Source organism: Pinus tabuliformis, chromosome 5_1 (assembly GCF_031772625.1).
Source record: "Pinus tabuliformis cultivar Carrire ecotype Pingquan chromosome 5_1, CPIR1, whole genome shotgun sequence".
Lineage (NCBI taxonomy): Eukaryota > Viridiplantae > Streptophyta > Pinopsida > Pinales > Pinaceae > Pinus > Pinus tabuliformis.
This window is the reverse complement of record NC_142305.1, coordinates 836,255,653-836,544,010: the sequence shown is the minus strand read 5'-3', so window position 1 is coordinate 836,544,010 and position 288,358 is coordinate 836,255,653. Positions and strand designations below refer to the sequence as shown.

Genomic DNA, 288,358 nt, shown 5'->3' with positions numbered 1-288,358 from the left:
AAAGTCACGTACAGAAATCATGAAATGAAATTGAAAAGTTTAATTATTTTAAAATACTGATTCACCCCCCCACCCAGTACTTTTCCCAAAAACTATATATTATGATACAATTATACATTTATATAATGACTTATTAAATCTAAATAAATGGCATTGCCTATGTTCATATGATTGAGAGACGAAAATATCACAATAAATTATCTATAAAATTTGAAAATACAATCATGTTGAATCACACACAAGTTCATTGATTGAAGACGAAATGTGTAACATGAACTCCAAGTGGTCATATATTTTGGATAAATATTTGATAAATAACGTTCTTGGCCATGGTAACAAGAGCAATATGGCACTAGCTAGGAGTTGCAATTCATATAAATTTATATTGTGCAAACATGTATAGTGCATGTCATAGTACCAATGCTAAATATACTAGATGTGGTGTCACAAGCATGGGCACATCCATGCATGCAAAAATTAATTCAACATGAATTGTCCTAATTAACATGGTGATGCATGATGATGAAGAATTCTGGAAAACTATGTGTTCTCATTTGTTAGAAAATCAAGATCTTTGTAGATTAATGTTGATTATCCTTGCTTGATAACTACTTGTGATATTTTTTGGCTTTTTATTATTTAGTTTTTACTTCTTCATAAATAAATTACCGAAACATGAAGATCACCAAGACACAAAGAACACAAGATATAGGCTCAAAGCTAAGGAAAAATCCCACAATTGGGGAAAACCCAAACAATCCTCTTGTTATAGAATCAAATCAAAATGAAACCTCCAAAACCCAAAGACCAAAGCCATGATTCCTTCCAAGCACCAAGTCATCCCTCCAATGAGATCACTTCTAAACAAGTCAAAGTCTACCAAATTCAATGAAGTTCAAACTCTCCAAAAAAAAATTTGTCAAAGCTTCAGTCCTACAACTTTAGATCTATAATTCAGCCTACAATCTTCTATGAAAACTCGACTAACCCCGAATCCTATTACGAAAACTGATATTATTTCTTTTTCTTGTTAATTTAGTTTTTTTAAAAATGTGTGCTACGAAAAACATCGAAACAAATACACTGCAACCTTCACGAAACAAATATTGCGGAAGGAATAAAAATTCTAGAAGAAATAGATGCACACACACAATATCAAAAAGTTATTTATGGACTAAGTCCCCGAAAAAACCCAACTCGGGAAAACTGGTGTAGTAGCTAAGGGTTTTGATATTATGTAGTAGTGAAAAATCTAAGTACAATCTATGGATGCTTAAACTAGCAATCCAAACAAAGAAATAATTGGCAATAATAAATAGTGAGAACATTTTCTCACTCCGCGGGCGATCCAAAACTGACCTCAGCTCAAAACTGAGTCGTCCCTTACTACCTCTGCACAGTCTCTGCATCAACCTAATTAGTCACTACATCCCTCTAGCACGTAACTACGTCACCTCTCACTGTCTCGTCAGCTACTATCTGGGAAATTGATACTCTTTGTCTTCGGACCCTCTGCCCAGCTTCTAGCTTAGAATTTCTCCTTCTCCCCATCAAAATAAAAATATCCCCAAGAGGGCTCTGTGCTGCCTCTTTGTGACAATCACTTCCTCTCTGCAATGTACTCACTAGAACTAGAAAAGCTTCCTCCGACCTCACTATCTCTGCCCCTCTCTCACTGCTTCTATCACATTGAATCACCTCCGGTAACTGAATGTTGATACTCTAGAGATCGATTTCCCAACAAAAGCGAATACTCAACTAATTTGGTGTATCTTCTCTAAGCCCCATCAACTTCTTCTTATAATCCTTCATTGAGACTTCAACGACCAAGATTAAATCTTAATCGATGGCTAGGATTAACTAGAAATTGATCCACGTGTTGTCCTCTGTGCTAATTCCAGGTTAATTAATTATGCGAGAGCATCTAAAATGTTTTGTTGTTTTAAAAGTTTTTGGATGAACAATATTATGAGTAGATAAGGTAGGTGCTTAAACCTTAATAATACTGAAAAATAAGAAAGGGTTGATTCTTTACCTCTGAACAATAATTTGATTTTAAAATGTGTGGAAAGGCAGAAATATAAGAGAGTATGATTTACTAAATATTTAGCCTGAATTATTAGTTAATCATAAGAAACCATGCAAGTAAAAAATGTTTACAGCCCAACAAAATATATTTAACCTTATGAAGTTGGTTGACAATTTATAAATGTAAAGGAGCTTATAGAGACAAACAGTCCAATAAACTAATCTCGAAAATAGATTATAACCTCAAAGGGGGTTTAAGATAGACTGATATTCAGTTTTCTCTTACCTAGTTATCTTCATAAAACTTAAATACATGAAAAATAACAAATTGAAGTGAAAACATAAGACAAACTCACAAAGTGACAAGTTGTTTGATGCAAATCCATAATCCCTTCATTAATGTGAAGCAATTCCAGTATGTTACAATTCTGCTTTGAAAGATCATCCAAGGGTTCAACCCTTAATACATCAAATCACTTCTTATTTATACAAAAATATAAGGTTCTAGAAAAATCTAACTAATTACAAAAATAGTACTCAAACGTAGGGGTGCTTAAACTATTGAGTTTGTTGGCACTATCTTCAAGGAAATCATTGATGACACAGCCCCAAAACATTGTCTTGTTGTTTTTCTGTTGGAGGTAAAACTTTTTTACTCAATGGTATCACATAACTCATCCCACCTTTCATCATTTGGTATAGAAAGATTTATAAGCTTTCTATATACTTCGTCTACTTCAGTGTACTTCTCGAAAGTTGGCTTGTTGATGAAGATATGCTTGATTTCATGTTTTATAGTAAAATCAAACTCTAATTCTTCAATAAATTCTTTCCCTGTCATATGTCCCTTAATACCTACAAAATTTGATGTATCTATTGCCATGGTGTAAATCTTTTCACAATAATATTCCAAGCTAATTAACATGTTATTGGGTGCTACTAACTCTGGCAATCCTCTTTGCTTCAGTAAATTGAACTTAGTATGAAATCTCTCGACAACATTTTCTAGAGCTTGACTCTTAGTCTCCAACTAAGTCATTAAGTTCCTCTTCTGTAATACCTTTTTGATCTCTAGGATTTTCTTTGTCCTATCAGCAATCTGAATCTGTTCTAACTCTACTCTAGTCTTTGATTTCAGCACTTTGATCATAGATGTAGCCTCAGCTGGCATTTGTCCCAGTGTTGTTCTTACTTGTTCAATTACTGTCTGGAACATTTTAATTAACTCTTCTTGTTAATAACCTATGATGGGAGGTGGAAGTCTGCTTCCAAATTTAAGCATAGTTATTGGCTTTGAGTGTTTCATTCTTCTGCTTAATTTGCAAAAACTTATTGAAGATATTGGGATCATCATGTTCACCCAATTCTGTTGACTGTGATTTTTCTAAAGGATTTTGTGAGGCTAAGGAGGATGGGGTGTCAGGGGGATGTTCCTATGACCCTGTGGAAAACTGTAAACCACTCATAACAATAGTCTGGTGTTCTTCTTCATTCTGAATAATGACATCTTTAAGATGTGTTTTCTGCTTTTTCTGCTGAATGATGAATTCTTGAGCACTCATTTATGTACAGGCTAGAGATGAATTTTCTTCTCTTTGCCTTTTCTCCTGTTTATATTGAGGTACTGGAGTGTGGAGGGTAGTTCTAGACAGAATCTGTTCTTCTACTTCTTAAAGTGTATTCTCCTCGCACTAGTCTTGATTCATAAATTTCTCAATTTCTGGCCTGGGGTATGATTATAAGGTGTAGTTTTGAGTTCCACCCTTAGATTAGAAATCATCTTGAATGGATCATATGACTTGGTGAAACTAGGCTAAAATTTGAATTGCTTGATAATCGAATCTGCCTCATCATGTGTTGTTCTAGTATTGCATATAAATGGTCCTACTTGAGTCTTGATCTTGAATTGTGATTTCTTTTTACCGAATACAAAATGGATCTCATCAATATTGATCATCTACCCTATATATTCTAGAAAGAGCATTCTCAATGGAACATACTTAGGCATCTTGTAGGGAGCCAAATCACATCCATATGCTCTTACTTTTGTGTAATTATGGTACAAAATACCAATCTCAATTCTTTGTCTGCTCACTCAAGTGCAAAACCCTTTTGATTTCTGAACTGATCCTTGGCTCACTCTAACTGCTAAGAATCCCTGCAACTGTATGAAAAAATTTGTCAATGAAGTCTGCAAACTTAAACTCTATTGAGTTTCTCCTGACTAATGAAGTCCATTGTATCACAGATTGATTAATGCCCTGATCATCTTGCTTATGTAAATTTATTGGAAATTTGTCTCCCTGTTGAAAAAGACACAAGTAGACTAGTACATATGCATAATTAAATGCCTTTTGTAGTAATCTTAATCATTTTTTCATGCATATTATCAGCCAAAAATTGGCTAAAATTGTACATGAATGTTGGCTTGTGCTCATTGGAGAAAATTGATAGAAAGCCTAGAATAGGCTCATTTACCCACTGGTTTGATGGATACCATAAAAGGAAAGAAACTAAGGTAATTATCTGCTTGGATTTCTCTGGGAACATAGAAGTTGGGTAAGGGGGATCTTCCTTAGGAAGTTGAGAGTCTCCTGGAAGAAAAATATCAAAAATTTGGGCTCTTTGAGTAAAGGTTAACTTATGATATTGGTACAATAGAACAGCTGCTGAAAAATGGCTAAGGGAGTCATTTTGAAGAATCAACAACATATGGTTTATGGTTTCATGTGTAATTGAAATCAGAATGTCTCCATTTTGGGCCATAATGGTTTTGTGCAGTCGATTGTATCTGGCTTGACACCACATAACCAGATTAGGGAAATAATGTGTTTGTGGAAAGATAAACATAGGTAATAGGGATTCCCAAAGATTAATGTCGTTTTGGTTGTCTAGGTAATTTTTCTTTAACGAGTGATGTAATTCGAATAGGTCGAATTCACACTTGATGTCAGCAATCTTGAAGTATTAATTAGCTAATGGCATATGATCTAAGTCTAGGGTAACATAGGTCTTAGGGTTATCATCATCTTTTGTTTTGCAACTAGAAGATTGGGTTTTTCCCTTTGGTGACATGACTGAGGATTTTGAGAAAGAATGATATTAGAGGACAAAATTTGGCTTGAACAGGTACCTAGATAAATAAAAACAATCTCTGTCAAGGGTATCTGGGCTCTAAATTTCTGAAATTGATAGGTGTTGATCAGTAGGAGTGCGAAAACTTAAATAAGTACCTGCAATTTGAAAAAAATAACCAAAGTGGGTAGGGGAATCGTGCAAAATGAGTCAAGTTCTTTTTATAGGTCTTTATCAATTACCGTTGTGATGGAACCGTTACCAAACAACATTTAGGTGTATTAATGGGTAACAGGAATATAATAACGGATAAGAGTGTAACGGGCAAGTGATAACGGGAATAGATGTGAGTGAATGATAGATAGAAATGTGGTAAGATGTGATTAGCGGAGGGAAATGTGTGGGAGGTGACATAGTGACCATTGGTGGGAGCGGAGGAGCTACAAGAGAATTTCGGGGGGGGGGAGATGGTAAGCAGTTTAGGATGAGGGGGGTACGAATTCATGAGAGAGTGCCACATTGTGTGGGGCCCGGGAAAGGAAATATCACATTTCGGGTGCCCTCCCCTAGCGTTAATGTGAAATGGGAAGAGGGGGTGCGAATTGGTTTCCCCATCGTTGATTTGGGTAGGGAAAATCATGGTCCTTGAAAAGTGCCCTTTGGATATTACAAAACAAAAAAACATCAAATCATCTCTAGACGTAAAAATAAAAATCAAGTTTAATGCTTATTATATGGCTCTAATCATGTTTAAATGACATGATTAGTTTATTTTTCAGCTAAAATAAATCAATCAAAGCATGATTAATAATTCTAAAGGTGCATTTGATAAAGCATTCCCTTTTTATTTCCTAAAGTAACTTTTAACCCCATTCTAGTGCATAAAATGTGATTGACCAAGATTAAATCTTTTTGTCACTTTTTCCTCTAATTTATCTTATCTTCTAATTCCAACCAATATTAAATGGTTTGGTTGATTTATTTTCTTATCCTAAAACATAAATTTAAACATGTTTGTGTTAGAAAATTATATATTACAAAGCAATGGAACACATAAAATATTGCAGAAATATAAACACAAAAAATGCATAAAACAAGAGAGACACAAATATATGTGGTTCACCCAGTTTGGGCTATGTCCACGGAGAAATATCCTGTCCTTATTTTATTATATTATCTAGCAAACTGAATAGATACAACCTATAGCAGATCCGTTGTAACTCCCTCTTCGCTCTCAATCTCCTCTCTTTTCCTCTTTCCGAATATAGATATACCTAGACGCAATACAATTCCCTCATATATAGTGAGGGGTTGCCTTCTAGGGAAAAAAACCCTAAATTAAACTTAACTTCTACCGTTAGATCATCTGCCTAATGAAGGGCCTAGATTGACTAGAAATTACTATACTGTTACAAGGCAACTTTACATCTATTTTTAGCTTCGGGGGCGCTGCCCTCGGACCCCCCAGCCGGGGAGGGATTAGCCCCCCTCGCGTGGAGGGGTGTATAGTCTTCCTGGGGTATACATCCGACTAAAACCTTTGAATACAAAAAATAATTAGGCTCCACACCCAACAATCTCCCACTTGGAGACTGATTATAGCAACTCCACCGCTGCTTCATTTGCTAGACAATGAATCCACTTTGGACCTGGTTGTTTCCCATCTTCCTCATCATACTTGAAGACCAATTGAAACTGAGCAAATTCTAAGTTTCTCCCTGGTTACAACTTTTGTTAACATATCTGCAGGATTCTGGCTAGTGTGCATCTTTTCCAGCTTCAACTGTCCATCTTCCAATGCTGACCGTATGAAATGGTACTTGAGATGTATATGTTTAGTCTTAGAATGAAATGCAGATTTCTTTGCAAGATGTATGGCACTTTGGATGTCACTGTATAACCTGCCCAACTCCAGCTTTTTACCCAATTCATCCAGAAACCTTTGTAACCAAATCATTTCTTTACTAGCCTCTGTAGCAGAAACATACTCTGCTTCTGTTGTTGAAAGTGCAACAACACTTTGGATTTTTGAAACCCAACTGACAGTTGTTCCACCTACATTAAATACATATCCTGTAGTGCTCCTCCTGTTATCGTTGTCACCTGCCATATCTGCATCAACATATCCCTGTAGAGCAATGTTTGAACCACCAAAGCATAATGCTTGAGTTGTGGTACCTCTCAAATACCTGAGAATCCACTTCACCGCCATTCAATGTTCTTTTCCTGGATTGCTCATGTACCTGCTTACAACTCCCATTGCATCTGCAATATCAGGCCTTGTGCAGACCATTGCATACATTAAGCTTCCAACTGCTGATTCCTATGGAACTTTAGACATATGAGCCATTTCTTCCTGAGTCTTGGGACACGTCTCCTTACTTAATTTGAAATGGCTAGCCAAAGGTATACCAACTGGTTTTGCATTCTACATATTAAACCTTTTCAACACCTTTTCTATGTACTCACTTTGAGACAATGTTAATTTGCGATTCTTCCTGTCTCTAGTTATTCTCATACCAAGGATTTGTTTTGTAGCACCCAAATCCTTCATTGCAAATGAGTTTGCCAATTTCCTTTTGAGCACATTTATTTCCTGCGTGTTAGAACCTGCAACAAGCATGTCATCTACATACAATAACAATATAATATAGTTGCCATCATTTTGCCTTTTGAGATAAACACAATGGTCAAAGCGACATCTAGTATAACCTTGTTCAGACATAAACCTATCAAATTTTAGGTACCACTGCCTTGGAGCCTTTTTTAAGCCATACAAGCTCTTCTTCAACCTGCACACTAGTTTCTCCTTCCCTTTTACCTCATATCCTTGTGGCTACTGCATATATATCTCTTCCTCCAAATCCCCATGGAGAAAGGCTATCTTTACATATAACTGCTCAAGATGTAAATCGTCAGCAACTACTAGACTTAGAATAGTTCTAATTGAAGTCATTTTCATAACAAGAGAAAATATCTCATCAAAGTCTATACCCTTTTTCTGTGCAAACCCTTTCACCACAAGTCTAGCTTTATACCTTTTTCTACCTCCATCTTCTTCCTTCAACTTGTAAACCCATTTATTCTGCAATGATGTTTTACCTGCAGGCAACCTGACTAAGTCCCAAGTCTGGTTATGTGCTAAGGATTCCATCTCTTCTTTCATGGCTTGCTCCCACTTCTTCCTGGTTTCTACCTGCACTGCTTCTTCATAACATTCTAGTTCACCAGAATCAGTCAACAATACATAATATAATGAAGGAGAGTATCGTTCAGGGGGTCTACTTATCCTGGTAGATCTTCTAACACCACTTTCAAGTGTTTGAGGTGCTTGTTGTTGTTGTGGTTGTTGTTCTAGCTGTTGATCATTATGATTTTCAGGCACCATCACTTTTCCTGTGATATCGTCAAGCACTGTGTATTCTCTGTTTTCTTTTTCCTGTTTCTTTTCCTGCAACTAATTCTTATACAAGACTTTTTCATTGAATATTACATCTCTGCTCCTAATGATTTTGTGATTTTCATAATCATATAAGCGATAACCAAAATCATTAACACCATATCCAATAAAGGTACATTTCTTTGATTTTGCCTCAAGCTTTGTTCTATTTTCTTTATTAATGTGGACAAAGGCTTCACAACCAAAAATCTTTAAAAATAAGTAGTTTACCTTTTTACCTGTCCATTCCTCCTCTGGAATACCACCATCCAAGGAACTTGAAGGCCCTCTGTTTATTAGATAAACAGCAGTGTCTACAACATCTGCCCAAAATTGTAAAGACAATCCTACACGCAATCTCATGCACCTTGCACGCTCCATGATTGTCCTGTTCATCCTTTCTAACACACCATTTTCTTGTGGTGTTCCTGGAACTGTCTTCTCTCTACAAATTCCATTCTCTGAACAGTACCTATCAAACTCTTTGCTGCAATATTCACCTCCATTATCTGATCTGAGACACTTCAACCTTTTCCCTGTCTCATTTTCAACCAAAGCTTTCCATTTCTTGAAAGTATCAAATACATCAGATTTATTTTGAATACAATAAATCCAGGTTTTTCTGGTTGCATCATCAATAAAAGTAACATAATAATGAGAGCCACCAAGAGATGATACATGAGCAGGTCCCCATACATCTGTATGCACAAGCTCTAATTTTTCACTCTTCTTTTCTTTCCCAACTCTAAGGAATCTGACTCTCTTCTGTTTTCCATAAAGACAATTTTCACAGAATTTTAAATCGACATGCTTCAAACCTGGAAACAAATTTCTTGAGTGAAGAATTTGCATCCCCTTCTCACTCATGTGCCCGAGCCTATGATGCCAGAATGTCGTATATTCTCCTGTAGAGGTTAAAGCATTAACAGAATTATAAATACCATTGCATAAATACAATGTACCAACCTTTTCTCCTTTCGCTATTACCAAAGATCCTTTAGTGACCTTCCAGGTTTTATATGTGAAAGTACTTACGCAACCTTCACCTCCCAACTGCCTTGTTGAAATCATATTTTTCTTCAGATCTGGAACATGCCTTACCTCCTTCAATAGCCATTGATTTCAATTTTGTTGTTTAATGAAAACTGTACCCATTCCAATGATTTTACAGGGTTTATCATCACCCAATCGAACCTGTCCAAAATCTCCTTGAACATAATCATGAAAATGTTTCTTATCATGTGTGGCATGGAATGAGGCCCCTGAATCTACCACCCAGGCATCAATAATATTTTCTTATGAAAGAATCAAAGCATCTTGCAACACATCACCTGTTACATTTGCTTCATGATTAGTTTCTTGCTGCACGTCTCCTTCTTTTCCCTTCCAAGACTTGCAATCTTTCTTCAGGTTTCCTTTCTTCCCGCATTTCTAGCACACTATCCCTGATCTGGACTTGGATCTTCCTTTTCTTAACTTACTACGATATCCTGGGCACTTTCCTCTTTCCATTTTTCTTCCCCTAGTCTCTGCAGTCAAAGCATTGCCTAATGTCTCACCAGAGATTTTCCGTCGCATTTCCTCGCTAAGGATTGCATCGAAAACATCATCAAACTTTAAAGTACTAGATCCAGAGACAGTGTTACTAAAGGCCATAACTAAGCCATTCCAACTTTCTGGCAATGAGCACAGAAATAACAGAGCCCTAACTTCATCATCAAAATTTACCCCTACAGAAATTAACTGACTTGGTACTGTATTAAAATCATTTAAATGGTCTGCAACAGATCCACCTTCTGACATCTTCATATTAAATAAATGCTTCATAAGAAATAACTTATTTGAGGCCGAGGGTTTTTTATATAGTTTGGCTAATGCTGACATTAAACCCTCTGTTGCCGTTTCCTTTGAAATAGTAAACGCTACCGACGTCGCTAGGCATAGCCGTATTGTTCCAAGTGCCTTTCTATCGAGAATATCCCATTCTGTGTCTGTCATACTTGTCGGCTTCTTTGTCTTTCCGCTCAATGGTAAGTACAGATCTCTCTGATATGGATAATCTTCCATCTGCATCTTCCACAGCTGGTAGTTTTGGCCGTTGAATTTTTCGACCCTAAACCTACCATCTTTCACCATTTCTCCCACTCGAACCAGGAACCCTTCTCTCTTGCGAGTTTATCAGCCAAATAGACCTTCGGCTCTGATACCAATTGTTAGGAAATTATATATTACAGAGCAATGGAACACATAAAATATTGCAGAAATATAAACATCGAAAACGCATAAAACAAGAGAGACACAGATATACATGGTTCACCCAGTTTGGGATACGTCCACAGAGAAACAAAAAGTCCTTCTTTTATTATATTATCCAGCAAACTAAAGAGATACAACCTACAATAGATCCGCTGTAACTCCCTCTTCACTCTCAATCTCCTCTCTTTTCCTCTTTCTGAATACAGATATACCTAGATGCAATACAATTCCCTCATATATAGCGAGGGGTTTCCTTCTAGGGAAAAAAAACCCTAAATTAAACATAACTTCTACTGTCAGATCATCCGCCTAATGAACAGCCCAGATTGACTAGAAATTACTATACTTTTACAAGGCAATTTTACATCTATTTTTAGCTCCGGGGGCACTGCCCCCAAACCCCCGCTGGGGGACCGTTGGCCCCCGGACCCCCCAACTGGGGGAGATTAGCCCCCCCGCGTGGAGGGGTGTACAATCTTCGTGGGGTATACATATGGCTGAAACCTTTGAATACAGAAGATAATCAGGCTCCACACCCAACAGTTTAATCATGATTATATTATATGATTCAAACAAGATTTATTTCAAGTGGAATTTGAGCTTGCTCACTTGTGCACTTATTTTTCTTTTGATGGGATTTCCTTTCATATTTTTTCAAAAATTTTCATATTTTCATTCTTTTATTCTATTTTTTATACCCTCTTTTATAAATATCTAACTTATCAAAACTATTTATGTTACAACACCATGTACTTTTCTAGAACATTCTCAACATGACTTAATTAATTCTGCTTAATTAATCATATTTTCTAAGTTTAGACTTAGGAAATATTAAAAACTAACTAATAAATCTAATTAAGTTTTCTCTAGGTGGAATTTCCATAAGTTGTTTCTAGGTATTGGATAATACATGTATTCTAGCCTCTCCACCAAATATTGTGGCTAGATAAAATCTGATGCTATAAAAACTAACACTCACTCTTAGCAAGAAATGTCTTCTAGTACTGCAACCTATTGAAACAACACCCTGTCTCTGCATCATCTCCTGTCAAGTTGTTGATGTCTGGATGCTGCTACCCATCAAATATTGCGCAAATCTGATATGTGTTGCATTTGTGCTACTGTTGAATCTGTTGAACTGCTACCAACACTGCATCTACACTACAACTCCCTCTCCATCTGTTGTTGTTGCAACTGTAACATCTACAATTGAAAAGCATCTTAAATACTGAATCAAATTTGATCAATGTAATACATATGTCACCTAAGTCTCTGGATGTTGCTAGTCTTTGCATTGCCACTGAGGCATTTGCACTGCTACTGAATCTGCATTGTTCCAACCACACTGTTTCCAACTATGCATTGCGCTCCCCAACATCTGACATGCAACAAGACTGTATCTGACTTCATATACTGCCCTTGATCCATATTTCTACTGAAATATTGTGGGCTCCCATATCAAGGTTATGTTTCAAGAGGTGGGACTCCTCAATAATCTTGCCCATCTGTAGCACTTTGAGGCTAAAATACCAAGTCACCCCATTTGACTCCTAGGGGTATGTCAGTAAACATAGCGAAGTCTTCCTCTAGCCTGGAGGAAAGCCTATCGATCTTTGTTGATGTTGCCTCCTAGTCCTGCTTCTCCTCCTTATCCTACTTCCTGAGAGTAAACTTGGTGTTGTAGTGGCCAAGCTCACCACATATAAATCACTTGAACTTCGATAGGTCTTTCCTCTTTCTCCTCTACTCCCCTTGCCCCTGACTGTGACCCTTCGATGTGAGGGTCACATTCTCCTTGTCCTTCACCTTCTTCGATCCATTGTTGTTACCACTGATGGAGCTCTTCACTAAGTATCGCCTCAACTCCTCATGTTATAGATCGGCCCACATCTTGTCTCACCTTGGTAAGATTTCTCTACCCAAAATTCTTTGGACGAATACATGCCACTCCTCGAAGACACTGTTGGATGATAGTCGTACTAGTGCTATGGATTAAGGTGTTGCTCCAACAGCTGAAAACTGATCCCGGATCTCTTGAATCCTGGTGAGGTAGGGGCCTATGTTTTCCCCCTTTTGCATTCTAGTGCATCTCAACTTTTCCTCCAAGTAAGTCTTCCACTGCTCGGAAGTGCCTTGGTATAGCGTGGAAAGTGTATCCCACATCTCCTTGGTTGTTCCCTGGCTCTCTATGTGTGATACAATGTAATCACGAACACTGTCAAGAATCGAACTCTTTTCCCTCGCCATCTCCTTTCGGTATTCCTTCAGCTGACCTGAATCCATGGGGATAGCTACCACTGCATCTATGAATGGATTTATGTTGGGTGTGGAGCCTGATTATCTTCTGTATTCAAAGGTCTCAGCCGGATGTATACCCCAGGAAGATTGTACACCCCTCCATGCGGGGGGCTATGGGGGGGCCGATCCCCCCTGGCTGGGGGGTCCGGGGGCCAGAGGTCTCCCGGCGGGGGTTCGAGGGCAGTGCCCCAGAAGCTAAAAATAGATGTAAAATTGCCTTGTAAAAGTCTAGTAATTTCTAGTCAACCTAGGCCGTTCATTAGGCGGATGATCTGACAGTAGAAGTTATGTTTAGTTTAGGGTTTTTTTCCCTAGAAGGCAACCCCTCACTATATATGAGGGAATTGTATTGTGTCTATGTAGATCTATATTATGAGTGAAGAAGAGAGAGGAGATTTAGAGCAAATAGGGAGTTATAGTGGATCTATTGTAGGTTGTATCTCTTCAGTTTGTTGAAAAATATAAAAAGAAGGACTGGTTGTTTCTCCATAAACGTAGCTCAAACTGGGTGAACCACGTATATTTGTGTCTCTCTTGTTTTATGTGTTTTCTGTGTTTATATTTATGCAATATTTTATGTGTTCCATTTCTCTGTAATATATAATTTTCTAACAACTGGTATCAGAGTCGAAGGTCCATTTGGTTGATAAACTCGTAGGAGAGAAGGGTTCCTGGTTCGAGTGGGAGCAATGGCGGAAGATGGTAGGTTTAGGGTCGAAAAATTCAACGGCCAAAACTACTAGCTGTGGAAGATGCAGATGGAATATTATCTATATCAGAGAGATCTGTACCTACCATTGAGCGAAAAGACAAAGAAGCCGATGATTATGACATACAAAAAATGGGATATTCTCAACAGAAAGGCACTTGGAACAATACGGTTGTGCCTAGCGGCATCGGTAGCGTTTAATATTTCAAAGGAAACGACAACAGAGGGTTTAATGTCAGCATTGGCCAAACTATATGAAAAACCCTCGGCCTCAAATAAGGTATTTCTTATGAAGCGTTTATTTAATATGAAGATGTCAGAAGGTGGATCTATTGCAGACCATTTAAATGATTTTAATACAGTTACAAGTTAGTTAAGTTCTGTAGGGATAAATTTTGATGATGAAGTTAAGGCTCTGTTATTTCTGTGCTCATTGCTAGAAAGTTGGAATGGCTTAGTTATGGCCATTAGTAACTCCGTCTCTAGATATAGTACTTTAAAGTTCGATGATGTTGTCACTGCAATCATTAGCGATGAAATGCGATGGAAAAGCTCCGGTGAGACATCAAGCAATGCTTTGACTTCAGAGACTAGGGGAAGAAAAATGGAAAGAGGAAAGAGCCCAGGATATCGCATAAGTCAAGAAAAGGCAGATCCAAGTCCATATCGGGGATAGTGTGCTGGAAATGCAGGAAGAAATGACACCTTAAGAAAGATTGCAAGTCTCGGAAGGGAAAAGAAGGAGATGCGCATCAAGAAACTAATCTTGAAGTGAATGTAACAGGTGATGTGTTGCAAGATGCTTTGATTCTTTCATTAGAAAATATTATTGATGCCTGGGTGGTAGATTCAGGGGCCTCATTCCATGCCACACCTGATAAGAAACATTTTCATGATTATGTTCAAGGAGAATTTGGACAGGTTCGATTGGGTGATGATAAACCCAGTATAATCGTTGGAATGGGTATAGTTTTCATAAAACAGCAGAATGGAAATCAATGGCTATTGAAGGAGGTAAGGCATGTTCCATATCTGAAGAAAAATATAATTTCAACAGGGCAGTTGGGAGGTGAAGGTTGTGTAACTACTTTCACAGATAAAACCTGTAAGGTCACTAAAGGATCCCTGGTAATAGCGAAAGGAGGAAAGGTTGGTACATTGTATTTATGCAATGGTATTTCTAATTCTGTTAATGCTTTAACCTCTACAGGAGAAGATAAGGCATTGTGGCATCATAGGCTCGGGCACATGAGTGAGAAGGGGATGCAGATTCTTCACTCAAGAAATTTGTTGCCAGGTTTGAAGCATGTCGATTTAAAATTCTATGAGAATTGTGTTTATGGAAAACAAAGAGAGTTAGATTCCTTAGAGTTGGGAAGGAAAAGAAGAGTGAAAAATTAGAGCTTGTGCATACAGATGTGTGGGGACCTGCTCAGGTATCATCTCTTGGTGGCTCTCGTTATTATGTTACATTTATTGATGATGCAACCAGAAAAACCTGGATTTATTGTTTTCGAAATAAATCTGATGTATTTGATACTTTCAAGAAATGGAAAGCTTTGGTTGAAAATGAGATACGAAAATGGTTGAAGTGTCTCAGATCAAATAATGGAGATGAATATTGCAGCAAAGAGTTTGATAGGTACTGTTCAAAAAATGGAATTCATAGAGAGAAGACAGTTCCAAGAACACCACAAGAAAATGGTGTGTCAGAAAGGATGAACAGGACAATCATGGAGCGTGCAAGGTGCATGAGATTGCATGCAGGATTGTCTTTACAATTTTGGGTAGATGTTGTAGATACTGTTGTTTATCTAATAAACAGAGGGCCTTCAAGTTCCTTGGATGGTGGTATTCCAGAGGAGGCATGGTGTTATAGATATAACCCAAGAATATAAGATAATAGCAATAACCGAAGAATAACAAGATCAAATAGATATAAATGACTCTCTTTATTATCAAAACCCTTATGGTAGGGCAACACAATACATTCACTCCTTAAGGAAGGAGAACACTCCACAAGCCATATGCCTGTTCATACAAGAATACTTCTCTTCATCTTCATATCCATGTGGAGTCTCTAGCCTCTATATAGGCCTCATACATACAATACCTGGCTCTGATACCACTTGTTGTAGCTCTGATACCAATTGTTATAGATATAACCCAAGAATATAAGATAATAGCAATAACCCAAGAATAACAAGATCAAATAGATAGAAATGACTCTCTTTATTATCAAAACCCTTATGGTAGGGCAACACCATACATTCACTCCTTAAGGAAGGAGAACACTCCACAAGCCATATGCCTGTTCATACAATAATACTTCTCTTCATCTTCATATCCATGTGGAGTCTCTAGCCTCTATATAGGCCTCATACATACAATACCATGCATCATTACCATGGTTCCCTCATACCATCAACTAATACCATGGGCCCATTACATTATTATTAACTACTTGTGGTCCCTTACATGACATGGGTTAACCACCTTATTTATTACTATGGCCCATCCCATTATTATATTATTACCTTGGGTACCTCCCTTGGTACCCCATATTATCCCCCCTAGGTATATAACACATGGACAGGTAAAAAGGTAAACTACTCTTTTTTAAAGACTTTTGGTTGTGAGGCCTTTGTCCACATTAACAAAGAAAATAGAACAAAGCTTGAGGCAAAATCAAAGAAATGTACCTTTATTGGATATGGTGTTAATGATTTTGGTTATCGCTTTTATGATTATGAAAAACATAAAATCATTAGGAGTAGAGATGTTATATTCAATGAAAAGGTTTTGTATAAGGATCAGCTGCAGGAAAAGAAACAAGAAAAAGAAAATAGAGAATACATAATGCTTGACGATATCATAGGAAAAGTGATGGTGCCTAAAAATCATAATGATCAACAGCCAAAACAACAACCACAATAGCAACAAGCACTTCAAACAGCTGAAAGTGGTGTTAGAAGATCTACTAGGATAAGTAGACCCCCTGAACAATACTCTCCTTCATTATATTATGTATTGTTGACTGATTCTGGTGAACCAGAATGTTATGAAGCACCAGTGCAGGTAGAAACCAAGAAGAAGTGGCAGCAAGCCATGAAGAAGAGATGGACTCCTTAGCACATAACCAGACTTGGGACTTAATCAGGTTGCCTGCAGGTAAAACAACATTGCAGAATAAATGGGTTTACAAGTTTAAGGAAGAAGATGGAGGTAGAAAAAGGTATAAAGCTAGACTTGTGGTGAAAGGGTTTGCACAGAAAAAGGGTATAGACTTTGATGAGATATTTTCTCCTATTGTGAAAATGACTTCAATCAGAACTATTCTAAATCTAGTAGTTGCTGAAGTTTTACATCTTGAGCAGTTAGATGTAAAGACAGCCTTTCTCCATGGGGATTTGGAGGAAGAGATATATATGTAGCAGCCACAAGGATATGAGGTAAAAGGGAAGGAGAAACTAGTGTGCAGGTTGAAGAAGAGCTTGTATGGCTTAAAATAGGCTCCAAGGTAGTGGTATCTAAAATTTGACAGGTTTATGTCTGAACAAGGTTATACTAGATGTCACTCTGACCATTGTGTTTATCTCAAAAGGAAAAATGATGGCAGCTATATTATATTGTTATTGTATGTAGATGACATTCTTGTTGCAAGTTCTAACATGCAGGAAATAAATGTGCTCAAAAGGAAATTGCCAAACTCATTTGCAATGAAGGATTTGGGTGCTGCAAAACAAATCCTTGGTATGAGAATAACTAGAGACAAGAAGAATTGCAAATTAACATTGTATCAAAGTGAGTACATAGAAAAGGTGTTGAAAAGGTTTAATATGCAGAATGCAAAACCAATTAGTATACCTTTGGCTAGCCATTTCAAATTAAGTAAGGAGGCGTGTCCCAAGACTCAGGAAGAAATGGCTCATATGTCTAAAGTTCCATATGCATCAACAGTTGGAAGCTTAATGTATGCAATGGTCTGCACAAGGCCTGATATTGCACATGCAATGGGAGTTGTAAGCAGGTACATGAACAATCCAGGAAAAGAACATTGGATTGTGGTGAAGTGGATTCTCAGGTATTTGAGAGGTACCACAAATCAAGCATTATGCTTTGGTGGTTCAAACATTGCTCTACAGGGATATGTTGATGCAGATATGGCAGGTGACAGAGATAACAGGAGGAGCACTACAGGATATGTATTTACTGTAGGTGGAACAACTGTGAGTTGGGTTTCAAAAATCCAAAGTGCTGTTGAACTTTCAACAACAAAAGCAAAGTATGTTGCTGCTATAGAGGCTAGTAAAGAAATGATTTGGTTACAAAGGTTTTTGGATGAATTGGGTAAGAAGCAAGAGTTGGGCAGGTTATATAGTGACAGCTAGAGTGCCATACATCTTGCAAAGAACTCTGCATTTCATTCCAAGACTAAGCAAATACAACTCAAGTACCATTTCATACAGTCAGCATTAGAAGATGGATAGTTGAAGCTGGAAAAGATACACACTAGCCAGAATCCTGCAGATATGTTAACAAAAATTGTAACCATGGAGAAATTAAGAATCTGCTTAGTTTCAATTGGTCTTCAAGTATGATGAAGAAGATGAGAAACAACCAGATCCAAAGTGGAGTCATTATCTAGCAAACGAAGTAGCAGTGGAGTTGCTATAATCAGTCTCCAAGTGGGAGATTGTTGGGTGTGGATCCTGATTATCTTATGTATTCAAAGGTCTCAGCCGGATGTATACCCCAGGAAAATTGTACACCCCTCCATGCGGTGGGGTACAGGGGGGACTTGTTCCCCCCGTGAGGGTTCAGGTGGGCCAATCCCCCCCAGCTGGGGGGTCCGGGGGTCAGTGGTCCCTAGGCGGGGGTTCAGGGGCAGCGCCCTCGAAGCTAAAAATAGATGTGAAATTTCCTTGTAAAAGTCTAGTAATTTCTAGTCAATCTGGGCCGTTCATTAGGTGGATGATCTAACGGTAGAAGTTATGTTTAGTTTAGGGTTTTTTTTCCCTAGAAGGCAACCCCTCACTATATATGAGGGAATTGCATTGTGTCTATGTAGACCTGTATTCTAAGTGAAGAAGAGAGAGGAGATTGAGAGAGAAGAGGGAGTTATAGCGGATCTACTGTAGATTGTATCTCTTCGGTTTGTTGGATAATATAAAAAGAAGGACTGGTTGTTTCTCCATGGACGTAGCCTAAACTGGTGAACCACGTATATATGTGTCTCTCTTGTTTTATGTTTTTTCTATGTTTATATTTCTGCAATATTTTATGTGTTCCATTGTTCCGTAATATATAATTTTCTACCAATTTAGGCCATATTCATCAAGAAGGAATGACATCCTTCCCTTCCAGATGACATATTTTGAAGCATCGTCTAACATGTGTTGATCTCAAAGTCCGATAGTGGCCATATCAGCACAATAACTCAAAATCCTTGTTGGATTAAGGGGGCCTAACCCAGGTTCAGAGTTGTTTGCACCAACCAATAAAACCATAACTTCTAGCCCTTGCAGCAACAACCTGCATAGCGCAGGCTGCAGTCTCACCCGAAGCAGTATTGGGGGATCCTAGAACCAAGTTTCTGCCTCCAGAGACCATGTGATAAGTGATCTTAAGCCCTTGTAGCTTAGATCTGCCTTCACGCAGATATGTATCCTTCTATGGCCCACTACTGTATCTCTAAGAAAATGACTTCTAGACATTCACAAAGTTCTGTGATTAGACTTTATGGACCTAAAGGAAGCAGATTATCCACTTTCACACAGATCTACCTGATTTAATAGAAATCATAATAGATTTAACCTTTATCTTCACGAAAACAGATAATTACTTAGTTCATGCATAAATATTAAAGATTCAATAGGTTCATGCAGTAATTACACATTATTCCGCAAAAAACAAATTATTATACCATAATGCTTAACTTGAACATAAATAAGAATAATACTCTAAGGCAAGATATTTGTCCCAAAATCAGCCTTTATTAAGTTCAACGTTCAGTTTACAAACTATTCCACCCTGCATACTTAGCTGCAAGGGCCCATGCACTCAATTGTAAACTTGCCAAGGTCTCCATGCATTTAGCTGTAGGAGCCTTCCCCTTCGCCTAAATACAAGAAATAGAGCTTACCTCCCTTAGCACTTGCCCAAAAACAATAATCTGTTACCTTATTTTCTACTTCTAGACTTGTTATGACTCAAATATATATAGCATTCTTGTTTACAATACCATGGCCCGCGGCCTATGGGTGAATCTCAAAACTGACCTATCACTTACCCAAACAAGGGGATAAAGCCCCTTTGACTCCTACTTAGTTGCATGCTCTACTTCCACATTTCGGAGAGACTTTACATCCTTTACAAAATCTTTTACAAAAATTGGTTAAACTGACCCAAAATTGACCCTAGTGACCTTATCCCAATAGGCCCACAACACAAATATGGTGACTCACCCTCAAGTCACTTGGATGGCACCTCGATCTTGTTACGAAGGTCACTAAACTTGACCTGCAATGCTGCTACATCAGAAAAAATTTGTATCACAGCTTGTTGCACTTCCTCTACTAGCTTTTCTGTCGTCATACCTTCTACTGCTAGGTGCATTGTTCTCTGTGTCTATTGCAGTGTCTTTAACTTGTCATGAAGTGACAGAGAAAGATGACAGGATTCCTTTTTCCATGGATGTATTATGGCCTTGAGAAGGGCCTCTTTCCTCTCTAACCCTTCAATCTGTGATTGCATCTCCTTACCTTCCTGTAATCGCACAAGGCGTTGGACTAGCTCTAAAGTGCGCGCAGTCACTCTAACTTCATCAAAATTGCGTTGTGTCTCCCGAATATCCGGGTTAAGATTATGCAAGTTTGGTTCCTCTTGCATATGCGTCCATAACTCCATGACATGTTTGAATATCAATTGGAAACCTGTGACTGTTGCATCCAGAGTGCCCATGTTTTCCCTGATGGCTACTTTGGGTTGCTCCCGGACCTTTGGAAGAGTGGTTGGTTGTAACTTCAACTGAAGCTCTGAGATCTTCATCTAGAAATCGAACGTGAATTTTTTGATCTCATCCTTTGATGCACGAACCGCAGCAGCCAATTTCCTTATTTTTACTGTCGTTGTGGCATCCTCCAGAATGTTTAATTATGGAACTATCTTGTACGCCTACATTATCTTTGTCTCCAGGCTCTGACTTCGTGCTTGCAGCTTCTCTTTCTCTTTCAGAGCCTGAGCCTTCTCTGTGAACATCTGCTTGTTGTTTACTTTTAATTCACTGATCACTTCAAGTGCACGTTGCTCTCTGATCTGCAACTTATCTGAAACCCCCTAATGCAGCACATGGAGGGTCTGAAGTGGCAGCGCGGCTAAGTTCACCCCCATGTCCTTGACTATGCTCAATACAAAACAGTGTTCCTCCAATTCCATGTGAATTGATCCTTTTGTTAAAGGTATGACTCTGATGTCCAGAGTCTGTTCCAGATCTACTACTGTCTCGCTCCCTTGCGCCACCCTCGCTTGCACCCCGGTCGCTTTCCCAATGCTCACTTTAATTCTACTGGTCTAGATCTACAATTCGTGCATTTCCTTCTGAACACTCCCTAACATCTACATGTATTTTTGTTCAAACGGATGCCACAACTCTATGGTGGTGTTTCTTACCTTGTCTCCAATCTCATCGAGATCCCTCTCTGTGAGGATCATTAGGTCAATGTGCGCTTGTTTATCTGATTTATACTTCTTTCTTGACCTGACAGTTGTCTCCTTACCACGCTTCCTCAATGTGAAGGGAGTGCTCTTCTCCTCTTCCGCTACCTCCTTCATGCTCCGAGTGTTCCTACTCATTGGTATACTGGGAAATTGGTTCTTCAACTTCTTTTGTGTCAGTGCGCTCTTTCTCATCACGCTCTCTTACAGCACACTCTTTTTCTGTATTTGTCTTAGAGCAGCTTCTTTCCTCTTTTGTTCATCCAATGCTCCTGCTTCCTTCTATGATGCTTCTTTACACTTCTGCACAGTTGTTGTCTACGCAGTAGAGCTCTCGACACCCTTACTGGTACCTACACCAATGTCCATGGGTTCGCGCCACTCTGGTGGCCAACTTCCCACAATCTCCTACACATCTATTTCAGAGACTAAATGTGGCATCTTGTGCCAGATATGCTTAGGGTCCTTCCTCTCCTTGATTGAGACATTGTGGAAATCTAACTTGAACTCGGCGAAGGCCCTTAACTACTCAAACAAGGTTGAGGACAACCTCGGCCACTAACTGATTATTGTCTGAAGATATATTTCCATTAAGATCCAGAAAATATTTGACTCTTTGATCTACTCTGGATCCTTTGTCAACCACAGTGAAGCAAACTTCATTGCCTCCAGTAAATCCTCTTCTCACGGAGGAAATTGACTATCCTCCAGCAATATCCATGCTACTAAGACAATTGAAAATAGGAGCCATACATAATGAAATGGTTTACTGTCCTCCTGTGCTTCGTGAAAGTTCGTTATGAACTCATTACATAAGTATTGCACCCATTTATATTGTACTCCCTTCACGCACTGGGTAGCCAATGACACTACTAGCGCCAGAACTTTGTCTGTGTAGCATTTCCTCATAATTTTTCCTACAAGAATTTGGGCGGCGAACTACACCACCTGGTCCTGAATGGAGCGGATAGAATATCCATGTGACCTCTTTACTAAGCCAAACTCTGCCTTCATCTTATCTGCCAGATCCTTTTCTCCACTCTTCCCTCCAAACTCCTTGGCAAGGTCTGCCCCTTTATAGCGCAACATTGTAATCTGATGGATGAGCATATCTGTGATCAGGATGGGTTCATTGAGCCATAAGCACCCATCATGCACTAGTGCAATCAGTTGGTGCACCTTTTATTTATACTTTGGATTTAACCGATAAGGTCTCTACTTAACAAGCTTCGCATTCGGTTTAACATAATCTTCATAACACCTAAATCTCAGAATATTCCCTTCAAATCTGAAAACTTAGTGGGGAAGAGATCCTGGTACTCACGCAGCAGTTTGGCCTCCTTACCAACCGTATCTTCATCCCAATATTATCTTATATTCATGAACTTAGGTTATGCTTCAGTTCTAATACTGACTTGTCTAGTTTTCAAAGGTTCTGATATATCCGAGTGCATAGCTTTCGGTCCTTCGACCTCGTATTGTCCCTCTGTCTCTGGAATGTTGATATTCCATGGGTATTCTTCTTCTTCTTTAGCAGTCACATTGTAACACTCGAGCACATGGCGCAATTGTGTACTCCAATTTGGCTAGGCCCATTCTATTGGTTCGTTAGGTGTTCGGAATATAGATGCTTTTATATCTTGGAGCACTTCATCAATGCTCTCAAACCCATCCTCAAAGTTGAAACTTAATAGAAAACTCTCCCTTAAGATGTCCCATTCAGTTGTTCCATGGCGAAACTCCGTCTCCAAATACCAATTCATTGGAATTATGCCTAAGGTATTACAGAAAATGTGCATGCATTCTGGTTGTGCTCCATTCCCTAGGCCTTAGTCCAGTGTGCCAAATGATCCCGTGGATCATCCTTCCCACTGTATTTTTCTGTCATTCGAGTATTAGCATACCCAAACCTCAATTTCATAATTCTTTTGTATTCCTTCCATCCATCCAAGTTCTCCTTGTGCGTACCCCACCAACGAGCAGGCATAGCGCGCAGCGCCAACTCCAGTGCCTAGAAGCGATGTTCTTCCGGTACTTCCTTTTCAAATTCATCTAGAAACATATCCACATTAGTCAAACCATCATAATTCCTAAGATTCCTTACCCCAATCAAGACAAACCACAGTGATTTGGTCATCATATTGCAACAGAGCGTAGATACTTCATGCAGCCGATTATGCCAATGTTCAAGCTCTTCATCCGAATCTGAGGTGTAGGAGTTATCCCTGTCCCACGCAATTCATCCATCGGTCATAGGATTGATTCAATATTCATCTTGTGCTATGATCTTATATATCTGATCCAGATCATCCTCACTTTCCACAAAGTCACAAACAGGTTCAGTATAATATGCTCCTTCTATAGGGTCTAGTGGCACTACAACCCTGAGAAAATTCTTTTCAAATGTCATCTTTCGCTTTTTCAAGTTGATTACTATGTTCATATCAATAGCCCAGTCAATTCCTAGTGGCACGGGGTATGGGTTAGTATCACCCACTATTTCGATGACCTCAAAGTCATCTAGCACACTCGCACCCTCAATGTCCAGCGTTACGCCATATAAGCGCCCCATCAGAATAATATTATGTTTATTTTGCATGCGCAGCTGAATAGGAGACCACTACAGTGCAGTTCTCCCCATTCTCTCCGATGTCTTCTTAGGCAAGGCATTGGCATCTTATCCTAGATCCATGATTACCTAGTCCATTTCATATTCTCCTATTTCTACGGTCAGCCTCATCTCGTGTCTCGTTTGCTTCTTATGCTTACCAATCTTTCTCACTATGCGTTGTTCATCAGCAGTGTTTTTCGTTAATTGCACACTTTTCAATTAACTCTTGCAAACCTTCTACTGCTTTCTTATTGTGAAATAAATTCATACAGGTCTTCAAAAAAGTAGCTAATATCGAAGGATCTACTTCTTGCGTCGTACTAGTTTCTGGAAATTTCTCATGGCTTCCTGAGGTGGAGGCCTCAACAAAGTTCTTCTTTGCTTCCATGAATGTTTCTTTAGAGTGATTAATATCAAAGTCTACTTTCTTCTCAGCAACCTTGTGCACCCACCCGTCATCCTCAAGTTTCTTACCTTTATCTGCACCAGTCGCCCAACCACTTCTTGTCACTATATTTATGCTATGATCTTCTTCGTAGGGCTCTGCCCTCATCGTTTGGATGATCTGTGTAGGTTGTTGGGGTTGCGCCTTCTTTTCTTGCATCTTTGCAATAAGCACTAGACTTTCCTCTATCACATGGTCAAACTGTCGACAATGCTGACACGACTGATGCATGGGGTTTGTAAAATCTAGCACGAAGTGCCCTGCTTCAACATAGTTATAGCAGATCACCTGCCTTCGACTAGGTCCTTCCCCTCTTCCTCATCCTAGGGCTTGGAATCCTCCACACACTACTCCTACTCCCTGATCCTGAGGCCAGTTCTCTACCTGCATTCGGTAGGTAGGGGTTCTATCCATCATCAACTCATAACTTCTACAATGACATTCATCATGACCCACAGATTTGAAAAAATTGCAGAGCAACTACTGAGGGGTTTGTACAAACTTCTGCAGTAAATGGCAATTATTAGTTGTGTGATGTCCCGTAACCTGACAAATAGCGCACCACAGTGCAACTCCCATGCTCACCCAGTCGTTATTCTCTGGAATCAGGGGAACAAACCCTCCCCCGATAATACAGTTCTTATAGATCGAGCAATTGTCCTTATCGTGTCCATGGATTTTGCATTTCAAACACCAGACCTTAGTGCACTGCTCTGACTAAGCTTCTTTCCCTTTATTCAGGCTCTACAACTCCAAGTGCAGGCTTTCAAGTTGTGAGTCAATATGTTGTACTCCTAGGTTTGTATATTATATGTGTGAAGCATCCAACCTCATCGCAATTTCTAAGGCTTTAGCTTGCATAGCTATATTTTTTTGTGAGAGAGGCACTCTAAAGTGCGGCAAGAATGACGCTATATACTAGTCGGATGCTAGGAATCTGTAATTATCATATTAGCTTGCCTAATTAATCATTTCAACCTTTGATCGAAATCCCAAGGTGTCTCATCTACCTTCTGTTAGATTTCCTTGAACTCAGTTATTGACTGCGCCTCAGACTTAGGCTTTCTAAACTCCTTATTCAGAGCTTGTTGGGTTTCTACCAGTGACGCGGTGGGGTTATCAGTGCAATACTTGACATACCATGTTAATGCGCGATCCTGAAAGGTTGTGACTAGTTGTGATTTCTTGATGTTATCATCTGTAATTTGTTGTTTCGTCCATACATCTCCCATGACAAACCAGAACTGTTTGGGATCTTTTCTCCCTACTCCTTTTGAAATCAATATATTCATCGTGTTTTTGAGGTTGAATGGTGGAACTGGAGGTGGAGGGGATGAAGGTGTAGGTGTATGAGGCAGAGGTGGAGGTGGAGGTGGAGTGGATGGATGAGGTATACTCAAAATACCTTGCATAATTAACTGAACTACACTTTGCGGTGTAGTCAGCACCATCCCTTCATCATCACTTGAAGGGGTTTTAGTGAGCGTATTGTACTCTTAGCTTGATCCTTCGTTTCTTCTAAAAAATCTCCCACTTTGCGTAGTCCCAAACATCAAGGCAACTACATAACCCTCTTTTCACATAACATCATTTTAATCTAGGTCTTTAATGACTTCAAATACCTAACTCATGGTCCTTTAAAGAGCCTTCATTCCACTTCGCTATAGCTAATATTTCTATCAATCACAAAATAAGTCACAAAACTTCCCAATGTGTGATCAATCCAATGATCCACATCTCGCGTGATATTTCTTCCTAATGTCTCCAAGCGTCGTACCAGCTCAGGAGCCCACACTATAGGGTCGTCAAGCCTCTACATCCCTTAACTATCGACCAATTTAGATAAACACTTGTATAGTTTTCCAGGGAAGAAATAAAAGAACACATCGGTCTCGTCTGTGTACAAAAATATCTACAACCACTTCTCCTTGTATTATTTAGGGCTCTTGTTCTCTTGAGCCACGAACATGTGTATGTTTCAGTCAATCCACTTGTCAATCTCTTTCTTCCTAGGAAACCATTTATCACACATCTCTTAGATAGATCTCGGTTACAGAAACAAAACCATTTGTTGGCTTAAGGGGGGTTGAACCAAGTTCAGAGTTGTTTGCGCCAACCAAAAAAACCATAATTGTTGGCCCTTTCGGCAACAACCCTCATAGCACAGGCTGTAGTCTCACCCAAAGTAGTATTGGGGGATGCTAGAACTAGGTTTCTACCTCTAGATACCATGTGATAAGTGATCTTAAGCCCTTGTAGCTCATATTTCCTTCACACAGATCTGTATCCTTCTATGGCCCGCTATTGTATTTCTAAGAAAACGGCTTCTAGACCTTCACAAAGGTATACGATCAGACTTTATGGACCTAAAGGAATAAGATTATCCACTTTCGCGCACTAAATAGTAACCCTAGATCTGCCTTTGCACAGATCTACCCGATTCAACAAAAATCATAACAGATTTAACCTTTATCATCGCTAAAATAGATAATTACTTAGTTCATGCATAAATATTAAAGATTCAATAGGTTCACACAGTAATTACACATTATTCCACAGAAAATAGATCATTAATCCATAATGCATAACTTGAATAGAAATAATAATAATACTCTAAGGCAAGATATTTGTCCCAAAATCAGTCTTTATTAAGTTTGGTGTTCAGTTTACAAACTCTTCCACCCTACGCACTCAGTTGCAAGGGCCCGAGCACTCATTTGCGGACTTGCCAAGGTCTCTGCACACTCAGCTGCAAGATCCTTCCACTTTCGCCTAAGTACAAGAAACAGATTCCTGCCTTAGAACTTGCCCAAAAATAATAATATGTTATCTTAGTTTCTACTTCTAGACTTGCTATGACTCAAATATATATAGCATTCTTGCTTACATTACCATGGCCCGCGGCCTATGGGTGAGTCTCAAAACCGACCTATCACTTACCCAAAAATGGGCTAAAGCCCCTTTGACTCCTACTTAGTTGCATGTTTCGCTTCCACATTTCGCAGAGACTTTACATCCTTTACAAAATATTTTACAAAAAATGGTTAAACTAGCCCAAAATTGACCCTAGGGACCTTATCCCAACAATCCTCCTCTTCTCTTCTACTCAGATTTTGTTAGGATTTACGCACTCCCTACTGGACTGAGTAAATATTCAAACAACGACTACTGATCTGCAAGGGAAAATTGAAATTATGAAGTTAGAAGTCCCTTGAGGAAAATTTCCCTCAATGTGTGCTCTTTCTTCTTCCTAACATTATTTTTCACTAGAAACTACTGTAAAATGTTGCGGCCAGCTAGAGCTCTTCTTTGCAAGCAAAACACTGCTTGCTCCATCTACCTCTGGTAATACTTGAACTGGAGAAATCTGATTTCTCTATCACCCTCTCATATAAATCAACTTTTTCCTCAAGAAATTGACCCTCCTGGCCAAGAAATTGTGCTACCTCTGAAGGTTTCGAAATGTTTCCTACGCAGAGCTATGAAATTACTCTTCCCTTCTACTACTAAGCTCTCCAACTTACACTTTGCGCTCTGATACCATGTGAAAATTTGGCTAACCCCAAATCCTATTGCAACAATTGATGTTATTTCGTATATTTGTTAATTCAGTTAAATAAATTATTTTTTGTGTGCTACGGCAAATATAGAAGAAAATACACTGCTACCTTCAAAAAACAAATACTCTAGAAGGAATAAAAATGCTAGAAGAAAAATATTCACACACACAATATGACACCATTATTTTTGGACTATCCTCGGAAAAACCCAACTCAACAAAACCAATGTAGCAGCTGATGGTTTTGATATTATGTAGTAGTGAAAAATCTGAGTACAATATATGGATGCTTAAATTACCTATCTAAACAGAGAAATAACTAGAAACAATAACTAGTGAGAAAAAATTCTCACTTCACAGGCAAGCCAACATTGACCTCATCTCGAAACTGAGTCATTCCTTGCTACCTCTGCGTAGTCTCTACATTAGCATACACAGTCACTGCGCCCCTCTAGCTCGGACCTGCATCACCTCTCACTATCTTGTCATCTGATGTCTGGGAAACTGATACTCTTTGCCTCCGAACTCTCTGCCTAGCATCTGGATTAGAATTTCCCCTTCTCCCCAGCAAAATAGAAATCTCCCCAAGAGGTCTCTTCATTTCCTCTCTGTGACAATCACTGCCTCTCTACAAATATACTCATCGAAACTAGAAAAGCTTCCTCTGACCTCACTATCTCGGCCACTCACTCACTACTTCGATCTCGCATCACCTATGGCAACTGAATGTTGCTACTCTAGAGATCAATTTCCTGGCAAAACCAAATACCCAATTGATTTGGTGTATCTTCTCCAACCCCATCGACTTCTTCTTATAATCCTCCGTTGAGATTTCAACGATCAATATTAATTCTTAATCGATGGCTAGGATTAACTAGAAATTGGTCCATGTACTTTTCTAGAACATTATCCCCATGACTTAATTAATTTTGATTAATTAATCATATTTCCTATGTTTAGAATTAGGAAATATTAAAAACTAACTAAAATTTAATTAAGTCGTCTCTAGGTGGAATTTCCAGAAATGATTTTTAGGTATTAAAGAATACATGTATTCTAGACTCTCCACCAAATCTCATGGCTAGAACACATCTAATTCTAAAAAAACTAACATCTTCAACCCTCCAACAACTACATAAACCCTAGGATCTTCACATGTGTGAGAGAGAATGATCAAAAATTCATATTTTGTTTCTTCTCATTGACTTGATCCTCCTCCCTTGTCATTTGCTCTTCTTTCTTCCTTTCTGGGAGCAGAGATTGAATACTTGAGTCTGTATCCAAATAGGTCTAAGTCTCTTCCAATATATACCCTTCTTAAGGGGTCGCATAGGTCTCTCCTAGCCTGAATTTCTTTGGCAGGATCGGCTTAAGCTTGGGATAAAAAAATGACTTTCTAGACTCAAAAATATTGTTTCTTTCTTATTACAAATTTCCCAAATGGGTCTTATACATCTGAAAAAGACTTGTTTGACTCATTAAACCCTAGGAACATGAAGAACATGCTTGACCTAGACTTGAGCATGAAACCCATGCTTAATAAATTCATTTTTCTTCTTTTACATAAAATACAAATTGATACAAGTACAAAGATAAATATGAAGACCGAACCTAGTTACTTTTCCAACACCCACCTTAACTAGGGAGGTATTCATAATGGCTCAACAAGTCTATCTCAAGTTGAAATATTCTCATAAGAATGGATCCATATTGATAAGCATTAATGTTGACAGTTTCTTGATAGCCAGCATTATCACATTACCAAGGCCTTGACAGGAACACTCTGTTTCTCGACAAGATCATAGCACAATGCTAGGAGGCATTCCATGGGACACCACACTACCTCGTCGAGGTACATACTCGACCTAGGATACCTGGAGTATGTCCTCCACTGGACTATTTCCCTCAAGGAAATGTTCGTCCATTGGACCATTCTTTATCCAAGTCCATGGACTTGACTTACGATCTCCATCCTAATCCATCATAGTACATGACTCAAGGATTTTTTTCGAAGATTCTTATCCAATCCACCATTATCGTTATCCATGTCCATGTACTTGACTAAGGATATCAGTCCTACTATGTCACAGTAGCTGACACAAGGAGAATCATGCTTATTCAATCCATCATTCTCCCTATTTGTGATGCATGCACTATATTTGTGACGGTTAGTCCTAGCCTAGTACATGACATAGGGTGAACCAATGTCCAACCTTACTCCCTCTCAACCAAAGAGGAGAAATCTATGCTCGCTCCCTCTCAAAATAGGTATAGTTCATCAAAAAACCTTACCTTCATATTTCCCTTACATCAGCTACTTGCAATTGTTGTAGCTTCCTCAATCAACCCTATTATCGCTAAGTTTTCTCATCTTGCAACTTCTTGAACTAGGGCTCCAAATCTAGCTCCTAACATATCATTATCATGTACTTGAGGTATTCGTACAACATCCAATACTATGTCCAATAGTACTTCCTGCACTACTTCTTCCCTGTAATATTGTCCATCACACAATTCCTTCAACTGACTGATTGTCATAGTACAAGGTTAGAAAATCTATTGTTTAGTCAACCTTGAACATAACTCGGATGACCTTTCCAATAATTATCTATCAATAAACACAGTTCAATAGACTCAAATAATTCTCCCCTCTAGTTTTTGTTCTCATCTTTCCAAAATAGCTAACTCTCTTCAAATAAGACTTATTTTCAGTCCTCTAGCTACCTCTTAGATTATTGTCCTTAGCTCTATAGTTTTCCTATTTTTGCTTCAAATTGAAAGTCCTTAGGGCACCAAACAAACTACCTTTTAATAGTGGATTAGATGCTCTAATATTACTATCATAAGTTCTTCCAAGAAATAACCCACTTGATAGGGAATGTCCATTGCTTCATTGTCCTTAGGGTTTTCACAAATTTCTCCTCATAATGTTGAACTAGCTTTTATTCTCATTGTACAAAGAGCTTCTTCAATTCAATGCTCTAAACAATCACAAATATGAGCTTGCACCATTTGGCCCTATCTAGGGCTTTCTTGTACCTGCAAAACACAATAGACTATCCTCACCAAAGGACCCTCTTCCTGCGTAGTTGCAATAAAGAGATGTGACATTGTTTTGGAAGGCCTATTAGGCATTCGGCCTCCAAAACATACCCTTCTTTCAACTTACAATTTCATGGAAGTCACGTTTCTTCTTGATTGTGAGAATCCTCCTTCTTTTTCTCAAATCCAGCTCTGTAGACTTCATCCAAATGTCCTATTCAAATTTGTAATTTAATGCATACAAGTAACACCTACTTGCTTCCCTCTAACAACCACTATGTTCTCCCATCTATCTACTATAAAAACATCACCAAAAGTAGAATATACATTGTTCTTTATTCCTCATGCAACTTGGTTCTATGTCCTTGTCTCGGATTTCATACCTCTAGTTAGGGAATGTTATAATCGTTGCTACAACCCTTCCAACTCGGTCTTTGTTGCTCCAAAGGAATAAGGCTACCCTTCTTCTAACATTTCCCTTCCTTCGTTGACCCTTAAGACACTTTCCAGCCCACTGTTGCACCTTTTTGGCCCTAAAAAATACACCTACAGGAACTCGGACTCGTACTAAATTTTTTGACCTAGTCACAAGGGTAATCTAACACAAAAATTAACACAGAACTTCTCCTCCTCTTTGTTGGTTGCTTCTACTTTTAATGTTGTATTACAAAATATGTATCTCATATTGCAATAAACAACTTGGATTATACTTAGATCATAGTTTTTACTTACACAGAACTTTGTATTAAGACAAGAGAGCTTCCATAATAACTCGAATTAATAGGTTACTTGCATCCACTCAAAATATTTCATCATTTATAATGTAAAATAATTGTAATGACTTCGTATACCTTATATATATTATAACAGTCCTTCATGCTTCAGGACTTTGACCTTACTCAAAATTCTTGTATCACCGAAATTTGGATCTTGTTTTGTGCCCAACATCATAGGTACCATTCCACATAAAAACTTGCCTCCTTACCCATAAAATTTTGCATTAAAATCAAACTCAAAGTGAAGAGCCTTTGATGAAGGAACTTGTTGAAGAGGTGTCAAATATTTCAACAAGAGTGATCTTATATCTGCCTTCTTCTACCAACCTTAGCTCTAATACCATGTTGGAAAAGCAGGATCTTTGTAGATTAATGTTGATTTTCCTTACTTGATATTATTACTTGTGAAGATTTTTGGCTTTTTATTATTTAATTTTTAATTCTTTATGAATCAATTACCAAAACATGAATATCACCAAGACACAAAAAACACAAGATATAGGCACCAAGCCATGATAAAACTCCACAATTGGGGAAAACCCAAAAAACCCTCTTCTTATAGAATTAGATCAAAATGAGACCTCCAAGACCCAAATACCAAAGTCAAAATTTCTTCCAACCACCAAGTCATCCCTCCAATGAAATATCTTCCAAACAAGTCAAAGTCTACCAAAATCAATGTAGGTCAAACTCTCCAAAGTCTGCTTCTGCCAAAACTTTAGTCATGTAACTTCAGGTCTGCAATTCAGCTTGTAATCTTCGGACTCGCAACAGCTGCAAAAACCCTAAGATCTTCACACCTGAGAGAGAATGATAAAAAATTCAAATTTTCCTTCTTCTCTTTGACTTTCTCCTCCACTCTTCTTTCTTGATTTCTTGGTACAGAGATCGAATACTTAAGTGTGTCTCCAAATAGGTCAAATTCTCTTCTAATATTTACCCTTCTCAAGGGGTCGAATAGACCTCTCCTAGACTGACTTTCTCTGGCAAGACTGACTTGGTCTTGGGAGACAAAAATGAATTTCTAGACTCAAAAATATTTTTTCTTTCTTGTTACAAATTGCCCGAATGGGTCTTATACATATGACAAAGAATATTTTGTGTTGGACACCTAATCCTCAATGGGTTAGTGTGGAAGTCGAATGGACAAAAGCAGTCCAAGAGACCTTGGGATCTGAAACCCAAGAGTCACATAATGTACTATAAATGTAAATCTCTTGTTAATAAAAAAATGTATTGCATGTTTTATCTTTCACATTGTCTCGCTGTCCATGTGTGTTTAACATGGTATCAGAGCAGGCGTATTCCTGCCCTGCATAATTAATGTGAGCCATTTGTCTTATGGCCTTTCTGTGCAATCATTTCTGCCATCAATTCTGCATCTCAGGAATATTTTCTTACAAATATTTCTTCAGCTAGATGTTAGCTGCTCCTGACATTGCTAGCGCTGTCCAGCGCTGTCCAAGCGGTTCTGAGATGCCTGTCTATCAATTTTATTGACTGCGCCCTTTGTCATATGCGTTTTTAAGTAAACAACGTTGTGGTAGGAGCGCTGGTATAACAACACTGTGATTATTCTCTGACACGTCTTGAAATAGAAAAATACCCTGCCTAGTTAACACTACACATAACACTCCTCGTCCTGTGCATCGAATGCCATTTCCTCTACCATTATTCTCTATCCGATGCTGCTGCCGTGAGCGTGGAGACCAAGGTGAGCGTGGACTAGGTTGAAAGTTGTGGAGTATTGAATGTTGGTGTGCTCAGGATTGATTGTCGAATTCTCAAAATAAGGTAATATCGCTCCTCCTATGAGTGTGGGTTACACATTGTTGGCTTCACTGTGTTTGGCAAATCTCATGTTTTAGCATCAAACCACCATTTTTTTGGCATTGTGGCTTCAAACCACCATACCACTCATCATGGTTCCGACGAACAGTTACTCCCATTATACAGTGCTAGACCTCCATTTACTATGTTACCACTGCCATACGTAGTCCTCGCATTCGGCCTCCATACCCGGTTCTCAAATACCACCATACCTTCTCCACTGCAAGTGACTCTTGGCATTCCTCGACTCCATTTTTGAAGTTAGCGCAATTCTTCTCAGCGTAGTTCCTCTCTGCGTAGCTTCTCGACATGAATGCGTAGAATTTGAGGGCGAGCATTAAACTGTGGTACAAGTCGGAAGAGCTTCGTAATCTTTTTCACTTGTTGAGGGTTTCAAACCTGTTCCGCCATGCTGCGTTGTGCCATTGGTGAACGAAGAGCCGAGCTTGCGTGATTCACTAATACAGTGAAGGTTTAATTGAATTGGCAGGAGGAGACTATGTTTTGTAAATGTGAAACCCCTGCACTAAGTGGAATTGGAGTTTAAAGGATAGTTTCTTATAGTTTCATGGCCCGAGAGGTGTTATTATGGCTACTTTCCTTCATAATCATCATCGCGCTGCTCGTATACCAACTGATATGCTTATCAGACTTGGCGTTTTGACTACATCAATCCTTATAATTCGACAGCCAAAATAAATAGGCTCCCGTATGCAACTTTTCCCCACAGGCGATCCAATAAGTTCATGGGCCAGTTTTCCATAGACTCTATGTTCCATATTCAAATTTGTCCATGCTAAATCTTTACTTGAGCTTGGTCCTCCAGAACTGCTCATTTTGTCTTCTTCCATCACAGAATTAAACCTGGATACTTCTGGACAGATCCTGATGCAGAGGTCTTTAAAGCATCTACTTTCAACCACAATTCGGTGACAGGAACGGGAAACTGCAGCCAGGCGAGCAAGATCCATGGGATCATCCAGGTAATTGAATATTTGGCCTGCCGCGCCCAAGTCCAGGCGGTCTATCAAGCTTGGGCTATCTTCTTCCATGGCTGAGGAAGAGCCCCCTGCAATCTGCATGTTCAGATTTAGTTTCAACTGACTACAGTTTCAATATTTTGTTTTTGTAACTTGGAGGAACGATCGCGGAGTCCTACAATCAGATATATAAGGCTGTTACGCTTTATAGCTTGGCTGAATAAACATTAGATTTGTGTGAAAGATTGATATCGGCGGAGTTTCTGTTATATCTTATAAGAAATTTCTGCATTTGCTCTAGGTTTTCAGGCATCTGAAAGTCTTGAATATTTGTCTGGTTCCCTGTTGTATTCTATTTTGGTTTGTTGCAATTTCAATTTCGAGTCGAAGTCCTCATGTGGATGATTGTAGCAGAACTCCTGTATCACCTGGAGGGAATGTGTTTGAAAATGGCGGTGTAAATGGTGTTGATAATGGGCTTGTATCAAATGGTGTTGGAAATGGCATTGTGAATGGTCCTGTTAATGGTGTTACGAAAAGGAATCCACCTCCTAACTGCTCAAATGCGAATGGAAATGGTAACCATGCCTAAATAAGACTGAACCGATTGAGTTTGGATTGTAAATTTTTGGTGCTTTAAGTTTGAGTGATTATTAGCATCAATTTTTCTTTGATATTGAAATTAAGTGTTGCTTGCTCTCAAGCATTACAAAAGAGGTCCAAATCTACAATTTGCGGAACGTTCTGTACAGAAGATAGAGTGGGGTTGTGTGTTACATCAAAGATAAACTCTGGGCAGATTGCTAGTGTAAAGAAGCCGAATAGGGGCTACAAATTAAGCTAAGCAACCAGGTTCCAATATGTTATTCACCTTGTTTATTTGGCCACTATTAGGAATCAAACGACCTTTGTTGACTGTGTATTCAGATTAAAAAGAAAAAAAAGTTTATTTATGGGTGCCACTGCTATATATATCAGTATTCTTATATAACCTCTGCACCGAATTGATTATCTGGCTTCTTCCTCTACATAATTTACACACAAGAAACCAAATGACAATGCAATGGTAACTGAATCTCCATCTCTAAAGGCTTCTCTGAACTCCCGTTTCCGATTCAAAACTACAGCTCGCCTCGCTGAGTTCATCTTCCTGATCTGAGCCGAATTATAAAGTGTTTGTACTTGGAGGAGCTCAAAACACAGTTATCTAGTTACTTAATATATTGCTGTTGGCTGTTGGTATTCTGGGTCAATTTCTACCATACCAGAATGAGTTTGTCACAATTTTGATGCCATTTAGAGACTATTTGTGTGACTGTATATTCTTCTCATTTGCTGATACTGAAGTGTTGATATACGTTGAAGAGTGAAGGAGTATTTGAAGGATCCAAGCAAGTTTGCAGTTGTTGCTGCCCCAGTTGTGGAATTGTATTTAAAATTCATTATAGTGCATTAATTCCTTGATTCCACTACTGCATAAATATTTTGGTGAACTGATTGTAATCCTTTATATTACACACTGATCATTTGCTGACATTTATAAAGGATATTGCTGTGTACTGTGAGTAGATATTACTTTTCTGCATTGAGTAGTAGTTGTGATCAGTTTTTTAAGGTGTAAATCAGACATTGAAGGAAAATGGCCAGAACCAGTGAAGTATTACAGTTCCTTAAAACTCTGATATTATCTACTGTTGATGACACATTACAAATCAGCAAAAGATCTCTCTCAGAAATTCAGACATGTTTACAAAATGCACAGGAAAAGATCGATTTTTTGCAGCTTGAATCACAGCTACAGCAAGAAGAGCTACATCAAAATAGACACCATTCTGAACCTGTTTTTGTTCAGAACATTGAGACAACCACTCATCAACAGCATGTTAATAATGGTACAGTTCATTCAAATAAAGCAGAAGTCGTATATGCAGATGCAGAAACTCAGTCTGCACTTCCAAAGCCCATCATCAGACCTTGGGAACAACTTGTCCACAACAAGCACAGAACTGGTCTTGGATATGACAAGGATTTGTCCTTTCATATTCCAGACTACTCAAAGCCCATTCAGTTTCAGAGTGCTGGATTCATTCATGACAGTTCACTTGCTCCTCATGACAGTTCACCTGCTCCTTATGACAGTTCAGTTTCAGCTGTTCCAGATTCTACTCCTCTTCCACCGCAACAACAACAACAACAGATCGTGAAATGCCAACACTGTGACCGAGTTGGCCATCTGAAAGATCACTGTTTTGATCTTCATCCATGTAAGCACTGCCATAAAACCAGTCATTCTTCACACAGATGCTTCAGAAACAAACGTCCTGCAAGAACAAAGATTCATCTTGGATGGATCGCTTCTTGGCAATGGGCATCAACAACCAAGAAGATATTCCAAACACATGTTAGAACTTGTTCCAGAGTATTGAACAGTCTTGCAGTTGAGTTTTCTCCATCTTCTCACCTTGTATCTGACATAGGGGGAAATGATGGTCATCTACAAGCTTCAAAGTCACATCAAGCGAGCCTGAGCCACAACCTGCCACACCAGTTTCAGAGTTGTAGCCAACAACAAAGATGCCCCTGAAAATGCCTTCAGTTGGCAATCTGGGACACTTCCTCTAGCAGAAGACTTCAGCTTCTTGCTAGTTTTGGAAGAGTTCCAGGAACACAATTGAGAACACTTCCTCTAGCAGAAGACTCCAGCTTCTTGCCAGTTTTGGAAGAGTTCCAGGAATTGCATTAAGCATTCCAGAGTTGTTGGTTATCCTTAAACCATCACAGGTTGAGACTTCCCTTTTCAGGTTGAAGTTTTACCTTTTATGCGGGGTGAGACCTCCCTTTTATGGTTGAAGGTTTCCCTCTTTAAAACAATAGGATCACTTCCTCTAGCAGAAAACTTCAATTTCTTGCCAGTTTTGGAAGAGTTCCGGGAACTGCACTAAGTGTTCCAGTGTTGGTGGTCATCCTTAAACCACCGCCCTTTATACCAACATTTCATAGAGCACATTCAGCCTAGTGCTGCCATGCATTTTTTTGCACATTTTGTATTACAGCTCTCTTCTTGGACTCATACATAACCCTTCGGATTAAGGGGGGGAATGTTGGACACCTAATCCTCAATGGGTTAGTGTGGAAGTCGAATGGACAAAAGCAGTCCAAGAGACCTTGGGATCTGAAACCCAAGAGTCACATAATGTACTATAAATGTAAATCTCTTGTTAATAAAAAAATGTATTGCATGTTTTATCTTTCACATTGTCTTTCTGTCCATGTGTGTTTAACATTTTGACTCATTAAACCCTACAAGCATGAAGAACATGTTTGACCTATACTTGAGCATGAAACCTATGCTTAATAGAATTATTTTTCTTCTTTTACATAAAATACAAATTGATACAAGTACAAAGATAAATATGAATATCGAACTTAGTTCTTTTTCCAACATCATTGAAATGTCGGACATTTCAGGTGAACACTTCACCCATCTTCAAGGAAATAAAGCTAATTTTATAAAGCATGTGAAAATATACATGCTAAAATTACTATTATGCTCGAATTAAATTAAATAGCAACAAATACTTATTTTTATTAATATATGCATAGACTAATCATATACATTTATCCGCACCTAAGTAGTTTATGATAGCAATATATAATAAAAATCACTTAATACACATAAAAATTGCTCAAATTTGTTAGTATATAATTTATAATGTAGGTCACCCCTAATTTTTTGGGTAAGATAGTCACACATTTTTCAAATTATACTAGTTAGTGGGCATCTCAGGTGTTCATAATTTTGTTGATGATTTTATCTCTATGAATATAAGAAAATTATGTTCAAGTTGGAAACAAATTAGTGCAAAACAATAATGAACCATTTGGAGGTCATTCAACTTGTGGATTCCTTTAAGGATTATGAAAAGGGATAATTTTTGAATTGGGTATTCCTCCAAATACCCAAGGAGTATTATTGAAATAAGTTTCAAAAGGTCCTTCAAAACAAAGGCATGTTCACACTTATGATTTCCTTAGTGTTTGGCACCTACCACATAGTAGCACATGAGACATGGTAGAATAAGTGGCCCAATTGAATTCACTTCTTGAAAGAAATAACAAGGGATGTACTAAAGATTGCATTAATGCTCCTAAACCTATTAATTGTTGATGTCAATGTTCATTTCATATGCAAATTAAATTGTCATTGCCTTGTGTACTTTTGTACTTGTAAATGGAATATAATAAGGTATTAACCTTTGTCATCATTTATAATCAATTTCTTTTGTTGTTTACAACTATAAGAATATTAGCATCTAATGAATGTCTATATTATATTCATTATATTGTTTGATAAATAAGTATTTATTAATTATTTAATAATGACATTAAACTTAAAGAGATTGCATAAATATTGAATGAGATATTATATTCATTATATTGTTTAATAAATAAGTATTTAAACTAGCAATCCAAACAAAGAAATAATTGGCAATAATAACTAGTGAGAAAATCTTCTCACTCCACAGGCGATCCAAAATTGACCTAAGCTCAAAACTGAGTCATCCCTTGTGTGATGTAGGAAATGTTCCCTCTTCAAACAAAGGCAACCCCTCTAGCCCTAGAGTGGGTCTAGTCACAGCAATACAAAACAACAGCTAATTTCCTTAAACAGTCATTGTTGAAAGAGCCTACCTCAAACTAGTGTTTGATGGAGCTTTCGTTGCACCACTTCAGCTATTGTTTCCTTCTCCTCGATGAGCGATTCACCTAAAACAACACAAGAGAACAACAGAACTTGTAACAGAGAACGAAAATGATCTATTTACTTATAGAGTCAAGGAACCATAAGCTATCAAGTATATTTCACACATGACATAGGAAAACACCATTGATTGTATTAAAATGAATAAAAGCAAAGCTTACAACCAAGCCTTGGTGTCACAAAATTTCTCGAAGGGTCCAACCGGTATGTTTCTTCAAGCATTCACTCTCAAAAGGGTCTCCCAAGTAGATGATAACTCACTTTCTCACTCAAAAGCACTAGTACAAGGCTAAAGAAATCCACAACCAATTTCTAAACTATCAGCAATTCATGTTGCAAACTATCAAACTCACACCAAAGCTAGCTAATTTGCTCAATACCAAAAACTAGCTGATCATAGCAATAGGGAGTGCTTTTATAAGAGGAGGAGCCTCCATAAATGAAGAAGAGGAAGCTTATACTCAAGGGAGGTTTCTCAAAAGGTGGAACCACCATCCCGGAGGAGGAAAGGTGAACTCCCTTGACCCAACAACCAATTCTAGAACCACCGAAAAGCATTTTGTTTGAACTAATTCGCCATATCTGGATCATTGCAAGTCATACACTAGGACTCAATGACGACGTCACAAGGAAATAGTGTATTCAGAGCCATCATCATAAGAAAGATCTTGATGACTTGCGTTGAGCCCTAAAATTCGATCGTTGCAGGGAACATATGTACCCCTACGACGTCCTCTCAACGTTCTAGTTCATTACAGAGAATCGTCGCAGGCAGAATGATGTTTACTTGCGATGATCTTGAAACATGGGTAAAAAGGGTCAATATTTAGGATTAAAGAGCACTTGTTAATATTCTTGAATGATTGGGAAGATATGGACACATTTATTTGATGTATGACACAGAGAAGATGTCGCTCATAGACTAGCTTTACTCGAGATCAGGGGATATGAGGCCAATGACAAATTACTGTGTAAAAAATGCCCCCTAAAGCATGAAGGTCGAGAGAGTGGGAGGGGTGAAATGCTTTACGAAATCATAACCAAACAATAACACCATCGCTGAGAGCCTGCAGGCACAAGCACAACTGATATCTTTGATAGTGAAAGAAATACATGTAATCTAGGCATGGGCACAGCCATCCAAAAGACATATAGACTTGGTCTGTGGTATGGAAGCAGCCATCCAGTCGATAAGACCATATAAAAATAAAAGTATGGTCGCAGCCATCTAGAAAGACTCAGGTATGGTCGCAACCATCCAATCAAAGAGTCATGTATGCAATCACAAACCTATCCACGCAACTTGAACTTATGTAATATTAGTCCGAGGTCTTCAGTTCCAACCGATCATAGTACACTTTCTAATATGCGAATAGATGTGTTGAAGTCGAGCATACTATAAAATCGCTTTATTACCAACCAATGATGTAAACCGTTAACAAGCGCAAGAGAGAACACTAGTAATGTCAATGGTTCTCAAGGTATTGCCAGTACAATCCACGAAGTGTGAAGAATGATATGGAGTTGAACACCTATGGAATCACCTGATTGAATACCAATAATGCAAGCCTGTCGTGGAGTACGAAGAACTTGCCATTGAGGCATGCAAGCTCCAAGGTATAGAAAGGAATCTCTAGATCAACTTCCTAGATAATGAGTTGGTGTCGACAGGAAGCGACCCATCACAGGAGGGCCATAATGTTTCCCACATCAACAACACGAGACAAGGAACAAGATGAAGATGGATGAAACAGAGAATCAAAGCAGGAGGTAAGGGTGCAAACTACAAAAGGATTAAACTCTTGAACATATTAGCGACACGACTCTAGAATGCGGCAGCATTTTGGTACCAAGGGATCAGAGGTCTGACGGAGACAACAAGGATCAAATGGAGTGAGGAAAAATGACAAACCCAAACCTTGGAAGGCCAATGACGATGCGAGGATATCCCAAACCCAGCGAGAAGCAAAAGTGTTGATGTACAAGAGTGACTAGTTGTCGTAGGTAACCAATGGAAGATTTCCAAATTTTCCCCCACCATTGCTGGCGAGTACCGTGATTATTTTTGGAAAACAAGCTTGAAGGGGATAGCATATGCTTGCGATATAAGTTCGTCCTTTGGACAAATCCAACCCAATAAAATTTTAACGAGCCCTAGGGAGGAGAAGCTCGGGTCTCATCATGGTGATGAGTCCAATGCCTTCAAGGTTTAACGAGTCTGACATAGGGAAAACTCAGAGTCTTTTTCATGTTTAGATAGTTTGAAAAAGACATGGAAAAGAAAACTCTAGGGGGGGCCTTTTTCATAAGTTTGTGTCTCTCAAGCCCGAAAAGGTAGAAAATGATACTCGAGAGAACTGCTTGACCATTTCAGTCAAGGAGTACTTTTCGTAAATAGTGTTTCCAGTCTGAAAAAAGTCTTACTCGAGACACGATGTTTCGTAACCAAGAACGAGCTCGAAAAGACAAGGGCTTGGCCATATTTTCATGTTTAAATGGTTGGAAAAGAGCTGAAAGCAGACCTCCATTTTTATTCTCTTTAAAGAGTCAAAAAAGGAAAAATACTCGGCGACCTTTTCATCTTTTTCGAGTCAAAAAAGAGCTTAAAGAAGACACGTGAGAAATTTTCACGGTATTTACCAAGCATGTATCGACCAGGACCCACATCTGACACACCTGTTCTTGCATAGAGAAACCCAATCATAAGACCCATTCTACAAGGATACACGATTAATATTTGAAAGCCTAAGTCAAAAACCCTAAAGCCATAACCAAAACCCTAAAAACTATAGTAAAAACCCAAAACACTATATTTAAAGCATTAAATTTCAAGAAAAATCTATATAAGGCATATGGTCAAAACATAAATAACTTTGTTTTAGTTTTTTAACCATGGTAAAACTTAAACAACACGTACCTTTGTGAATTTGGGTGTCGATTTCCATAGCTGTGGTGATACATTTCATGCCAAACTCTCTCCAAGTAAGTATCCTACCCTTGCCTTTGTGTTTTGAGTGCTTTTAGCTGTAATTTCATGCTTTTTGGCTAAGTTTCGGAAGGATTTTTGTTCCAAAAATTCACTTCAGTCATCGCAGAAGTTCCCCGCAGGGTTGCAATGATCATGAATTTCAAACGAGCCAAAATCAGCATTGTCACAGGAGAGTGATGTACTCCTGCGATGATCTAAGAAATTGTAAACTGCTAAAATCAGACCATCGTAGTTGTTTTAGAAACAGTTGCAACGAGCACGGAAAACACAAAAATTTAATTTTTACACCATTGTGGCATATAAAAACGGATCAAACAATTTCTAATTGGAGAATACTTGTATGTGCAAGGTGCAGAATGGCATTTTCATGGCAAGAACGCACACATGATGTCGATGACGAGAGAGGGGAAACAGATCCTCAATGCATGCAGGTCCTCCAGAACTGTGGACTACTCAAATTCTTCCTCACGCCGCTATTAAGAGCGCAATTGGACCTCCTTGAATTCTTGATTCGATCATGGAACCTGACAGAGGGTAAATTCATCATCCGAGGGCAAGAGGTTGAGTTTGACTCCACAGACATATATTTCCTTACTGGTTTATCATGACGAGGAGAGAGACCCCGCATGGGTGGCGTGCAGGTCATTGGAGAGTCTTTAGATATGTTGATTGCACGAGTGTGCCCAGGGGCACAAAAATCACCCACCAGCGGGAAGTTACAGATCCCAACAGTGAACGATTTATCACTGTGTGTATTGTTGTTTACGATTATGAGAGTAGCTGGTTCACTGGCTCAACATGAGGCAACTAAAACACAACTATGGTTGGCTTTAGATTGCCTCAATCCTACCATGTTCAACTGAGCAGAGGCAGTGTCTCTGAATATGAAGAGGCAGCTGACCAAATGCCAGTGAGGCAAGACAAAGCAGTTCGGGTATGGGTCGATTCTGGTACCGCTCATGCTGGAGTGGCTGCCCATACTTTAGTTGCAGGATATGCACATAGGATGGCCCGAACCACGGGAGACTCATATCACTAGGTGGTCCCATGTGATGCCATGAGGAGGTGGAAGCCAGCCAGTATCATGGGGTCCTGACTTCATGGAGTGGCTACATCATCAGTAGTTAGTGGTTGAGGATTGGCCCTATGCAGGGACAGTTTCAGGGGAGATCTGAACATGTTGCTTCCACCTGGAGAGCAGTGGGAGAGAGGTAACATAGTTGGGTTGACTGTAAAACTTGTATATTTTAGTTTTTTATTGTTTTGGATTTTAAACGTATATACCCTAATAATTATGTTCAATTTTGCAGATGTCGGACCTAAGAGACCGGTGGGTCTCGCTCCTACGGCTCAGAGGGAGAATAGAGAGCTTGCCCTGCCACCTCCAGGTGGTGACGTAGAGGAGGAGATAGCCCGAAACTTGGAGGGCTTGACTGAGGGGATCCCGAACTATAGAGGGTTTGAGGAGATCCCGCGACAATACCAGTGACACACTGCGGGTGTGTCGAACAAGATTCATAGACTGCTCAGACAAGTAGTTCAGGCAGTGGTCTGCTACAGAGAGCAGAACCCACCACAGTAGTCGCCTAGGTTTCCTTTTCTAATGTTTTGAGAGACATGTGTCTCGGATTGTAACCTGAACATATACATTATTTTTTGGACATATACATTATTTTTTGAGCGCCTCGGTGTGCCACACGATATACAGCTATCTATGTTTTATTATTGCATCTGAATACTTGCATATAATGTTTTTTATTATAAATTATGTAAATTTCATTCTAATACATGATTTTCCAATGCATTAGTTAACATGTTTAGCCTTCTATGAATGTGTTGATATGTGATAAAATCAAAATTTCTTTCTAGTAAGAGAACACGCAAATATAATCTTAAAATTTGAGAGTTTCTGACGGAATAACACCCATTAAGTTGAAGAAAAACAAGTTGAGAGTCCAGATTCACAATCAATGCATGAATATTGAGGTTAACATCCTCAGCTAATAATTCAATGACAGCGCTATTATTTAGCGACATTGTTCGGGGTACACCCTAGACAAACACCTTGAAGGTCTACTAACTCACCGTGAGGATCGTAGATCACCCATGCTACGGAGGAGAGATTCTGTGTACTATGATAGGCACCATTAGCGAAACCGATATAAGGTGCAACAGACATCTGCACAAGAAGTAAAAAGACACAATAAGCGGCAATAATGCCTACACACCAAGCCAAACATGCACACACTTATGTACACAGCAGATGCACAAAAAACTCATGCATAATATTTTTTAAGATAAAGCCCATTCCGGGGCTTATCTAAAGGGTTTCCTTCATAGTCAATTAGCTCATAGGCCCCTTTCTACAAAACACGTTTCACAATATAAGGCCCATGCCACATAGGTTCGAATTTGCCTACCCCAACTTATCATTCGCTTGATCGTACAGCAAGACTAAATCTCCCTCACTGAAAGAACGAGGAGTAACAATCTGATCAAAGTGAGTTTTCACTCTCTTCTTCTATGCTTCGATGACTAAAGAAGCAAGTCGATGGGTCTCATCTAGCCGCTCTAGGTAAAGAAGACATTCTTCTACAAGAGTAGTATTCAAGAGAAATTCAATAGCTAACTTGAGAGAAGGTATCTAGCATTCAATTAGAAGGGTAGCCTCCAGGCCATAAACGAGTTGAAATGGTGTGAATCCAGTGGCATCCTTCAATGAGGTACGGTAAGCCCATAAGGTGGAAAATAGCATCAAATTCCAATTAGACTTATGCATTCCAATGGTACGCTGAAGCATCGTAACCAACACCTTGTTGACGGCTTCGACTTGGCCATTGGCCTGAGGGTAATAAGACGTCAAACTATCGTGACGCAAGCCTAACTGGGTCATTAACTCAGTCATCATATGACCACAGAAATGAGAACCATGATCAGTGACAATAGCCTAAGGGACTTTGAATCAAGTAATCACATGATTGAATAAGAATTGGGTAGCTGTCTTACCGTCATTGGACAATGTAGGCATCGCTTCAGCCCATTTTTAAAAATAATCTACGACAATGATAATATACCCATGTCCCCCGGCCGAGCAAGGTTACAGATCATGAAATATATGCCCCATTTCGCAAAAGGGCCAATGGTAATGATAGGATGCAAAGGAGATGGTAGCGCGCGCATCTTCTGTTGGTAAATTTGGCACATGTGGCAAGAACGGACAATGAGAATGAAATCCTTAAAAATATAGGTCCAAAAGTAACTTGCACGGAGGATTTTTTTGGCAGTAGCATAACCAGACATATGACCACCACAGGCACCAAAGTGGCAGTAATTCAAGACTCATTCAGCTTCCTCAAACGTCAAACAATGACGGAGAACTGAATCAACATCGAGATGGTACAAGGTGTCTCCAATAATACGATAAGGCTGAGAATGGTGGTGAATACGTCGCCGATCATCCTTAGACAAATCAGGACAGAGAGAAGACATCTAGAGATAGACAATAATGTCACCATACCAGGGGTCAAGGGTACTGATCAAGAATAGAGTGTCATTCGGGATGCGATCCTCTATCCGTGAGGGAGAGGTAGCAGACGGTAATGAGCAAATCAACTCAGCGAAGATGAGTGACTTCTTAGACTTGGCAATAGTAAACTCCAAATCAAACTCTTGAAGGATAACAATCCATTTCAAGTACTTGCGCCCCAGAAATTGACGTGACAAGATGTACGTCATCGGATTGCAACCAGAAATCACAGTCATCATATGCAAAAAAATATAGTGACAGAAACATTGGACAACGTGAACGGCTGCCAAGGCAAGCTTCTCGACATAAGCATATCGAGTCTAAGTGTCAAGGAGGTTGCAGCTGAGATAATAGATAACGTGCTCAGAACCATCGTCATCATCTTGAACTAAAACCATGCCAATAGTGTTGTCGACAGCAGCGAGATAAAGAGTATAGTCATGATGGTAATCAGGTGGACGCAATAAGGGAGCGGAAACAAGGAGTGCCTTGAGTTGCTTGAATGACTTTTGGGCAGTGTCATCCCAAACAAAGGGAGTGTCAAGCTTTAGGAGTCATGTATAACCTTTAGCAATCTCGGTGTAATTAGGGATAAAACGACGTAGGAAACTGGCTTTTCCCTACAAACTCTACAATTGATGCAAAGAACTAGGAGGGAGATTAGTATAGCTTCAAATTTGCGGGGATCTAGACGAATTCCCTCTTTAGAGATGACAAACCCAAGAAGTCTGTCAGATTCGACGCAGAAGACACACTTATGCAGATTAAGACGAATACGGTAATGTCGACAGCGAAGAAAGATCTCGCGGAGGTGGTTCGGATGGTTAGAGCATTTAGCTGAATGAGCTGGGAGGTCATCCAGATAGGGCTGAACAATGTGACGAATGTCATGAAATGCATAGGACATTGCTCACTAGAAGGTGGTACTGACATTTTTAAGGCCAAAAGGAAGCTTCTTGTAAGCAAAGGTACCCCATGGGTAGATGAAGGCAATTTTGTGTTGATCTGTAGGCGAAATATTAATCTGGTTGTAACTAGAAAATCCGTCCACAAACGAGAAAATATCACTCCCAGCAAAATCATCGATGAGCTGGTCGATAAAGGGCATAGGATAATTATCCTTTGGACACACATGGTTGATGTCACGGTAATCAACACAAACCCTAATAGTGCCCCACTTTTTGGTCACATGGACAATACTAGAGACCCAGTCAGTCAGCGGGATAGGGTAAATAAACCCTGCCTTGAGAAGTTTTTCAAATTCTCCCTTAATAGTCGTGGCTTTTCTCAGGTGTGCGGGGCATAAACGTTGTCAGACAGGCTTGACACTAGGATACGTAGGGATCTCGTGTACCACAATACTAGGGTCAATACCGAGCATTTCTTCATATGACCAAGAGAACACGTCATGAAATTCTCTGAAAAGATTGGTATAAAGTTGAATCTCCTCTGGAGTACAGGTAACTCCAATGTGGATATTCTCAACAATCCTTGGTTTGACAGAGATGTTGATGGGCATAGTTTGCGTAATATTCCCCATATTGCCTTCAGAGAAAACTTCATGAATCTGAATAGGCATCTGAAGTGGCTGAGAGGGGATATAGGAAGAAAACTTCTCTAGATAGGTAGTCATGGCCCCATGGCTTGGGAGAAACGAGGAATGATGGTGATGATCGAACCAAGGAGGATCTTCAAAAGCCATAGTTTCTAAAATTGCTTCATCTGAAGGAAATATCTCCTGTAACGGATCCAAAGAAACAATATCTCTGAGCCAAGGGGATTGAACATACGCGTCAAGAGACCTGCTCGATGGAGCAAGATCGAAGGATGAAGCCGATGCGGAAACAATTTCTACATAGTTAATCTCGGCAGGACTCAACGGCATGACATCACCCCAGGAGTCTACCTGATCGACAGGAGGGACTACCCAAGGATCAGAACGGATAGAAATCATGTTAATGGGGGTGACATTGGGAGGTGGGAGTGAAAAGACACCCATAAGGGAAAAATCTTTGAAGAGTCCAGCGCCCACACTTTCATAGGGAACGGAGGTATGCTCCACAAACAGAACATTGCCATCCGAAGAAGAAGAGGTAAAGAAGGATATCTGATCAACCGTGACAATTTTCCCTTGGTGGGGAAAATGAAGGACACGAAATAGAGATGAGGCCACAGCACACATGGCGTATGTCCAGCTTCGACCTAACAAAAGGTTGTAAGTCAAATTTGCGTCAACAACTTCGACTTCAACCTCAACTGTCTTCCCCTCTAGAGTGATGGGAAAACATGGGAGGATACCGAATGGACGGGAATCTCTTCCATCGAAGGCTTCCAAAGTATTAGGAGATTGACTCAATGTCGGGGAACCGATGGCCTTCCAACAAGCAACAGACATGATGCAAGTGGAGGCACCCTCATCAATAATAGTACGGTGAATATTCTTCGAGTTAATGATGACTTGGATGAGGAAAGCAATCTGATGAGGCAATCACGGTACATGATTGTCAAGATCGAAAGTAATTAAATCCAAATCGGCTGGGTCAATGCCACTAATGGTTGATAATAGAGACTTCCTTTGGGAGGGAAAACTCTGGAGGACTTCCAAAGCGGATATAGCTAAAGGGGCTTGGGCTATGTCCTCAACAATGCTATAGTGTTGTGCGGCACGAGAACTAGGGTTATAAGAAGATTTCCGGATCACTCCCTTGGTAGGAGGTCAAATGGCTGACTCAGTGCTAGGTCGTTCAATATGGAGAGGGCTAGTACTGGACAAAGGAACATTTGAAGAGACTTAAGGTTCCTTTCTGGCGGGTGGAGGATATTCTTTCGATCGAGTACTTATATGAATGGGAATAGTCCTAGCCATAAAAACTTGAGAGCCAAAAGTGGAAGAGGACTAAGGTTGATCGACCACCATTTGGGTTTGTTGAGAAGGAAAAGGCTCATTAAGCACAGCAGGAGTTCTAGGAGTCCCCTTAATAAAATGGCTAACTTCAGAACGTCGAGGACAATATTTAGTGTAGTGATCCTCGTCACAAATGAGACAAGGGTATTTGGGTTTGCGTTTAGTGCCATCATCAACCGGAGGCTTAGGAGGGTCCTGCTTTGGTGGATCGGATTTATTTTTGCCTTTCCCCTTTTTCTTACTTTTGAAGCTTTATCTATCGCAGTGGACTAGACGGCATTGACTTCGGAAGTTTTACCAGTATTAGACGGGGCCTGAGAAGCATTTTCACTAGGAGCAGCAGTTTTTTGCTTTCTAGGGGTCACAAAAGACTTTCGAGAGGATGAAGTAACAGAAATAATAACACCATCGATGGATGGCGTGGACAGAGCCTTAGTAGTTTCGGGTCACGAAGCATCAGGCAAGTAATCATATAGCGTACTCGATTGGGAATAAACCAAATCGAGATACTGAGCATGCACGATAGCTTACTCTTCAGTAACACATGCCCCCATGGAAATTTCTCGAGCTATCGGACCAACAAACGAGGTAGTAAGCTAGTCAGTCAGAAGTTGATCAAGGATCTAGAACTTAATCAAATGACACTACCTTCTCCATTCATGAATATGATCGGAGATGTGTGTCACCGTGTCCTATTTTAGAGAAGTAAGGAGGTGTGTTCCCATTTCATAATGAATCGGTAACTAAAAGTGGGTAAGAAATGCCATTGCAAGAGAATTGAAATCCTAGAAAGTTCCACGAGCAAGCTCAATATACCATTTCGTGGCGGAACCAATGAGAGTCCGTTGGAAAAGACGGAGATGGATAGAGTCGTCAAGCCATGAGTTAGATGAACACCAGAGATGATAAGTCATGACATGTGCTTGAGGGTCCTCTCCAGATTTACCATCGAATTTAGGACAATCACCGGGAATTTTGGTCGGAACTAGTGGCCAATATGTATTATGAAGGATCAGATCATTCATCAGTTTGGACACTTCAGGCAGTTCCAAGGTTTCCAGGAAAGGTAGTTGAGGATTAAAGGACATCATAGGCTTCTGATAAGAGCTAGCAATAGGGTTCCATCTAGCTCCTTGTTGCCCCCATGGGTTTTTTCTAGAAGGATTTTTCCCATAAGGGTGTTTTCTGTAAGGGTTTTGCCCGTAAGGGTTCTGTCCATATGGATTATAAGTATAACTGGATGGTTGACCCGAGTTTTGACCACCAACAACCCACTGGTTACCAACTTGACCGATAGGACAAGCATAAGGTTGTTGGAAATTCTGATAAGGATTGACATGTGGTTGCTGATAATTTTGATACGGAGCACCCTGAGGTTGCCCTTAGGGTTGCTGAAGTACTTGAAGACCATATTGCGGTTGAGCTCCAAACTCCGCCTAAGGCCCTATCTGCAATTGATAAACAGGTCAAGCTTGAAATTCAACTTGAGTATGGAGACCAGGTTAGGTCTAGAGTCTAGCCTGAGTTCAGAAACTGGGTGGGGCTTGAGAAACAACGAGTTCTTGCATGCCCAATTGACTGGGAGATGGATTGATTTGACCAGACGAATGTCCTTGTTGCAATTGGGGTTGACCCGACTAGTTAGAATGTTGGCCTTGTTGGTACTTAGGTTGACCTATTTGCCGAGAAGGTTGAACTTGCTGGGTAATAGATTGACCTTACTGAAGCTAAGGCTGGCCCATTTGACCAGAGGGTTGAGCTGGCTAGATAGTAGGTTGGCCTTGCTGGATCTACGGCTAGCCTACTTGACTAGAGGGTGGACCTTGCTGAGCAATGAGCTGGCCTGACTGGAATTGAGGCTGACCTGGTTGACCAGAAGGTTGACCTTTCTGGGCAACGGGTTGGCCTGGCTAGAATTGAGGCTAACCTGGTTCACCATAAGTTTTCCCTAAATAAACAAAAGAGGAACCTGTAAGGGCCGAAGGTTGTCCCTGTAAGGGTTATCCTTGTAGGATATAAAGTTGCCCTTGATACGATTTCCCTTGATATGATTGCCCTTGATACGGTTTCCCTTGATATGGCTGCCCTTGATACGAAAGCCCTTGGAAACCGAAAGGCTACCCTTGGCCACCATGGTAGGTAGTATGAGCCCAGGCAACGGATAACAGAATAGAAACTTCAATCGTAGGTTCATGGAGGTGGGACCTAGTATGATAAATATGAGCCCCTCGAGGATCATAATAATGCAACGAATTATGCGGATAGGATGGTGGTTGGGAGCTCAGAAGGTTCTGATCTGGGTTTTCAAGAGCAAACATGTATTGCTCATATGACCACCCTCCCAGAATGGAACCGGAAGAGAGTGGGATACTACCCGTAGGATTAACAACTCCGGACGTCGAGGCTATAGGACCACCACTAGCGGGTTCAACTAAAGGCCCAATAACAGTGGTAACCAATGAAGATGCTATAATGGCACTAACAACAGGAGCTATAGAGGCTGCACAAACAGTAGGCACTGACGGAACAGAGGTGACCAATACATTGTGAATCTAAGGTATGAAAGGTTCTGAGGTCGGGGTTATAGCACGAGACCACAAAGAACTCCAGTTTAGAGACATGGAACTCATGATGTCGGACAAGGCGCAATAGCGTAGGGGTAATGTCACACCAAGACCTAAGTGATAGGGGAAACCCTTGGTGGAAAGTGGAATTTCTCCACTTGACACAAAGTTCTCTTCACTGGTAACGAGGCTCGTCTCATCCATGTTGGAAGAGGACATTGCAACCGAAACACCGAGGGGAGTAAATGGGAAGTCCTCTTCTGAAGTTTCCCAAAGAGTATTCCAATTGGTATCGTAAGGTTCCCCTCCTAGAGATCGAGAGTCAATAGGTTGAATACTCGGGATAATAGGAAGGGTATCACTGACAGTCGATACCTCAAACGAGACAGGGGATGCAGAGTCTTGGTCGCTTGGTAAAGGGGATGGGATTGGTGAGTCTGCCAGGATGACTTAACTTAAAATCCTGGAAAAAGAGATAATCGAGTAGGGTCACAACTCTACACGAACCAAAAACACAGTCAATATTAACAGGGAAAATGTGAGCGTGATTAAATAAATCTTATGACATAGGAACGAAACTTGACCTTTTCATATTTAAAGAGTTGAGAAAAAGGATAAAGGATGACTCGATTTGCCTTCAAATGTTTAATAAGCATGAAAGTAAAAGTGCTCAGATGATCCTTTTCTTTTAAGGAGTCGAAAAGGAACGAAAGTGACTACTTTGGAGTCCTAGACAAGAGGTTTACCAGACAAACCGCAAAACTGCATATACACCATGGTGATCAAATGAAAGAGAAATGATTGAAGGACCTGTCGTACGACAGTCAATCTTCCCGAACGCTGTGTTCGGTCCGTTACGGTTCGTAAGGCGATAGACTCAGCTTCCTATGGATGATAGGATGATAACCTAGTGGGGTCTCCCGATATATACTCAACGGTACGGGGAGCACAAGTTCGTACTAGTGGCTATTGGATCACAAAAGGAGGAATCACCCAACCTTAGTGAACACAATAGTTACTAGGTTTAATGACGCCAGAGCACGTCTCTAGCCTAGACCTCTAGATAAATGTGTGTTAAGTTCCAATGCATTGTTAGGTTCATTCAATAGATTTTAAGAGTTAATCTTGGATTAAGTTTCGGTTTTCAGGCCCTACCAAATGTATTTCAACAATTCCTAGGATGCAACTATAATGAGTAAAACACCATTTGTTTTGATGAACAACTACCTAAATGAGGGTAAGGAGTTCATTTCCAAGCGAACGCAAACCAAGACAAACAAATACAAGCACTAAGAAACACAATGCATCAATACACTTATCTCACAACTACTAATGAAAGATTTGAACTTTGCTTTCTAATTTCTCAATCATGAAAATTCAGTAATGCAAATGCGCTTTCACTTTCGTATGTTGTATGAATGCAATATTTTTGATTTTTGGAATTTTAATGACAAACAAGCAAGTGTAAGCCTGACTGATCCAAACAAATGTGATCTATGTTTGATAGTGTGGAAATCAAATCAATATGAGGAATTGGTTCAATAACCAAACACTAAAGACCAATCAGAAAGAAGACAAGCAGTAAAACAACCTCAAACAAATCAATCAGCTGGTTGTGGACGAATCTTGGACAGACGAGTAACCCAAACAAACGACTTCTTGACGAAACCTTGAAAAGAGCTAGGTCACACGGTCTGAAAATACAAGACTCACTAAATGAAACCAAGGAGAAAGTGCCTTAACCAAATACAGCCAAAACAAGTTGATGAGAGACAAGAGATAGCAGGGGACAAGTAGCACTGGTTGATTCAGGAGGTAAAGCTATGAAAAACAACTTTTACAGGAATCGTCGCAGGGCTCTAACTAGCAACCTAAGACGAAAGGCAAATCGTCGCAAGCACAAAGCTAGAAACTAGGCGACATTGTCGCAGGTGTACACATGTCTTCGACAACGGTCCAATTTCAGGAATCGTCACAGATGTATGACGGGATATCCGCAATGTATAGGTTAACCAAAGAGGACAGGCGCGATGTCGTTGCAACCGTTAAGCTATAAATAGCGACGATCTCAATTAAGAGAAAAACAAAGCAAAAACACCTGAAGGACACTAGACTAATCTTTCAGGCAGTGAGAGGGACTACCAGATTGACTCAAGTAACCCAGAACACTGATGACTCAGCCCCAAAATCAAGAGACACTATGTAATTCAATAGAAAAAAAATTAAGACCAAAACAAGAGACAACACACAAAAGACTCCCCAGTAGAGTCGGCAAATTGTGATGTAGGAAATGTTCCCTCTGCGGATAGAGGCAACCCCTCTAGCCCTATAGTGGGTATATTCACAGCAATACAAAACAACAGCTAATTTCCTTAAATAGTCATTGTTGAAAGAACCTACCTCAAACCAGTGTTCAATGGAGCTTTCGTTCACCGCTTCAGCTATCGTTTCCTTCTCCTCAATGAGCGATTCACCGGAAACAACACAAGAGAACAACAGAACACGTAACAGAGCACAAAAATGATCTATTTACTTACAGAGTTAAGGAACCATAAGCTATCAAGTATATTTCACACATGACATAGGAAATCACCATTGATTGTATTAAAATGAATAAAAGAAAAGCTTACAACCAAGCCTTGACGTTGCAAACTTTCTCGAAGGGTCCAGCCGGTATGTTTCTTCAAGCATTCACTCTCAAAAGGGTCTCCCAAGTAGATGATAACTCTCTTTCTCACTCAAAATCACTAGTACAAGGCTAAAGAAATCCACAACCAATTGCTAAACTATCAGCAATTCACACTGCAAACTATCAAACTCACACCAAAGCTAGCTAATTTGCTCAATACCAAAAACTAGCTGATCATAACAATAGGGAGTGCTTTTATAAGAGGAGGAGCCTCCATAAATGAGGGAGAGGGAGCTTATCCTTAAGGGAGGTTTCTCAAAAGGTGGAACTACCATCCCAGAGGAAGAAAGGCGAACTCCATTGACCCAACAACCAGTTCTAGAACCACCTGGAGCATTTTGTTTGAACTAATTCGCCATATTTGTATCGTCGCAAGTCATACACTAGGACTCAGTGGCGACATCGCAAGGAAATAGTGTATTTAGAGCCATCGTTGTAAGAAAGATCTTGATGACTTGAATCGAGCCCTAAAATTTGACCGTCGCAGGGAAAAAATGTACCCTTGCGATGTCGTCGCGACGTTATAGTTCATTACAGAGAATCGTCGCAAGCAGAATGAGGTTTACTTTCGACGATCTTGAAACATGGGTAAAAAGGTTCAATATTCAGGATTAAAGAACACTTGCTAATATTCTTGAATGATTGGGAAGATATGGACACATTTATTTGATGTATGACACAGAGAAGATGTCACTCAGAAACTGACTCTATCCGAGATCAGGGGATATGAGGCCAGTGACAAATTACTTTGTAATACCTTGGTACCTCTGCACAATCTCTGTGTCAGCCTAATTAGTCACTACGTCCCTCTAGCACGGAACTACATCACCTCTCACTCTCTCATCAACTACTATCTGGGAAATTGATATTCTTTGCCTCCAGACCCTCTGCCCAGCTTCCAGCTCAGAATTTCTCCTTCTCCCAAACAAAACATAAATCTCACCAAGAGGGATCTGTGTAGCCTCTTTGTGACAATCACTACCTCTCTGCAATGTACTCGCTAGAACTAGAAAATCTTCCTCCGGCCTCAATATCTCTACCCCTCTCTCACTGCTTCGATCACATTGAATCACCTTCAGCAACTGAATGTTGATACTCTAGAGATCGATTTTCCAGGAAAATCAAATACTCAACTAATTTGGTGTATCTTCTCCAAGCCCCATCAACTTCTTCTTATAACCCTTCGTTGAGACTTCAACCGCCAAGATTAAATCTTAATCGATGGCTAGGATTATTTAGAAATTGATCCATGTGTTGTCCTCTGAGGTAATTCCAGGTTAATTGATTATGCCAGAGCATCTAAAATGTTTTTTTGTTTTAAAATTTTTTGGATGAACAATGTTATGAGCAAATAAGGTAGGTGCTTAAACCTTAATAATACTGAAAATTAAGAAAGGGTTGATTCTTTACCTCTGAACAATAATTTGATTTTAAAATGTGTGGAAAGGAAGAAATATAAGAGAGTATGATTTACTAAATATTCAAATTGAATTATTAGTTAATCATAAGAAACCATGCAAGTAAACAATGTTTACAACACAACAAAATACATTTAACCTTATGAATATGTTTGACAATTTAGAAATGTAAAGGAGATTATAAAGACAAACAGTCCAATAAACTAATCTCTAAAATAGATTATAACTTCATATGGGGTTTAAGATAGACTCATATTCAGTTTTCTCTTACCTAATTATCTTCATAAAACCTAAATGCATGTAGAATAACAAATTGAAGTGAAAACATAAGACAAACTCACAAAGTGACAAGTTGTTTGAAGCAAATCCATAATCCTTTCATTAATATGAAGTAATTTCAATATGTTACAATTCTGCTTTGAACGATCATCCAAGGGTTCAACCCTTAATACATAGAATCACTTCTTATTTATACAAAAATATAAGGTTCTAGAAATATCTAACTAATTACAAAAATAGTACTCAAATGTAGGGGTGATTAAACTGTTGAGTTTGTTGGCACTAGCTTCAAGGAAATCGTTGATGACTGGGCCCCAAAATGTTATCTTGCTATTATCTGTTGGAGGTAAAACTTTTTTACTCAATGGTATCACATAACTCATCCCACCTTTCATCATTTGGTATAGAAAGATTTATAAGCTTTCTATAGACTTCATCTACTTCAGTGTACTTCTCGAAATTTGGCTTATTGATGAAGATATGCTTGATTTCATGTTTGATAGTTAAATCATACTCTAATGCTTCAATAAATTCTTTCCTTGTCACATGTCCCTTAATACCTACAAACTTTGATGTATTTGTTGCAATGGTGTAAAGCTTTTCACTGTAATATTCCAAGCTAATTAACATGTTATTGGGTGCTACTAACCATGGCAATCCTCTTTGATTCAGCAAATTGAACTTAGTATGAAATATTTGGACAGCATTTTCTAGAGCTTGACTCTGAATCTCCAACTGAGTCATTTAGTTCCTTTTATATAATACATTCTTGATCTCTAGGATTGTCCTTGTCCTATCAGTAATCTGAATTTGTTCTAACTCTGCTCTAGTCTTTGATTTCAGCACTTTGATCATAGATGTAGCCTCTGTTGGTTTTTGTCCCAGTGTTGTTCTAACTTGTTCAATTATTGTCTGGAACCTATTAATTAACTCTTCCTACTCAAATATAATAAGAAGGGATGGCCAAACTTCAGTTATGGCATGATTTATATCTACCCAAATTCTTTCCTTGGCTTGGGCCAATGTTTGAGCCATCAATGACTTATTCTCCAATTGATCTATCTTCTTGGCAAGTTGATGAGATTTTGCATCTCTTCATCCAAGAGGGTATCATTTTTTTTTTTGCTTCTAAGTTATTTATCTTATGTTGGAGCTTATCTTTTTCCTGTCTTTGAAGAGACAGGACATGCACAACCTTGTTCAATTCCTCTGGTGATGATGTAGATTCCCCTATTGTCCCTGCAACTGTGATAGGTATGGTTGTTACTAGAGCTACAGTTATTTGTGCAACCTCTTCTTTTTCCTTGAGTAGCCTCTCTATTTGTTCCTCCATCTCTTTTATCTGAATATTTTGCTCAATGATCAATTTGAGCATATCTTCTTTATGTTTTTCACTTTCTTCTATCTCCTTTGTTTGTGGATCCTCTATAGAAGGCAATTTTAGTTGTTTCCTGAGTGGTGTTATGTCTGCATTCTTTTTATTGATTATCTCCTCCATTGCTTTTACATCACTCGGATCATATCCCATCTTGGTCACCAAATATTCTAATGTTTTGATTCTGGTGTCTTTTGCTAATGAAGAATTTTTCTCTAATTTTAATTGTGTCTGGACATTTGTGAGAGATGTCCTTAACTTTGATATTTCAATAGTCTTATTTGTCATGGTGGAAAAAATCATTTCCCCATACTATCTATGCATATCCATTTGATCAATGGGATGTATAAGATTTGCATCAAATGAGAATATAGTCTTCTTGTAATCTGCATGAGTTTTTGGAGATGGTACTTGGGCTTGTAAGAATGCCATTTGCATCCTTCCTTTCTCATTATAAAATAATGCTAATAACCTGTGTTGGGAGGTGGAAGTCTGCTTCCAAATTTGAGCATAGTTACTAGTTTTGAGTATTCCATTCTTCTGCTTAATCTGCAAAAACTTACTAAAGATATTGGGATCATCATGTTCACCCAATTCTGTTGACTGTGATTTTTCTAAAGGATTCTGTAATGCCAAGAAGGATGGGGTGTCAGGGATATGTTCCTCTGACTCTGTGGAAAACTGTAAACCACTCATAACAATAGTCTGGTGTTCTTCTTCATTCTGAATAATGACATCATTAAGATGTGTTTTCTACTTTTTCTGCTGAATGATGAATTCTTGAGCACTTATTTATGTACAGGTTGGAGATGAAGTTTCTTCTCTTTTCCTTCTCTCCTATTTATATTGAGGTACTAGAGTGTGGAGGGTAGTTGTAGATAGAATCTATTCTTCTACTTCTTGAAGTGTATTCTCCTCCCACTGGTCTTGATTCATAAATTTCTCGATTTTTGGCCTAGGGGTATGATTATAAGGTGTGGTTTTGAGTTCCACCTTGTTGGCTTATGGGGGCCTCACCCAAGTCAAAGTTATTTAGCCAAACAAATCCCTACACTACTGGCCCTTTCAGCATCAGCCCGCGGAGCGCGGACTGAAGTCTCACCTGAAGCAGTATGGGGGGATGTTGGAACCCAGTTTGTGCACACTTAAGATGCATGTGATGTCGGTTTTTTCCAACTAAACCTACCTTCATGCAGGTCACTTCGTGCACTGTTTTACCCTTTAGTACCTTTGTGATTTGTTATAATCGACTTTTGCGCATCTCTAACTAGGGGTTGAATTCCTTTCGCACTGCTAAGGCAACAAACTTCGATATCTCCTAAATTACGCCAAGTATCTTACTTATCTTATTAACATGTCTTGATTATCTTCGCGTAAACAGATATTATATCTTGTGTTCACTTATCCAATACAATTATACACATTCGCACATCATATAAGTATTAAAAGTGAAATTCATACCCAATATAATAGATGCATAAAACAAGAAATAAAGACACAGAATTGATAGAAACTTCTCTTTATTAATAATTCCACTATTTACAGACTCGACTCTCCCTGCACACTCAGCTACAGAGCCTCTTCCTACGCTGCGACCAAAACCAGACTTTACACTTCAAAACTATCACGCATACATCATTCTTCCTTAGACATTTTATTATTAGCTAGTTGCCTTAACTACTTAGAGATTCTCTCTATTTATACAATCCCATGGTCCGCGGACCATGGGTATATCTTCTATAGCCGACATTATATTATAAAAATAAGGGCAGACAACCCTATGACTCTTTAACAAACTATGCGCTCCGCACCCACAAAATGTGGAGTCTTTACATTGGAATTACAAAATTGACCAAAATCTGGGCTCTAAGCCCCAAAACTTCCCTTGGGGGATCCCACACCCAATAGGCCCCCAACACAAACATCATGACTCGCCCTTGATTCACTCTGTAGGTGCAGAGATCTTTGCACGAAGACCTCCCAACTCTGATTGGATCGTTGCAAGTTCAGCAGCGCACTGAGCGGTTGCCTGTTGAACTTCCTCTATGCGTTGTTTGATGATTGCTATCGTCGAACTGTTGCCCTAAATCCTTTCCTGAGATGCTTGTAGTTGCACGAGCTTTTCTTCATTGGAGGGTGTAATGGTATAAACCTCATCAATCCATGGCTGTAGGCGCACTTTCAAAACTGCCTCTTTATGCCTAGCAACATCCACCTGCTCCTTGAGCGTATTTGCCTCCTTCATCCTTGTGAGCCTCTGTGTAAGGGAAACTATCTGTGCAGTCCCTTTTACCTCATTGTATATCTCCTACAGCTCACACGCCTCTTTATCCAGGTGCTCTATGTTCGGGTCCTCTTGCAGGGTGGTGAGGACCTCAAACGACTGCTCGAACAGCTTCGTGTAGTCTATCACTACATTGTTAACCATTGCCATTGATTTATGATCGCAGTGGTGCATTGTTCCTTAACCTCCAATGGATTTGAAAGCTGCACCTCTAACTACAGTTCTACTATCTAAAGGTTCAGCTCCAACTAAACCCTGGCCATTTTTTCTCTAGCGTCGCGTACCCCTGCTGCTAACTTTCGGACATGTGCCTCCACCGATTCCTCTGCCTGGATGGCCAACTCCAAGACCATCTGGCATGCTTCCTCCATCACCTACATTATCTTTCTGTTATATGCTACTACCTCGTTGCACTGTATGCTTAACTGCTCAATGTTGATGCGTTGATCACTCATTACCTGTAGCGCGCGACTCTCCCTGGTGCGTAGTTCTGCAGTGACTCCATCCTACAAAATATAGAGCATCTCCTGAGGAGTGCAGCTTTGTTTAACTTGATTCCTTTAAACTTGTTGACCATAGGTCTGTCGGCCTCATTTTCTATAGCAAGTGCTCCATTTAGTAGCACTATTGTGTTGGTCATCCAAGCGCGCAACATTTCCTTGGTCACGGATGTGCTGACTGCGAGGCTGGTTAACACTATGCCAGCCTGCGGAGTGTGAACCTGCAACTCCTCTATTTGCGTTCGAAGATCCCAAATATCATCTAGTGTTTCTCCTCAAACTGCTGGAGGGCCTCCGTGGTGACATCCCGCACTGTTTCACCGATATCATGTAGATTCCCCTTAGTGAAGGTGATTGGGTTGAACGAAGTTTTTGAGGCCTGTGTCTTCTTTCACAACCCTACCTACTCTCTTGGGCACAGATGTTTTAGCTGGGTGGACGTTGTCTGTAGGTCCCTGCCACCTTGTTCTGTGTTTGTTTCTAGCTTGGGCGAAGGCAACTTTTGTCCTTCACACTCTTCTTCTGTTGTCTTATGTTATTCCTCAGCCAACTTCGCAGCGTCATGCACCACTTGGGCCTTAGCCGTTGGTTCTTCCTTCCTGCATTTTTCTGCCAGCTGCGCCATCCGCAGTTTTGTTTCTTCCTTCTTCCACTGCACGACGGACTTCTCTGCTTGCACCACGCAGCCAACTGGATTGTGCCATTTCGGCGGCCAAGACTCAAGGACCGCGAAAATTACATTGTCGGTCGCTAAGTAAGATAGCTCATGCCACGTCTTCATAGGGTCCTTCCATGCCCTGATGAAGACATGGTGGAAGTCTGCTTTGAACTCTACGAAGCTCTGCAAACTATTGTAGACCATGGACGATAACTGCAACTTGCGATTAATCCCCATTATGATGTTCATCTCCATGAGCACCCAAAAGATCTTGGTCTCCCTTATCCTCTGTGCGTCCCTAGTTGCCCACAGCGAAGCGTACATCGCTGCCTCTGGAAGGTCTTGCGCGATCGACTGGAACTGGCTATCTTCGGGAAACTCCCATGCCACCAGTATTATTGACAATAGGATCCATGCATAATGAAGTGTTTTACCCTGCTCATGTGCCTCGCGGCAATTCTCAAGGAACTCACCGCATAGATAGTTTTCCCAATTGAACTGGACCCCTTCTGCGCATTGCGCTGCTAGTGCAACCACTGGCGCATGCATCTCATCCGCGCGGAACTTTCGCATCACCTTTCCTACCAATATCTGTGTCATGACCTTGACTACAGGGTTGTTGATGTTGGAGATGGCGTACCCTTGCTTCTTCTTCTCCAACTTAAATTTCTTCTTCATTGACTCCGCGATGGCCAAATCGTCACTTTTTCCCTCCGAAATATTTGTTTGGTCCTCCCCTGCATAAGGTAGCCGCGTAATTCTGCGAATCAGATAGTCTGTGATGGGGATGGGCTCCTCCAACCACAAGCACCCATCATGCACCAAGCAGAGCAGATGCCTGATGATGAAAATGGTCACTGGGGCACAGTGGTAATGCAGCACCCAGAGTAGGTTTAGGAACCCTGCTTTATCAACACCTCTGAGCCATTTGCACGGCTCCAACTGTATTATTCCAGCCGACACATCTTTCTTCTGGTGCATTAGTTGCGCGGTTGCTAAATGTGGGAACTTCTCGTGGTCTGCGAGGTCCCAATCTTCAAATTTTAATACGGGAACCCATCCCAAGTGCGCTCCTTCAAAAATAATGTCATCAGGGAGCAGCAGAGTTTGTAGAGAGATCTTGCTCTCATCTATATCCTTGGGCACCTTGGCTTTACCCTTCCATAGAGGAACATATGCAGGAAACCTGGTGAGAGGGTTCGCACCCTGGTTTTCAACTTCCATCTCTACATCCTCCTCCTCCACCAAGATCTCTTCAAACTCTTCCTCCTCGTCGGCCTCCAAATTAATGGCCTTCCCCTTTTCCTCCATTGTGAGCTTGGCCCTCAATGGATTTCTAGGCGAGATGTGCACCAATATCATGGCCTGCTTATCCTTATTAGGTCTCGGTGCATACGTTGATTTAGGGATCTCACTGACTATCTCGACACTCTCTGGGGCATCCACTTCCGTAATTTCCTACGCGACTTCCTCGGCAATCATTGCTCCGGTATCCATGACTTCTTTGGGTGCTGCCATAGTACGATTCCACAGTTCTCTCAGCATCTCTGGTAAGTGATCAAGTAATGAATTCGCCTTCAGAATATCAAACAAGTCTTGGTTCATGAATATCTGAGTGCACAACAACTAAGTTCTCAAATTTCCAAGTGTTGTTTGCTGGATAGCCCTTTGTAATTTATAGCGCCTTTTGAATTTGAATTCGACCGTTCCCCCCACATTTGGTCCATTAATGCTATATTGGTGGAAGATTTTCAAGAATCTAGCCCATAAAGTTCGCCTTAAATGACTGCCGCCCACTCCATTTGGCCTCAAGCCAAGCATCACATCATGAATAGCTACTGTAACGGTCACTTTCCGGCAGACCTACGCGCCAGCACAGCTGTCTTCGCATTGTCGCGGACCCTGTGGCACTTTGCTACTGTGCGTAGTCCTGACATTGCGCAGTTCCCGGGCATAGCAGTTTATAGTCTCGCGCCTCCTTTCAGTTGCCTAGAACGCTAAGACTATGCTTCGGTCGGCTAGTCAGGTGGCCGGGCCACCTGTGTATGGCTTCAAATGACTACCATTCACTTTTCCTGGGAAGGGCTCTCCATTTAACTTGACCAATTATACTGCGCCACCATCTGTAATCTCCTTAATAACATACGGCCCTAACCAATGCATTCTGAATTTCCCTGGGAATTTATCAAACTTACTATCATACAACAACACCAAATCATTCACCTTAAAGGTGCACAGCTTAATATGTCGATCGTGCCAAGACTTTTCGAACTGCTTTTGGAGCTGCTGGTGGAATCCAGCCAAAAATCGTTCTTCTTTGAGCTCTTCCAGCTGCGCTAGACTCTCCTCCAAGGCTTCACGATCAAAATCATACATGTGAGTGTTGCTATGTGCAAACTAGGCACGATGTATTCCATAGGCATTGCGGCTTCCACTCCATAGATAAGCCTAAAAGGTGTCTGTCCCGTTAGTTTCTTGCATGTCGTCTGATAAGTCCATAAAATTGCAGGTATGCATAGATCCCAATCACTTCACTGCGCATTGCATACCTTGGTCAGCGCGGTTTCCAGTACCTTGTTGAACGCTTCTACTATCCCATTAGCCTGTGGGTGACAAAGTGTGCTCTTTTGGTGATGCATTGATCATCTCGTTCAGGAAGTGTGCACCACGATCGCTCATCAAGATCTTCAGAAATCCAAATCACGTCAATACATGTTCAAATAAAAACTTCACAGCAGTCGCGCCCATGCAATCCTTCACCAGTTGCACTTCTACCCAACGAGTCAAATACTCCGTCACAGTGATAATGTATGATGCGCATGTCTTTCCTTGAGGTTTAATAGGACCTAAAAATATATATTTCCCACTTTTGGAAAGGTTGCAACGTCATTTGTGGATTGAAAGGCATCTCATCCCTCCATGATGACCTACCTGTCCGCTGACATACATCACATGCCTTGCAATATGTCTTTGAATCCTGATGAAGGGTTGGCCACCACAACCCAGCACATAGAATCTTCTTCGCAGTTTCTCTTCCTGCATAATGTCCTCCCGCAACGCCCCCATGAGTGTCCGCGAGGATGCTTCTTCGTTAAAATTCAAGTACATACCTTTGCAGTATTTCATCATTCCCCATCTTATATAGATTCCCAGCAATGACAAATAAATATGCTGCGTGTACCACTAATTCCTTCTTCTGCTAGACAGAGTATACTTTCGACGCAGTTTCGGTTGTTAGAAAGTGTATTATATCTTCAAAATTTCCATCCGCTACACGCACAAAAAAGAGTTGCGTTTCGAGTAATCCTTCCTCCAAATTAGTAGGTTCTTCCCCAGTCTCAATGCGCGATAGGTGATCTGGTCCCGGGTTCAATCGTCCAGGCTTCACAACAACTTCGAAATCATATTCTTGGAATAACAAAATCCATCTACAAATGTGCCCCCCAACACAGGCTTATTGACCATGTACTTTAGTGTGGAGTGATCTGTATACATCTTAAAGTGGCCTCCTAGCAAGTAGTGTTGATACGTTTGGAGCACATATACCATAGCTAGTCCCTCACGCTCAGTGGTGGAATAGTTCTTCTCTGCTTTGGATAATTTGTGACTTGCAAATGTGATAAGGTGATCCAAGCCTTCTCCACCATCCTACATCAGTACTTCCCCCAGCGCTATACACAATGCATCGACATGTACATGGAACTCTTTCTTCCAGTTCAGGAAGACTAGAATCGACGCAGTAACCATATTTTCTTTCAATATATCCAGGATTTTCTTACAGCCATTGTTCCAGCAGAACGTGACATCCTTCTTCAACAATTTCTCCATTGGCGCGGTGATCTAGGCATAGCCTTTGATAAACTTTCTGTAATATCCCATATGTCCCAGAGTGTCGCGCAGCTGTTTCAAATTTCTCAATGCTTCCAAGTTCAGAATTACCGCGATCTTCGCGGGGTCTACCATCAGCCGTTGTCTACAAACCACATGCCCCAACAGGTTCCCAAAAGGAACGAGGAATAGACACTTCTTGAGGTTGAGCGCGATTTGGTATCTTCGGCAGGTATCCAACATCAAGTGCAAGCTTGCTACATGGAACCTAACCAGCCCAAATACAGTCCAGTCATCAAAATAGACCTCCAAGAACTTATGAATATATTCCTTGAATGTTGCAACAACCACACGCGAAAAGATAGTAAGGGCATTCTTCAATCCAAATGGCATGACAGTATATTGAAAGCAACCCCACTCAGTCGCAAAGGTTGTCTTGCTCCTATCCTCCGGTGCGATTTTGATCTGGTGGTACCCTGAGAACCCATTAGTGAAAGAATATGCTTCCTGACCTCCTACATTGTCCAACACTTCATCCGTGAATGGAGTTGGGAATGGATCATGCACACAAGCATCATTCAATTTTCTGAGATCCATGCATATCCTATATATATATAGATATATATATATATATATATATATATATATATATATATATATATATATATATATATATATATATATATTTTTTTTTTTTTTTTTTTTTTTTTTTTTCTGAGATCCATGCATATCCTATATATATATATCTATATCTATATATATATATATATATATATATATATTTCTCCTCAATCGTGAGTTGTTAGAAGGAATGTCATATAGCATTGGAAAGGTATTGAAATATACTATTTGACTAAGTAATCTTCTCCTTCATTTGGACAACCTTGACATCATAACAACCATTTTCAACGAAATAAAATGTAAAAAATGAATTTTACATAAGTAAACACTTTCAGTTATTCTAATGGTAATTGGTTTACATAATGAGTGTAAATATTCTTACTTCATTAATGATGGTCGAGAGATTGAAGAGGTCTTAAGCTTGATTGAAATTTTTCTCCTAATAATAAAATCATTGTTTTTCCTGTGGATGTTTCCTTGATAGATCATCAATGTTTTATCACATAAAATATTTTGTGTACTATTTGTTTATGTCATTATTATTTCATTTTAAATGATTTTACATACTTTAAATACCAACACAACCTTATTGATTTTCTAATAACTTTTGATCATATCTTAACTTACCCAATTCTTGTCTTGGTCCTTGGAGAACAACTGAGTATTCAATGTTTCTTATTGTCTCTCAAACCAACCATACCACCCAAAAGAACTCCACCTATCCTAGAACCACCTCTAATGCTTTCAATAATTATAGAACCTCCATTGTCCCCTCTTACTAAAGTTTTTATCCCGACAACAGCCTCTTCACAACCCAATGTGCTAGCAGTAGCTCCACAAAATGAACCCGATAATGGAAATCATTCTAGGTAGTTGTTAGAAAATTAAATAACAGGGCAATGGAACACGTACAATATTGTAGAAACAAAAACACATAAACGCATAAAATAAGAGAGACACAAATATATGTGGTTCACCAAATTTGGGCTACATCCACGGAGAAGTAGCGAGTTCTTCCTTTTATATTATCCAGCAAAATGAAGAGATACAACCTACAACAAATCCACTATAATTTCCTCTTCACTCTCACACCGTCTCATCTCTCTTTCTTGCTCAGAACAATAATTCATAGCCACAATACATTTCCCTTATATAAATCGAGAGTTGCCTTCTAGGTAAAAAAACCCTAAATTAACACAACTTCTACCATCGGATCATCTGCCCAATGAATGACCCATATTGACTATGAAATTACAATATTTTACAAGGAAATTTTTCATCTATTTTTAGGTTCAAGGGCACTACCCCCAAGCCCCCACCAGGGGTACGCTAGCCCTCGGACCCACCAGCCAAGGAGGATAGGACCCCCCACACACCTCTGCATTGAGGGGTGTAAAGTCTTCCTAGGGTATACACCTGGCTGAAACAATACCTTTGAATCAGGAAGATAATTAGACTCCACACCCAATAGTAGTCTCTATTTGAACCTTTTCTAATAGGACTCTTTATATTATAATTTTATTGTAGACTTATCGTATGCCATTCTTTTGTACCAACATTTTTTCGATGATTTATAATGGAGTCTCTGTGTAACTTTGGGTGATCACTAATCCTGGAAGAATTATAGGGATTTTGTTTTTTAAATTTGGTCTAACACATTATTTGTATAAAAATTTAACCTAACACTATATAAATTTACCTGGTACTTTACAAGCACTTCGTCAGTTCTTACTTTTCAATCTTATCCCCAAGTGCTTACAATTTTTTTTATTTTCAAATCTAGGGTTTTGATAAGATATGTAATGTTGAATAATAAAATATCTAATGTTTATAAGTATGTATAATTCATGAAAGTTTGACTTATAATTTGGTGATGAAATTATCTAGTCAACCAATTGTAGGACATGACTCTCTTCTCAACCAACCTCTTTTTCAATACCACTAAGAGCTCAACCAATATCTTATGCCAACTCTTATTCCTCTCTTCCCTTTCAAGCTCAATCTCCAAAGAAAACCAATCCCAAGGGTTAAAATACTCCTGACCAAAAAAATATAGTTATTCTTAACATCCATTCATGTAAAGATATCCATGTATATTATTAAGCAATTAATTCTTGTAGTTTTTTTTTGAGTTAAATATCACTTGTACCCTAATTTTTGGTAACTCTTTTTTTTTTAAATTGTATATCATCAATATTTTATTATTATTTTTATTTTTAAGCTTGCTCTCTTATTTTCACCATCAAGTATAGGATTAATTCAAAATATTAACATAGCCATAATTGTATTGTTGGTCCAACGATGAAGGTGAATGAGGAAAAGGGAGTTTGTGATATGATAATTTGAAATCAATGGAGCCCTCCTCCACAAGATGACAAAAAAAAGAGGGAATCAAACTCATGACTAATGATTACTAAGCGTCGTATTCGACCTAAAGTAAAGGAAAATGGTGACTATCCATACTTAGAGAGTCTTCAATAGGAGTAGATTAAGTAGCGGAGAGATTGGATTACATGCCATCAATGTGTCTATAGTGTTCGTAAACTCCTAGGGATACCCATCAACCATCAAAACTACTCACGAATATACATTACCAAGCACAAAATCTATTTCCCAAAATAAGATATACACGCAAATTCTATGTCCCAAAATAAGATGTACACAAAAAAAAGACTCCACATAAGAAGATATACACCTAAAATCTATGTTGTAGGAATCATGGCCTCCCCTACGTATGAGTCATGTTTCTGTGTCGTAACACTAAAATGTGACTTAAATGTAATTGAAACATATTTAAGTTCATATCAAAGGTGTTTCAACATGTGAACAAGAAGTTTCCAAATGAAATTTGTCCAATTTTGCTTTGATCTAATGGTTGGGGAACCACATTTTTTGTTTTAATGATTAATTAGAGGTTAATGATGGATTAGTAAGACTTCTAGAAAACTCTAAGACTGTATATTTTTTTTAAATAGTTTCACTCTTAGTTTGCACCAAAATGTTGGCAGTTAATGGTAATGTTAAATTCTTAAAGTAAAAGGGATTTCGCTTAAATTTTTGGCCTTACCATTAATTATTTTAGGATGTTTGAGAGCCGCTCCAACCTCATATGACTTCATGTGGAGAAAGTAGAATTTCATATCCCATCCAAAATTCAACAAACTTAACAATTGTCAAGAATTTAGGATTGGTAGGATTGTATCATTTTCATTAGATTCTATCATGTATGAGGGTATGGAATTGGAAGTTAAACAAGATCAATAAGCCCTTTATGTACCTCAATGTTAGTGATATTGCTTGTTGGACTCCTTAATGGTGGCCTTAGCAAAAATGCACCTTTCACTCAAACTAAAATCATTGATTAGGGATGCTAACATTTTTGTACCATATTTTAAAGCTTGCATTAGGTAGCTTCATCAAAATTGGGTGGTGTTGATTAATGTCCCTAGAGGATTGAGGTAAAGGAAAAGGGTGATACTAACGATGATGATCCAAATATAAGTGATGGTGAAACATTGTTATATCATTTATGTTTGTGATTTATTCATAATTATTTGTTTCCAAGTTTCAATGTGTATGTATGTATGTATGTATTACATTTCCCAATTTCCAAATTTTTGGGGGGTCACATTCCCAATCTATTTTTATCTCCAAAACACATACCAGTTTCCCCATATCATGCAACTTATTCCAAAATATACTTGAACAACTTCCAACAAAAGTCAATTAACATTTGTGCATTAACCATTGCTAGAGTAGTTTGCCCCATAACAATAAAAACACAAAAATACTTTAGTGAAAGAAACCCAAATGATACCCATTGTGTAATCAAAATAAGAATTCCATTCAATTTGGATTTTGAATGTAAATACACCTTATTATGGTGACTCATGGCTTCAATACACAAGTTCATGTCTAATTGTAATTATAGGGCATGGAACACCACCATATCTAATCAATATATTTGTATATATCAAAATCCATGAAGTAACATTATTAAAAATATATAAATACATAAAAAGAAATATACAACAATATGGTAATTAGCAACAACAAAATTGAATGGAAATATATTTTCATAGACTATATCTAAGATTAAATGTGACTTTCACTCAAGTGAAACCTCCATCCTTTGTGAATGCCTTGTTTATACTGCACAAAAGAAGGCATGCTCGTTGGTGACATTGCAACTCATATTCTCACTCATTTCCACTACATGTCCCTCTATAATTACCCTGATCCACCGAGCCCCTTCTTAACACCTCTCATACATTTGAATCATAGAAATCAAATTTGGGACTCTTAAACAATTTAATCAAGCTACCAATAAGTCAATGAATCCCATCTTTACTGCAACAACTATAAACAAATTTAATGAAGGAACAAATGCCTGGATACAATAGGTTTAATATGTCATGTAGATTTCTAATCCCTTGATACTTGATTTCATGTTTATCGATTCATTTTGAAATATCAAGGGTCCCCCAACTATTAGGGATATCCACGAAATTAGAATCTAGACATGTATCAATGCATATATTGCAAAAAATGAACATGTGAATTTGTGAAATGTAGAGTTCAAAGTTTGCACAATTCCAAATTGTCAAATTTACCCAATTTTTTACCCCCAAAAAAAAAAAGAAATTACAAGGGAAAACCCTCCCTTTGTTTCCCCTTAACAATAAACCCAAGTTCTACTATTTTATGGTAGAAGAATAAAATCCAATCCTTGGTGCCAATTACATTAACAATTAGTTTACTAGTAGAAGAGTTAAAAAAAAAAAAATTGGTGTCCATCAATATTTATTTTTATTTTTTATTTATTTATCTATTTATTTCAGGTGGGGGGTGTGGTGTTGTTTTTTTTTTGGAAAACCCTCCCTTTGTTTCCCCTTAACAATAAACCCAAATTCTATTGTTTTATAGTAGAAGAATAAAATCCAGTTCTTGGTGCCAATTACATTAACAATTAGTTTACTCGTAAAAGAGTAAAAAAATTAAGTTTGGTGTCCATTAATATTTATTTTTATTTTTTATTTATTTATCTATTTATTTCAGGTGGGGGGTGTTTTTTGTTTTTTGTTTTTTGTTTTTTGTTTTTTGCTTTTTGCTTTTTGTTTTTTGCTTTTTGCTTTTTGCTTTTTGCTGTTCTCCTGTAGGTGTTTTATCCATTATGATGTTCCACATCAGTAATTTTGTGCATGGAGGGGCTTTTAACTTCCAAACATGGCTCCACCAACTCATCAGTCTATCCGGCTTGCACTCAACATCTATAATATCATACCCTCTCTTGGAGGAGTAGTGCCATTTTTAGTAAAACCCTATATCAATTCATCCTCCTCATCATTTAGGCGCACATGGGATTCTAATAAAGTCTGCAGAAAAATTTTCCACTGTCTTTCCCATTGATCCAGGATGTTCCATGCCTCACCTGTGTGCCATGCTTGCTACAAAATGGTTGAGTTACAAGGGTCTCCAAGATGTGATATGAACATGACACCATTTTGGTTGAGAAGTGTAACCAATTCATGTGGCAGTTGGTAGGCATTCCCACTACAAATCCAAGGATCAATCCTGATTCGGATTGACTCCCCATTCCTAATCCTCCAAATAAGGCCCCTTTTAATGATGGCTAGGGTGTTGATTACGGCCCTCCAGATGACTAAAATACCTTTCCTGTTCCATGTAGGTCGCCTTAACCAGTCTAGTACAGTGCTAGGACAAATGTATTTGTGGGTGACAACCTCCGACCAAAGACTCTTGTGCTTTAGGAGTAGTAAGCCTTGTTTAGCATCCAGTGCATGTGCAAAATCCGGGAGGTGCTTTAAACCCCAACCTCCCCATTTTTTGGGGGTCGTAATCCGGCTCCATTTAACCCACGCAAAATTCTTTCCATCTTTCTGTCCCTTCCACAGGAAATGGCTGCAAACTCATTGGATCCTATGCAGAATCCCCAAGGGGATTCAGGCCAAAGACATCCAAAAGACTAGCGTTGCTTCTAGTACTGCTTTTATGACTACCAGTCTTCCAGCTCTGGATAGAAGGCGATGTGTTATGAAACCAGCTCAAGAAAAGATAGAAAAGATAGATCAACGCCTTAGAATTCAACCTCTTCGAGGGGACAACCTCCTTTACATTACATAAATGAACAATTCTTAGATGATTCAAATGACAAAACCTCCTTTCTATATATAGGAGTCTAAGGAGTCACAATGTAATCTAGTCGACCTAACAATAATAATATAAAACCACAAAAATAACAATAGAGGGATTCTATGGGGCACATTAATAACAATATGGGGGCAATAGGGGCACAACAATATTAATAAGGGGTATAACTACAATAGTAATGGGGTAATCACTAGTATTATAGGGACCCAACATGCCCCACTCCTTCAAAAAAGTGTTGTCCTCAACGCTTGAGTAGTTCTAGATACTTCTGCATAAAATTCTCATCCTCCCATGTGGAATCTTCAGCGGATAAGTTCTTCCACTTGATAAGATACTCTGAAATTGAACGATTTCGTAGCTGTCGAGTTCATATTTCTGTGACTGCTTCCGGTTCCAATATAATTTTTCCTTCCTCATCAAGTTCTGGCAATATTGTTTGAACTGGGAGCTTGTAGCCTATAACCTTCTTTAAACATGAAACATGGAAAACTGTGTGCAATCGAGAAGCTGCAAGAAGCTCCAATTTGTATGCCATAGTACCAATCTTTTGCAACACCTTGTACGGACCATAATACTTTGGTGATAATTTATTATCCTTCTTAGCTTGCTTGAGGGACATTTGCTTATATGGTTGTAGCCGTAGGAATACCCAATCACCTAAATCAAAACTTCTTTCACTGCGATGTTGATCTACCTGTTGTTTCATTCTATTATGTGCCAACACGAGGTTATCCTTTAAGAGTTGGAGGACTTGTTGTTGATGTTCGATGTGATGTTCCACTGCCTAAACCTTAGAATTTTCTCTTAAATATGATGTAATGGATGGTGGTTGATACCCATAAAGTGCCATAAATGGGGTCATTTTTGTTGTTGTATGGAAGGAAGTGTTATACCACCATTCAGCCAGAGGCAACCATTTGACCCATTGTGTCTGTTTATCAGATACAAAGCAACGAAGATAGCCTTCCAAACATTTGTTTACTATCTCAGTTTTCCCATCAGATTGAGGATGATAAGATGAGCTATGAGCTAACTGAGTACCAAGACAAGAAAATAATTATGTCCAAAAATTTCCAGTGAAAATGGGACCTCTGTCACTTACAATAATCTTTGGGTTTCCTTGTAGCTTTTGAATTGTTTCCAGAAATGCAGTAGAAATTGTACTAGCTTTAAATGGATGTGATAATGCACAAAAGTGTGCATACTTGGTAAGTCTGTCAACTACCACCATGATGACACTCTTTCCCTCATACTTGGGTAAACCTGTGATAAAATCCATTGAAACCTCCTCCCAACGTTGGCTTGGAATGGATAAAGGTTGTAATAGACCCGGTGTCTTAATTGTTTCAACTTTATTTTGTTGGAAAACCAAATATTCAGCCACAAACTTTTGAATATCTGATTTAAGGCCATCCCAAAAATATTCCTTCTATACCCTGTGGTAAGTTTTTAAAAATCCTGAGTGCCCTCCTAAGGGAGAAGTGTGCAATTCCATATGAATCTTTTGTTTTAGCTGGGAATTCTTACAGAGGTATAAGCGATCTTTGTACCATAACGAATCATTTTGCCAGCTAAATGTACCAGACATACTGGAATCTTGTTGTAACTTTCGAATAAGTGCCCACACTTCTTCGACATTCTTCCATTCCTCCCTTGCTTCGTTTATCCAATCTGGTTGGATAATAGAAATGGCGCACAACAATGCTTCCACATCCTCATCCTTTCTTGAGAGTGCATCTGCCACCACATTTTGCTTCCCTTTTTTGTAGATGATTTCAAAGTCACAACCCAACATCTTTGTGACCCACTTTTGCTTCTCTTCAGAGGATAATATTTGTTGTCAAAAGTATTTAAGGTTATCATGATCCGTTTTTACCTTAAAGTGTCTACCCATTAGGTAGGGTCGCAATTTCTTAAGTGCATGGAGTATTGCCAACATTTCCTTCTCATAAATAGCTTTGCTTAAAAACTTTCCCTTGATTGGACGACTTTCAAAAGCAATGGGTCTTTCATCTTGCATTAGGACAGCACCAATTCCATTTCCTGAAGCATCACATTCCACAATAAAGGTTTTTGTGAAGTCCGGTGTAGCTAAGACCGATGCTTGGCACATTGCCTCTTTAAGATGTTCAAAGGCCTTTGTTTCTTCCAGAGTCCATGAAAATGCATCCTTCTTCAATAATGTTGTTAGAGGTGCTGCTATTCTCCCATAATTCTTGACAAACTTGCGATAACACAATGTCGACCCGAGAAATCCTCGCAGATGCTTTATGGATGTGGGGATTTTCCATTCCTTAATGGCTTTAATTTTGTTAGGGTCTACCTTAACTCCTTCATGAGATACAATATGACCCAAATATTCCACCTCCTGGACTCCAAAGAAACATTTGGATCTTTTTGCATATAATTGTTTCTCCTTCAATAGTTGTAGCACCTTGTCAACATGTTCAACATGATCCTTCCAAGACTTGCTGTAGATTAGTATATCATCAAAAAATACTAACACAAATTTTCTAAGGAATGGTTTGAAAATTGAATTCATCAAACCTTGAAATGTTGAAGGTGCATTGGTAAGGCCAAAAGGCATGACCAAAAATTCATAATGACCCTCATGAGTTCTAAATGATGTTTTCGAAATGTCTTCAGTCTTCATTCTGATTTGATGATATCCTGAACGAAGATCCAACTTGGTGAAGTAAATTGATCCATGCAATTCATCTAGTAATTCATCAATGACAGGAATGGGGAACTTATCTTTAATAGTGAGCTTGTTGAGCTCCCTATAATTCGGACACATGCGCCATGATCCATCCTTCTTGTGCACCAATACTACTGGAGCAGAGAAAGAACTTTGACTCGGTTGAATTATACCAACCTCTAGCATTTCTGCAACCATACATTCAATTTCACTCTTTTGGACATAGGGATATCTGTACGGCCTGATGTTTGGAGGAACACTTCCTAGAATCAGATGAATAGCAGAATCAGATGAATAGCATGATCATGATCACGCATAGGTGGGAGACCTTTGGGAGTCTCAAATACCTTGGAATGATTGTCCAGGACTTTTTGGAGATCTGGAGAAATAGATGATTCCGATGTGGACACATCTAGCGAGCATAATTGTGCAATTACACCTCTTTGCTCCTTTTTTAGAAGCTTTGTCATACTATTAGAGCTGATTATCTTTCCTGGTTTCCCTGCAATACCCCTTAATTCAACTTCCTTTCCTTCCATAGAAAATTTGATGAAAAGTTCTTGAAAATTAAAAGCTATTGTACCCAGGGATTGTAGCCATTGGACTCCTAGTACAACATCAGCACCTCCCATTGGAATGGAAAGCATTGGGCTAGTCAATACATATTCTCCAATGGATAGCTTGATATTATGGCACTTTCTAGAGAAATTTATTGTTCCTCCATTTGCAATCATCACTTGACACTCTGGTGCTGGATATAGGAAGCAATTCAATTCTTTTGCTATCTTACAATGAATAAAATTGTGGGTGCTTCCTGAATCAATCAACACTATTACCTTTTTCTTCTTGATTTGTCCTTCTATCTTGATGGTTTGAGGAGTGGTAATTCCCGCCAATGCATTACAAGATATGGTCGGATTTATTTTTTCTTCATCTAGGCTTTGTTCCTGGAGTAGATCCTCTTCTTTTGACCTTTCTTGCTCCTTTTCTTCTTCCTCTTCACAATCTATGTAGAATAATTTCTTCTCAGCACACTTATGACCTTTAATGTATTTGCTATCACAACTGTAACAAAGCCCTTTTGCTCTTTTTTCTTCCAATTGTTGTGGTGTCAACCTTATAGGTTGTGGAAGACTAGGGGCAACAACACTTCCGTGTTTACAGTTGTGAGTGGTATGCTTCCTGGTTGCCATAATTTTGCTTTCCATTTTTCTTGCTAACCTGAATGCCTTCTCTAATGAATCAGGTTCCCAAAGGCGAACATCATGTTGGATATTATCCTTTAAAGACCCTATGAACACATCAATCCTATGCTCCTCTGGAATATATTTTACCCTTATGTTCAATTTTTGGAACTCCTCAATGTGCTCCATTATTGAACCCTTTTGTTTGAGACTTATCAATTGGCTAAAAAAAGTGTTGCTTTTTGCATCCTCATAATGTGCTATCAATTCTTCCGTAAAAATTGCCCAAGTGATAAATGGTTTACGAGAGCAAAGCCATTGATACCATACAAAATGATTTGGTTCCAAATATAAAGTTTCCATACGTACCTTTTGTGTGTTTTGCACATTATTGAGATCGAAGAATTGCTCCATCTGTAATATCCATGTGGCAGAATCCTTGCCATCAAACTTCCTCATATCGATTTTTGGAATATGGTGAGTCTTCGATCCAACATTAGCGTCTATGGAATCATGATTAACATTTCTTTTGTTCTCATCATGAGTTTCCTTTAGTACCCTTTCACCCTTGGGCACCATTTCTTGGAGCTACTTATTCATATTTATCTTCAATTCGTCCATGTCTGTCTTCAAATCTATCTTCAAATCATCCATCTTAACTTCCACGTCAATCATCTTAGCTTCTATGCCTTTCTTTAAACAGTCCATCTTAGCTTCTACACCTTTCTTTAAACCATCCATCTTAGCTTCTACATCTTTCTTTAAACCATCCATCTTAGATTCTGTTCCTTTTTGTGCAAGGGACAGTTGTTGCACTTGGTCTTGTAATTTTGATATATCATGTTGCATTTCTTCCTTTTCTTCATGAGTCATGCTAGAGCTTTCAGGTTCCTTACTAGGTGTTTGCATTTTCTTTCCTCGGGGCATCAGTTACCGATAATAATGCTCTACTATGTCCTTTGAATTCCTTCAAAATAAATTTTCAAACCAAGCTTAAGCAAAAATTTGAGAAAATATACACACCTTTTTTCACTTTGTAGGAGCTTGATATTGCCTCTGATGTATCTTTGTACTTTCCAATCATCTATTTCTGAATTTGTGAGCTATAGTAGCCCTCTGTGTCCTCTTTCCAATTCCACAAGTCTGACCCAAATTGGATTCTCCAAGGAAGAGTTATGTGAAATCTCCCACAGTGACTTTCTTATAGACTAGTTCAGTAGAGCGAACTTGTACGACGTGCCACAAGTCACTTTTTCGACCTTTGGATCTGAAACATGCATACAAGAAACTACAGTCCGTCCTCTTTCTATACCTTCTTATGAAATTTAAATCCGATCCCCAGAGAGAAAGTTATGACGATTTTCCCCAGGTCACCTATTTTTAATGTAATTCAGGAGTCTGCAAAAAGACCAATTTCCTCAGATCATATCTCCCCAAATATCATGTGAAAAGCTCTGCAATTCGGACCCAAGGTTCAGCGCGATTTCTTCTCAAATGGGTTTTTTTTGTGACTTCTGAAACGTCACAGAAAAAAAAGTTATAGCGAAAATTCCACGATGACCTGTTTGGAGCAGCGAAACCCTAGAATCCCAAAGCTTTGATACCAAATGTTATGAAACCAGCTCAAGAAAAGATAGATCAACGCTTTAGAATTAAGCCTCTTCGAGGGGGCAACCTCCTTTACATTACATAAATGAACAATTCTTGGATGATTCAAATGACAAAACCTCCTTTCTATATATAGGAGTCTAAGGAGTCACAATATAATCCAGTCGACCTAACAATAATAATATAAAGCCACAAAAATAACAATAGAGGGATTCTATGGGGCACAGTAATAAAAATATGGGGGCAATAGGGGCACAACAATATTAATAAGGGGTATAACTACAATAGTAATGGGGTAATCACTAGTATTATAGGGACCCAACACGATGACACCAGATATTTATTCTTTTTTCCACCTTTGAGATCAACCAGATCAAATATGTTATCTTGTAGTCATCTGCTTTAATCCTGAATCCCAAATACTTCAGACCATCATGTAGAGCCAAAATTTGGTATGGGAAATTTTGAAGGCCTAGCTGAGTTTCTTGTTGAGTACAATCAGAGAAGGAAATAGTGGACTTTTCTCTATTTATTTCCATTTCTGTAGAAGCACTGAAAAATTTTAATATCCCTGTGAGGGTGATGATATCCTGAATACCCCCATTAAGGAAAATGAGTATATCATCCACAAAAAGTAGATGAGTTAAAAGGCAGTGATCAGTAATCATGAGGCCCCAGAGTCTCCCAGCTCGCTTCTCAGTTGCTATTAGTCTGCTCAGGCCTTCCATAACCAGAAGGAAAAGTAGGGGGGATAAGGGACATCCCTGCCTGATTCCCCTCTCCGCTTGAAAGGAATGGGAGGCAGACCCGTTGATAAGGATTGTAAAGGAAACTGATGTTATACATCCCATAATCCATCTAGTGAACTCCAAAGGGAAGCCTAGGTGAGTGAGTATCATCCTTAGAAATAACCAGCTTACTTTGTCAAAGGCTTTGGAGAGGTCAATTTTGAGCACCATCCCTTTTAGTTTTCTTAGTTTTATGGAGTGGAGGGCCTCTTGGGCAAAGCCTATGGCTTCATGGATATGTCTATTATGGAGGAAGGTGAATTGTTCTTGAGAAATATGTTCAGATAGGATCGGCTTGATGTGATTTGCTATAATCTTGGCAATAATTTTGTAGAGACAATTACAGAAGGATATAGGGAGAAATTCATGAAAGGAGGTGGGGGAGTCAGTCTTGGGTATGAGGGAAATAAACGTGGAATTTAAGGGGGAAAATATGTGACCTAGATTCCGACTCTCTTCCACCACTCCTAGCAGATCTGGTCCAATGATATCAAGGAAAGAAATATAGAATTCCACGGGCCAACCATCCGGCCCCAAACTTTTGTCCTTCTTGAACCACTTGAGAGTGCTTTCTAATTCCCCCATGGAAACCATTTAATTAGATCCTCCATTCCATCTGGTTCCAAAAACCCAGGGAAATGGCCTGCAAGGTTTATTATTTTGGCAAGAGAAGGGGCGGGGGAGGCTTTGAAGAGCATATTGAAGTGAGAGATACCAAGGTGGGCGAGCTCAGAGTGAGTGTTGGTTGAGTGATCTTGTTCCAAGGGCATCTGCAAGATAGTATTGATGGTTTTTCTTCCATTGGAAAATTGTGGAAGAATTTTGTGTTGTCATCCCTCATTTGAAGCCAGATTGCTCTGCTTCTGAGTCTCCACAATTCTTCCTGGTCAAGGAGGATCTTGGATCTCTGAGTTTCCAAATCAACAAGATGTAACTTTGCTTCTATGGATAACTAGCCAAGCCCACTAACATCAATTAAGGAGGCCAGCTGTGCTTCAATGTCTGCAAGGGATTGGTCATCCCTAGCTCTTTTCCTTTTTGTCCAATCAATAGTTAATCTCTTGAGTTGTTGCAGATTGCTGCAAAAATTTGCAGCCCTCCTTTGATCCTTAAGGGGTGTTTGGGCTTGCCAGAAATCCGTCACCATCTTAATATAATCAGGGTCCTTTAACCAAGAAGAGTTGAATTTCAAAGGTGCCCTTGGTTTTCTGGATGGGCCAGCCACTTCCAGGTAAATGGGAGAGTGATCCGAGATACCCCCCCGAGCCAACCCATTGCCTGTAGATGGCAAGGGTATGGAGGAGGTCTTCTTGAATGAGATATCTATCCAGTCTTCTACCAAGGGCAGCTTCACCTGTACGCCTATTATGCCATGTTGGCATATTCTTATTCATGGGTACATCTATGAGCCCATATTGATCCAGGAAAGAGCTTAGTTGATCAAAGAGTGGGTCTAGTTGCGAGTGATGCCCCCAGGATTCCTCATGTCCATGGAGAAATTCAAGTCTCCCCCTAGAATAGTGGCACTGTTGATCAAGGGAATATCCAGAAAGGATTGCCAAAAATCAAGCCTGTTTTGGTTTGGGGCATAGATGTTAATGATGCGAAGTGGTTTGCCTAAATCTTTAGAGTAGATGTCCATGCCCAGGAATTCCTAGCCTCCCCAAGAAGATATCATCCTAATAGTTTTTGGATTGATCCAATTGGCTAAAACCCCAGATCTGCCCACATCGTCCAGGCCTTGGAAGTGCCAGCCAGGTAATATGGCTTGCAGGATCTTAGTAATCTGATCAGATGGCCCAAGGGTTTCCTGAAGAAGAATCGTGTCACAGGGAGTACAATGCAAGAGGCGCTTGAGGGCCAATTTTTTTTATGGCTGGCCAAGCCCCTACAATTAAAAGAGATCCAAATCATAAGGGAACAATATCTAGGGTTTCAGATGCACTAAGTGCCCTTTCAATGGTATTCGGTCAACCCTGTGCCACATCTGCCCCCGCAGATTTGATGGCTTTGGATATCTTTGAAGGCCTGCCTCTAGTGGGTTTAAGCTCGGAGGGGGGGTGATGCCGAGACCTAGTTGGGTGGGGCTGGTCAATTGTCGAGATCGGAGATTGTAGGAGTGTGAGCCCAAGGCTAAGGGGGAGTGTTAGGGAGAAGAAGAGGGCTCAGATCTTGTATTTTTGGTGAGGTGGTAGAGAAAATGGGGGAGGGGGGTTCGAGCTCACAGTTAATGGTAGAATTTATGCACGAGAGGAATGTAGATTGGGATGCAGATTGATATAGAGATGCATTTATTTGATTAAAAAGTAGTGCAGAGGAAAAGGAAAGAGGAGCATTACCTATTGTAGGAGCAGCTTCCGCAGTAGACCGAGATCGAGTTAATGGAGGGGATATAGGTGGTATCATTGGAGCACTGGTTTGTTGGGTAGTGACTCCATCTGCATCCTTTGAGTGATCCTGACCTGAGGGATGCTCATCCACAACCGGTTCTTCAGGCTGATGGTGCTTCGTTCCCCTTGCGGTCGTCTGTGAAGAAGGATTGAGCAGCGGACAGTCCTTGTATAGATGGCCGACCTTGTGGCATCTTTTGCACCGAAAAGGCACACCTTCATAGTCCAGATTTTGATGGTGCGAGAAGTGCCTCCAATGGAGGGTTATCTTTTCCTGCAGCCCCTCCCTGGTATCTAGGTGAACCAGGATACACTCCATTGTCATGATTCCTGACTTTTCAAATGATTGATCATGTTCTAAGTAGATGCCCAATGCATCTATAATGCGCTTGAATACTACAGGGGTCTAGAACTGCATCGGGAGGCCCGAAAAATGGACCTAAATCAACCTAGCACCCAATTGTTCCCTCTTTGGATCAAATAAAGGATCCCATCTTTTTAACAGTACCGGAGCAAGTTCGATGTGCCAAAATTGAGATAATATCCAGTCATTGTATTCTTCCCTATGGAAACGTAAGGAAAACCACCCACGAGCTAGTACCCTGATTATGGGAAATTCTTTGAGAAAGGATCCCCAAATCTCTAAGGCCCAGAGTCGAAGACGATCTACAGAGTAGTTCTTGCCCCGCACTCGACCCACTAGAACCTTCTTTGCAATCTCTGCGACTTCGCCCATCGGAATGTCCTCGCCAAGACTTAGGTTGATGTCCCTATCCATTGTTTTAAGGCACCTACCTTTCTTGGGTTTATCTGAGTGGCGAGAAATTAGGTAATCCTTCAGAAGACCCCGGAAGCCCTGGCTAACTGTTTGGGGGCTGGACAGGGTAGATTTATGGTAAGGGATCGGGGAGCTGAAACATACTGAGCGAATGGGGGTATTAGGGTTTGAACCTCTAGGGTTAAGGGTTGTGCTTGAGAGGGCAGGATTTATGTGAGGAGGGGGTACAGAAGGAGGGATGCGGGAGGTGGAGGGTGCACAATGGGGCGCAGAGATATGAGGGAGGTGTGGTAAGGGGGTGTTGAAAGAGGGTGAGGGCTGAAGATAGGTTCCTAGCAGGTTTAGGGTTGTTGGAGAAAGAAGGGGGCAGTCCAAACTAGGAGCATCGTCAATGTGGACTCAGGGTGGAGGATGGTTTACAGAAGGACCCGAACGAGCTTGAACGGACTAAGCAACTGGCAGTGGTCGCAAAGTGGCAACAAAAGGGCCAGGGCCCGACACGGTTCGATGGTGCGACCAGATAACCTGTTGGGGATGAGGGTCTGCCTCGTAGTCAACGTCGTCTAGCTCCATTGTAACCAACAATAAACGGTCGGAGGAGCTACAGTTGTTGAGGAGACAAAAACAGGACGGAGGTTAAACCAGGTAGACCGCCCAGTGAGGCCTCTTTTAGCTAGATAATCGCGGGCTGGGTGAATGAACGCCATAGGGAGATAGGGGGAAGAGGGAAAAGGTCAGGCCAGCCAGGTGCTAGAGCCATGGCCATCAAACCCTATGATTTTGGCCCTCGAGGCCTCCATGGATGTCGGCTTCAGCATTGCAGAGCCCTTAGTTTTGATCAGTGTGTCTCTATTCTCTTTGATTTGATCCTCCTCCCTTGTTATTTGCTCTTCTTTCTTCCTTTCTTGGTACAGAGATCGAATACTTGAGTTTGCCTCCAAATAGGTCGAAGTCTCTTCCAATATATACCCTTCTTAAGGGGTCACATAGGCCACTCCTAGGCCTAATTTCTTTGGCAGGATCGACTTAAGCTTGGAATAAAATAATGACTTTCTAGACTCAAAAATATTTTTTCTTTCTTGTTACAAATTGCCCAAATGGGTCTTATACATATGAAAAAGACTCTTTTGACTCATTAAACCCTAGGAACATGAAGAACATGCTTGACCTAGACTTGAGCATGAAATCCATGCTTAATAAAATTATTTTTCTTCTTTTACATAAAATACAAATTGATACAAGTACAAAGATAAATATGAAGATCGAACCTAGTTACTTTTCCAACACCCACCTTAACTAGGGGGGTATTCATAATGACTCAACAGGTCTATCTGAAGTTTAAATATTTTCATAAGAAGGGATCCATATTGATAAGTATTAATGATGATAGTTTCTTGATAGCCAGCATTATCACATTACCAAGGCCTTGACAGGAACACTCTATCTCTCGACAAGATCATAGCACAATGCTAGGAGGCATTCCATGGGACACCACACTACCTCACCAAGGTACATACTCAACCTAGCATACCCTGAGTATGTCCTCCACTAGACTATTTCCCTCAAGGAAATGTTCGTCGATTAGACCATTCTTTATCCAAGTCCATGTACTTCACTTAGGATCTCCATCATAGTACATGACTCAAGGATGTTTGTCCAAGATGCTTATCCAATCCACCATTATCCTTATCCATGTCCATGTAATTAACTTAGGATATCAGTCCTACTATGTCACAGTACCTGACACAAGGAGAATCATGCTTATTCAATCCATCATTCTCCCTATTTGTGTTGCATGCCTAGATTTGTGATGGTTAGTCCTGGCCTAGTACATGACATAGGGTGAACCAGTGTCCAAACTTACTCCCTCTCAACCAAAGAGGATAAATATATGCTCACTCCCTCCCAAAATAGTTAGAGTTCATCAACAATCCTAAGCTTCATATTTCCCTTACATCAGCTACTTGCAATTGTTGTAGCTTCCTCAATCAACCCGCTTATCACTAATTTTTCTCATCTTGCAACTTCTTGAACTAGGGCTCCAAATCTAGCTCCTAACATATCATTATCATGTACTTGAGGTACTTGTACAACATCCAATGCTATGTCCAACACTACTTCCTGCACTACTTCTTTCTTGGAATATTTTCCATCACACAATTCCTTCGACTGATTGATTATCATAGTACAAGGTTAGAAAATCTATTGTTTATTCAACCTTGAACACAACTTGGTTGGCCTTTCCAATCAATCTCTATCAATAAACGCAGTTCAATAGACTCAAACAATTCTTCCCTCTAGTTGTTGTTCTCATCTTCCCAAAATAGCTAACTCTCTTCAAATAAACCTTGTTGTCAATCCTCTAGCTACCCCTTAGATTATTGTCCTTAGCCCTATAATTTTCCTATTGTTGCTTCAAATTGAAAGTCCTTATGGCAGCAAACAAACTACCTTTTAATAGTGGATTAGATGCTCTAATATTACTATCATAAGTTCTTCTAAGAAATAACCCACTTGATAGTGAATGTTCATTGCTTCATTGTCCTTAGGGTTTTCACAAATTTGTCCTCACAATGTTGAACCAACTTTTATTCTCATTGTACAAAGAGCTTCTTCAAGTCAACGCTCTAAACAATGATAGATATGAGATTGCACCATTTGGCCCTATCTAGGGCTTTCTTGTACCTACAAAACACAATAGAATAACCTCACCAAAGGACCCTCTTCCTACGTAGTTGCAATAAAGAGATGTGGCATTGTTTTGGAAGGCCTATTAGGCAATTTGGCCTCCAAAACATACCCTTCTTTCAACTTAAAATTTCATAGAAGTCATGTTTCTTCTTGATTGTGAGAATCCTCCTTCTTTTGCTCAAATCCAGCTTTGTAGACTTCATCCAAATGTCCTATTCAAATTTGTAATTTAATGCATACAAGTAACACCTACTGGATTCCCTCTAACAACCACTATGTGTTCCAACAATTTCTCCAATATTGTACCATCTATCTACTAACAAAACATCACCAAAAGTAGAATATACATTGTTCTTTATTCCTCATGCAACTTGGTTCTATGTCATTATCTCATATTTCATACCTCTGGTTAGGGAATGTTATAATCATTGCTACAACCCTTCCAACTCGGTCTTTGTGGCTCCAAAGGACTGAGGCTACCCTTCTTCTAGCATGTCCCTTCCTTAGTTGGCCCTTAAGACACTTTCTAGCCCATTGTTGTACCTTTTTGGCCCTCAAAAAGACACCTACAGGAACTTAGACTCGTACTAAATTTTTCGACCTGGTCACAAGGATAATCTACCACAAAAATTAACACAGAACTGCTCCTCCTCTTCGTTGGTTACTTCTACTTCTAATGTTGTATTACAAAAGATATATCTCATCTTTTAACAAACAACTTGGATTATAATTAGATCATAGTTTTTACTTACACAGAACTTTGTATTAAGACAGGAGAGCTTCCACAATAACTCGAATTAATAGGTTACTTGCATCATTTATATTGTAACATAATTGTAATGACTTCGTATACCTTACATATATTATAATAGTCCTTCATTCTTCAGGACTTTGACCTTAGTCAAAATGCTTGTATCATCGAAATATGGATCTTGTTATGTGTTGAGCATCATAGGTCCATTCCACATAAAAACTTGCCTCCTCACCCATAGAATTTTGCATTAAAATCGAACTCAAAGTGAAGAACCTTTGATCAAGGAACTTTTTTAAGAGGTATCAACTATGCCAACAAGAGTGATCTTATATATGCCTTCTTCTACCAACCTTAGCTCTGATGCCATGTTGGAAAAGCAAGATCTTTGTAGATTAATGTTGATTTTCCTTACTTGATATTATTACTTGTGATATTTTTTGGCTTTTTATTATTTAATTTTTAATTCTTTATCAAGCAATTACCAAAACATGAATATCACCAAGACACAAAAAACACAAGATATAGGCACCAAGCCATGATAAAACTCCACAATTGGGGAAAACCCAAAAAAACCTCTTCTTATATAATCAGATCAAAATGAGACCTCCAAGACCCAAATACCAAATTCGAAATTCCTACCAACCACCAAGTCATCCCTCCAATGAAATATCTTCCAAACAAGTCAAAGTCTACCAAAATCAATGTAGGTCAAACTCTCCAAAGTCTGCTTCTGCCAAAACTTTAGTCATGCAACTTCAGGTCTGCAATTCAGCTTGTAATCTTCGGACTCGCAACAGCTGCAAAAACCCTAATATCTTCACACCTGAGAGAGAATGATAAAAAATTCAAATTTTCCTTCTTCTCTTTGACTTTCTCCTCCACTCTTCTTTCTTCCTTTCTTGGTACAAAGATCGAATACTTAAGTGTGTCTCCAAATAGGTCGAATTCCCTTCCAATATATATGTTGTGAAACCAGCTCAAGAAAAGATAGAAAAGATAGATCAACGCCTTAGAATTCAGCCTCTTCGAGGGGGCAACCTCCTTTACATTACATAAATGAACAATTCTTGGATGATACAAATGACAAAACCTCCTTTCTATATATAGGAGTCTAAGGAGTCACAATATAATCCAGCCGACCTAACAATAATAATATAAAGCCACAAAAATAACAATAGAGGGATTCTATGGGGCACAAAAATAACAATATGGGGGTAATAGGGGCACAACAATATAAATAAGGGGTATAACTACAATAGTAATGGGGTAATCACTAGTATTATAGGGACCCAACATGCCCCTCTCCTTCAAAAAAGTGTTGTCCTCAACGCTTGAGTAGTTCTGGATACTTCTGCATAAAATTCTCATCCTCCCATGTGGAATCTTCAGCGGATAAGTTCTTCCACTTGATAAGATACTCTGAAATTGATCGATTTCGTAGCTGTCGAGTTCTTGTTTCTGTGACTGCTTCCGGTTCCAATATAATTTTTCCTTCCTCGTCAAGTTCTGGCAATATTGTTTGAATTGGGAGCTTGTCACCTATAACCTTCTTTAAACATGAAACATGGAAAACTGGGTGCAATCGAGAAGCTGCAGGAAGCTCCAATTTGTATGCCATAGTACCAATCTTTTGCAACACCTTGTACGGACCATAATACTTTGGTGATAATTTATTATCCTTCTTAGCTTGCTTTAGGGACATTTGCTTATATGGTTGTAGCCGTAGGAATACCCAATCACCTACATCAAAACTTCTTTCACTGCGATGTTGATCTGCCTGTTGTTTCATTCTATTTTGTGCCAACACGAGGTTATCCTTTAAGAGTTGGAGGACTTGTTGTTGATGTTCGATGTGATGTTCCACTGCCTGAACCTTAGAATTTTCTCTTAAATATGATGTGATGGATGGTGGTTGATACCCATAAAGTGCCATAAATGGGGTCATTTTTGTTGCTGTATGGAAGGAAGTGTTATACCACCATTCAGCCAGAGGCAACCATTTGACCCATTGTGTCTGTTTATCAGATACAAAGCAACGAAGATATCCTTCCAAACATTTGTTTACTATCTCAGTTTGCCCATCAGATTGAGGATGATAAGATGAGCTATGAGCTAACTGAGTACCAAGACAAGAAAATAATTCTGTCCAAAAATTTCCAGTGAAAATGGGATCTCTGTCACTTACAATAATCTTTGGGTTTCCATGTAGCTTTTGAATTGTTTCCATAAATGCAGTAGAAACTGTACTGGCTTTAAATGGATGTGATAATGCACAAAAGTGTGCATACTTGGTAAGTCTGTCAACTACCACCATGATGACACTCTTTCCCTCAGACTTGGGTAAACCTGTGATAAAATCCATTGAAACCTCCTCCCAACGTTGGCTTGGAATGGATAAAGGTTGTAATAGACCCGGTGTCTTAATTGTTTCAACTTTATTTTGTTGGCAAACCAAACATTCCGCCACAAACTTTTGAATATCTGATTTAAGGCCATCCCAAAAAAATTCCTTCTTAACCCTGTGGTAAGTTTTTAAAAATCCTGAGTGCCCTCCTAAGGGAGAAGTGTGCAATTCCATAAGAATCTTTTGTTTTAGCTGGGAATTCTTACAGAGGTATAAGCGATCTTTGTACCATAACGAATCATTTTGCCAGCTAAATGTATCAGAAGTACTGGAATCTTGTTGTAGCTTTCGAATAAGTGCCCACACTTCTTCGTCATTCTTCCATTCCTCCCTTGCTTCGTTTATCCAATCTGGTTGGATAATAGAAATGGCACACAACAATGCTTCCACATCCTCATCCTTTCTTGAGAGTGCATCTGCCACCACATTTTGCTTCCCTTTTTTGTAGATGATTTCAAAGTCATAACCCAACATCTTTGTGACCCACTTTTGTTGCTCTTCAGAGGATAATCTTTGTTCTAAAAAGTATTTAAGGCTATCATGATCCGTTTTTACCTTGAAGTGTCTTCCCATTAGGTAGGGTCGCCATTTCTTAAGTGCATGGAGTATTGCCAACATTTCCTTCTCATAAATAGCTTTGCTTAAAAACTTTCCCTTGATTGGACGACTTTCAAAAGCAATGGGTCTTTCATCTTGCATTAGAACAGCACCAATTCCATTTCCTGAAGCATCACATTCCACAATAAAGGTTTTTGTGAAGTCCGGTGTAGCTAAGACCGGTGCTTGGCACATTGCCTCTTTAAGATGTTCAAAGGCCTTTGTTGCTTCCGGAGTCCATGAAAATGAATCTTTCTTCAATAATGTTGTTAGAGGTGCTGCTATTCTCCCATAATTCTTAACAAACTTGCGATAATACCCTGTCAACCCAAGAAATCCTCGCAGATGCTTTATGGATGTGGGGATTTTCCATTCCTTAATGGCTTTAATTTTGCTAGGGTCTACCTTAACTCCTTCATGAGATACAATATGACCCAAATATTCCACCTCCTGGACTCCAAAGAAACATTTGGATCTTTTTGCATATAATTGTTTCTCCTCCAATAGTTGTAGCACCCTGTCAACATGTTCAACATGATCCTTCCAAGACTTGCTGTAGATTAGTATATCATCAAAAAATACTAACACAAATTTTCTAAGGAATGGTTTGAAAATTGAATTCATCAAACCTTGAAATGTTGAAGGTGCATTGGTAAGGCCAAAAGGCATGACCAAAAATTCATAATGACCCTCATGAGTTCTAAATGTCGTTTTCGGAATGTCTTCAATCTTCATTCTGATTTGATGATATCCCGAACGAAGATCCAACTTGGTGAAGTAAATTGATCCATGCAATTCATCCAGTAATTCATCAATAACAGGAATGGGGAACTTATCTTTAATAGTGAGCTTGTTGAGCTCCCTATAATCCGGACACATGCGCCATGATCCATCCTTCTTGTGCACCAATACTACTGGAGCTGAGAAAGAACTTTGACTCGGTTGAATTATACCAGCCTCTAGCATTTCTGCAACCATACGTTCAATTTCACTTTTTTGGACATAGGGATATCTGTACGGCCTGATGTTTGGAGGAACACTTCCTGGAATCAGATGAATAGCATGATCATGATCACGCATAGGTGGGAGACCTTTTGGAGTCTCAAATACCTTGGAATGATTGTCCAGGACTTTTTGGAGATCTGGAGAAATAGATGATTCCAATGTGGAAACATCTAGCGAACATAATTGTGCAATTACACCTCTTTGCTCCTTTTTTAGAAGCTTTGTCATGCCATTAGAGCTGATTATCTTTCCTGGTTTCCCTGCAATACCCCTTAATTCAACTTCCTTTCCTTCCGTAGAAAATTTGATGAAAAGTTCTTGAAAATTAAAAGCTATTGTACCCAAGGATTGTAGCCATTGGACTCCTAGTACAACATCAGCACCTCCCATTGGAATGGAAAGCATTGGGCTAGTCAATACATATTCTCCCATGGATAGCTTGATATTATGGCACTTTCCAGAGCAATTTATTGTTCCTCCATTTGCAATCATCACTTGACACTCTGGTGCTGGATATAGGAAGCAATTCAATTCTTTTGCTACCCTACAATGAATAAAATTGTGGGTGCTTCCTGAATCAATCAACACTATTACCTTTTTCTTCTTGATTTGTCCTTCTATCTTGATGGTTTGAGGAGTGGTAATTCCCGCCAATGCATTACAAGATATGGTCGGATTTATTTGTTCTTCATCTAGGCTTTGTTCCTGGAGTATATCTTCTTCTTTTGACCTTTCTTGCTCCTTTTCTTCTTCCTCTTCACAATCTATGTAGAATAATTTCTTCTCAGCACACTTATGACCTTTAGTGTATTTGCTATCACAACTGTAACAAAGCCCTTTTGCTCTTTTTTCTTCCAATTGTTGTGGTGTCAACCTTATAGGTTGTGGAAGACTAGGGGCAACAACACTTCCGTCTTTATAGTTGTGAGTGGTATGCTTCCTGGTTGCCATAATTTTGCTTTCCATTTTTCTTGCTAACCTGAATGCCTTCTCTAATGAATCAGGTTCCCAAAGGCGAACATCATGTTGGATATTATCCTTTAAAGACCCTATGAACACATCAATCCTATGCTCCTCTGGAATATCTTTTACCCTTATGTTCAATTTTTGGAACTCCTCAATGTGCTCCATTACTGAACCCTTTTGTTTGAGACTTATCAATTGGCTAAAAAAAGTGTTGCTTTTTGTATCTTCATAATGTGCTATCAATTCTTCCGTAAAAATTGCCCAAGTGATAAATTGTTTACGAGAGCAAAGCCATTGATACCATACAAACTGATTTGGTTCCAAATATACAGTTGCCATACGTACCTTTTGTGCGTTTTGCACATTATTGAGATCGAAGAATTGCTCCATCTGTAATATCCATGTGGCGGGATCCTTGCCATCAAACTTCCTCATATCGATTTTTGGAATATGGTGATTCTTCGATCCAACATTAGCGTCTATGGAATCATGATTAACATTTCTTTTGTTCTCATCATGAGTTTCCTTTACTACCTTTTCACCATTAGTGACCCTTTCTTGTAGCAACTTCTTCAATTCTTCCATGTCTGTCTTCAAATCTATCTTCAAATCTGCCATGTCTCTCTTCAAATCTGTCTTCGAATCATCCATCTTAGCTTCCATGCCCTTTATCTTAGATTCCACGCCATTTATCTTAGATTCCACGCCACTTATCTTAGCTTCTGTTAGCTTTTGTGAGCGTGACATTTGTTGCACTTGTTCTTGTAATTTTGATATATCATGTAGCATTTCTTCCTCTTCTTCATGAGTCATGCTAGAGCTTTCAGGTTCCTTACTAGGTGTTTGCATTTTCTTTCCTCGGGGCATCAGTTACCGATAATAATGCTTTACTATGCCCTTTGAATTCCGTTAAACCAAGCTTACACAAAAATTAAAAAAAAACTACACACCTTTTTTCACTTTATAGAAGCCTGATATTGAATCTGATGTATCTCTGTAATTTCGGATCATCCAATTTTGAAATTGCTACCTGTAGTAGCCTTCTGCGTCCTCTTTCCAATGCCACAAGTCTGAGCCAAATTGGATTCTCCAAGGAAGAGTTATGTGAAATCTCCCACAGTGACTTGCTTTTAGACTAGTTCAGTAGAGCGAACTTGTACGACGTGCCACGAGTCACTGTTTCCACCTTTGAATCTGAAACACACACACAAGAAACTACAGTCCGTCCTCTTTCTGTACCTTCTTACGAAATTTCAATCCGATCCCCAGAGAGAAATTATGACGATTTTCCCCAGGTCACCTGTTTTGAATGTAATTCAGGAGTCTGCAAAAAGACCAACTTCCTCAGATCATATCTCCGCAAATATCCGCGAAAAGCTCTGAAATTCGGACCCAAGGTTCAGCGCGATTTCTTCTCAAATGGGTTTTTTTTGTGACTTCTGAAACGTCACAGAAAAAAGTTATAGCGAAAATGCCACGATGACCTGTTTGGAGCAGCGAAACCCTAGAATCCAAAGCTCTGATACCAAATGTTATGAAACCAGCTCAAGAAAAGATAGAAAAGATAGATCAACGCCTTAGAATTCAGCCTCTTCGAGGGGGAAACCTCCTTTACATTACATAAATGAACAATTCTTGGATGATACAAATGAAAAAACCTCCTTTCTATATATAGGAGTCTAAGGAGTCACAATATAATCCAGCCGACCTAACAATAATAATATAAAGCCACAAAAATAACAATAGAGGGATTCTATGGGGCACAGAAATAACAATATGGGGGTAATAGGGGCACAACAATATAAATAAGGGGTATAACTACAATAGTAATGGGGTAATCACTAGTATTATAGGGACCCAACAATATACCCTTCCCAAGGGGTCAAATAGGTCTCTCCTAGACCGACTTTCTCCGGCAAGGCCGACTTGGTCTTGGGAGACAAAAATGAATTTCTAGACTCAAAAATATTTTTTCTTTCTTGTTACAAATTGCCCGAATGGGTCTTATACATATGACAAAGAATATTTGGACTCATTAAACCCTACAAGCATGAAGAACATGTTTGACCTAGACTTGAGCATGAAACCTATGCTTAATAGAATTACTTTTCTTCTTTTACATAAAATACAAATTGATACAAGTACAAAGATAAATATGAATATCGAACTTAGTTATTTTTCCAACATCATTGAAATGTCGGACATTTCGGGTGAACACTTACCCATCTTCAGGGACATAAATCTAATTTTATAAAGCATGTGAAAATATACATGCGAAAATTACTATTATGCTCGAATTAAATTAAATAGAAACAAATACTTATTTGTATTAATATATACATAGACTAATCATATACATTTATCCCCACCTAAGTAGTTTATGATAGCAATATATAATAAAAATCACTTAATACACATAAAAATTGCTCAAATTTGTTAGTATATAATTTATAATGTAAGTCACCCCTAAGTTTGATAGTCACACATTTTTCAAATTATACTAGTCAGTGCATCTGAGGTGTTCATAATTTTGTTGATGGTTTTATCGCTCTGAATATAAGAAAATTATGTTCAAGTTGGAAACAAATCAGTGCAAAACAATAATGAACCATTTGGAGGTCATTCAACTTGTGCATGCCTTTAAGGATTATGAAAGGGGATAATGTTTGAATTGGGTGTTCCTCTAAATTCCCAACGAGGTATTATCGAAATAAGTTTCAAAAGGTCCTTCGAAAGAAAGGCATGTTCACACTTATGATTTCCTTAGTGTTTGGCACCTACCAAACAGTAGCACATGAGACATGGTAGAATAAGTGGCCCAATTGAATCCACTTCTTGAAAGAAATAACAAGGGATGTCCTAAAGATTGCATTAATGCTCCTAAACCTGTTAATTGTTAATGTCAGTGTTCATTGCTTATGCAAATTAAATTGTCATTGCCTCGTGTACTTTTGTACTTGTAAATGGAATATAATAAGGTCTTAACCTTTGTCATCATTTATAATCAATTTCCTTTGTTGTTTACAACTATAAGAATATTAGCATCTAATGAATGTCTATATTATATTCATTATATTGTTTAATAAATAAGTATTTATTAATTATTTAATAATTACATTAAACCTAAAGAGATTGCATAAATATTGAATGAGATATTATATTCATTATATTGTTTAATAAATAAGTATTTAATAATGGCATTAAACTTAAGGAAATTGCATGTATATTGAATGAGATAAATAATTAAAATAGCTTATGTAATGATAAGAATTATAAAAATAACTATATCATTTAAAGTTTTTAGAGTTTTCAACAAACCAATCAGTTTATTCTCACTTTGTTGCATTCATGTCATCACCATTTGTATCTAGTTCTCTAGCTCCATTCCTCAAGGACCATTATCACTTGTAACCCTCTTCATTTTTTTCTTGTTCAACACAGAGGGTATTGGATAAACGTACTCACATCATCATATAAAACAAGAAAACTAGCCACTTAATATGAATTGGGATAATAAAATTTAATGTTAATAAAGGGAATGACCTCACTATTTCTATGTTTATCCTCTAGTAATCAATGACAACCATGACATCATTCCTTGGAAGAAAATTTGAGAAATCTATAGGAAACATTCTTAGGATGAATAACATAAAAATTATAATATTAACATGACAAAGATAGGGTGGATTGGAAACCAAGGCAGAATAATGTCAATGTGACATGAAAATTTCATAATGTTTTACATGAAATGAACATCAATACCACACATTTCAAAGAGGAAAACTTAGCACTTTATCTACTCTTTTTTATTCCTCTTTACCATACACTTCAAGTGGTGGCTCTTTGTATCCTACTCGAGATGAATTAACACAATATATAATGTCGCAATGCCAAGATAAGGTAGACTTAAATTTAGGTTGAATCAATGTAAATAGAGCATCAAAATCACACCCAAACTTATAGTTGACAAATCTAATGATCATCAAGGATTTTTTTATCTTCATCGTTGTAATCAACAATATGAAGGAGATGCTAGAAAAACATTTTTTGTGGGATGATCCTCTTTGAGAGTGTGTCCAACAATTTTAAAGAAAGAATGAATCCTTCTTCAAATCCTACCCAAAGTAACAAGGCTAACATACACAATTCAATGATGCCATTGCAAGCCTAAGTTGATTGGGATGCATAGTACTTAACATAAATCAAAACAAACATGGACCTATAACACCACCACAAAAGGACTACTTGTAATTTACATTAACATGCATTTTCTTCCACTTATCATCTCAATTATAGCATCATCAATATAATCAGTGATTTAATGAGAGAAATTGTTGTTATATGAGGTGACACCTTTAAACATGTTTTCAAAAAGTTCGGTTAAAGTGATAATATAACATCAACCACAAGGTAGGTAGAAAATTGATTGTAAGATATGGTTAATGCTACTATAGCTCCACCACAACAAAACTAAAGTGAAAATATGGGAAACTTATAATAATAACTTGGAGTTTCTTTTGTGTCCATGGAGGTAAAACTTTTCTTTTGTTTTTTCAAAAGTTTCAAGACAAAATAACATTGGTGTTCAATCAAGGCTAATATGCAAAACAGAGGGAAGATCAAAGTCAGCCAATACTGGAAAACAAGTGACGAAAAGGACAGATGGAGAATTTAGATGGAACAAGAGGATTGGACTCCCCATATGAACCCCCAATCCTAGTCTGACTTCTCATCAAAACTAAAAAAAATGCAAATCCTCCTTGACTCTGCCAAGGATCAACCCAGATGGGGGGGAAATCAACAAGACACTTCAATTTAAAAGAATCCTACATATACATAGCCAAGCAATATCAACTTCAACTAGAACCGAAGTGGAATGCAATCTCGGACAGGAAGCCCTAGCCGAAAATATCTATCTTTCTATGGTTATTATTGCATAGAAATATTTTAACATGGGACAACCTAAGAAGAAAAGGCTTTATTGGCCCATCGAGATTCCCTCTCTACCAACAAGAAGAAGAAACCCCCAATCATCTACTAAATGTATGCCCATTCGCGTCCAATTTATGGGATTGGATTTTTCTAGTCTTCAACAGCTTTGATCGAGACCCCTCATCTATTCAAAGTACCATTGCGAACTAGAGATTTTTCTTCTCCTCACATCCTCTAGTTATCCACGCATGGAATTTAATTCCCGGTCTGATTTGTTGGGCTATGTGGAAGGAGCACAACGCAAGAATAATTTGTGGCATATCCACCTAGGAGGAAATCATAATCTCGAAGATCAAAAGTGTGATCCGGGAAACAGTGACCTCTCTACCCGCTCAGACTGTCAAAGCCCCTCCCACCTTCTTGGAAGAGAGAATTCTCTCAATGTTGGATCTCCTTCAAATCAAGGTCCATGAAGGCACCCCCCTCTCCAGGCTTGAAAATAAAACAAAAAACACCTGGAGACCACCAGAGAAGGGGACTTTCAAGCTCAACTACGACGACGCAGCTAAGGGGAATCTGAGCCCAGTCGGTTTTGGAGGAGTCTTCAAAAACTCTAAAGGAGAGATAATCTAGATATATGAGGGAAATATAGGCTCGGCTACAAATAATGTCGTAGAAATTCACACCCTTGAAAATGGCATCACCACATCGCACAACCTAACGCTCAATCCTCTGATTGTAGAATGATATTCCACATTGGCCACTCAAAATGGAAAAAAACCTCAACAGGGCATCGAGGTGGACAAAATTTCGGAAAACTAGCGCCTAAAAAAAATAATACAACGGATCAAGCAGGGAATTGACAACATGGCATACCTTCACTTTTAAGCAATCAAACGGAATGGAAATAAACTCACAGACACACTGGCCAATGAGGGTATGGCTGGTACCCTTCGCCTAAAGTCTCGAGCATGGCAGGAATTGGAGGAACGTGAACTCTGTCAGCAATGTGCATCAATCAATGACTAAGATAACCACTCTATCGAACAGTAATTGTTCGCATACCCTTCATCATTTCATGGTCGATTCTCTATTCCGTTGGAAGCACAGGTGGATGGCGCACGCGCACAGACTCATCCTCAGCCTGCCTAATTCTAGTGCCCGCGATGCTACCTCCCCTCTCCCTTGTGTAACCATTGCCTCCCAGTCACATCCTCTCTGCTCAGACATTCCTCCACCGCCATGCAATAAAAACTTTGCATGCTTCCCCTTCCTGCCCCTTCTCCCTGCTCCCGGCCTCCCACCATCACCCGACTTCTATATATTTTCCCCTCCCCCTTCTCCCCCTCATTCTTCTCTCTGCCTTTATCCCTCTCCATTGGTCCTTCGTACTTTGGTTTTCCTCGCTCCCTATCCTTTCTTCTTCTCTCATGGCCCCGAAGAACTGCTCCACAACTAGTTCCAGTCGAGGAGGTGCACGTAGTCACGCATCCTCCCGTTGGCAGTCCTTGGATTCACCCCCCAACACTCGCGCAGAGAGCTCTGCTAGCCACGCAACTCTGTGCTACGTGGCGGTGGTAAATCCTGAAACTCAACGGCGCATTGCTGAACTAGAAGCCCAAGTAAATTTTCTCCATAAAGAGGTCACTACTAAGGAAGTCGACGTCGACTTTGCCTGGAATTCGGACCCTACCTTCACCCGAGCTCGTGAAAACCTCTACGCACAAACTATCGAAACATGGTGCCAATTGAAAACCATCATGGGGTTAGCAATGTAGGAGCAGGAGGGGTGCACCAAGGTACTGGAAACAAAGATTGACCGGCTAACTGAGAAGTTTTTGATGTATGTCGAAGCCATCCACCACTGTAGATTCATTACTCGGAACGCACCGCAACACACAATTATCAAGAAGAAGTCGATGATGAAGGTCCATTTGACTGTTGAAGGATCCCCAAGCATCAAGAAAGAGGTCGTTGGGGCCTCCACGAGTCTACAGAACACCACCACGCGGCAAGAGGGAAGCTATCAAGAGACTCCCATTCGTTTGGACGACGATCTGGTAACCATCAACCAGAAGTGACTTCGTCAACTTCCTTTTTTTTTTCTTCCTCCACGAAGGGCTTTCTCTTGCGGAGAAAACTGACTTTTGCTTGGTCAACCTCACTACGGTTGCCTTCTCTTCTCTCGATTTCTATACTCTCAGTTTGAGAATGTTGTAAAGAGGGTTCCTCTCGGTTTCCACATCTCTACTCAGAACCCACTTTTTTCATGGTTGCACTATAAAAAAAAAGCAATTCTATGGCCATGTCAGGGATTTCGGTTGGGTCTAGTGTTGGGCTCTCTCTCCCACACAACCCAAATTATGTAAAATGTCAATTTCCACAGTAATAAATTTTATCTTATTCACAACAAAAAAAAAACATTAGTGTTAAATCCAAATAATGATTGAAAAACACGAATATTGCACATGCACATATAACACTAGAATTAAAACATGTAGCTGATTTTTAGTTTATTTTTCTTCCCAATATACCCAAGTATTCCAAGAAACAAAAAATAGATACTCAAGAAAACAATGGGTATTAACAAGATATTTTAACGTTAGATGGAGACTCTTAAGCATAATTTTCCACATGCACTATCCATGAGTGCTCTTTACTCCATTTTTCATTCTCTTTTCAACTATGTACATTTCTTCCACATAACATTTCCCAAAAACCCCAAAGTACACTTCCCCTCATTTCAAGGTTGGTACCCAAGGTAAGTTGGATTATGTAGAAGCCCAAAGCTTCTTCATATCACTTACAGGTATAGAACCTAGGTGAGGAGAATGACACTTCATCACACAAATTAGACCCAATTGACAACTATGTAGTTAAATTTATTGGTTAAACTTTTCAATTGAAAGAGAGGCCCAACACCCAAGAGAACAAAATATTTCCAAAAAATAAGATAATATATTATCAACATTATATATATATATATATATATATATATATATATATATCAACATGCATGATCATATTTATCCTTATCTTCATAACCAATGTGATAGGGTTTCCCATATTTCTTATGAACATGATTGACTTGTTGGGCCCTCTTTTCTCCAAACCTATGGGCTAAGAGTTTAATCATTCAATAAACTCCATAGTCATGGGTTGTGAAGGTTGTTTGGTTCTTAGTGTGATAAAAATTCTATTGCACATTTAAAGTAGGCACCAATGTATGTCTTTGAACAAAAACATGTGCAACATAAAATAAATTATATCAACCACAAATTTCATTCAAAACATCTACTTTGCCATAATGTGTTATGTTCCCACCAAAACAAAATTACTATAAGAACCAATATGACAAAAGAATAAAAACAAGGGGGAACTATAAGAAATTATAACATCAGTTAGACGAAATAACTAACATGACAAAAAATAATGTTGACATATCTCTTTTCGCAATGATATTTTATTATAACACCTTCAATATCTTATCGTGACGATATCTTGCTATAGTATGAACTTGATTTAATGAGAAAATAGATGCTAACATGAATAAAGAAAAAAAATATGCTAGAATATAAAACAGTTCTTTACCAACCCATGCTCCTTGAAAAAAAAATTGAAATTTTATTATTAGTATAATTTTATTTTTTTTAACATCTATATTCTACATCAAATCCACATTTCAAATTCAACATTTAAATAAAATAAATAAATAAATAAATGCTTCCCATTCTTTTGAAAATTTGAGATTAATTAAAAAATATATTATATATTTCAAAGTAGTATTTATAAAATTTGAATTGAAATAAAAAATAAACTGTACACATTTCTTTACCCACATTTGTAAAAAAATAAATTACTATAACATCAGCCCATTTCGTCAACATTATAGTGATGTGTATTTTTTTCGCACTTATTTAAGATAATATTTTATTATCCTTTTCACCATTTTAGCATATGAAATGTTTTGGACTTAATTTGCCTTGTATTTTTCATATTTTATTATTTGTTAGAATAAATTTTTGAAATATGGATCATAATATAGGTCATAAGTATCTAAAAAACAAAAGCATGGTTGATAAAAATTATTGAAAACCTTTGTATAAATGTATAAGGGTTTCAAACTGAAAATATTCTAAAAAAAATACTTTGGAATAAAATAGTGAATAACCTTAAGAGAGATAGAAGGGATTCCTCTCCCACCAATTCAAAAAATGAGAAGAGCAAGAGATTTTGAGAAGAGATTAGGAGAAAATACCAGCATTTCTATAATGTAACAATTTCAAAAAATTAATATTTCAGGTTCATTTCAGCTGTTAAGGCACACACATTATAGTTAAATCTACCCTTTAATATACCAAACCTATTTAAATTCATATAAGAGATTGAGAATATTTTATATATTTAATAACTTTAATAATATATTTGGGTTATTAAAGAATAGTTCAAACATGCCTCAAGATTAAGGTGATGTCTAAAGAATAGTTGAGAGTTTGTATCTAGGAGGTTCTCACACAACCAATATTGTAAAAGCAAGAATTAACTTTGGTTAGTTGTTCACATGTTCAAGATGTTGAAATTATAGTGCTTATATATAAAGATAGATCATTAATAGGACCCTAGGGGAATTTGCAATTGTTGTTATCTTGTGTGACCATAGAGATTGAAAGATTCAAAGAACAACAAGGCTCTTGAACAAGAATGCCACCACAAACAATGAGACACGTTATCATGCATGCATAAAACATCTATATGCAACAAAGATACATAGGGCCAATCAAATTGTAGTCTTTACAAACTCAAATAATTTGTAAATAGATGTTGAGTGATAGAGTGAAACACAAACATTTTATATTATTTATTTCAATGACGAGATATTGACAAGCCTTTCCGTATTTTTCTTATACAACATAATAGCAGAGAATAATATTATGGTGATGCCAAACAATTATTTTTTCCTGGTGTTTAATTATGTCCATGCAAAAATTGATTATTGAATCTTATGACTGTGAGTTTATTTCTAGATGCATTCTAGTCCCACTGCTCATTCTAATTGGCATATTTGATGTGTTTATTTCTACTTATTTTAGGAACTTTGCATTTTTATGATGTTATATTTTTGGATGCCTTCCACTACAATTTTTCATAGGTTGAGTATTTTTTCTTGCATTATTAGCTCATAGTGGTTGTTGTCAATGTTTTTTTTAAATGTAAAATTTATGTACTACAATAAATTTCATTTTATTAGAGTTAAGAAATATCTCATCAAAAATAAAAGCTCTACTTGTGATAAATTTGATGAATAGCTTCTCTTTCATGTACAACAACTCACTACATGAAAAAACAAACAAAAAGATTATTTTAAGTCACAAATATTAATTCATATGCAAATCCAAAAGTTACATCCTCATGTTAAATTATTATTTACAATCTTTATTATGCACCATAAATGCCTAAAATTGTGAAAATACCAACGTTTATGAAAATTCATATATCTCTAAGTATATGAAATAACAAACTATCTTTTCTCTTCAAACACATCTAAACAAAGAACATTTAGACTACAGTGACTTGGCCACATATATAGTTCATTTCTACTTTATGAAACTTTAGTTGAGTCAATTAATTATATATATATATATATATATATAATCTATTTTACATTTCAAAAGACTTGCATTTCATTAATATTGGCTTAAATGGTTCAGTGTCTCTCCATAATTTCATTTATTGTTCCCACATATTCCAATGCATTATAAATAACATTCTTATATCAAACACATGCATGTATGATTCATTGGAATGCCATTGTAAGTCTACAATGCATGTATGATTCATTGGAATGCCACTGTAAGTCTACAATCTTGTGTGTTTGGCTTCTCATTCATTTTCCTCCGTGCATATTGAAGAGTACACACATATCTATTATTCAATTTAAATGGATTTCAAGCATGTAATGTAAGTAATAACATGATTATGAATTGAAAATAATATATTTGTATGCAACTCATATATATTATGATGGATAATTGTTCTAATAATTCAAACATGCATATGAACATCATTCATTGTACTTACACATAGTTATACATTATTAAAATTATTTATGTTTTGGGTCAAGAAGAAAAATCATATATGCCTTCCTCCCATTTCCTTACTTTCAATGAATCTACAGTGTGTACATGCATGGATAATTTGTTGGAATGCCACCATAATAATTATATTACCTTAGCAAACATATGAATTTGAGATGTATCCAACACATTTAAATCTCTAAGATTGAAAGAAACTATTGGTTGTCAAGACCTTCTTTACGAGCATTTAGGGGAACTCCCACCATTCATAAAATTCTTAGGGTGATTTTCCCCATCCAAATCAACCTAGAGGATGAAATAATTTGAAAAACCCAAGAGGTAAGGCATATTACACTTTTGACGAAGGATATCAAAAACTACATCACAATAGGACCCCATTGAAAAACCAAAGGGGGAGAATATGAATGGAGTCAATCTAAAGAATAACTCCTCTTCCTAGCTCCTTGGACATGAGAAGCTCCTATTTATCTAAGTACTAAGAATCTTCAAGGTGGGATATATGCAGACAAAAATCAAATCTATTCACCACTTATTTTTCTATTGTAAATTTACGAAGGAAACTTTGAAAACATTTACATTGATTATATCCTCCCTCCAAGGCCTTCTAATTTCAAAAATATTCTTAACCCTAGACGTTGTAATCTCTCCAATTCATATAGAAAAACACCTCTCCTAATTAAGATATGAATTCTTGTACTTCGTATGTTCTTTCTTAAATTTTTGAATGGAAAAAATCAATGCCATTTTTATGGGAAATTAAAAAAACTAGTTGCTCAACTATGCTCCAAGGCTCCTCAACAATCATTCAACGACACATTGACCGAGATTTGAAAAGAAGCAAGAAGCCACTTCAATTCAATGCAATTTTTTCATGCAAGGAAATGGAACTCTAGAGTATAGTAGAAGGAAAATGGAGTAACTCTCAAGGAAGGTGACCTTAACTTTTGGAGGCAAGAGGAGCATGCAAGCAAGAAAAAGCCATTTGGCTTCAATAACAACATATAGCCAAGTCAAAAAAAACAACCCTTGAAGCAACAAGAGATTGCCAAAACCCAATGGAATAATATCATGCAAGAACCAATTGTGTGATGCCACCACCACAAACTATATGCAAACTATTGTCATCTTCATCAAGAAACCTAACAATGGTACTTTCCTTTTTTCGATGAATTTGCATCTAAATGTGTCACCATAAAGGATTATTCGTCACCGCCACGCGCGATTACTTCTCATTCCAACTCACATAATTTCCTCTCTAGTATTCCCGAAAGACTGCCATCATTTCTCGATGCAGAGTCTTGGTCTCACCCCGTCTACAATGGAGGCACCCATGCCTTATCGTCGTGTTTGAGTTGTCCAACGCATTGTATAGATAGTGTTGGTAATTGCAATTGATCATGGGCATGGTTCGTGCGAAATTTTTACTACTTGTAAATATAATACAAACTCATTTTTTGTTTTAAAAAAAAGGGGGGAAACTAGACTTGACAAGTTACCATAACAGGTTGTCTTATTTATCCCAACGATTGTCCACACTATGATCTATTTAATTTTTTTCCTTCACATATTGACCTCATTCCTTAATGAATATTATTGATTTAAAAAACTAATTTATTTGATATAGTAGGTTTGTAATGGGAAGACTTTAGCGAATATATAAAATTATTATCTATATTTTAAGTCAAAGATTGTAGGTTTTAACCTTGTACAAAAATTACTTGCAAATGAATTCTTAAAACCAAAAAATAAGCAATGGCGAGAACATAAAACAAATATACACAGATTTTCCCCTAAATCCCAAAACCAAGACTACCAAATTGATCTTTCATTATATTCTTTTAAATGTTACAGTACATATATATACATGTCGAAGCATTCATAAATCCAAATCCATAACCCTGGATGAGAACATAATCGTTGTTCCCTTGACCGGAGCTACAAAATACCATGGGCAGAAAAACATCATGCCCAAAACCATTTGCAAAACTCATGCACAAAACCATGGCTAGGTCCATCGACCATTTGTGGGTCCACCCAACTATTATTGTGTCTACATAAAAAAAAAAATTTAAAAAAAATGTCGGGGCACTACACCCAACACAACGTATAGCACCTAAAGCTATTCGTGGAAAGAATATAAAACACACCTAACAAAGATTAGTGCTTTCAGTTGTAAACACAACTAAAATATTAACACTTATTAGCTATATTTTAAGCTAAATATAGTGCTTCCAGTTATAAACACAACTAAAACTTGTATGGGAATTCTTACAAAAGTATAAGTTGGCTCAACATGGGTTTAAATAATTTAGTCTCTACTCAATACAATCTTCGAATCTGGAACCAGCAATTAGATGGAAACAATGATAATTAGGCCCTTGATTAAAATGAGGCTGATGCAAAATTAAGTGTGATTGTGAGAGGTCAAAATATTCTAATCAGGATCTTATTTGATTAAGATTAAATAGAAAGGGTAGAATTTGAGGTCCTAAATACAAATAGGATATCAACTTAGTTTATGTTGATAGTACCATATGTAGCATTCGTTTTTAAACAAACTGCGAACTCCCTCGTAACAAAGCTCTTGTTTATAAACTATCATGCATGCTTATACCAGACTTTCATTTTTTCCATAAACGAGAACACCTTTTTGGCATTTAAATGATGGATTTGTTATAGAATGGAGTTCTCTCCATTTTCTAATATTTTGGATAATTTTTAACTCGTGGAGTTTTTGCATAGTGCTGAGTTGACTCTACCAACTTGGGTTGTCAAGTTCAAGCCTCCTGACTTTGCTCAAAGCAGATCCTAATTTGTTGAGTCATCACCTAAAATTACAAAAAGTCCTACAATTCAAAAATGCATGCCACTAACAATTCATTATATTCTTGAACAAGATGACTAGGAAGATAAAAGGAATGATCCCATACTTTCTTATGGCAAATTGCCATCATTAGAACATATAATTTGTTTAACTACTATCAAACATATAGCTTACCATTGAGATAACTCAAAGGCTCAAAACATTGCTCCATCCTTGAAAATAAAATAAAAGAGTTCAATAACAGCCTTTAACAATATAAAAGCTATAATAAATTGTGAAGGGAAGGCAGTTTGCAATAAAACGAAGCAACCAATACGAGATTTCTTTCCCCATTGGACCTTGCATGTATATAGCCAAATGCATAAAACTTTTACTGTATGTCCCTTGTTATGCCGTCATCAAAAAAGAAACTCAATGGCCCATGCTATTAGTACACTTTGTGAAACGTAATAAGCAGCTGTCTTTAACCTTGTAGCAATTGTTGCTGACTGACCAACTACACATCCTTTTCCCATACTGCATGCATGTTGGACCTTTGGTTTCTCTTATCATGCGTGTCAGAGAGATATCGGTCTTGTACTACAATGGCTGACAATATTCAAATAGCTTCTATTTAACGAACAACTGCAAGCAATCTCTATTATAAGACCCAACTAAAAAAATTTATTTATCAAGTGCAATGACAAGTATGTTGTGTATAATTGTAAACTCACATCTTAATTGTAAAATGAAAGAAGAAAATGGTAATGGTATAAAAGGCTCGACCCCTGAATACGAGGATGATAACTTTACATTCATTCAAGTGGCCACTAAAATGAGAAATAGGCAACTTCAAGAAAAGAATCTGTATTTTTGGCCTTCCATTTTAGAAAGGAATAACATTCAAAAATCCAGGCAATGATGTGTGGACCACACCCGTGACTTTGGACATGGAAATGTCAGTTTGTTGTGAATGTCACATACAAGGCAACATGTCATTTGCCTTCAAGAATAATATATACTGCTAGATGTGATACTCCACCTCTTGATCAGAATACACAGTAGCTGCCAGACATAACTGCAAGCTACTCTAATGTACAGAAATCTCAATAACCTTTCACATATGAAACCTGACTTCTTATTAGTGGTTAAACCTAAAATCTAAATACCAACTCCAGAGGCCATCCAACTATAATACACTAGCTTTGCTTGTAGCATAGCATATATGCCCACTCTGTTCTACCAGAGTTCTTGGAATAGGGAACCATTACCTATTTTGCCACATCTCTGTCTGTAAGATCAGGGTGAGAGAAAATGGACCAGTAGACTATAATCGTAGATTTCAGCAACAATTGCTCAAATACCTGAAGCCCGTAGTTAATCAATTTCAATCAAATTCAATCTGTAATCCTGCCATATTTACCACAACTCAGACTCGCCAATTAATGTCCAAAGAAGGCAAGCAAATATCACCATTAACTGAACAGCAATATTAGCAATCCCACCGCCAAATGTTCGTTATTTTAAATTCCCAATTGGACGAAGCCAACTAGCTTCCAAGTGTAAGTAATCAAAACCTGGCTACAGAGAGGATTCAAAACTTTGCCAATACTCTCTAGCCTTCCAATGGTGGACCTATGCTTGCTTTATCAACTATCCGAACATGATACTGCTCATATACCCTAGCTCGATTCTCTGCCCACCAGTGTTCAGCTTGCCTCTCACTGAACCTTTTTCGGCTGCAAATAAATTAACAGCATCAATGTGATTGTTAAAATTATAGGTAAATCATAAATGCAATGCAAACTACCTTTAGGAGAATATACAATCTATACCATTGCACATACCTGAATCTTACACGTTTCAAATCTTTTCCACCTCCTGGCAAGGAAGTAAGTGTTATATAGACACCTGGCTCATCTTGCTCAACCCATTCTATCTCTTGCTCATGATCATTTTCAGCCACAGCTCTGTTCCCAGGTCTTGGTGCCTCATTAACACTCTGAGCTTGACATGACCTATTTGAATCATCCATCAACCTGACTTGGTTTGATGTCACTGAACGCTTATTGCTTACACCAGAAAACCCATTTCCAAAATTAGAACCCTCAGTTTTAATTGCAGAGCTGATTGTCCCATTGGAATCTTCATCTGGAAAAGTTGGGATGCCTGTGAATTGGTGAGCATGTGGTTGAGAACCTTTTGAATCTGGTGTAACTGTAATATCACTTGTGCAAGGTTGATTCAGACCATTAGAGGTATATGAAGTCGTAGAACCTGGTTTATTGTACCGATATGCTCCTCCAGGTAATCTTTCTGCCATGTCCTTTAGCTGTCCAAACAATCAATTACAACTACATTAAAAAATTGAATATAACATTGAATAACATGATGTATATCTAAGAAAACCATAGGCAAAAAAAGAGACTTTGACATACTTTTGGACCCCATCAAAGATGCCTAAAGAAATCATTTCACAATGTACATTCTCTGAGAATTAGTTTGTTTAGTCTAAATATATGAAAAGTCTCTCACCTTTTCTCAGGTTGCTGCCTACACACTGCAAATATAAGCATGCAAAGCTAAAGTAATTGAGAATATACATAACAGCTTTAAGAAGATAAAGCAATGGAGCATCTCTCTAATTTGCAAACAATGACAATTCAACACAAACTTCCAAAGCATTTCCTATGTTCCATGTGATAAGGAAAAGACATCCATGAACTGAATAATCTAAGGGGGCTGTGTAATTCCAGTAACCCAGTTAAGGTTTGGACCCTAATTGATGGGCATTTCATAACCATTCTTTGATTATAAGATGTCATTCTATACAGTAAATTCAAAGCACACCAATTCTTCTTTCATGGTTAAGATGCTTCACCCTGCTCCAAAATACACTGTAATGCAACAATGTGATTAATGTATCTCAAAGAATCAAACTTCAGAAAAAACATTTCTTTGATTGAGGTGTTGGGTTAATCTTGACTTGGTCATAGAGTGGTTAAGATAACCATGATTCGGTCATTGATCGGTTTACTATTGGTGGTTTATGGGTCCATGGTATTAGGTACCCTGTGACATTTGCCAATGGTATTTGAAGTGATGAAGCTTATTTAATGGTTTCGAATACTTCATCCTAAAATGTCTGAAGTGACCAGTGTTTCCTTGACATGGTTGGCTTCACCAGTTTGGCCAAGGTTAATAGATATCTATTGGGTTGTTGGCTTCCCCAGTTAAAAGTTTCCAAGGTTAACATTGACTCAATGTGTGTTTCAACTTTCATGTTTATTGTATTTCTCCAATTGAGCAATTTCTCTCTCTCCATTTTTTTAACATGTGGTATCAGGGCACGGAAGACCTCAACTCTCTAGCGAGAGCATCTTATATTTGGAATCATGGAAGGAAATGCATGGATATTTTATTGGATTGGTAGATCTGATGCTTGCAAATATAGATTTGCTGAAACCATGTGTAGATCCAATGAAGTTGTCAAATCTGATGATGGAATCACTATTTGGTAGTTGAAGATGTAGCAATACTCGATTAAGGAGTGTTTGATAAGCAGGTAGATGCTTCTTGCATCATTAGTTTGAGTAGACATTGGTAAGATAAATACTTGGACAACACGCATGTGCTCTATGTAATTGTATTCAGAAAGAGGGATGCTGGCAATGAAACATGTTGATGTTTACAACATCACATGCTCAGGTGTATATTTGTAAGTATATTTATGGAATTGGGTTTTATCACGTGTAAATGGGCATATGGTTGTAAGACCTATTTAGGCATGCATATACTTGGTTTGATGGTTCACCGGTATAAAGTCTAGATGTAGACTTAGCTGATAGGGAGCATGTTCCATACCTAAAACCCAGTTAATGAACTAAGGGGGGTAGGTGTTTATCCTAAGTCAAGTTTAAAGGGAGGAATGTTGGGTACTAGGTCATAGAGTAGTTAAGATAATCATGATCCAGACATTGATGGATATACCATTGGTAGTTTACAAACGCATGGTATTGGGTAACCCATGGTATTTTCCGAGGTATTTGATGTGATGAAACCTATTTAATGGCTTGGAATAATCCATTGTAAAATGCCTCAAGTGGACGGTGTTGCCATGACTTCACCAGATTGACAAGAGTGGACATGTTTAATAATATATATCTATTAGGGTGCTAGTTTTCCTGATTAAGGGGTTTCCACAGTAAATATTGGCTCTGTGTATTTTGTGTTTATTGTATTTCTCCAGTTGTGCAATTTCTCTTATATTTAACATGAGGTAAGTACAATTCGCAGTTTATTTTGGGGTTTTTACCATACCTATTTTCAAGCAATTCAAAGGAATTTAACCTTAATTTTATACTGTTGTATGGTATGTTGGTATCCATGACCAATATGAATATATATATTGTTGTAAAACAGGTACACACTTATAAAACAGGTTGTGCCATTCCACCTGTCTTGTGTGCATCCTTGGATTTGGTGCAACTTTCAATGAAGCAACCTCCTACTGAGGAACAATCCAACAATTTGGTCTGTTTTGTATTGCAGGTTTCAGAATTCCCAGTATCATTTTCTGGCAGCACAGACTTTGGCCTGCATTATTGCAATATTAAAAGACAGCCTTCAGGAAATTGCAGGACTAGTAAACCCTAACGTTGACATGCAAATTTCCAACAAACAGAAGATTCTTGGCATTGTCCCTAGCCATACAATGGCATTCTACAGTTTGATTCCTGATGCTGAGATATCTCATGTTGACACAGACATTATAAGGTGACCACTTGGATTGTTTCAATAGCCTTAAGTTTATTTTCAAATACAGTTCTGTTTTCCTACTGCATGCATGTGTGATGTATGCTCCAGCTTGCTTGTGATTATCATAAATGTAGGACACCATAATTTGGCTAATTATCTTGAGATTCCTCTTACGAACTATGACTTCTTGTACATAATATGTATGGCCTGACTTCCTCGCAGAGGAACGGAATTGCCAATAATTGAAGCACTGTCACATCAAAGCAATAATCACAGGGAGTAGAGGATATAAACCAAAAAGATTCAGGAAAATACACAACATACAAAAAGATAAGCAACCATATAAAACATAGAAAACATTGTGTACAGAACATTATAAATTTAAAAAAAAAAATAACACTGATAACCATCATATGTCTTAATATTTTCTATGAATTTAAACTTCAATGTGTAGGAACTACAGTAAAAAATCATATTATAGAACAAGCATATCCAAGTAAAAAACATGGACTATAATCAGCAAGAAATCAAAATTCAACTTATTGGAAGGAAACATGAGAACTCATTTTGTCTAAATTTTTACCTGTGCAGTGAGAGATGTAATGACTTCCTTTGCAGCCTTACATTTGGCAGTTTCTTCTCCAGCTATTGCAACGGCCTCCTTCAGTTGCTTTGCAGTTCGTTCCAACTCAACTTCTTGTAGTTGGGATCTACGAGAGAGGTTTTCCACCTACAAAATTAGAAGTTATTAGTGCATTGATTCCTTTTTACATAAGTCAAACAGCCTGTAACACACATATTGAAAATCCAAAATCACCAAAAACATAAAAGGTTAATAACAGAATCTATCTTATAGTTGCCAATTCTGGATTGACACTGAAAGACAGTCAAAAGCATCTGAACCAGGATATGCATCTGTAAATCATTATTTGTTTCCCATAAATTTAAATCAAATTTTCATGTATTAGTAAAGATATGCACTTGCCCTTAGTCTTGGTGCTTTATAGTAATCGATTAAGATATACAAATTTGAACTATCATATGGTGCAAAAATAACGCATGAACTCTAGAGTCTAAACATCCATTAGCAACAAACTGACTAAGGGGTATACTAATGATTGAAATTTCAGAAATAGTTCAATACTGCAATTTACAAAATGAAAACAGAAACTTAGAACCTTCTTAATATGAATAAATATTTTTGTTGTAAATTAATCAGATAAAAAAATTCAAACAGATGGATGATATAATGTGCAACCTTCTTGTCAAATCCCTGCTACTGCAGTTGGATTTTGACGGTTTCATTCTGTAAGGCGGCCAAGGTTCGAAACTTGTGGTAGTTGGGAGGAGCCACCAAAAAAAATCCAGCCAAGGGTTGGTGTAACCCAGGCCGGGTGTCATCCCCAGGTGATTTTAATTTTTGACAGCTTGGATGCCCATGGGTCGTGGTTTCCTAGACCATGGGCTAGTCCCCCAAGTCATAGATACACTAGCAAACAAAAAAAAATGTGCAACCTTCTTAACAGAGCCAAAAGAGTTTATAAATAATAATCTCCTACCCATAACCATACATCTTTAGTGGCTGTAATAAGTGATGAAAAGGTGAAGACGGCTAAATCATGGTTCATCTTGCACAATATATATGAAGTATCTACTTCCATGATACAATTAAAAACAGATGGAGATTGTAGTCTTCTGGAAGAAATGTATATATATATATATATATATATCGATGTTCAAAATGGTCACATGTCAGAAAAGAGACCCAGAAGTGTGCCACGATTAGCGATGACTTATCTCCAACCAAGGTCCATCACTGCAACATCAGAATGGCAAGTTCAAGATAGGGTAAGCACATTAGCTCAAGCACAATGAACCAGATGGAATGCAGGGCCTGCAGATTAGAGCAGACCAGTATGGCAAGTCAATGAATAGTGAATCTAAGCATGTAAACGTGATGCCCTATTTTTTTCTTCTCCTGTGACAATTTCTTCACCGCAAATCCCATGCCCCTATCTATGTAAGAGTGACCAGATGCTTGCATAAATTAGATTAATACAAATCCAACTCCTTCCAATAAAAAATATTACTTTGACTGTATGTTTTAGCAAAACACTGTACATACAGACTCAAAATTTCTCACGAGGACATATTTCTCTTCTAAGATCATAAAGGCTACATATCATTCTGTGCTTCCTCATAATTATAATGTATCACTTTAAAAATTTCAAACTGAAGTAAATCGTCTATAAAAAAGTTTTCACCTATGTAATGCTTGCCACAGACAAAAGAGTGGCATCCCCAATTCAACCTTTTTTTCATAAGCAGCAACCTGCAAGAACAGAAGTACATGAAGACAACTAACATGCACTCGATCACTCACAGTAATCCAGAACCAGATCATAGGTTACAGAAGCAATGATCTACTCATTCTCATTAATACCAAAATACATAAAAACAGGTTACAATCTCTGTTTGGGCTCTCAGTACCCTTCCACTTGGCTCTATGCCAACTCTCTGACAACTGCCTACTGACCCTAATACTTGAGTCTCAATCCCACCAGTTAACTCTACGATTCCAGTGGCTAATCAACTCTAATGACTGCCATCCTATTTAATCCTTATTAACTGTCCAGGTTCCTCTACAACTCTTCACCTTCCTTTCCAATTATTCTACATCATCATCAACTCTTTAGCTTCCCTCAACACTTCAGATACATACCTAATTGTTTAACTTCCTCTTCTCAGCTATTTGTGTATGTTCATCTTCCTTCAGAGAACTGTCAAGTTGCTCCCTATCATGTTTGTCCTCGTGTCGCACTCTCCATCATGCTTCTCATTGTCATGTCCCCATTTTTACTTTCCTCTATAGTACAACCAGGATGGCTTTCCAGGGTACGTGATGGCCAGGTTGCCAGAGCAGGATTACATCATCAGGGATGTTAGAGGAGTATTGACGAGATTTTATGGGATCCGATGGCATTCGCTTGGAATATTCCATTATCTGCACAGCTTTTCATTCCTTTGCATTCTAACACTTTCAAAAAATTCGTGACTTAATTAACTATGTTTGGGGTGGCATTCTGGGAGGATCATTTGATGGAACACATCAGTGTAATAGCTCATTGTAACTAGCACGAGAAGATCTACAGGGTGGGATGCTGAGAAGTGACTTCCAATGGCTGGAGAAATTATGGTGGGTGATTTACCATTTTTCCAAATTAAAAATGACTTTAATTAGTCATTTAATTGAAAGGGGCAATTAATTAATTGGAGGAAAAACGCCAAAATGACTTCAAATAAAATTACAAAGTCACTTAAGATTAAGTCAAGGGAGATGCTTCTAGAATAATAATAAAATAAGATGTTTCTAGAGGCTTGGAGATCTATGTATGGAGTCTTTAAAAGGAGAAGGAGATCATTTTGGACATCTTGGATTGTAGCATTTGTCTTTGGTGTGGATTGGAGAATTCAGTTCTATATCATAGTAGCCCCAGGACGGAAACCCTCAGGTGATTCAATGAGAGTGAGCAAGTACCCAACTCTCCCCTTGATGAATTCATCCAGAATTCATAGGAGAGCCTAGCAATTGCATTTCAGTTCAGTTTTGGAGGGCCATTGGAGCAGATTCTTGTGGCCATTTTTTATTATCTAAAGCTATATTGGTTGTATCTGCATGTAACGCCAGTTTATCTAATATAATAAAGCTGAGATTATTTCCGCTCATTGTCTGGTTGAATTGTTGAGCTCTATTTGTTTATTTTACATGAAGATGTTTTGTTAAATGAATGGAATTTTATCTGAAGCATTCTGTTGAGAATTAAATTTTGAGAAATTGTCAAAATTATCAATTTGGGACATTACAGTGGTATCAGAGCTGGTTTTCCTGCTAGCCTGAGGGTCTTTTATTGCAAATCGATCTTGAGGGAGATTGAAACCCTCTTTATTTTGCCTGCCAAGTTCATTTTTGACAAGGGTTTTTATTATTCCATGTGGTACTAAGCCAGTTACAAAGACCAAATTTTCAAGGATCACATTGTTGGGTCGAGTCATTATGAAGAGGCCAAATTTGTGAGTGCCGGGGGTGAACGGCCAATTATTATTAAGCAACCAAGCCACTAAACAGAGGAACCTGTGCATGGAATTTCTTGGTTGATTATTATATTCCCATAATACAGTCCAAGTGATAGATTCCAAACTAATCACTGATAGCTAGCGTGTGATCAGCAGTGGTAGTGGATTGATCATGAAATTTTTGGTGAGATCAAGTTGCATATGCAGTGCAATGGGCAGCATGGTACGTAGCCAATTTTACATCTAAGTGAGAGATTGACCCAGCAAGATTTTGTTGACCGTGTCCCTGGGGACCACGATTTGCATGCCAATCTGAGTCGCATGGTCAGTGAGACGCGTGAAGTTGTGGGGGTCTGCACACGTCACAGGTGGATCGAGACTACTCCTTTTGGTGGAAAATCGGTCGTAGTCAGCTGCATTTGTTTGCTGAGACAAAAGGATGTTTAGCTGTGATGGGTCGAGGGTTGTAGCAAAGAATTATTTTACCTGCGTGCTCGGCAGAAATTGAAATGTGAATGCAGTTGGGTAGAGGAATGATTTGGTTGATGGACACATTTAGCATTCAAGTCATCATTCGAGAAGCTGAGACTGTGCACGTGTTCCTTGCCGAGACCATTGCTCTGGGTAGAGCAGTCAAACTCCTTGTCACTGTAGCATTGGAGGCCAGATCGAAGGTTCCATTGGTTGTCAATTTGCATGTTGCTGGGAAATTAATTGTCCAGGGGCCAAGTTTTTCCACGTCGACCAATTCAACATTAGTTGACTGGAGTCGCACCATGGTAAAATCTGTACAAGAGTTGGACAGGAGGTTGTGTGTCTCGTGTCAAATTCAACCTGTTAGGCTCGCGTTGTTGAGGAGAAGAGTTTACTATCACAAATCGCAAGTGAACTGGCGAGCCTACAGGCAATCTATACACGAAGAATGCGGGTGAGTAATGCAACAGCTGGGTAATGGATGAAGTCGTTGTCTCTTTCTTGAAACAGAGACCTTCCGAACAAATGTGCATATCGGGAGTGTGGTAATCTGTAGCGGAGTGCTCAACTGGTGTAGTCACAGTAAGATAGCAATGCAGATGAACTGACGTTACATTGCCAGCACAAAGATAGATAGGTGATGCACACCCAGTTCGAAGCGAGAAGGAAAATTGATTTAACATCAAGACTGTGAGAGCGATTAATTAAGTTGAAAAACAGACCACAGATTGTCATATTGGGTACATGCAAAAGGTGTCAATACCAAGATCAGAACCAGAGTGATTCCAAAGTTTGTAAATGCCACATGAGGATGAGACTATTCATGAGTTCATCGAATTGTATTGTTTCCTCCAGGATCTGAAGAAGACTGAATTATTTATTGCAGATCGTGTCATTTCCTACCGCAGCTCAGACTTATCATTATTGGCAGAGGATCGAAGGGCTTTATTTTTTGGAGCAGATGAATATATTAAAGCCAAATTCTGCTCTTAATACCGGGGCCGAGTTCTTTGATTTGGAGGGGGCCGCATTGTTATCTTTATAGCAGACTTGTCAAATCTTCTCTCATTTCTGTCAACAAGGAAGACCGAGCCATTGAAGGCTACCACAGTATTCTTGGAAAGGCCAAGTAGTATTTGATCCAGAGGAGATTGCATTCAAGGAAGTCACTGGTAAATATTTTTCAAATCTGAAGTATTCTGCATACCTGTAGCAGCAAATTTTGGGAAGGTTGTGTTGGCCTCAAAAATCATTTTCAGAGCAGCTTGTCAAAGTAGTGACCAGGTTCCAATATTTGTAACTCTTTGTTTTTCCTAAAAGATTGTACTAGTAGTAAAATGTATTTTTCTGAGTTCCCTTTATTGTTGCAATGAACTCTGTAAATGTCATTTGAGGCAAAACTATAAAATCACGACCTACAGCAATTTGTCATGAAATTGTTTGTCAAAACACCTCACTGAAGAATTCAACAAACTCAGAAAACAGTGGCCTCATTATCACCTTTGTACTTGTCATCATTAAGCTAAAACATGGATCAGACCTTCATAAACTCCCTGTTGAGAAATCTATAGTGCAATAGTTAGGATGATTTCTCTTTCTATGATAACTGCTTGTGATGTCTTTTTACTTTTTATTACTTATTAGCTTCTTCAATTATTATTATGTTCGTATATCATCAAACAACTACCAAAACAAGAACAATAGTACACAAGAACACAAAATGTAGATTGCAAGCCATGGCCAAAATCTCTCTACTTGAGAGGAAAACCCGCAAATCTCCTCTTCTTATAGATTCTTCAATTGACGAATTCCAAGACCTCTAGACCAAGACCAACACCCTCCAAGACCAAGTCCAACCTTTTCGGATGATGTGCTTCCTTTGTCCAAGTCAAACCCAGACAAATCTCTTCGTGCAACACAACTTCGACCCCCAGCTTCAAAATTTTGGCCTCTACTGCAGGTCAGAAATTTTCGGCCCCCTGCAATTGCTACTGCATCCACACGTGTGAGCGCAATTAGCCTTCCAAGGGCTCCCAACAACTTCGCTTGACTTGCTTCCTTGTCTAGGGCTAGAAGGTGACCTAGTAGATCCTTCTTCCAACAGATTTGATCCTCTTCCAACAGATAGAGATTATTGACCTTGAAGCAGCAAACCCTAGCTTCACTTCTTCGCACATGTGAGAGAGAATTGTCCCAGAAACAATCTTTCTTCATCCTCTTCCTTCTTCGCTAGCCTTCTTGCTCTTCTCCTTCGCTTGAATGAGTGAGTGATGAATGTATCTCAAGGAGGTCAAGTTCCTATCTTTATATAGGCTTCTCAAGGTGGACATGGCTCCTCAAAATAGGCTTTCCAGCTCCCAGGCCAACTTGGTATTGAAGGGTATTTTGACACTTTTAATGACAAAAATAATTTTCTTTACAAGTTACAATGTGCTCGATGGATCTTCAACTTATGACTATGCCTATTTTGACTTCTTGACCTAGGACAAACCCTAGAAGCACTCAATGGGTGCTTGACCTCTAAAATAAAAGACCTTGAGCATGAAACCCATGCTCCAAAAATAACAATAATAATTTTTCTTCCATTTTACAAAATAAGAGAATCAAAAGTACATTTCATATTTATGAAGACCAAACCTAGTACATTTTTCAACACACCCTCTTAACTTGGGAGGTATTCATAAATGGTATATGGACATTCTCAATCTAAATAGATCTCATAAGAAGAGCCGGATTGGTAACCCATCTGTTTAGCATCATTACAATCAACATTGTCATATAGTAAGGTCTTGACTAACAGCTCTATCTCTCCACAAGATCAGAGCACAATGCTAGCGAGACCAATGATTTATAGACACCATCATCATTGTCTCTCAAGGCACATACCCCACCCGGGTGTTCACAAAGTATGTCCTTCCTTGGACTATTCTTATCTTGGATAGCTAGTCCTCAAAGAATATCGATCCTCGACTACTCTTATCTTGGATGCCCTACCTCATCCTCAAAGAGTATCAGATGCCAGATGTTTACCCAATCCTCCATTCTGTCTTCCCAAGTGAAGACAAGAATGATGTGCCTATCTCTCCCTCTCAACTAGGGAGGATATATCAACCAAACCAAGCTTGTCTCTCAAATACACAAGCTTCTTATTAGGAAGAGATTTTGTCAATATGTCAGCGACCTGCTCATCGATGGAGATATACTATAGCTGCAACACACCATCTTGTACCAGCTTCTGAATGTAGTGATATTTGTTATTTATATAATTTGTCTTTCCATGAAACACTGGGTCTTCAAACAATCTTATACAACTGGTGCTATCACAATGTATCACTGTACGGTCCATTGGTCCTTCAAACAAATCGAACAACAGCTTCCTCAACCAGATAGCTTCTTTGTTCACTTCACAGGCTACAATATATTCCGCCTCAACATTACTCAAAGCATATGATTCTTTCTTTCTGCTCATCCATGAGGCCATTGAGGACCCCAAACTAAAACATCCTCCTGTAGTGCTCCTTCCATCTTGTTCACTGCCTCCCTAGTCAAAATTTGTATATCCAATCAAGTGGACATCATTCCTCCTTCCATATTTCAAGCATGAGTGGATTGTTGCTTGCAGATATCTCAAAATGTGCGTAGCCACTATCCAATGATCGTGCTTTGGCTACACCTGCAATTGACTAAGAACATTCACTGCAAAACATATGTTTGGTCGAGTATTCACCAAGTACATCAGTGAACCAATCAATTGTCTATACCTTGTTGGATCCATTGGGCTTGATTCAGAACTCCTTAGTCTTTTCAAGTTTGTGATCATCGGGGTTGTCATTGGTTTGCAACCCATCATGTCAAACCTCTTCAACATCTCGGTCACATACTTCCCTTGATCTAGATAGATCTCATCAAGTCCTTTCCAGACTTCTAGTCCCAAATAGTAGTGCATGAACCCAAGATCCTTCATATCGAATTATGTTGCTAGCTGCTTCTTGCATTCTTGGATTCGACCTTCTACACCTGTCAAGAGAAGATCATCCACATACAAAAGAATAATCACAGGCTCACCTTTTACAACCTTGATGTAGATATTCGGATCAACAAAACTCTTTGTGAAGCCCAATCTTTGTAGGTATGCATCCATCCTTGCATACCATGCCCTTGGTGCCTGCTTAAGGCCATATAATGCCTTCTTCAACCTGCAAACATATGCCTCTCTATCTTTGACTTCAAATCCCAAGGGTTGCTCTATATAGACTTCCTCATCAATTGTGCCATTCAGGAATGCAGTCTTAACATCCATTTGATGTATATTCCATCCCATCGATGTTGCCAAAGAGACCAATGATCGTATAGTTGTATACCTTGTTGTTGGAGCAAATGTCTCTTCATAATCGATGCCTTCTTGTTGAGAGAAGCCCCTAGCCACAAATCTTGCCTTATACTTGTCAGAACTTCCATTTGTCGCATGTTTAATCGTGCAAAGCCACTTGGAAGTCATCACACACTTGCCTTCAGGCCTAGGTCCAAACTCCCATACCCTATTCTTCATTATCAACTAATATTCTTCATTCATGGCATCTTTCCATTCTTGATGATTGACGGCTTCTTCAAAGGTGGATGGCTTGTTGAAGAAAGTGTAACTAGTTTTGATCTTCATAAATATGAAATGTACTTTTGATTCTTGTGTTTTGTAAAAGAAAGAAAAATTATTATTATTATTATTATTATTATTGAGCTTGGGTTTCTTGCCAAAGAAATTTGTTTTATAGGTCAAGCACTAATTGAAAGTGCTTCTAGGATTGTCCTAGGTCAAGAAGTCAAATAGGGACATTGTCATAATATGAAGACCCCATCGGGCATCTTGTAAATTGTAAAAAGAATTATTTTTGTATTTTACTAGATATCATAAGCAACTAAAAACCCTATCCAAAGGGAAGTCCTCATACTCTGTGGAGCTTGGTGACAACAAGAGTTATCTGGTAAAAGGCATTGGATCTACATCAATTGAGCTGGAAGGAGGAGGTAACATTCTGTTAGAGAATCTATGGCAAAGTAGTGTTGTGATGATTCCCCGAGACTTGATAACAATTTGTGAAGTCTTTTTACTTTTCTTGTTAGCTTATTCTTCTTATTATTATTAGCGCATATGTGTGTGCTTCATCAAACTGCTATCAAAACAAAATCACAAGAACACAGAATTTGGCTCTCTGCCAGGGACAAACCCTCTCCACTTTTGAGAGGAAAACCCTTCGTAAGATTTCTCTTATTGAAGCTTCTTATTTGAACAACTGCCAAACCCTAGACCCTTGACTAGGATATCCTCCAATCATAGGTCAAATCCTTCCTCTTTCTGCACTGTCACTTCCGACACATGGACCTTTGTCTTCCAAGCTTCCAGCACTTTGACCTTCTTCCGGTACTTTGTTCTTCCCTTTATAGCAAATAGAACTTCTAGGAGAGATACCCCTTACTTAATGTATCCTTCACCTAAGGATATTCATTATTTCTCTAGATCATCCAAGTTCCTTTTGAAGTGTGGTAGTAGGTTGTGTGTGACAGCACTACAACCCTAATATTTGCATGTATGAGGGTGCTTGTTGTAGATATAGGGCTTCTTCTAACTTCGCTTGAGGTCCTTCTCTCTACGTTTGGATAGGAGGCTTAGTAAGCCTAGTTTGAAACCTAAACAATGATATATGTGAGATTGTTATATTATTTTGTTGATGTGACCACAGAGATGGCTTTGTTCCTCGCATGTGTGACTGGTTTTCACCTTAGAAATTGTCCCTTTGACTGCGGCTTTAACTTCTTCTCCTTCGCTGCACTAGAGGCTCCTCAAACCTGTCTTTTCTTCACCCTTACTCGGCTACCCTTCTTCGCCAATTTAAGAGCTTGATGATGCGTTGTATGGGGAGTGGACAGCCTCTATAAATAGAGGTTTGTCCCTCCTCTTCCAACCGACATTACTGTCCTTAAAGCCGACTTGATAGTTTGCTTCATAATTCATTTTTATTCACTATTTTGCTGCTTGTAGACTTCATTGGTGCTAGGAGAGGATTTGACCATGCTTGGAGGTGTTCCCTTGACCTTGTATGATGTCATACATGATGTGACATGCCCTCAAAAGGTCTTATCATAATTACATTTTGACTTTGATTCTCTAGAAGCACTTCAAAATGTGCTTGTCCTATTTTCAATGAGCAAGAAACTCATTGACAAATAATATCAAAATAAATTTTCTTTTCTTGAATAAGTACAAATATCAAAATTACATTTATGAAGACCAAACCTAGTTACATTTCCTTCAACGCTCCCCCTTAACTGGGGAGGTATTCGTACAACATTACAAGGTGTTTGGCAATTTTCAATCTTGAAAAATTCACATAAGAGAAACTGGATTAGCAATCCATCTGTTATAGCATCATATTCATCAACATTGTTATAGTGCAAGGCCTTGACTAACAGCTCCATCTCTTTACAAGACCATGAGCTACAATGCTGACGAGACCAATGAGATTTATAGACACCTTCATCATTGTCTCTCAAGGTACATACCCACCCAGGTGTTCACCAAGTATGACCTTCTAGGACTATTCTTATCTTGGGTTCCCAACCCTCAAAGAATATCGGTCCTCTTGCCTACTCCTGTCCTGGATGCCCTACACATCCTCAAAGAGTATCATCCTCAAAGAGTATCGAATGCCAGATGATTACCTAATCCTCCCATTCTTTCTTCCCAAGTGAAGACAAGAATGTTGTGTCTACATTTCCATTCATGGCCTTCATCTAGACTTACAGCTGTTAGTCCTGGTCTAGTGCATGACCCATGAAATGGAACAAAAACTCCCTCTTGATCAGGGACTTGTCAGAGCTCCCTCTTAATTGGGGACTATTTCCTTCATCAGCAGCTTCTTCTTCGTGGGTCCTTCAGTTGCTTGATCTCCTTCCTTTCCTGATGTCATGAAGTCTTTGATCAAACTTCTTCCAAGCAGGGCACCATCCATCGATCACTTTCCTTCCTGGTTTATCATGTCATTGCTTCGTGGAAAGTGACTATCAAATTTTTCTTGTCATCTTGGCTACTCCTTTGTCATGTTGTCCATGCTTCAGAATACCCTCCTCATGGATGCTTCATAGTACTTGCTAGGTTACATGCTTTGACCTAGTAGCCCATCATGACTTCATCCTGATTTTGCTTCAACATTGCCTCTTTTGTTGGATGGCTTCTTCATCACGACATCTTTGTAGAGTAGAATCAGTTATCTACACGTCTTGTATCTCCAAGGCCTTCATAGGTGTCAAGGGTCCTTTCTTCCTTTATCAGAGTTGTCCTTTCAGGAGATATCTTCAAGGCATTTTGTCAGATAGTGATTCTCGGTGATCATGGTGTTCTTCACATGCTTGATCTCTTTCTTCATTTTCTCCTTCTCAGATAGATAGGTCAACCATCTAATGCTTCTAGTGAGAGCATTCCTTCATTGCTTGCTTTTTGGACTTGTCAGCATTTCTTCTTGCTTCTTAGTCAGCAATCTTATGTTCCTTATGTGAGCATATTCTTTTGTTGACCTTCATTGCATCGTGGTACATGCCTTTGAGCATGTTTTGGTGAAAGAGATTCTTTCATGCTTGATCATGTTATAGAACTATACCCATGACTCAATAATATACAAATGATAACATGACTTAAACTTTGATGCATACATACCTCATCTTGATTCTCCTTTGATCATCCTTTGGTGTGGCCCTTCTTGCTTCATCTTAGCCTGCCTGCATATCATCCTTTTCTTGAATCCCATGAATGGGATTCCCAATGAGACATCTGCCTTGGTTCATGAACCTTCTTTCTAAGATTCCATCATAGGATCTTAAGGATCCTAGCCTCGCAAATGTTTCCTTCCTTTGATGACGTAGGTCTTCTAAGATTCTTATCATGATCAAGTTTTCTTTCATCATGTATGAGGTCCTATACTAGGTATGCTTCTTCTACATGAATATCTTGAGATATTTTTGCCATGCTCCTATATTCTAGAAGATATTTCTACTTATGCATTTTTGTTCTTATCGTAAATGCTACATCTACATGAGTATCTAGAACTCTATGTACCTCATGTTGCTAGATTCTAGAGGATGCTTCTAGCCATGCAATTTTATTCCTACATGCTCCTATCCTACTCAAAATTTTGAATCAAGTCTAGAAGTAAAGAGTTTGACCTAGTCATAGTAGAGATCCGAAGGATCTTCCTTCTTTTGCTTCTTTCCTTCTTCTTTCATCTCTCAAGTTATGTAAGCTTCTTCCCTCTTCCTTTTATGATTGTTGTCCTTCTTAAGCTTAGGACAATCCCTTTTGTAGTGTCCATATTCTTGGCATCCAAAACATTGGATCTTGGACATGTCTTAGTTGTTTGTTCTTCGTGGACCAAACTTGCCAAATTTACCCTTTCTTTTGGCCATGGTAGCAAATGCTTGCTCCTTTGATCCCACATCTTTTGCCTTAAGTCTGGTTTCCTTTGTCCTGCATAGAGACCACATTTCATTGAGAGTGGTTTCTTCCTTCTAGGCATATATGCTTGATGTGAAGTTTCCCCACTCCTCAGGAAGAGCATTGAGTACTACAGTTGTCATCTCTCTGTCAGACATGACTTCCCCAAGATCTTGAGGTTGATCTCTCATTTCAAATATTTTCATGAAGTAGGGAGCTATTCCTTCCTCTGTTATCTTCATCTTGTATAATTCATTCCTCAAAGATATTACTTCTCTGGTGGTGGATACCGAGAATAGCTCTACTAGCATATCATAAATTTCTTTCGATGTCTCAAACTTGGAGACATAAGGAATGAGAGTGTCTTTGATTGATTCTATCAGAATCCTTTGAGCTCTTGTCTCATCCTTATTGTACTTGGCTAAGGCTCGAGTCTGCGCAGGGATAGTAATATTCCCTTTGAAATGCTTTAGGAGTTCATTCTCCTTGAGTAGTAGATCAGTCATCTTCTTCCATGCAAGAAAGTTATTGGTACCTACCAATTTGTTACTTTCCTTGCAAAAATACATTGATGTATTTTAGAAGGGGACATGTACTTACTAGATAGATTTTGAGATGTAATGGAATTGCTTCCTCCTTGAAGGCTTGGTGGCTTGTCTTCCCTGGATCTTGATACCCTTCAAGTTGCCTTCTTCAAGTGGACATGCTTGATGATGAGATTTGCTTGATGACTTGTAGCTTGATGTAGGTCCTGCTCCAATCTACTCTTCTTTGTAGGTGCCTTTATGTAAGGTTCTTCTTCTAGCTTAGTAGACCTTCTTGATGGATGATGTATTGTAAACCCTTCTTGTCCTTGAAGTGATTGAGACTTCTAGGCTTGATAATTCAACTTTGTAGATGCTTCCCCTTGATGAGTGTTCTTTTGTTTCCCTTTCCTTGATGTATCACCTACCCTCTGATATCATGTTAGAGAATCTAGGGCAAAGTAGTGTTGTGATGATTCCCCGAGACTTGATAACAATTTGTGAAGTCTTTTTACTTTTTTTGTTAGCTTATTCTTCTTCTTCTTCTTATTATTAGTGCATATGTGTGTGCTTCATCAAACTGCTATCAAAACAAAATAACAAGAACACAGAATTTGGCTCTCTGCCAGGGACAAACCCTCTCCACTCTTGAGAGGAAAACCCTTTGTAAGATTTCACTTATTGACGCTTCTTATTTGAACAACTGCCAAACCCTAGACCCTTGACTAGGATATCCTCTAAGCATAGGTCAAATCCTTCCTCTTTATGCACTGTCACTTTTGGCACATGGACCTCTGTCTTCCAGCACTTTGACCTTCTTCCGGCACTTCGTTCTTCCTTCTATAGCAAGTAGATCTTCTAGGAGAGATACCCCTTACTTAATGATATCCTTCACCTAAGGATATTCATTCTTTCCCTAGATCATCCAAGTTCCTTTTGAAGTATGGAAGTAGGCTGAGAGTGACAGCACTGCAACCCTAATCTTCACAAGTGCGAGGGTGCTTGTTGTAGATATAGGGCTTCTTCTAACTTCGCTTGAGGTCCTTCTCCCTACGCTTGGATAGGAGGCTTAGTAAGCCTAGTTTGAAACCCAAACAATGATATATGTGAGACTGTTATATTAATTTTGTTGTGACCGCAGAGATGTCTCTATTCGTCGCATGTGTGACTGGTTTTCACCTTAGAAATTGTCCCTTTGACTGCGGTTTTAACTTCTTCTCCTTTGCTACACTAGAGGCTCGTCAAACCTGTCTTTTCTTCACCCTTACTCGGCTACCCTTCTTCGTTGATTTCAGAGCTTGATGATGAGTTGTATGGGGAGTGGACAGCCTCTAAAAATAGAGGTTTGTCCCTCCTCTTCCAACTGACATGACTTTCCTTAAAGCCAACTTGACAGTTTGCTTCAAAATTCATTTTTATTCACTGTTTTGCTGCTTGTAGACTTTGTTGGTGCCAGGAGAGGATTTGACCATTCTTGGAGGTGTTCCCTTGACCTTGTATGATTTCATACATACATTTTCTCGAGAAGAAGTCCTGCCAAGTGTTATATCATTGTAGCCGGGCAAGAATAGAATAAAGTAAGAAAACGCAATAAAAGCCCCATAAATACAATCCCATCCGATACTATACCAGAAGAAGTCTTCACTGGGAAGAAACCAAATATTGATCATCTCCGGATATTTGAGTGTCCTGTATATATTCACATTCCCAAGGACAAAAGAAAGAAGCTAGATCCCGCAAGCAAGAAAGGAATATTTGTTGGATATAGCAACTCTTCCAAGGCTTACAGGATCTACATAAAGGAAGGACATCAAATAGAAGTAAGCAGAGATGTAATTTTTTATGAGAGCATTGCCTTCAAGAAATCTAAAGATCTCCCATCTGATTCTGATGAGGAGGATCTTCCTATGTTTGAGGAAGAAGCTAACAAGGAAGAAGAAGTCTCTCATCATGAAGAAGAAGGTCCTAGTGAACCAATCTCTCTCCCCGAAAGAAGAAAGAGACCTAACTGGTTAACTTCTACACTTCGAGGAGCAGAAGGTCACACCACAAGAGGAAGATTCAAGGAGAGCAAGATACCGAAAATATAATTAGGATATCCATCATGCATGTCGAAGCTCATTAAAGATGAACCTTCCACTTTCGAAGAAGCAGCCAAACACCAAGAATGGAAGAATGCAATGAATGAGGAATACCAATCTATTATGAAGAATGGAGTCTGGGAAATTGTCCCAAGACCGGAAAACAAATCAGTGGTAACCTCTAAGTGGTTGTATAAGATCAAGCATGTTGTAGATGGAAGCATAGATAAATTCAAGACTAGATTCGTGGCTCAAGGCTTCTCTCAAGAAGAAGGCATTGACTATGAAGAGACCTTTTCTCCCATAGTAAGGTATACCACGATCCAATCTCTGATATCTCTGGCAGCATCAATGGGACGAAATGTACATCAAATGGATGTCAAAATAGCATTCTTGAGTGGTACCATAGATGAGGAAGTCGACAAGAACAACCATAGGGGTTTGAAGTAAAGGATAAAGAAACTCATGTTTGCAGATTGAAAAATGCACTTTATGGCCTCAAGCAAGCTCCCAGAACATGGTATGCTAGAATGGATGCATACTTGCAAAGGTTGGGTTTCAGGAAAAGCACAACAAATCCCAATCTCTACATCAAAGTAGAGAATGATGAACCTGTCATCATTCTTCTATATGTAGATGATCTTCTAATAACTGGTAATGAAGAAAGAATTCAAGAGTGTAAGAAAATGATGGCAATCGAATTCAATATGAAGGATCTAGGACTTATGCATTATTATCTGGGACTGGAAGTCTGGCAGGAATCGAATGAAATCTTCCTCGGACAAGGGAAGTATGTGATCAAGCTATTGAAAAGGTTTGATATGATGGAATGCAAACCCATGACAACTCCGATGATCACAAACATGAAAATGTTAAGGAATTCTGAATCCAGTCCAGTGGATCCTACTAAGTACAAATAACTAATTGGCCCCCTGATGTAGCTAGTGAATACTCAGCCAAACATATGTTTTGCAATAAATGTTCTCAGTCAATTTCAAATGGAGCCTAGGCCCTAGACATGATCATTGGATAGTTGCCAAGCATATACTGAGATATCTACAAGGAACGTCCATTATTGCCTGAAGTATGAAAAAGGAAAAGATGTTCATCTAAAAGGATTTATTGATTCCAATTGGAGAGGTAGTGAGAAGGATGGAAGAAGCACTACAGGAAGATGATTTAGCTTGGGATCCTCCATGGTCTCTTGGATGAGCAATAAGCAAGAGATAGTGGCTTTAAGCAGTGTTGAGCCCGAGTACGTTGCAGCATCTGAAGTGAGCAGGGAAGCGGTCTAGTTAAGGAAGATATTATCTTATATGTTTGCAGGATCGTTGGACCCTACCATAATACATTGTGATAACACCACTTGTATAAGACTGTCTGAAGACCCGGTATTTCATGGAAAGACGAAGCACATAAACAACAAGTACCACTACATTCGAAAGTTGGTACAAGATGGTGTACTGAAGCTAGAGTATATCCCCACCGATGATCAAACTGCTGATATTTTGACAAAATCTCTTCCCAATAAGAAGCTTGTGTATTTTAGAAACAAGCTTGGATTGGTTGACATATCATCCCTAGTTGAGAGGGAGAGATAGACACATCATTCTAGTCTTCATTTTGGAAGAAATAATGGAGGATTGAGTAATCATCTGGCATCTGATACGTAGGGCATCCAAGATAAGAGTAGGCAAGAGGACCGATATTCTTTGAGGATTGGGGACCCAAGATAAGAATAGTCCTAGAAGGCCATACTCGGTGAACGCCCGGGTGGGTATGTACCTTGAGAGACAATGAACCTTCATCCAACACCCACTAGCACATCTGAGGGTTTTCTTACTAGGGCTACCAATGAAGTAGAGAATCGGGTTCTCAACCTCTCATACAACCAGAAATATCAAATCCAAGATGTCCTCTAATGACATCCTCCTCCTCTTTTATAGATCTCATGGACCCCTCTAGAACCTCCTATTTTCTTATTATTTTAATCACGGAGCACTTTTCCATCTTTTATTTTAATTAAAATACTATTTTTAATGCAGGAATAGGTAAATTGGCCACCATGTCTCCTCAGGTCACTGAAACTCACATCTAACCATCCCATCATGTAGATCTTCTCGTTCTGGTTCCAATAAGCTATTACACTAAGGTGTTCTTTCAAGTATTCCTCCCGGAATGCCACCTTAAGCATAATTAATTAACTCAGGTCCAATAATAACTCTGTTTTCTGAAAGTTGTTGGAATGCATCGAACAAAAGGCAGATTGTGCGAATGATGGAATATACCAAACAAATGCCACCAGACCTCATTGAAACTCCTCAAAACCCCTCCAAAATCCCATGGGCCCACTGATGACACCAACCTACGCTTGTGACTTGTTTGCCCCCAACTCTTAAAGTCCATCCTAACCATGTCATAAGGAACACCAGAAAAAGGAACATTACAAATCCTCCCACCCCAAGATTGTTTGCCCTCAAGCAATCCAAACCTGTGGACCATTCTAGTGGTCCAACGCAAATGAGTCCCAATGCCTGGATCCCATACAAACCACTAAGTGATGCTCTGCCTCTGTGTCAACCCATCATGAATGGACCTCTCAATGCCCTGATCCCAAACTGATCTCTGAATGTATCGGTCATCAACCAATCCTCCTGGATCCCAATGCCACCAAGACCAATCATCACCCAAGTCCCATGGCTCAGGTTGTGCTCTGTCTCCGACTATAGCTACTGCTCCATAAAGCGAATACCAACTCATCAACTCTCTCCAATCCTGCCTCTGGCATAGGCCGAGGTCAACCCCACTCTGCTAATGTTGGGCTAGTGCTACTGAAATATTGATGAATTGTCGGTCCACATCCCACTACCCATTAAAACATGTAGTAACCCCCTCATCTAAGTGCCCCTGTTGTACTGTGCCCTAGACTAAGGTTGATACTCCATCAAAAGGATACCAACTCATGATCTCCCGCCAATCTAAGGCATGGACTCTGGTGTAAGGAACAAGTCTACTATGTTGATGATGGTCCATCGACAATATCCACTGAGAGAACCCTACCTCTCTCCCTACAATGGGTAGGAGTGGCCAAACTATGTTGCATGCTCTATCTATGTACTCCTAGAGAGGGTTGCTGCCTGGAAACGTAGTGGCTATGTTGGTTGCCACTACAACTATTGGCACCTCATCAGTGGGTAGGCCCAAAGATGGGTGCACCACCATCTCTAGAAGATCCTCTCTCATCGGTTTAAAAGCTCTATGGTCTACTCGTCACCTGCAAAACTACCCTGTCAAGTCCCAACGCCTCCTGATGACCAATATCTGCAAACACTACCTCCCTGGTGGTTGCCTACTCCCCTCCAATGGTTGGCCCCAAGGGTATCGGCTCATCCTCCTCCATTATGGGCTAAATATGAACCTCCAACTGGCTCTCCCCAAAAGGCTCATCATGCATACTATGCACATCGTCCTCCTCAGCCGACTCATGCTCCACCATATGCTACTCATGTTGAACCATCACTAGTGACTCATCATCCTGAATGTCTCCCATAAGGTCCATTGACTGCTCACCATCCACACCCAAATATAAATCTGGCTTATTGTCAACAACTACACGACTCATGCTCCTCAAAGGCATCCTCGAATGAACCCGTGGACTCATCCAAAGAAGAATCCTCACCCTGAGAGTCAGAAGGAATCTCCTCCTGCTCTACCTCTATCATCTCCTCAGTGTCACTCAAGCATGAGTGATCAGGTCCCCAAGGTCCCTTGCAAATGAAGCAGAGACCCTTCCTCCTCAGCTCATTCTTGTTGCATGATCCACCAAACCTCAGAAAGGAGTGCATCTAGCTCATCTACTTTGAAAAGGGCTCTCACTGTGACCTTCACATGTTTTAAATCTGTCCCAAGTGCAAATATTTTGTGTCCTATTTTCGGCTACATTTGCAAATCTCTTGGCTGCTCATGGGTAAGAATGGCATGGATCTCTTTTGAGAAAGGTTTGTTGGCCAATTTTGTTTTATGATCTATATTGCAGTCCATGGAGGGATTTTGTGTTGGTGCATGAGATGTTTTAAATACTCCATTATTACAAGGCTTATGGCAATAGTGGCATAAAAGGAAGTAATTCAAGACTAGACATTAACAAGCTAAGGACCTTTTGCCCATGATGTTTATACCCAATCCTATTTCTACATGTACAATACAATAGGCAGCAATTTTCCAAATAACCCCAGAACAAGAGATGTTCAAACTATTATGTTTAATGCTTCAACAAATGCCCATTGTTTTCAGAACAAATCTTTAACCTTTATACCAAGCCCAAAAACCACACACAAGACAACATTTTACAACCAGGGCACGTTGTGGACACTATACAATTTGATTCTCAAAATGACAAAGTTACACAACAGAGAATATGAAGGGGAACCTGGTAGAAATTCAATCTTCCAGGCTTGGTTCCGCTTTCAAGGTGTCCTTTGGCAGCGCAACTTCCAGGTGATTGTCCTACTGTTATGAATTAACTCACAGCTATAGTCTCCAATCTACACAGACTTGCACGTACAACTAGCAGCGACACAACTTGAGCTCCAAGTTGAGATACTTGTTTCTTTTGCAATCTCATCTCGCAGGGTTCACAGTTCTCCACCCATTCCTTCCCATAGTAATTACATCCAGCCTACAATTCTCTTATGCGTTATAAATCCCTTGTTGTAACAACTACAAATTTGCCAGCAAACAAAATTATGGAGGTTTCCAGGCACCCCCTCAACCTAAGAGGAGAGAGACCCTCTCACAGTTCCAAGTTGATCAGTGAATGAAGCATGTCCCAAGCGACAAGGTAAATCGACCATGAATTCCTCCTAGCTACTTGTTGATTCCCTATATGACCAATACGACCAGTCTGGTCACCAAAACGGCCCAAACCACCTCCCTGTCTCTTTTCACATTAATTGTCGCTAGTGTGTGTTCAGGGACAGTTCCTAACAAGCCCGATCACCCAATTGCAAGCCCCACATATGACGACTACAAGTGATAATTCGAGCCTATACATTGCCCCACCTTATCTCAATTCATCTATGCAGGCACAACTAGGAATTGACAACGTTCTCGATCAAGTGTGGCCTACCTATGGCCCAGTGACGCCCTCAACAACTTGTTCCTCATGAAAATGGCTCATCCAACGCATTGTTCGACTTCGGCACTGTGGCTCGTTTTTAGTATTGAGGATGCGGTTTTGTGCAACGATCGGTGAAAATTTATATAAACTCAGTCGTTTCAGTGGCCTCGTTCTGACAGCAATTTCAATCATACGGAAAACACCAGTCATTCAACGTGCCTCTCTTCCCCCACAAGTTTATTGGCACAGTTAGTGCAATAGTTAACCAAATTCCTTTAACGACCACGATCTATTGACTTTTTATGTCGAACAATTGATTTGCCCACCTATTATGGTGCATCTAATTGTGGCCCCTTTTTAATTTGCTCACTATAATTTGGATCTTCCTTTAATTTGCTCAATGTAATTCAGATCCTCCGTCACCAACAATCCCGGCATCCTTGACTTGAAATGTGTGCTATATGTTCTCAGTTGGGGCGTACTATCTTCTCGTTCGTGTGTTATCTTCTCAATGGCGTATTTCAGCTCAAATATGTAGAATGCGGACTAATAATTTCACTTTGGTACCATAAGAAAATGATTTGGCCAACTTAATAAATATTTGGCCCCCTTCTTAAAATATTAGATAGGCTATTGGCTCAGAGAGTTGATTACTCAGGTCGTCGATCTGTGAAGATCTCAAGGCACACAGTCTTCAATCTTCTTTAATTAGCTCCCAGCCCCTACAATTTCATTAGGTTCAAAATTAAACCGGTCGTAAGATAATCCCCTATACAATTTGTTTGACTATTGCCCTACTGAAAATCACCCATGCAGCTCATGGAATTGCAGTCAACGTATTCCGACTTGGAATATCTACTTTGGCCCCTTAGAGATAATTATCGGCTTCATGATTCTTTACTTTGGCCAAAATAAATTAACTTCATAACTTCGGCCCCATTAACACTTTGACTAATAACGTCCACCCAAAATTTGAAAAAAATGTCCAATACTTAATAAATGATAGACAATTTCACGTGGCTTGGAGAAGATATTTTCAGCAAATCTTGCTTAAACCCTTAAGTACGATCTTTCCTCAAATCTAATCCGCAACAAACCCTCAAGCTGGCAAGAACACCAACTCTAATACCAATATAATGTCCCTAATGGGAACTTTAACTGTATATACCAAAAATGAATTTGAACAACAAAATAATCATCAATAGACACACAACCATGTAATTGATACATAGATAGATACCCATAAAATCACTAAGCCATTTTATTAATCCACTGAAAAGAGTACATCAACATGAAGGAATAGTGGAACTTGAGGTTGCTGAGCAAGCGGAGGAAAAACCAGAAAAAGATCTCTGACCCAACTGATGAATGGCTCCTCTGGCAATGATGTCGATGGCCTGGTGAGAAGATTGTTGCAAGCCACTACTACAAAACTGCTCTCTCCAAACTCCAATGAAGCGCTGTGAGATTTTTGAGTGAAATCTCCTCAAGAGTGTTGGGTTTTCGTCCAACACCCACTAGCACACCCAAGGGTTTCCGTCTTGGGGCTACCAATGAAATAGAGAACCAACTGCGCTCCTCGCCAGCACCATTAGAACAAGAGGTGGGATCAATATCAAGAGACATCAGGGGGGAAGTGGCTCTATGAGATTCATGTGCAGCTATGGTGGTTGAATCCTCCCTCGCCCCCACGACAACCAGCTGCGTTACGTGGGTGGAGATCCTTGAATCGTGGTTATGGCTCGCAATATTTCCTACTCGCTTCTCATTTCCAAGCTTTCCAAGCTCTGCGAGAGCAGTGCAACCCTAAAATACTAGTTGCCCAATGAAGATCTTGACACTTTAATTTTCAATCACCACAGACGAAGATCTTGAAAACATGATGGAGGAATACAATCAGTTGCAACAGTTCCTGGGGGGAAATTAACAGTAGCAAGTCTTCTTCTTCTTCATCCTCTTCGTCGAGGCTAGGGGTCTTCTTGTTTCTTGCAGAGCCTAAAAGCGCTACCAGCAGTTTGGGCTCTCTGCTAGAGAGATCCAAGCGGGCGCACTGGTTCGTCGATGCATTGAAAGGGGTTCCGATGCTCACCCGTGGCAAATCGGAGGTGTCATTCGTGGCTTTAGAAAACCCTGATTACTCATTTGGATTGGATACCATCGAGGATTTGGATCACGCGAGGAAGCAAAACTAGAACCAGAAACAAAATCAAAATCAGCCTCAAGCTCAGTCTTAGCCGCAGCCTACATGGAAGAGCCAGAGGTTCATGCAACACGGGAGGGATTGAACCCACGATATGAAGAATTCCACTCTGCTCCCGCTTCTCCCATATCGGATTCCTCTCCTTATTGGTCCACTTCCTTGGTCCCGCCACGCATGGACTCGCATGCTTCCCTAGTCGAACCCCAACAGGCTGGAGGAATAAAGATGGTCGAAGAGGGATTGGAACCCCTGACATCTGAGGGCATCGTTGATCATGAAACACGATCAACTTCAGCATCTCCCTCACTTCGAACACAGGAACCAAGGGTTGCTTTCGACAACCATATGACAAAGATTAGGCCTGATCAACAAGTTCAAATTTCCAAACAAGAATAGGATGTGAGCGAACAAAGCCAAAACCAGCCAAACTTTGGGGGTCCAATGAAGCAGGATGGGAGTGGTTTGAGCCTAGCCAGTACAAAGCGAGAGGGCAGCGTATCAAATATCTCCAACGACGCTAGAAACCCTCCCGAGACCACTCGAGGGCAGCTCAAACAATAAGAAAGCAAGTACTCAGATGAAACAACGACATCTGCAATGATGCAACAAATTCCAGCAGAGCATTACATGGAACAGTCGTATGCATATCCATACTCATACCCTCAAACCTACTAGCAAGTCCATGAGCCTCACTCATACCAAGAAATTCCATACTACATGCTCCCCACACGCCATGTGCCTTCAGTTGTTTGTCCGACTAGGCATCTAGCAGGCATGCTACTTCAGCAAATGGGTTCCATTGTGCCCTTCACCACACTTGCTATCTATAGTACCGAGATTCTCACTACCAGGTTAGCAGTGCCACCTAGACCAACAATTACACAGAAGGTAGCTACCACACAAGGCCCTGGTTACCCTACCAAACTAGTAGCGGCACCCAAGGTGCCAATGTACAGAGCAAGACAGGTGGTGATAGAAGAGGACCATGGGGTGCACAGTTGTTTGACCAAGTTGTTTTGTATAAATCTATTTCTATACATAAATCACGTTATAGTCTAAATGATCTTTGTACTAAGGTCTAAAATTGCTCAAGTCATTAAAAATATGTGTGTCAAAAGGGGTCCATTAGTCTTGATTTGAATTGAAAGGTCCCTAAGGGGTTATCAGTGAGTTGTCGTGGGTGCCTTGTCATGAGTGAATGTTGGCACTGATGTCAACTAGACTAGCAAGAATGTGTGTTGCAGTGCATGGTCCAGAAGGATTCCTATGGTCATTATAGGTTTCATGTATAAGAGCATCATGGTGGGTGTGATTTCAGCTATTCAAAGAGAAAATGAGCAGTGAGGTTTGTAGCCATTTTCCAAGCAGCAGAAGGACTCAAAGTCCACATCAGACCCTCTCCATTGGAGAGTGCTCTAAACAAGCTTTCCAGTGGTATGTGAAATCCAAAAATGGACATCTAGATCAAAAGATATGGCATGTTGAAGTTTAAGAGTTTGAAGCCTTTCAAAGGAAGGCATATCGGAGGTCTAGAGCGATATCAGCAATCAGTGATCGGAGGTTCGTGGCATGTCGGCGATTGCATATCAGAGGAAAGGCATATCATATATCGACAATCGACAATTGGCGAGGTCTAGGGCATATCATATATCGACGACCGGCAAATCGATGATCGCATATCGGAGAATGTTACGACATTGCAAATGTTGTGATATGAAAAGTGCGATGTGAATAGACCAATAGTGTTAAAATTACAGGGAAATATGTCGACAATGTTAAACCATCGAGATAGTGCTGAAACAAATTTACAAAGAAATTCATTAAAAAACCAAAACAAGACGGGCCTTTTCTCTCTCCTCCAGTGGGAGGCATGACGCGATATGATTGGTTCCGATAAAGCCAGGTGGCATCTGACGTCAACATGGCATGGTGGTACGGCAGGCATTTTTGGCATTTTGAGGGGTCCTAAGGGGGCAAATTTGGGTGACACGCGTCACCACTCACGATGTGCCACGTGGCAGTGATGATGTCATAATCGGCGATCGCAAGTCGGAGGTTGAAGGATATCAGTGTTTTGTAACATGTGCCACTTCAAAAAGTTCCACCCAGAGGGAGCTCCGATATTGGGACTTGCACACGATCATTATGAGTTTAAAAGAACCTTGGGCGCTAATCAATTATAAAGGAAAAACAACCCCCGACAGCGAATAAAAACCTTAAGCTCCTTAAGGCTAAGTCGATGGTCAGAGCCCTTGGTCCTATGCGAAGAAATGCGAGAAGGTGCTAAAGCCAAAAGGAGCCACGACAGAAGCATAAGTTTGCGATAAATCACGTTATAGAGGAGCGTCGACAGCATTGACCCAAGAATCATTGGTTCGATTATACAACAGAACCAAGGCCAAAGGAGCAGGCTCAAGGGGCTGGGACTATCACTACAACAATAAAGCGAAATTTCTTCGATGGACCATTCAGAAGTGTCAACAGATGTATGGGTCTGCAGCTATGGAATTGCAGAAAAGAGGGAAATGATAGTTTCAAATGGACAGTTGACAAGCCTCTGCGAAAATAACTATAGCCACTCAAGTTTTAAAGGCAGAGGACCGGCATTATTGAACCAATTTCCAGATTTAGAGGCTAAGGATTTTTTAACACAATTGAAGAAGAATGAAGGAGCAGTTGCAAAGGGACCTGTTATGATAGCAATGATGCTAAAACTTCAGTTAGGGACCTGTTCTACTTTCAAGGGTCTTCTTATTTATGGCAGCTGATATTTTTCTTGGATTCCTCTCGTCGAGAGGTGTAGGATTGATCTAAAGATCATCCGATTCCAACATGTATTCATGGAATTATGAATTTATTTGTGTTATGCGACAATTCGTCAAGGTCGGCCAGCAACCAAATTGGCCCCATCTAATTTCCTTGTTTTAGTATAAAAAGAGGTGGCTTACAAGTCATTTGAGATACACACTCACACCTCTTGTGATCTCTTCCTCTCCACTTGTTTGGGTTTTAGTGGAAGGCAGAGTCCCTAAGAGTATACGCTGCCCTAGAAGAAGATGCCCTAGCTCCTAATGCTGGCATGGAGATGAAGGCCTAACACAGTTATGAAGATAGGCTCTACGCTGCCCTAATATGAAAGTCCTAACGCAGTCAATGGAGTAACCTTAACGCTGTCATGGAGGACAGCCCTTAACACGGTCATGGAGGAGTCTAAGGAAGGTCTCTACGCTGTCCTAAAGGAGAACCTTCTATGCAGCAAGGAGGAGCTTTAAGGAAGCCTTTATACACTGCCATAGAATGCTCCAAAAGAGCCCTAGCTGTAGTCCTCTTCTCACACAGTTAGACGCAGTCCTATACCCTAGCCGCAGATAAGAAAGAGGGCTCTTCGCTGTCAAGGAAGGAGCTCCATATTCGCTGTCCTAAGGTGGCCCTAATACGTAGCTAAGAGGAGTTTTATACTCAGCCAATATAGGCCCTAATCCGCAGCTACAGAGCTGCCCTAGCTGCTGTTTATCTAGCCCTTAATCCGCAGTCAAGAGACCTTAGACACAACAGCAAGAAGGGGTCTTATATTGTATGCTTTGGTCAAGTAATGAAGCCGTTGTTATATGTTGAAAAGCTGAATAGCATATGTAAATCAATAAGTACTGACAGCTAGTGATAATGTTGTTCGTTGTCCATATGCTTATCTTGCTGCTGAGCTAGGCCACAGGCCATAGCTAGCAGCAAAGGTTTTCAAGGGTTGTCTAAGGGCTGCATTATCAAGTCAGACAGCTAGTGTAGTAAGCAGTCCTATAATGCTGTGTTCATTGAAGGACTGTATGAAGGCCAGATGGACTGTGGGATGTATTGCAGATGCGTATAGTGATGATGGATGCAGCATGATGTAAGTACAGCATGATGGGTGCAGCATAGTGCAGCATAAGTATGTTAGGTGCAGCATAATGATAAGTGCAGCATGATGATAATGAATGCAGCACACTGTTGAGTGCAGCATGGTGATAATGAATGCAGCACACTGTTGGGTGCAGCATGGTGATGATGGGTGCAGCATAATGATGATGGACATGGTATGTGGGTGCAGCACAGTGGTGGGTATAGAATGGTTCAAATCTGCTACCTCATGTGTCATCTTCTCAGAGAAGATCTCTGCTCTTATTTTGACAAGTCAAAATGTTGACTTCTGATGTATATGTACTATCTCTCTCTCTTTGTTGAACTATTGAAGAACATAAGAAGAATTGATCAAGGGCTTCCCCACATTGGGGTTTGTCCCTGGCTGGCGCCACATCTTGTGTCCTCTTGTCTTGGCTTGTTTTCTGCGATTTATGTTTATGTTCTACTTGCATTTTACTATCATGCTAAATGTGATTGCTAGTCTGGAATTGATATTGACCTAATATGGAAAATTGAAGTAAATTTTCTCTAAGCATAGAACATACCCAAAATTAACAAAGACCCTATCCAAGACTACATAGATAAGGCGTGCAGTACAGTTTGTCCACTTGTACCCATTGTAGGAAGAGTCAGGGTTTTCTTGATGGATATTGCTGATTGACTAGACAAAGCAGCATGAATTGAGTGGACCAACACCAGCCTAGTAGACTTGTTCCCTACATCAGTGTCCATGCCTTTTATTGACGGGAGATCATGAGTTGGTATCCTATTGATGGAGTGTTATTCTTAGTCAGGAGTGTGGTACAGCAGGGCCCTCAGAGATAGGGGGCACAACATACCCCAATTGGCAGCAGGGCATAGGTTAGCAGTCCATCTGCATTCCATCACCACATTAGCATAGTGGGGTTGACCTTGATCTATGACAAGAGTTGGACTGGAGAGAGGTGATGAGTTGGTATTCTTCTGATAGAGTAGAATATATGGTCAGAGACGGAGCACAATGAGAGCCATGGGACTTGGGTGATGGTGGGCCATGGTGACATTGGGATCTAAGTGGATCTACTAGTAGTAAGTTGAGTCAGAGATGGCCTTGGGATCCAGGTATTGAGGGATCCGATCATGTTTGGATTGCTTGGAGGCATGATGTGGACCAATGGTTCGTATGGAATCCTAGTATCAGTTTGCAGATGCCTCTACAGTGGGCAGGTGCAGATTGCTTGAGGGCAAACAATCTTGGGGCTGGTGGATTTGTCATGTTGCCATTTTTATTTTCCTCTATAGTACAACCAGGATGGGTTTCTCAGGTATGTGATGGTCAGGCCATAGGAGCAAGATTACATCATCAGGGGTTCATGGGATCCGATGGCATTCGCTTGGCATATTCCATTACCTGCACAACTTGGTTTTTGTTTCGTTGCATTCCGAAAACTTTCAAAAATTATTACTGGGCATGACTTAATTAATTAAGCTTGGGTGGCATTCTGGGAGGATCATTTGATGGAATACCTCAGTGTCATAGCTCATTGGAACCGGAACAAGAAGATCTACAAGATGGGATGTTGAGAAGTAACTTTCAGTGGCCGAAGAAAGTATGGTGGGCGACCATTTTCCTAGATTAAAAATGACTTTAATTAGTCATTTAATTAAAAGGGGCAAGTAATTAATTGGAGGAAAAAGGCCAAAGTGACTTAAAATAAAATAAAAAAGTCACTTAAGATTAAGTAACGTACATGCTACTTCAATCCAAGTTTTCCAAGTAGTGCCCCTCCTATAACCCTAAGGCCTTAGAGGAGGTCCCACTGGACTAGGGCTAAAGACTAACCCCTTTGGTAAGGTGGGAGAACAAGCTTACAGTCAAGATCAGTCAATCATCCAGATCACAATCCTTATCCATGTTAGAATGCCCAAGACATTAAGTAAAAGTACTTGATTGCAAAATGGTTAACTTACCTGCCAAGTGGTAGCCCACCTTCATTCAAGCAGAATGTTGGATGGTGAGAGGCATATGACCAGTGCAAACAGTGGAGGAATGTGGCATATCATCATAACTGAGCAATGTACAGGGCTGCTGGCTGGCTGGCCATCCAAGATAGGAGAAAAAAAATTATCCTATGGAGTTACTCAATTTTGGTGGGTAACAAGCACCTTGGAAACGAGATCTCTAATAGTATTTTGTAATCTCATTTACAAAAGGTGAAAATTTAGTGTTTTGAAGTTAAGTAGCCTTAGGAATCTAAATGAAATGTGCTAGAACATTAGTGACTTAGACTAGGATTTAATCTTAATGATACATCTCGTGATTCAGATAGGTGTTAGCTGGGATTGAGGAGATTAATTATCCTCTCTCAAAGCATAAATAGGACAAGATAGAAGAGAACTCACACAAATGAGAACAGAGCAAGAGAGCTGAGGGATGGACGAACGCATCCCGAAGAAAGAAGAGCAGATCTGCAAAGGAGACCAACAAGTACAGCAGGCCATATAGTCTGTACTGTCATTGTAGCTGTCTTTTTTTCATACAGCCCACAAATCTTCAGATCTGACCATACAATGTATTACTGGAGTGTACTTCAGTGATTGAAACAGAGAAAAAGTGATTTGTTGTCCAGGAAAGGCAGCAATAAAGCACGCTGCACCATGGTAGATGTACCCTCCTTTCACAGGTCATGCACTGTCTAAGTTGCAGGAAACGCAGGGGTAGAGGGCGTTTCAGGCTGGGAAACGAAACGAAACTCGTTTCCGGCCGTACGGTCACGTTTCCCGAAATGGAAACGTGGCCGTACGGCCAAAAACGCGTTTCCAGGCCGTACAGGCCCCGTTTCCCCAAAAAATCACTTGTTTTTTTAATTTTTTTTTTCTAATTAGTTTTTAATTTTTTTTAGGGTTTCTAAGTTGTTCTAGAAACCATTTCTAAAGTTATAAAAGAGCAGTGTCTCTCATTCTCTCATCACACTATTCAGCAAGGAGTTTCTCTTGGAGATTGGCAGTTGTTTCAGCTAGGGTGTTTTGAGCAGTGAGCAAAGTAGATTTCAGCAGCGGGAGAAAGAGATTTCAGCAGCAAGAGAAGGAGATTTCTGTAGCAGCAGATTTGGCTCAGCTACAGCCATATTTCTCTTCTCTTTTCTGGCATTTCCGGGTAGTTTCAACCACAGAAAATTAATTTGGGTAAGCCACATTCATTTTGTTAGTTTTTTCTTACTATTTCTTCAATTTTTCTAGGGTTTATGCAGCTAAAAATATGAAAAACGTTTTTTATTTATAGATTTGTTTTTTAAATTTATTTTTGCAGCAGATTTGGCTCAGCTACAGCCATATTTCTCCTATTTTCTGGCATTTTAGGGTAGATTCAGCCACAGAAAATTAATTTGGGTAAGCCACATTCATTTCTTAGTTTTTTTCTTACTATTTCTTTAATTTTTCTAGGGTTTATACAGCCAAAAATATGAAAAACGTTTTTATTATTTACAGATTTGTTTTTTTAATTTATTTTTGCAGCAATGGCTTCCAGCCAAAGTGCAGCTGCAACTTCAAACCCTAGGGCCAACCCAAGGGCTGAATATTATCCTCTTTGGAGGCATGTGACGAAGCTTCAAAAATGTGGAGGTGGTGGCTCATGGGAATGGCGATGCACTCTTTGCAATAATACGTACAAGGGCTCCTACCCAAGAGTGAAGGCGCATCTATTGCATGGAGGAGGACAGGGGATTGTGGGTTGCACAAAAACATCAGATCCGTTGGTAAGGAGGGCATATCAAAGAGAGCAAGATGAGGCGGATGGTACTAAGAGAAGGCATGATGACCTTACTCAAGCTCCATCTAACATGGAGCCAAGGATTGTAGCTGAAGCAAGAAAGAGGAGAGCTGGTCACACTCAAGAACATGAACAACCAGCACCCAAACATACCAGAGGTTCAGGGGCATCCCAATCAGTTCAGGATAGCAGAATTGCTAGATTGGTGAATGTGCAAGCAAGAGAAGAAGCTGATTCCAGAGTGGCCAGGTGCATTTATGCATGTGGTATCCCATTCAATGTTGTTCGCTCTCCTTATTGGCAAGATATGATAAGGGCAGTTAACAAAGCTCCTCAAGGGTACAAGGGGCCCAACTATGAGAAAGTCAAAACCCAGCTTCTCAAAAATGAGAAGGAACTTGTGGAGGACATTTTAGCTCCAATTCGTTCTTCCTGGAGTAGCTCTGGGGTTACCATAGTCTCAGATGGTTGGACAGATATGAGGCGCAGACCATTGATAAATATCATTGCCACTTCCCCCAAAGGAGCAATGTTTATCAAGGCAGAAGACTGCTCAGGAGAGGTGAAAGATGCACAGTTCATTGCTGATGTTATTATAAAAGCTATTGAACAAATAGGGCCTAACAGGGTGGTGCAAGTTATCACGGATAATGCACCAGTTTGCAAAGCTGCAGGTTTAATTATTGAGGAGAGGTATGACCACATCTTTTGGACACCATGCATTGTCCATAATCTGAATCTGATCTTAGAGGAGATCGACAACAAAGTTTCCTGGATAAAGGAAGTCACAGGGGAAGCAAGGGAGATTATCAAATTCATCACCAACCACGACCAGTCTCAGGCCATATTTCGAGAGTACTCCAAATTGGAGTTGTTAAAAGTTGCTGAGACAAGATATGCCTCAAACTTCGTGATGTTGCGCCGCCTTGTTGAGGTTAAGCATGCATTAGTTTCTATGGTGGTGAGTCAACTTTGGATTGAGTGGAGACAAGCAGATTCAGAGCGGGGATCTATGGTGCGTAGATTGTGCCTTGATGAGGATTGGTGGAGCAAGGTAGATTTCTTGCTAAAGTTCACAACCCCTGCATTTGAGCTTCTCCGGAGTGCTGACACTGACCAACCTTTCTTGGGAGAGGTATATGATGGCATGGATTCCATGGTTGAGAAAACTATGGAAATCATTTCGCAGGAGTCTCCACAACTTCTGTTTGTTGATGATCATTTTGCTGGTTTGATCAAGAAAATCATTGTTGACAGGTGGAACAATTTCAATACACCATTGCACACTTTAGCACATGCTTTGAACCCCAAATTTTATGATGAGGAGCTTATTGCTAAAAGCAATGGGAAGAGGAAGGCACCCCATAAGGATAGAGAGGTGGCTACTGGGGTGAAAAAGGCACTTATGAGAATGTTTCCTTCTCATCTACATAGGGAGGTAAAGGAGGAATTTGCCAGTTTTGCTGCAGGAATAGATGATTATGCAGATATATCAGCTTTGGAGGAGAGAAGCACCATGAATCCAGTTAGGTGGTGGATTTGTCATGGAGCAAATGATGTACATTTGCAAAGCCTTGCCATTCGTATTCTTTCACAAGTGGCAAGCTCTTCATCAGCAGAAAGGAATTGGAGCACTTATGGTTTTATTCATTCTGTGAAGCGCAATAGGTTGGGCTCACAGAAAGCAGAGGATCTTGTTTATGTGCACTCCAACCTTCGCCTTGCATCTCGTAGGGGTCCAGAATACAACAGTGGTCCTTCTAAAGAATGGGATGTGGATGCAGAAAATCCTGATTTGGATCTCTCTCTTGCTGCCCTGAATATTGAGGACGATTCTGGAAGTGGAATTGGTGCATCATCTTCTTCAGCACCACCATCCACTGTTGAGCATTCTGCTGCTTCTATTTTTGATGAGGATTAGTCTTTTGTGACTTGTCTCTATAGTTCTTGCAGCCTTATAGTCTTTATTGTACTTGCAGCCTCATATACTAATATAAATAAAGGCTGATTTTGGATTTTCCAGTTCCTATATTTTTATTTTCATTATGTGATGACTCATGAGTAAATGTGATGTAAATTTAATCTTAACGTTAAAATGTTTAAGTAAATGTATCATTAATGCTTTATGATTGCACATATATATATTAATAATTTTTAAATATTTTTAATATATATATATATATATTATTATATTATTATATATATTCGCGTTTCCCCGTTTCCAAAATTTGGGGAGGTCGCGTTTCTTTTCGCTTCCCGTTTCCGAAACTCGTTTCCATTTCCCCGTTTCGTGCAACTTAGTGTACTGTTGTTTGAGGCGATATTAATGAACATAAAGCATTTAATTTAAGCAGACTACAGAGGTCACTTTGTAAGCTTTGATAAAAAGAATGAAAGCTGATTTGAAGGTGAAATCTCTATGTATGTGTTTTATTTTTTCCTTTTTCCAATTTTCAACTATTTGTATAATTGATGCAATGTTCAAAAATTTACTTTTCTGCGGTTAAATAAATTTTGATTTAGTTATTTAGCACGAGAACATTAGGATGGCAATCGCCTGGACTTGAAAAATTTATAGAATAGACTCCAAATATGAACAACCATATATGTTCCAATAACAAAAACCAAGTTGGCTTCGAATGACTTCCTCCTCACAATAAACCTCAACAAAAGATTATTCACCCATAGAGTATGGATCAGTTAAACTTCAATAAAGGGTTGAATTAAATCATTTTGTAGCAATCGTTGATGGAACTGTCTAAAAGGAGCCTGGAATAGCATTTAAACTGCAGTCCACGTGTTCAGTACATGTCTCTGAACACTGAAGGGAAAAGACGTGAGATATTTATGGCCTCAAGAAGTTGGGTCAGTTGTCAGGCAGATTTGACTCCACAGTTTTGACATTCTTAAGCAATGTCTCAATAAACTACAAGGTGGTTGTATCAAAGGAATTTGATAAGTAATCAATGAGCATGTTAATTGGGTATAGCCCCAGTGGTTAAGGAGGAAAAATGTTATTCTCCCCACCCATGTTCAAATTCTACTTCTAACATGTTTCACTCTTTGTGAGCCAATTGTTGCTGAGGCTGTCAGCCATGACGAATATCTTACCCTTGCTTATGGGCTGGAGGGTGCAGTGCATGGTTACATGTTAAAAAAAAAATTATAGTATTTAAATTTTAATCTACTCTGTGAGTCGTAATGATATGCACAGAGGCACTATAGTCTCAGCAATGTTCCAAGGAAATTCCACCTATCTTCTCTTGCTCCACTCATTGTTTCTAACAGTGATTATATTTAAAAATGTTTCCAACCAAACTCATTAACAATAAATAAATGTTTCTACAATAAATACATCAAACTTTCCACACAAGTAACAAACAAAAACCAACAATGAAATATCCAAAACTAAAGTACCTTCCAACGACAGACATTCAAAGGCACAGGTTACAGAACCAAATCACATTCCAATGATAGAGCAAGAGAAAACTGCACGTGGACCAACTGAATCACACTCAAAAATTGAAATGATAATAGAATTACAGTTCACTGATTCATAACAAGCAACAAAATGTTTCTTTAACCAGAGGGGGAATTCAAAGCCAATCCTTCAGAAACATGCTAAATATAATATTAAACAAAGTTTGGGTTATCCCTATTTTTTACATCTAAGATTTTCACATCTTCAAAGATAACAGAGTAGTACTGACAAAACACATGGCCCTTTTAAAACATTGATTTTATAGGAATGTGGATTAACCTTAAATATTTTTATGGTCTTGAAAAAAGGTGGAGCTGTAAGGAAAGATAATTCCCTTCAAGTGCACACATCTAGCAGAAGAAGAGACATTAAACATATATACCTGCACCTTCAGATTAACAACTTCTTGGCTTAATGTGTCATTTTCCTTCTTTGCATCATCAAATAAAAGCTTTGGAGAAGTTAGGCCTGAAAGTGTTGGAGTTGGGGTTGCAGAGCGAGGTGGACTGGGACGTCTTGAAATTGGTGATGATGCCCGAGAAACAATTCTTGACCCAGGAACAGATGCAGAAATAATTTTCTTCGAAGAACCAAAAACAGGATTGATAGGTCGTGTCATATTTGTGTTCCCCCACTGCGAATTGCCATTTGGAACTGGCGATACTCTGCTGCTATGAAATTCCAGCTTCCTATTTCTTCTAGAGGAAGATCTACTCTCAGTTTGTTTAGATGATTCCATAGTAGAGAACCTGGAAAACTGTAAATGTGTTTTGGCATCAAGCTTCTCCTGTTTATCCCCAAGATCATAGGAACGCTGATTGGCACTTCCTCTTCTGGCCCCCACAGTATGGTATGTTAAACCAGCTTCAATAGCCTTCTTCAACTTGATATAGCAATTATCACAAACACGATACGGCTTATTAGGATTTGGAGCCAAAGAAGCCTTCAGGGACTTCTTGGCACTGCATGCATGGCAGAAAACAAGCCCACAATTATAGCAATTATGACGTTTTCTTGTAAAACCAAATGGAAGCCGACAACCTGAACACATAGATTGGTCAACACCTGAAACCCACTTATGAAGACAGATAGCTGCTGTGAAACTAGAACCGCACACTACACTTTTGACTTGTTTGTCTTTTAATGCTTCAACCAAAGTTGGGGAATTTCTATCTTCAATATCACCATGACCTAACCGTCCATTTGCCCCCTTTCCCCATGTGTACACTTCTGTTTTTGATGTCAAAACTGCAACATGATAAGCACCGCAGGCTATATCCTCTACAAATACATTACGAAGCTTCCCTTCCACACGTACTGGAAGCTTTCCGTCAGTTTGAGGATTTCCCAACTGACCATTAACAGGGCTGCCCATTGTATATACATGCCCTGAGGTTGTGAGAGCCACTGTAAGGCTATGCCCACATGCAACTTGTCGGAAATTAGGTTCAACAAGTGCAGCCACGCAGGTTGGAACGAGTCTGGGATCCTTGTCTCCATGCCCAAGCCTACCTTTATCCCCATCACCCCAAGTAAATAGCTTCCCAGATGAGCAATTGCTAGAGCTTGAAGAACCCACCATAACTTCCACTACAGCAGCAGTATGCCACACCCCACAAGCTGCTCTTACAGTCCTCAACCCCTTCAAAGATTCGACTTCTCTAGGAGAAGCTGCACTTTTTCGATCCCCATGCCCCAACACACCAAATGTTCCATCACCAAATGTAAACAATTGACCTGCTGAGGTTACAACAGCGGTGTGCCAAGGACCACAAGAAATTGAAGAGACATGTATTCCCTCCAAAGGACCATTTACCTTTTTGGGGACCCAATGACTCACTTCATTCCCATGTCCTAGAAGCCCAAAATTGTGGGTTCCATCACCCCATGTGAAGAGATCTCCAGATAGAGTGACAGCACATGTATGATACTCCCCACAAGCTACAAGTTCAATGTTCGTATTGGCAAGAGCATCTACAAGTTTAGGCTGAGACACATCTGCATCCACTCCATGACCAAGGCGACCTCCTGATTCCTCTCCCCAGCAAAAGACCTCCCCTTGCTTTGTTACCAGAGAAGCATGCCGCCCACCACAAGCAATATTATGAACATCCAACACCACAGCTGATTCCAATGCTTTTGGTAAAAATGCGTCTATTTTGGGATCAGTAGAATTCCCAACTCTATAAACACCACCACCCAAAACCCCATCCCCGGTGCCTTCTCCCCAAATAAAGACATCACCCAAGGCATCCCCATCGTCTTGACCTGAACCTTGGCTTGATGAACTTACTGCACTCGACAGGCTAATTCTAAAAGCATCCATTGTTGCTACTCTTGTATGTCCATTTACACCATCTGAACCTGCTTCTGACGACACTGAATGAACAGAACCTCCAACAGATTCGGACTGAAAGAAACGAAATTGTGGTAATGGGACATGATATACTACCCCATCAGAAAAAGCCTTCTCTAATCCATGCCGAGGAGGACTCCCATAAGGACTCTGACTCCGCTGCATGTCTCCAGAATCCTGAACTAACAAGGGGAACAAATGTGACGCCAACAGACAATTGTTGACTAAAAATGTCAACAGCATAGACCACTCTAAAACATTTTATCTACTGATCCAAAAACTGCTTGAGAAAGAAAAATCCTGTTGATTCCTACTTGGGAATTAACAATCAGAGTTTGACAACAGACTGTTTTAAAGTACAAATCTAAGCATGGCATACCTTATGTATACTGTCTGCACTACCAAATGGGGAGCTGAGAGGGGAATTTCTTCTAGTGTAAGTAATAGGGCTGTTTGTTTCAGATGATGCTGCTCCATCACTTTTCGAGTCTGTTTTCCATTTGATATGATGACCGCGTGAGATCAGTGCTTTAAGCCCAACAAACCAAACTTCTGCTTCATCTTTATCCTTACAAATCTGTAATCAAGAAAATAACCCGCCCTTAGGTGCTGCAAAGTAAAAATTACCACTTAAATGCAGATGTAGAAAATCCAAATTGTGTACATGAATACAAAATTAGAAAAAAGTTTCCTATTGGTTGACGAATAAATACATAGAACATTCTAGAAATTATGCAATGTTCAAATTGGATTCCATGCTAATATTTTTTATTCCAAAAGTGACAGGAATGATTTCTGCCAAAAGATGGCATACCAAATCGAGTGATCTATCATTGTATATCAGTGAAAATGACTGATACTCCTTCTCAGGCCGTGGATACCTCTGGAAAATTGCCTGAAAACAACAGGAAAAAACATTTTTTTAAGCACGCCAACGATACCTTTCAGAAAATAAGCATCAGATTTATATTATTTTTCCTAGCAGATTTAAATATATTGTTACCATAATTATTCATATAATTGTTCTTTCGTATTACATTGTTGAGATGTTTGCTCTGAGTGACCACTTTAAACTCAGTGTAAATTGGAAGCAATAAAGAAAAAAATGCCTAAGAGAAAATTTGCACCTAGAAGACTTTGTAGCAAATTAGCAACAACATAATAAAGTGTACAGTGATGATGGGAGGGGAATGTTACAATGGTAATTGACAGTAAAAATGTGCATTCTGCCCAACCCGTAGCCTACATGGCTAAACACAAATGAAACATAGGTTTTCCTCTGGACACTGATATATAGAAGATGAACAAGATATGAGAACAAGAAACAAATTCCAAAACGACAGCATCCATAAAAGAGAAAACAGTGACAAGAGTGCAGAAACAGTGTCAAGTCATCACGAGCCCAACCAGTGGAGTGGATATGGAGTTGGACATTATGATTGGACAATGATCAGACCAATAGCACCCATATCTATGACAATTGGTTTCCAAACTCCAAGACAGGTAAGACCCTCCTTAAAGCCATTAAATCTTTCCAACATAGCTCGAATCTGCTCATTGCCCTGCCCCATGTTGCACCAAGTGAATATAATCCAAGGCCATATTTTTCCAATCTCGAACATAAAACTGAAGAGCCATCTTACACCATTCCAAGCTATTTTTGCTAGGCCCACCAATAAGAGACCACGCCCCTCCACAGTCACCTGCCCACTTTATCATATTAAGATCGCCTCACAAGACCAATTCAGCCTTGCAAGGAAGAGGTCATACAATCCAAAAGAGATATCCTATTCTGCATGACGTTAGGAGCATAAACTATGCAGAGGTTTCAAGGCCCTAGCTCACAGAGTACGGAATCTCATTCCTCACCTTCAAAGTGATGGGGGTGGATCATATGGTGGGACTCTGCAGTACATATAACAATCAAACTTATTCATGGTTGGGGCAGACTGGTTCTTTGTAACTGGAAGTACAAGCTTAATAAAGTTTGGTAGGAAGTTGAGAAGATCAAGATGCTTCTTCTAGAGGATCTTTTCAAAACTTCTCTTTAATAATAGATAGTAGTTGGAGCATTTTATCAAGGAAGGAGTACATGATATCTAGGATGATGACAAACCGTCTAAATTTCATTGTAAACAATGCATTGGACAAAAAAAAAATTAGGCCTCAAAAGACCTCATGGCAAGCTTGAGGAGGATCTGTGTGCCCTTTGATAGAAAATATTTTCAGCTTACATTTTTCAGAACATATTCGTCCATTTCTGTCTCTATCAAAAATGCTAGAAAACAATGTTTAAAAATGGTCCCCACCAAGGTTTTAGTTATGGAAAGGGATATGCTGAGTAAAGAAATATCCAAGGATGAGTTGTCCATAACTCTAAACAAAATGAAAGATGGTGAATCTCTAGGTCTTAATGGTCTTCTTTATGAGCTTTTCAAGACTGTGTGAGACATGGTGTGTGATGATTTTGTTCATGGCACAGGAAGCCTTTGCGCAAGACAGATTCTCTGAACTTACTTATCAGGGGTTGACCAATTGATTCCTAAAAATCCAGAAGGTGCATTATTGGTAGTTGGCAGCCCATCATATTATTAAATACAACCTATAAAAAAATTACGAAGACACTCGCATTGTACATCCAAAGAGTGGCTTCTCAAATTGTCAGGCTGAAACATAAAGATTTGTACAAGGAAGATTCATCTTAGATATACTATTTACTGTTTGGGAATCTATTGAATGGATGAAACAAACATACCAGGATTCACTTTTCCTTGAGATCGATTTTGATAAACCTGACAATCGGATCAAATGGAGATTCATTTTGCATATGCTACAGTAATTAGGCTTTGGGGTCTGAGCCTCTTTCACAAGAATGGTTAGATCCTTAATCTCAAAATTCTCAGCTCTAGCCTTAATCAGTGGTTCTTTCTCTGATCAAATTGTGCTTCATCATTCTATTAGACAGGGTTGTCCACTGCTCCATTATATGTATGTTTTGGGAGTTGATGTGCTTGAGTACCTTATTGAGGAGGCTAATGCCCAAAGACACATTCTGTAATGTCCCTTTTTAGATATGTGCCAAAAATTCACAAAATTCTCGCTCACACATTCAAACACTTTAAATGCAATCAAGAGAAACCTTTTTCCAAAGGGACATTTCATCAAACATGTGTGCAAATTATGTAGTAAACCCTCATACAATCAGTACCAAATGAGCAGCAAATAATAACTCAGCCAACTCTTTATTTCTATTGGTTACAGAATTACATGCCAATGCTTCAGATTTAGAACCTGTAAATGCTCCTGCAAAATGGCACGTTTGGTTGTATTAATCTCCAGCGTTGAGCACTAATGAGAAACCTGGATGGCTCCTCCTTTTCATTTGTTATGAAGCACAATCAAGACTTCTGAAGTGATCCATCCCCGTTGACTAACTAGGTTGTATCATCGCAACATGTTAAAATTGGCAACTAGAGAAAAAATTCCACTTTGGACAGCTCATTTGATAGGGATAATTATTGCATTGAATTCCTCTTTTCGAGAGGAACAAAATCGACCTAAAGATCACTAAATTTGGACAAGGAGAAATATGCTTTTGAGGTCAACCCCACACGTGTTAATTGTCAATGTCGGCCACACCATCATGTAGGCTCATGAAGCCCAAGCGACATGTCTTTTGACCGTCAACGACTTGTATAAATAAGGATGACATCAACCCTCATTTGGCATCTCATCATCACACAACATGTCTTCTCTCTCCTCCTATTGGTTCGTACAGCTCAGAATTGCAGTATCTCTCTCACATGTGCGAAGGGCAGAAGTGACTTTCTGATTGGGCCGAAATGCAGGACTGTTTCTGGGCGTTGACAAAGGACTATTTGACCTCCTTTGACTGCAATTTTTGTGGGAAATTTTCTGTTTGGACAGACCACAGTGACTGGCACAGAAACCGATAATTTCTGGGCACTTTGACCTGCATTGACTGCAGGCCTCTTTGACCGCAGCGTGGACATCAGGTTGACCAACTTAAATTGAATATTTGTTGACTGTTTTGGGTTGACTTTGACCAGCAAGAGAGGCTGAGTTCCTCTCTCCTTTGACCGAGCTGATAAGGACTGTTTTGACCTTGACCATTGACTGGTTAGGGCACATTGATGCTGTTTGACTGATGTTGACTGAGGACAAAATCACAGATTTGACTGGGCTGTTTAGGAGAGTGGTTTTGATCATCTATTGGCAAGTCAATTTTGACTTTATTGTACTCTCTTTCTTTGTTGAACATTTGATATAATAATAAGAAGAATTGATCAAAGGGTTGTCCCCATCTTGGGGTTTTTCCCTGGCATTCATTAAATACTAGCATTCTCTTGTCTTGACTTGTCTTTTACATTTATTGTTTATCTTCTATCTACAGTTATTGTCAATGTGATTAATGGTTTATGTGATTGCTATTGGAAACTAACTGGAAACTATCATTGGGCAAATAAAAGGACATTGAAGTAATTGTTGCAACCATAGAACATACCATTGTTATATAAAATTAACATGGTATCAGAGTCTGGGTGAGGACAAAACCCAAGCAAGAGAGAAAAGCAATCACTAAAAGATCTGTTGGTCAAAGATTATTGGTCTCAATGGCTTCTACATCTTACTTCAAGACTAAGGACAAGCTCAATGATAAATCTTACTATCAAGCAAGGAAGATGACTTTGGACCTGACTTTGGAGGAGCATGAAGTATTGGACTATGTGCAGGGAAAAGTGGTGGAGCCTCCTTCCAATGCACCAGTTGTTGCTAAGACAAATTATAGAAAAGGTGAGGTTAAAGCAAAGAAAATTTTGATTGACTCCATTCAACAGCATTTGGTTGCCTATATTTCTGATTTGGGAACTTCTAAGAAAATATATGATAAGTTGGTTGGAATGTTCAAAGTTAACAATGCAAATCAAATCCTCTTTCTCAAAAACAAGTTAAATGATATCAAGATGAATAAAGGGGAGTCTATCCAATCCTACATGAGAATAAGTCAAATAAAAAATGACCTACTATCCATTGGAGAAGTTGTTGATGATAGGGAGCTCACTCTCATTGCACTTGGAGGTCTTTCAACACCTTGGGATGTATTTGTCACCACCATTTTCAACAATGACAGAATACATGATTTCAATGAGTTATTGGCTAGATGAACTCAATAGGAAACAAGGAAGATGGAGAAAGATAAGTCCTCCAATGGAAATGAGCCCACTGCCTTCTCCGCTCATGCAAAAAGAATAATGTTGGTCTAAGGAGACAGGGTCAAGGGCCACTATGCTAGAGAGTGTCCTTACAAGAAGAATCCTCCAAGGATGACTACAACAACAACAACAATTTCAAAGGCAATGAAAATCAAAGGAACAACAAAGGAAAGAGGAATGCTCCAGCTACTCGAAATGGAAATGGTTGACCTCCCAAAAGAACATGAAATGCCAAGTATGATAAAAGTAACGTTGTAGAAAAACAAGATGATTTTTATCTTATTTCCGCTCTATCTATTGCCTCCCCTCCAGATACTTTGGATCATTGCTTGATTGATAGTGGAGCCTCAAAGAACTTCAATAAGGAGACCCTCTCAAATTTGGTTGAAAAAGAAACTAATTTAAAGACCATACTTGGAGATAATGCCACCTACCCCGTGAAAAGGATAGGTATTGTCACTCTTCACTTAAATCAAGGTCAAAGCATACATCTACAAGAAGTATTGTATGTGCCTGATGGAAGAAGAACTTGATGTTTATTTTTGTGATGGAAGATAAAGGCTTCAAGGTAGCATTCATTGAAGGAAATGTATTTATTTGGCATAGAAACCCTAAAGATACATTTACTCTTTGATTTAGGGTTGATGGTCTCTATCAAGTTGGTGGAAATCCTTTGGAAGCTTTAGCAAGTGATACTTCTCTTCAATGTGAATAATGGCACCGAATATTTTCCCACTTACATTACAAAGCCTTACCTAGGGTAAGGAAGATGGTCATAAGTATGCCTGAGTTTAACATGAATCATGGAGTTTGTCAGGGTTGTGGAGCTGGGAAACATACAAAGGGACCATTCCCTTCTAATGAAAGCAAGACTACCGATATTCTTCAACTAGTCCATTCTGACCTGTCTGGTATCTTGCCCGTAACTTCATTAGGAGGCTACTCATATTATGCAATATTTGTGGATAACTTCTCACACAAAGCATGGATCTATTTCTTGAAGAGGAAGTATGAAATGTTCAAATGGTTTCGTTCTTTCAAAGTATTGGTGGAGAATCAAACAGGGAAGAAGATCAAGACGTTGAGGACCGACAATGGAACCAAATATGAATCAAATGAATTCAATGACTTTTGCAAAGAGGTTGGCATTAAGAGGGAGACAATTATTCCATACACTCTTGTGTAGAATGGCATTGTTGAAAGGAATAATTGAACAAATATGGAAGCCACCTGTGCCATGATCTATGATTAAGGTCTACCAAAGTTCTTATGGGGAGAAGCTACCAACATTGTCGTATATGTTCCAAATTGGAGCCCGTATCAAGCTTTGGATTTTAAAACACCCGAGGAAGTCTTCACTAGTAAGAAATATGATGTTTCTCATTTTAGAATATTTGGTTGTCTGATATATTTTCATGTGCCTAGAGATAAAAGGAATAAATTGGAAGCTTTCGAAAAGAAAGGTATATTCGTCGATTACAGTGAAAATTCAAAGGCATATAGAATCTATGTACCTAGTCAAAGAGATGTGGAAGTAAGTCGAGATGTTACCTTTGATGAACACACTGCCCTTGGGAAAGCCAGAGATCTCCCCATCTCAAGGAAGGACAATGATGATGCTACTGAAAAACAAGATGAACCTCCAACGGATGAGCCTATGCCCGATATTAATGGTCCAACGGATCCTAGTGATCCACCTCCTAGTGATCCCTCTACCTCAAGGAAAAGACCTCTATGGCTCAAGGACACTCTCGAAGAGGCTAAAAGACATACTGCTCCAAGAGGGACATTTCGCAAAAATAAGAAGTCGAACAAGTATCAAGGGTACTTGGCTGCCACAAGTACTATTATTCAAGCTGACCCATGCATGTTCAAGGAAGTCGTCAAACACCAAGTATGGAATGATGTGATGAATGAGGAATATAAATAGATCATGAAGCATGATGTCTAAGACGTGGTGTCTAGACCTAAGGACAAGTCCATGGTCACCTCAAAATGGCTTTACAAAATTAAACATGGAGTTGATGGAAGTGCTGAAAAATACAAGGCCAAGTTCGTTGTTCGTGGCTTCTCTCAAAAGGAAGGAGTATACAACGATGAAATATTTGCATCAGTTGCTTGATACACCACTATCCGATCTGTCATTGCTCTCATTGCCAACCAAGGTTGGAGCCTACATGAGATGGAGGTCAAAACTGCTTTCTTACATGGCTCGCTTAAGGAGGAAGCCTACTTGAAACAACCACATGGGTTTGAAGTACAATATAGAAGGACACATATTTGTCAGCTAAAGAAAGCCCTATATGGGTTGAAGCAAGCCCCTAGGGCTTGGTACAAAAGGATTGACAGTTATCTTATGAAGTTGGAATTTACGAGGAGCAAACCTATACTTCAAGGTTGAAAAGGACATACCTCTTATTTTGGTCCTTTATGTTGATGATCTCTTGTTAATCGGTGCAGACCCTCTCATTTATCAATGCAAAAGAGAGTTAACTTCCGAGTTCAAGATGAAGGACCTAGGAATGATGCATTACTTCCCAGGCCTGCAAATCTGGCAAAATCCAGGGGAGATTTTTCTTTCTCAAGGAAAATACATTGTGAAGCTGCTAGAGAGATGTGGGGTGGTGGAATGCAAGTCTGAGTCTAGTTTGATGGAACTCAACTTCAAGAAGCTATGTGGAAGTATTGTTGGGCCCGAATTGACAAACACTACTAAATAAAGACAACTTGTGGTGGCCATGATGTTCTTGGTAAACTCCCGACTAGACATATGCTTCATTGTAAATACTTTGAGTCAATTTTCTATTTTATGGGTGTCTATTTAAAATTATTTGTCTTGAATTTATTGCATTTTTTTGTTATCACTACTAGTTTTCCATTAGGAATATTACATTGGTATCAGAACATGATCTTGGCCAACTGTGGGGAGGGGCTAGCAAGATCATGGAGGAGTTGATGAGGCAGAGCCAACAACTAGTGAGGCATAAGCAACAGATTCTAGAGGGGATGCAATGAATGATACATAACCAACACAAAAGCGAAGCACATACACGCACATTCCAGCAATACAACACCCACACATATGGCCATTCTGACCGTCCTACCATGCCTCATTCCTTGGATGAACAAGAGAATGAGAAGTATATTTCAGGGGTCGGATCATCATGTAGAGGTGGGCAGTTAGAGGATGAGACCAGGAGGCATTTATGTTGGTGGAGACCGGGATTTAGATGTTAGAAGCTCAAGGAGGAGGTTGAGATGGAGGACACGCAAGATGGTGAAGGGCACACTGATATGCCCAATGTGGCACAAGAGTCACCATTGTTGGAGACCTCTTCGATAGCACCAGTTGACACCTTGACGGAGAGAGTGGAGCATACAACCATAGAGCCATCTGATGATGTGTTGTCTGTCGTTAATGAAGTGCCATCTGTTGTTGAGGTATCCATTGATGAGGTGTCCAAGACCATGTCCGAATTTTCGAGTGATTTCAGCCCACGACAGATTAGGGAGGTGTCGAGAGACACGTCCATTAGTGAGGTGTTGGGGCACAAAGGCACCCAGGGTCGTGACAAAGTTCTTGGATGACAGCTACCAACATCAGCGTGGAAAGCACCTTGAGGATCATGATGAGGATGTTATGCTTGAGGAAATACCTGTGGTGAGGCAGCTTAGGACTCATGTTAAGCCCATGGTGGAGGAGTATGGGCAGTCATATTATGAGCCTACCATCGACGGGGAGCAGATAGATACACAGGCAGCTAGCAGAGTTGCAGTACTTCTAGTCAATGACTCTCTTCAAGCTTACATAGAGGGGGCCTGTAGTATTCTTAGGTTACCTCTGCACGTTGGAGGGAGAGTGGCTGAGTTACCTAGACAGATCGTATATGTTGACCAAAACAGTGAGACAAGGCAACTGGAGTTGCACAGGGCACGACGCTCACAGGGTGGAGTTGTTACATATATTTGTGCTCTTGCATTTGATCCCTCTCATGGGGTTGGATGGCGAGAGGTATGGAGCTGGAACCCAATGGGGCAATTTAGGTGTCGGGTTGTATCCATGGCCATAGTTCGACAAGGATCGTGTGTTACTAAAGGGGCTCGAGGGCCAAACTATTTTTGGGATCCAGGTGGATTCCTCATCACATCATGGAGTTAGTCAGCAATGGTAGTAGTTGTGCACTGGATCTGGGGATTGAGGGAACACACACCCACAGTTTTCTATCAGAGTTTCAAGAAGCACTAGTGGCTAATTGGATCGACTGAGAGTAAGTGGACTCCGTGAGTTATTCTAGCATGTGGATCAAGCAGTCGTAGGATGATCAACATACTCTTGCAGGGGTTGATCGAAGGAGGTGGCATTGGCAGGCCACTAGACAGAACATTGTACAGGGATGAGGCTTTCCTATGGATATGTGGGGTCCAGGGGACACCAGGCAACAACACCTTAGTGACACCGCCACCGGCACATAGAGAGGTTTGCTTGTTAGATATCTCTAAGAGGATCAAGAGGGGAGGTCCACCCATTTAAGGTCATGGAGTTGTGGTAGTAGAGATGGCAACCCTGACAAGAAGCAGGTTGTTGCACACTGACTCAGCCTCTAGTTGTGGCATTTTGTGGTGTATAGAGATATGCAGCGATGAGCGCCTCCTGAGTATATCCATAGGGACTTGCATACAGTCACAGAGGAGTTGTTTGTTGTCCCTTGATGCCCTCATCACGAGCAGTAAGGAGCACGAGCCTCCCCTGAGGCGGATGGATGTGACCTAAAGTACCATGGACATGAGAGAAGGTTTCCCGTTGGGGAAAACAGTGTTGATTTTGGGTAGCATCGGATGTGCTCTAGCTCCGAAATTTTGTGGAGGGGTAGAACACATGAGATCTCCAAGACCCAGAAATCGTTTGGTGAAATTCCACTCGGATTGTATTTTATTAAAATAATTAATATTTTTAATGGGGTTCCTAAGTCTAAACTTAGGAAAATAAAAAGATTAATGGGTATTAATGAAAATATGGGTGAGAAACTTCTAAGAGACAAGGATCAAGTCTAATTTAATCTTAGTCGTTGATTAGAGACTTAATCTCGATCGTTGATTCATTAATAGCAAAAGTATAAATGGAGGTTCGGGGTCAGTTGGAGAGAACGCACAGAGAGATTGAGGAAATCGATTTTCTGAGGTGAGGAGTTCTCAGGAGGAAAATCAATTGGGGAGATCTTGTAGCTGAGGAGCAGGGATAGTTCGAGAATACTGACAAAGAGACGGAGAAAAGCTTGTGGAGGCATCACAATAGCCAAGAGGACTGACGTTGGGCCAATCTGGGCCCACGTAGCCTTGACACAGAGCTAGAAGGTCCATCGAAGAGGAGAAAGTCGCCTTCCACGCAAAGAGTTGGAATTGTTAGGGAACTGTCAGAACAGTCGGGAAAGCTGGCGCAGTGGGCAGAATAGCTGATGTAGAGCCTGTGGGGCTGACACAGGGCCTATGCAGGGCCAGCGCAGAAGTAGCCGGGTCTAGCTAGTTTTGCTGTCAAATCAGCCAGAATCTGTCGAGTGAAGTGACATAAAACTCACTCAGGTTTTTCGCCATTGTATTTCTCTGTCACTGGTTTGTCGAGAGAGCAACCAACATTTGTATTCAGAACTACTGCTTAATAATAGAAAATCGTCAGAGCTGTTGCATCGGTTTTCCTGCATTGGGTTTTTCCGGGGACGTTTAGTCCAAAAATAAGTGTCCTTTGTGTGATTGTCTCATTTATTTTTCAGTACTTGATCTATATATTGGTGTAGGCTGCAATGTATTTGCATTAATATTTTCTAAATGATTCTAAAAATAACTTGTTAAATGAAGAACACAAGTAGGCAATGCAAATCAATTTGCTGCAGTAGGATTTATGACTTGTTAGATTCAGAAATTTTCACAAACAGACTATGCGCGTGTTGACACGTGGAGGCGTAGGGATGACATGGTATGTTGCAGAGGTAGCATATGCCTTGCCTCCAAGTCCCCTCTTGAGGGTATGATTATGGGTGATCTGCATGACACACCTTCGGCAAGGCATTTTGAAGCATTGCAGGTCATGCAGCACAAGGGATGATAGACTTGTTCTACAAGAGGGCACATAGGCTTCTACCAATTTTTGGGAACACCATCCGGAGACGGGATGGTAGAGTTCGTCATGTGATCAGGCAGGAGCAGGACCATGGGGTATACACTAGATTGTCCCTTGATATATGGAACCTATACCAGTAGGGATCAGAGGTGAGGCATGGATGGATCACAGCAGTTGTCAAAATTATGTCACCGCAAACTTGGGAGCCAAGGTTTCAGTTGACGAGTGGATCATTCCACCTCGAGATGAACAGGTCTCTGACAAAGAGAGGTCTAGCTCATTCTTGGGTCAACACATGGGAGATCACTGAGGTTTTCTCCACATGGTGAGGCAGGTATTCCTTATTGTTGCTTAGGATCGAGGCTAGCCATGGGGTGGGACACACTGACATTATTGAGTTGTCCCCACATGTTGGGCATAGTTTTGGTCATTACATATATGGTGGTCGAGAGATACAAGAGCAGAGGACTCAGTATGAGCATGTTGGACCGTCATTTATCACTAGAGATTCGCAGCGTCAGCATGGCAGTTTCCTTTTGTGATCAGCACGGGATCTCGGCCTCTCAAGGCTTGGCAGTTCAGCCACATTCAGGGATGTGCTAGTTTCTATAGGGGAAGATCGTACAGATTTTCCATTGGGTTTCAGTTGCACAGAGAGTAGTTCGCACCTTAGAGATTTGTTGATGACTTGGGCACTACGCTAGTATGGTAGGATGATTGGCACGAGTGGTCCTTGGCGGTCATTGGCACTACTCAGTGGCAAGCAACAGGAATTGGGAGCGATGGGCCTCCAATCTGGCTATGGGATCCAAGGATCCATTGGGTTAGAGGACTACCTTGTTTTGGGAGGATCATGGGGATGACAAAGACAGGATTGCATCCTCCTTCGGATGACAGGTCGGAGACCATCAAGATGATCACTACAGGTCGAGGAAGGCCCTTCTCACTATTGTTTCGACAGGAGACTGGGCGTGGATCGGTAGATGGTAACCTTGGCAGGATAGACCTGCGTGCAGTGATGTTGCCCTTTATTTGATTTGTAGCGGAGGTTTACCGGAGTGGATGACTCTACAAGAGCACGAGAGGGTCGTAGTTATGACTAGACCGGGGCAACATCCACTCTATGGACTCACTTTGAGATTAGTTTAGGACCCGAGAGCTACAAGTTTGAGTAGTGGGGTTACAGATTGGGGAGAGAGCGTTCTCACAGAGGGAAGTCACCCAGATTTGCCATTGGGACTCCATTCGATAGCAGGGACTTCACTTCCCGGAGAACAGTTGAGACAGGATAGTGCCTCACTTAGGTGGCTATATGACTAGCAGGAGGTGATTGTGGTTGGCACGCCAAGACGAAGGATCTATTTTATGGGACTTGGGTTGTATCTTCAGGAGTTCCCTCTTGAGGTACCCAGGATCGATTTTCCAGTGGGACAACTTTTCGTGGAGTTGACAGGGGTTTGGCAGCATCGAGGTGCTCTACTTACCGATAGGAGGTGGGAGGACTCTCACACCCCTACACCTTGGGTCTGCGCATGGAGCGAGGGGTGCTTCACATTGAGTAGGATGACTTGGGTCCCTAGTGTTTGGTGACTGCTTTATGACAGGTTAGCGCGTGGATCGAGAGTGGCTCAGTGGCACAATTGGGACCCCAGTATTGCTTGCAGTGGTAGTTGGGTCAACAGGGAGGAGAGCTTGATGAGAAATTACTTGAGGACAAGCAATTTTTGGCGGCGAGGACTGTAATATCCCTTCCAATAAAAATCTGCTAAGTGCCTTTCTCAATTTTTACAAATTTTGGGTACAAACTTAAGATAAGTGGGTGAAAATTAATTAATTTAATTTTGTGTGGTAAGGGAGGCCCCAAACATTAGACAAGGGGAGATTAATCACATAGTGGCATGTGGGGACCACCCCATGAAGAAATATGCACTCCTTGAGGAAATCGAATTGGAGGGAAGAGGGGATGGCTTAGGAGGGAGTTTGATTTACTTGTTGAAGGGGCCCACATGAAGTGAGAAAGCAACAACTATAAATATGAGGAAGATAGCAGCATTTGGGGCTTTTGATCATTTGACTATCTGATTGTTGCTCAAGCTGCTTAGCTGAGTTACAAAGTGTTATTGAGCACCAGAGTTTCCCAAGGAGGAAACTCACCCTTTCTTCGGTGGACTTCGAGTGCCACCCTAGGAAGTCATTTTCATTATCTTGTGGAGGCTGGGAGAGGAGTAGCAACAGGTGCCACGAATTCCCTTGATCAGCTTGGACGCAGAACCAGGAGCCACGTAGTCCCTTGGAGAGTGGGTGTCGGGAATTAGAGGCCTTACACATTGTTGGGCATTCCTTGTCTAATTTACAGGTGGATAGAAGGGAAATTTCAGGAGGAAAGGAAGTCTACATCAGTAGATCGAATTTCTCTTGCAGGGCCTGCATTGTATGGTCACAGGACTACACAGTCTTGGGTGGAGTTGTAAGTGGGTTGTCTTGAGCGGAGGATTTTGGAGTTGGGGTTGATTGGGGTATAATATGAGACTTAAGGAGAATTTCAGCATTTTGGGGGAGTTGCACACACTATATTTCCTCACAGGTTATCATTTCTATCAGTGGAGGAGTGTGGGGGAAAATAGGGGTCATTTTGGAGCATCAAAACTAGGGCAAACCCTTTCTCGGGTTTTCTAGGTTTTTGATAAGGATTCCAAAATTAATGTCTGAATTTTTTGAGGAGTCTGGAGGTGTCAAATCAGGGTCTCAACACAAACAGTAGTGCAAAATCCCAGAAACCACAAGGCCAGAGAATAATTCTAGTGGGCAAACTCCAACAACAGGTGGGCATTGATAAAGCATCCACCTAAGGCTTGTAGCTTGCCTTGTGCAAGCCCAGGTGCACATTTCCTATTTTATATTATAATCCAGCAAGATCTTATAATAAAATTTGCCCATTTTGGCGTGTTTGGTGCAATTTTATGTTTTATGGGTGTCTGCTTAAAAATATTTGTCTTGAATTTATTGCATGTTTTTTGTTATCACTGCTAATTTTCCATTAGGAATATTACATGATATATCCTAGGAAGAGAGGTATCGCCATGGTGTGATGGCACACTTACATTCTTCAAAAATTAAAAGGCAGACATTGCTTTGTTTATGTTTTTACTTGGGAAGATTCTTGCAGAAAAATAGATTGTTCGATGCACTGATGGTTTGGCACTCTCCTAGTTTATGCATTGTCCCAGGAAACACACAATTGTAAGCTTTATGGGCATTTGGATATATGTGGCATTATTTCAACACCCCATCTCTTCAAAACTTGTGGTTCTTTCATCTTTAGAAGTATATGGGGAACATGGAAATATGTAGCTAAATGGTTGTCTTGGGAATTTTCAAGTAGCTTAAGAGGATGGGACCTTCTGCCCCATTTGGGGTTTGAAGATACACCAGCAATGCATTGTTGAGTCCCTTGCTTTCCGTTTTATCATAAGAGGTTAAGCAAGAAGGAAATATATCTGCAAAAGACTTGTGAGATCCAAAAAATAGAATGTGGCTTCAATGGATAACATTGGCCCACATCAAATCCTTGCAGCCTTTTAAAAGGTCTACCATTAGAGTGCTACAAAGCCTCCTTCCAACTACAGACATATTCAGAATGAGTAGTAATTTTCAAGGATCAATTTGGAGAGATTCGCGGTGGGCTTATGATAAGCTTATCCATGAATACAATAAGAGGAAGTTAGATCAACTTATATATAGGAAGTCACCCTTGACTCCAATTTAGAATGCAAGGTGGTCTTCCCCAAATGTATTTTTGTCGGATCACTAGGTTGTGCAAGGTATGATATTATATGATATCTTACAAACTCAAGAGTATTTGCATGGTCAGTTAATTATCAAGGGTTTCCAACTTAGGCCTGATTAGAAATGAGCAGTCTCACCAATGACAAGTGCCTTTCTTGATCCAAAGCTAAAACTCTAAAACACATTCTTTGGGATTGCCCACTTGCTCATGAATGATGGAGGCAGGCTCAGAAGAGACTTTACACATCACAAGGTATCATTAATTAGAGAGCATCTCTTTTGAAATAATGAAATTCACTCATTCTGATGCATTTATGAATCATGATAGCTTGTGGCATCCCAATTGCTACAATGTTTTCTCTGTGGAAACTACATTGTAGGTTTATATTTGAGAATTTTAGCAATACTATGTTTGCATTCCAAAAGTTATGGATGGGCAAGGCATGTTGATTTGTAAACTACCATGGATATTCCACTAGAATAGTTCATTACAATGGATCTTTTAATGTTCTACAATATGTTTACTATGCAAAATTCTACTAAAGTTTGCAAACTTAATATTACCAACTTTAACATAGAAATTATTAAAATAACTTGAAAAACTAAAATGAAAGAGATGAGCAATGACACACCATCCACATAATGAAAACAAGATGTATCCTAGGAAAACTCAATACAAGAAAAACCTTGCTAAAAGGAGAGGCCCATGCTTTGCTCTTTGCCTTTCAATTATGAAGTGCAAGTAGAAAGAACGGGGCACTCACTATGGAGACATCATGGACATTGTGACCAATATCATTGCTACAAGATCTCTTCCTCATCTGATCTCCCTCAATATCCCACTTGTAATGCTTTGTTCTCCTATGGAACAATACTCAATACAATAAGAATAGAATCCCTACCTTTCCTAGTGGCCCAATATGTTAAAATTGGCAACTAGGGCCAAACTCCATGTGGGTCATCTCATTTATGGCAACTGATATTTTTATTGGATCCCTCTCATTGAGAGGTGTAGGATCGATCTAAAGATCATCCGATTCCGATAAGTATTCATGGAGTTATGAATTTATTTGTGTTATAAGAAAAATTGTCAAGTCGGCCAACAACTAATTAGGCTCAGAAGCCTAATAGTCATGTCTATTCATCATCTACGTTTTTAGTATAAAAAGGAGAGGACTTGAAGTCATTTGGACACACACTCTTCATGTGATCTCCTCCTCTCCATGACTTTGGGTTTTTGGTGAAGGAGAGAGACACTAAGAGAACACTGGCCTAAAGATGATGCCCTAGCTGCAGCTGTAGTGTTGCCCTAGCCGCAGCCAAAGATGATGCCCTAACCGCCGCCGTAATGATGCCCTAGCTGTAGCCACAGATGATGCCCTAGCTGCAGTGATGCCCTAGCCGTAGTGATTTTACAAAAAATAATGGAGTCGCAGTCAAGGTCAAAAATCCGCATTAGGGTATTGACTGCACCGTGGTTTTAGGTGCAGTCATGGCCTCATGTAAGGACGCAGCAATCGTTTGGGTTTTTGGACACTCTTGGCATCCTGTGTTGTTCTCTGATCTGGCAGCGTGGGATCTGGCAACGTAGATCAGGCAAGCCGTGTGTGATCTGGCAGAGTGGATCTGGCAGTGTAGATCAGGCAAGCTGTGTGTGATCTGGCAGCGTGCAATCTGGGCACTCAATTGAAGTGATTATTCTTGGCATGAGGACGCAGTCACCATGAATAGAATACCCTCGGCCTTCACACATCTATGATATACCTGTAGCAGCCTCAACAGAATTTGATGACGCATTGATCTCACACGAATACATCTCGGATGGACAAAGAGGACTGTGTATCTATTGCAGCCTCGGCATGTTATAAACAGTGATCAGGATTGCAAGAAGTAACAAGGGTTACATCTCGGCTCTGTATTCAGATCTGTCTAGACATATCACCACGATGAAATATGTGATACTCGGCATCCTTGTGATTGAAGGAAATATCTTCGGATGAATAAATCAAGGAATGCTAATGATGATCTCGGAATATCTATAAGCAGCATCTCGTCATACCTGTAAGTGTTCTCATCAACCGATGGAGCTGAAGGGTCTTAAGTCCTGTAACAAGGATCTCGGCATACACTTATATTTGTTTCTATTAACTCGTATACCTCAAGGGCAATTAAAGTATTGATGTATGACATAAACCTAATTACTATCATTGCAATAAAGCATCAGCATATTAATATGTTGTCACAATGACAAGGATCACAAGTAGTAATGTTTATGATGGTTACAGTCTCAACATAATGAGAATGATAAGGATGAAAAGTCTCAGATCATGATGATGAATGAGACAGCATGATGATAAATTAAGGAGATGGGAGCAGCTCAGTGACTAGGTGCAGCACAGTGATGGGTGCAACATGAGTACAAGCTGCAACACTATGTTAAGTGAAGACGTCACCTTGGAGAATCAGTTGAAGCAGAATGTCTTCAACTGATTTCATGTATCATCATGATAGGAGATGATCTATGCTCATATCTGGATAAGTCAAAGTGTTGACTTTTGTTGTAAATGTACTATCTCTCTCTCTCTCTACTGAACTTTGAAGAACATAAAAGAAGATTTGATCAAGGGTTCCCCAAGTTGAGGTTTGTCCCTGGTTGGCGCCACATCTTGTGTCCTCTTGTCTTGGCTTGTCTTCTACGATTTATATTTATGTTCTATCTGCAGTGGAAAAGATATTGGAAAATTGAAATAAATTGCTCTAGCATAGAACATACCTAAAATTAACACGGTATTTAACATAGCCTAGTAGCCATGTAGGGCTAGGATTAGCCCTTTTTGCATGCCTCAACCTCCAATTATTATTACAATTAGGCCTACTAGAGTATTCTTAAAAATCTGCACATGACTTCTTCAAATACACAAGTAATGGAAGGCATCACTTTTGGATAGAAAGTCTAATTGAGGTGATTTTCATGATGTTAGAAAGCTCTTGGAAGTGTAGAACAACATCGAGGTTGGGAGATATGCTCACAAAGTTTTGACCCCAAAAATGGCCATTCAAGGCCTCAAATTGATTCTCAAAGTTTTTGGACCCCAAATCTTCAAAGGGCGACACATCTTTGAAATGGACCCAACAATTAAACAACTCCCATTTTTCCACCTAAAAAGTACCAAAATAGATGATGACAAATTATATAATAATCCATTTTGAATCATACCTCCCCATTTAGGGAGAATTTTGGTCACCAAAACCTTTTACTAAAGGAGGTGAGGAGCTTTGTCCTCTACTTTCTTGTTGGAGTACCATTTACCCTTTCCTAGAAATTGTCCTTTCAGACCAACCTACTAAACTTTAGACTACCCCCAATGGGTTGTTTTCTATAAAATCGTATCTTCTACTAACTCTACCTGAGCTAAGTCCTTTATAGTAGGTAAAACTTGTTCATCATTTTCTATAGTAGGTAAAACTTGTTCATCATTTTCTTGATCCAACATGGAAGGTTCATAGAGTTTCAGATTATGCAGGCATTATTACCCACCTTCTCCAACACTTCAAAAGTACCATACCATAGAACCTTGATTTTTTACCAAGGCCCTATAGCGTTTCTTTTTTCAGATACAACCAAAATCTATCTCCAACACTAAATGTTTTCTCAATCTTGTAGTGTGTTAATTTTCTAGTGCAATCAAGACTAGTACAATTTTTCAAATTGATAACTACTTCCAATGATACAATTAGTCTTCTTATAGCATTCAAATCATTAAGCAGTTATACATGAAAAATTTCAACCGTTCACTTTCTTCAATAGAGCACTAGAGATCATAGTAAACAGTAAAACAAGAGACGAGAAAAGAGACACAAATAATTAGGCTAGCAACCAAGGCAAAACCCATGAGGGGAAAACCCAACAATCTTTCCTTATGAGAGAGAATTCAGTTCATCAAAATGTTCCAAACAAGATTCCAACTTTATGACCTCAATATTCCAAGTCAAACCAATCAAAGGAGAGACAATACAATCAACGTTGGTCAAAGTCAACTTTGTAATAGAATGGTCGAATCTCAACCTGAGGCACTGAACAAAAGGGTTAAAATTCAGTCAAAGTATCAGTCGACAAACCATTGTAATTCTCAGTGAAATCTCAGGGTTAACCTACATTCAACGAGTGCAGAACAGAGATACACATGTGGTCAAACCAATCAACCAATCACAGATGAACTCGGTCTCCAAGAGTAGTCAATGATTCTATCAAACAGAAGCAAATGATCCCAAGTCAACACTAGTCAAACATAAGATGAGAAGGTTTGTCAATGTAGAACTGTACTTCCTCTTTTCTCCTTTGCACATGTAGACGAATCACCTTATTTCAATTTGAATTGATGCGTGTGATGTAATGTCAAATGTGAGGTCAACGAACTTGTATTTATACATGATATAGCAGGAGAGTTTTTTTACCTTAGGGTCAAACCCATCCATTTGTGTGGGGCTGACTTGTGCACTTTAGGCTGACTTGATCAACATTTAAAAATTCACAATTTCCTCTTTTATTTGCCAATGAAAATACCAACCATCGCTACTCATTTTCAACGCTCCCTCTTAGCTAGGGAGGTACTTTTCATTTTCTCTCTCAAGGTCCACCTCCTTGACCAATCCATAGGTCTCTCAGCAACAGCCCAAGGGAGAGATTAGACGTACAAGTCTCTCTCTCTTACAAGATCAATCTACTAGACCAATCCATAGGGCTCTCAGCAATAGCCCAAGGGAGAAATCAGATGTGCAAGTCTCATCATAAGGAAAGATATATAGCATCCAACACATCCCATCAGACAGCCCAATGGCATCAAGGTCAATGCCCAACTAACCATGGGATCAATCAATGAGGCCAAATTCTCCAACCATATGCAATGGTTTCTCAACCAAGCACGATGACCCAAGACAGTACATAGGGTCCTCCCCGACCATAAACAAGGTCTCTCAATCCATGACCCAAGGGAGGAATCCCTATCTCAATCCCCGACAATAAAGTCTCTCAGTCATCATGACCCAAGGGATCACTCTATGCCTCAAAACCAAGCTCCCCGACCAAACTTACTGGCCTCTCGGTCAACTATCCTAAGGGAGAGACAATCTTCCCCACCATAATCTATGTTCTCTTAGCTACAACCCAAGGAAGATTGTCAATCATATGACGCCATACAATCAATGCTCCCTCTCTCCCAGAGAGGGATTCTCTGACAACTCCAAGTTGTTCTCTGAAATAAGCAAACTTCAACCGAGGCAATGGCTTCTTCAAGACATCAGCAATCTACTCATCAGTATGGGGGGCCATATTCAAGCCTTACAACTCCCCTCTGGACAATATTCTCGATGCAACGATACTTGATCCCAATGTGCCTTGACCTGTCATGAAGAACTGGGTTCTCAAAAAGATTTACACAACTTTGATTATCACAATATACTATGGTCGATTCTAGCACCTAATTAAACAAACCAACAAACAGCTTTCGGAGCCACACAGCTTCACAATAGGCTAAACAAGCAACAATATACTCAACCTCAGTTGTACTAGGAGCAACGGAAGTTTGCTTCTTACTACACCATGAAACCATAACAAAGCCCAAGCTAAGATAGAACCTAGAAGTGCTCCTTCTATCATTAGAGCTTCTAGCCCAATCAAGCTGCCATTTCCCACTAGAAACATATCTCAAAACATAGTCAATGGTACCACGCAGATATCTCAATATATGTTTCGCTGCAACCCAATACAAATGTCGAGGCTCAACCAAGAATTGGCTCAACATGGTCACAATATAGCAAATATCAGGTCTAGTGTTCACAAGATAATTCAACGAGCCAATCAATTTGCGATACATATAGGGATCAATCATATCAGAAGCACAGTCACATATCTTCTTCAAATTTCTTATCATCAGAGTGTGCAGGATTTGCAGTCCATCATACCAAATTTCTGAAGGATCTCAATAGTGTACTTGCCTTGTCCAACAAAGATTCAATCATGGTTTTGCCAAATTTCCAATTCCAAATAGTAATGCATAAGACCAAGATCCTTCATCTCAAATTCAGAGATCAACTCCCTCCTACACTAGACAATGAGAACTTCAGCCCCTGTCGAAAACAAATCATCTAAATACAGCAACAAGATCAAGGGCTCGCCTTTAACAAATTTGAATCAGCATCACTCTTCTTGAAACCAAGGCTCAAAAAATAGTTATGAATGCAAGAGTACCATGCACAAGTTGCCTGCTTAAGCCCATACAAGGCTTTCTTCAATTTGCAAACATGTGTTTCTCTATCATGAATCTCAAAGCCTTGTGGCTGCTCAATGTAAATTTCTTCAATGACTCCATTCAGAAAGGCAGTCTTGACATCCATTTGATGCAATTTCCAACCTGCAATAGAAGCAAGAGCAATGATAGATCTAATAGAACCATACCTGGCAACGAGAGCAAACATGTTTTCATAATCCTCTCCCTCTTTTTGGGAGAATCCTCGAGCCACAAATCTTTCCTTGTACTTCTCAATACTTCCATCTATTGCATTGTTAAAATTGGCAACTAGGGCGAACTTCCACCTTAGGACAGCTCATATGATGGACATGATTATTGCATTGGATTCCTCTTTCGGAGAGGTACAATTTTGATATAAAGATCATCTCATTCTGACAAGCAGAAATGGAATTATGAATTTATTTCTCTTATGGACAAATTGTCAAGGTCGGCCACAGTCAAATGTAGGCTCATGAAGCCCAATAGATGGGTCTCCTCACCCTCAATGAATTGTATAAATAGAGGTGACCTTTTCCTCATTTGGACATCATCATCAACACATCATCTTCTCTCTCTTGATTGGTTCATACAGCTTGGAGCTCTCTCTCTTCTTCGCAAGTGTGGTAGGCAACGCACTCTCTCTTCTTCGCACATGTGGCAGGTGACCGAGTTTTTCTGGGTAAAATAGGTCAAAGTTTTCATGGCATTGACCAGTGTTGACTTAGGGTGATTTGACTAGTGTTGACCTCGGTTTTTAGGCCAAGTTTGATTTCTCTAGGATGGGACAGGTTGACTTCAGATTTGACTGCTGAAAATTACAACATTGTTTCTCTCCTTTGACTGGGTTTGACCGACTTGTTTTGGGTTGATTTTGACTCTCCCAGAAGACCGAATTGGATTGCTATTGACCAAGTTGATTGGATGTCATGTCCCCATTTTATTCTTCTTCATAGTGCAACAAGGGTGGATTTCCATGGCAGGGGATGGCCAAGTCCATGGAGCAGGTTATGTCATCAGGGGGTCCCAATGGAGTTTTGAGGAGTTTCTATGAGGTCCAACGACATTCGCTTGGCATATTCCATCATCCGCATAGTTTGTCTTTCGTTCCAACACATTCTGACAACTTTCAGAAAACTTAGTTATTAGTGGGCTTGACTCAATTAATTGTGCTTAAAGTGGCATTCCGGGAGGAATACGTGGCAGAACACCTTAGTGTAATAGCTCGTTGGAACCAAAACCAGAAGATCTACATGATGGGATGGTTATATGGGAGTTTCAGTGACATGGGGAGACATGATGGCCAATTTACCATCTTCCCACATTAAGAATAATATTTTAATTGAAATAAAAGAGGGAAAAGTGCTCCATGATTAAAATAATAATAAAATAGAAGGTTCTAAAGGAGTCCATCAAATCTATAAAAGAGGAGGAGGAGACCATTGGAGGACATCATGGATTTGGTATTATTTCTTGTATGAGAGGTTGAGAACTCGGTTCTCTACTCCAACAGTAGCCCCAGGACGGAAATTCTCGGGTGATTCAGTGAGAGTGGGCAAGCACCCATCTCTTCCCTTCGTGAATCCATTCAGGGTTCACAAGTTGTAGCTATTTGGTTTTTAGTTTGTTTTGGGAGGTCCATTGTGGTATTATTGTAGATCTGTTGAGGCCAACTATCTCAGTTATTTTGCTATTCTAGCATGTAAAACCCCAGTGCTTATGCTGTTGACACCTAATCCTCACGATTGGGTGAACTTATGTAAATAGTTAAATTAGGAATGTGAACAGTCATCAGGAGATGAACTGAGCAGTCACACCCTTTTGTATATAACAATAGCATACCTAATGAAATAAATCGAATCAGTTTTACTGCCTATTGGAGTTACTGCCTAGCCTGACATGGTATCAGAGCCAGTTCTCAAAATAAGTTGTAACTCCCTTCATTTTTGCTACTGTGGGCTGTACGCTGGTCTGAGCACTGTCCACTGAGCGCTGTCCTCTGTCGTTCTGACCTGAGCACTGTTCTGACTGAGCTCTGTCCTCTGCGTTGTGTTCCATTGCCTCAACGCCTCTGTCCTCTGCGTTTTTTCAGTGAATTGATAGTGAATGGTGTGTGAGCGCAGCGGAAGCGTGATGAGCCCAGGTGGTGCCGGAGCGGAGATCTCATAAGTTTTGAACGCGGTATCACAACTGTTTTGAACGCGGTATCTCATACGATCCAATGGTATGGTGAATGGTTTCAAATACGTTTTGAATAGTTCGAATGCTATGCAACATTACAAGCCACGGTATCTGGTGATTTTGTTTGAAATACGTTTTGAATGCTGCCTGAATACGTTTTGAAGCTGCCTGAAATACGTTTTTGAAGCTGTTGTTTCACATAAGTTTTCAACGCTGGTTATATAAGTCCGAATGCTGCCTGAAATACGTTTTTGAAGCTGTTGTTTCACATAAGTTTTCAACGCTGGTTATATAAGTCCGAATGCTGCCTGAAATACGTTTTTGAAGCTGCTGTTTCACATAAGTTTTGAACGTTGGCTATTTCAAATACGTTTTCAATGCTGTTGTTTTTAATACATGCGCTGGCCTCCATATAACTTGGTTCACCCATACCTCCATACGTGAAGCACCATTTTTTTTTTTCACTTTCGGCCGAGATTCTGTGCTTCTGTCCCTACAGTTGGATCCGATTTGATTGCTGGTGCCATTCATATGTTTGATGCTTTGCCGAGGTTGACCGCTGTAAATTACAGTTCAAAGAATGCGCATGACCATGGTATTTATAGGTGAAGTTATATAAGATTTATAAGGTGGAGTTTTATGAGATTTATATAAGATTTATAAGGTGAAGTTTTATGAGATTTATATGATGGACTTATATGAAACTTATATGAGGTTTATGTGAGGTGAATTTATACAATGATGGATTTATATGGGTCACATTGTAGATTTGAAATCTTTTGAGAATGCCTTTTTGAGTACATTGGCAGAAGTATTCTTTTCTATCAGCAAAAGTTTTTTTTTACAGAATGCATTCGATCATCTCCATGGTAGGAATAGTTCTCACTGGCAAGGAGAACTATCCTGAATGGTCCCGGATGATAAAACACACCCTCATCTTCAATGAGTTGTGGAAAGGAGTGTGTGTCGGAGAAGGAGACAATGACCCAGTACAGCCTACCTCAAACAAAGAGCTCATCATTTGGGAAAACAAGAACAGCAAAGCTTATGCATTAATAGCAGCATCTGTAAATGAAGAGGTGAGTCGCCATATTTCGTCATATTCAACTGCCTTTGAAGCCCTACAAAAACTGAAAGAACTCTATGACTCACATTCTGCACTTGAAGTTGTCCAGATCATGATTAAACTCTTCACTCTTGAACTGCAAAATAATGATCCTCTTGCTCTTGCATCTGAAGTAAAGTCTATAATGCATGATATCAAATCTACTAAGGTTGAGCTGGATATCCCTCTTATTGCTTTTCTCAAGGCAATTTATCCTACTTACTCCAATTATCTTGAGTCTTTGCAAGCAAATGGAAATCTCAAAGATATAACCTTTGACTCTCTTGTGAAAAAGTTTGTTGAAAGAGAGAAAGATTTTGGAAAGAAGACAACCCCTGAGTCTTCTGAAGAGACTGTGTGTCTTGCTCATAAAGAAAAGCATCCTGCTCAAGATTCTACAAGAGGAAGAGGTGGACGAAGAGGAAGAGGAAAATATTTCAGAGGCAGGGGGGGCAAACATTCTCAAGGAGAAAAGGCAGATCTCAATTGCATTCGCTGCAAAAGAAATGGATCACATGATGCCTCTACATGCAAGCTACCATGGGACAAAATTGAGCAGAAAAGAAACCAACAGAAAGGTAAAACTGATGATACAGACAAAGGTAAAGCACCTGAATCCGCTCACTATGTTGAGGCACAATGTAACATTGGAGTAAATGAAGATTTCTTTAATGCTTCACTTACTTCCTGGAAAAATGATTGGTTGCTTGATTCAGGAGCAACCTGTCACATGACTCATAGAAAAAAAAATTTGAAGATTTCACTGACAATGTTGATGGAGCAGTATACTTTGCAGATCAATCAAAAATCAAGCCATCAAGGCTTGGCACAATCAGGCTTAAGCCTTAAATTGCCTGGTCTTTCAGACTTCCTTCTGGATCATGTTCTATACCTCCCACATCTCAAGAGAAACTTGTTGTCCTTGGTCCACATCCGCCAGCAAGGTCACTCCATTCATATGTTTGATGGCAAGCTTGAAGTAAGAAAAGCATTTGACCACTCACTTGTCATGAGGGGAATAGAAGAAGAAAGGCTTCTTAAGCTGCAAGGAACATCTGCTCATGCACAACATTTCTCATACAATTCTCATCATGAAGAAGGTACACTTCCATCAAGTTTATTATGGCATGCTAGATTTGGACATTTAAACTATGACAGTCTTCGCTTCTTGAAGAAAAATGGTGTTGTTGATTTGCCTACAATTCCTAGAAAACTTAAGCAATGTGATGCTTGCATTCTAGGAAAGCATAGCAAACAGTCTTTTCATGATTCACATTCAAGAGCACATAGGAAGCTTGAACTTATTCATTCAGATTTATGTGGTCCAATGCTTGTTCCTTCTGCAAATGGAAATAAATATATCATGACATTTATTGATGACTACACCAGAATGTGTTGGGTTTATTTATTGAAGAACAAATCTGATGCTTTTCAAACAGTCAAGAATTTTCATAAATGGATTGAAAATGATGCACAATCTCATATTGGGTCTATTCACACTGATACTGGAAAAGAATATACATCAAATGAATTTGAAAACTATCTTCGCCAACATGGGATCAAACATCAAACAACTGTGCCTTATAATCCCCAACAGAATGGTGTAGCGGAAAGAATGAATAGAACAATCTTGAATATGGTACGATCCATGCTTTTCTTCAAAAATGTAAAGATAATGTTTTGGGCTGATGTTGTTCTATGCGCTGCTATAAACAATAGATGCCCATCTAATGCTATAAGAAACAAGACTCCTTATGAATTGTGGTATGGACATGTTCCTTCGGTAAAACATCTCAGGGTCTTTGGTTCCACCTATTATGCTTTGATACCAAAGGTACATAGAAACAAACTTGGTGCTAGAAGTCGTAAGTGTATCTTCCTGGGGTATTCAAACACCTCCAAAGCATACCGCCTCTATGATGAAGTAAATAAAAGTTTGTTATATCTAGAGATGTAATTTTTCTTAAAACATCCAAATCTGACAATGTTGTTGAGCGGCAATTTGATCGCTTGGATAGATTCGCAAAAACAAAATCATTTCAAGAATTTGATAATCAGATTCCACATGTTGAAGGGGGGATTCCTATTCTAGATCAACATGTGGAATCTTCTTCTGAAGAACACTCTCCCCCGAATGAAACTCCAACAACGGATGATGCTTTAAGTGATGTAATTGATAGAATTGGGAGACTCAATCTTGATTCAGTCCCAACTCAATCAACAGAGCAGCCTGGACCATCTCAGAAAGGTCCCCCAAAGTGGCTGACAAAGACACTTGAAAGTGTTCATCCTGATGAAATTGGAAAAACAGGAACCAGAAATTCAAACCGGCAAAGTGGAAGTGATGTAGATGACTCTAATTCACCTGTTGATATGGATGTTTCTTATGATTGTGAATTGAACTTGTCTACAGATTTTGAACCAACTTCCTTTAAAGAAGCTACTTCTCATGATGAATGGAAAGAAGCGATGCAAAAGGAGTATGATGCCCTCATAAATAACGGCACTTGGAAGCTGGTTGATCCTCCATTTGGAACCAAACCAATTGGCTGCAAGTGGTCTACAAGAACAAGTACAAAGCTGATGGCTCACTTGACAAGCACAAAGCTAGGCTTGTGGCAAAAGGTTTTGCACAGAAGGAAGGGGTCGACTATGAGGAAACTTTTTCCCCCACAGCAAAATGGGCCACCATTCGGACACTCTTTGCACTAGCAGCTCAGAACGGTTGGAAAGTCCATCGAATGGATGTAAAAACTGCCTTCTTGAATGGAGATCTAAAAGAGAATGTTTTTATGTCCCAACTTGAAGGATTTGCTGTGAAAGGACATGAACATAAAGTATGCAAACTTGTGAAGTCCTTGTATGGCCTCAAACAAGCACCGCGAGCCTGGTATGAAAAACTAACTGAGCATCTCCTGAAACTCAACTTCAATCATTTTGATCTTGATGATGCAACTTTATTTGTATATCTTGTGGTATATGTAGATGATCTTTTAATGACAGGGAACAATGAAAGCTACATTGCATCCATAAAGAAGGAATTGGGGAAAGGTTTTGAAATGACTGATTTGGGCTATGTTCATTACTATCTTGGCATTGAAGTAACCCAACATCCAAAGTCCATATTTCTTTCTCAAAAGAAATACATTGGAGATTTGTTAAACAGATTTGGCATGACAGAGTGCAATCCTCTTACTACTCCAATGGAACAAAACTTAAAGCTCACATCTATTGAAGGAAAGGAATTTGAGGATGCAACAAAGTATAGACAGCTTGTAGGAAGTCTCAACTACCTTACTACTACCAGACCAGACATTTCATTTGTTGTTGGAATCCTCTCCAGGTTTATGCAAAAGCCTTGTGAGGGACATTGGTCTGCTGCAAAAAGAGTTCTAAAGTACTTGAAGGGAACTCAAGACCAATGTTGCACGAAGCGGGAGCGAAGCGGAAGCGTTTTTTGGAAGCGGGGACGCCGAAGCGTCATTTTCCAAAAATCTAGGAAGCGAAGCGTCCGCAGAAGCGTCTACTATATATATATATATATATATATATATATATATATATATATATTTTTATATTTTTTTGCATTTATACTCAAAACAAACATCCCAAATACCAAATTAATTGTAGAAGACATGAAAACATGCATATTTTTGCATAAATCAAGATAGATATAACATCCATTGTACATTAATGATCTAGAATCTAGATTCTTCTCCTCTTGTCTAGCCTTTGCCTCTACCTCGATTGTCTAGGGATATTAGTCAACATTGCCCAATTTTGATCAAACTACCTAATTCAAGACTTAAAATATGGTAGAAAAAGCTTAACATGTTTGATCGATGATTTTGACTTGATTGAAAGGTAATTTTTTGCTAAGGGCGTGCCGCGTGACAAAGGAGTTCAACAATTAACACCACCAACACCAGGGTACATATAGGGCTTGGTGCTCTTGATTAAATGCTAATCGCATACCTTCATACTTGATATAATCTAATGAAATGCCACAATCCCATTGATCCTGAATACCTGAAAACTGTTAAGTCTGCTGAATTTTGAATAGGATATGAAATTCTATTTTCTCCATATGAAGTCCAATGAGGCTGGAACCACTCTCAAACATTCTGAGTCATTTCATGGTAATGTTAAAAATTTAAGTAAAAGGATGTCCTTTTACTTTAAGAATTTAACATTACCATGAGGGAGCATCTGCTATATTTATATTTTTTTTTGCTTTCATTTGTCACCCTAACCCAAGGTGGACCCACCCCCAACAAGCAAACTCACCTAAAATTTAAAAAAAAATTGAAAAAAAAAACGATTTTCTAAATGCTTTTCCGGAAGCTTTTCTGGAAGCGTCTGGGAAGCGTTTGGGAAGCGCCGTACGAAGCGCGCTTCGGCGCTTCGGAAGCGCCAGCGCTTCCAAATTTCCAGGAAGCGTCAAAAAATTTCGGAAGGCGCGCTTCCGGCCAAGCTTCCTAGGCGCTTCCGTACGGGACGCGCTTCGGGGCTTGGAACCGGGGGGGGCGCTTCGTGCAACACTGCTCAAGACTATGGAATCAAGTACACACAGGTGGATGACTTCAGTTTGATCGGATACTCTGATTCAGACTTCGATGGAGACAAAGAAACTGGGGTATCTACCTCAGGATATGCTATGAGTCTTGGATCAGGAGCTATCTCCTGGAGATCACGCAAACAATCAGTTCCAGTAGATTCCACAACAGAAGCAGAATACGTGGCAACAGCTGAAGCAACAAAAGAAATTGTGTGGCTCAGGAAAATTCTTGAAGATTTGCAGGTAAAACAAGTACAATCAACTCCACTCATGATTGACAACACCTCTGCAATAAAGTTGGCCAAGAACCCAAAGTTCCATGATCGAACAAAGCACATCAATACTAAATATCATCTGATCCGACATCATGTTGAGGCCAAAACAATCCATCTTCGTCATTGTTCCACAAATGAGCAAATTGCAGACATCTTCACCAAAGCGCTTGGAAGAGAAAAAATTGAAAGATTCAGAACGATGCTTGGACTCACCAACATCCCTTCAAAGTTCAGATTAAGGGGGGGAATGTTGACACCTAATCCTCACAATTGGGTGAATTTATGTAAATAATTAAATTAGGAATGTGAACAATCATCAGGAGATGAACTGAGCCGTCACACCCTTTTGTATATAACAATAGCATACCTAATGAAATAAATCGAATCAGTTTTACTACCTATTGGAGTTACTGCCTGGCCTGACATATATTATAATAAAGTTGAGCTTGTTTCTGCTTATCGTGTTATAGAATTGCATACATTTTATATGTTATATTTTACATGGTAATCTTTTGTTAAATGAATAGTAATTTTATTTGAAGTGCATGTTCCAAATTTTCTTAATTTGGGAAATTACAGTGGTATCAGAGCCAAGTTCTTGGCTCAGCCTGAGAGTTTATATTGGAGGTGCCAAAGATAGATCAAATTCGTTGAAAATCTCCTCTTATAGGTTGTATAGAATTGTTTCTCATTTAATTATTCAACAATTTTGCTTCAAATTGTAGAACCAATATTTGAATTTTGGGCCAACATAAGCGACCAAATTCATTTAAAATTTATGAGTCGTCACAACTTTAAATAGTGCCATCACATTATTGAAGGGGGTGTAAGCTACATTGGCCGAAATTCTTATTGTGGCCATGGCGTATCATTCAAAAAGGGCGTAAATTTGTGGGTGGTCTAACAGCCAGACGTCATCTTTAGTGGCTATTTTATGAAGTGGATTGATTTGGATGGAATAAGGGACGTTTGGAGTCGTCAATCAAGTTGTCGTTGTGGAAATTGTCAATCAAATTATTAAGATGGGGAGGCATCATATTCAAGGACCCATTATAAGAGTCAATCCAAATCAAATTTCCTGAAGCATTCACATTGACTGTCAAATTCATGGTAACTGAGGACCAAATTTTATATTGATCGATTTGAGAAGGCGTCGAGTGTTAAATAACATTTAAATGCCAAGTTTAAAGCTTTGGTGTGATTCTTTGTAATCGTCGTCAAATATTTGAAAGGGGCCTATGAAGAAATGGGATAAGGAACTGCATCATGTTGGGGTCACCGGAAGGGAAGGTCAACGGAGGCACAACCGGGTTAGCACGTAGGGTCCAACCCATAGATGCAAACCTATGGAAAACAATGCACAACGAAGCGAAATTTTATATTAGGGATCGCGTGAGCCTATGCGTTTGGTCATCGACGGACTGAATCTCGTTACAATCGCAAGGACGAGATTCCTTATGCACCTAGTCGTTCGAATGGCGGACCGCATCATCGGGCGAGGCATGACGGATTCGGGTCAAAAAAAAAGAGAGTTGTGACGAGAAGTTGACATGCATGCAATCATGAGACCACGTTATATCTAAAGCCCGGGACTGAGACCGGGACCGAGACCGAGACTGAGACTGTGGACAGTGAATGACGAAGTCATTTGAGGTATTCGTAACAAATTTGGCAAAAGGCTGTGAAGCAAAGTGAACAACGTAAAATAGTGAAGCTCTGTGTCATGTTTGTCAAATATAGCAGCAAATAAGCACATGTTCATGATCACTGTGCGTTGAGTGTGGAGACAGAGTACATAAAAAAAATGTAGAATATTGAGGCTGAGTACGTGTAGATTGAGTGTCGAAACACAGTAGGAGCAAAGTTGTCATACCGAGCAGCGATTGGACGCCAAGTTCAACGTTGGATTGAGCAAATCCATTGAGGGTCAAGATTGCAGAACCCGCGCTCAAGGAGTTTTATGGTAACTTGTGTTTGAGAATTGATGACAATGGCTATTCCCTGAATGTGTTGAGGTTGTGCACACATAAACAAAGACTGCAATCTTCTGAAATTTATCTCTTCTTAAATATCTGAAGTGGAATTTCTTCTGTAAGGGGGTCGCAGATTTCTTGAGCAAGGCGTTTTAACATTTCAACAGATTCAAAGTTATTCCAGTTCAATTCCAGGGCAGGATTGCAACGTACAGCGGGCTCCCAACACGCAAAAAATTGTGGCATTACACCGAACCAGAATTAATTTGAGGGCACAAATTTCTGATTGTAACAAATGTGTTCCAGGTTTCAACTTACTTTTTTGTGCTCTTCATAGTTTGATTCTCAAGGCATTTTCCAGGTATTTCTGAACATTGTATTTTGGCCTATTGTAGAAGAAATGATAATGCTGTGAATATATACATACTAGTCACAACAGTGAGTTGGGGTATTTTCATTGTTGTACTTCTGTAGGATATTGTCACCTTGTTGCATTCGTTCCAGGTTCCATCTTCTTATTTCTGAACTTGAAAAGGCTTGAATTTACGCCTTATAGATTGTGGTCATTAAATTTCCGGTCCTGCTCAGTCAAAGTTGAGTCTTGTAACACTGGCCATGAGTTGATATGTTGTTGTGAAAAAGGTCATTAGCTTGTAGTGCTGATTCTTGAATGATGCATATCCTTTGCTGAGTTGTATAGAGTTAGGGGGTCGAGTATTGTGGAAAGATCGATGCATCATATTGGTCATCCTTGTTGGGCCACATTGTTGTAAGTTGTGGTGAGTGAATTGAAGTATTGTTATTGTTGTATTATCATGTACTGGTCCTCAATGAGTTGAAACCATGGAGAAACTCACAAAATTCCTAAATAAATTGGAAAAATTAAACAATGACCCTTGGAACCATAATGCAGCATTAGACCAAAAACCCACACAAAACAGCAAACCATTCTCAAAGGGGATCCACGATCTTCTCCAACAAGAACCACCAAAGGATTTGCAGAAGGGGCAGGAAATAGGACTCAAGATTTTTGCTCTTGGGACAAATTTGAAGCGCATGAGGGTCACATGGAAAATTCTTTTCAAACTTGATGAACTAAATGCACTCATTTCCAATGTGAGCTAGTTAGAAGGGAAGAAACTAATTTGGGCTCTAAAACCAGCCATGCTTGCTCTCATACAACACAAGTTCTTGGAAGAAACTTGTGAAAGGGTTAGACTTCCAGTTGCATCTTGTCTCAGTAACATCATGAGACTAACTAGCCCCATAGCTCCTTACAATGATGATGTTATGAGGAAAGTTTTCAGACCACTGATAGAAACTTACCGCGACTTGGACAACAATGCAAGCTCTACCTTTGGGAAGAAACTTGAGATTTTAGGAGGCATGGCCATCACTAGGACTTATGAGATCATGTTTCATCTGGAGTGTGACAGTTTGATCCTACCGATGTTGCAATGCTTCTTCAGCATTAGGAAACATCATTCTAACACAGTCATAGCACACATGCAGTCCATCTTGTCATCATGTATGAGAGGTCGTAATGTCATTTGTCGGGAGTTGCACTCTCGATTGTTTTCTATTTGGAGGAGAAAGCAGTTGGTCTCACCTGCTGCTTATGAGCTAGCTGAGAAGTTGGTTGAGCAAAACCTTGGGTTGTTCAGGAGGCAGTTAACCAGAGAGGAGCAGCTCAAGATTGGGGGATCATGCAGCAAGAATGAGATGAGGAGGAAGCGACTTTGCTTTGTCTGCAAGGGACCTTGGGGAGCTAACCACTCATGCTTGAGTGACACGGTGGAGATGACAACGGTAGAGCAGGGAGATATTCCTTATGTCTGTCAGGATGAGGACTCTTCCTTGGGCGAGTCCATGGATTCATATGATGGTACCTCCGAGGAGCAGGAGCAGTCATATGGAGTTGATGACAGTAGCCCAAATATGCATCCATGTGTGGTAAAGGAGTATGATGAGCAGTCGATTGTTCCCATGAGGGAAGGAGATCCAGGAGTAGATGAGCGATGGATGATTCAGCATAGAGAGCACATAGAGGAGCATGAGACAGTTGATACACAGTGTGCGGGATGGGCCATTTTTGGATAGTCAGCTAGTGGCTCACGTTGAGCCCATGGTGGAGGATGAGCAGACACCCGTGGGGCCAGTCATTGGAGTGGAGCAGATAGATGTGCAGGCAGCCTCCAGGGAGGTAGTATTTGCAGACATTTGTCCTCAGGAGGTGTTGGAGGTTGACAGGGTAGTTTTGCAGGAGGCTAGTAGGCTGTGTTGCACGGGTACCCGCACCCGGGGGTAGGGTTCTCGAACCCGTCCCGGGTTCCCGCACCCAAGTCCCGGATTCGGGGACGGGTTCTTCTCAGACGCACCCAAACGAACCAGGTTCTTCTATGAAAAACCGGGTTCTTCAAAAAAAAAAATTGGGTTCTTAGCCTTTGACGGGTTCTTGGGTTCTTGGGTTCTTCGGGTGCTTGGGTTCTTGGGTTCTTCGGGTGCTTGGGTTCTTGGGTTCTTCGGGTTCTTCGGGTTCTTCAGGTTGGGTTCTTGGGTTCTTCGGGTTCTTTGGGTTCTTCATTAAAAAATTAATGGGTTCTTCAATATGGCTTCACTATGTCATGTTTCATGATAATATGTGTGTCCTCTAGGTTTGTTGGATTTAGTCCAAATTAATACTTCTTGTGACAATCAATTTAGGATCATTTTGTTGGTGGGGAAGGCATGATATTTGTTGTATAGGACAACTCAGACTGAAATTGAATTCCTTCCATTTTTGGATTTGTTGTCATTTGAGGCAAACTTTTGTTGACTCATTTTCACTATTTGTCCTGCTAGTTTCTTGATTACAGCATAGCGCTCATGTGGTCTGCCATGCTCAAGCACATGCTGCAATACAACAAGACACAAGAAAGACCAAGACATTGACCAGATTAAGAAAATACTTGTAAAAGTTTGAACAATTCCAAATTCTAACTTCTGTGTACTAAGAATATTGAAAGCAGGTCTAAACAAGACAGCTATCAAAAATAAACAGGGTATGTGTTTAAAATAGCATGTCTGTGGATGGAGTGGAGTGTTTAAAGTACACCATGATTGTCATAGTGGAGTGTTGTAGAATCAGCTTGTGATATTTGCAGATCAACAATTATCTCCTCACAAGCTACACTAATTGTCGCTCTATACCCTCATTCAATGGAGGGAAAAGACATTGCATGCGGCCTTTGACTCAACCATGAAACTGCACCTGTACCAACCATAAAACTATATACCATGAAGGGGATTTCCTGTCATCCTTCTATTATATGAATCTTTCTACTATAGAAAAGCATGCATGCTTCTAGAGTCTATGAGATTATGATATTTTTATTATTTTTCCCTTGAGTTTGTGTCATGGAATCATCATGGATCAGAGTCAAAATCTCAAGGTTTTTTGCATTTTTGGAATCAAAGCTGCCTCCAATTGAGGAATTTGCTACTCGTTTTACCAGGTGCGGTCAGATTGTCATAATCGTCAAGGATTTAGGCCAGAATCGAGGAAGCAATGTCACTTGGGATACCAGCTAAGGAGAACTCTAAAATTTCACAAAGATAACCATTATTTCCTGTGTTGCACGGGTATCATTTCAATGTCAATGTTGAATGTTCAATGTGCATGTTTAAATGATTATCATTAAAGTTTTCTTGTTTAAAGTTGAAAAAATATACAAATTCAAATTTCATATATATTATTAATTATAAATTTATAATTTATAAAATATAATTATTAAAATTTAATATTATTATATTACCCGACGAACCCACGCACCCTGTTTCCAAAAATGCTGTCCTCGTCCCCGTCCCCGTCCCCGCACCCACGTTTCCTGGCAACATAGCTAGTAGGTGGCAGGACTTGTTAGAGACAGTGGTGCATCCATCTTTGGGTCTACCCATTGATGAGGTGCAAACAGATATGGTGGCAACTAGCAACGCTGCAACATATCCAGGGAACAACCCTCTCCAGTAGTTCATAGACGGGGCTTGCAGCATAAATTGCCCACTTTTTCCCATTAGAGGGAGAGAGGCAAGATTTTTGGACATGTTTTGATTGTCCAGGTGAAGCATCAAGAATTGAGCATGGATCAGTATCAGCATAGCAAATGTATTCCATGCACAGATATCCATGCATTGGATTGGCGAGAGATCATGAGCTGGTACCCTACTGATGGAGTATCATTTTTTGTCAGAGGCATTATATTGTTTGAGCCCTTAGAGGTGAGGGATGTTACATGCTTCAGTTGGCAGCAGGATGTAGGTTGGCCACTCATCAGTATCTCAGCACAACATCGGCATGATGAGATTAACCTTGGTTTATGCCGAGAGTTGGATTGGAGAGAAGTGATGAGCTCGTATGCAATTGATGGGGCAACATTCACAGTCGAAGCTATAGCACAGCAAGAGCCATGGAGCATTGATGCTCCTTCTTGGTGGCATTGGGATCCAGGGGTATCTACTAGTAGCAGGTTGAGTCAGATACGGACATGGGATCTAGGTATTGGAGGATCCAATCATGTTTCGATAGCTTGGAGGCATGATGTGGACCAGTGGTTCGTATGGGATCCAGGCATTGGGTCTCAGTTGCATTGGGCCACCAGATTGGTCCACAGGTTTGGATTGCTTGAGGGCAAGCAATCTTGGGGCGGGAGGACTGTCATGTCCCCATTTTTATTCTTCTTCATAGTACAGCCAGGGTGGATTTCCAGGGCAGGGGATGGCCAGGTCCGTGGAGCAGGTTATGTCATCAGGGGTCCCGATGGAGTTTTGAGGAGTTTCTATGAGGTCCAACGACATTCGCTTGGTATATTCCATCATCCGCACAGTTTGCCTTTCGTTCCGGCGCATTCCGACAACTTTCAAAAAACTGAGTTATTAGTGGGCTTGACTCAATTAATTACGCTTAAGGTGGCATTCCGGGAGGAATACGTGGCAGAACACCTTAGTGTAATAGCTCGTTGGAACCAGAACAAGAATATCTACATGATGGGATGGTTAGATGGGAGTTTCAATGACCTGGGGAGACATGATGGCATTTACCATTTTCCCACATTAAAAAGAATATTTTAATTGAAATAAAAGAAGGAAAAGTGCTCCATGATTAAAATAATAACAAAATAGAAGGTTCTAGAGGAGTCCATCAAATCTATAAAAGACGAGGAGGAGACCATTGGAGGACATCTTGGATTTGGTATTGTTTCTTGTATGAGAGGTTGAGAACCTGGTTCTCTACTCCAGCAGTAGCCCCAGGACGGAAACCCTCAGGTGATTCAGTGAGAGTGGGAGAGCACCCATCTTATCGTGTTATAGAGTGTTTTTGCTTATCGTGTTATAGAATTGCATACATTTTATATGTTATATTTTACATGGCAATCTTCTGTTAAATGAATAGTAATTTTATTTGAAGTGCTTGTTCCAAATTTTCTTAATTTGGGACATCACATAGGAGGACATTTTGGGGCATGTTAATTTTTGGTATGTTCTATGCTGAGAGCAAATTTACTTCAATTTTCCATATTAGCTCAATATCAATTCCAGATTAGCAATCACATTTAACATGATAATAAAAAGCAGATAGAACATAAACATAAATCGCATAAAACAAGCCAAGACAAGAGGACACAAGATGTGGCGCCAGCCAGGGACAAACCCCAATGTGGGGAAACCCTTGATCAATTCTTCTTATATTCTTCAATAGTTCAGCAAAGAGAGAGATAGTACATATACATCAAAAGTCAACATTTTGACTTGTCAAAATAAAAGCAGAGATCTTCACTAACAAGATAACACATGAGGTAGTTGATCTGAACTTAGGTGAGGGCATACTGCCTCAACTAATTCTCCAAGGTGATTCCATCACCATGTTGCACCCATCACTGTGCTGCACCCATCACTGTGCTACACCCATCACTGAGTTGTTCTCATCACTATGCTACTCCCATCACTGAGCTGCACTTCATTACATTATGCTGCACTCATCATACTGCATACAATCATCACTGTGTTGCAACACTGTCATGCTGCACTATGCTGCACCATTCATCATCATGATGCACCACTGTCATGTTGCACTATGTTGCACCATTCATCATCACTATGTTGCACCATTCATCATGATGTTGCACCGTTGTCATGATGCACTATGCTGCACCATTCATCATCATGTTGCACCACTGTCATGCTACACTATGTTGCACCATTCATCATCATGTTGCACCACTGTCATGTTGCACTATGTTGCACCATTCATCATCACTATGTTGCACTATTGTCATGTTGTCACCTACATGCTGCATACATCAATATTGTCATCAAACAGCCTTAGTTGCTTGTTATGGTTTGCAGCCTAGCAAAGTAGCTAGCTACCAAGTTCTTAAATGGCAGCGACACCCTCAAACTTCTATTATAGAGACAGTTGCCCCCAACATGCCTATGCCTTAGAACAGTTGTAATTAACACTGTTGTTGCTAGGTCCTTTGCAATGTTAGTTGTATTTTTTAGGGCCTCTTCTAGACCTCCTTCCTACGGCTTAGGGCAACGTATGAGTAGCATATAGGATTGTCCTAGCTAAGTATATGCATCCTCCTTGACTGCAACCACAGTGTTTAGGGCACTCAAGGACAGCGTTAGGGTGACTGTGTATTCTGTATCATTAGGCCAGCGTATAGATCTCAATATAGTGAATAGAATCTCCATTATGACAATGGACGTTAGGAGTTGTTCAGACATCAAATTAAGGCTCTCTTTTACTATGTTTTGAGGGTCTCTTGAAATAGCAAATCGTGACCAGCGACTAGGGCATTTAGGCTTGTCCTTCAGCTGAGTGTAAGCGTCTTTTATGAGGGCTCACACTTCATTGCCCTCCTTGACATAGCTTTGTGTGCAGCTAGGGCTCTTTTGGAGCATCCTTTAGCAGCATATAGAGGCTTCCTTTCTGACCGTGTTAAGGTTACTTCATTGACTGTGTTAGGACTTTTACATTAGGGCAACGTAGAGCCTATCTTCATAACTACGTTAGGCCTTCATCTCCATGCCAGCATTAGGAGCTAGGGCATCTTCATTAGGGCTACGCAGATCCTTCTTTCCCATGACAGCATCTCGGGCATCTCCTCTTAGGGCAGTTTATCATCTTAAAATCTCACCTCCCACCAAAACCCAAAGACAAGTGGAGAGGAAGAGATCACAAGAGGTGTGTGTCAAATGACTTGCAAGCCACCTCCTTTTATAGTAAAACGTTGAGGATAGATGGGGGCAATTTGGTTGCTGGCCGACCTTGACGAATTGTCGCATAACACAAATAAATTCATATCTCCATGAATACATGTCAGAATCGGATGATCTTTAGATCAATCCTACACCACTCAATGAGAGGAATCCAAGAAAAATATTAATTGCCATAAATAAGATGACCCACATGGAGTTTGGCCCTAGTTCCCAATTTTAACAAGGCAGCTTTGACCACCATTGACTTTCTGGTTAGGGTTGCATTACCTGTTGGTTTGTCTGTTGATTTGGAAGATTTGTTTTGGGATTACATTTATGATATTTGTATTCTCTCTCTGTGTTGAACTATTGAAGAATAATAAGAAGATTTGATCAAAGGGTTTCCCCACATTGGAGTTTGTCCCTAGCATCCGCCACATCTTGTGTCCTCTTGTCTTGGCTTGTCTTCTGCATATGATTTTATGTTTTATCTGCATTTACTGTCAATGTTTATATAATGTGATTGTTACTGGATATAATTGGAATTTGTCATTAGGTTGCTAAAGGAACATTTAAGTAAATTGTCTTAAGCATAGAACATACCATTGTTATCTAAAATTAACATGGAATCAGAGCTGGGGTGAAGACAAAGCCCAAGGAAGAGTGAAGCAGAGCAATCACTAAAGGAAGTTGTTGGACAAGGACTTGGAACTAGTCCTAAAGACGACTACATCTTTCTTCAAATCTAAGGACAAGCTGAAGGATAACTCTGACTATCATGCATGGAAGATGACTTTGGATTTGCCTTTGGAAGAGAATGATGCCATGGACTATGTCAAAGGAAGAATAGTAGAGCCTCCTTCAAATGCATCGGTTGCTGCTCAAACCAAATACAAGAAAGGTGAGGTAAAAGCTAAGAAGATTATTGTTGATTCCATTCATAAGCCTTTGGGTGCATATATTTCTGATTTGGAAACATCTATGGAAATGTATGAAACACTGGTTGGGATGTTCAAGGTGAACAATGCAAATCAAATTCTCTTTCTCAAGAACAAGTTGAAAGACATCAAGATGGATATAGGGAATCCATCCAATCCTACTTCATGAGGATTATTGAGATCAAGAATGATCTCCTATCTATTGGAGAATTCATTGGTGACAGGGAGCTCACTATTATTGCACTTGGAGGCCTTACAAGAGAATGGGATGTGTTCAACACTACCATCCTCAACAATGACGAGATTTCAGGAACTATTGGCTAGATGCACTCAAGAAGAAATAAGGATGATGGAAAGAGACAAGCCCTAAAATGGAAACAATCCTACTGCCTTCTCTGCTCATCATTCTAAAAGAAGGAACAATGTTGGTCCAAGGAATCAAGGACGAGGGTTCAAGTCGGGATTCAAAGAAAGTAGAAAAGGAAGGTGCTTCAATTGTAACAAGTTTAGCCATTTCGCTAGAGAGTGTCCTCACAAGAAGGATACTCCAAGAGATGATGACAACAATAACAACAACTTCAAGGACAATGGAAATCGAAGGAACAACAAGTTCAGTAACAAAGAAAAGAGGAATGCTCCTGCTGCTCAAAATGGAGGTTGTCGTCCTCCCAAGAAGTCGAGAAACTCCAGGTATGATGAAGCTAATGTTGTAAGGCAAAAAGAATTATATCTTATTTCTGCCCTCTCCACCGCCTCAATACATTGGACCATTGGTTGATTGATAGCGGTGCCTCAAGGTACTTCACTAGGTACAAAGAAGCTCTCTCAAACTTCTCACGTGAAATGAATTGGGATCGTTACTCTTCACTTAAATCAAGGTCAAACCATAGTTTTAAAACTCCAACTCGGATTCCGAACCGGCCTAGCTGATTTCAATGACTTAGTCGTTGTAAAAAAGACATTAAATATTTATTTTTTTATGAAAAAACATATTTTTAAATATTTTCATTCATGTTTCCAAACTCAACATTAGAATATAGAGAGAAGACAACATATGATCCAAATATGCTCATGAATATATCTATTGTATCAAAATGGCACCCAGTGCACTGTCCAATACATGAAATATATAGAGATCGAAACAAAAACACATAACCAAGGAGGCTCTAAATGGCCTCTACAGCAAAACATCACTAGTCACAAATGTTAAACAAGGCAAGATCATCTGGCTCAAACTCTTAATCAGAGTCAGAGGGGGAAACCCATCGGTCCTCCTCACTACTACTTCAAAAACAAAAACAAAAAACAAAAAAAAATTGAGTTTGAAATCCGAGTTGCCGCCTTTTTCCCCACAGACTAGCTCGAGTGGTTTAAGACGGGCTCAGCCAAACCGGACGGTCCATTACAGAACCGACCGAATCGATATCCGACTCAGCCGGTTCGGTAATAAACTGACAGTCGGATTGGCCTAGTTTTGAAACATTGGGTCAAACCCTTAACCTACAAGAAGTGTTATATGTACTTGACTTGAAAAAGAACTTGATTTCTATCTCTGTGATGGAAGACAAAGGTTTTAAGGTGTCATTCATTGATGGGAAGGTTCGTCTTTGGAAAAGGAATCCAAGAGATGCATTCACTCTAGGATTCAGGGTTGAAGGTCTCTATCAGGTTGGAGGAAGTTCGTTGGGAGCAATGATTTGTGACACCTCTCTTTAATCTGAATTATGGCACCGAAGATTTTCTCACCTTCATTTCAAAGCCTTACTCAATGTAAGGAAGATGGTCACAATGATGCTCGAATTCAACTTAAATCATGAAGGTGTTTGTCAGGGATGTGAAGTTGGAAAACATACAAGGGGACCATTCCCCTCAAGTGAAACTCAAACCACTGATATTCTTCAATTGGTCCATTTTGATCTATCAGGTATGTTGCTTGTGACATCTTTGGGTGAATATTTATATTATGTTATTTTTGTAAATGACTTTCTTGCAACACATGGGTCTATTTCTTAAAGAAGAAGAACGAAGTATTCAAATGGTTCCTCTCCTTCAAAGCCTTGGTTGAAAATCAAACAAGGAAGAAGATCAAATTTATGAGGACCGATAATGGGACCGAATATGATTCTAATGAATTCAAAGACTATTGTAGAGAAGCAGAGGGAGACTACCACCGCATATACTCTTAAACAAAATGGTGTTGCCGAAAGGAAGAATTGTATTGTCATTGAAGCCACCCGGGCTATTCTTCATGATCAAGGTCTTTCGAAGTTCTTATGGGGAGAAGCTGCCAACACCGTTGTGTATGTCAAAAACCAATGCCCACATCAAGCTTTGGACTTCATGACACCCGAAGAAGTATTCACCGATAAGAAACCTGATGTTTCTCATTTTAGAATTTTTGGTTGTCTCGTATACTTTCATGTAACGAAAGAAAAAAAGAAACAAACTAGATGCATCTGGGAAGAAAAGAACATTCGTGGGCTACAGTGAAATTTCGAAGGCATATAGAATCTATGTGCCTGGTCAAAGGGAAGTGGAATTAAGTCATGATGTCACTTTCAATGAAGATTCTGCACTTAGAAAGATTCGAGATCTTCCTATTCCTAGGAAGGTTGATGATGATGTTGATGCAGAAAAGCAAGATGAATCTTCGTCCGATGAACCGACACCCATGTTGAAGGTCAGATGGATCACATTGATCCACCTCCTAGTGAGTCCTCTACTACAAGAAAGAGGCCTTTGTGCCTTAAAGATACTCTTGAATATGCCGAGAAACACATTGCACCGAGGGGGACATTTTGCGAAAGGAAGACGCTGAATAGGTACCAAGGGTACTTAGCTACCATGGGTACCATTGTACAATCTGAGCCTTGTACATTCGAAGAAGTCGTGAAGCAACAAGTTTGGAAGGATGTGATGAACAAAGATTATGAGTCGATCATGAAGAATGACGTATGGGATGTGGTTCCTATACCCAAGGATAAGTTTGTGGTCACTTCAAAATGGCTCTACAATATCAAGCATGGAGTTGATGGGAGTGCTGAGAAATTCAAGGCCAGATTTGTAGCTCGAGGCTTCTCTCAAAAAGGAGTAGACTACGATGAGATATTTGCACCAGTTGCCTAATATACCACCAATCGTAGCCCTTGTTGCCTCGCAAGGATGGAACCTTCATCAGATGGATATCAAAATACCTTCTTGCATGGTTCGCTTAAGGAGGAATTATATGTGGAACAACCTGAGGGGTTCCAGGTTCAAGATCGTGAAACACATGTATGCAAATTGAAGAAAGCCCTCTATGGGTTTAAGCAAGCCCTTAGAGCTTGGTATGAGAGGATCAATAACTATCTTATGACGTAGGGATTTACAAGAAGCAATGCTGACCCGAACCTATACTTCAAAGTTGAAAAGGACAGACCTCTCATTCTCGTCCTTTATGTGGATGATCTCTTTTTTACAGGTGATGACCCTTTCATTCATCAATGCAAGAGGGAGTTGGCTTCCGAATTCGAGATGAAGGACCTAGGACTGATGCAATATTTCCTAGGGTTGGAGGTCTGGCAAAAGCCAGGTGAGATTTTCCTTTCTCAGGGAAAATATATTATGAATCTACTTGAGAGATGTGGGATGGTGTCCTGCAAGTCTTGGACTACTCCGATGGAACTCAACTTTAAGAAGCTATGTGGAAGTGTTACTGGGCCCAGATTGACGAACCCTTCCGAGTATCGTCAACTTGTGGGGGCACTGATGTTCTTGGTCAACTCCCGTACTGACATATGCTTCGTTGTGAACACGTTGAATCAATATATGGTCGAGCCTCATCACATTCATTGGATCGCTGCCAAGAATCTCTTGAGATATCTTCGGGGCACAATCCATTATGGACTGAGATACATTGTCGGGGATTTGAGACTACATTGATATATAGATGTTGATTGGGATGGCAGTGTGGTGGATCGTAAGAGCACGTCTGAGTGCTTCTTCTCTTTGGGGTCTGCTTCTATATCTTGGATGAGCAGGAAACAGAAATCAGTTGCACTAAGCACTATTGAGGCCAAATACATTGCTATGAGTATGGCCTATTGTGAAGTAGTTTGGTTGAGGAAGCTCTTCAGTGAGCTATTTGAGCATGTGCTAGATATCACCGTGATCTTCTGTGACAACCAAAGTGGGCTTTGTCTATCAAAGAATCTCGTGTTCGACGACCGCTCCAAGCACATTGATATTAACTTTTAAGTACCACTTTATCTGAGATATGGTACAATGGGGAGCAATTAGGCTCCAACACATCAGGACAGATGAGCAGGTTGCAGACATTCTAACGAAGCCTCTCAAGAAGGTCAAATTCTTAACCTTCCGAGAGAAACTTGGAGTCGTGGAACGACCCTCTTATGAAGGTCCCGTATGAGTTGGACACAAAGCTCTGGGAGCTCCTGGGGGCATGGGGTACTTCTTGGAGCTAGCTATGAGCAACCATAGGGTGAGTGGTTCACCTACCCCTAGTGGTACATTGGATACAAGGTGAGTGGTTCACCTTCCCCTTTGATACCCCATTATGGTTGACATGTGTGTAAGTGAATGGTTCACCTTCCCCTACTCGGACACATGGATGTAGGGTGAGTGGTTCACCTTCCCATACGTTTGACATATGCATAGGATGAGTGGTTCACCTTCTCCTATGGCATAAGAGCAAAATGAGTGGTTCATCTTCTCCTGTTGATGCCCCGACACACATCCTACCCATAGAGTACGGGACTCATGGGAAGTAACTCTCATATGGCCAATGAGTTGGGAAAAGTTGGTTAGGGACCATAGCACTACCGATGGACGCATCGTGTACTGTCGTACTCCCTATGACTAGGATGCATGGTGTTCAACAACTTGATCTAGGATCAAGGACTGACTTTAGTTAGTGGAGAGTGGTATGATACACTCTCGATCACTTCTTCTTCATTGTTACTTCATGGTTCTGCAGAGCAGGGCAATGATGGCAAGGACGGTTCAAGATGACAGGTTGGCATGATAATGGATTGGCAAGTGGAATTCTCCCTAGTTGAGAGGGAATGTTAAAATTGGCAACTAGGGCCAACTTCCACCTTAGGACAACTTATATGATGGAGATGATTATTGCATTGGATTCCTCTTTCGGAGAGATACAATTTTGATATAAAGATCATCTCATTCTGACAAGCAGAAATGAAATTATGAATTTATTTCTCTTATGGACAAATTGTCAAGGTCGGTCACAGCCAAATATAGGCTCATGAAGCCCAATAGATGGATCTCCTCACCCTCAACAAATTGTATAAATAGAGGTGACCTCTTCCTCATTTGGACATCATCATCAACACATCATCTTCTCTCTCTTGATTGGTTCGTACAACTTGGAGCTCCCTCTCTCTTCTTCGCAAGTGTGGCAGGTAGCTCTCTCTCTCTTCTTCGCACATGTGGCAGGAGGCCGAGTTTTTCTGGGTAAAACAGGTCAAGGTTTTCAGGGCGTTGACCAGCATTGACCTCAGTTTTTAGGCCAGAAGTTTCATTTCTCTAGGCCACATTTATTGGCACAAAAATCAAGAAGTTTGGGACAGGTTGGCAAGCATTGACTTCAAATTTGACTGCTGAAAATTACAGCAGTGTTTCTCTCTCTTTTGACTGGGTTTGACCAACTTGTTTTGGGATGATTTTGACTCTCCTGGAAGACCGAATTTAACTGTTGTTGACCAAGCTGTTTGGAGGACATTTTGGGGCAGCTTTGACCACCATTGACTTTCTGGTTAGGGCTGCATTGACTGCTGGTTTGTCTGCTGATTTGGATCCATACAGCCCTCTTACAGTCCATACAGCAGAGAACTGTTGTTTCTGTTTTTTTCAGCGTTGTACCTCTCAAGCAGCCTGTAAAAACTCAAGTTTTAGGGTGATTTTGGTAACTGTGCAGTGCAGTTTTTTTCAAAGAATGTGGAGGTTTCATCATAAGTTTTTGGAAGGAATGAAAACCAGATTTGAAGTATTCACATATAAGTACGAAATTGATTTTTATGCATCCACTATTTAATTTCTAGCTATTGTGTCATTGATGTTTCGTCTATAATATAATTTCAGCATAAATTAAATTCAGTAATCTACTTGTTCAATTGAGATCATAAGGACATTAGTCACCTAGGGCTTGAAATTTCACATGTCACTAGTTTGCAAGTTGACCCACATAGGATTTTTACATGCCTCTCTCTCTCTATATATAGATATATAGATAGCTCAACCCCTGATTTTATGCACCAATTAGTCTACATTCCACTGCTAAATTCAATTGTCTTATGCACATTTATTATATCTATTATCTACATTCAAAGTAGCTGAGCCATTGCACAAGAGATTGAGCATCTATTACGAGGAACTTTCCAATCATTTTTCAGAACAATGCACACTTAGAAGTTCTAAGTTGCCCATTGTTCCAAGGGAAGATTGCAGTATCGCACTACAATAAATTATTTCTTAAAATTATTATGGCAGTATTGCAAAAAAATCAAACCCAGCTCATTGCAGTCCTAAATCTTAGTTTGGAGCAGCCTAAAATCTGCCAAAACAGTCTTGCATCTAACTTCTGAATAAAAAAGCATCGTAATTCTTAATGCACCTAAGTATCAAGCCTAATTCATTGCAGGCCTAAACCTTAGTTGCAAACAGCCTAAAACATGCCAAAACAGCCTTGCGTTTTATTTTCAAACAAAGAAGCATGGTAATTCTCAATATAACTATAAAAATGTCTGATCTCTTCTCTAGGATTTTCTGCATATAACTATTAATCAGATTCAAATCTAATTTTGTGTTATTCAGTATGTGGGAGGATGATAGAACTATAGGCTGTTCTCTCTAGAAGTACACCAAAATTTTTGGATGGATTATTGGCTATGTTTAATGTCAATTTTTACCATAATTACTGATGAAATGTCTTATTGACCACGATATATATTGGCTCATCGCAATCCTGTAGTTAAATCTTAGGTCTTGCAACTTTGGGGTGAATAAATGTCCAACGGGGAAAATCATGGCTTGTTTTGTCACCTGATGACATTATACCATATTTGTTTCCCTAGATTGGTAAATAATTTCTAGCTCCAGGGGGTTTATACCTTATTTACTGCAAAGGGTAGGACTACTGTTGATGTGTACATATATAGCTGTGCTGCTGTTCACACGAACCCTAAGGGCTTACCTCAACCAGTTGCTGCCAATGTTGTTGTGCATTCGGCTAGTTCAGTGCCAACAGGAGCCTGGTTCAAATTTCCCCTGGGTTAGGCGCACTAATCTATGTCAATGGGTTTACTAGGGACATCGTTAAATGTGGAGAAGCATCCATTGGGCTTCCCCACGAAGTTTTCCAGCTTTCCTTGGAAAACAAAATATGCTGTCCACACCACCGATTATGGTAGCTATTCAGAACAGATCCTAAATAAGTTCACAATGGAACGTAAACTCTGAACTAAAAAAGAGATTATACATTCTCAAAAGAGAAATAACAAAATACCTTTGGATCTTTGCAATCTTATCATGATTGGGCTGACACATGGAGTCCATCAGATACCTGTTTGTTGACACTAATGGTTGTACTAGGAATGCATAATTCATCAAGAGTTTACATAAGAATATAATCAGAGACACCAGAGAAACTAGCTGTAAAGAAAATGATAAGCTTACAGTACGCTGTCCAGGTACAATCCTTGATACGTGACTTAGTTTCAGGTGCTTCTCCTCTTTACCTGAATACCAGATCAAGACAGATTCATCCTGCAGAGACATGTCAAGAAAAACTAAATATTTTTCTTCAATTTACAATCATTACAAAATATTTGTGAGACAAATGAAAACTTCTTAATCCCACTGACTCAGTTTCAGCAAAAGTGGAAAGTCAGAGACAGATAAGCACAATATTCTGCTCTTGGAACGTAACCTTCATTCCTATGGATAATAAAGAATGCAATTTCTCTGAGATTCAAACAGTATCTTCTTCCTTCTCTTTGACTACATCTCAGGGTTCAGCTTTTTACATAAAGCAAAAGAATCAATATTAAACAAAGTAGGGATGTTTTTTGGAGGCGAAGCGAGAATGCAATTTCTCTGAGATTCAAACAGTATCTTCTTCCTTCTCTTTGACTACATCTCAGGGTTCAGCCTTTTACATAAAGCAAAAGAATCAATATTCAACAAAGTAGGGATGTTTTTTGGAGGCGAAGCGTCGGAAGCATCATTTTCCAAAAATCATCGGAAGCATATATATATATATATATATATATATCTGTGTGTGTGTGTGTGTGTATTCAAAAAAAACATCCAAAATACCAAATTAGTTGTAGAAGATATGAAAACACGCATATTTGTACATAAATCAAGACAGATATGGCATCCATTGTACATCAATGATTAATTATTCAAGCATCAACCATCTAGAATCTAGATTCCTCTCCTCTTGTCTAGCCTTTCCCTCTACTTCGATTCTCTAGGGATATTAGTCAACATTGTCCAATTTTGATCAAACAGCCTAATCCAAGCCTTATAATATGTTAGAGAAAGCTTAACATCCCTGATCAAATATTTTGACTTGAGTGAAGGGTACATTTTTGCTAAGGCCGTGACAAAGGAGTTCAACAACCAACACCACCAACACTAGGGTACATACAGGATTTGGTGCTCTTAATTAGATGCCAATCACATACCCTCATACATGATATAATCTAATGAACTGCCACAATCCCATAGATCCTGAAATCCTGAAAACTGTTAAGTCTGCTGAATTTTGAATGGGATGTAAAATTATATTTTTTCCCCATATGAAGTCTAATGAGGTTGGAAGTTGGAACCACTCTCAAACATCCTGAGTCATTTCATGGTAATGTTAAAAATTTAAGTAAAAGGATGAAAATGAAAGATAAAGGAGAATGTCACTTTTACTGAAACATTACCATTAGGGAGCATCTAAGAAACGTCCAAGGAGCATCAAGGGGGCACCTTAGGAGTGTTCGGGAAGCATAGTTCCTCACATAACAGATCGAAATTTTCAAATAAAAAAAAAAGCCCTACGGAACTGTGTGAACGGTTTTTGGAACAATGGAGGAACCACGATTTGGGCCTTCAGAACCATTGTTCGGAACGGTCACAGTTCCAAAAGCCCAAGAGCCAAAAAAAGGGTGGAACCGTGGTTCTGCCCAAGGATCACCGGCGGATCCATCCGAGACATGAATCTGCTTCCTAAACCGGGGAAGGGGGGGACAGTTCCTGCAACAATGGAAAGAATGCTAGACTTCAGGAAAGTACACCTAAGAAACAGCAATGCTTTACAGAAAGAAGCATAGCTACAGATTCGACAATGAATGTAACAGGTTGGAACTGTGTGAGCGGTTTCCGGAACCATGGAGGAACCACGGTTCAGGCCTGCAGAACCGTTTTTCAGAACCATCACAGTTCCAAAAACCCAAGAGCCGTGAAAAAATGTCGGAACCGCGGTTCTGCCCGAGGATCACTGGTGGATCCATCAACCGCGGGGGCAGTTCCTGCAACATTGGAAAGAATGCTAGATTTCAGGAAAGTACACTTAAGAAACATCAATGCTTTACAGAAAGAAGCATAACTACAGATTCGACAATGAATGCAACAGGTTGGCATATAGGAAAAGTGGAGAATAAGTCTTAGACAGGCCAAATGCAAGCCTCACAAAATGAGACAGTAACATAATGACCAAGAAATCAGGACATAGAATTTTGTCAGTCTTGAACTCTAACGATGAGATCTCAGTTCAGAAAATTAACTGCAACCTTTGCTAAATGGAAAAAGATGTTCGCCAGTATGTCAGATACAACATAACCATTATAAACTAATGCCCAACTTACAAGGTACAAATTTTTACAACACAATAAAGAGGATACCTGAATGCATGGTTCACCAATCTAGACACCTTGAGATGCTTTTTACTTGGGGATAGTATGATATGGCAGCCCATCAGCATGTGTGAGAATTCCAACAGCCAATACATCATGAATAATATGTATGACTTAATGATAAACAATTCCCAAGGTTACTGGAGTTATATATGCACCATGTTACTCTTTACCAGAGGAGATGACATGGATTAATAGCTTGCCTTCATCCTCAATCTAAGGCTATTCCACAACATTTACATCAATAAGCAGCTGGCATGTCACAAAGCTTCCCACCTTGTAAAGATTATCCTCAAAGTTTGAAACAAAGTTCTTTATGGGCTTACAAGAATAAATTAAGCCTCTATCTGTCATCTTCTTTGTGGGGTCCACCCTAATTAATTCAGAAGAGAAATAGAAAAAAACCTTCGTGAGGAGATATAAGTGAGAGAGAAAAGCAAGGCAACATTAAGCATGAAGATTCAAAGATGAGAAACAATAGTTCAGGTAAAGGAAAATGGTTTTCCTGCAATAAACATGGTCATTTTGTAGGTGTAAAATACAGTAGTATGATTTATCACAGACTACAGTTAACTAAGAGGCACTCAACAATTTTGTTCAAAAGGAACAATATGCAAATCACAAAGAAGTTAAATGGTACCATGAATGTCACAGTGAAGGCTACATCACATAAGAATGACATAAATAGTGCATAGTAAATCGGCTTAGGTGCCAGCAGTCACATCGCATAAAACAGTGAACTGTTTGCCACACTCGATCACAATATAAGTCAGGAACTCAAAGAGTAAATGTTGCTTTTGCCTAATCAATAGATGCATAGTAAATCGGCTTAGATGCCAGCAGTCACATGATACATCGCTGTTGCTGTCCTTGGCAACCAGCACTTTCAGTCCTCTTCTGCCTTTGTTCCTGACTGTCCTTTGCCAAAAAATACTGCCCAGCCAACTCCTTTAGGCTCATAGTCCATTTCTGTCCACAGAGATCAACTCCTTTAAACCTCTGCCCACTTGCTGTAGCCTTCAGCAAACTGCTCCTTTAGTCCACTAATCTGTACAGCCACTGTTCAACCATATCTAACTCACCCAGCCTCCTCCCTGCTCTCTGTCCAGCCATACTAGGCCTTGGCTGCCCACTTGTAGGCCTCAGCCTACCTTCAACAACCTTCAGCCCCCTCTGATCAGCCAACATTCAACCTGCCGCCACCTTAAACACAGCTTGGCTGTCCTCCAAACACAGAGAGACTTGCAGGTGGCCTTGACTAGGCCTAAAACAAGCCTCGGCCTTTCTCCTGGCAGTCTCGGACTCTCGGCCTCTCCTAAACAGCCTGCAACAGATCTCAGATAGGGATTAAACCCTAACAGACCTCCCTTCCCTTTCCTTCTTGGCTGTGGCCTGTACCAAGACACCATCTGTCGTTCCTAAGGCATGTGGCCTTCTTCACATGGCCCTTGTTCAGTCTGTCACAGAACTCAAGCAGCCGTCAGTCCTCATTGAATAGAACTTGTCCTTACTGCATCTAGACTCCTTGCTGCAGCTCTCCTTCACACTTGTGACTAGGCCTCTTCTTTGGCCTATATTTATTTCTCTTGTGTGAGTGTCTTGGGGGTCTTCTTTGTCCTTCAAGAAACCCTCACTTCACCACTCAACAACAAATTAGAATATAATATTATTTTTCTTGGGTTCCACGCCCCCAAACTTGGGTACTTTTCCCACAAACATTCCATTTTGTGGGTTTTCTCCTCGCAAACCTAACACCCAAGGCTTATAGGAGTACCTCCCAAGCTACCCAATTTTCAACAATTCCTGATGGGAGAATTAAGGAGATGCATGATGTATTGTATGGGCCAGTGCTTACATAGAGTTCGATGAAAACATGTGCCTTGTAAAGGACAAAAAGATCCATTATAATACAGTGGCTGCAAGTATAGAGGAAAGTAGTTTATACAAGTGCCTCACTCCCAAACTCCCCCAGGATCATGCTAGCTGGATCCCCTCAGCCCTGATCTCCCCCTGCAGGGCTTCATCTGTGGCCCTTTCACAGTGATCAAAGACTTTGACAGCAAACTATCACGACTAGTAGGCCCCTACACCCCTCCCCACCCACTGGGATCTCCAGTCTCTGGTCTCCCTATTGTATTACTGCACTATACTTTTGTACCTTCCAGATAGACTACTAGAGTACAGCATAGTTAGACGCTTAGCTATACTTCTTTCTTTTTCCACTTTTGGGTGCTTTTAGCATTAAACTCTGATATAGAAGTAGCTTTAACATTCCCACATTGTATTCAGACTAGTTGTACTTCATAGTCCCATTGACGCACTTTTATGATTACTTGTTGATCATTAATAAAATTATCTTATGGCAGAAGGCCTCAGCGGCTGACAACTGCACCAAAAATTAGCTTTAGCTTTAGAGGCTTGGCCATCTTAACTACCAAAGCCTGATTTTCTTGAAGAAATTGGATATGGTTCTTTGCCTCTTGTTCAGCTGGAAACAGGTGTTTGTGAAGCTTGTGCATTGCTCAAGTATCATAGGAAAAATTTAGGAAAGTAGATGCATGGAGACCAAGCAAGCGGTTAGAAGTTGGTACATTGTCAGCTGTGTTCCTATTAGCACATCATCATGTGGAGGTTAAAAGTATTTCAAGCTTTTTGTTGATGATTTCTCAAGGAATGTACAGCTGTACTTTATTAAGAACAAATGAAAGGTGCATCAAACATTTAAAGAATTTGGAGCTATACTGGAAAAGAAAGTGAGAGGATCAAAATTCTTAGAACAGACAACAGCAGCAAATGCAAATCCAAAGAATTTTTGAAGTATTGTAACTCTCTTGGCATAGCTATCATAGCATACCTGACTGTTAAGAGCATGTGTTTCCTCTTTGTGTTGATAATTATAGCTCATACAGTAACTTCCACACAGATTTAGTGTGAATGTGCGAAAAGTAGTGCAAGATATTTTCCAAAAAGTAATATATTTTATAGTTCACTTTGGTTGAAAAAGAAAATTTCTCATATTTAGCTGATAAATCTCAAAAGGTATATTGCATGGCTTAGACTAGAATTAAACTAAAAAATAGATTGGGGTTTTGGTCTAAACCATAGTTTTAAAACTCCGACTCGGCCGAGGATCGACTCTGACTCCAACTCCGAAACGGTAATGACTCGGCCGGCTCGATTTCAATGACTCGGTCGTTGTAAAAAATACATTAAATATTTAATTTTTTTATAAAAAAACATAATTTTAAAGATTTTCATTCATGTTTCTAAACACACAGCATTATAATATAGATGGAAGACAACATATGATCAAAGCAGGCTCATGAACCAATCCATTATATCAAAATGGTACCCAATGGCAATACATAGTCAACTGTCATACATGATCAAAGACTCAAAACAAAAAACACATAACCAAGGAGGCTAGAAATGGCCTCTACAACAAAAGTAAATTGTGACCAGACTCCAGTACTAGTACTACAGCTACAGGCTAGTAGCTACTGCCAGAGGAGCCAAGATCATGTCGATCAATCTTTGGATCATCATCAGACTCTCAGAGTCAGACAGGGGGCCCCATGGCCCCTCATCATCATCATCATCTCCAACTGCAGCTGTAGAAGTGGTACCACTAGCAGACTGTGCAACTACAGCAGATGCAAGCTGAGATAGAGTAGATATGTGGCTGCGCCTCTGTCGTGGCTGAGCAGAGGAAGCACCTACAACTGGAGTCCTTGTTGGCTATGAGACTGAGGCTGGTGGATTGGGATCTGCATTCAACTGAACAGCATGTTCAAGTTCTACTGATGTCTCGATATCTAAATCTAAATCAAGATCCTCATCAGGATCAAACTCTGTTGGACGACTCTCCACTACCCAATCTGATGTTGGATCAATATCTTCCAACACAATGGGATCTGAATCAGGTCTTTTGTTCAGCAAATGGTTTCGTCTGAGCCGGAGGTTGTATTGGACATAAACTAGATCATTTAACCGTTTTTGATCCAAACGGTTTCTCTTCTTTGTGTTACTTGGGAGCAGGAGCGAAAACGGGAGCGGGAGCGACATTTTTAGAAGCTCCTGGTTTGGGAGCGAATCCCAGAGGAGTTCGACAATAATGTCACTAACATCAAGGTACATAGAGGGATTGGTGCTCTTGATTAAATACGAGTTCCATACCCTAATACATGACAAAATTCAATGGAAACATTGCAATCCTCCAATTCTGAAATCATGAAAACTGATAAGTCTGCTGGATTTTGAATGAAATCTAAAATTCTACTTTCTCCATATGAAATCCAATGAGGCCGAAACCACTCTCAAACATCCTGAGTCATTTCATGGTAATGTTAAAAATTTAAGTAAAAGGATGAAAATGAGGATTAAGGAGAATGTCATTTTTACTTTAAGAATTTAACATTACCATGAAATTTAAATAGCATATCAATAGTAGAGAGAATTTGAGTGTGTTAAATAGGGTTTGGGAGGGGGAAATGGACCCCAAATAACATTTAGCTAATTCATAAAACACCTTGAAGTCCAAACCAATCAGCAAACCCCTTAAAATTTCATTACAATAATGTTAAATTGTTGTTTTAGTGGGTTACGGGCCGCTGTTTGTGACTCGGCCGAGTCAGTACGGGAAACGGCCGAGTTGGCCGAGTCAGCCATGACTCGGCCGAGTCATTCAATGACTCGGCCAAGTCATGGCTGACTTGGCCAACCGAGCCGTTTTTTGTACCGAGTCACTCCGGAGGGCAATGGAACGGACCAACTCGGCCGTTTTTTTAAAACTATGGTCTAAACTAAAAGTATAAATACAGGTCAAGATAGAGGTTTTTTACCACACAATTGTAACAGTTAAGCAGTTGAACAGGTTTAGCCAGTGTGTGTGTGTGATAGAGAGAGAGAGGGAGAGCAGGGAACCAAGAAAGAGGTGTTTCCGGTCAATGCACAGTTCCATATTGGGTTCTGTACAGTTGTACATACAGGACCATATGGATCCATATAGTCATTCAGGCATACCACACATGCATCCATACAGTCCATATGGAATGTCATACAGCAATACTTCTCAAGCAGTTCCTTCCACTTAGTTCAGGATGATTTCAGTAACTGCGGAGTGTTGTTTTTTTAGTGCGCAGCCTGTGAAGGTATCCTTGTAAGTTTTTCCAAAGGAATGAAATACTGAATTTGAAGGGATAATTACTTGTGTATGTGTGAAATTGATTCTATGTTTTCGCTAATTCATTTCCGGTGCTTGTGTGAATGATTTTCTTTTAATTTTAATTTCAGCATTACTTAAATAATTATATTCAACAATTACTTCTTTAATTAAGATCATAAGAAGCAATAAAGTTCATTGACAAGGACGAACACAATGGCGGCGGAGAAGGTTTCTGCAGTCATCTTTCACGCAACTTTCCAGTCCAGCATTCTGGGCAACCTCAGCGAGCACAGCTCGGGATCCATTTGCCTTCACAGCAGATCTGCATTCGCCATTGTGGTCTCGGCTGGACAGTTACCCATGCGCTTTTGCTATGAACCAATGCATGAGATCTCAGCATTCGCATGGTCTTTGTTTGGATCTGGGGCAAACATTCGCTCTCCGAAACGCAGTCTTATCTTCAGATCTGACAAAGATCTGACAGATCCGGTCACCCAGAAGGCAGATAGGCCCACGCTCTGGCCAGATCCAGAGATCTGTTTACATCTTGGCTCTGTCCTATTCCGGACCAGAGTCTCAAATCGCAGAGAAGGATCTGCATGGAAAATATGGACAGTGCTGCCTGGAGCCTGGAAATCCCAAATTCTTTTGCCGCCCCTACCAGATGAAGTTCAAACAATCTCGCTGCAATCGAGCCAAGGGTCCATGAATAATGCATTTCCTTTGGAAAATTGCATATTAAGTCTTTCAAGGAATATTGAGCCCGATCCACCCCTTACTTTCAATGATCTTGACTCCTCAGTGGTGGTTTAGCACCAACACTAGACAGATCTGGATTGTGACCCAGGGAAAAGCATCCCCGGCCCAGATCTGGCGATTCAAGCAATAGATCGGGCTCCACTATGGCCAAATCTCTCAGATCTAGAGTCTTATTTAGTAGATCGACCCCTGTCAAGGGCAATCTATTCAAGATCTTGTTGTCATAAGCCCGATTTGTATTTTCTGCAACGAGCTCACATAGATCGAGCGACCTCTGCATCATTGTATACAATAAATCTCATCAGCAAGCCATTAAAGACGTCTGCAATGCAATCTGGGCCACTAGAGCTAGAAATGCCTTTCGACAACAATCTGGACCTTGAATCTTTGCATCAGGAAGAACCAATCCACTTCCAATTTTTTCTAAAATCTCCTGCCAGAAAATCTTCATTAGTATGGGTGCATGCTACAGACAAGGTATTCCAATTGAAGCAGAATATCATGCAAAATTATGGATATCCTGCACATCTGCATCAATAGGGGCAGATCTATGCAGGACAATCGATATCTACAAGAATACAACATTCTATCAGCGACCACCATCATCCTAAATCTGCGACTGAGAGGTGGAGCAGCGGGATCAAGTAAAACAAAAGGCGTTGGAGGAGGAGCTGGACCCAACTTATCAAAAGGTACAAAACCAAATCAGGAACACATAAATGGTGGACTCTCCTATAAAAACATTCTACAAGGAAAATCTGCAGCTTCAGCACACACAAAACAAGCATGCAATACCCCCAGCCCCTACATAGTGGAGCAACTGAATTATATCCCAGAACTGAATATAGACATCACAGAAACAGAAGATCTCTGCACTACATATGAAACACAAGCCATCATCTGCAGATTTAACAGTTTCTGGCCAAAACCAGTGGAGCTCTTTCATTGGATTTTCACAAATTGGACAACAAACTGTGAAATACACCTCTGCTCTAAAGGGTTTTTCATTGTAAAGTTCCCATCATCAGAGGCTTGTGATATTATTCTTCAGGAAGGTCTGTGGTTCTAGGGATCGACGGGACTCTTCATTACCCCATGGTTCCCAGATTTTGATGCAAATACCATGATAGTATCCAGAATGTCGGTATGGGTCATGCTGCATAACCCCCCCCTACATTTTTGGCATAATCAAGTATTAGAAGGTATTGGGACTATCTTAGGGTGATATATAAAAACTGACACACAAAGAATGGAGGAAAGAATCTATACTTCCGCACGAATTTGTGTGGAAGTGGATCTCAGCAAAGGCCTATCGGATCATATACAACTGATTCACAACAAGCAGAGTTGGACTCAGTTCTTAGATTACGAGAACACAACATTCAGATGCAAAATTTGTCGGCAAACAGGACATCTACAAAACACGTGCCCTGAAGCCAAGAAAGAAACTCGAAGGAAGAAGAAAGCAAGAAAGTAGCCCAAAGGATGGAAATTTCCCCACAAATGAACTAGATGAGGAAGAGGACGAAGCAGAAAAAGATCCCATACCCAATGAGAACAATCAGACACCAAATGAAAAAGAAGAAAAGGGGGAAGTCTCACAAGATCCATCTGACTTACAGATCACCCCGACACAGTCAGCAAAGCTACCAGAAGTAAAGGATACCAGCGGCTACAAACGTCATCATACATCAGACAACTCAGATTCAGACAAGGACACTGCAAGAATAGAAGGAAATCAGCTCGCTCTTGTCTCTTCCACGCCATCTCAAGGAGAATGGCACAAGGTTGAAAAAAAGAAATGGAGAAAGGTTTAACTTTTCTCTTCATCAGTTTTTAGTTGTTTTTTGTATGAACTTATGATCATCAGTCATAGACTAGATGATGGAATGCTTTTAAGCATCTGCAACATGTAATTTTGTTCACTAATAAAATTACGATTTTTCCTTGGGGAAAAAATTGAGATCATAAGGACTTTATTCACCTAGGATTGGAATTTTCACATGGTTACAAAGCTATTTCTTTGCTTGAGACTCTCAGCGATTTGTAGCAATGAACCAATTGCAGGGAAGGAGGACCAGCAATTAAACGATTTCAAACTAATTTTCAGATTCGGGAGTCTATGCAGTAGATTTCAGAGATGGCATCAACTAGCCTCGGGTTTGAGGACATATTGGATGGTGCCTCAAATTTCTTATCATGGAAGGTAAGAGTTACACTCTTACTAGAAGAGAATGATCTCTAGGATATCATCAAGGATGTTGTGACTTTGCCTACAAATCTGCAGCAACTGGTAGCTCACAACAAGAGGAAAGTGAAGGCCAAGCAGATAAACAAAAAGATGATATTGTAGAACAAAAAATGAAAAATCTCAGATCCGTAGAGATGACCAGTTCAGACATAGTCACCAATCACATTATGAAGGTCACACATATTCATAATCAGCTTGTTGGGGAGAAGGTTGCAGATGCAAAGCTAGTGAATATGGCACTGAATATATTTCCAGCTTCATGGGAACCATTTTTCAAAGGTGTTTGTGTTCGGGAGGACCCTCCTAACCTTGAGAGGCTTTAAGATGACTATACCAAAGAGGAGACTCAAATAGAGTCAAAGGCTAACAAGAAGGGTGGTGATAAGAACCTAGCTTTATTTGGATAGTCAAATAAGGGCAGAGGTGAAGGACCTAGCAAAAGGTAAGGGAAAGAGTCAGGAGTCAACCTCACAACTAAGAAAGAAAGACAAGTAAAATCAAGTGCTTCATTTATCATAATAGGTTTGAGGACATATTGGATGGCGCCTCGCTTATCATGGAAAGTGAGAGTTACACTCTTACTAGAAGCTAAGTTGCAGGAAACGTGGGCAGGGGGTCCGTTTCCCCAGGGGAAACGAAACGAAACTCGTTTCCCCGTACCGTACGGCCTGGAAATGCGTTTCCGGCCGTACGGCCACGTTTCCCGAAACGGAAACGTGGCCGTACGGCCGGAAACGCGTTTCCAGGCCGTACGTGCCACGTTTCCCCAAAAAAACACTTGTTTTTTAAATTTTTTATTTTTTTCAATTTGTTTTTAAATTTTTTTAGGGTTTCCAGGTAGTTCTAGAAACCTATTCTAAAGTTATAAAAGAGCAGCTTGGCTCATTTTCTCATCACATCATTCATGCTTTATGATTGCACATATATATAATAATAATTTTTAAATATTTTTAATATATATATATATATATATATATATATATATATATATATTATTATATTATTATATTATTATATATATTCGCGTTTCCCCGTTTCCAAAATTTGGGGAGGTCGCGTTTCGTTTCGCTTCCCGTTTCGGAAACTCGTTTCCGTTTCCCCGTTTTGTGCAACTTAGACTAGAAGAGAACGATCTCTAGGATATCATCAAGGATGTTGTGACTTTGCCTACAAATCTGCAGCAACTAGTAGCTCACAACAAGAGGAAAGTGAAGGCCAAGCAGATAAACAAAAAGATGATATTGTAGAACAAACTCAGATCCATAGAGATGACCAATTCAGACATAGTCAACAATCCCCTTATGACGGCTACAGATCCTTGATCAGCTTGCTGGGGAGAAGGTTGCAGATGCAAAGCTAGTGAATATAGCACTGAATGGATTTCCAACTTCATGGGAACCATTTGCCAAAGGTGCTTGTGATCGTGAGAACCATCCTAACCTTGAGAGGCTTTAGGATGACTATATCCAAGAGAAAACTTTAATAGAGTCAATGGCTAACAAGAAGGGTGGTGATGAGAACCTAGCTTTATTTGGATAGTCAAATAAGGGCAGAGGTAAAGGACCTAGCAACAGTAAAGGAAAGAGTCAGGAGCCAACCTCACAACTAAGAATGATAGACAAGTAAAATCAAGTGCTTCAATTACCATAAGCATGGTCATTATGCATCACAGTGTCTAGAGAAGAAGGGTAAAGAAGCAACAACAAAAACAGGTAGCCGTCTTTGCAAAAACTCAGTTGAACAAGTATGTTGCCAAGTTGAGAAAGTTTTTTCAGTGAAAACTAGCCTTTCTGCCAACACAATTCTAGGGGATGTGGGGTATGTGGACAGTGTGGCATCTCAACATATGACATCAGCCCATCGGTTGTTTCTAGTCTTAAGAAGCAAGTCTCAGGAGTACAGGTTGAGCTCCGTAATGATGGCAAGTACCCAGTAGTAGGAGTTGGTACAAGTCACATAAATCTTTAAATTTTGAAGATGTCTTATTTGTTCCATGTCTCAAGAAGAATTTGCTTTTAGTGTCAATCATGGAGGATAACGCCTTTGCAATCAAGTTCAAGAACTAGAAGTCCTCATTAGGCTGAAGGATTATAGCTTCAGATATAACTCAAGTAATAGGGGATAGTGAAGTTAATTTGTAAAGGTTTCAAGCCTTGGTGCATAATAGTGACGACTTGTGCAAGTTGTGCCACAAGAGGATGTGGCACTCACATCACAAGGGTTGCCTATTCTAAGGGAGATAGTCACAGGTTTCCTAGAGTTTAGCATTGAGCAGCGTAGTGTATGTAGAAGATGCACACTTGGCAAGCATGCCAAAGCTGCTTTCCCAAGCAAAGTGTATAGGTCCAAGGGGACTCTAGACCTAGAACATTTCAATGTTTGTGGATCGATGTCAGTAGCATCAATAACAAGAAGCACATATTATGTTTCCTTTATTGATGATTTCTCTCACAAGACTTAGATCTACTTAAAGACCAAGGATGATGTCTTAACATGTCTCAAGAGTTCAAATCTCTTGTTGAAAACCACACAAGGAAGGAGATCAAAGTCTTGATATTGGACAGTTGGGGGCAGTATACCTCCAAGGAGTTCAAGGGTTTTGCAAGGAGGCAACAATCAAGTGGGACCTAACAATTCAATACAACCCACAAAAAAACGGAGTTGCAGAGCGAAAGATTCAATCCATCATAGGTGTTCTTAAGGCCACAATACATGACCAAGACTTGTCAATGTTATTTTGAATAGAGGCATGTAACAAAACAATCTACATCCATAATTGGTTTCCTCACATGATCTTAGAGGACAAAACAATAGAGTCATTCACTGGTCTAAATGCCATAGGTGAGTCATTTTTGCATCTTTGGTTGCACAATTTATATGCATGTACGAATAGAAAAGAGGACCAAGTTGGAGCCCTCCAATACAAAGGGTTTATTAGTGGGTTGCAACGAAAATTCAAAGGCTTAGAGGGTCTATATTCCAAAGCAGAGGAAAACAGTAGTGAGCTAGGATGGAAAGTTTGGGGCAGACTTTGCCTCTAGGAAGCCCATGAGCCTATTCCAATGAGAGTATGAGAAACAAAAAGCTCCAAAGGTTGAACCAAGTTCACCAATGATTTCTAAAGCGATACAACAGTCTTCAAGAGAAAAAGGGAGACAATAACCCATTCTACATCTGCCAAGAAGCCTTGATCGTTCAATTAGACATTGAGAGATGCTTAGGAGCATATTGAGGCTCCTAGGAGCACATTTTGAGAGAGCAAACCTCCGAAGAAATTTCTAGACTATGTGGCAGGAATGAGCAGCATTCTAATTTCCAAGCCTTCCAGCTTTCAAGAGGTAACAAACCGACAAGTATAGTTGGTTGCCATGGTGGAGAAGTATACATCTCATGAAGAATGATGTCTAGGACAAAGTGTCAAGACCAAAAGGGAAGTCAGTTGTGAGTTCCAAATGGCGCTACAAGATCAAGAATGCTACAAATGGCATCATTGAGAAGTTCAAAGCAAAGTTTGTGGCAAGAGGGTTCTCTAAGAGAGAGGGAGTGGACTACAAGGAAACTTTTGCTCCAATTACCAAGCACACTTACATTAGAGCAGTTATTTCCTTGTTTCGTTTATGAGATGGATGTAAGACAATTCTCCTTAATGGGATTGTTGCCACGCAATCTAGCAGGGGTCCTAGGAGGGGTACCTAAGGGACAACTGCTAGACCAAATGACAACAATGGGACAAAGAACCACTATCACCTCAGTCAGTGTCCCCTGTTTTTTTACAGACTTTCACCGATGGGAGTCCCGGTATCGAAGAAATCACTTGTAATGATGGGATCGATGATAAGATATGAAGTGATTCCAAGGCCCATTCAAAGGAGAGGCTCAATTATGGCTTGATGAAGGAAAGGCTCTCCAAGAAAAACCTAAGAGGAGAGTCAAGACCTAGAGCTATGAATATTCAATAAGTATGTATAAGATCAAGACTTCCAAAGTGAGGCAAGACTTCTCTAGAAGCTTTGCAAAATGATTCTTCTTCAAATAGGGCTTTCGCTTCACTAGAGAAACCTATGCGAGACCTAGGGTTTTGAGTAATCGTGAGAAGGTTTCCTCCAATGTGATCACTAGGTCAGGCTAGGATAGGGGAAAGCATCAACAATGAATGATTTCCCAGAGTTTCTGTGCAAATGACCCTCAAGAAGACCTCTCAACCTATGACATTCAAGAAAGGCTTTCAAAGTCAGAGCTAGGGCTTGAGTTTTCTCACAAACCAACTGTGTGAATTGCTCCAAAATTGGAGGGTCACTAAAGGAGACATAGCGCAGATGTTTATCCACTAAAGTGACCACCAATTTTTCCTTGGACCAATTCCTACTTCCCTTGGCTAAGGAGTCTGTTGCACTCAAATTGTCAAAGTTCCAAGGAAGCAGTTTTTCAACAAAGATCGAATCACATATCAACAGTCCATGTGTCATGGTTATCCCATTTCGCAAGTTATGTAATGTAAATGATCTTAGTAAAACCTTGAATCTATGTAACAACCTAAGTAAGCCTATAATTTTGCTGACGAATTCCATCCTAGGAGATTTTTTAACCTCGCTGATTATCTGCGTTTCTAGACACAGTTAATCAGAAGAGTTTTTTCCCTCCAACTTAAACCCCAAAGATAGAATGAAATTTATTGTCAAATTATTAGGTGAGTCCTAGTGTTTTTAGTCGCGTCTGATGTAAAAGTGGTTTGCGAATAATTTAAGCTAGTTGGCTTAATTATTTTATTACAAATCATTTGATTTACTAGATCATATTTTGTCGCAGATGGGTTATGTGTCTGGAGGGTCTAAGCCAAATATGTATTCTCTCTTTGAATCTTTTAAATAAAAAACCTTATGTATTAGAGGGTTGGAAAAACAATTAAATCCCATCATGTGTAAATTAATTAATTTTTCTGGCAAAATAAAATTAAATCCTAAGCCAGAAAATTAATGAATTAGAGTCAAATCAAATTGTCTTAGGAAAATAAATTCTCCAAATGGAAAAATTCGTGGGTCTTAAAGGAACTCATTTTTAAAGGTCCTCCAACAAGGGAATATTGTATATTTCAAGAAAATTTGCACCCTTGGACCTTGATGGTTAAGTCAAAGTCAAATTTTTGAGGAAATTAACTCAAATGATTAATTTTGAACTAATTAAAATAGAATTAAATGATAAATTCGAAAAATCCTCAAATATAAAAAACAAGGGCCAAGATTAAAAGATCTTGAAGTGTTTATCAACGGCCAAAATTATTTTGACAAACATCAAAGAAACTAGCCATTATTTTTCCATTTATTTTGACAAAGATCAAAGAAACTAGCCATTGATCTCTAGCTAGAATTGTTGTTGAAGCATTTTATAAACTATTGTCCCACTGGGACCTATTTTTCTACTATAATAAAAGACTTTGGGGTGCACTCAAGGTGTTCTTGTTCGTTAATATGTGGTATGTATTGACTACAAGATTCTGATGTGGTGCTTTATAATTATTATTTTGAGATAATACATAGTGTTTGCAAGTACTCAATCCTTGGTCTCCAAGTTCACATACTGTGGACAAGGGTTACTTTGTTTGATTCCTTAGTTTTTATATGGTGGATTGAATCTTCTCTTAGGCTATAGTGAGCATAAACTTCTCTAAAGTGTTTTAGCCATTCTTTCAAGGAAAAATATCATAAAAAAATATTTTCTCAAAATCTATTTTAAAACCCATGTATATTTTGTAAAATAATTTTGTAATATTAATTGTAAATTATTTTTGGGTTGGGGTTTTTTTAGATCTATTTTGTATATATTTGGGGTTTGGGTGTTTTTATTTTCATTTTTGCAGGTTGGATCAAGAAATCAAGTGGGAGAAGAGCTAGATCTAGGCCCTTGAGGGTAAGATCTAGTCTCTTTGAAATTTTTGCAGGATTTCCCACGAAGGAATTTTCGAAAAATCAGAGAGTTGAAGCATAAAATAATTTCGAATAAGGGTTTCAAACTTTTCAGGGTTTTTAGCCCCAGTCTTTCCCTCCTAAGCCTCAGCATCCCTCTTTCTCCCCTCTGTGTCTTAGTTTAGGGGCATTTCTTGACCTTGCCACGAGGTTTTGAGTCTCATTTTTAGCTAAAGTCTAAAAAGGTGTATTGCATGACTTAGACTAGGAGTAGACTTAGAAATAGATTAGAATTTTGGCCTTGGTTAAAAGATAGGTCAAGATGGACGCTTTTTACATAGTTGAACAATTAAGCAATTGAGTAGGTTGAGCCACTAAGAGAGAGAGAGAGAGAAAGCAAATACGAAAGAAGCAATTCCCGATAGCATAGTTCCATATAGTTTTGTACAAAAATCCATAAAGTGGTACAAGCAAAACCATATGGATCTATATATATATATGGACGAAATGTACAAGGATCCAAATATGATGTACAATTTGTACAGACAATTGTATAACCATACAACAAATCATATTTCTCAAGTAGAATGAATGAAAAACTTATTTTGAAGAAGTAATTACCTATGTATGTGTGAAATAAACATTTATGCTTTCACTAGTTAATTTCTAGCTATTGTGTGATTGATGCTATGGTTCGAATTGAATTTCAACATTAATTAAATTCAATAATTACTTGTTTAATTGAGATCATAAGGATGTTAGTTGCCTAGGCTTGGAATTTTCACTCCTTAGGGGTCACATATTCAAATCCAAAGGGGTTAGGGTATGTACATCTCTCAAGACTAAGCAGCCAAATCATTATGCATAAGGGGGCCCTTATCCCAGAAACAAGGGGGTCACATACATTAATTTGGCATCTATCTAGCATATGACCTAAATGTATATTATTATTATCATCATAAACAATTAAATTTCGATTATACTCCTCAGAAGAATGGTGTTGCACTTTGCATAAAGGAAAAATATATCTACAAAAAGAAAGTCCAACAAACATCACACCTAAAGAATCATGAAGTTATAAAAAACCACTAGTGTGTCCTCTTAATAGTAATTGGGTGTATTACTTATGTTCATATTCCAAAAGAAAAAGGACACAGGCTAAAGGATAAAAATAAGAGGTATACCTTTTTAGGTTATAGAAAAGATTCTAAGGCATAGAGACCCTTTAATAAGGAAAAGAGCATAGTTTATAATAGGAATGCCATATTTGATGAAAACCATAGCCAAGGAAATTCATATCAAATTGAATTGCAATCAGCTATGGAGGACACTGGTAAGATAGTTGTTAAGTGGTCCAAGTCTGAAAGTCGAAAAAGTTAAACTAATGATGGAAAGTTGGTGATAAAAAGGTTAGCAGTGAGAGCTGATCACCAAAGCCTAAAAAGATCCAAAAATGGCAATTAGACATGGAAAGAATCAAATCTATGGTGTTAAATTTCCTTCAACCTAGTAACCTAGCAATTTACTACATAGAATATTATTACAGATATGTTGAATAGCACCACTAGGATCTTAACAAAACCTAAACAACAAAAGAAAAATGACAACCAACCTCATTCACACATTACACACAAATTTTATGTCCAATCAAACAATTCTTCACTAAAATTAGCTTTAGAACCTACTGAAGCTCCCCTAATAGGATAATTGCCCTCTGAGGAAATTACATATACAATAATGACCTAGATATGATACAGCTAATCAAGCCCTAGATCTGTCCTTTGATCTCTCCTGACTGATTTGGCCTTTGTTACTCCTTGCACCTTCCTCGGACCGAGCACACTCATGTCTTGTATTGTGTGTATTCTCCCTTAGCATAGCCTTTCTTTTATAAGCTTGAGTTATGACCAAATCCAGAACCCTAATCTCCAATGTGATTAATAGTTGAGATTAGATCTCACCTTAATTGAGATTCATCTAATTCACTAATGCAAAGACCTTTGCATTTCATCATATTAAATCACTTTTGTCTTATAAAAGAATTTACTTTAATAAGAAGACAACATGTTAAGAAAGATTAAAACAACCAACATCACAATATAAATTTGGTGACTAGTGTTATGGTGCAGCGTCATAGGGTAATTTTCTTGTTGGAAAAAGTAACTATGTTCGGTCTTCAATAATGTACTTTAGTCATTATGTAACGTACTTGTCAAAAGAATAAAGAAAAGAATTTTTATTATTATTGTTGTGACTTATTAAAGCATGGGTTTCATGTTTGGGTCACCATGTTTTAGGTCAAAGTCTCCATTAAGGACTTCTAGGATTTATTCTGAGTCTAGAATTATTGTACATTTAAAGAGACCCTTCTTGGGCTTTTGAATCATGTAAAAAGGTTAAGTATTGAGTCAAATTTGAATTATTGATGATTTCATATTTGTGATTTTGGTATGATCGAGAAACCCTAACTTGTTAGGATGGAATAATAAGATCTAAAATCCTGAAACCTTTGAAGTTTTGGTAATATAGGGTTTGTTATGTTTCCACATTGGAACCCTAGCTCATTGGGGTTTGGTGGAATGTGTGTTCTACATTGGAACCCTAGCTCATTAGGTTTTGGTGGAATTTGTATGTAAGACCCTTATATTGTCTTAGAATTGATTTACTTGGTATGTGTGTGTTGTCTAATCAAACCCTAGTATAATCAATATGTTTGTGTGTCTAACTCTTATTGATATTTGTGAAGTTGGGTTTGACTATCTCATGATATGAAATGTATTTGAATGGTGATGAAATCTAGGCATATAGAGATATGTCCTTTTGGTTGAATCCCTAGCTTGGTATAGGTTAGATATATTAATGTTATAGGACATATGAAATGCTTATGTATGGTTATGAAATCCTAGATGTGTATGATATGCTTATGTATGGTTATGAATTCCTAGATATGTGTGTTGACCTAGTCATTGATGGTCATGAGTCCTAGGATTTAATGAAGTCCTTGTCTGAGATTCTAGGATGTTAATGTTTGGAAATCTAGGGTATTATAGCTAAACCCTAGTGAAGTTAAAAGTTGTTTAATATGTGTGATATAACAATCTAAAATATATTAAGTGGTTGTTGAATATGAAAATCTAGGGTTTTACAGTTAAACCCTAGTAGTGACATTGTCTAGTGTGAAATGTAATAATCTGAGATCTATGCATTTAATGATTATTGAGATTGTGGAATTCTAGGGTTTTTGAAATTAAACCCTAGTCGAAGTAAAATCTTTGGAATATGATGATTTGAGATTGTATGAGATTGTTGAATTTATGAAAATGGAATTCTAGGGTTTTGGAGTCGAACCTTATAATCGAAGTAGAAATCTTTGATGAATGTTGACTATATGATAATTTGAGATTTGTGAAGAAATCTAAATTTTTGGATGAGTATGATGATTGCTCAGAAATCTATGGTTTGCAAACAACCTTAGTAGTAGTTGGTCATGTTAGTGATTGATTGATGATTGATTGAAAATCCAGGGGTTTGGAACTAACCCTAGTGGAAGCTAGTCAAGTTAATGACTAAGTTGTGATTGACTTTGATTGATTCTTTTGTATGAAATCTAGGATTTGTATGAATCCCTATTGAGAAGTCTAACACATGTATTTTGGAAGGTTATTAGATGATTTTTAGATCCATATTTGTGTGAATGGTTTCTAGGATTTTCTATATGTTGTAGTAAGGTATGGCATACCTTTGGAAGACATGTTGAAACCCTAGATGGATTAAGTGTTGTTATGAAGTAGTATAGGGTGTATGACAAAATCCCTAGCAAAATGTTGAAGAGTATATGTCTCTTGTTTATAATTAAGTCTGGGTAACTAATATGAATAAAGTTGAAATGCTTCTGTGTTTTTGATATGGCTAACATCATGCTTCTATAGTTTTGGTTGTACTCGCTATCAAAGTTGTGCAGGTACACAATCTTCAACTTGGTGAAGATGCTCAATGTGACAAGCAAGTTGTGTTGGTACACAATCTTCAACTTGGTGAAGATGCTAGATGTGACAAGTATGATGAGGTTGATGATAACTCTCATGTAATGGTTGGAAGCCACGAAAAGATTCTCCTATGTCGAAAAAGAAGAAGTTGATCTCCCGAACGAAGCATGAATAGAAGAGATCTCCCTAAGATTAAGAGGGAGTCTGGATAAAGAGGTGCTTCTTGGTTGATAGGGAGTGTCAGATATAGTTCTATGCTTCATGTGTCATGCACTAAACCAGGACTAACAGTCGTAAGTCTGAGTAAAGGCCATGAACAGGAAAAGGAAATTGGAGAATGCATTTTGAAGTGTTGTTGAAAGAAGGAAATCAGAATCTGACTGAAGAATATGTCGTTGTATATGAAGTAGGAAGAAAAATGTATTGATTGGGATTGTGTTTGTACAAGTGAATCTCTCGAAGGAAAGCATGTTGGTTACCAATCAGTTTGATTGGGAGAGATTGGTCATTCTTGATCTGTTGGATCAAGGGGTGTCGAGGCTTTTTGAGTGAAGCATTGCCTCGAAGGACATCTAGCCGGCACATTGCGTTGATGTCTAGAAGTTGGAAAGGTGTTGTTGATCATTGAGCTCTGTTTTGGATACACACCTGGATTTTTGGGTTGATGGTTAGCAAGTAAGCCTAATGGTACCTAGATAGATTGCCTTGATCAGGTATCTTAGTCCCACCTGGATAGATTGCCTTGGTCAAGAATCTAGTCCATGGCATTGCGGTGCCTAAATTATTGAGTGATTGGTTGGATAGATTGCGCTAGTCAGGAATCTAGTCCATTGCATTGTGGGGCCTAAATTGATTGACTGGTTGGATAGATTACCCTGGTCAGGAATCTAGTCCATCACATTGCAGTGCCTAAATTGATTCACTGGTTGGATAGATTGCCTGGTCAAGAATCTAGTCCATGGCATTGTGGTGCCTAAAGTTCTTCATGGTTCATATAGTATGAGATCTTCCATTGTATATGTACATTATGAATACCTCCCTAGCAAAAAGGGAGTGTTGAAAAAAGTAACTATGTTCGATCTCCAATAATGTACTTGAGTCATTATGTAATGTGTTTGTCAAAATAATATAAAAAAGAATTTGTATTATTGTTGTTGTGACTTATTAAAGCATGGGTTTCATGCTTGGGTCACCATGTTTTAGGTCAAAGCCCCCAATGAGGACTTCTAGGATTTATTATGAGTCTATAGAATTATTGTACATTTAAAGAGACCCTTCTTGGGCTTTTGAATCATGTGAAATGGTTAAGCATTGAGTCAAATATGAATTATGTAACCTCCATGTCATGTCGGCCTAAGAGAAGATCAAGTTAGCCTAAGGACCCATTCGACCCCACAAGAATCCTATAAAAGGAAGGACTTCGAATTCATTTGGAGCATCACTTCTCATTCTCTCTCTACTCAGCAGAAGTGTGAAAATTTGTTTGCTTTGCAGAAGTGTGAAGTATGAAGTTGGGAAAGTCTGTTGTCGGAACCCTGCTGAAATCTCTGCACAACTCTAGGACTAGAGCTCCATATCTCCCCACCTCTCTCCCGTAGGTATAGCTACATAGATCGTGAAATCTTCCTCTAGCTTAGAGGAAAGATTAAAAATCTCTGTTGGAGTGCCCGCTTGATCCTGCTTCTCCTTCTTGTCCTTCTTCCTCTAAGGACACTGAGTATTGTAGTGGCCAAACTCACCACACCTGAAGCACTTGATCTTGGACAGATCCTTCTTTTTCTTCTCAACCTCCGAGCCTTGCCCCTGACTGGGACCTTTTTCTTTCCCTTTTGATGCAAGGGCCACATTGTCTTCCTCCTTCACACCCTTCGATCCTTTGTTGCTACTGTTGTTGATGGAGATCTTTACTAGAGCTCAGCTCATCTCCTCCTGTGAGAGATCAGCCCAAATCCAATCCCACCCAAGCAACGTATCTTGTCCCAGAATGCCTTCGACGAAATTTTCCCAATCCTTAGTGACACTGTTGAGGGCCAACCTCACCATTATTGTAGGTGGAGGCGTATCTCCTACAACTGCAAGCTCATCTCTAGTATCCTGAAGTCTGGTGAGAAAGGAGTTAATGCCTTCACCCTTCTGCATCCTAGCATTCCTCAGCTTTTCCTTCAGAAACATTTTTCGTTGCTCGAAAGGATTTTGATGTAACCCTGCGAGAGTATCCCATCCACATCTCCTTGGTCGTGTTCTTGGTCGATATGTATGAGACTATGATCTTGAACTCGATCGAGAATCATCCACTTCTCCTTGGCCATTTCCTTTTTGAAATTCGCTAGCTGATGTTGGTTTGTAGGTTCTGCCACAACGTTATATGCATAAGTCTTTAGACCATGCTCATCTAGGAGAAAGGGCATCATGGACTTCCAGATGATATAGTTGGATGCACCATCCAATTTGTCCTGATCTCTATGCCTTGTTGTGGTAATTTCTACAAAAGTTCAACCTGGGGTAGAAATCTCCCTCTTTCACCTGCTTTGGCTACTAGAACTTTCGCACTCCTTCCTAGAGTGAGAAAATCTGCTTGCTGCAACGAAAAACTGTGGATTTCTGAAGCTAGAAACCCTCTAAGAGAAACTCCCTCTATGTGTGCACTTTCTCTTCCACCCGGCACTGAATCTGCACTAGCAAACTGTTGTAAACCCTCTGTGCCCAGACAAGAAATTTTCTCTACAAAAATACTGAGATGTTGCTCCACCTACCTGCTAGAATCGCTTCCCTAGATAAGTCGAACCTTGTCCAAGGCTTCGCACTGTGTAGCCCCTAAGAATTTCGTCATGTTGCTCCCTTTGAACAACAAATTCTCCCTCTTCAACTCTAAGCCTCTTGTTTGTCAAATATGCTCTAATACCATGTGAAAATTCCTTGAAATGTAGCAACTGGAAATAATTGTTCTAACTGATAAATTAATTATGCAGTTTATTTTGTTTACGGCAAAATAACGAATTATTCACACTGTAATTTCTTCACCATAAAAAAACACAATGGAAGCAAAAATAGGAACTGAGAAATGCAAGCACACATAAAAATGACACGATTATTTCTGTTGTGCAAAGTGCTTGGAGTTGTGTGTATTTCAGTGTGTTTATGATCGTGATTAGACATAGACCTGATTTTGAAGTAATAGGAAAACTCAACATGGTATCAAAGCGAAGGGACATCTAACTCAAAGTGTGCATAGTGAACAACTTGAGAGGGAGTTGGTTGCCTTATTGTTGAAGGGCTAGCAGCATGGCCAAGCTGGCTACGAGTCTGAGATATGAGGATAGGTTGGATGGATTGTCCAACTATAGTCCTTGGCTAGAAAGGATCGGGCTAGTCTTGTTAGTGAACAAGATTTAGGAATTCGCTGACAAGTAGATTCAAAAACCAACAAACCCTAAGGAGTTGGAAGTATATGAAGAGTTGGATGCGAAGGCTAGTCTCATCATCCTAGATAGTGTCAAGGATCACTTGATACCTCATCTGACAGGGAAGAACACTACACGAGAGATGTAGAAGGCTCTTCACGACTTGCTCCAGAATAAAATCGAGAACTGGTCACTAGTATTGAGAGATAAGTTAAAGAACACCAAGATGTTGGATGGTGAAGGTGTGGCTCTATATCTAACGCGGATTTCTCAAAATAGTGATGAGCTTGCTAACATTGGAGATAACATTCCAAATTCTAAGTTAATGAGGACTGCTTTGAAGGGCCTCGTCGATGAATGGAAGCCATTTATCGAAGGGATAGTTTCTCGAGATAAGCTACCATATTGGAACAGGTTACTAAACAACTTCATCCAAGAAGAACTGCGGGACAAGGATCTTGATAAGAAGAAGTCCATTGAAGAAAATATGGCTCTTGCAGGAAAGGTGAAGGGCAAAGCGAAGAAGGACTTGATTAAGGTGAAGTGTTACACGTGTGGCAAGCATGGTCATTATAAGAGTAAGTGTTTGCGTCGAAAGAAGGGAGATAATGAAAAGAAGGAGATAGCAATGCTTGTCACATCTTCAGGTGAGTTAGATGACTTCTCAAAAAGGTTCGAGGAAGACTTGCTCTAGTTTCTCATTTCTTCGACGATACCATTGACGAGGGTGCATGGTTCACTGATAGTGAAGCGTTGAAGCATTTGATAGGTTTGCAAGAAGTTTTTGAGACTCTAACTGAATGGGACTCGAAATTGCATGTGAAGGTTGGCAATAAGAGTCAGAAGATTGTTAAAGGGTCAGGTGTTGTGGCATTCATGATGGATTCATGAGGGTTGTTGCGAGTTCAAGATGTATTGTGGGTACTGGAGCTCAAGTGTAATATGTTTTCTATCTCACTGATTGAGGCAAAGGGGTTTGAGGTGATATTCTGATATGGGAAAGCAATACTTAGGCCCAGAGGCTCTAGCTCTGTTGGAGCAGTCATTGGAGTTAAGGAGAGTGATCTATACAAGCTAAAGGGCAAGCCTGTAAATCAAGGGAAGAAGTAGGTTCTTGAGACTAAGAAGTCAAGTTCGAGTGAGAGTTCGCAAGTTCAGAATGCGAATCTGCAACCCAAGAATAGTACATGGTCAGTGAGGAGTAAGGAGACTTCTACCACTGGCAAGAAGGAACCGTGAAATGGGTTGAACGCCTATCATGAGAAGAAGTGACAGGCTTCTAGTGGCAGGGACACTACCAAGAATAGTGTTGTTCACTCTACAGGGTATGCTATAGTGGTGGATCCCAGAGGTTGGGCTAGTGTTGTTGATGAGTTACTTATGAGTAATGGAACTACCTCACTCGCTAAGAGGGAGTGTTGAAAGTGTAGCTTTGGAGATACTCCCACAACCCTTGGGGTACTAGGTGTTGAAATGTGTAACTAGGTTCGATCTTCATAATATTCTATGTACTCTTGATTTTATATACTTGATGTAAAAGAGATTAAAAATATTAGTCGTTTTATAAAGCATGGGGTGTGATGCTCAAAGTCAACTTGTTTGAGGTCAAAGCACCCATTGTGTGCTACTAGGATTTATCATAAAGTCAAGAAGTCAAAAGAGTCATAGTCGCATGTATTAGACCCTATTGGGCATTTTGTATCAAGTCAAAAGAATTTATTTTGAGTCAAAATGTGTCAAAGTTTCCCTCCAAGACCAAGTCGTCCTGCAAAGAAGAAGTCAACCTTATTTAGGGTTATTCGTACTCCAAGGAAGCCTATATATAAGAAGCATTCGACCTCATTTGAATGAGACAATCCAAGCAAGTTTGATCACAAGAAGAAGAAGTCAAAAAAGGCAAGCGAAGGTCAAGGAAAAGCTAGAAGACAAAAGGAAGTTGAAATCTGAAGTTTTTGTGTCTATTTCTCTCACATGTGCAAAGAAGAAGCTAGGGTTTCTACAGCTACAAGGATGAAATTTTTGATCTCTCAAGAAGGGTCGAAATCTGAAGTAAGGAAGCTTATTTGATGGTCTACTAGCCTAGAAGGAAGAAGCAACCTAGACAAACAAGAAGAGAAGACTAAACACAACCCTAATCACCCACACGTGCAAAGTTGCAACAGTTTCTGGAAGGTCGAAGTTGTGGCAGCTTCTGGAAGGTTGAAGTTGCAACAGTTTCTGGAAGGTCAAAGTTGCAGCAGTTTTTGGAAGGTCGAAGTTGCCGCAGTTTCTGGAAGGTGGAAGTTGAAACTTCCAAAATTTGACTTGTTTTTAACTTTAAGAAGGTAAGCTCATCAAGAAGGAAGGTTGACTTGGTCCTGGAGGGATCTTTGTCTTAGGTCTAAAGGGCCTTGGAATTTGTCATTTGAAAATTCTATAAGAAGAGAAGAATTTCTTGTGGGTTTTCCTCTCTAGGAGAGGTTTTGGCCCTGGCTAGCAACCTACATCTTGTGCCCATTTGTTCTATTGATCTTCATGTTTTGGTAGTTGTTTGATGATAACAACACTATAATAATCAAAAGAAGCAAATCATAAGTACATCAAGTTAAAGTAAAGAACACCACAAGCAATTTTCAAAGTAAAGAGAAATCACCCCTAATCTAGCTGCCCTAGATTTCTCAACAATAGGTTGTGTGGAGTTGACCCACGAAAATGTGTTTTTATGGGCAATGTACCCAAGCGGTGGCCTTTGGACACAAATTGGTGGGCTAAAAACCCAAAAGAAATATTTCTTTATTCTAATTATTGTATGAGGGCACTTTTGATGGATTGAAGGGACACCTAAGACAAAGTTATAAATAAAGATGACATAAGGAGAGGTCATCACACAACGTTGCAAATCATCTTATGAAAGATCATTAGCTCTTGGAGGGAGCCGCAGATCACAAGAACATGAATTTCTGAGATATAAAAGAATTTGTCTAGTGAAGGAGGGTTGAGTTTCTCCCTCAATGTCTAGTCTGCTAAAGTATGGTTTTGTGCAGAAGAAGGTATGAGTTTAATCTCTGTCTAGGTCGAGTTGTTGTTGAGTTGTGTGTGAGGGCCAAAGCCCTAATTCGTTGTGGTTGGAGAGTCGAAAGGCTAGTAAGGCAGCTAGGAGGGTTGAGCTCCCGCAAGTCAGATACAGGAGGTTTAAGTGTCACATCTAAAGTTTGTGGGCTGTAGAAGGATTGCTACAAGGCTGAGAGGCCTCAAAGAATTGCTTTGTAGAGGACCGAGTGACCTCATGCCTGAGAAGAGGCCAGCAAAGCGTTTTTTGATCTTGCTGAAGGTGATAGCAAAGAGTTATTTGTTGAACCTTGTCATCTAAGGAGTGTATGACAATTGTGAAAGTGTTAAAATTGGCAACTAGGGCCAAACTCCATGTGGGTCACCTTACTCATGGCTAATGATATTTTTCCTAGATTCCTCTCGTCGAGAGGTGTAGGATTGATCTAAAGATCATCCGATTTCGATAAGTATTTATGGAGATATGAATTTATTTTGATTATGGACAAATCGTCAAAGTCGGCCAGCAACTTATGTAAGCTCAGAAGCCCAACAGACACATCTATTCATCTTCAACGTTTGCATATAAATACAAGATGCCTCCTCCTCATTTGGTCACTCACTTCTCAATATATCTCTCTCTCTCCTGCGCAGAAAAGAGTCTCTTTCTCTCTCATGTGCAGAAAGACTCTCTCTCTCTCTCACGTGTGGAAATGCATCCGCTGCTGCTAGGAACAAATGGACCAAGGGAGAAGTCAAAGCAAGGAAGATCATTTGGGACTCTATCGACAAGCGCTTGGTGGCCTACGTTTCCGAGTTGAACACCTCCAAGGAAATCTATGATAGACCGGCGAGTTTATTTAAAGTTAATGATGCAAATCAAGTCTTGTTTCTTAGAAACAAGCTGAAGGAAATTAAGAAGGGCAAGGCTGAGAGTATGCAAGCATATTTCTTAAGAATCACCGAGATCAAGAACGATCTCCTATCTATTGGGGAAGTAATTCCTGACAGGGAAATGACACTCACAACTCTTGGGGGACTACCATCTGAATGGTATATATTTAGGACCACTCTTCTCAACAATAACGTAATTCCTGGATTTGAGGAATTAATGGCCAGATGCATTCAAGAAGAAACAAGGATGGAAGAGCAAGAAATGCCCATACTTAAATGTCATCCCTCTGCCTTTTCTTCTCATACTAAAAGAAGAAAAAATTCCGGGGCTAGATTCAAAGGAAAGGTTGGACCAAAGGGTGGAAGAAAAGGATGATGTTACAATTGCAATAAAACGTGTCACTATGCAAGGGAGTGCCCTGATAAAAGGGACTCACACTGGGACGATGATCAAAATCCCTCTCAAAGCAATCAAAGGAATGACAAGTCAAATGGAAGAGGTAAAAGAAGTGTCGGAAATCAAGGAAGAGGGCAACCATTCAAGAAGGCAAGAAATTCCAGGTATGAATCTAACACAGTTAATAATAAGCAAGATGAATATTATCTACCCGCTGCTCTATCTACTACTGCTCCCCTGGACTCGTTGGGAAATTGGCTTATTGATAGTGGTGCCTCAAGGCACTTCACTGGTTACAAAGAAGCTCTCTATAATCTGGTAGAGAAAGAAACCAACCTAGAAATTGTTCTTGGAGACAATTCAAAATATCCGATGAAAGGCGTAGGAAATGTTACTCTTCAATTGAATCAGGGTAATACCATCCACTTACAAGATGTATTATATGTACTTGATCTCAAAAGGAACCTGGTGTCCATTTCAGCAATGGAAGACAAAGGCTACAAGGTGGCTTTCAGCGATGGCAAGGTACGTGAACTTTAAAGATGCTTTTACTCTTGGGTTTCGAGTTGATTCATCATATCAGATCGGAGGAAGTCCGTTGGGTGTCATGTCTTGTGACACATCTCTCCAGTCCGAACTATGGCATCGGAGGTTTGCTCACCTTCATTATAAAGCTCTACCTGATGTAAGAAAAATGGTAACCAGGATGCCCGAGTTCAGATTACAGCAAGAAGGTGTATGTCCAAGATGTGCTGAAGGGAAGCTCAAAGGGGACCATTCCCCTCAAGCCAAAGCAAGACCTCCGATATATTGCAATTGGTTCACTCAGACATATCCGGTATGATGCCTGTGAACTCCTTGTGAGGATATTTATATTACCTCACTTTTACAGATGATTATTCTCACAAGACTTGGATATATTTCTTGAAAAAGAAGGATGAAGTGTTCTCCTAGTTTCGACACTTCAAAGCCTTGATCGAGAATCAAACCAAAAAGAAGATCAAGATCCCAAGGACTAGTAATGGGACTGAATATGAATCCAATGAGTTTCATGACTTTGGCAAAGAGGCTAAGAGGGAGACCACTACACCATATGCTCCGGAGCAGAATGGTGTGGCGAAAAGGAAGAACCGTACGATTGTGGAAGTTGTCCGTGCTATGCTCCATGATCAAAGACTTCCGAAGTTTCTATGGGCCGAAGTTGCAAACACCGCCGTATATGTACAAAATCGATGCCCTCATCAAGCATTGGGTTCCAAAACTCCTGAAGAAATGTTCACCAGTAAGAAACCTGGCATATCTAATTTTAGAATTTTTGGAAGCCCTGTATATTTTCATGTGCCGAAAGAGAAAAAGGAATAAATTGGGTGCATCTGGAAAGAAAGGAATCTTTGTGGGTTATAGTGAAAATACTAAGGGCTATAGAATCTATGTAGCTGGTCAAAGGGAAGTTGAGATTAGTCATTATGTCACCTTTGACGAAGATATGGCCCTTAGCAAGGTGGACAATCTTCCTACTTTGAGGAGCTCTCAAGAGGCTGACACCAAGGAACCTTAAGAAAAAGAAGATGAGACAATGCCCGATGTGGAAGAACCCCTGGATCATATTGATCCTCCTCCACCTGAGCCTTCCTCTTCAAGGAAGAGGCCTTCATGGCTTAGGGGGGCACTTGATGATGCTGAAGGACACACAGCACCCCGAGGAACCTTCCTGAAAGTAAAAAACCGAACAGATATCAGGGATACCTGACCATCATGAGCACGATCATCCGAAATGAGCCTTCATCATTCACAGATGCCGTCAAGCATCAATGGAAGGATGCTATGACCGAAGAATATGAGTCTATTATGAAGAACGATCTCTGGGATGTAGTCCCTAGACCCCAAGACAAGGCAGTTGTCACTTCAAAATGGCTTTACAAGATAAAGCATGCAGTTGGTGGAAGTACAGAAAAGTATAAGGCTCGTTTTGTCGCTCGTGACTTCTCCCAGAAGGAAGGTATAGACTATGATCAGATATTTGCACCTGTTGCCCGATATAGCACCATCTGCTCGATCATAGCCCTCGCTGCTTCGCAAGGATGGAACCTACATTAGATGGATGTCAAGACTACGTTCTTACATGGTTCGATCAAAGAAGAGGTCTATGTGGAGCAACCCGAAGGATTTGAGATTTATGATCGAGAATCTCATGTGTGCAGGTTGAAGAAGGCCCTCTATGTGCTAAAGCAAGCACCCCGAGCATGGTATGAGAGGATCGATAGCTACTTGATGAAGTTGGGATTCACTAGGAGTGAAGCCGACCCTAACCTTTACTTTAAGGTTATAGATGAAAAGCCTCTCACACTGGTGCTATATGTTGACGACCTCTTTCTAACAGGTGCAGACTCTCTCATTCACGAATGTAAGAGGGAGCTGGCTTCTAAGTTCGAGATGAAAGACCTAGGACTTATGCACTATTTCCTAGGACTGGAAGTTTGGCAGAAACCAGGGGAGATTTTCCTATCTCAAGGAAAATATGTGGTGAAGATATTGGAGAGATTCGGCATGGTGGACTGCAAGCCCGTAACCACCCCGATGGAGCTTGACTTCAAGAAGTTAAGCGGTAGTGCTGCTGGACCTGTTTTATGAAATACCACCGAGTATCGTCAACTCGTCGGGGCATTGATGTTCCTAGTGAACTCCCGTCTAGATATATGCTTTGTAGTCAACAAGTTGAGTCAACACATGGTTGAACCTCACCACATACATTGGATTGGTGCCAAGAATCTGTTGAGATATCTTCATGGCACAATTACTTATGGGTTAAGATACACTGCCGGAAATGTGAGACTACTTGGATATACTGATGCTAATTGGGGAAGCAGTGTGGTGGACCATAAGAGCACTTCCGGGTGTTGTTTCTCCTTGGGATCTGCTTCGATATCCTAGATGAGCATGAAGCAGAAGTCGGTGGCTTTGAGCACCGTCGAGGCAGAGTACATTGCTGCTAGCATGGCCTCCTGTGAGGCAATCTGGTTACGAAAGCTCTTCAGTGAGATGTTTGGATTTACATTGGATACCACCGTGACCCTGTGTGACAACCAGAGCGGGATTCGTTTATCAGAGAATCTCGTATTCCATGATCGCTCCAAGCATATCGATATCAAGTACCATTATATTCGTGATATGGTGCAACGGGGAGCTAAAAGGCTCCAACATATCGGTACAGATGAACAGGTCACTGACGTTTTGACAAAGCCCCTAAGAAAGGTCAAATTCCTGACATTCTGAGAACGACTTGGAGTCGTTCAGATACCCTCTTTTGAGGGTCAAGTATGATGTACTGAGCTCTGGGAGCTCCAGGGGGGACGCGGGGTACTTCTTGGAGCGACATATGACCACAGGGTAACTCACCATCCCCTATTGGTGCAATTTGTACAGGGTAAAAGGTTTAACCTTCCCCTGACACCCTGTGGCGACTATGGAACAGGATGATTAGTTCTCTTGTGGGCCAGCATGATTCGTTCTCCATGGCGATTGTGGAACAAGATAATTCGTTCTCCTATAGGCTAGGATGATTAGTTCTCCGTGGCATCCACTGGACAGGATGATTCGTTCTCCTGTGGACAGGATGATTAGTTCTCCTGTCGAGGCATCCTACCCATGCAATCTGAGACTCATGGGAAGTACCTCTCATCTGATCAATGAGCAAAGAAATAAGGATAGGGACCATAGTAGTTCTATCGATGGACGCATCGTTGTATCTACCGTACTCCCTATATGCTAGGATGACCTCCATTGATTTGGGATCAGTGATACTGGTCTGGGACCAGTGAGAGTGGTACACACTCTGAGACTGACTTCAGGTCAGTAGAGGACTGGTCTGGGACCAATGAAAGTGGTACACACTCCAGACTGACTTCGAGTCAGTGGAGGATGGTATGATACATCCTCGATCACTTCTTCATAGTTCGAGCAGAACATAGCAGAGCAGAGCAGAGCTGGGGTCAAGTTGTACAAGGTAGTGCATTTGATGGATGAATAGTAGCAACAGTCAGACAAATTGCAGATGAAGTTCTCCCTAGTTGAGAGGGAGTGTTAAAATTGGCAACTAGGGCCAAACTCCATGTGGGTCACCTTATTCATGGCTGATGATATTTTTCCTAGATTCCTCTCGTTGAGAGGTGTAGGATTGATCTAAAGATCATTCGATTCTGATAAGTATTTATGGAGATATGAATTTATTTTGATTATGGACAAATTGTCAAAGTCGACCAGCAACTTATGTAGGCTCAGAAGCCCAACAAACACATCTATTCATCTTCAATGTTTGCATATAAATACAGGATGCCTCCTCCTCATTTGGTCACTCACTTCTCAACATATCTCTCTCTCTCTTGTGCAGAAAAGAGTCTCTTTCTCTTTCCTGCGCAGAAAGACTCTCTCCCTCATACGTGTGGAAAAAGGACGCAGATTTCTAGGGCTTAAGCTACAGGAAGAAACTTTGACCAGTGTGGACTCCTCCTTGACTGCGAGTTTGGTGTGGTTGATCCTCCTTGGAAGGCCGCAATTTTTGGCACAAGAATCAAGGTGATCTAACCTCCGGTTTGACCGATATTGACTGCCCTAGTTTAGGGCTAATCTAGGGTTTGTTGCTGCTGATATAAATCAGATTTTTGTACTATTTCTCTCTGCTGAATTATTGAAGATAAAAGAAGATTTGATCAAAGGGCTTCCCCATATTGGGGTTTGTCCCTGGCTAGCCACCACATCTTGTGTCTCTCATCTTGCCTTGTTTTTTGTTGATCGTTTAAATGTTCTATCTGCACTTTACTTAATGAACATGTGATTGCTAACCTGTGAATAATAATAAGAAAAACAAGTAAACTGCTCTAAGCATAGAACATACCATAATTTAACAGAAAGAGAATTGATTGTATAGTGATTTGGAGAGGTATAGTGCTTTGGAGAGCTAATCACTACGAGAAGCTGAACTATCGAAGGGCTAATGTACAGTGGTTTGGAAGGGGCTAACCCACTGTAAGTGCTAGATTGATTAAGGGCTAAATATACATTGAATAGGTGGTTTGATTCACTATGAGTAGTAGACCTTGTTTTGGAAGCTAATATGTGCATGTAGTTGGAGGAGTAATTACACAATGAGCAGCTTGTGGGCAGAGAAGTACAAGGAGGTGTTTCTCTGTAGTCAAAGGACGCAAAGGACCTACTAGGTGTTCAATACAAGTGAACTAAAAGGGCTAAAGGCTAGCTACAACAAGTTAATATTTGTTCTTGTTCTTGGGCAAATTGACAGTCAAACGTTGTTGACTTCAAGCCCTAGTTTTTCCTTGTATCAGGGCTTCGTAAGGGCCATGATCCATGTTATGGAAGCCCTATGTTTGTTTTATTAAAGTTGTAATAAAAACAAGTTTTGGGCTAGCTAAATTCTTGTGTACTTTGTTGATTCACTATTGTTACATTTCCACTATGGAAAGTGCTTGGAGTTGTGTGTATTTCAATGTGTTTATGATCGTGATTAGACATAGACCCAATTCTGAAGTACTAAGAAAAATCAACAAGATACAACAAACTACCCTGTTTTCTTTGAAGATGATGGTTGAGTACTCAAGTACTTTTGCTCTGCAATATATTGTTGCTTTGTATGTTGTGCCACAATTTCCTTTACCCTTGCACACTTGGTCTCATAACCATGTCTCCTTTAATATTATGCACTTCACAAGCAAGCTTATTAGTGTTGTGCTTAAGTGGATGAATGTTATCCCTCACCTTAAGAGTTTTACAAGGGGCATTAATTGACCCTACTAGTGATGATGTCATAACTGCCTGTGCCCTCGGAGTTAACAGGGATGTTGTCCTTACATGAACAAGGTTCTCATTAATGGGAAAACTAAATGTTTTATTTTGAACAAAGGGACAAGATTCCCCTTTATGACCAATAGGCATTGGAGGCATGGCTTGAAAGTTGCCAAATGGACCTGCTACAGGTTGTGGTGTAGTGACCCTCGTGTTCTATTGAGTACCTTTTTGGATGATATAGCCAACCAAAATTATAAGGTGAAGGCTTAGAGTTGCCCATTGGTTCTAGAGATTGAGGTTTTTCCTTCTTTTTAGGAGGATAGAGCCATGACCAATCTTTCGGGTGTGCCTTTGCCCATGTATCAGCTTGCCTTGCTACTTGTGAAGCTCTTCCAGCTTCCACCAAGACTCTGCATAATCCTTCCCAAAAACTAATTCCAACTACTCCATCTTTAGACAACCCTTCAAGTTGGCAAGAGAGCCAGCTCTGATACCACTGTAGCGTCCTAAGGTAATTTTCTTGCCCTTAGGATTCTATTTTGGCTAGGGTCTCCAATAACTTAGAAAAAGACATACACAACAGTGCATATTCTTTTAATCATCAAACAATAGGCATTCATGCATGAACATAAAGGATCTTTAATAGTAATATAATTCTTCCACAACTTCAGTAGATTAGTGTTAATTTGCCCAATGAAATAGAGCATATACTCAACCAAGATGCACAGTATAGTTTTAACTATATTACACAGTAGCTACGATTCTTCAACAAATCCACAGAAGTTAGGGTTGGTTGCCCACAACAACAAATGTATCCAAGATCCACCAATACAACATTTTTTGCAATCTCCGCAATTTAGTAAACTAGACCCCATTGCAATTGTGCTATTAAATTATACCCAAGGAGTTATATTAAATTTAATTATACTATTCAGGCTTACTACACATGATCTGGTATTCCTCTCATACCAGCATTATCCAAGATCTTTTCTTCGGTTGATGTTAGCAGAATTGCATGAAAGAGCATGTAAAAACCATATGTGCAAATACTTAAAGAAGAGGCAACATAAAGGAGACCATTAAGACAATGCACACAAAAGTTTGATAACGAAGTTCACCCAGTGCGGGTTATGTCTTCGGGCCCTTCTTCAATATTGGGGAGACTGCTTCATCTCATCACAAGAAAGGAAAGTACATGGCAAAATACATTGTTATACCTCTAATCCTTAAAGTGACTTGAAATTCGACTGCTCAAAACACAGCAATCACAGCACTAGCAAGTCCATCTCATCCTCCTAAGACTTTTGACTATAAACATGGTTCACTTCTAAAAGGTGCATTGTTGTCTCGAACTCCGTGTCCAACAATTAATGAAAAATGTGGGTTTCAGCCATGACCTCTAAGATTCATTGCTCAAATGCAAAAACAAACAGCAAAATTGAAATCCTTGCAAAATTCCGAGTAAATGAGTATAAACTCAGCTATATTTTGCCATTGTCATCCTTGGACCCCCTAGGGAATCTTCTAGATTCCATAGCAGCATCAAAAGGAATATTCTGGAAATATTTCCCTAGAATATACCAACATCGAAATTTGTGCAAACAAAGTTCTGCTTGAGTCAAAATTTTGTTGCATTCTAATTCCAAGCTGCTCTTGGTTCCGCTCAGCGTCTGCCTTCGGCGCACGGTATTTTAAAAATCAGCTGGTTTGGACCGATAACCGGCCAAACTGGCCAATTCACCAGCCCACTGGGTCAAATCGACAGAAAAACCATGTTTGGCCCCTCCCTTCGCCAAAAAATTAGAAAAATTGGTCCTAACCAGCAGGATCCATCATAAACCGACTGGTTTATTGCTAGGGCAACCATAAACCCCACAAAATGCATTTTTTTAAGTTTTGAATTTGTTTTGAGGGAAATTTGGGGTTGTTTTCCTCCAAATATAGTCCCTCCAAGAAAAACATGCCTACCCTCTCATTTTCCTAACACATCTCAACCCTAGCAATGTTGGCAATTAATGGTAATGTTAAATTCTTAAAGTAAAAGTGACATTTCCTTTAATTTTCATTTTCATCCTTTTACTTAAATTTTTAACATTACCATGAAATGACTCAGAATGTTTGAGAGTGGTTTCGACCTCATTGGATTTCATACGGAAAAACTAGAATTTTAGATTTCACTCAAAATTTAGCAGACTTAATGGTTTTCAGGATTTCATAGTTTGGGGGTTTGCAATGTTTCCATTTGATTCTATCATGCGTGAGGGTATGAGATTGGCATTTGATCAAGAGCATGAAGCCCTTTAAGAACCTTGATGTTGGTGGCATTGATTGTTGAACTTTGTTGATGTTGGTGGTATTGATTGTTGAACTCCTCTACCATGTCCTTAACAAGAATGCACTCTTCACTCAAAGGAAAACAACTGGTTAGGCATGCTAATCTTTTTCTACCACATTATAAGGTTGAGAAGATGAACCCTTCACTAAACCTTTTCAATTTCTATCATGTTATAAGGTTGAGCAATCCAAGTCTAAAGACTTTGAGCTAGATGATGTTTATGTATCTCTTGTTGATGATGTTTATGTATTTCAAGTAGCGTTGAATCAATGATGAGTTTCATGAGTGACCATGTTGATCAGTGATTTGTAGTTTTGATGTCTATTTTTGCTACTACTACTAAAGTTGTAGAGGAGTTTTAGGAGTCCTCAAACTTTGAGCCATATTATTTATGTAGCTCATGTTGATGAACTCTTGTCTAGTAGTGGTGATGAGTTTGATCATGATGAGGAGTGATCATGCTGTTGATCACTGATATGTAGACTTGTAATAGGTCAATGACCCCATAGCTTAGAGCATTGTTTCCAGACTCTAGAGGTTGTTTACAACCTCATTGATTATGTATTTTGTTGTGGATTTGTATTGCACTTGATGCCATTTTGATATATTCACCCTTACATGGTCTATAGATGAGCAAACCTTGCAATATTTTGTTTCTATTGGCTTGGAATCATGGTTTTAAATTTTAAAAATACTTTTTTTCATTAAAAAATAATTATTTAATGTATTTTTTAAAAACCAGTTCGTTTAGACCTAACCAATCCCAGTTCGACCGGTTCTGGTTCGAAACCAGATTCATTAGGTGGACTGGTCCGGTCACCGGTTCCGGTTTTTACAACATTGGGCTCACCGCCCTCATGGTTGATTGGCATGGGTTTATAAAGATTTTGTTGGGCGAACATAACAAGAGGGTATGATTGGCATGATATATTTAAGTCATTGTTAGTTGGGGGGTCCCAAGGTCAAACCCCACAAGCCCCCATTTAAATATATGTCTGTTGGAATATATATCAAAATATATATTGTTTGTTAAATAATTTGTTGGTTGTTATATATGTTACAACCACAACTATACTTAAACCCAACATGTGAACAAGTGTGCACTGAGCCCCACTAGCCATTCTGGTGTTGCCACGTGGCGACTCTAAATTGGCCACTTCAATTGCCAATTGTGCCTTTGGTGAGTACACGTGGCATGTTAAGGTGATGCCATGTGGCGTGCCATGGTGATGACATGTGGCACACTTTTATCAATCCAACATGCCCAATAATGCCAATTGTGCAGACACGTGGCACGTTCCCAGGCTGCCACGTCATCCTTCTGATGTCAATAGTACGAATTGCCACATCATTATTTGAATTCGACTTTTGCCCAATTTGACCAAACCTTTGACTAGCCATAACTTTCGCATACGAACTCGGATTGAGGCATTGTTTGCATCATTGGAAAGCTTGCGATGAGCTCTTCAATCTGGTTACAGTTTCATTGAAATTCAAGGACTTTGATTTTTGGGCCATTAGGGATCCACCTGGATCAGCACAGTGGTCTAGCTGCCTTGAAGATAATCCACAAAATAGGTGTTCAGCCTTTATTGAGGGTACCACAGCTTAGAAAGTAGAGTGTTCAACTTGTTGTCTAGGAGATTCGAAATAGGGCGATTGTGTAGAAAAATTCGGCCCTACAGCCCTCAGCGCTGCAGTTGTGGCTTGCAATATCTAGCTACCTCGCTGCTTTTGTTGTTTATGATGTTGAATTTCGTTGCTTTTGCTCAAGGCTATTAGAGCGGGTTCCTTCAAATTAAATTTGCACTAGCTTGAGAAAAAGGTTGTTGTTCACCACAATCACAGAGACAGAACTAAGTTTCTTTGAGATGATTTGTTGTGCCAGAAGTTAGAACAAGGAAAAGAGGTGTCTAGGTAGGGTGGGATTAGCTCCACCAAAGCTAGATAAAAGGATTAGATACAGTGAGAACACCTCCATTAAAGCTAATTAAGAAAAATGGGTCTTGAACCCTCAAAGCTTCAACTCGAGAAAACAGAGTTATCAAATCCAAATCGATGATTAAAAGTGATTCCAACTCTTCTTTATGTATAGGTTTCCTATGGGGGTTTCTCAAATGTGAGGGATTGCAAGTGTCACTCTCAATTTGGGCTTTTTTGGCCCAACCAACCCACAATTTACCCAATGTTGCCCCAAACATTGCATAATTGGGTTTTCCCCTTTTATAAAGACTATAGCCTATGAGGTTGGATAGGCTACTTCGTCCTCCCGTGGGCAATTAATCCATAAGGGACATTACATATGGATTCAAAAGAACCACTTTCCTATGGAGATGAATGTTAAAAAGACAAATCAGACAATGTGATGCACGTGGAATATGTTCACATAAAAAGAAATGAAACATGAGATCTTGGGGAATTGCATTAAAAAAAGAGCAAGTGGGGGCAAGGGGTCCACAAAGCAAAGGTTTAGTTAACAAGCACAAGGCAAAGATAGTGACAAAAGGTTTTAAAATTTAGATAGAAGGAATTGTGTTAAAATTGTCAACTAGGGCCAAACTCCACCTGGATCATCTTATTTATGACAGCTGATAATTTTCTTGGATTCCTCTCTCCGACAAGTGTAGGATTGATCTAGAGATCATCCAATTTCGACATGTACAAATGAAGTTATCAATTTATTTTGATTATGGTCAAAATATCTAGGTCAGCCTCTTCTATATGTCGGCCCACCTAATCCAATAGTCACGTCTCTTGACCTCCACTGATTGGTATATATAGAGGTGCTTTCTCCCTCATTTGAATCATCTGAAAAACGCATATACCTCTGAGATTTTTCGGTGGAGAAAGGTGAGCCTAGGCCGCAGCAAGGAGAGCCTAAGGACAGCGTAGAAGAGGGCAAAAAGGACAGCATACTTCTGTGATTGGGCCGCAGGAGCTGTAGGTGACAGCATGGAGGAGAAAGGATTGTTTTAAGGTGTGAATATGGCTGTCTTAAGTGCGGATTAGGGCCAGCGCGAAGGGTTGTCTAGGCCGAGGAAAATGGAAGGATAAACACAGTTGTTGAGGGCATTTGTGTGGGTCTGTTGTGGAGACAAAAGCTACAGCAAGTTGCTGAGCTAGGCCGCAGGCCATAGCCAGCAACTTGAGGTTGTTCTAGGTGCTGCATTGAGGGTTATACAGCCAGCAAAGAGCAACGTGGTAGTGGAGGGTCTCACCTTGGAGAACCGCAGCGCTAGAGGCTTGAAGTGCTGAAATTTGTAGAGGGTTGATAAGTATGCCCTAACCAATGATGTAGCGAAGGAAGGAGGGTCTTGTGGAAGGAAAGCCACAGTCCTCTAGGTGACTGTTGGAGCAGTTTTAGGGCTGACATATTTCTGTGTTTGTGCCCTAACCAGTGTTCAGAATTGCAGTATAGAAATCTTCAGCCCTTGGTGCCAGAATTGCAATGTCATTTAGTCAACTTCATGGTTAAGAACTTTGATGTCAGATCTCCTATTTGGCAAGTCAGTATTGACTTTAAATCATTGTACTCTATCTCTCTCTCTCTCTCTCTCTGCTGAACTATCGAAGAATATATAAGAAGAATTGATCAAGGGTTTCCCCACATTGGGGTTTGTCCCTGGCTGGTGCCACATCTTCTGTCCTCTTGTCCTGGCTTGTCTTTTATTGTTTATGTTTATATTCTATCTGCATTTTACTATCATGTTAATGTGATTGCTAATCTGGATATGGATATTGGGCTAATAGAGAAATTGAAGTAAAATTGCTCTAAAGCATAGAACATACCATTGTTTCCTAAATTTAACATGGTATCAGAGCTCAGGTGAGGACAAGCCCAAGCATAAGAGATTGCAATCACCAAGAAGCATCTGAGGAATTTCATTGACTTGAATTAAACCTTCAGCCCTCTGTGGTAAGTCTGAGGTCAAGAATGACAAATCTGTGACATTCTCTTAAGATCATGGGCACCAATCTAGGAACTACTCGATCATCACGAGCAAAGGTTGGAAGTCATCAAGGTATGTTCCTGTATTCATAAGATGTGTTTTGAGTAATGTCAAGATATTTTCGGAGGATTATTTAGCAGTCCTAGCTTGAGACTGTATCATCATCATAAGCATATAGGAGGATATACTTAGAAATCGAAATCTTCTATGATCTCTGGAGATAGGGCCGAACCACTGTAGATCCTTGTTTGAAGTATTGCAACCCTCGCTTTAGAGGACTGTATCATTCCTAGAAGAATAATTTCTCTCTGAGATTCATGTATTTTAAGATCTATGGAACGTTTCAGATGACAGATATATCCATCTCATCCCTTTTTGGTTCATTGCATATCTCTGAGCATTTGAAGCCAAGTTGTTAAAGGGTATATTGAAGTCAATCCAGTTTGAGAATGAGCACTGGATCTTTGCTGAGAACAGTCATATTCTACTCTAGGCATATACCCTTTGTAGAGTTCGTTGACAACTCTGAATATAAGTATCACCCTTGATTATCCTTTGCGGCATACATTCTAGGAAATCTTTCAGATCAAGGAGCAATATTGGATCAATGACCGAATTGCTCTAACTATTGCAGCAGTCTCTTGGGGATATATGTATATCGACACATCTATCAGTCATAATCCGACAGTTGAGCAAAAGTCTGCGAAGGCACTATGGGAGATGTATTGATCGCTTGATATTTCAAGGCAATACATCCTTTCTTCTTAATACCAACTCTAAGGTTTTGAGTGACCTTGCCCTGAGCTTGATTTGAATCTTGATCTCTAATGATGATGTAATTCTGGTAACGTTTGATTGGTGGTCTTCAAGAAGGTATCTCAGCTCAGTAAACCTTGACAGTTATATACATCCGTCTGAAAAGAATTCTGGGCTATACTTAAAATCTGATCTATTAAACCTTTTATTGTTGTTGGTAAGTAAGGCAGCCCATACTCTGTGCTAAGGGTTCAGTGCACTAATTTGAAGTTTAAAGTCAAGCACTCAGAACTTTTATTATCTGGAGTTCTATAACATCTCATCTCTTATTCGATGTCTCGATTGTAGTGTCATTTTTTATTTTGAAATGTGGCTCTTGGTTGATAGATCTATTTTGAAATACTGAAATCATTCAAAGCTCAGTTTATAATGAAACATCTCCATGAGCAAAGTCGAAGGGCAGAGGTATCAGCTTGATAGAAAGTCAGTTTGAAATCATCCACTGAATTAAGCCAGTTTTTCTGGAGATATAGATTTGGGTTGAAAATTGGCTGCTTGCAGAAGTTGTCACAGCAACATGATCACTTATATTAATAAGCAGAAAAGGCTCCCCTCTTGTTAAGTTGCATCACTGATACACATTATTGGCAGAATGTTGCAGTGACCTTGTCAGAGGCTGTATCATTCAGATCAAGGATAGACCTTGCTTCACAGGTTAAACAAGAATAGGGCAATGTTTCTGGACATGTATTACTATTATCTGAGGGATAATGCTAAGAAGCCTTGTTTGTATGGACCATGATGATTACCTACTGCATTGATGTATTGGGTAATGTTGGGGTCATCCTGAAAGTATGAAGATTTGTAGCTATCAAGGATAGTATCTTGTGCAATAAAGTTTCTTGTTTATATATGATATCAGTGGCACTATCACAGCTCAACATCATTTATGTTCTCTTGTCAGCCCAACATTTTGTATGATATCACTACAAGAATAGTAGCGATGGTGTCATGTTGTAGGCCCAGCATGTTGATGCTTGTATCATAGTCTTGTTCACAATCAAGCTGTAAACAAGACAGATGCGATCATTGGAAAGACTATCCGTTGAATCATCATCTTCTATGAAGAGGCTATAGAGATATTCCAGTAATGAAACTGAATCACCTTTGACTCTGATAAGAGGTGCTGCATCTGAAGCTTTCATTCTTAAAGATCAGAATGGCCTTTGTTGAAATAATCTCAAAGAAAGATGTCTTCTCCTGCTTAAAGAAGAACCTTGTCAATTCTTCAGAATGTTCCTCTCTGACCTGGAACTTCCTTGACCCATATGGGAAGATCAGAAGATTAATCAAAGCTAGGCTCCAGTGGGAGCTATAAAATCTCGGGATTTATAGCTGGCTGAAGACAGACTGATGAATACGATTTGAATTAGAGGGAGCTATGATACAACTATTGATAACATCTGTCCAACACTTGTTAACCCTCTCTTTTATCAAAGTAAGAGGGAGTTTTTCTTAAGGTGCAGACCCTCTCATTCACAAATGTAAGAGGGAGCTGGCTTCTGAACTTGAGATGGACCTAGGACCGATGCTCTACTTCCTAGGATTAGAGGTTTGGCAAAAGCCAGGTAAAATTTTCCTATCTCAAGGAAAATATGTTGTGAAGATATTGGAAAGATTTGGGATGGCAGACTGCAAGTGCTGTCGGACCTGAATTGGGAAATGCTTCTGAGTATCGTCAACTCATAGCTCATGTTCTCGGTGAACTCTCGGCCGGACATATGTTTTGCAGTTAACACATTCAGCCAATATATGGTTGAGCCTCGTCATATGCATTGGATTGGTGCCAAGAATCTTCTGAGATATCTTCGGGGCACAATCACTCGTGGATTGAGATACACTGCCAGAGATGTGAGGCTGCATGGTTATTTTGATGTTGATTGCGCTGGCAGTATGGTGGATCGCAAGAGCACTCTTGGATGTTGTTTTTTTCTTTGGGTTCCGCTTCGATACACTGGATGAGCATGAAGCAGAAATCAGTTGCCTTGAGCACCGCTGAGGCTAAATACATAGTTGCTGGTATGACCTCCTGTGAAGCTATCTGGTTGAGGAAGCTCTTCAGTGAGTTGTTTGGACATGTGTTGGATGCCACCGTGATCCTCTATGACAACCAAAGTGGGATCCGACTATCAGAGAATCTCGTGCTTCATGATCGCTCCGAGCGTATAGATATCAGGTACCAATTTATCCGGGATATGGTACAATGAGGAGCAATAAGGCTCCATCACATTGAGTCCGATGAGCAGGTCGACGATACTCTGACAAAGCCCCTGGGGAAGGTCAAGTTCTTGGCCTTCCGAGAACGACTTGGAGTCGTGGAAAGACCCTCTTATAAGGGTCCTGTATGATATGGACATTGAGCTCTAGGAGCTCCGGGGGCCTTGGGGTACTTCTTGGAGCGATGAGCAACCATAGGGTGAGTGGTTCAACCTTCCCCTAGTAGTTTGTTGTATACAAGGTGAGTAGTTAAGCCTTCCCCTGTGATATCCCCTGGCGACATGTAAGCAGGATGAGTGGTTCATCCTTCTCCTGTTGAGACATCCTCGCCATGCAGTCTAGGACTCATGGGAAGTACCTCTCATCTGGCCAATGAGTAGGGAAATGAGGATAGGGACCATAGTACTACCGATGGACGCATCGTGTACTACCGTAATCCCTATGCTAGGATGACCGATATTGATCTGGGATCAACTGGAACTGACTTTGGATCACTAAGAGTGGTATGACACACTCTCTTTTTATTGGAATTGACTGCGGGTCAGTAAGAGTGGTATGAAACACTCTTTTTTGATTGGAACTGACTTCCAGTCAATAGAGAATGGTATGATACACTCTCAATCACTTCTTCTTCTTCGTAAGTTCAGCAGAGCAAAGTAGTGCATTGATGGCAGAGATAGTACAGATTAGCAGATGGAGTTCTCCCTAGTTGAGAGGGAGTGTTAAAATTGGCAACTAGGGCCAAACACGACATGGGTCATCTTATTTATGACAGCTGATATTTTTCTTGGATTCCTCTCTCCGAGAGGTGTAGGATTAATCTAAAGATCATCTAATTCTGACATGTACAAATGGAGTTATGAATTTATTTTGATTATGGTCAAAATATCTAGGTCGGCCTCTTCTATATGTCGGCTCACCTAATCCAATAGTCACGTCTCTTGACCTCCACCGATTGGTATATATAGAGGTGCTTTCTCCCTCATTTGAATCATCTGAAAAAGGCATATACCTCTGGGATTTTTTGGTGGAGAAAGGTGAGCCTAAGCCGCAGCAAGGAGAGCCTAAGGACAGCGTGGAAGAGGGCAAAAAAGACAGCATACTTCTGTCATTGGGCCACAGGAGCTGTAGGTGACAGCGTGTAGGAGAAAGGACTGTTTTAAGGTGTGAATAGGGCTGTCTTAAGTGCGGATTAGGGCCAGCGTGAAGGTTGTCTAGGCCGAGGAAAATGGAAGGATAAATGAAGTTGTTGAGGGCATTTGTGTGGATCTGTTGTGGAGACAAAAGCGCCAGCAAGATGCTGAGCTAGGCCACAGGCCATAGCCAGCAACTTGAGGCTGTTCTGGGTGCTGTGTTGAGGGTTATACAGCCAGCAAAGAGCAACGTGGTAGTGGAAGGGTCTCACCTTGGAGAACCGCAGTCCTAGAGGCTTGAAGTGCTTAAATTTGTAGAGGGTTGATAAGTATACACTAACCAGTGATGCAGCGAAGGAAGGAGGGTCTTGTGGTAGGAAAGCTGCAGTCCTCTATGTGACTGTTGGAGCAGTTTTAGGGCTGACATATTTCTGTGTTTGTGCCCTAACCTGTATTCAGAATTGCAGTATAGAAATCTTCAGCCCTTGGTGCCAGAATTGCAATGTCATTTAGTCAACTTCATGGTTAAGAATTTTGATGTCAGATCTCCTATTTGGCAAATCAATATTGACTTTAAATCATTGTACTCTATCTCTCTCTCTGCTGAACTATCAAAGAATATATAAGAAGAATTGATCAAGGGTTTCCCCACATTGGGTTTTGTCCCTGGCTAGTGCCACATCTTGTGTCCTCTTGTCTTGGCTTGTCTTCTACTATTTATGTTTCTGTTCTATCTGCATTTTACTATCATGTTAATGTGATTGCTAATCTGGATATGGATATTAAGCTAATAGAGAAATTGAAGTAAAATTGCTCTAAAGCCTAGAACATACCATTGTTTCCTAAATTTAACAAATTAACTGGGAAGAAACCTTTGCATGCATGGCAAAATGTAAACACCATCAAATTAATACTAGCCAAGAGCTTGGTTCAAGTGGACCATTCATCCAATGGATGTTGAAAGTGGCTTTCTAAATGGAGATTTAGAAAAGGAAGTATATGCATGGTAGCCCCGTGGTTTTTCACAAAAGGAGAAAGTTCTATTAAATGGAATATGAGATCCTGTGGAAGTGCATAAAAGTCAAAGTGCAATTGGATGCAAGTGGGTCCACAAAGCAGATGATTCAGTTCACAATCACAAGGCAAGGCTAGCGGAAAATGGTTTTGCATAGATGGTACCCATTGAGACGAAACCTTTAAACCTATAGCAAAAATAATACACCATCAAATTAATACTGGCCATGGCAGTTTGGTTCAAGTGAACAATTCATCAAATAGAAGTCATTAGTGCCCTTCTAAATGACAATTTAAAAGAGGAAGTATACATGTAGCAGCCGAAAGGCTTCAATCAAAAGGGGAAAGAGAATCTAATGTTGAAGGCACCTAGAGCTTCGTACACGAAAATAGAAGAGTAGTTCAATGCCAGTAAGTTCAAGAGAGGCCCATCAAATCAGAATCTGTACATAGTCTAAGGTGATTAATTATGAATAATGATATTGCAAATTTATGCAGATTCTGCTCTCAGATAATTTAAGCTAACAACTAGAAAATGGAAACAAAGTTTAATCAAAACTGCAGATTCTGAGTATGTTAAATTAAAAATTCTGCACGCTGAAAAGTACAAACAGCAAGTACGCACAAGTCTGACCTCACAATACTGTATCCATATTCAATAGCTAAAAAGGAAAAATACACTGCAATAGCTCAAATCCTAACACACTTGAAACATTTTTAATGACCCTGACTTTTTTTCTATTGAAGAAGATTAGCTAGGGTTCACAAAATAAAGACATTCCATACACAGTCCCTGACTTAGGATAGGTAATCCTAACCTTAAATTTTGCCTAGGATAAGGTGCCTAACCTCAATGAGAGAGGCTGCCTAGCATAGACTGCCTCGTATCTAGAAAATGTCCTACTCTAACTCTGGAACCCATCTCTACTATGTGCTTTTCTAAAGATAGATATGTTCCTAAAATAGAACTGAGAAAAGAACTTCTAAATTAAAAAAAAAAAGCCAGCATCTAACTGAAACTAGAACAGCATGCTAAATATATCTCTATCTATTTCTGGAAAACAGTCCTAACCTAAGACAAGCATGCATGCATACAACAACTGTAAGATGCACCTCTTTATTGCAGCTGCACCGTCATACACACACTGTAATCTGCTGCATGGATACCATGGCTGTACAGATCCATTGAACTGAAGTACTACTGATGGATAAACACCTTCAGAACACAGGTAAACTCTAACATCACTGTTGTACCATGCTAACACTACTCTTATTTACATCTTCAACATACCTGCACACAGACCAAGGTTGTTGTTGGGTATGGTTCTCTGTTGAGGGTTAACTACTGTACACTGTTGCATTGCTAAAGGAAGAACGCCTTTTGATATACACAAGTAAACCTCTAATGGTCCTTCTCTGCAAGGAGAGTGTTCCACCAAACCAACATTTTGAACCTCCCCTCCGCTAGGGGCATTGTCATCATGTTCACCATCTATGAACTTAAAAAATATAACCTTGGAACACTGCTCCCTTTTGTACTCTATAATCTCTTCAAAATTTTCAAGGTGTAAGTTGTAACTCCCTTGTACAAGGAAAACTTCATCAATGACATGCCAACCTCTTTTGTCCTTATGTCAAATTCACAGGTCAAATTCTTCTCACATAACCTCATGAATCATTCAGGACTTTTGCAATAATACACCCGTTAGAGCCTACGGAGTTAGCTCAACCAGTTGTCACCAATGTTGTTGGGCATTTGGCTAGTTCTACGACAATAGGTGCTTGATTCTAATCCTCCTTAGTTAGGCACACTAGTGTACATCAACAGCCTTACAAGGGATGCCATCCAAAATTTTGGGGAAGCATCCCTTGGTTTCCACATGAGGTTTTCCTAGGAAAAAAATTAATACAAGCATCTGCATAAAAAACCAAGATAAATGGATCATATATATCAAATAAAGTATCAAATTTACACCAAACTTGGAAAAGCCCAACTTGAGTAAGAACACAATGATATTGAAATCCCAAACTCAAAGTGCATGCATCAGCCCATACAGAGCCATCTTCCTAAATTCATGTGTATCTCATGTCTGCAGCTCAAAACCTCCTTCTATCTAAGAGAATCTTATTGCAACTGGAGTAAGACTCTAATAAGTTCAATGCACTCTTTTTGAGAAAATCCTTCAACAACAAACCTATCCTAGTACTCTGCCATGCTCTAGCAGCTGCATGCATGAAATCGATCATTGATTCCACATAAGTTTCATTGGAAGGATAGTCCTCCATCATGGCATCCTACTCTACTAGATCAACAAGTAGCCTGTAAAGGCCACCATCTCAAACCCACCTAGCCAAAACATGACCATGTTTGAGGCTGCAATTTCTAATGATCATATGTTGACCATCAAACTTAATGACACTGTAGATCTATCATGCAAGAAACTAAAAGAAGACTCTTCATCAAATTAGGAAAATAGAAGACAATCATCTAGCTCAAGAACATCACTCAAAGGCATGTGAAAAGAGACAGTCCAATTCGGTTACTAGACAAGTAGCCTCATTGCCCAACTCCATCCATATGCCAACCTCCTGCTATTGAAGTCCGTTGAACAATTTCTTGTTGAATGTCATGTGTTTGAATGCTCCACTATCCATATACCACCCAACGCCAAAAAAAATAGTAAAAAGGCATGATGCCATGAATAAAGTTATCTCAAGTGTGGATGTTAACTCATCCACTCTGGTTGTGATGTTGCTCGGCTCGCTTCCTCTAAGGCCATTGAGATGCATGGTGGTCCATCTAGTGACACTTCAAACAATTCACTTGACTCGTGTCTTTCTTCCCTTGGTTCAAAGAATATGATTTTTCCTTCTTACCCTAGGAAGATGAGGACTAGGTTCTCAACCTCCTCTTTGGCTGAATCTCTAGTTTGGTCTCCTCCTGGCTAAAAGCATTCCAAAGCTTTTCAAAGTTATGAACTTCTTACTAGCGCAGACACCACAACAAACAGCTCCCAAGATAAAGATAACACATTTATGTTATCAGCAACCAACTCTACATCTTCGACCTTCACCTTGATAGCAACGAGCTGATCTCAAAGTTCAGCAATCTTCATCAATTAGTTGGCCACTATGTCGATATCGCTCATGCATATACTCATGAACTTGTTCTTCAGTAACATGTAGTTAACATTGACACATTGGTACAAAGTGGTCAAGGAATCATATATCTCCTTTGTTGTCTTCTTTGTTATATGAGGAATCAAATGGTCCTGACACCAAATCAAGAATGATAATCTTTGGTTTAGCATCCTTCTTGTTATGCTCGACAAGTTGAGGATAGACAGAAATTGTAACTTTCGCCTCCACAAAACCACAGATCAACCTCCTCCAGCAGAATCTGCAGTTTGCACTTCCAAGGTGTATAGTTGGATTGCCCACTAGATGGTAACACTCTGTAAGACTACAACTAGTTATCTTACAAAACCTAAAATCATACTTCAGCCAATACATTAGCCACAAAAGAACTCAGATCTGCAACCCATCACAGGTGAATATCACCTATCACAGGCAAAATACAACCTTCCAACCACTAGAGGATCCTAGGCATCTCACCCAACCACCTATCACAGGTTCTGGTGCACCTTACATGTGCAAATCCACTGCAATCACTGAAGCTAGGTCATCACACCTACCAAAATCCTCTGACAATTCACTCTCACAGGCATCAGCATTCTCCATACCATGTTAACTTTTTTCGGATCATGGTATGCAGATTCTGCACTCAGAAGAATTAACATAACAGCTAGAAAATGGAAAGACTAAAATTCAATCAAACAGCAGAATCTATGTACATTAGACTCAAACACACCACTCTGAAAAAAGTAGGAACGGCAAAGTACACACAGGTCTGAACTCTCAATACTGCATCTGTGTCCAATAACAAAAGAAGAAAAATGCACAGATACAGCGCAGATCCTAACACACTCAAAACATTGAATGGATCACCACCTCCACCCTACGTTTCTTTTATATAAGATAGGCTAGAGTTTACAAAATAAAGGCATCCTATGCACAGTTCCCAACTTAAATTAAATCATCCTTACCTTAACTTTGCCTAGGATAAAGTGCCTAACCTGCATCAGAGAAGCTTCATAGAAAAGACTGCTTCCCGCCTAGAAAAGTGTACCCTACTCAAAACATAGAACCCTTCTCTATTATTCACTTTTTCTAAAGATGTATCTGTGCCTAAAATCCTAAAATAGAACTGAGAAAAACACTTCTAAATTAAGAAAAGCAAGAATCTAAGTAACACTATATAAGACAAGAATGCATCATACAACAACTATAAGATGCCTAAAATTGATACGCTTCTTACATTGCTGCTGCACCCTCACAGCCAAACTGTAGTCATGCATGTATCCCAAGCCTGTATGCATCTGCTGAAGGTGCAGGCCAAAAGGATCTGCTCAGATGAAGTACTGCTGAAGAAGAAACTCCTTCAAAAAGACAGATAGACTCTACCATCACTGCTGTGTCATGCTCATGCGGCTCTTGACTGTGGATTCAACCCACCTGCACACAGATCAAGGCTGCTACTAGGTACACTTCTCTGCTGAGTGAAAACTGTAGTGTACTTCTACACTGGTGAAGGAAAAAAAAAACCTTCAGAGCAATAGGGATAAAACTCAAACAGATATTGTCATTGTGGTCTTGGTTGTAGATGATCTCATCATTATAGGTAACAGCTTAGATAATTTAAAAAACAAAAAGTGAGCTGCAAAGATCATTTGAACTGACAGATTTGGGCATACTCCATTATTGTTTAGGAGAGGAAGTATAGTGAATGCAATGTAACCTGTCGCATCTTTATGTCCAGACCATGTATTCAAAGAAATACAGAAAAGATTAAATAGAAGATTGCAAGTCAATGGCAGCTTCTTTTGAAACAGGAAAGGAATTACTGCCTCATGCAAATTCTAAACTAGTGGGTACAGCTTTAAATATATAACTAAATAGTCATGCAGTTGGGATTGTTTCACAATTCATGGCAAGTCCCAAAGTTGTTCACTGGAAAGAAGCAAAGAGAATCATAAGGTTTATGAAAGGGGACACTATATTTGCAGGGTGATAACTTCAAATTAGTTAGGAAAATTATCTATCGTCTTCTTGTATGTCTGTGCTTCGAAAAACTAGCACCTTTAAAGACTCAAGATCAGCTCTGATGAAGTTTATAGGTGTGAAGCACTTCTGAATAGTGCACTTAATGACAATAGAGCAAGAAATATGTTGAAAGATTCAATCTTGCACTCAGTCATAAAAAGAAGTTGGGGCATCCAGCATCTTGCCAATTGTCACACGCCAACTTCATCCATAATGTGAAAACCAGGTTGACTGTGAAAACTCTTTCCCACTTTGTACTACTGCAGTCTCTTGAATCCCAAGAGATATCTGGCTGCTTCGGTTCACAACAATTGTGTCAGGGAACTCTAAATGATACAATTATGACGTCCAAATTTGCAAGAAGTGTATGATCTGGGGTCTTACAAAAAACTTACAGCACTTGTGTCAACAAATGTGAAACAGAAAAAACAAACTGCTAAAAAGTTGCTCAGGTAAGTGCTACATGGAAAGCAAAACAATAAAAAGCATAGCCTGACACACACCCTCTAGGCTCCTTCTAAAGTAAGCACTACATGGAAAGCCAAACAAAAAAGATAGCCTGACACACCCACTAGGCTCCCTCAGGATATATTATGACAGGTTTAACTGTAATTTGATAACACAATGTTGAGGTATTGCATGGAATAAACAATATACTATCAATGGGCAAATAAAGAACTCAAAATGAAATGAATTTCTTGTTTCTACAATAGCATCACTCTTGGGATTTTCCAAGGAAACACTAATTTATACACCATTGGGATCTCTACTTAATCTGTAGAGAGATGAGCAACGTTAGTGATACCTCTTTGCCCTCCAGTGACAGGTTTTGGATATAGTAAATTTCTAGATAAATTGTTAGCCCGAATCTGAATCTGTGCACGGTTCACACATCCCAAAAACCTGTGCATGTCTGGACTCTGGATGTGTGTGTGAGTGAGTGTATGAATGTGTGTGTGAGTGAGTGTGGGTGTGTGTTCGAGAGAGAGAGATAGGAGATCGCATAAATAATCCACTTTCAAAATAAAAAGTTAAAGCACAACATTCCATAGAGAATTTTTTTTAAATACTATTACATACGTTAGAAAGTCTGAAAGGACAGAACTTAGGCTTCCCTCGCCTTCCATACTTCAGTAAATATGCGCCCTTTTTCAGTGCAGTTATGGCCTGCAGAATCACAGTCAACAAACAGAATATGAATCGTGGGTTTAAAGCATTGTAATAGCTTTGTTGTTCCTCAGACAAATGTGCTCTCAGAAATCAGATTCATGCTCTCCAAAAGATGATATAATGATATCTAATCACATTTTCAACTGAAACAAAGGAAAGTTGAGTAAGCTCAAGCTCCCAAAAATTATGTCATCCAAGTTCTGCGTAGCTGTTGCTGGATATATCTACCCAGAATATGTGAACATAATAGAAATGAAAGGAATTTGAAATTTTGACCATGAACTGAAAGTTCCCATTAAGAACTAGACCAAACCCACATCTGTTGCTATTTGATTATCAAAACAGTCACCCATGCTAGTTCGTTTCCGGTATTTTCATGGTTAAAGTTATAACTTAGTAACTTCAATCAACATAATTAACCAATTTTGACCTGCTATGCAACCCAGCTATCAATTAAATAGAGGCATAGATGCCACACAGGTTAGATAGTAGCTAAGGCCAGTAAGCTTCACAGTAATCTGCGACTTGAGATTGAAGATAATTTTTAATTAAACTGCATGCCTAATTCCACAGTGAATTTCAAGTGGGCTGAAGAGACAATGTTAAAAAAATCAATAAATAAATAATTGTAAAATAACATCACAGCCAATGCAAGTTAGATCTAATTCCACAACAGTTAAATCGATTACTGCAGAAGCTCCAGTTCACCGTCTTCACATCAGATACTCCACTGTGAAATTTGATTTCATTGATAAATCTTAAAATGGATTTACGGGACTGGAGCGCTATTGGTCTCTCAATGTAATGTCAAAAATGAAGTAAAACGGTCATGACACAAATCAAGCCCAAGCCCGACATGAACCAAAATTAAGGACTAAAAATATAGACCCAAATTTTCACCACATTTTTTTTTCTTTTGCACTCGTAACGTTTTGACAACCACAAATACAATATGCACCATACTATATTCATAGATAGCAAAGATCGAAGGCTTGCCTGCTCAATATCCCGTTCAATAGGACCGTTTCTAGATAGATCTGCCATTTATTCACAGACCTCCTCTTATCCGTAATCAAAATCCAGTCCTGTTACAGCAACGCTGCCTCAGTAAGTGACTTAGAACCCCCCCAGCCATTCTCCTTGTACAAGTTTCAGCCAAAGCGCAACCGTCAAAAGTCATTGGCCGGTGTACCACTACGCAAGCGCTACAGCAAATGACTCAAATGCTCGACCAAAACCTGGTCAAAAATGTCTCTGATTATTTATCTGCCTCCAACTTTCCTCAGGTCTAGGCCTGAACTTTTATTCCTTCCAAGGGTTCACCAAATAAAATATTTATGTTGGCAGACACCCCGCCAATGCCATATCCTAAATGTTCCCGATGTTGTTTTCTATGTCGAAAATCTAGATTTAAAATCCATACTTTTACATTAAATATGACAAAACTCAACCAATTCCCGTCTCCCGAGCTGGAGGATTCGTAAGGGTAAAGCCAGCATCAAAATTTACTCGAAGACATAAAAGTACTTCCCTATATCGGAAGCTCCGCAGCTCTAAACCGCGCTCAGGGCGCCAATATTTCTCCAAGAAAAAAGAAATTAAAAGGCTCGGATTTTGCTGAGGCTCCTCATCGTTTACTATTAACTAAAAGATCGCGACCTCGGAACGGCATCCAACACAGCATTATAATTCCAATTCCTGTGAACTTCGAATCGGGCCTCCGCAAACCAGTTTCCGCCTCATTTCTGCACTAATTTACACGAAAGAAAGCTCAAACACTTCAGTTCTTGCTGAAGCCAAAAAATAAATTACTGTCAGCGTTTCCGTCGATTCTTGGCTGTTTTACAAGATTCGAGACCTGCCGAGCTCAAGAACAGTCGTATACTCCAATACAAGTCGCAATAAAACAACTTGCCCAAAACTCCAACAACTCTGCTGCATTTTCCGCGACTGGGGGATCTCTGAGCAGAGAATTCCTTGTAATTTAGTCAATGCTTCACCATTTCTTACGATTCAGGACTCCGCGATCTCCGGATCGCATGAAAAAGCTGGAGCATCCATCGGCCACGCAAAATTGTGCTAAAGACGGCGAAACTGAGCATCAAAAACCTTCCAGCTAATGGCCCTTTCAATCGCACGAGTGTCACTGAGAAGCCGGACCCCAGAAAACCAAAAATTATTATTGTGCGATCAAAATTTCAGTGAAGAGCCCAGGAAAAAGGGGAAAATGGCTTTCCCCACGCGCGACGAAAAAAATAAAATTTAGTCGATAAAGATTTGAATGTTGTTTAATTTAGTCGATATTACTGAGGGTGGTTACTAACAATTAGATCTAACTAAAGTTGGGACAACTTTAGCGAAATCAGGGTCAACTTGCGGAGGCGTTTGAACGTTTTTGAGGAGGTACCCTCTAACTTTAGTGATTCCAACTAAATGGCCTCTAAAAATGACTAGATCTGTATAACTTTTAGGATTTATAGGACCACGGACACGGGGAGGTTAAAAAAATTAACAAATTGACAATGGTGCTGTAACGAAGAGTGATAGAACCATAAAGAATTAGAAGTTTTAATGGCTAAATTTAAGTTTTCTATTTTTAAGTTTTTAAAATTTTTTAGTTGATTTTATTTAAATTTCAAAAAATATAATTAATAATTTTCGTTAGTGATATTATATAATTTAAAACAAAAATCAGAATATTAGGTCAATTTATACATTTAAAATGTATTTAAATAAATACTATAAACTTTTTAATTTCACTAACCATTTTATAGTCAAATTGACAAGATGACCATGTCATTTTTCAAAGGTTTTTTTCAAGGAAGAAAAAAAACGTAATGACTTTATTAAGGATAAAGATGTTTATATATGCATATTTTTTAGCTTTGATTCATTAGGCAAAAAAACATCAAGATGTTTACATATGCATATTTTTTAGCTTTGATTCATTAGGCAAAAAAACATTAATCCAGCTTACATAAGCATTGGTCCATGCCCAGGGATACAGGGTTATGATAGAACCATTGGAAGCCTCAAAGACAAAGAGGGTTATACATATAGAATAATCAAAATTCTAGAAGATCTACCTGAATAGGGGAAGGACAAAAACAAAACAGAGTCACCGATACAAAAACCAAAACAGAGAATTAAATCCTTGCACACATAAATCTCGAAAAATCCCCTGCCTTGAACTATATTGTGAATAAATCTTGATGAGGAGGATAAACCTCTCTTGGATAAGGCATCAACAGTTTGATTTTGCTCTCTATACACATGCTAGAAAGAAATGTCCATGAAAGAGTGAGTAAGCAACTTGATAGACTTCATCCAATTAACCAGGGAAGAAACCTCAAGATCATTGACTTCGCGAACCCTGTTGATGATAGACAATGTCACCAACAATAAAGATTTTGTCAATTGCTAGCAAAAGAGCACACTTAAGCACTCCCCAAAGGGCGATTAGTTCAGGCTTGGAATTGGATCTGTCACCTGCAAACCAATAAAAATTGAAGGCCTACGAAGGGCTAATCTGAATGTGAGCTCCATAACGACAGTGGCCCCCAGCAAATGCCCCCATCAAACAACCCGATGGGGAACTTTTCCTCCAGATCAAGAAAGGAGATAGTTCGGAGGAGAGACCTGGGGAACCAGGGGCTGATATCTAAGAAGTATGAGACAATCTGGATGCAAGAGGATTGGACATCATGTCTTATGTTCTCAAAGATGACTGCATTACGAGCACCCTAAAAGATGTAAAGTGGCAGAGCTCTATAAGGCCACTAACTTGCAGACCAAGAAGACAAGCATGAGAGGATAGAAGAAAAATTAACCTGGCCAAGAATTTTTAAAGACCTTAGGACATCCTCCGAACTGGTCATTGTAAACGGACACTAAAGAAAAGTGTGAGAACGGTGTTCAGAGGCCAACCTACAAAGGGAGCATCTGCCAAGTCCATGGAGGTCGTGTTTCATCAAGTTTTCCGAGGTCAGAATGCAGTTATGGATGGAAAGCCAGGCAAAACATTTGAGCTTAAGTGGATCTTCCCATTTCCACGTGTGGGCAAGCACTTAGTAGCCTAATTAGGGGGAATGTCCAGCAAAATATAAGAATAAGCTTCCTTGGCAAAGATGTTGCCTTTTGCCACATGCCCATCCCAAACTAGTCGATCCTTCTTTTGGGCCAGGGCAATGCCAGCTTCTCCAAGTTGACGACGATATTATTCCCATTCAGCAAAGAAATGATCTGGGAGCTCGATCTCCCATGCATGAGGCCAATAGATGGAGAATAACAATGATACTGTTTTTCCACCAAGACTGACCAGTGAGTGGAAACCAAGGTTGTTGAGGCATTGTATTAGGTTGATAGAGAGTATATGATTTCTAGCAAACCCCTTCATTGCATTAACTCCAATGAGGACCGAAGACTCGTCACCAACCAGCTAACAAAGATTGGAGCAGAATCAGGGTCGACTTGCCATTAAGTTGCGCCATATTTAGGAAGGCTTGTAATGTGATGGAACACCTACAACAATCCAACCTTCTAAAATCCCTAAACAACTATATTTGGCAAAGTTGATTTCTTATCAAGGGCCCTTAACATTGAAAACCCTCCATAGATTAGAATCCAAGAGGGTTAGGTTAAATATTCTAGAGTCTCGTATTCCCCATCCACCAATTTGAACACCCTCAAAATGACCTCTAATCTGATGAGATGAATTTTGTTGGTGTTGCCCACCCTAGGCCATAAAAAATTTGCTATGCTAGCATCCAAACGATTGATAATAGCTTGTGGAATGTGAAATAAATGCATCCAATACACTGAAATTCCTTGAAGGACGACCTTCACCAATGTGACCCTACCACCGAGAGTGAGCCAGTATGGTCCCAAACAGTTAATTCCTTTTCAAATTTTTTGATGAGCCATGTCCAAATTGAAATATGATAATTAGAGGATTTTAAGTTGAAGCCCAAGTATTTGAAACGTTAGGATAGGGAACAACTCTTGATCCCAAATAAGCCAACAATCTGAATGATTGAATCGGACTCCCCAACTTCAAAATGATTTTTTATTTTTCAAGATTTATAGTGAGACCATACACTTTGCCAAACAACGAGAAGACCTATGAGTAGCCTCCATTCTTCAATATTTTATTGTCTAGCACAAAGGACGCCATCAATGAACAAGAGGTGTGTCAGGGAAATGTTTCTTGTGATCTTGCAACCCCTAATTGTTCCAACCTCATTTTCAACTTTTTTTTTCCTACTGAGGGCGTCGATTACGAGAATATAAAGGACAGGAAACAGTGCACGACCTTTCCTAAGCCCTCTATAAATTTTGAAAAAGTATGTTGGACTCCCATTGATCAACACTGCCATTGATGTTGAAGATACACCATCCATTATCCAATTAACATGGCTATGAAGAAAGCCAATTTTGTAGAGGATCAGTTAAAGAAATTCCCAGTCAACCCTATCAAAGGCTTGGACAAGGTCGATTCTTGTTATGCATGCCTTCGATTTCTTGGATTTGATTGAGTGTATGCACTCTTGTGCAATAACCACAATGCCCTAAATTCTCTTGTCAACCAAGAAGCCAAATTGCTTCAGGTTAATGTGAGGAGACAAAATCTTCTTCATTATGTTAGGTAATAGTTTCAAGATCATTTTGTAGATAGGATTACACAAAGATATGGGTCTATAATTAGCAAATGAAAGGGAATTCAGCCTTTTAGGAATAAGGAGAAAAAAAGTTGCAATATAAGCACCAAGAATGTAGCCGGAAATTCTGGATTCTTCCACCATTTGGGTCAACTCTTGGCCCATGAGGTCGAAGAAGAAGAGGAAAAGCTCAGCGGGCCAACCATCGAGCCTTAGACTTTTCTCCTTCTCCATATATTTCAAGGTTATTAAGAGCTCATATTGAGTAATGGTAGTGTCCATCACATCTATTTCTTCCTCATTGACCATTCTTGGAAATAAATTCACCAATTCCATTTTCTCTTTGATGTGGTTGTGCTCCAGGTCCTTGAATTGGTTATTGAAGAAGTTGAAAGCCTCTTGACTAATATCATTTGTGGACAAAAGTGTTCGACCATCAACACCATTAATTGTCCAAATGGTATTGGAACGTTGATCTAGGTGGATATTGGTGGCCACCCTTCAATTCCACTTGGACCCCCAGCATTGTTTCTTTCAGTTTTTCAGTTTCCTTAATTGTAGCATAGTTTACTATTTTTAGCAATTTTTCGGGTCTTAAACTTCTAACGCCGTTTTGAGGCCCTAGACGACGTTTTTTTGTTGTAGTCCTCAGAGACATCTTTCCAATGGGTTATCATGCGTGTCAAATGAAGATAATATGACCAAGTCACGACCCCAGGAAGTTGGTTGTCCAACTCACCCCAACGAGGCCCATAAACTCTTGGTGTTACATCTCCTAGGGTTAGGGTTTTGGTTGTTTAGGGTTTGCTCTTATTGCTCAATAATAAAAAGGCCCTTAAGCCTCATTGTAAGGCAGTTCAAAGGCATGTAGTCGCCACATCTCTTCTCAGAGATAAGCTACCATTGCCCATGCTAGTTTATTTCCATTTCTGTTTGTAAGCATATTTCAGTATTCTCCATTAATGAAATGAAGTATTATTTCTGTTGTATCTCTGTATTTGTGTTTATTTCTGTACTTTTGCGATCCTGTTTAAATCTGGATCAATGGTATCAGAGCGGTCTTCTCTTTCTCTGTTTTTCCTTGCTTGTCCCCAACGAGGTCGGGATATAAGGAGTTAGGGCTTGAACCGGTCGAACCTTTGCAAAACCAACCTCGCAAATCTCGATGGCCTCCCATGGCATATAAAAAGAAAGACGAGGGCGCATGAGATCCTATTAAAATCTTGCTCGAAGAGGCCCTCGAGCGACAAAGGAACGCGATGATGGACAACTTTGCCCAGATCCTTCAGCGACTACCCAAGGGTGACACATCTACTTCCAACAGCTACTCTGTAAGCGCCACACCATTTAAGGTACAAGTTAACTTTGACATTCCCATATTTGAGGGTGAGATAGATGAAGACACTATAGATAAATGGTTAAATCTGCTATAAGGGTATTTTTCTGTTCATGATCTTTTCCGGTCGAGAAAATATTACTTTCGCTCTTCTCAATGTCGCCCCCCACATCAAGAACTGGTGGGAAACCTGTTGCAAGCAGAAGGATGAAAGTACGACCTCACTGTTTTTAGTTGCACCCACTTGGAATTCATTCTAGGTTGCCATCAAGGAGTAGTACTACCCCGTTGGAAGCTATGAGGATCAATACATAAAGTGGAACACGCTGCAGCAGGGAAGGGACCAAGACATTCCGGAGTTTACCAATATTTTTCATAACCTTTGCACAAAGTTGGGTATCAAGGATTCGAAGCAGCATTTGGTACTCAAATACCACGGTTGCCTACACAGGTACATCCAAGATGAAATATAATTCCTGAACATCTCCTTGCTTGGCACGGCATACCGTTATGCCGTCAAGATTGAGCAAAAGTTTAAACAGAAGAAGTGAGACTTTGGATCTGTGAATCTAAAGCAGAGGAAAGATGCCCCCAAACCGCAAAACAAAGGACAAAGCCAAGGCGGGGCAGCCCAGGACAACCCGCCAAATCCGCAAGCAAAGAACAGCGCCGCGAAGCCAAAAACAGACACGGGAAAGTGGTGTGAGTTCCATAAGAGCTCCACTCACAACACAAGTGAGTGTCGGGCCAAGCAGTCATTGGTGGCAGAGCTAAAGGCTTCAGAATCAAATGAATGTTCCAACTCTGAGTCAGAACCCATCAAAGGGAATGACAAAGGGAAGCAGATTATCGATGAGTAGCCTCCATTCTTCAATATTTTTTTTGTCTAGCACAAAGGACGCCATCAATGAACAAGAGGTGTGTCAGGGAAATGTTTCTTGTGATCTTGCAACCCCTAATTATTCCAACCTCCTTTTCAACTTTTTTTTCCTACTGAGGGCGTCGATTACGAGAATATAAAGGATAGGAAACAGTGCACGACCTTTCCTAAGCCCTCTATAAATTTTGAAAAAGTATGTTGGACTCTCGTTGATCAACACTGCCATTGATGTTGAAGATACACCGTCCATTATCCAATTAACATGGCTATGAAGAAAGCCAATTTTGTAGAGGATCAGTCAAAGAAATTCCCATTCAACCCTATCATAGGCTTGGACAAGGTCGATTCTTGTTATGCATGCCTTCGATTTCTTGGATTTGATTGAGTGTATGCACTCTTGTGCAATAGCCACAATGCCCTAAATTCTCTTGTCAACCAAGAAGCCAAATTGCTTCAGGTTAATGTGAGGAGACAAAATCTTCTTCATTATGTTAGGTAATAGTTTCAAGATCATTTTGTAGATAGAATTACACAAAGATATGGGTCTATAATTAGCAAATGAAAGGGAATTCAGCCTTTTAGGAATAAGGAGAAAAAAAGTTGCAATAGAAGCACCAAGAATGTAGCCGGAAATTATGGATTCTTCCACCATTTAGGTCAACTATTGGCCCATGAGGTCGAAGAAGAAGAGGAAAAGCTCAGCGGGCCAACCATCGAGCCTTAGACTCTTCTCCTTCTCCATATATTTCAAGGTTTTTAAGAGCTCATATTGAGTAATGGTAGTGTCCATCACATCTATTTCTTCCTCATTGACCATTCTTGGAAATAAATTCACCAATTCCATTTTCTCTTCGATGTGGTTGTGCTCCAGGTCCTTGAATTGGTTATTGAAGAAGTTGAAAGCCTCTTGACTAATATCATTTGTGGACAAAAGTGTTCAACCATCAACACCATTAATTGTCCAAATGGTATTGGAACGTTGATCCAGGTGGATATTGGTGGCCACCCTTCAATTCCACTTGGACCCCCAGCATTGTTTCTTTCAGTTTTTCAGTTTCCTTAATTGTAGCACAGTTTACTATTTTTAGCAATTTTTCGGGTCCTAAACTTCTAACGCCATTTTGAGGCCCTAAATGACGTTTTTTTGTTGTAGTCCTCAGAGACATCTTTCCAACGGGTTATCATGCGTGTCAAATGAAGATAATATGACCACGTCGCGACCCCAAGAAGTTGGTTGTCCAACTCACCCCAACGAGGCCCATAAACTCTTGGTGTTACATCTCCTAGGGTTAGGGTTTTGGTTGTTTAGGGTTTGCTCTTATTTCTCAATAATAAAAAAGCCCTTGAGCCTCATTGTAAGGCAGTTCAAAGGCATGTAGTCGCCACATCTCTTCTCAGAGATAAGCTACCATTGCCCATGCTAGTTTATTTCCATTTCTGTTTGTAAGCATATTTCAGTATTCTCCATTAATGAAATGAAGTATTATTTCTGTTGTATCTCTATATTTGTGTTTATTTCTGTACTTTATTGCGATCCTGTTTAAATCTGGATCAATGGTATCAGAGTGGTCTTCTCTTTCTTTGTTTTTCCTTGCATGTCCCCAACGAGGTCGGGATATAAGGAGTTGGGGCTTGAACTGGTTGAACCTTTGCAAGACCAGCCTCGCAAATCCCGACGGCCTCCCATGGCGTATGAAAAGAAAGACGAGGGCGCATGAGATCCTATTAAAATCTTGCTCGAAGAGGCCCTCGAGCGACAAAGGAACGCGATGATGGACAACTTTGCCCAAATCCTTCAGCGACTACCCAGGGGTGACACATCTACTTCCAACAGCTACTCTGTAAGCGCCACACCCTTTAAGGTACAAGTTAACTTTGACATTCCCATATTTGAGGGTGAGATAGATGAAGACACTATAGATAAATGGTTAAATCTGCTATAAGGGTATTTTTCTGTTCATGATCTTTTCCGGTCGGGAAAATATTACTTTCGCTCTTCTCAATGTCGCCCCCCGCATCAAGAACTGGTGGGAAACCTGTTGCAAGCATAATGATGAAAGTACGACCTCACTGTTTTCAGTTGCACCCACTTGGAATTCATTCTAGGCTGCCATCAAGGAGTAGTACTACCCCGTTGGAAGCTATGAGGATCAATACATAAAGTGGAACACGCTGCGGCAGGGAAGGGACCAAGACATTCCGGAGTTTACCAATATTTTTCATAACCTTTGCACAAAGTTGGGTGTCAAGGATTCGAAGCAGCATTTGGTACTCAAATACCACGGCTGCCTACACAGGTACATCCAAGACGAAATAGAATTCCTGAACATCTCCTTGCTTGGCACGGCATACCGTTATGCCGTCAAGATTGAGCAAAAGTTTAAACAGAAGAAGTGAGACTTTGGATCTGTGAATCTAAAGCAGGGGAAAGATGCCCCCAAACCGCAAAACAAAGGACAAAGCCAAGGCGGGGCAGCCCAGGACAACCCGCCAAATCCGCAAGCAAAGAACAGTGCCGCGAAGCCAAAAACAGACACGGGAAAGTGGTGTGAGTTCCATAAGAGCTCCACTCACAACACAATTGAGTGTCGGGCCAAGCAATCATTGGTGGCAGAGCTAAAGGCTTCATAATCAAATGAATGTTCCAACTCTGAGTCAGAACCCATCAAAGGGAATGACAAAGGGAAGCAGATTATCGATGCGGAGCCCAACGCCACCATTGCCACCACGAAGATCTAGAAGGAGGAACTCGAAGGTCCAGAGGAGGAGGAGCACCTCTTCCACTCCCAAATGTGGGTAAAGCGCTCCCTGCTACGGTTCATTTTCGACAGCGGGAGCCAAAAGAACCTCATTTCAGCAGAGGACGTGAAGCGGCTTAGCTTACCGACCATAGCACATCCACAACGGTACACCATCGGGTGGCTTCACCATGGACGGGATCTTTGTGTGAGACAGGAGTGTCGCCTTCCATACAACATCAAGCCCTTCACGGATGAGATATTATGTGACGTTGCTCCCCTTGATGTTTGTGATGTATTATTAGGCCAACCATACTTGTGGAAGCGACATGTTGTGTTTGAATCAAGGCCTCGTGCTGTTATTGTTACTTTGGGAAATAAGTTTTACAGGATATCGGAGGTAGCACCGCCTACCGGCATCTCTTTGGTTACTGCAAAACAATGCAGTAAGCTCATTTCCAAAACAGGGAAATTTGTTTTCCTAATGATATGCCCTCAAAGAAAGAAGAATATGGTGGCCACGACCTCTAGACAGGGTCCCTCCGCACGACAACTACAGATGGACAAGGTCGTGGAGGAGTACGAGGACATATTCACCTCCCCTGCAGGGGTTCCTCTACCCTGTTAGGTCAAGCACTCCATCGACCTGACCCCAGGTGCACCACTGCCCAATGGACCAATCTATCGGCGCTCTATTCTGGAGAACGATGAAATCAAGAAGCAGATTCAGGCGCTGCTGCAGAAAGGTCACATCCGACCAAGTTCATCACCTTGTGGGAGCCCGATCATGTTGGTACAGAAGAAGGACGAGACTTGGAGACTCTGTATTGACTATCAGGCGTTGAACAAGATCACTGTCCGAAATAGGTACCTGATCCCACGGATTGATGACCTTCTAGACCAACTGAAGAGGACAAAATATTTAAAGTATAAGAAGGGAAGCACAAATAATGTTGCAGATTGCCTTAATCGACCACCGATCATTAGCGTTAACCACCGTGCTCAACTCTTGTAGGCGTGAGACTTTTGGTTGGCCACTTCTCTACGAAAGCGACCCAAAATTTGGCCACACATATTAGACACTCTTGGAGGGTCAGCATGTTCCATATTTTCACCTCTAGGATGCCCTATTATGCCACCTGGGGAACCTTTGTGTTCCTTCAAGCGAGCATGCCAAGATGATTTGGGAAGCACACTACAATCGGGCTGCTGGGCATTTCGGGGTCGAAAACGATGGCAGTACTGCAAAAGTATTTCTACTGGCCGAATCTTCGATAGGATGTCGGGAAGTACATCAGATCTTGCACTGCCTGCGCCATTGCCAAACTGACCATCAAGAAGCAAGGCCTATATACCCCACTACCTACCCCTAGTTGACCTTGGGAATCCATCTCCATGGATTACTTGTCGGGCCTTCCTTCTACTAAAAATGGGAACGACTGTGTTTTTGTGGTTGTCGACAAGTTCTCGAAGATGGCCATTATGGCGGCCTGCAAGAAGAATATCACAACACAAGCCACTGCTAAACTCTTCTTTGAAAAAGTGTGGGTACACTTTGGGATCCCACAGTCTATCATCTTAGATTGGGACAGTAGGTTACTCAGTACATTTTGGTCAAGTCTTTGGTCGATGTTGGACACAAAACTCACTAAGTCCATAGCCTTCCATCCCCAAACTGATGGCCAGACAGAGGTTGTCAACAGGATGATCGTACATATTATGTGCATGTACAACTCAAAGCATCCACGCATATGGGATGAGAGCCTCTCCTATGTTCAGCACAGCTATAACCGGGCTCTCCATAGCTCGACTGGTCACCGCCCTTTTCTGGTGGGCTTGGGATTCCAACCACTATGTCCCATTGATGTGGCCATGCCATTTGCAGCTACTTAGGCAGATTCGGCTCATGTCCAGTCCAAAACAGATAAGGCAAACAACTTCATTGAGCACATCCAACATATTCGCCAGCAGGTCCATGACATTCTAGAGAAATCAAATGCCAAGTACAAGCAGCGAAATGATCAACATCGGGTGCCACACAAGTTTCAGGTGGGCGACAAAGTTTGGTTGCATTTGCAAAAGGAACACCTTACCGGAGCCTATTGGAAACTCAGACCACTCCGGTATGGTCCTTACACCATTACCAAGGCTGTGGGGGACAATGCATTTGTGCTCAGCATTCCCCCATTCCTTGGCTTGCACCTAGTGTTCAATGTGGACCACCTTCGGCCGTACTTTCCACCATTAATAGACACATCCGACATTGCAGAACAACTCACACCAAGAGAGTTAAATCCAGATTGCATGGAACAAGCTACAACTGATCGGATCATGGACACGCAGGTCAATCACACTCGCCAGCAGAAGATCCAACTGTATCGAGTTGTCAAAGCAGGCGAACTCCTTCACCAGGGCAAGTGGCTTACCAGGGACCAAGTTCAGCAGAAGTTTCCTCATCTCATGGAGGAACTCAACATAATGGGGACCATTGCTTCCAAAGGGGGGAGGAATGATCCAGGTGGATATTGGTGGCCACCCGTCAATTCCACTTGGACCCCCACCATTGCTTCTTTCAGTTTCCTTAATTGTAGCATAGTTTACTATTTTTAGCAGTTTTTCGGGTCCTAAACTTCTGGAGTCATTTTGAGGCCCTAAAAAAAGTTTTTTTGGAAATCTACCGCCCACTGAGCTATTGTCTAATATCATCTTTTCTATCGTAGTCCTCAGAGAGATATTTCCAACGGGTTGTCATGCACGTCAAACAGAGATAATATGACCAAGTCGTGACCCCGGGAAGTTGGTTGTCCAACTCACCCCAACGGGTCCCATAAACTCTTGGTGTTACATCTCCTCGGGTTAGGGTTTTCTCTTATTGTTCAACAATAAAAAGGCCTTTAAGCCTCGTTGTAAGGTAGTTCAGAGGCATGTAGCTGCCACATCTCTTCTCAGAGATAAGCTACCATCGCCCGAGCTAGTTTATTTCCATTTCTGTTTGTAAGCATATTTCAGTATTCTCCATTAATGAAATGAAGTATTACTTCTGTTGTATCTCTGCATTTGTGTTTATTTATGTACTTTATTGCGTTTCTGTTTAAATCTGAATCAAACGTTTTCTTTTAGAAGAAACACGGTGGAAGAACTTAGTGTTCTTGTCACCCCCTTTCATCTAGTGAATCTGACTTTTGAGACGCCATTCCTCTTCATGCAGTCTCAGAATCTTGTTTTTCTTCTCCACAAGGGCTACAATGGATTTTTTGACACGATTAGAGAAATATTCTGGAATGGAATGGTCCAATAAGGATGTTATGTCCTGATCAATGGAGGACAATTCCTTGGAGATTGTTTATTTGTGTTTTTTAATCCAAGCACAAACCACATTTTTTAGACTCTTCAGTTTGTAGGTGACCTCTAGAGGTGCCCGAGAAATTTCTACTATAACTAGAGAGTTTCATGATGACCTGGATTTAAACAGGAACGCAACAAATTACAGATATAACCATAAATATAGAGATGCACCAGAAATAATACTTCATTTCATTAATATCAAATACTAGAATTTGCTTACAGACATAATGGAAATAAGACTAGCTCGGGCGATGATAGCTTATCTTTGAGAAGAGATGTGGTGGCTACATGCCTTTGAACTGCATTATAATGAAGCTCAAGAACCTTTTTATTTTTGAACAATAAGAGCAAACCCTAAACAACCAAAACCCTAACCCGAGGAGATGTAACACCAAGAGTTTATGGGCCTCGTTGGGGTGAATTGGATAGCCAATTTCCTAGGGTCGTGACTTGGTCATATTATCTCCATTTGATGTGCATGATAACCCGTTGGAAAGATCTCTCCAAGGACTACAACATAAAAGATGATTTTTGGCAAAAAAATGTTGGCGGTAGATTGCCAAGAAAACGTCGTTTAGGGCCTCAAAATAGCTCCAGAAGTTTAGGACCCAAAAAAACTGCTAAAAATAGTAAATTGTGCTACAATTAAGGAAACAAAAAATTGAAAGAAACAATGGTGGGGATCCAAGTGGAATTTGCGGATGGCCACCAATATCCACCTGGGTCATTTCTCCCCCCTTAGGAAGCAATGGCCCCCATTGCGTTGAGTTCCTCCATGAGATGAGGAAACTTCTGCTGAACTTGGTCTCTGGTGAGCCACTTGCCCTGATGAAGGAGTTGGCCTGGTTTGACAACTCGATACAGTTGGATTTTCTGTTGGTGAGTGTGCTTGATCTGCGTGTCCATGATCTGATCAGTTGCAGCTTATTCCATGCAATCTGGATATAACTCTATTGGTGTGAGTTGTTCTGCAATGTCGGATGTGTCTAGTAATGGTGGAAAGTATGGCCGAAGGCGGTCCACATTGAACACTGGGTGCAGGCCAAGGAATGGGGGAATGTTAAGCTCAAATTCATTGTCTCCTGCAGCCTTAGTAATGGCGTAAGGACCATATCAAAGTGTTCTTAGTTTCCAATAGGCTTCGGTAAGGCGTTCCTTTTGCGAATGCAACCAGACTTTGTTGACCACCTGAAACTTGTGTGGCACTCGATGTCGATCATGTCGCTGCTTGTACTTGGCATTTTATTTCTCTAGAATGTCGTGGACCTACTAGAAGATATGTTGGATGTGCTAAATGAAGTTGTATGACTTATCTGTTTTGGACTGACATGAGTTGAATATGTCTAAGTAGCTGCAAATGGCATGGCCACATCAATGGGACATAGTGGCTGGAATCCCAAGCCCACCTAAAAAGGGTTATGGCCAGTCGAGCTATGGAGAGCTCAGTTATAGTTGTGCTAAACATAGAGGAGGCTCTCATCCCATGTGCGTGAATGCTTTGAGTTGTACATGCACAAAATGTGTACGATCATCCTGTTGACAACCTTTGTATGGCCATCAGTTTGATGATGGAAGGTTGTGAACTTAATGAGTTTGGTGTCCAGCATCGATCAGAGACTCGACCAAAGTGTACTGAGGAACCTACTGTCCTGATCTGAGATGATAGATCGTGGGAGCCCAAAGTTTACCCACACTCGTTCAAAGAAGAGTTTAGCAATGGCTTTTGCTGTGATATTCTTCTTGCAGGCCGCCATAATGGCCATCTTCGAGAACTTGTCAACGACCACAAAAACATAGTCGTTCCCATGCTTAGTAGAAGGAAGGCCCGACATGTAATCCATGGAGATGGATTCCCAAGGTCGATTAGGGGTAGGCAGTGGAGTATATAGGCCTTGCTTCTTGATGGTCAGTTTGGCAATGACGCAGGCAACGCAGGATCTAATGTACTTCCCGACATCCTATCGAAGATTCATCCAGTAGAAATACTTCTGCAGTACTGCCACAGTTTTCTCGACCCCGAAATGCCCAGCAGCCCGACTGTAGTGTGCTTCCCAAATCATCTTGGCACGCTCGCTTGAAGGAACACAAAGGTTCCCTAGGTGGCATAACAGGGCATCCTGGAGGTGAAAATCTGGAACATGCTGACCCTCCAGGAGTGTCTGTTATGTGTGGCCGAATTTTGGGTCGGTTTTGTAGAGAAGTGGCTAATCAGAAGTCTCGTGCCCATAAGAGTTGAGCATGGTGGTTAACGCCAATGATCGGTGGTCGATTGAGGCAATCTACAACATTATTGGTGCTTCTCTTCTTATACTTGATATTCAAATGGAATTGTTGTAGGTATGTGGACCACTTTTGATGGTGATCATTCTGCAACTTTCCTTGTGTCTGTATGAACTGCAGGGGTCAGTGTTCTATGTGGATGATCATTTCCTTCCCCAAAATGCAATGCTTCCATTGTCAACAGGCCTGCACAATGGAATACATCTCTTTGTCATAAGGGGGATACTTTCGGACTATGTCTGAAAGCGTCTCACTGTGATATGCCACTAGATGCCAGTGTCGAGTAAGGACTGCCCCAATAGCATAGCCAGAGGCATCTGTCTCGATCTCAAATGGTTGTTGCATGTCTGGTAATGCGAGCACTGGTGCCGAGCAGAGGCGATGTTTCAACTATGTGAATGTCTTCTATTGAGATTGAGACCAAAATAATTTTGCTTTTGCTCCTCCCTTGGTGACTTGACTCAAGGGCCAAGTGATTCGAGAAAATCCCAAAACGAACCCGCGGTAGAAATTGGCAAGACCCAGAACGCCGCGAAGCTCTATCAGAGTGGTTGGAGATGGCTAATCTCGAATGACTTGGATCTTGGCTAGATCCACATGCACCCCCAGTTCATCAATAATGTATCCCAGATACTGAACTTGGGTCATGCCAAAAGTGCATTTCTCTAAATTGGCACATAGCTGGTGTTGTTGCAGTGCTTAGAGAACCTGTCGAATGTGGTGGAGGTGCTCTTCCCAACTCTGGTTGAAGATCAGGATGTCATCCAAGTATACCACTACAAATGAGTTGGTGAATGGCCATAAGATGCCATCCATCAACCTCATGAAGGTTGTAGGAGCATTCGTCAACCTGAAAGGCATAACCAACCATTCAAAAAGGCCCTCCTTGACTTTGATGGCAGTCTTCCACACATCGGACGGTTCGATTGGTACCTGGTGATATCCTGACTTAAAGTCGATCTTGCTGAAATATTTCCCCCCTTCAGTTGGTCCAGAAGGTCATCAATCTTTGGGATAGAGTACCTATTCTGGGTAGTGATCTTGTTAAGTGCCTGATAGTCAATACAAAGTCTCCAATTCCCATCCTTCTTCTGTACCAACACGATCGGGCTCCCATAGGGTGATGAACTCGGTCGGATGTGACCTTTCTACAACAACTCCTGAATCTTCTTCTTAATTTCGACGTTCTCCAGAATGAAGCACCGATAGATTGGTCCATTGGACAGTGGCGCACCTGGGGTCAAATCGATGGATTGCTTGACCTGGCAATGCAGAGGAACCCTTACGGGGGAGGTGAAGATGTCCTTGTACTCCTCCACGACCTTGTCCATTTGTAGTTATCGTGTGGAGGGGCCCTATCTAAAATTCGTGGCAACCCCTTCTTCTTTCCCTGAGGGCATATCATCAGCAAAACAAATTTCTTGGTTTTGGAAATGAACTGACTGCATTGTTTTGCAGCAACTAAAGAGATGGCGGTAGGCGATGCTACCTCCGGTATCCTGTACAACTTATTTCCCAAAGTAACAATAACAGCACAAGGCCTTGATTCATACACAACATGTCACTTCCAAAAGTATGGTTGGCCTAATACATCACAAACATCAAGGGGAGAAACATCACATAATACCTCATTCGTGAAGAGCTTGATGTTGTATGGAAGGCGACATTGTTGGCTCACGTGAAGATCCCGTCCTTCGTGAATCCACCTGATGGTGTATGGTTAGGGATGTGCTATGGTCGGTAAGCCTAGTCACTTCACGACCTCTGCTGAAATGAGGTTCTTTTGGCTCCCGTTGTCAACAATGAACTGTAGTGGGGAACCATTTACCCACATCTGGGAGTGGAAGAGGCGCTCCTCCTCCTCTGGATCTTCGGGTTCCTCCTTCTAGATCTTCGTGGTGGCAATGGTGGCATTGGGCTCTGCATCGATAATCTGCTTCCCTTTGTCATTCCTCTTTTCAAGTTGTGACTCGGAGTCAGAACATGTATCTGATTTTGAAGCCTTTAGCTCGGCCACTAATGACTCCTTGACCCAACACTCACTTTTATTGTGAGTGGATATCTTATGGAACTCATGCCACTTTCTCGTGTCCTTCTTCGGCTTCGTGGTTTTGTTCTTTACTTGCAGCTTTGGCGGGTTGTCCTAAGCCACCCTACCTTGGCTTCGTCCTTTGTTCTGCGATTTGGGGGCACCTTTCCCTTGTTTTGGATTTGCAGAGCCAAAGTCTTGATTCTTCTGTTTAAACTTTTGCTCGATATTGACAGCGTATTGGTACACCTTGATGAGCGAGGAGATGTCCTGGAACTCCATGTTGTCTTGGATGTACCTGTGTAAGCAACCGCGGTATTTGATTACTAAATGCTGCTCAGTATCCTTGATACCCAACTTTGTGTGAAGGGTATGAAAAATATTGGGAAACTTCGGCATGTCTTAGTCCCTTCCTTGCCACAGTGTGGTCCACTTTATGTATTTATCCTCATAGCTTTCAACAGGGTAGTATTGCTCCTTGATGGCATCCTGGAGTGAATTCCAAGTGGGTGCGATTGAAAAAAGTGAGGTCGTACTTTCATCCTTCTGCTCGCGGTAGGTTTCCCACCACTCCTTGACGTGGGGGGCGGCTTTGAGAAGAGCGAAAGTAATATTTTCCCGTCCGGAAAAAATCATGAACACAAAAATACCCTTTTAGCATATTTAACCATTTATCTACAATGTCTGCATCTATCTGACCCTCAAATGTGGGAATGTCAAAGTTAACTTGTACCTTAAAAGGCATGGCGCTTCTAGAGTAGCTTCTGGAAGTAGATGTGTCGCCCCTAGGTAACCGCTGAAGGATCCGAGAAAAGTTGTCCATCATCGCGTTCCTTTGTTGCTCGAAGGCCTCTTCGAGCAAGATTTTGATAGGATCTCCTGCCCCCTCGTCTTTATTTTCATCCGCCATGGGAGGCCATCGAGATTTGCAAGGCTAGTCTTGCAAAGGTTCGACCAGTTCAAGCCATAACTCCTTATGTCCCAACTCCGTTGGGGACATGCAAAGAAAAACAGAGAAAGAGCAGATCACACTGATACCACTGATTTAGATTTAAACATGAATGAAACAAATTACAAATATAACCATAAATACAAAGATGCAACAAAAATAATACTTCATTTCATTAATGTAAAATACTGAAATATGCCTAGTAACAGAAATGGAAATAAACTAGCTCTGGCGATGGTAGCTTATCCCTAAGAATAGATGTGGCGTCTACATGCCTCTGAATTGCCTTATGATGAGGCTCAAGGGCCTTTTTGTTATTAAACAATAAGAGCAAACCCTAAACAACCAAAACCTTAACTCGAGGATATGTAACACCAAGACTTTATGGGCCCCGTTGCAGTTCATTGGACAACCAACTTCCTAGGGTCGTGACTTTGTCATATTATCTCTGTTTGACATGCATGATACGTCATTGGAAAGATCTTTGAAGACTACAACAAAAAAGATGATTTTATAAAAAAAAACCTTTGGCAGTAGATTGTCAAAAAAATGTCGTTTAGGGCCTCAAGTGGAATTGGCGGGTGGTCACCAATATCCACCTGGATCACATGACTGCTTGACCACGTCACAAAAATCAGGTTACTCCATCCACATGTGATTGAATTTGAAAGGCATTGAGTAAATGCAAGTCCCCCCCTCCCATTTCAGTAGAATTGTATCATGATCAAAACTATTAGCAAAGAAAGATCTATATTGAATATTTTTGAAATTGTGACATAAGGCAGAGTGTACAAGGAACTTACCAATTCGCTTTGCAATTCCCTCGTCCCCTATCCTCTCGTTCCTCCAAATCGGGTATAAAGGCGAAGAAGGAATCTCCCATAAGAGTTTCCGACTAGAAAAATCTTTAAAAAAGTCTGCATGTGGATCCATTTTTGCCTTGATACCCCAACATTCCTTTGCATCCATGATGAAGTTTAGATCACCAACCATAATTCAGGATTGCATATCCAATATCCTAGCGGAGTCAACGTTCTCCCAAAAGGATTTTCTATTGTTCTAAGGAGCGTAAATGTTGAGGATACACATTGTGTGTGCAAGACCCTTGCAGAAGCCAATTAAGAAAATGTTAGCACAAATCTTGTACGCTCTGAAGGAAAAGGAATTTGGTTCCACATAGCAGCGAGACCTCCAACTGACCATAGGCACTAATAGCACAAACCTCCCAAGAGGGGCATATTTTGAGTAAGATTTCTCGAGCCTTCACCTTCTCTGTCATTGTTTCCTACATAAGAACTATATCAGGGTTTTTTTATTGAATACAGTTAAGAAGGGATATTTTGGTTTGAGAGGATCTCATCCCTCGAATGTTCAGAGACATTATTTTCTTTTGGAGAATCTTGAGATAGGGATCGATGCTCTAAGGTCCCAAGGTTGAGAGTCTTCCATGGTTTCCACCGATCCAATAAAAGGACCCGGATCAAAGGATGGGTATAGTGCCTCCTCCATTGATTCAGCAAAGCAAGTGTTTAGGTCAACATCAATACCATCGCAAAAAGAAAAAGAAAAAAATTGTACTTTGTTTCTTTTCTCTTCCTTTTCTGAGGATCTAATTTTTCCCCTTCGTTCCCCATAGAGATAACCCCAATGTGAAAGAAACTCCTCTTGATATTAATTGGTTCTTGTCCTAATGATAAGTACTATTTTTCTACATTAGAAAACTACTCTATCATTGTGGTTGAGCCCATAGGGTGTTGATGTCATGATATTTGTTATGTAATGCCTGGATAGAAGGTAGGATTAAGTTCTAATGAACTTCTGCATTCATTGTTGTTCCATTGCTTGAATGTGTCTTGATAACTCAAGGAACTGATCATTGTGTTAAGGCATGGTCGAGATAGAACCAGACTATTGGAGAACCTTGGTTGAATCCCTAGAAGGATTGTAAAAATCCCTAAAAGTCTTTCTAATGATTAAGGAAGATAGCCTGTAGGGGCTACTGTGCAGTCAATTCAGACCCAAATTTGGGTTGAATGTGTGCATATGTTATAGTTATGCATTGTATAACTACGACGTGGTGAGGTAGGTTGGGCCTGAACTTAGGTTAGTCTAGAGTTGGGCCTAAACCAAGGTTTCTAACACTACAGAGTGGTGCAAGACCCACACTTTATTAAAATATTAATTTTGGCATGAGAATTCAGGGGTTTGGGAGTCCAGAGGTTCGAGGCGCGTAAAGTGCACAAACTTAGTTCCAGGCCCAAATGTGGCCAGGGGTTGAACTTGTTCAGGGGTTTGGGGAGTTTGGTGTGCAAGCTTTGTAACTACTTTCGAACTCTGAAAATTTGAAAGAATACACGTCAGGGAATTTAGTTGATTCAACATGGCTATGGTATATGGATACCACATGGGTGTTGCATGGTAGGCTTTGTCTACATGGAAATGCTCTATTGGAGATATTTGAAAAGGCCATAACTTGAGATTTGGTTATCAGATTCGGAAGAAATTTATATAGTGGGAAAGATCTTTATGAGCCAAATAGAATGGTGGTATTCATTTTAAGTTTTAATGAGGTTGATAAAAGAAGAATTTCATGACCCTGTTTCCATGGAACCATGGAGGTCAGGTTAGATGAAAATAATACCTTCCACCCACCCTAGTTTATCCAAGGGGGTGGGAGATAGTGTTACATAGGAGAAGTTGTCCCCAACCACACCCCACCATAGCAAATAGTTTCTAACGCCAATCATAGCTATATTTGAAGGGTCAAAGCCTCTAAATCCTCCCACCAATTACCAAGAATCGATGAACATTATAAATGCAAATCCTCCATCCCAAATTGAGGCCTCATCTTAGATGCTCATGATCAATGGCCTCCTAATGTTGGCATGTCCATTTTTACATTTATTTATGATTAGGATTTTGGTCATGTGTTTATTATTGTTATGGATGTTTGAACTTTGGATCCTTAACTAGTATGCATATGGTTTGGGCATTTGGGCTTTAAACTAATGTGTGTTTTTATTTTTATTTTTATTTTAGTTGACTTTTTCTCATGCTTGTGGAGGCTATATCAGTGGCACGCTTTTTTTAATTAAAGTGCTACAACAAATTGTTTGTATTGATTGTCAAAAGAAGCTTTGTTCAAAAAATGTGTATATCCATAATGAGAATGACTTTGAATCATAGGAACACATTATTTTCTCATGTTTTATTTATCACAAGATAAGTGTAAAGATACTTTCCATTTCAAAAATTTCACATCGTTTTAGTTTTATATTTATCATGAAAAGGAAAATTTTGAAGATGCTTATTTAATTTTTCGCATATGAAGCCCAAAGTGTATCCAAAGGTGGATAACTTCTCATAAGTATGGTACATGACATTTTGGATTGATGGCTTTCACTAAAGAATGGCCCCTTGTAGAAAACACACTAAACTATAAATGACAAGCATGCCAATTAGAGGAACTTAATCATGGCAAGCACAATAACAACACCCCACTTTCACCGACCCATCAAATTATATTTAACTAATCTTAAACTAATTAAGTATGTTACTATTTTTATAGAAAAAATACTAAATTTGGAAAGAAGTTATCAAATAATTCCAAATCCAACCCCACTTGTGATTGCTTGTCTAAAACACATGTTATTCAAATGGAAATAAAAGAACACGTAAATACTATCAACTTTCAAATCAACACATGACATTAAAACTCTTCAACATTATAAATCCCTTGTTATATTAACAATGTAAGTTCGATGTGACATGGTACTCAATTTCTAAACCATGTGTTAAAAAGAGAGAACCTTTTTCATATTTCTTGACATACATTTTGTCATGCTATAAGTCACATATTTTTGTTGGTTTTTTCTCCATCTTTGGTCATCTCCTTCTAGAATTGGGTCTTCATGTACTTGTTTTCCCTTTTTTACAATCAATTTAATTATTTCTTCCTATTAGCTTTCTCTTCATCTTACTTAATGTGCTCCTCAAACGAAGTTTTGATATACTTACTTTCCTTTTTAATGATCACTTTCAAGTTTTCCTTTTCTCCTTTTCCTTGTTTTCTTTCCCAAATCCATTTAAGAGGGAATGTACGTAACAAATACTAACAAGTGTGAGGATAACGATATTCAATAACTAATAGTAAGCATTATCTACAACAAGTTAATGGTAGTTTAATTTACAAAATAATATTCACTAATTAATAGTAAACATTAGTTACAATAGTTTAATGGTAATTCTATTTAGATGATTATGTTAGGCCAAAGTTGTAGACCAAGCTTTTTAGTGGTGTCCAATGAATCATTTTGTTTAATGTTAACATATCAAACATCCCATGGAAGACCTCGCTTTCCACCATACTTCAAACAAACATTCAAAATCTACTTAAGCATTGGGTGCTCTCAACCCAAAATATTAGTAGAGTTCAAGAGAAATTTGGTTTACATGGCATTATTTCCACTCGACATCTCTTTCAAGTTATGGGTTCCCTCGTCTTCAAGAGCATTTGTTTAGCTTGGAAAGTTGTTGATGGTTTGGTGCAATGAAAAATGAACAAAAATGAGGCTAGTTGAGATCTAGTTTATTCATCAATTTGGAGCTAAAGGGAATAGGGTGATTGAATGATGGATGTGCCATGTTTTTGGGCATGCAAACTAAGTTGAAAGAGCATCTTCATTTGGCAAGATTTATTTGTTATCTATGCTTACTAGAGTGGACGCCTTCTACTCGAGAGTGTGGACCTTTTTACTAATGGTAATGGAGCTGCAAGCCCTCAATCCAGAGTCTAAGTTATTTAAGATGAACATTTGTATGCCAAAGTCAATTTGGAGGGGCTAGGAGTAGAGTTTTGGTCACCCATTTCTCCAGCATGACTTTTGCAAATTATATTTGGATCTTCATCTATGACATTCTCTTTATCGAGTTATTGATATTCAATAGGCATTTAAGGATACAAAGGAATGTTGGGTTAAACATCTACATAATGTTTAGATAAGCTAAGGGTTTTTGCTTAGCTAGTCATCTATTAGGGGATTTTATCTAGGGCTAAGTTGGCAAATAGTGGTCTCCCTTATGGCCTCCAGCTAGTTTCTTTGTGCGTAGAGACCATCTAGCATATCTTTTGAGAATGTTAGTTTGCTAAACATTATTGGAGTTGATTTGAGAATCAACATTTTATGCTACTTCAACATAAGCTGCAATACTACCCTGCTTTGTTTGGTTATGGTCATTCTCTTGTTCATAATGTTTTTTATGGTTTTTGGCATTGCCTACAAATCAATAGACCATTTATGGTTTTTGGCATTGCCTACAAATCAATAGACCATTTGTGTTGTGGAAACTCTTGTGTAAGTTTGTTTTCGATTAAGAGATAACTCTCTATCCACTTCTAGTTCATTGTTGAAGATGACACATGCAACCATCTTTAGTAAAGGGAACTTATTTCATAAACAAATGCCCAATATTTAGATGGTACAAACTAGTATTTTGCTTTTATTTATGCTCTAATAGCTCGGAAGAAGAGGTTAGGAAGTTCATTATATATACCCTTATGCTTTTTACATTTTCTTATTCTATATATATATATATTCTAAGTAAAACTGATCTATTAATAAAAACATAATGTACAAAGAGGCACCGGCCTTTGCGGTACTAGGTCTGCTATATGACCATTTTAAACAGCAAGCTTGGATATTGCAACTGCCCTAGTTGGGGAAACCAGTCCGAGAACGAGATAGGAAGAGTTCATTTTACCCACACAGGGGTTACAGTTCCAAAATTCAAAATTTATAACCAAAGACTGCAAAATTCCGTAAGACAGTCGTAGTAAAATCCACAGTGTAGTTCAAAGTTCACCATAGTAAAACAGCTCATGAAAACCGAGACTCGGAACCCGAGCTGGACGCAAGACTCAAAATTGACCATAGTAAAATGAAAATACACAGAACCGAACTTTGGAGTCGACACGTGACTAGGCATGCAACAGCTAGGTGGTTGATGTTGGTGGCTTCTCCTCCACGATTGGACACTAGCCATATTCTTCTGAACTTGAATGTCCGCCACCTGCATTGTCCTCCACTTGAATTCCTTTGTCTTTGTGGGTGGTGTCGCCTCCCAGTTCCTGATGATGGCTGCTGGACAGATGGTCCATGTCTCTTGGAGGGTGGTTGTAGCTCGGCTCCCCCTGAAAGTTTCATGGCGGTGGAGGATCTTGATTCATTCCCGGGCTGAGCTCTGGTTCGGGGCATGGGTCAATTACCTCACGGAAATCCACCGTGACAGTGGCAATGATGACTGGCCTATCCATGGAGCATCGAAAGCAGAATTGAGCTTGCTGGGAGGAAGCCGTGGAAGTGATATGCTGGGCAATTCCACCTGAACGTCGCACCTCACTGGTACCCCTTCTACCACGACCACTGCGGGTGTCTGGGTATCTGCCAAGAAAGCGGGAAGTGGAAGGGCTTGGGGGTGGGGAGGCGGACGGGGAGGTGGAGACAGAAGGGGGCAAAGACAAAGGGCGAGTGGCGCCACCCCGACTACCACCACGCCTGCACCTCATTCTATGATGTTGGCGCATGATTCTCCGATGAGAGAGCTGCAGCGAGCGATGAATTGCAGGGTCAGGAGGTGGGGCAAGAACAGCGGGGGGGATGCTGAGAGGAACAGGGGAATTCAAATTTGGGCTGGAGCGAGGGGCCAAGATCTCAAAATGCAGGTTGCAGAGAAATGACTGGGAAAAATGATGACCATTGCCCAGGTCGACGCAGCAGAGGAGTCTGCAACGTCTTCCCGTGGCGGTGCGAAGGCTCGGCTCAGCTGCAGTGGGTAGGCAAGAGCAATTGAGAGGCCGAATGGGGGAATGCAGGGGGCTATGCTCCATAATTCGGAAATTGCAGAGAATATCTTGGTTTTCCCAGCTGGTTAATGTCACCGACCTAGGCGCCAGGACCTGCCTTAAGTTCCCATGGGGGAAGGCGCAAGATGCCATGAGTTTTAGCTGCCTGCTTATCCGGCGGTCAAAGGGCATTAATGATTCATCTAACACCCACATCCGAGGTTATTCTAAATATTTGAATGTAAGTATAAAGAAGTATTAAAAAAATGCTTATTAGAGATGAAATTATATTTTGGAATTAGAAAAAAAGTAACGATGTTTCTTTTAATTCTATATTTGCGACTACAAGTTTTTCCCATTATGACAATGCCCTAACTTATGCTAGCCTCTCTATGTAAATCACAGTGCATGCATCAAAATTTGTATGAAAATGGAGCATTTCCAATGGTGCATAGAATTTTTGAGTGGGGCTCGTTGTACCATGAGTAGAGTGCACCAGATCCCTCTTGACACATGTCAATAGGTTAGAGGTGATAGTAGACCTTGCCATTGGGTTTGTAGACAAGGCTTAAAATAACTTAACATAAGATGAGTTAGTCCCCAACCCCACCTTACCAAGAAAATAGTTTCTAATGTTTTCCTTGGCTATTTTCGAAGGGCCAAAGCCTCTCAAACTTCCCACTGATTACTAGGAACCAATGGAGTTGATAGCTGCAAATCTCTTGGTCACAAGTTGAGACCTCATCTTAAATGCCCATGATCAATGCCCTCTTGATGTTGGCATGCTTATTTTATCATTTATTTATTCATGGGTTTCGTAATATGATTATTATTTTTATTATGACTCTTTGAACTTAAATTCTTAGTTAACATGTATATGGTTGTGGATATTTAGATTTAAGTCAATGTCCCGTTTACATTTTTCGTTTGGCTTGCATTCATTTTTTTTAATATTAAAATTTTACAACAAATTTTTACATTAAACTTTAAAATGAAACTTTAATTCAGAAATTTTATATCTTCATATTGAGAATAACTTTGCGTTCCAAGAACACTCAATTTTTTCATATTCTATCTATTACTAAATATGTGTAAATATATTATTTTCTATTTAAAAGATCCTTGTATTTTTTAGCCCTCAATTTATCAAGAAAATGAAACTTTCGAAGATGTTTACTTGATTCATTGAATATCAAGCACCCATCTTATACGAAGATGTGTATAATTTATCGTAAATATAAAACATGACATGTTAACTTTGGTTTTCACTAAGCAATGGTTCCATATAAAGGAACATATAGAAAACAAATATGTCAATTATGGAAATTAAACACTATTAAAGACAATAACAACACTATACTTTTATATACATGGAAAGTTATATCTTTATGTTTGTTTGTTTTCATTTTCACATCACCTTCTATAACTAAATTTTGAAATACTTATTTTTTTTAAGGAATTATTTGTTCATATTTTTTTATATACATTTTGTCATTTTGAGAGTTATATCTTTATGTTTGTTAGTCATCATTTTCACATATCTTCTAAAACTAAATTTTGAGATTTATTTTTTATTTTATATATATATATATATATATAATTTTTTAATTTTTATTTTTTAATTTTTTTATTTTTTTTATGTTTTTTCCTTTCTTTTTTGGGTGATGATTTTGTAAGTTTTTTTAGTTTTTTTTACAAGTTTTTTTTTTCAAATCTATCTAAGAGAGAATAAATATATAATAAATAAATATGAGTGAGGACAATAATATTTAATAACTATTCGTAAGTGATAGTTACAACAATTCAACAGTAGTTTAATTCAGATAATATCAGTTACTAATTAATATTAAACAATAATTATAAAAAAATTAATGGTAGTTTAATTTACATAATTTTGTTAGCTCAAAGTTAGAGATAAAGGTTTGTATTTGTATCCATCAAATTATTGTAGGTTAATATTAACAAATCAAAGATTCCATAGTGTGTGCCACCATATTTCAACCATAACCATGCTCTCAATATCTACTTAAAGATTGCTCTTTTAATGCAAAATATTGGTAGAGTTCGAGAGGCATTTGATTTATGTGACATTATCTCTGCTCCCTATCTGTTTTATGCTATAAGTTCTCTCATCTTTAGTAGCATTTGGTTAACTTGGACAGTTGTTGTGAGGTTGGTACAACAATAGTGGAAGGCATTTAGGTTGGTTGAGATGTAGCTCGTTAATTGACCTGGAGTTAGAGGGAGTTGGGTGATTGTATGATGGAGGCGTCATTCTTTTCGACATACATACCAAGATAGAAGGGCATTTTGTTTTGGTGATAGTTATGTGATCTTGTTGCTTACTTATGAAAATAGTGGAGGCTTGTTATTCGATAGTATGAAAGTCTTAGAGTTGATTGTGTGTTGATCATAGAGTTGTAAACTCCTCATTTCAAAGTTTAAGTTATTTAAGATGAATACTAGTATGACAAAGGCAATTTTGGGGGAATATGGGTGGAATTTTGGTGGTCTACTTCTTCAACACGACTCTCATCAATTATACTCAACTCTTCATTTGAGACATTCTCTTTCTCCAATTCTTAACATCTAGGTTCAATGTTTGCATAATGGTTGGATTGTACAACTTTCTTATAATTTAATGGTTTTTACTTAATTAGCCACTCATTAAGGGATTTTGTTTAAACCCAAGTCGTCCAAGAATGGTATCTTGAATGGCCTCTATCTAGTTCTTAGTGTCCAAAGACCGTCGAGAATATCTTATGGGGATGCCAATTTGCTAAGTATTTTAGAATTGGATTAAGGATCAACAATATAGATTTCTTTAATACAAAGTGCACTACTACCCTATTTTGCTTGGGGATTCTCTTGCTTACAATGTTTTCTCTAGGCTTTGGTATTGACTACATATCATGGAATTATTTGTGTTTTTCTTTTCTTAAGAAAAAATCATAATTTTATTCAACTTGAAACCAGGAACAAAATTGCACCGTGTGGATGGTGAAAACATTCAGTCAAATAAGCCTCTTGGCTTATGAGAAATAAAAAGAAAACACTAAAAATGACATAAAATATGTCGAAGTTAAGTGTGATAAAAATCACTTAACTTCTCCTTTTTTCCTTTCTTTCTCTGAACTTTTTGCCAACCCCCAAGGTTGGGAGCAACTAGTACAATTGCCAAATTATTCCCAATTGTTTACAAATGGGCTTCTTTGTTTGATTCTAAGCTCTATAATATGTGTACTCTCTTTATACCCCCCATACCTTTTCATTGTGTGTTTCCTCTTTTTGTTGCTCTAACGCTTGGATCTCTACTAATTTGGTATCGTTTTGCATGTGGGTTGCAATTCCAAGCTGAGCTGAAACATTCCCTTCTACTTGATGTTGAACCTGCGCATCCTCTACTTGATTTCGGTGTTGAACCTGTGCATTTTCTACTTGATTCTCCATGGCTTCTTCTTCTTCTTTAAGGTGAGAGTCGGATACCTGCCATCCCTTTGGCTTATGGGCCTACCCCTTTTCCTTTTTTTGGAATCTTTTTTGCTTATGGGCATGTGTTTTGTAAGTGTCCTATTTGAAAACATATTTGACATATAAATGACATGTTCTTGTAATCTAATACTTGGGTCCACTAGAAGTTTTTGTATTTTAGTTTAATGTGGTTAGGTAAACCTTTGTTAAGTTTATCTCTACACAAATTCTATCGAAAGTGGATACCTTTCTTTGTTCTTTCAAGATCCATCTTTTTGAATTTTCCTAGAGTATTTCCAATATCCTTTAGGACCTTGTGGTGCTAGAAAGGAAGAGGGAGATGGGTAGTCTCACCCATATTGGCTTTACCGAGATCACCGTATTTGTGGCATCCAATTTTGGGAACCATGGAGTAATGAAGATCCCAACCCTACCCCAAAACCATGACCCATCATATAGGGCATTCTCCAGATCTTTCTGTGTATCAAATTGGACAATGAAGAAACCTTTGGAACATAAATATATGTCACAGTTGGGGATCTAAGAAAAACCCACCGGTGTAATGTTCTAGATCTAGGCCATAAACCATTAAATATGCATATTATAGCCTTGAATTGGAGAATAGAAAAAGTAGAATTTACCTCTGGGAGATTTAGTTCCATGGTTGTAGATTTTTTCCATTTGATCTACTTGTAAGGTCTTGGGTTGTTTTGGATATGATCTGTTGGGATGAAAGCCTTCCCTTGCATTACATCCTTGAAAGAGACGAATTTGATGGGATTTCTAGAGCTCTGACTCCACCATGCAACCTGATATTTAAAATAATGGTGGAGTTGTGCATGATGCCATAGTCCTGCATCTGGAAGGACTCATGTAGCACTTTCCCTTCGAATAAAAAGCATTGAAAACTCACACATATACCCAGTTTGTTTTGAATGCTCTGTTTCAATATTCTCACTAAGTCCAAGCCCCTAATCCAAAAAATGGAAGTCTTCGCACTAATATTTTTTAAGAAGATATGAAATGTTTCCTATTTCGTCTCTACCTATCATTGGTCCAGACCAGAGAGGGGAAAATGAGAGGGATTTCTATGTGGAGGGGGGGGGGGGGGGGGGGGTGTGGACCCGTCATTTACATAGGCCATTTTAGATTCGTAGGCCTTAGATTTGACATAGTAGATCAAGCACATAAACCTAGATCAGAGAGATCGAGTGCCTCCCCATATGGGCATTATTTTCACATGCCCCCACATTGTTATTTGTGTCAAAACCCTAGATTCCAGAGCTCTCACCGCCATATTCTTGCTCGTATCAAAATAACATGGCCTCATGAGCAAAGTAAACTTGATCGCTCCCTTGTTTAGATCTATTTGCTATCCGTTGTCCCTTAAAGGGGGCTATTCTCAACTTCTATTCATGATGACAACCATCGTTTGCCCGACTTAGCCTCGCTATCGCCTAACCCACAAGACCAGAATCCATATGCCCTCTTTGCATTAGAAACCCTACAAATTTGAATTCTCACCATCGCTCTCTATCCAAGTCAATCATGGAATTATTTGTGTTGTGGAAATTCTCGTGAAAGTTTGCTTTAGATCAAGATATAACTCCTTGTCTACTTTTAATTCATTGAAAAAAAATGAAGTGTTTGCCAAACAGAGCTTTGTTGAGAAAAAAAGACCCAATTTTGAATGACATAGATTATTTTGCTTTTATTTCTACTCTAATAGCTCTCCATAAGAAATTAAATAGTTCATTATATATACCCTTGTAGTTTTCACATATCTAATTATAAACATTTTTCTTTTATAATATAATACATATTAAAAAAATAAAAACAAAAATAACATATCAATAGTTAAAACACTAAAAACCATACCAAAATATACAATCAAGCCTTGTATAATGGTTAAGAGCCTAATACAACTTCAGTGGGCCTAATGGTGAAGAGCACATGTTTCCTCTTAAGAGGTCACAGGTTCAAAACCAGAGGGGGTAGAGTATGTATGCCTTCATAGACTTAGCAGTGAAATCACTACGCGGAGCTGGGTCCCTTGTCCCTTGTCGCACAAACAAGGATCCCTTGTCCCACAAACCCTTGTCCCTTGTCCTACAAACAAGGATCCCTTGTCCTACAAACAAGGGGGTCTTGTCCCATAAACAAAGATCCCTTGTCCGACAAACAAGGGGGTATTGTCCCACAAACAAGGGTCCCTTGTCCCACAATAGAGTCTAATAATATAAAATAAGTAAAAACAAAGGGGTCAAATCAGTACTCGGAGTCTAATAATATAAAACAAGTAAAAAAAATGGGCATAAAATTGGATAATAATAATAATATAAAATAAGCAAAAACAAGGGGTATAAAATTGGATAATAATAATAATAATATAAAATAAGTAAAAACAAGGGGATCAAATCACTGCGCGGAATCTAATAATATAAATAAGTACAAACAAGGGGGTCAAATCACTACGCATAATCTAGCTTGGCTATGACCTTAAAATAAAGTGGAGTTGTCTTTAGTGAGACTTTTTGGACTTTCCGGTGTTGAAATCCGGTGGAAAATTTTGAGGTGAAATCTTGATTTGTGTTATTTAAACTAGTTTTTTGACTATATATATGGATTCAGCACCCTGCAAAACCCCTAGGGCACTTCGATTGCACATGATTACCCATCAAGCTTGTGATTTCAATAAATTCTTGCCAGATTTTAGAGAAATTTAACCAAAAAAATCCACTATAAAAACTTCCAAAAAATCACACTAAAGACAATTTCAAAATAAAATTAGATAATAATAATAATATAAAATAAGTAAAAAAAATATAAACTTAAATTTCAAAAATTTAATTAAACATTAAAAACTAGTTCTAATAAAATAAAAAACTAATATTTCAAATAATCATATTTTCTATTAACAAATCAAATTACAATAAATTCTTTACCAAAATTTATACATATTTCCGTTAATAATTACTATTCTCCATTAACAATCCCTTTAAATAATATAGATCACAAACTCAACTTGCACACGAGTGCACTGGTCACGCGGTTGGGGAAGTCGGCTTTCTCGCACCTCGCCCGTGATCAAATCTCTGTTGTTGCGTTGCGCGGTAGCCTATTATGTATCAATTGAGCATGTATATTGGTATGATTGTGATTGATATGATGGATCTGACGTTCGTACATAATATATATATTGTATATTAAACCTAATACAAGCTTCTTAAGAGGACTTCGCCCTCCCTCATTTTTATCATAAATCACACACTCAACTACGGTGACTAAAAATCAGCTTCCTCTAAGTAATATAAATCACAAATTCAACCATAATAACTCCAAATTAACTTTTTCTTAATATATCACAACCATAATGACTCCGAATTAACTTTTTCTCATTCATATAAATCACGACCATAATGGCTCCAAATCAACTCCCTTAGAGTGCAAAGATAAAATCAAATGTTTGAAAGAAAAGTTATATAAGTGGCACTTCCTAAAGACTCAATTCCCCATGATCGGTTTACTATTAAAAATAAAATTAAAAAAGTGTGGGGAACTTTCCTATGGTGTTTCCTTGGTGTTTAGTTAATTAATTAACTCGATATATTATAATATCAGTCATGATTACAGTCACATATGAAAATACTACAAAACCCTATAAAACTCACCACTTAATTGAATAGACTAAACTTAAAAAGCAAAAGTTAAAAGGTGTCACATGTATAGATAAATTTGGATAATTTTATATAAAATCCGAATAAAATAACCTATTTGGGTTAACTTAGTATAAAGCTTTTAACCTAACCATAGTAAAGTTGCATGATGTGAGTTTCTTCTCTTAACAACTAACTACCCACTAGAGTTGGTGTGGTGGGTTTATAAAAAAAACTTGTAAAAAATTTCACTAAAAACAACTGGATATCTTAAAATAAGGCCAGGCAGGTCGTTTTCTCTCCCCCGTAATTCAGCGTTTCCTTCATTAAAATTCTTCTTCTTACGTCGACATTGTATAAATGTTGGGGCACACGAACGTGGAGAGTTGAGGATCTAATCAGCATGTTCTTCTGTGCATTATTGCTGGTCGACAACGACCTTTCTGTTTCAAATATATTATTCCAATGTATGTCATAAAATTAGGCTCCAAAGTTTTAGGGAAAGTGATATTAGTTTAATTTAATATTTTATTTTATAATTTTGTATTATAGGAGTTTTATTGGTGGATGAAAATTAGGCGTTGGTCATTTTCATTAAAAAGTTTTTTATATGTTTTTTTCTAATGGGTTAGTTTGTTTTTGCAAAGAGGTTATTGTTAAGTAATAGTTGCCAACGTTATTAATTAAATTGATTCACGTGTTGCCTATGACAAAGTTTCATTTTGGGAAGTGGATGTTCAATAACTAAATAACCAAAATATTTAAGCATTTAAAATTTTTCAAGTTTATATATAAAAATATAAAGTTTTAAATATATAATTAATTATTTTTATCTATAAATAAATTTCCTATGTGGGGTGGTTATTGAGACATGTTAAGGTAGTCACAAACTATGTATTTAGGACACTTTTTTGTCAGTTGTTGAGCAAGTAACAAATGGAGGGTGACAAGTATAACTTGGGTTTAAATAGCACATGCTCGTTGCTCGACTAGTCTTTTCACTCCGCACCAATTATCTACCATGATAGGGTTTATAATCATAATTCAATGTAAAACGATAATGCATCATTTGACATTAAGGTACCTCGAGTACTACAACCCTTAACATGTAAATTGATTAATAGAGTGGTTAAGTCTATGCTCCCTCCAACAAAGATTTCTCTGAGTAAACACTGCATTTCTAGGTAGCATAAATGGTTTCAAGCCCTATACTTTCTTAATTTTGAACTTCCATTTTTTGCTTCGTATCTTTAGTTTTTCAGCTCCTACTTAATGTCTTCTTTCTCATAAACCTTTAACTTATGTTTTTCTCTTGGCCTTGAAGCCATACTTTGTCATTCCTGACTTTTGTATGGTTTATCAAAGGTGCTTGCTTCTGGTTGTCTACATCCCCTTGGCCTCCCCTTGTCAAGCTCATCCCTTCTTGGTTTGATACTCTAGATCTAAGTTTCAAGCCTCCTCCAATTCCTCTGCCCAGTTACCAAGATTGGCCCCTCACGTTCCTTCGTTCTCCATGCCCCTCTCCCCACTCTTTGTTAGTGCCATCCTATTGGCCTATCTATTTCACTCTTCCTTCCCAACCTCTCATCAAGTTGTTTGCAATGCCCCATAGAGGTTTCACACTCTCTAGTCCAAGCCCCATAAGGTAGGAACCTTATCCATACACGAAACTCACTCCTCACTTAGTGCAAGAAGAATTGGATGTTGTTGAGCGTGAATCTTGGATCGAACAAAGGTTTTTGTCAGAAATACAAGTGGAAGAATATGTGAGGGAGTGGATCCCAGACACAACTAACACCCATACTATAACACTTCCTCCCACCCCCTTGTACTATCTTGAGTTGCGAGAGGTGTTACTTAATGAATTGACCCAACCTCCAAGGTCCATTATGAAAAAACGGGTCACAAATATTTTACTTCTTCCAATGTAGTTAAAACTCAAAATCGACGCCACTATCACGTTCAACTCATTGTGAGCTTTCTAGTTATATAAACATTATCTCAATCCAACTCTCAAATTGATCCAGGTGGATATTGGTGGCCACCTGCCAAGTCCACCTGGACCCCCACCATTGTTTCTCTCAGCATTTTCAGTTTCCTTAATTGTAGCACAACTTACTATTTTTAGCAGTTTTTCGGGTCCTGAACTTCCGGAGCCGTTTTGAGGCCCTAAACGACGTATTTTAGGAAATCTGGGGCAACATGGGTCCATGGACCCATGTTGCCTCCCAAAGTGGCAATGCTCGGATAGATCTTTCTAACGAGCTATTGTACGCGTCAAACAGAGATCGTATGCCAAAGTTACGACCCTGGGAAGTTGGTGTACCAATTTACCCAAACGGGGCCCACAGTTTGGCGTTTCATCTTCTAGGGTTAGGTTTTGGAATGTTAAAGGTTTTCCATTGTTTCTCAACAATAAATAGGCCTTCGAGCCTCATTATAAGACAGTTCAGAGGCATGTAGCCACCACATCTCTCCTCAGAGATAAGCTACCATCGCCCTAGCTGGTTTATTTCCATTTCTGGTTGTAAGCATATTTCAGTATTTTCCATTAATGAAATGAAGTATTATTTCCGCTGCATCTTTGTGTATATGGTTATCTCTGTAATCTGTTGCGTTCCTGTTTAAATCTGGATCAGTGGTATCAGAGCGGTCTGCTTTTTCTCTGTTTTTCTTTGCATGTCCCCAACAAGGTCGGGATATAAGGAGTTAGGGCTTGAACTGGTCGAACCTTTGCAAGACCAGCCTCGGAAATCCCGACGGCCTCCCATGGCGGATGAGAAGAAAGACGAGGGGGCAGGAGATCCCATCAAAATCTTGCTCGAAGACGCCCTCGAGCGACAACGGAACGCGATGATGGACAGCTTTTCCCAGATCCTTCAGCGGCTACCCAGAAGCGACGCATCGGCTTCCAGCAGCTACTCTGGAAACGCCACGCCCTTTAAGGTACAAGTTAATTTTGAAATCCCCATATTCGAGGGTCAAATAGACGCAGATGTCGTAGATAAATGGTTAAATCTGCTAGAGGGTTATTTTTCTGTTCATGAATTTTCGAGTCGGGAAAAGATTGTTTTCGCTCTTCTCAAAGCAACCCCCCACGTCAAGGACTGGTGGGAAACCTACTATGAGCAGAAGGATGAAAGTACTGGCTCACTATTTTCAGCCGCACCCACCTGGAATTCATTCCGGGATGTCATCAAGGAGCAATACTACCCTGTCGGAAGCTATGAGGATGAATACATAAAGTGGACCACGCTGCGGCAGGGAAGGGACCAAGACGTGCCGGAGTTCACCAATCTTTTCCATACCCTTCGCACAAAGTTGGGTATCAAGGATTCAGAGCAACATTTGATACTCAAATATCGTGGCTGCCTGCACAAGTACATCCAGGAAGAAATACAATTCCTGAACATCTCCTCGCTTGGCGCAGCATACCGATATGCCATCAAGGTCGAGCAGAAGTTTAAACAAAAGAAGCGAGACTTTGGATCTGCGAATCCAAAGCAGGGGAAAGGTGCCCCTAAACCACAGAACAAAGGACAAAGCCAAGGCGGGACAACCCAAGACAACCCGCCGAAGCTGCAAGCAAAGAACAACACCGCGAAGCCGAAAAAGGACACGGGAAAATGGTGTGAGTTCCATAAGAGCTCCACCCACAACACAAGTGAGTGTCGGGCCAAGCAGTCACTGGTGGCTGAGCTAAAGGTTTCAGAATCAAATGCATGTTCCGACTCTGAGTCAGAACCCGATAAGGGGAATGACAAAGGGAAGCAGATCATTGATGCGGATCCCAACGCCACTGTTGCTACCGCCAAGATCCAGAAAAATGAACCCGAAGATCCAGAGGAGGAGGAGCGTCTCTTCCACTCCCAGATGTGGGTAAAGGGCTCCCCGATACAGTTCATTGTTGATAGCGGGAGTCAAAAGAACCTCATTTTGGCAGAGGTCGTGAAGCGGTTGGGCTTACCGACCACAGCACATCCACAACCATACACCATTGGGTGGCTTCACCAAGGACGAGATCTTCGCGTGAGCCAGCAGTGTCGCCTTCCATACAACATCAAGCCCTTCACGGATGAGGTATTGTGTGACATTGCTCCCCTTAAGTTTGTGATGTATTATTAGGACAACCATACTTGTGGAAGCGACATGCTGTGTATGAATCAAGGCCCCGTGCTGTTATTATTACATTGGGAAATAAGTTGTACAGGATACCAGAGGTAGCACCACCTACCGCCATCTCTTTGATTACTGCAAAACAATGCAGTAAGATCATTTCCAAAACTAGGAAATTTGTTTTCCTGATGATACGCCCTCAAGGAAAGAAGAAGACGGTGGCCGCGGCCTCCAGACGGGGTCCCTCTGCACGACAACTACAGATGGACAAGGTTGTGGGGGAGTACGAGGACATCTTCACCTCCCCTGCAGGGGTTCCTCTGCACTGTCAGGTCAAGCACTCCATCGATCTGACCCCAGGTGCGCCGCTACCCAATGGACCAATTTATCGGCACTCCGTTCTGGAGAACAATGAAATCAAGAGGCAGATTCAGGAGCTCCTGCAGAAAGGTCACATCCGTCCGAGTTCATCGCCTTGTGGGAGCCCGATCGTGTTGGTACAGAAGAAGGATGGGACGTGGAGACTCTGTATTGACTATCGGGCGCTGAACAAGATCACTGTCCGTAATAGGTACCTGATCCCGCGGATTGATGACCTCCTGGACCAACTAAAGGGAGTGAAATATTTCAGCAAGATCGATCTGAAGTCAGGATATCACCAGGTACCAATCGAACCCTCTGATGTGTGGAAGACTGCCTTCAAATCCAAGGAGGGCCTTTTCGAATGGTTGGTTATGCCTTTCGGATTGACGAATGCTCCTGCAACCTTCATGAGGCTAATGGATGACATCTTGTGGCCATTCACCAACTCCTTTGTAGTAGTATACTTGGATGACATTCTGATCTTCAGCCAGAGTTGGGAAGAGCACCTCCACCACATCCGACAGGTTCTCCAAACACTGCGGCAACACAAGCTATGTGCCAATTTGGAGAAATGCACTTTTGGCATGACCCAGGTTCAGTATCTGGGATACATCATTGATGAACAGGGGGTGCATGTCGATCCAGCCAAGATCCAAGTCATTCGGGATTGGCCATCTCCAACCACTCTAACAGAGCTCCGCAGCTTTCTGGGTCTTGCCAACTTCTACCGCAGGTTCGTGTTGGGGTTTTCTCATATTACTTGGCCCTTGAGTCATGTCACCAAGGGAGGGGCGAAAGCAAAATTCTTTTGGTCTGAATCTCAACAGAAGGCATTCATGGAGTTGAAGGATCGCCTCTGCACGACACCAGTGCTCGCGTTACCAGATTTACAACAACCATTTGAGGTCGAGACAGATGCCTCTGACTATGCTATTGGGGCAGTCCTTACTCAACATGGAAATCCAGTGGCATATCACAGTGAAACACTTTCAGACACAGTCCGGAAGTACCCCACTTATGATAAAGAGATGTATTCCATTGTACAGGCCTGCCGACAATGGAAGCATTACATTTTGGGGAAGGAAACGGTCATCCACACAGACCACCGACCCCTGCAGTTCATACAGACCCAAGGGAAATTGCAGAATGATCGTCATCAGAAGTGGTCTACATACCTGCAACAGTTCCACTTGAATATCAAGTATAAGAAGGGCAGCACCAATAATGTTGCAGATTGCCTCAGTCGACCACCGATCATGGCGTTAACCACCGTGCTCAACTCTTGTGGGCACGAGACTTCTGATTGGCCACTTCTCTACAAAAGCGACCCAGAATTCGGCCACACATACCAGACACTCTTGGAGGGTCGGCATGTTCCAGATTTTCACCTCCAGGATACCCTGTTATGCCACCTGGGTCACCTTTGTGTTCCTTCAAGCGAGCGTGCCAAGATGATTTGGGAAGCACACTACAGTCGGGCTGCTGGGCATTTCGGGGTCGAGAAAACAGTGGCAGTACTGCAAAATTATTTCTATTGGCCGAATCTTCGACAAGATGTTGGAAAGTACATCATATCATGTACTGCCTGTGCCATTGCCAAACCGGCCATCAAGAAGAACGACCTCTATACCCCGTTGCCTACCCCTAGTCGACCTTGGGAATCCATCTCCATGGATTACATGTCAGGCCTTCCTTCCACTAAGCATGGAAATGACTGTGTTTTTGTGGTCATCGACAGGTTCTCAAAGATGGCCATTATGGTGGCCTGCAAGAAGAATATCACAGCAGAAGCCACTGCTAAACTCTTCTTTGAACGAGTGTGGGTGCACTTTGGGATCCCACAGTCTATCATCTCAGATCGGGACAGTCGGTTTCTCAGCACATTTTGGTCCAGTCTCTGGTCAATGTTGGACACCAAACTCACGAAGTCCACAGCCTTCCATCCTCAAACTGATGGCCAGACAGAGGTTGTCAATAGGATGATTGTGCACATTCTGCGCATGTATAACTCAAAGCATCCACGCACATGGGACGAGAGCCTCCCCTATGTTCAGCACAGCTACAACCGAGCTCTTCACAGCTCCACTGGCCATATCCCTTTTTAGGTGGGTTTGGGATTCCAGCCACTATGCCCCATTGATGTGGCCATGCCACTTGCAGCTAATCACATAAATTCAGCTCATGTCCAGTCCGAAACAGATAAGGCCACCAGCTTCATTGAGCGCATCCAACATATTCGCCAACAGGTCCATGACATTCTGGAGAAATCAAATGCCAAGTACAAGCAGCGACATGATCAACATCGGGTGCCACACAAGTTTTAGGTGGGCGACAAAGTCTGGTTGCATTTGCAAAAGGAACGCCTTACTGGAGCCTATCGGAAACTGAGACCACTCCGATATGGTCCTTACACCATTACTAAGGCTATGGGAGATAATGCATTTGAGCTCAGCATTCCCCCATTCCTTGGCCTGCACCTAGTGTTCAATGTGGACCGCCTTCGGCCATACTTTCCACCATTGCTAGACACATCCGACATTGCAGAACAGCTCACACCCACAGAATTAAATCCAGATTGCATGGAACAAGCTGCAACTGATCGGATCATGGACACACAGATCAAGAACACTCGCCAACAGAATATCCAACTGTATCGAGTTGTCAAAGCAGGCCAACTCCTTCAGTAGGGCAAGTGGCTCACCAGGGAACAAGTTCAGCAAAAGTTTCCTCATCTCATGGAGGAACTCAACGCAATGGGGACCATTGCTTCTTAAGGGGGGAGGAATGATCCAGGTGGATATTGGTGGCCACCTGCCAAGTCCACCTGGACCCCCACCATTGTTTCTCTCAGCATTTTCAGTTTCCTTAATTGTAGCACAACTTACTATTTTTAGCAGTTTTTTCGGGTCCTGAACTTCCGGAGCCATTTTGAGGCCCTAAACGACGTTTTTTGGGAAATCTGGGGCAACATGGGTCCATGGACCCATGTTGCCTCCCAAAGTGGCAGTGCTCGGATAAATCTTTCTAACGAGCTATTGTACGCGTCAAACAGAGATCGTATGCCAAAGTTACGACCTTGGGAAGTTGGTGTACCAATTTACCCAAACGGGGCCCACAGTTTGGCGTTTCATCTTCTAGGGTTAGGTTTTGGAATGTTAAAGGTTTTCCATTGTTTCTCAACAATAAATAGGCCTTCGAGCCTCATTGTAAGACAGTTCAGAGGCATGTAGCCACAACATCTCTCCTCAGAGATAAGCTACCATCGCCCTAGCTGGTTTATTTCCATTTCTGGTTGTAAGCATATTTCAGTATTTCCCATTAATGAAATGAAGTATTATTTCCGCTGCATCTTTGTGTATATGGTTATCTCTGTAATCTGTTGCGTTCCTGTTTAAATCCGGATCACAAATTGAAAGTCACACCATCTTAAAGTTTGACCAATCAATTAAGGCCACATTAACATTGAACTGCCACGTGGCCTCTATGTGGCTCTTGTTTGGCCCATGTGGCACTGCCACATCATCATTATGTGAGGTCCATGTCATCACAATACTACCACATGCCATCCATGTGTATTCCACGTGGAACTTCCACATCAACAAGATACAATGCCACATCATCATGTGTCATTATGTGGCATCCACATGGGCATTGGTAGTCCACATCTCACCCCATTTCCCTTTGGGCATGATTCCATGGTAATACCACCTTCCAAATATGGGTGGTTTTAATGTTGGTGGTATCTAGTTTTGGACCCTCTCTTGTTAACTTACGATGGACCAAGGGGGCCCTGAAATAACATACATCGTTGATTGACCTTTTTAGCCATCAAATTTCCATGAAGTGACATCCCTTTTAAAAATGGGATCTTGCCGAGAATCCCCACGTCAGACCAGTTCCACCCTTCCTCTTCTTACTATAAAATCTTTAATATTGAGTAGCAGGTAGCAAGCGTTGGGCGGTTCCGTTATCTAGTAGGTCTGATAGACAGAAACATTCTCATCGCTTGCATTTCCATCTACCGCCATCGCCCTCTATAATATGCTAAAGTATAGGATATGTCGACGAGTGTTGGGTGGCAAGCATAAGGCGGTCCCATTATTTAACGAATCTAGTGGACAAAAACATTCACATAACTTGCATTTCCATGTACCACCACCACCCTGCTAAGAGAGTGTGAAACATTACAATCACTAATGAACAACAGGTGATTTCATCGGTTAACAACCCCCCTGGAAGATGTGAAACCTCTCGTTAGTTGTTGTATTACTCCTCAAGGCTTCGAGAAAATTAGGAAGGCGAAGAGTTATAATACGGGGGAAGTCCTAGTAGCCAAGATTCGAGGTCGCGTGCACTCGATTACCAACCATGGTCCCGTGGTTAATAATTTCGACTAGGTGCTAGGCTATATAATTTTGAGGGATGCACATTACTATTACAGCTCATGTAAGGAGTTAATAAAAGTCCTAACAATGCTACACTATGCATGAATGTGAACCAGTAAACAATCTTGATTGATAATGAATTAGATTGGGTCACTAGGAGAGGTTTGGGGTTGTTGACGCTGACATCAAGAAGCTAAATATCCCAAGAAGCTTTAGACAGAGCTTTAATCAATAAACCTCATGATATCATAACAAGATACAATAATGCATGAACAATTAAGTTCATAAACATGTTGAATGGTTAGAAAACACTTGTAATAACAAGTTAGCAAATAGACCTTACACAACTAGATATATCTATATAAGTAACCTTACATTGCTTGGTGATAATAACCATCACATACTGTCATAATTTCACATAACCATAAGAGCATATAAGGAAACTAATTCACCATGAACATGCAATGAATCTCAACAACCTTCCATGAGTAATGTTGACTCATAAGTTTTCCAATGACATACTAGGAAATTTCATTATCCACAATTCATTTATGCATAAATAATTATACTTCTTTGAATAACTTAAAATGGATGGCAACTAAAGGAGGGACTGTAAGTCTTCACCCAACCAGAGGCTACTACACTACAATATTTCTTGCAGTTGACCACCTCTGAGCCAAATCCAAATTCTAAGGGGAATGCTTGCTTAGGTAATTCACCCAAGGATCATTTAGGTATTGCTCAATTCCAAGAGTTTGATTCTACAATCTAGGTGGTTTATCATCTGTATTTTCAAGGAAAGTAATATAAGAACCTGTAGCCCACTATCTAGGTGGTTTATAATCTTACTTAGCAAGCACTCATAGTTCAATCATCCACTGAGCCTCCCATTGGTCATTCAAGCTTGGACATCACAGTCTAGTGGCCCATGACATCAACACAGTGGATCAAACCTTTAATTTCTGAGTAAAATCTCAGTTGTAGCTCCTGCTTGCTCCTACGTTGATGCTCCACGTTTCCAATCCAACATTCATCGGGGACATTTCTTTGTTGTTCTCTCTCCCTTCCATGCACTCATTTTTTCCTCATTTCCTCTTGTCCTTGAGGCCTCATGCTTCCTACGAGATGACACATCTTCCATCCACTCACATTGTGGAAACCAAGCAAATGTGAGCATTTCCTCTACCCAATCACTCCTTGCCAATTGTTAGGTGGTGGAGCATTCTATTACACTAACAACACCACTCTTCTACTTCAATGCTTTTCAAGTATGGGCCTGCTCACGACACACAATAGGCACCCAACATGCACACAACATGTGTAACCATAGGAAACCAACAAAAATGCAACATGCAACCCCCTTAGAACCTTAGATCCATGTGTCCCTCCATTCAATCCAACCACCAATTAAATTTACCTTTAATTTATATTTTATTTACACATAATGTCTTATCGAACCATGGCCTCTGTGTATTTTTTCTCTCTCTATGTGGTTCATAGACATCGAAGATTGGTGACCACTATGTCCATGAAATATTTGTACCAATAAAATACATTTGAAGGGATCACTGACTATCAACTCAACCATGAAGCCTAACCCTGAGAGTGTCGAGATAATTGAAATTGCGACCTCTCAATAACAAAGGTACTTTAATGATGTGGACTCAATAGTTGCGCTCATCCTCGAGGTTGCTATGGCCTTCATGTTGGCATTATAGAGTCACAATTTTGCATTTCAAAAACAAAGGGTAATGTGAGGGATGTTACAAACCCCACCCCCTTAAAGGAACACCATCCTTGGTTTTCTATAAATAGAGAACATAAAAAAAATGAGCTTTATAATCATAATGCTTACATCAATGACATCTTCCATGTCTTGCGTTGCCACTTTGAGCAATGCCATTCATCTTTCATGGTCTTTTTAACTCTAGACCACCTGACATTCCATTACATTTCTACCTGGTTGTCCGTTGTTCATCAAGGCTTCCATAGGGAATAAAGTCAACTCATTATTTCCTGGGACACACCCAATGCATTTTTTATCCCAATGACTATGCACATGATTCTTCGAAAACTACTTCTCTCAAGTTTCCTCTTCTATGCAGTCATTCATCTTCCAAGTTCAAGGATCCACTTCTCTTCCTGATCTGAAATGATCATAAACTAAATACTGATGTGGAATTGATTAGCCATTAATGAGTTGAATCTTAACTGAAAGCACGGAAATCGAGGAAAATTGTTGGAGCAGAACAGTTTACGACAACTGATAAACCATAAGTAAGATGCAAAATAGAAGTGAAAACAATGAAAACACATATATACCAGACAACAAGATTGATTATGGAGTTCGTCCCTGATGGACTACGTCTTCGGGTCCGCTTTCAAGATGGGCGACCGTTTTATTAGGAATGAGAAGAAGGTGTTGATTACACAGTGAATTAGACAGACTGAACTTGCACACAGGCAATTATGACCTCTGTCATCAGATAGCTCTCTGAACCATCTTTCCAACGCCGCTTACGGTTTCCAAATCCGACCCTGGATGCTCCCGAAACACTGAAAACAAAATCGCCTCTATCCCTCTAGAACCTGCACATGAAACTCAAAAATCACTCTCCTATCCTCCATGGGAAAAACTGCCTCTTATAGGCCTGTGGATACATGATAACCTCCTCTGACTACATTTGAGGTGAATTTGGTTGCTTTAGATTAGGTTTACCATCTCGGTCTAGTCATAAGGAGACACCTAGGGTTAATGCCATGGTCACCGAATTAGTTTGTTCCATTATATTATATTAAAACCCAAAAATACATTATATTAAAACCCCAAACTACTGACAGTTAGGTTTAACCGGGGGGGTTGGACAGCTCATGTGACTGGCGCGATATCCCGCGGTTTGAGTGCCGGTGGTTCCACTGACAGTTTTCGAGCTGGCGGTCTCCCTTACCCGCATGGTTTTCAAATGCGCGTTCACATGTCAGTCCTTCCCAATAAGGTTAGCACTGATAGTTTGCTAACGGTTTAGTCTGTGGTTCCGAAACATTATGGTAATGACCAGTGTTCACGGATCCATAGTTCATTGCTCACCGAAACTCTGATCACAT

General features: G+C 39.8%; 1 protein-coding gene and 1 pseudogene across 1 annotated transcript; one reads left to right on the top strand and one right to left on the bottom strand.

Moving 5' to 3' along the window:
• Positions 1-103,794: 103,794 nt before the first annotated feature.
• On the bottom strand, positions 103,795-245,454 carry LOC149167484 (PH, RCC1 and FYVE domains-containing protein 1-like). Its single transcript, XM_089433005.1, is given in 10 exon segments — positions 103,795-104,653; positions 104,656-104,765; positions 104,874-105,358; positions 108,368-108,514; positions 142,247-144,397; positions 144,600-144,797; positions 145,035-145,115; positions 191,598-191,687; positions 243,118-243,204; positions 244,204-245,454. Coding segments are annotated over 10 exon segments (3,501 nt in total). The 5' UTR covers positions 244,252-245,454; the 3' UTR covers positions 103,795-104,549.
• On the top strand, positions 129,900-131,794 carry LOC149167485 (uncharacterized; annotated as a pseudogene).
• Positions 245,455-288,358: the final 42,904 nt, after the last annotated feature.